This window comes from Agelaius phoeniceus, chromosome 2 (assembly GCF_051311805.1).
Source record: "Agelaius phoeniceus isolate bAgePho1 chromosome 2, bAgePho1.hap1, whole genome shotgun sequence".
NCBI classification, from domain to species: Eukaryota; Metazoa; Chordata; class Aves; order Passeriformes; family Icteridae; genus Agelaius; species Agelaius phoeniceus.
This window is the reverse complement of record NC_135266.1, coordinates 31471935-31758593: the sequence shown is the minus strand read 5'-3', so window position 1 is coordinate 31758593 and position 286659 is coordinate 31471935. Positions and strand designations below refer to the sequence as shown.

The 286659-nt window shown below is 40.4% G+C and overlaps 11 protein-coding genes and 1 pseudogene across 37 annotated transcripts; 4 read left to right on the top strand and 8 right to left on the bottom strand.

The window, feature by feature from the left end:
* Nucleotides 1-11081: 11081 nt before the first annotated feature.
* On the bottom strand, nucleotides 11082-74121 carry CRACDL (CRACD like). Of its 6 annotated transcripts, XM_077173429.1 has the most exons (12): nucleotides 52617-52892; nucleotides 52470-52533; nucleotides 36278-36354; nucleotides 35155-35320; nucleotides 32072-32207; nucleotides 31545-31709; nucleotides 30857-30925; nucleotides 27433-27660; nucleotides 24181-25738; nucleotides 14255-14454; nucleotides 12488-12620; nucleotides 11082-11615 (listed from the first exon to the last, which is right to left on the bottom strand). In XM_077173429.1, exons 3-12 carry the CDS (start codon nucleotides 36342-36344, stop codon nucleotides 11470-11472), a joined length of 2868 nt encoding a protein of 955 aa, XP_077029544.1. In that variant the 5' UTR covers nucleotides 36345-36354; nucleotides 52470-52533; nucleotides 52617-52892; the 3' UTR covers nucleotides 11082-11469. The 6 variants fall into 6 exon arrangements, with proteins under 6 accessions (XP_077029544.1, XP_077029545.1, XP_054483665.2 ...); XM_077173430.1 differs by lacking the exons at nucleotides 52470-52533; nucleotides 52617-52892 and adding an exon at nucleotides 74103-74121; XM_054627690.2 differs by lacking the exon at nucleotides 52470-52533.
* A 7604-nt stretch (nucleotides 74122-81725) lies between these two features.
* LOC143693436 (centrosomal protein of 135 kDa-like) lies at nucleotides 81726-88730 on the bottom strand (annotated as a pseudogene).
* Nucleotides 88731-90626: 1896 nt separating this feature from the next.
* Nucleotides 90627-142316, bottom strand: LOC129134682 (testis-specific gene 10 protein). The gene is given in 12 exon segments (XM_077174662.1): nucleotides 90627-90780; nucleotides 92158-92191; nucleotides 92194-92308; nucleotides 94720-94736; nucleotides 94739-94796; nucleotides 94984-95163; nucleotides 95482-95495; nucleotides 95858-96003; nucleotides 96005-96042; nucleotides 97439-97604; nucleotides 141901-142069; nucleotides 142163-142316. Coding segments are annotated over 12 exon segments (1245 nt in total).
* LIPT1 (lipoyltransferase 1) lies at nucleotides 141916-146733 on the top strand. Of its 2 annotated transcripts, XM_077173419.1 has the most exons (3): nucleotides 141916-141988; nucleotides 142190-143570; nucleotides 143744-146733. In XM_077173419.1, exon 2 carries the CDS (start codon nucleotides 142412-142414, stop codon nucleotides 143552-143554), a length of 1143 nt encoding a protein of 380 aa, XP_077029534.1. In that variant the 5' UTR covers nucleotides 141916-141988; nucleotides 142190-142411; the 3' UTR covers nucleotides 143555-143570; nucleotides 143744-146733. The 2 variants fall into 2 exon arrangements, with proteins under 2 accessions (XP_077029534.1, XP_077029533.1); XM_077173418.1 differs by having other exon boundaries at nucleotides 142190-146733.
* Nucleotides 144968-149821, bottom strand: MITD1 (microtubule interacting and trafficking domain containing 1). The gene is made up of 7 exons (XM_054627835.2): nucleotides 149668-149821; nucleotides 149405-149500; nucleotides 148176-148312; nucleotides 148007-148093; nucleotides 147284-147399; nucleotides 146915-146975; nucleotides 144968-146824 (listed from the first exon to the last, which is right to left on the bottom strand). Exons 1-7 carry the CDS (start codon nucleotides 149819-149821, stop codon nucleotides 146729-146731), a joined length of 747 nt encoding a protein of 248 aa, XP_054483810.2. The 3' UTR covers nucleotides 144968-146728.
* Nucleotides 149822-149908: 87 nt separating this feature from the next.
* MRPL30 (mitochondrial ribosomal protein L30) lies at nucleotides 149909-152093 on the top strand. Its single transcript, XM_054627846.2, has 5 exons — nucleotides 149909-150039; nucleotides 150283-150363; nucleotides 150820-150966; nucleotides 151754-151827; nucleotides 151911-152093. The coding sequence occupies exons 1-5, from the start codon at nucleotides 149989-149991 to the stop codon at nucleotides 152041-152043; spliced, it is 486 nt and encodes a 161-aa protein (XP_054483821.2). The 5' UTR covers nucleotides 149909-149988; the 3' UTR covers nucleotides 152044-152093.
* Nucleotides 152094-155137: 3044 nt separating this feature from the next.
* LOC129134680 (lysozyme g-like) lies at nucleotides 155138-165707 on the bottom strand. The gene is made up of 5 exons (XM_054654343.2): nucleotides 158682-165707; nucleotides 157922-158007; nucleotides 157131-157313; nucleotides 155658-155793; nucleotides 155138-155280 (listed from the first exon to the last, which is right to left on the bottom strand). Exons 1-5 carry the CDS (start codon nucleotides 158839-158841, stop codon nucleotides 155138-155140), a joined length of 708 nt encoding a protein of 235 aa, XP_054510318.2. The 5' UTR covers nucleotides 158842-165707.
* Nucleotides 165708-165764: 57 nt separating this feature from the next.
* LOC129117268 (lysozyme g-like) lies at nucleotides 165765-179562 on the bottom strand. Of its 5 annotated transcripts, none has more exons than XM_077173433.1 (7): nucleotides 177064-179562; nucleotides 171974-176009; nucleotides 170667-170741; nucleotides 169754-169843; nucleotides 167996-168195; nucleotides 167636-167774; nucleotides 165765-166869 (listed from the first exon to the last, which is right to left on the bottom strand). In XM_077173433.1, the coding sequence occupies exons 3-7, from the start codon at nucleotides 170707-170709 to the stop codon at nucleotides 166739-166741; spliced, it is 603 nt and encodes a 200-aa protein (XP_077029548.1). In that variant the 5' UTR covers nucleotides 170710-170741; nucleotides 171974-176009; nucleotides 177064-179562; the 3' UTR covers nucleotides 165765-166738. The 5 variants fall into 5 exon arrangements, with proteins under 5 accessions (XP_077029548.1, XP_077029552.1, XP_077029549.1 ...); XM_077173437.1 differs by having other exon boundaries at nucleotides 167996-168192; XM_077173434.1 differs by having other exon boundaries at nucleotides 174890-176009.
* A 98-nt stretch (nucleotides 179563-179660) lies between these two features.
* On the bottom strand, nucleotides 179661-189682 carry TXNDC9 (thioredoxin domain containing 9). Of its 6 annotated transcripts, none has more exons than XM_054627836.2 (6): nucleotides 189548-189652; nucleotides 188604-188821; nucleotides 187643-187859; nucleotides 185483-185601; nucleotides 183360-183614; nucleotides 179661-181213 (listed from the first exon to the last, which is right to left on the bottom strand). In XM_054627836.2, the coding sequence occupies exons 3-6, from the start codon at nucleotides 187829-187831 to the stop codon at nucleotides 181096-181098; spliced, it is 681 nt and encodes a 226-aa protein (XP_054483811.2). In that variant the 5' UTR covers nucleotides 187832-187859; nucleotides 188604-188821; nucleotides 189548-189652; the 3' UTR covers nucleotides 179661-181095. The 6 variants fall into 6 exon arrangements, with proteins under 6 accessions (XP_054483811.2, XP_054483812.2, XP_054483814.2 ...); XM_054627837.2 differs by lacking the exon at nucleotides 189548-189652 and adding an exon at nucleotides 189418-189523; XM_054627839.2 differs by lacking the exon at nucleotides 188604-188821 and having other exon boundaries at nucleotides 189548-189682.
* Nucleotides 188266-190758, top strand: LOC143693435 (uncharacterized). Its single transcript, XM_077174661.1, has 4 exons — nucleotides 188266-188295; nucleotides 188678-189766; nucleotides 190052-190192; nucleotides 190349-190758. The coding sequence occupies exons 1-2, from the start codon at nucleotides 188266-188268 to the stop codon at nucleotides 189644-189646; spliced, it is 999 nt and encodes a 332-aa protein (XP_077030776.1). The 3' UTR covers nucleotides 189647-189766; nucleotides 190052-190192; nucleotides 190349-190758.
* Nucleotides 190199-227807, top strand: EIF5B (eukaryotic translation initiation factor 5B). Of its 7 annotated transcripts, none has more exons than XM_077173420.1 (24): nucleotides 190199-190832; nucleotides 204770-204895; nucleotides 204986-205091; nucleotides 205446-206091; nucleotides 206547-206767; nucleotides 206940-207090; nucleotides 208717-208812; nucleotides 209685-209777; nucleotides 211224-211307; nucleotides 213500-213795; nucleotides 214413-214520; nucleotides 214638-214748; nucleotides 215609-215676; nucleotides 216825-216966; nucleotides 218515-218646; nucleotides 219290-219472; nucleotides 219600-219761; nucleotides 221342-221473; nucleotides 222779-222910; nucleotides 223020-223096; nucleotides 223207-223371; nucleotides 224352-224490; nucleotides 225036-225197; nucleotides 226043-227807. In XM_077173420.1, exons 1-24 carry the CDS (start codon nucleotides 190813-190815, stop codon nucleotides 226148-226150), a joined length of 3660 nt encoding a protein of 1219 aa, XP_077029535.1. In that variant the 5' UTR covers nucleotides 190199-190812; the 3' UTR covers nucleotides 226151-227807. The 7 variants fall into 7 exon arrangements, with proteins under 7 accessions (XP_077029535.1, XP_077029536.1, XP_054483803.2 ...); XM_077173421.1 differs by lacking the exon at nucleotides 190199-190832 and adding an exon at nucleotides 191709-191859 and having other exon boundaries at nucleotides 204986-205073; XM_054627828.2 differs by lacking the exon at nucleotides 190199-190832 and adding an exon at nucleotides 191709-191859.
* A 2138-nt stretch (nucleotides 227808-229945) lies between these two features.
* Nucleotides 229946-285554, bottom strand: REV1 (REV1 DNA directed polymerase). 6 transcript variants are annotated; one of them, XM_054628479.2, is made up of 23 exons: nucleotides 285415-285554; nucleotides 271914-271980; nucleotides 270985-271117; nucleotides 269071-269239; nucleotides 263156-263305; nucleotides 259790-260487; nucleotides 257883-257990; nucleotides 256250-256366; nucleotides 251446-251578; nucleotides 250363-250491; nucleotides 249549-249703; nucleotides 248518-248637; nucleotides 246885-247105; nucleotides 245751-245923; nucleotides 242927-243029; nucleotides 241212-241368; nucleotides 240628-240830; nucleotides 238610-238843; nucleotides 234473-234581; nucleotides 233221-233432; nucleotides 232895-233054; nucleotides 231926-232028; nucleotides 229946-230366 (listed from the first exon to the last, which is right to left on the bottom strand). In XM_054628479.2, exons 2-23 carry the CDS (start codon nucleotides 271968-271970, stop codon nucleotides 230255-230257), a joined length of 3756 nt encoding a protein of 1251 aa, XP_054484454.2. In that variant the 5' UTR covers nucleotides 271971-271980; nucleotides 285415-285554; the 3' UTR covers nucleotides 229946-230254. The 6 variants fall into 6 exon arrangements, with proteins under 6 accessions (XP_054484454.2, XP_054484455.2, XP_054484456.2 ...); XM_054628480.2 differs by having other exon boundaries at nucleotides 251446-251575; XM_054628481.2 differs by lacking the exon at nucleotides 263156-263305.
* Between the last annotated feature and the right edge of the window lie 1105 nt (nucleotides 285555-286659).

Here is a 286659-nt window from a genome sequence, read left to right as displayed (position 1 = left end):
CTGTTGAACTGGAGTTATCTGTCTGAAATGGGAGATGATTAAGCAATCTGAAACTCCCAAAATTGTATTTAAATGCAAGTGTAAGGTACATACACTGTAACAGCCTTAATTGGGGAGACCTGTGGGGAGAAAATAAAATTTTAAAAATAGAAGAAGTTTTAATCCCTAGTATTCCAGCTTTGGTTGCTGAAAAAAGAAAAAATACCAAGAAACTTGCTATTCTATACCAGCACGAAACAACACAAGTGAGAAATAAATAATCATATTTCAACAGAGGGAAGATTTCATGCTGGGAGATTTTTGTTAAGGTATTACCTAACTATCAGAGTAAAGACAAATTGGTAAAAGATGCTCCAGGCCTGCCATAATTTCATATATGCTGCAGTGGCTGCACACCTGGGTAGCCAACTTCTATAGAGCTGTGTGTTTATTGCTATTCATCGGATCTGAATCTTGTTTTATCCAAGCATTTTCCTGACTCCTTCAGAAGCACAGCAGCTGTTGTTCTTGCATTTCACTGTGTTCGTGTTCTGGCTTTCTTGGGCACTGAGAAAGATGCAAAAAAGGTAGAGGTGCTTGGCAGTGGCAGCAAAAATCTGAATGGTTGTTTGGCTGAAAAATGGCCATCTGAAAATTGTCAGCATTTCCCAACCAGAAATTGAGTTCTCTCTTAGAGACAGGATTTATTCCCAGCCTGCCACTTACCCTGTTTTTTAACAGAGCAAATTCCTCTCAGTGCTTCTACCTCCATTTAACCTCTGTTTTCCCTTTTTCAACTGTAAACCTTTCATGACCATCTCTCTTTTGCTTTGTTAGCTGAGCACCTTGCTCAGAGAAGCTGTATTTTTGCTGGGCCTTTTCTATACTCCTGTATCAAAGTGAAGAACGAGGGTCACAAATACACCCAGTGTGTATCACAGAAGGACTGGCCATGGTTGCCCACTGCCCCTGCAACTGTTCTGTGCCCCAGGCTGGCTCCTGCTTAAGGCCATGTGCCATCCCTACAGTGCATGGATGGGGGAAGGAAAAGCCAACTGCCCCTCAACCATGTTCTTAAACCCAGTGTGCTGAGGAGCTGGGCTTCAAGTCATGGCACAGCACAAGGAGGATCTGAGGCCCTCACCTGGCACCATGGCAGGGCAGCAAGAGGGCAGGCTCATATAGACGGAATGGAGGAAGAAGGGGAGCTTTCCCATCCCCTTCCTATGAATAGGTTAAGCAGCATGAGAATAGAGAAAAACATTTTTAGCCAGATCTCTTCACTTTATATTCTGTTTCTGATGGGGGTTGATAAGACAAGAGCTCTACAGATGGAGGAGCAAGGGAAAGCTTCCTGTACTTTCCTGACATGACCTCTTTCTTTATAGAGAGAGAGCACTAGGATGAACATTTTCTGTCACTAGAGACAGCACAGTGCAGGGAATGAAGATTCCTTCTCACAGCAAAAGATCAGCTGGGAGGTGGGTAGCAACAAGTTAATAATGGAATGTTTTTCAAGGATGGAGCAGGCTGCATGTCCATGAGTGACTCTAGAAGTGTGCATTCATGCCTAATTCCCAATCCAAACTGTGTACATGGAACCTGATGCTGGAGATGATGGCTGGGTGAAGATTTGCATTAACAGCAGTGGCCCACCAGCACCTGAGTCAGCACCACCTCAAGGGGTAAAGCAGCAGAACCCTTCCTCTTGTGCCTTCCTCACCACACCTGCTGCTCTGATCCTGTGCCACTGTCCTGTTTTCCCCAGCTGCCTTGCTTTCATAATGCTGTGCCAATATTGTGAAGAGCAGGCAGAAGTGGTTGATCCCATTAAAACTGGTATGAATGGAAGAAGAAGAGACAGTTCCATGAGCACCTTGACAAAGCATGACCCTGAAGCTTGAACTCTTCTAATCATGTCCAGCACCATCCCATCAGATATGGGTAAAATGTTCAAATCCAGTTGATCCCTAATGATTGGTAAGGGGTTTTTCGTCTCCTCATTAATCTGCCTGCTCTAAATTTCACCCTGAACAGTGTATTTACTGTGCAAGTCATTCCACACCACAGCAGGGCCATGGACCAGTGGGCTCAAATCCAGCCTGGAGAGGATGAGGTCTGTTGCTTGAACCTGAGGTTTATGCCCAAGTGATTCTGTCAGCAGGCGATTTGGGGTGGGGGGTGGAGGAGTAGGAGAATTTATACCTTTAGAGCCCCTTGTTCAACCTGTAGTACATATCATTAACATTAACTTCTTCCAAGACACATCAAGTGTCAAGATAATCACTGTGAGCCTGTGAACTGCAGCACTGAAAATAATTATCAAAGCCACTCTCCATTTAAACTAGAAGAGCTGTTGCTCTGCTGCAATGAAAAGATCTCATGCTTTGCCCTATCACAGCAGGGATCCAGGCTGTATTAAGTCATTCTTACTGGCCTTAAAGGCTTTTGTGATGTTTCTTTCATTTGAGCGTTATCTTTCTGCCAATTTAGAATCCCAACTCCTCCCCATAAAGCAAACCTGTAGTTATCCAAGCAGTAGTGGAGGATGGTAGGTGGCAAGGAAAACATAGATAGCACAGAAGCATTCTTTGTGGCATTTAGAAATAATGAGTGCAATTTCCTAGGTCTTAGGACTTTTTAGACCATAATTTCAGGAAGAGGAGAAGTGAACCTCAGTCAGACAGGAGCCCTAACCATATAGCTGTAATACCATGTAAGTAACAGCAAGCTAGGCACTGCTGCAGCTCCAACAGGCACCAAAAATTATAGTAATAACATAAGAGCTTTGGGACTATCAGGCAGCTTCCTCCCCCAGGAAGGACAGTGAGGATGTACATTTTTTAATAAAGTAGTGTATTCCCTTTCTTCATTGATTTAAAAGAAGCTTTAGATTCCCATCTTCACTTGCAAAGTAGGTGTTCAGCCTCCTCTCAATTGCATGCAGATTACTCTCCTGGCATACAAGGGAAACCAGCAGTTTAAGATCAATGTGTTGATATTGTATTTTTTTCACAAAAAGTACTTTTCATAATGACAGCTCCTAGTGTGATCCCATGTGCTGTGCAGCCATGCAGGCAAATCCTAATTCCACCCACCAAATGTGCAGGTAATGAGAGTGAACAGGACAGGGGTCAGGAGCAGACTCCAATCAAAGCTGTTGAGTACCACTGGCAGATGAAGCACACTGAGCAATTAATAAACCCTTTCTTAGGTTGGTACCATGTTGGTGATGATGAGTTTGATAACTGCAACATCTGTATCACTGGCATACTGCATGTCATGCATAATACTGCTGTTATCCCTATGCTGGGAGAAACAGAGCTTTAATAAATGACAAGACTGACACATGCAGTCCTTTGTTTTTTAAGATAATTACAGGTACAGAATTAGGCCACATGTGTAGCAACATGTTCCAAGGATGACTCCTGTGAATGGATAATTAAACTTTAAAACCACCAAGGGCTGGGTGTTTTCCCTGATTGCCAGAGCTGAAGGGGGGTAAAAGCAAGGACAAAACAGAGAGGTTCACATTGGGCACAGGCAAAGCAGACTTGTCTGGAAAGCAGTGGCTTTCCTCCCTGTCTCTCCCATGCTGCAGGCTGTGTCTCCTTTTCCCTCTGCATTTAGGTGAGGTTGCCAAGTGCAAGAGTGTGAGCCTGGGGCTGGCCTTGCTTGCCAGGGAGCCCAGCTGAGATGGTATGTGGTCCTTGGGGGAAACACATCTGAATTTCTTCTTGCAGACCGTGGCTGCAGCCTGGCTCTCAGTCTTACCATTGCACCCATCCTGTTTCATTAGAACCTGTTTATATTTTTAATACTGTATCTGTTGCTAATTACAGCCCAACAATACTAACTCAGTGTGCAAACAAGACCATCATCCAAATATTGTTTTGCATAACCAGAATGCTGGGGTTGCAAACATTTGCATAATGTTTAATTATTTAGGCAGAACATAAAATTTGTGTTCCTCTCAAAAGCATTTTGGTGAAATGTCTCAATAATTAAACACCACTATGTTTATTAACAGCAGGGAACACTCATGAAATGTATTAGTCAGAAAAAAGCAAGTAGCTGCATCTACAGTAATCAAAATATGCCATTCCAAAGTAGGTCCCCAAGAAAGACAACCACCAGCATGAACTCCTATGTGCAACCAAGCAGAAGACAATTAAAAGTGTAACAGTTCAGCAGCTGTAACTTGGAGGGGTCAGGGAGCCAGAATTCAATGGCTTAATTCACTCTTTAATCAATACATAACATTTTGAGAAGACTCAATCAATTCTATTGAGCCAGCTGAAGTGAGCCTTTTGTCCATGAAAGGTAAAATTTGGAGTCAGCTGGAGGCCTACACGTGGTGCTGCAGCCTGGGAAAGGCATCTGCAGGCACCTGGTCCCACAAGCTGCCCATTGGAAGGCACCTGAGCCCACCCACCAGGTGACAGGCACACATTTGTCCCACCCCAGTGGCACCTGGGATAGGGGGTGTTTCTTCATAGGGTTCCTCTAGGCAGTTGCCTAACAGGCTGGAAGAAAGCAAAACAGGATCTACTAAAGTAGCCAGAGGCACATAATAAAAAACATCTTCCTTGATGGCATAAGAAAGGCTTCTGCAGCATTTCTGCACCATTGCTTGCTGATAGGGAAGAGTGACCGGTTTGGACCTCAGTCATTTTGGTGTGTAAGTACAAACATTCCCCTAAAATGAATGGTCAGAGTAGAGACTGAAGTTGACAAATGTGGCACAAGGCAAGATCCAGAGGTTCTTTTAAGCAAGTAAAATTTGCAGGGTGCAGAGGAAGACACAGACCCTGGCTGTCACCTAGTGGACTCCAATTTGATCAAAATAGTTTATTTTGCTCAAGTGTAAAAGCTCCAAATTGTATTAGGTTGTTTGAAAGGAAGGCAGAATTCAGAACCAGAGATTGTTTCTCAATTAAAGGAACAATTGCACACTGAATTAAGAGGAAGTATGTCTTATGTCCTGGAAACAAGAGTTCACCTCTAAAGTCAAATATTTTAATAATTTGAAATTTGAAATGATGAGCTTGCATATAAGAGAAGCATAAAATTAAATGGTTATTTTATTTTATTTGGGTAAGATTGAGGTTTTTATCCTTTCTTTTAAATTTAACTTTATACTTCAGTTGTATTTCAATAATGTTATGCAAGAAATTAAGCTTGTGTCCTTCTGCCCTCTCTGAAACTCATCTGCTACTTGCTAACAGGAACTCTACATTACTCAAGCCAGTTTCTGCAACATGCATATAGTTAAGAGGCTCCCTTTTTGTCCATCAATTACATAAAAGCAGCCAAGGAAACCACTTCTCCTGCTCCAATACCATTTGTGTAACTTGCAGGGCTCAGTCTGAGTGTTACTGTTTTGTGGCACGGTGCCAGGGGTTCTGTCACCCAGGATGTGGTGAGGGCATGGCTGACTTTGGTAGGTGAATTTGGAGAGGTGTTTATGCAAAAATATAAAGCAAGCAGGGAAACCAGCACAAGTCTATCTGCTGGAATAACCACCTTCTGCTTTCACCATGTGAAAACCTGGGCCCACATAAACAGGCTCTGACAGCAAATACTGCATTCTTCCTCAGCCAAAGCAAAACCTTCCTTCCCATCCTGCTTTAGGGCAGTAGGTCACAAATCAAAATCTGCCTCCCCAATCTCTTCTCCATGACCCCAAGGTAAAATAAAATATATTCTCACTTTAATTGGGAAAGCTGGGGCATGAAAAGGCAGTTCAAAGGCTCTCTGGTGAGCAGCTGACAGAACCATCCACCACTAAAAGTGCCCTGCACTCTGCTGCTGGATCAAGCTCAGCAGCTGGATCTGATACTGCAGAAGCACAAGGCACCCTTGGGTGGCAGGCAGCTCACTCTGGGCTGCTTCAGCACATATGGAAAACAAACAGAAAATCATAGAGGAGGAAGCAGCAAGGAAAGCAGGCAGTTGGAATTCCCAGCTGAGGTGGAAAGGTTCCCTCTGTTATCTCTTGCTCAAACTTATTACTTTGTATGGCTTTTCTTCCTCCCAAGACTGTGGCAGCACCGTAGCCAGGCTGTGCCCAACACACTGCTGTGCTGCCCAAAAGCATAGGCAGCATATCAGGTGTTGGAGCACATCCTGTGAGCACTGCAGCTACATTTACTGAAGCAGCCTTGCAGTGCCACAAGCTTGGGGGCCAGGGAGTGACTGGTGCCATGACTTGTCTTACTTGGGACTCTCATTGTTGTAGTTCAACATAAAGGCATAAGCCAACCTGCAGGCTTCATTAAGCAAAAAGCAGTCCCTTCTGTGTACTTGAGGTGAGTGCTGCAGGAAGAGGGAAAGGAGTTAAAAGAAGGCAAGTCTTGTTTCAAGGAGTGGCTAGATGGGGAAGATGATGTCTGTTTTGCCTGGACAGGCTCAGGACCTTATTCTGTTGCCTTGTCTGCAGGCAGCCTGCCCATCAAAATTATCTCCGGTGCTGAGTGCAGAGAGGATGAGCCAACAGCTTATTAAATAGGAGTCTCTGTTATTTCTGCTGAGAAAGGTGGCTTTTATTTTCCTGAAGGGTTATTAACTGAATTCTTCTCTTGTCATAACTCTGGTTGTTTTCCTCTGCTTTTCCCAGACAGTTCTCCTTGGTTCTTCAGTGGAGGCAAGGACTTGGAGGGATTTACTGGTAGTCTTGTTAAATTTGGGGCAGGAGGAATAAAAAAAATATGGAAATAGGATTTCTTTTGGAGACACAATGACCAGAGCCTGACTTTGGGACAAACTTGGCTCTGCAGTTCAGCAATTGCTTATTTCTGATGGAGTGTTGAAACCTTCACAGCACCTTGGACTGCCACCTGCACAAGCAGTCCCATGACTGGAGTGGGACCCCAGAGATGTGAAAATGTTGGCCTCACCTCAGTGGGTTCTGGTACCAGCTGCTGCTAGGGAGGGCAGCACAGATCGTGGTGGGCAAGAGGGGGGTCTTGCCAGATTCCTCTGCCTCCTTCCCGTCTCTGATGGGGCCATGGTTTGCTGCTGCTTGGCCCAAGAGCAGCATGGATGGCCCATTTGCCATGTCCCAGAGCTGCCAGCATGGGTGACAAGTGCCAGAGTAAAAGCCATGTGCTGATAATTGTTGCAGGACCCATTGGTGCAAAGTGTCATTTTTTAGTAGACAGTGAACAGAGAATTCTTTCTTTTTCCTTTTTTTAATTAGAGGTTTCTGAGGACAAACTGACTCTCAAAGGCAGGGTAATAATTTACATGTCAATTCTAAACTTGAGAAATCAAGCCACATTTGGGAAAAAGTGGTTGCAATGAGTTAAGATACCACAGTACTTTGCTCAGCAACCTTGAATCTTCTTCAATGGAATTATGAACCTGCAAAATACATCATTTCATACTCATTTGCATAGGTAAATGAACAAAGCTAAAAGAAATCAACAGTGAAAGTATTCAGTGTGATGGTGAGTGAGATGGAAGGAAGGTAATTTGCTTCAGTAATATTTATATGCTCTTAGCTGCATTCCTAACAATTCTTAAGAGAGAGATTTGGAATCCTGGAGAGGGAGATAGTTCAGCATTTCCCAGAATGATCTCCATTTAAGTTGCCTTAAGTAAGCTAGAGTGGTTTTCTTCTGGGAATACAGCCAGTGTACATAGAGAGTTAGATTCTGCAGCAAAGGTGCTGCAAGATGCTGCAAAGGAAGAAGATCTGAATGGTCTGTGAGTACATGTCCCCTTAGTCCCCAGCTTCAAAGTGAAACATGATGCAGAGCATTATCTGGGAGTAATAATCCATTTTAAAATCTATATGTGGTTTTTATTTTGTGAAGTCAGACAATAAAAGATCCCATGATACAAAAACTCAGTGTTTTCTGTCACTTGTTGAGCATCTTGTCAAACATTGGGAGTATGTGAGTGTGAGTGAAACCTGTGCCCCACTGGAGCTGAAATGCCTTCTCCTGCAAGAGTTAATCCCAGGCAGCCCCATGGTGCAGGATCACACAGGGTTACCTTCCCCCCTGGGGTTTTTACAGACACACAGCACTGCCCAGTGCTCACATTGGGTTTTTTTTGTTTTTTTTTTTACTCTATAACAGTACAAAAGTTATCTTCTAACCACAAACACAAAATCCTATAATTAAACCTTTGTTACCCACAGCAAAGGGCTCATCATGTATACAAAGCAAACATTTTGGCAAGTTTATTGTGCTCCTTGAGACTAAGACAGAATTAATAGCTTTGCAAAATTACAGCAAGCTGCTTGCTACACTGCTGCTGGATTTTTTCACTGGAACAAAATTTTATGTTCCTCTTCATCTTGAAAAGAAATGCAACTGTTTTTATTGTCAAAGGCAGCACAGTGCAAAACCCCATATCAAAGTAAAGACTAAGGGGGTATTTTGACCTTAAAAATTGCACTTCACTGTCCATTTAAAATCATTTAGGTGCATTTCTTTTTACATAAAATTACTAAACACTGGGAGGTAGCTGATTAGGGTAATCCAACTAGTAAACTGCATAAATCATCAAATTTACGGCTTTTGTGCTGAAAGACTCCTGATAGATGATTTCATCTGCATTATGTCAAGCCTTTCACTGCTGGGAAGGCACCTTGCTCATTAAACAGAAAGCCAAAGATGTCTCATGCAGCACTTCTGGAAGAGGAAACTTCTATTTTTCAAGTCCATTTTGTTGTTGTTCTTTGACTGTAATTCCAAATCTATTAGTTTATGTGCATGAGTCATGAACAAAAGGTGAATTTTTACATTTAATTTCCCTGTTAGATGCTATAGTCCAACAATGTATATTGCAGCTGCCTGAGCAAAATGGATCAGCCTGAGTTAGTCATATTGCCTCTCAGCTGGAAAAGTATAATGATGTCCTCAGGAAAGCTGATCAGATCTGAAAGGCTTTTCTGGTGGCATCGAGTGTGAAACATAGCTCACTGTTCATACAGGGGAGAGAACTATATTTTTATTTGCATCTTCCTATTTCCACAAATGAGCCATTTCACCAAAGAAAAATACATGAGTTTTAAAACTATTTTCTGCCTACCTGCTGCAGGACACCTGTAGCAAGTCCTACTTGCATGACCCTTCGTCTTCGACATCTGGAGACAGAACAACACTATGAGAAAATAAAAATTCCCCTGGCTGTCATATCAGAGGTTCAAGTAGCCAAGTGGCTTCACTTGTACAAAAGCCAAGGCCATTGCAGTGGTGGGAGAATATGAAGAAGACCACTGATTGCAAAAGTTCTTGCAGTTTTAATTGTTTCAAACAGGGAGGGAATTGTAAGAAGACAGAACGTACCTTTAATTACATTTCCTGGGAACCTTTTCATGGGGTGGCAATAATTAGAGGGTAAAAATTTGGTCTTTTTTTTTTATATGCTATATTCCTTAAATAGAGAAACTGGGTTTTTTTCAAGATTTCTACAAAAGGTAATAGCATATCTTAACATTACACTTTTTGCTAATTAGTTATTTATTTCAGAAAGGGTGTTTTGAAAAGAGAGGGAGTTCAGATGGTTTTAATGTATCTCAAAAATGTGTCTATTTCTAGTGTAGAATATTAATACCAAAACCAAAAAAATATCACTTGAGATTAAGGACTGTTCATGCTTGCTCATGGGGGACAAGTGTGAAAGGTTTTTGCACAGCCAACCTTCGGGCAATTGAGCCCAAGGCTGCAGGTCCTGTAATTAAGTTACCATTTCTGCTGTGGATCTGTTTGACAGAGAGCTGTCTTGCCACTTGTGATTTCAGCAGGTATCTCACACTGCCTTTTGCCATCTGCAGGAAGGAGAAAACCCTGGGACAGCTGGCAGAACCCTGTTTGGGTCAGGGCTGCTGACAGCTCTGTGATGGGCTGCAGCAGGTCTGGACCCCAGCAGCCATGCAGACTGACAGCAGTGCAGGCTCACTGGCTCTATCCTAAGGCTCTGCAAACATAAAACTAGCTCCTCCTCCTCCTGTTTTTAACAATGAAAGACAGCCTGACTGAAAGCCTTTAACAGCACCTTGGATGTTCACATGCTCAACTCTCTATTTCTTTGTTCATTACTAAATGCAGTTGTCATTACCAAGAGGGCTCAGGTTTTCCTTCCTACCTCTGTAGAGAAAACAAGATTTCAAAATTGCAAACACAGGTGCGAGAAAATCCTATGTTTCCTAAAGTCTCCCCACATTTTTCCAAAGAGAATGTAATGTGATAATAAAAACAAAACCATTAATATAAACATAAACAAACATAGGGATTGCAGTGCTAATATACATGCATACACAAAATGAAATGCTTGTCTCAGCAGTGGGGCATCACAGGGTTTGTCCTTTGCTTCTGTAATTCATAGGGAAGTCTTAAAATATGTTCAGAGTAGTTTCAGTAAATCAGCAGTAAATTATTTATCCTGTCAATCTTGTTAAACAAGCGAAGGTGAAGAGCTGAGGAGACTTCATGAGTGGGAGTCACAAACTGGTGGGGGAGGCTCAGGCCAATGAGCATGAGGATGTTACATAAAGGTAGTCAAGTACAGACATGCCATCTGTATGTTACTGGTTTTTAATGAGAGGAATTAAGATTATGTGGGGGGTGATATGTGAAGCTGGCACTGTGATGAAATTCACAGTTTTCCCCAGCATTTCAGTTTGAACTTTAGCTCCAGTATTTTCAGTTCTTAATTTTTAATTAAATTCATATTGACCATTGTTACTAATATCATCCTCCTGACTGGGCATGAGCTTCCACAGGAAGGAAAGCCAGTTGCAGCCAGATGAACCCAGGTAGGAAAGTAACTGTGAATATATTGATGAGTTTCCAACTGCAGTTCCATTTCCTTACTGTTTGCCTGCTTGAAAACACTGTGCAACCCAGGCTACTCACAGAAAGAAATGAGAATTTTTTTCATGGTCACACATAAATGTGCATATTTGTGCCTCCCAAAATGCAACCTAACCCCAGAAACTGTACCAGTGGCTTAGCTAGGCAAACCTGAAGTTTAAGCAACACATTTTAATGGAGTACTCACTAGCAGCTATTCAGGAGTATCTCCGTGGGCCTAACAGCTTTGGTAGAAAGTGTGTCCCATGATTCCAGTGAAACACATCAGGAGAATCAGGATGTAAGTGCACAATTTATAACTGTAAACAGAGAAAACCGTAACAAATAGAAATTTCCAGCAACAACAAAGTTCAGCAAAGTTTAGCAAAGATTCTGTTTGGATACAAACATCAGTAAAAGCAGAAAATGCAAGAAATACATAAGGCAAAAGTTTTATTTTCCGAAGTGTAAGTACGTCCTTAGCATAATTTAAGTAATCCATTGCCATTGCAATTCTGATTGCTACAAAATCAAAGGTAAACTTTTGGACTGCACCTATTGCACACTTTCTCCACAGCTGCATAATAAAACCCTTCTGTATCAAGAGATTCTTCACTGTGATTTGCTGGTCTGTAGGAGTTCAGTCAAGTAGTTCTGAAAGATGCTCCTTGTTTGCACGGTTCTATTTTATAATCTGCGGCATACCACTCCAAGCTTGAGACTTCTTTTTGGCCAGCTCCATCCAGGATGGCTGATTGGGAGCAGCATTACTGGCTTTCTTCAAGTGGCTTATTTCCTCTTTATCCACCAGTGCAGGTGATGGAGCTACTGGGAATAAAGCACATGGACATTTTACACTTACCTGCTGTGCAACTAAGCACTCTCTTTTATTAAATACTTCCCATGCCTTGCCCTGTGGTAGAAAATCTTTACATTTCACATGGAAGCTTCTTGTGCAATAAGTTATTGAGAAAATTACCATTCTGTGCTCTAAATAATACAATGTTTTTCTCATCACTATTATATTTTGATCTCTAAATTTTCCAAAACTCAGCATGATGACCTGGATTCCTTGTTGTGCCCTATGTTAACACCCAGGCCAAAGAAGAGAGTCTTTTCATTAGCTAAAGTATTCACATGTGAATTCCTCCTATACTCAGCCCCCAATTCAAAGGAATTTTATTACTTCAAAACTTCTGCCCTTCTTTCAAATTTGAATTTACCAAAGAGATTTACAACAAACTCATTGTGGGAGGACTGATGGCCAGACAGTTTTTGATTGCACCATTCCTCAGCTTGCTGAGGAAGCCACATTTAAATTGAGTGCTATTGTAAATATTTTTGTTTACATTTTACACTGGGATAGTGCATTTGGGCTTCTGTCCTGTGAAAGGGCCTGGAGTTCTTGATTCACATTTCTTTCAACACAAGTTTTTGGCTACCCCTTTTTACTCTTTTGCTTGTAGTCAAACTGGTCAGAAGAATATAAATAAGTAAAACCTCAAATAAAATAATAAATAAATAAACCACCAAATAAAATCCCAGACATGAGTGCTGAGAAAACTCTTTGTCCTGGCTGATGCCAGGCCGAGGAAGAGATTAGGATCTAGCCCCTACTCCTTTTGCAGCACACTCAAGCAGGATTTCTTCTGACAAGGGGGAGAGGTAACAGCCTACATTTTAAGAATTTTGTTTCTTACCAGGGACACAATGTGACAATGAATTGGTTCTCAGCAGGGACTTTGTTTCAGACTTTGTGTCTTTCCTCTGCTCTTCAGAAGTGGTTTTAGGTGCCAAGTGTGAAGGTTTACTCCATTGTTGTTTCACTGGCCCCTAGGCACAGAGAGGGATAAAATCCAAGTAATTCAAGGAGAATGAGTTCAGTTTGGAAGAACACAAGCAAAGCAGTGGATGGGGAGCCTGCCACAGTTCAGCAGACATTGATCCCACTCCTCTCCCTTGAGCAGACACCTGTTCAGAAAGTTACAGTGTTTTCATGTAATATCCATGGAACTCAATTTTACTAATTGAAACTATCCCTCAGTATCTCTTACCCATAATGGTGTGAGTAGATAATTATAGTCTTCACCGCAAAATGTATTCCAAGTCCTTTGCACATCTCTACAAGCATACACAGGATTTGGAAACAGCCTCATTCTCTCATGTTCTCCTTCCATCTCCCAAATTTTGAGGGCTATGGCACTGTATTTTTGGACAGTTGGTGGTAAATGGATTTTTTGTAAAAAAGAAGTCAAACATATCCTCCAACAGATTTTCTTGCCAGTATCAAAAACTACCCTGAAGTGATAGTGCCTGGTGCCATGTGGGAGAAAGAGAAAGTGGGAGTAGTACAGTGGCACCAAGCCTCACATGCTGCAGTCAGAAGCATCTTGGCATGTTTCTCTGCTAGCTGCTACAGGGAAATAAAATGCATGGCATGAATTTCAAGGATCATTGCCAGCTAAAATCTGGAGTTTCCTGTTCTGACATAGAAACTGTATTTTGGGATTGTGTTGGGCATTACTGCAGTTCAGAAGTTGGCCTACACATCTTATTAGGTATGATTTCTTGTTAATCTAACCACTGCTATTTTTCATCACCTAGAAACCATCTCTTATTCCAGGATATAATACACCTATCTGGGGTGCTAGCAGTCCCACCTGAAGCAAGAAAGTAGGTCATTTGCACTGGATATGCCATACTGGAGTAGGACACACATGCTCCTGCATCAGAGCAGGGTTTTTATTTGTGCAGGATGCAAAACAGGCAGCAGGTGAGTGTTCTGGATCCATGCCAAGCACTTCCACTGGCACAGCTGTGTCATCTGGGAAGATCATTGGCTACAGGAATCATCCTGTTTTCTATGGGATCTCTGAAGAGGCAGTGTCAGCCCAGATTCCATGGCACCACATGGGTCTCTGAATTATCCATATACAGGGAACCAGAATTTATATATTGGCAATCTCTGAAAATGCAAAAGTTATTTTTATCCTATTTCACTTCTCAGAGCTCTAAAAATTGTTACCTAGGAGCTTCTGGGACCAAGCTGCTCATTCAGAGTTAACTCAGTCAGGAGGTATAAGAGGTTCAATGAAAGGCTGTGCTTAGAAGGGTAGTTAAAAGAGAACACATTTCCTCTGCATTGAGGAGGATCAAAGACTACAATTTAGCACTTCCTTTTGGATAATTTCAGCATGCAATACATGTGTTAGATCTGGTAGGTATGCCAAGAAATTTTACACACTTCACATAGCTCCAGGATTTTGATTTCTTGGAGACACAAAATTACATATCTGAACAATCAGAAAACTTTGAATCTGTAACCCATTTATGAGAACAGTGTCTTTTTCAGTTACAGTTACAGTCATTGAGTATCTGTAATTATTATGGCATAGTAACATAGCAGCAGATCCAAAGAATACTACAGGAGGTGATACAAAAGCATCACAAATTTGTACTGCAAGTACCTCTGTTTGTTCCTTTCCTTTATTCTGTTTCTCTGTATTTGACTCATTATCTGGAGCCATGAGCTTTTCTCTGTTGAGTTCCTTCTCCTGATGCATGCCCCTCTGCTTTTGCCTTGCAATGGAAATCCAGGCTGGCTCTGTAGGAGTGTCAGGATCTTTTCCAGAGTCTCCTGAAGCCATGGGGGAAGACACGCTTTTCTCTGTTGACAGATTATTTATACACATGGTTAGAGGAAAAAGAGTTGTAATCAGCTCCAGCTCATACTTTCTCAATGTACTGATTGGTCCCAGAATATGAAACCAGCCTGGATAAACAGGAGTTCTGTTTAGTTTGGTCCCCAGAGAGCAATTTTCCTGTGCTCACAGGTTTAAGTTATCATTCCACTGGTGAGAAACGCTTTGCATCTTTGCTCAGCTGGAGTGGCAGTGTCACTGCCCTCAAGTGAGGGAGATGCAGAAACATGAATGAAACTTCTCTAATCTACCCTTTCCCAAGGTCTGCCCCTTCTGCTCCCTCTCCCACAGTACCTTTGAGACAAGCAGCAGACCATGCAAAGGTGGACACAGAGGGACTGCGGTGTTTCAAAGGCAAACTTCTCCCCACTGTGGCTGCTCTCAGCTCCCACTCTTCTGATGCCCCTGCAGCAGCACCCCATGCCTGAGTCTGCTTCCTGCCTGCCTTCCCTCCACCCCTTTAGGAGCAGTTTCCCCACATGCAGCAGCACCCCATGCCTTAGTTGTTTCCTGCCTCCCACCCCTTTATGACCAGCCCCCTCTCCAGCTCCGTGGAGCTTGCAGGTGCAGATTCAGTCATGGGTGCCTGTGCACAGCAGTCTGTAGTGACTGAGCACACAGAAGCACTGCTAAAACCACAGAGGGACTTTCTGGTCTTTTGATGTAAGGTCTACATTGACTTATCCCTGCTGATGCTGACCATGGTCATCATCTTCTGGTGCTCTACCAGAAATGAGACTTGAGTAACACAAAAAGAAAAAAGACAATTTCTGGAGAAGAAAGTCAAAACTATTATCCTGCTGACCTCACAACTGCTACCCAAGGACGTGCAGAATCCAGGGTAATGGGAAAGAGAAATACCCTGTATTCAAATATTCTGAGAAAGGAAATCCTGTCTAGCCACTGAACAGAACTTGGTCAGGAGAAGAGCCTCAGCAGCTCCATTGGCTCCATCCCCCTGGTTCTCCATTTTTTGACTCACACTGAACACAAAACTGAGTTTGCCAAAGAATGGTAGAGCTTCTGTGTAGTTTAAATGAGGAACAAGAATAACAACCTCAGACCCAAGATGGCTGATTTCACCTTTCCCAGCCAGTTCTGGTCACTGATGTATCAAAATTTACAGAAGGCTCTTGCAGAGCAGAAGTTAAGTTTCTGATCCTCAAATGATGTGTGGTCTTGCTCTTTGGAAAAGTTTATTACTTGTCAGCATCCTGTTCAGGGGCCTGGGAGGAGACAGACCCAGACAGAAAGGATTACTACCCTAGGGTCCCTTGGGGGCTCAGCTGCTCTGCTGACAGTAGAGCCAGCCACGGGACCCTGTGGAGCTCTCAGACACATTTCTGGAGCACTATGGTCCAGTTTGGTGGAATTTGGCCCTGATCAGGAAAGCAGGCAAATGTCTCTGAAGGCACATTTGAGATGCCTTGTGAAGGCATGGTAGATAAAAGGGATGATGCACTCCCAAGAGCTGGAGTCTGCCAACACAGGCGTATTATGAAAGCCCACAAACTTGCTTTGCTCAGGGATTTTCTCAAGTCATTTTTATACCTCACCAGAGAGAGAGTAGTTATTTGAACAAGAAAACATTGTAAAGCCTATATCAGCTAAAAAATGAAAAAGAGGAAAAACCCATGCTTTAATGTCAAAGCAAGATGTTTTGCCAGCTGATGCCTGCATTTCCCTTCACATTCATCTCATGCAATCTTGCAGGAAAACCTCTGGAAGAAACAACTCAGAAGTCCAGCTGTGCAAATGCAGCACAGATAAAACAGGGTCCCTGAACACTGAAGGAGCTTCTCTCCCTCTTGCACAGCATGTTAGTCTAATTCTCTGCATCCCACCTAACCCCCATCTTTGCATGACAGCAGCTCTTCCTCCCATAATCCCATAATCTTTTTCCAATCTTTTTTTTTTTTCCCCAATCAGCCTTCTACTGGCTCTCCTTGCTTCATTTTTATCTTCTTTTATAGGATGCTAAAGAATAAGGCTGGAGGAGATCTCAATATGTCATGTATCCTTCATACATATCCTTCAACTGCAAGGCAAGACCAGCTGAAAGATCAGTTTCATAGAAACTGTTTCCTCACAAATATGTATCTAACTGTCCTGAAACAGGACAGGTCTCAGAGTCTCAGAGTCTCCCTAAGCAACCTATCCTATGGCACAGCTCTTTTTTTCTACTTTTTTTTTCTTTTTTTGCCTGTTGGGTGAGTTAAATCTTCCTTGCTCTTATTTAAATCTGTAACTACTTCTCCTACACACTATGGACACGAGCAGATTACTCATAGTCTCCTTGCAACAGCCTGTTATGCATTTGAAGACTTAGATCACATTTTCCCTACTTTTTAAACTTTTCTGATTAATCTAATTCTCTAGATCACTCTTTCATTTGTAGGAATTGTCCTAGTTTGGTCAAATCTCCTTCAAATATGATGGACAGAAGTGGCACTTGAGATGAAACAGTGTTAGCATCAGCTGACATGGAAGGACTACACCACTTCACCTGGAATGGTTTTCTGTACATGTCAGTCAGTGCCCCTTAACTCCCACAGCTCTCCAAGATAACCACTAGCAAGTCAAAGTCTGCTAGCCATCTTCTCTCAGTGTCTTAGGACAAACCTCGCTGGGATCTTAAGTACAGCCACACAGTTGAAATGACATGATGTCTGCTAATGCATCTGCCATCACATTCCCTCCTTTGCTTGCAGCCATGCCCTTAAGCCCATCTGCAGCTGTCTGCAGCTTTTCAGGTGGTGGGCACTTTGGGCAGGGCTTATTAGTGCATTGCCCAGTAAATGCAGGTGCTGTGCTTCCTCAGCTCCCAAAGTATTCCTGCAGCACATGGATGAGCCACAGCTAAGATGATGTCCCATGCTCCTCAGAGCTGAGGAGCAGCTCTCTGGCTGTACAGCTGCAGACACACCACCACATGCAACCTCTTCCACTACCTCTTTGGCTTCCTTTACCATCTGTAATGTCTTGGTGCTCAAAAACTCCAATGTCTTTATGCTGAAGGTCCTTTTCAAGCCAACCACACTTTTTGATGAGACTGGGAACCTGGCTTCTGCCTTGATGCTGCTAGTGATGTACATCTTAGCTGTTGTGACTCCAAATTCCCTTTTGTGTTTTGTCCCATTTTCCCTGTCACACCACAGGAGCTTTATGAAAACATCAAGGTTGTTCCTTCTCTGCTTCCACCACACAATCCACACTGACAAAATGAATGCTATGCCCAGGCTCTATTTACTGCACTACATGTAATGGTCTTATTGCTACCTGTGCTTCCATTTCTCTGTCATCCTCATGAGCTTAGGATTCATCCTGCTGTTATTTCACTGTGCATTGCCTGAGATAACAGGTTCCCAGTTCCCTGGGTTCCCAGTCCTGCAGTGATATGTCTGGAGGCTGCTAATATAACAACGTTTTTCATAAGGCAGACGCTCTAATGAAGGCATCAAGCACCCTTACTCTTCAGGCAGTTCTCCCTGATGAGATGCCAGGCATCCTAGTCATGCCAATTAGAAGGCAGCCAAATTAGAGCCAGGTATCATTCCATAGGAGATAGTATCCAAATGTCCCTTTGATAGTAGAGAACAAAAGCTCTTTGTCATAATCTTGAAGATTTTATATATATATATATGTATGGACCAACTTAGGACAGCAGAGTAGTATCACCTACAGAGGATCAAGAGCTGATCTGCTGCTGGGAGAGGCTTTCTTGTACCTTTAAGCAATTACATTCTACCCTTGTTCATTTGAGAGTCTTTGCTGCAGAAAGCCAGACAGGCAGACAAGGCAGGGGAAGTGTCTTATCTCCAGAAAAAAACCCATCAGATGCAACCCACGCAGGATTTTCTACCTCATCCGTCAGCCAGAATTACTGTAAGAGGTAGAAGAGCATATTCACTATTTATTATCTATCCCATTGCCCAGAGGTCCTTTACATCCTCCCACCTCAAATTAGATAAGGTTTCTTGGCAGTATATATGCACCATTGTTCCAGCCAGAAGGATGAAAGGTGGTGAAGTAATTCAGGAGATAGTGTGGTGAAGAGAGCTGGCAGTTTCAGGTGACCTGAGACTGTCCTGTGCAGCTCTTGGTACCCTAAGGGACACAAAGAAGCAAAAAGCTTTCTCAGGAAGTGACTGTTCTCAAGGGAAGAGCTGCTCACACATCTTTCTGGGTTCATGACTGTATGATTACCTTGAATAAGCTCTGTCTTATCTAGTCATGGGATAGTCCATGTGCTTTTATGGTTCACCCCGTGGCAAGGCACAGCATTTAAGGAACTGGGTAGCCAGAGTGGAACCAAAAGTACTCAAAAGGACGATTTTAACTCCTGCTTCTGCTGCATGTCACATGCACAATAACTGACACAGAAACTCCCAGCTGGTAAATGCCACTCTTAGGGAGATAACAAAGTACAAAATGCAAGCAGTGGTGTGTTCCATCCAAAGCTGAGTCAGTTTTGACAGATCACAGCCTCCACAAATGCCCTGTGTTTCATTTCTTTGTTGAAGCAGGGCTGAGCCTCTTCTTTCTGTGTTGCACTTGAGAGATTTTCAGAACAAAACTAAAATCTAAATAATGTTCTTCATTTCATATTACAACATGTTGTTTTAAACAATGTGCTATTCAACTCATTCCTTAATAACTTCATAAGCTAATAAAGGATATTGCTGGCAGCAATTTGTCTCTCATTCATTCACAGCTTTAACCTTGTGATTGCATCTTTCTCTGGTTTCCTTGGAGCTGGCTTGGCCTCAGGCTTTTTTGAAAGAGAGGAGCCCCTTTTTCCCCTTGGGATAAGCCACCAACAATGGAAAGATACCAGGTCGGAACTTGTCAAGCCAGTCTGTGCATAATGTCACCATGTATTAAAGCCAGCAATTACTGTAAGCTGAGATCTTCTGCTGCCTCTTGGGACCACACCCAGAGGCTGCTGAAGCCTTCCCTTCATGTCCTCCCCACAGCCAACAAACACACATGGGACAGTCACAAGGTCAGCTGTTCTTGCTGCATTCTTCACCACTTCCACAGCTTCCAGACCAACCACTGAGGACAGCTCTGAAGCCAAGTCAACCATAGCCACCTTCTGAATTCCCTCCTGCAGATCAGAATCCCCTGAGCTCTCCTCCACTGAGTCTGAAAGCATCAGGGCTGGCTGCCTCAGTGGTCCTCTAGAGGGGGGAAACTCCCCTTCTGCAACCCCATTTAATATAGGTATCTGTTTCTCTTGGTATCTAACTAAAACTTCCTTTTTTTCCTCACACTAAGGCTCTGATCTTACAGATGAAATGTCTTCTGCCTAAATATTGTGGAAATAAATGTGTACACTTCTCACTTTGGATATTATCCTGTAATGTGTGTCAGACTGGTTGTATGAACAATAAGATGAAGATAATACATTAATGTACAAAAGGATCTATGATTGACTTGTTATTGTGCATGGGTTTATACACACACGCAGGAAGTGAAAGAAAAACACATACCTACTTCTGTCTATTGACAGACAGATATACTTCATGTATTCAAATGTATCTCCCTGTGTGTGCTGCTTATATGGATAAATACAGCAAAGACATATTTAACCATTACCCTGAGATTTAGGGATTAACTTTGTCTTTTTTAGAGATGGCCCCAGATTTCTTTAAATCTGAGACCTGCTTTCTTTACATCTAAAAGCCTCTGCGCACACAAATTGTAGAAGAGGTCCTTTATGACATATAATTCTTATACTTGGAAAAGAACATCTTATGCCTGCAAGGACTGCAAAGTGGTTTTCCTTGCCCTACATGTGTGCAGGTGAAAGGTCAGAGCCAGAATTTAGAGTCTTTTGAAAGTCAAACCACTAACAGCAAGTGAAGCTAGCTTGTGGGTTCCCTGAGTGTTTTAAAAGCAAACATACTCAAAACTAATCTAAACAACTCTACACAGGGAGATAACACCCTCTGTATGTAAGTGTCATTGTTTTATAACACTGCTTATGCATGCATATTTAATTCCACACTGTTGTATCTTTGCTCATTTATAAAACTCCAGTTATTTTAAGAAGGGCTTTACAAATGCATATAGTATTTAGAATATCCTGGCCTACATATTTCCTTTTATTTATTAAAATACTACATGCATTCATGTCAGTATTTACACCCAATTCCTTAATTTCTGACAAAGCTATTCTAAAGATTTGGTTAAGTATTTTTGACATTTCTTTCTTCCCTAAGCTGCTCTGAGAGGTATTTGACTTTTGATTGGATCTATACCACCGATGCCAGAAGAGTCTTTTTTACACAAGAAACTGCTGTTTGCATCAAAGTCTATTTCACTGCTGGAAAACAGCCATGTTGCAAAATAGCCTGACACAACAGAGAAAGCAACTCCTTTTGGGGGAAAAAAACCAGACAGCTTGTTTTTCAGCTGTAGCCTGGACAGCATTAAAGCAATGTCTTTTTGATGTAGAGAAAAACACTTCTCTTGTCATTCCAGAGCCTCTATTTTCCAGGCAATGCACACCAATTTCATTCACCATAACATCCATCGTTCTTCCCTGAGCTCTTTTGCTCTTTTCAGAGGATGTCTGCCCACTACAGCTCCTCAGTTGCTGATTTTTGTTTATCCTAATATGCAGATTCAGACAAGTATTGCATATGGTTTCACTGTTGTAATAACCTGTTAACATATGGTAATTGTTTCTGCCCTTTACAGGATTTATAGCAAAGTGTATCAACTCCAAACAACACAGCTTAACCTTTTAAATCTTGCAAGGACTTGTGCCTTTAGCTCCAGAAACTTAAAAATGACTCCTCCTGGGGTGACTAATTTCACACAGACATTAAAGGGCTTCCTTGCAGCCTGAGAGAGGTAAAGCAATCCCTCATAAGTTCCCCAGAAAGCCCTGGGGAGCAGGAGTGCTGCTTTCACCTGGTGTGGTAGGCCAGCATCCCATGAGCTCTCCTGTTTCTATGGTACCAAAAGTGCTGAAAAGCTAAAATGTGAACAGAATGAACCACAGTGCTCCTGCTGACCTCAATGACACAGCAAAATAACTTTTTTGAAATGAGTGTGCATGAGAAGGGAACTGCATCCCCTTGTATCACCATTTCACAGTTTGTCTTGTTCAGTGCACAGATTTCCTAACATGCAGGGGAAACTCCCTGACAGCTTAAATAAACAGCATCTCCTGATGGTGACCACAGCTCTTTGAAAAGGCTGATGAACTCAAGGGCTAGGAGAGGGCTGAGTGGCTGTAAAGTAAAAAAAAGTGAGTGTCCAAGCAGATCCAGAGGCCAGAGATGCCTGATAAGACACATGTGATCCATGAGGGGCTGTGTTGATTGTGTTTGTCAGATTTTTCCTGTTTGCAGTTGCAAAGACATGGTCCTGACTCACTGAGCTGAGGGAAACTTTTCAAAGAGCTTAAAATTATGTTTGGGTTGGGCTATTTCCCTGCCAAGGCCTCATTGCATCCCATGACTCTCCTATGCCTCACAGAGGGACGTAATTTTGGGGGTCACTGTGCAACCTTTCCCAAATAACTTTTGCCTGGTGTGGTTCCAGGGCACTCAGAGGTGGTCGGCACACCTCATTCACCCATGACTTCAGGTGGCCAGGTCAGGCTGATGTGGCAACAGCACAGGGAGATGCTTGGTCAGGTGTCTAAAGAAGGCAGTAGATAAGGAAGAAAACTAATTGCCATCACAGACCAATCTGAACCATCATTTTAAACAACCTCAGACCATACAGATTTGGTGTAATGCTCTCAGGGAGAGGGGAACACAGCAGGACTTCTTAACCCCGTTTCAAACTCCAGGTGCATGCATCTCTATCAGGGAGACCAAGGCACAACTCCCACCCACAGATCCTGTTTTGCGGAGGGCAGTTCTGTATCTCAGGGCAGAGGCTCCTTCATCCTAGGGCTGAGGAGCCACAGGAGAAGCCTGGAGGAGAAATGTGCTCCCTGGCTTCATTTCTTCTCCTTCTTCCTTCTCCAGCACTCATTGTCTTTCACTGCAGGAGGACATTCCAGTCCACCTTCAGGCACTCTGGGACTCAGCAAGAGGGATGTGATAAAGGGCTGTGAGAGGGAGCACTGGTACTCCTACTGCTCTCCTCCATACCCTGCCAGAACAACCCTGCTATGCTAGGTCTTCTCCTCTCTTGTCCCAGTATGAGCCTCCCCAAAATCTCACTCCATCAGAGACATGGGCATCACTACAAATAATCAACTGCTCAGGGCAGCACAGAGGGGAAAATGCCTTTAAAGGGAATGTTGGAATTATATACATACATACATACATACATACATACATACATACATACATACATATATATATATCCTGCCTTGTCTGCAGGGTGTGGGGAGGTTCTGGCTGGATCCAGATCCAAATCCAGCTGGATGTGGGGACCTCATCCAGCTGTGGATCTTAATAATCTCCTCCTTTATGATGGGTAGGAGAGCAGGAAACTGTGAGCATAGCCAAAGTCCTGCAAAAATGTCTGTGATGCTGCAGCAGAAGACAACTGAAATCAGGTGTCACTCAGGTAAGTTGCCTCTGGGACCAGGAAGAGACTTTTGTCACCCTAGAGGACAAGTGGCATCCTGTGCCCTGGGATCTTTTTCGGTTTTGGTGTTTGCCTACTCCAAAGCTCAGAGACAGACCCCAATCAGAGAAGAGCAACCAGATGGGGGGAAGCTCTGCAATGGCACAGAGACAGCCTATTATTTACTTGGCCAGCATCTTCTCACATTCAGAACATCAAACCCATGCCCATACAGGTCCAGAACAGGGAAGAATTTCCTTCCACATATCAGAAGACCAAAAGATTTACTTTTTCCCCCTCTCAGCTGTTCTCTGAAGAGCAGAGGTCTCCTGCTAGAACTGCTAGAGTGTGCTTCACCTAACTTCTTTATTGTCATTGCAAAGACCCCAGACAGTGGTGCCACTTCCAGTCTTTTCTGTTCTCTGCCTGCAGTCCACAGTGTATAATTAGTCTCCAGAGGTCTGATCTTTTTTTTAAATCTCTAACCCAATTATATAATACAGACAACAGGGTAAAATATAACAATCTGCAGTAGATATGATCTTAGGTTCTCTCCTGCCTTTGAACTCCAGGAAGCTGCAGGGTTGTTAATTTTGGTTTTAAACACGGAATGAGTAATGATAAAGATAGATAAATGAATAAGAACCTCACAGTAGGCAATAAATAAGTGGTGTGTTTACCATGGCAGTAGTGGAGCCTCATTGCATCTCTGCCTCAATGTTATGGTGAAAAGAAGGTCTAGAGGTCTGAGTCACTTGTCTCACAAAGAGCACTACACTTAATATGTGCTCTTGGATTTTGAATTGCCATGCAGCAGCTCTAAACAGGGACACTTAGTAGCTTGCTATTCCTGTTTTCCAATATGTGCAAGTGTACTTTATTTTTTGAGTGTCACTTTGAACATCCTTTAAACAATAACCTGAAATTCAAAAATCAGAGGTAAAAATATCTTATTCTGTCTGCTGTTTCTTCCCTGCTGTCTTTTTTATAATCTTTTCAGCAAGGGAAAATAAGGGAGCAACATCACTGAAGGCAGAGCCATCAGCTTGTGCTCACCAGGCAGACACAACAGTGCTGCCTCATGCTCTCCACAGGTAAGATCATTCTTTGCAAGTGAAGGTAACTTCATAAAGCTTTGGGAGTCTTACCAGGCACTTTACAAGCAGTTGACTGTTTCTCCAGGTCTCTGTCTTCATTTCTGGATTCAGGAGAGTGAATAGCTTTGTCCTGCTTCTCCTTGCTTGCAGTAGTGTTTGGAATGGTTATGCTTTGCCACACTGGCTTTTTAGGCAATGGTGGTTTGCAACTGAGCTGCTCAGAGGACTTTGCTTTGGGTTTGATCTTCTCATTTAAAGAATCACCAGTATTTGTATTGGCTGTTTTTCTGATCTCTGCCTTATCACCTCTTAGAAAAGAAGGCAATCCCTCATTTTCTAAATTAAATTCTGCACTGTATCTTTTAATCCCTTTTGATTCTGGTGATGAGTTGTCTTCATATTTCAAGGACAGTGAGGTGGATCTAAGTTTCACTTGAAAAGGACTTTTATCTTTAAAACTTGACTGATTCTGAGATACCACTGAAGAATTGTTTGGCATTGGTACTTCATCAACAGCTGGGGAAATATAACCAGCCAAACTTTCTGTAGATTGGCCTGTGTTCTCAGAGTAGGATTCTGGCAGCAAAGTCCCCTTTTTGCTGCTACTTTTTTCCTTGTCCAGATCTGATCCCTTCTGGAAGTCATCTTGCCACTTCTCATTTCTTGAGGAGACCTTTGCTTTGGACAGGAAGAATCCAGTATTTAACGGGCTTTCCAACTCTGATCTTTCTGGGAAATACAGGCTTCTGGTGCTTGGTCTCTCCCGTGCAGAGGAAACAGAAAACTTTTTGAAGGCATTGAGTTCATTGACTGCTTTGTCAGCTTTCTTCCCCATCTGTTCCTCCTTGTTCTCCTTCTCAGAAGCAGCTGCCTCCTGTGCAGTCTTTATTTTCTCTAGAGAGCAGAAAGTAGACGATCCCATTTGCGTTGAGGAAGCAGCATGTGAAACATGCAATGAGTCTGTGGGCTGGGAAGAACCCATGAAACACTCCTTGCTGGACTCTGACAATAGAGTAAACTCTTTGTCTGTCCCTTTATTACAGGGCATTTCCACATGTACCTGATCATCCTTCTGCTTATTTTCTTCTGACCTTCCCAAGCAAACAATACTATTCTTACTAATTGAAATATTTTCTTCAGAAGGTAATTTATTTAATGGAAACACAGTAGGAAGCTCCTTATTTTCTTGATTTACAATATTGATTGACCCATCCCCAGGCAGAACCAGTGTTTCTGAGGAATCTTCTTGGTTTTTTACTCCTCTGTCTGAACTGGAATAGGAAGAAGTTGCAGAGTCTTTGCCTTCTGATGGCAATGAGGACTCAGACTCCTCACACGTAATTTCCAGTGCTGGTTGGCAGTCCTCTGGCTGATTCTCTGGTATCAGGGTTTCCTGTCCATCAGCAGGCTCGGAAGCAGGCTGAGTCCCCACTGGTCTCAGAGCAGGAGGGAGGTCCTCAGGCATTCTGGGCTTTGGCCAGAAAGCCACATCCTGTGTTGCAGCTGTGCTGCATGGCAATTCTTGATTGTTGGGTTTGAATACAGCATCGTCCTCTTCTTCTTCCTCTGGGGTACAGCTCAAATCAGTCAGAGATTCAGACTGGGTCCTCTGTAAAAAAGAAATACAGTCACCCTGTCACCATGTACAGCTTCATTTTTTCTCTTATTCATCATTACATTTACAGCTGAGATCTTAGAGAGGAAGGCAATACTTGCCTCCAGTGCTGAGCTTGCAGTTTTCTTAACCTACAGACTGAATGCTTTTTTAATTAAGCAGATCGTGGAATAATGCATTTAACCAATATGAAAGCATGTGTGACATTTCCTTCTGCAGAGCTAGTGCTTTCATGTCCTTGTAGATGGGAAGTCCATCAGAACAATGGCCATGGGACTGTCCTTGGCAATTGATTCTCCAGAGCGTACTGCCTATGTTGTGCTACTCTTGGGCAAAAAGCAACACTTGAAAGAGAAAAATCTGTCTCTGTATTTTGCTACTCCATACTAGCATTAAAAATAAAACAACCCATTCTTCCTTAAACATGACTCTGAAGAGGAAAGGGTACATAGAAGCAAGAGCAAAAGCCTAAGAAAAACCATCCTGTTATGACGCTCAATTCCAGCTGAGTATCTGCCCCATTTGGCAGTCTTGTTTCTAATCCCACTGTCATACAGCATTACAGCCTTGCTTCCTTTGTGTAAAAGTTTTCTTTTTCTTTCAAGAGTTAAACTATTTGTTAAAAGTTTATAAATTCATATTTAGTTTAAAAGTTAACAAATTCATATGTAGTTATCTGTGAAGTCTTGTGATTAAACTTGATGTGAGGACTGGCTAAATACACAGGATTATTTGAAAGCACAGTAGTGAGCTGCTGAATATGCCTTTTCATATGGTGCCTGTATTAGCTCACTGTTTCCCCATAGTTTGTTGGGTAAATATATACTTTGGATCTAGGCCCTAACACTAAGAACACAAAACCTACACTTTAAAGATATTTTAGGGTGCTTATGACTTCTCGTTCTGCAGATACAACAGCAAAAAAACCCCAGTTGCAATGCCACCTGCATCCACAATCCATATACACAAGAACATAAAAGCACAAGATATCAGTTAGCCAGAAGCAAGAAGCACAGGCAGAGTTGGGCAAGAAAATACGAAAATTTGTTTTATCAAAACATGTGCACACTCTCTGTGGGAATCCAGAAGGGCTCAGTCAGCTGGCAGTTATGGGCAGTCTGGACAAAGCAATCATATTTTAGTAACAAAGTTAGAATGGAAAAGAAGGATTGATTGCTGAATTATTGCTTTATGTGTTTTTCTGAATAACTGGCCTTCTGATTGTGCTGCTCACAGCGGTGCGCTACCAAGCTGGAAGGTCACTCACAGATTTGGGAAAATACAGAATATCAGCTAGTAATATTTTGAGACAGGGGGAATAATTCTGGTAGTAAGCATGCCAATTTAATGGTTTTACTATATTTAAAACTTTGGAAAAAACCCACAAACAATAAAGTATAAATACTATAGTAAGAGTTGAAAGCTTCAGTGATAAAAGAGAGGAAGGAAAGAAAGCAAGAAGAAAAACTAAGCTATGCCCTTCACAAAATATGACAAGGGATCAGATAAATTGTGTTTAGGATGGTTTAGAAAAAAGATGTGGTTTTTAAAAAATATTATACATTTTTTAATAGCCTTTTTAAAAATAGTATGCACTTTCATTTATCATATCTGAGTTTGAAGTAAAAAGTCCAGTAAGAACTTTCTGGGTTTTTGTCAAAAGTGATACTGTTTATTTTCACATGTACCTGAGAAAATTTTCTCATTCTACTGGATCTCTGGTTCCGGGGTTTTATTAAAAGCTTATGCTTAGCAGCAGAATTATCCAAGAAAGCAGAAAGCTCAGGTGGAGTGTCAAAATTGGCTGTAGGGGAGATGGTACTGTCAGATGTCCGAGGAGACCCAGCTTTGCTACTTCCATGCCTAAGGAACAGCTGACCGTCTGTAGAGCGAGATCTAGAAGAACCCAATGTAATCTGAAAAAAAAAAAATCCCCAAATGGGGAATCAAACAAAGAAACATAGACACAAAAATAAAAATTCTACAAATAAGTAGCCATATTTATTACCATTTTAAGTTTGCCTCTTTTTCTTTTTGACTTTTCTTTAACATACTTTGCATTTCCTAATGTTGCATGTGATGTTCTGGTTTTAGCAATTCTGCATTTTTAGCTGCTAGAATATTATGATATACTGTCCAGGGGGAAGGAGCAAATCCCATCTAACTGGAAGATCTAAAGCACACAAATACATGGCCAGCATGTTTTAGGAGACAGATTTATGAAGTGTACTCAGTTACAGAACCTAAAGGGCCATTTTCCATTCTGGGTCTGTCCTCTAGCATCTTTATCTATGCTCCTATCCACAGCTGTTTTGTGCTGAGCATCTTTAGCTTCCTATATGTCAACAGGCCCCTTCCAACTCTACAATACCCTCCCAAAGAAAAAAAAATTAAGAATTTGTGGCATTGACACTTAAGTCAGCTTGTGTTTTTACCTCATGTATTTATATCTGCATTTACTGGAAATGTAAAATTTCATTAGTAAACTATTCTGGGGAAGGAAGCAATGGATAATTCCTACTAGAGGCCAATAGCCCATCCAGAAGCAGCTCCTGAAGGCTGCAAGGGGTGTCACACTTTCACAAAGCCGGAATTCAGCTTGCCTGTGAGCTTCACCAAAAACTACCCTAGTTCCAGGGATGATGCAACAAGAACACTGGAAAATTTATTTAAAATAAACTCTAAAAAGGGTTCCTCCTTCCTCTCAGATTCAGTTTGGCAAATAGGCAAAATGGTATTTCCAAACTATCTGTCACAGCATTATCACCTCTGGCAACTCATTACAGTGCTCCCTTTGAAGGCTTGAAATTCTGGTTCACTTCTTTGGAGATTTCCTCCTTTGTCACACTTTCTTTTGTGGGCATTCTTCTTTCTTCTTCTTTCTTTTTTTCTGGAAGTGGTATTTTACTAAGGAAGTTGGATGGGAGAAGGGCAGGGCAGGTTGGTGTTCATTTTATTTTGGAAGAGAAAAAGCATCAGCAATATCTGCAAGTAGAATTCTGCAATATGCACTGCAGCCCAAAGAAACTCTGTAGTGTAGTGAGGGCCTGCTACAGCTTGCTCAATGGCCAGGGGAAAACTCCCATTGATTTTAGCAGAGGCTGGATCCACACCTTCTAATCATACTTTCTACTTAAGAAAAAGAAGGTAGCTCAGACATGCTGAATAATGGATAAAGGATGCTCTCATTAATTTTAACTCTACAGTATCTGCAGTCTAGTAGTCAGACATGACTAATGTACAACAAACGATAGGTGGCTGCATTATACATTAGTAGCTAACAGTGAATACATTGACATTTCAGCTCCATGATAAAAACACAGCACATGTTCTCTTTCAAAGCACGTCATTATTTGCCTGCCTTTCTTCTGGCTCCTGCTTTTCCTCGAGAACTTTGCATGTCTTCTCCTTGGCAGTGCTCGGTGTTGGCCATTACACCGGAAAATCCAAAGTCTGCTTTCTTGCTTAAATTTCAGCAGCCTTAGTGAATGCCAGCTCTGAGCCGGCTGCAGAAGTTGTTTGTCCCGTGAAGTTTGGCTTTGACAAAGCCTGCTGGAGAAGGAAAGAGCTGGCAGACCTCTTTCTCCAAATGTCATGTGCACATGGCTCAGTCGTCCTTCAGCTGATCGTGCTGGGTGGCACAAGGTGGGGGGCCAGGAGGAAACCCCATCCCCAAAGCCCAGACAGGAGAGTTGTGATTCCTTTCTTCACTCCAGAAAAGCTGCCAAGATACAGCAAGGTGTCACTGCTGCCCAAAACCTCAGGACTGGGTTGTGTAAAATTCCTCAGCCCTGTGAACTGGTCTCCTCTGACTTCCAGAAGCAGGGCTAATTTCTCTGAAATGTCAGGTAGTAGATCCCGTGGTTTGGGAGGAAAGCCTTTAGATGGAGCTGCATTCTGGCTGCACTCTCAAACTGGCATGGGTTGAAGAGAACTCTGAGCTAAATGACAGGGCATGTGGAAAAAGCTAAACAGCTGTGTAGTCATCACCGCGACTCAGGAGTCAGCAAGTGAGTCAGAAAGTAATGTTAATGGATCAACAGGGAGACATAAATCCTCTTTCAGCAAACACGCATCTGGACTGGGCACAATTACAGTGAGCCCATAACAACTTTCAAGAAATACTTCCTTCATGAGTTCTGTTGTTTTTATTTTAAGAATAATAATATTGCACTGCATATAAGCAGTTTTTTCAAACCGCTTCATGTGGAATCTAAGAAGTAAGGCCAGAAATCTTTGCTGAGCCCTGCTGCAGCTGGTCCTGAAATACATTTTGCATAATTACCAAGAAATGGTCAGCTCAGGACTAGTTTCTCTATTTCATTTCTGCAATTTCCTTCCACCCCTCCTCCTATTCCTAGAAAATGCTCTTCCCTTTACCCCCTGTGTTGTTTCCACCAGGACTCCAGCTGCGGGCAGCTAAAAGGGACTCTTCAGAGCTTTGCAAAACAGCCCTTTAATCAGCCAGAAGGGCTGGCTTCTGATTGAAGAAAGCCAACCATGCGCCTATACTTGAGCTCTGAAAAACACCACTTCAGCAAAATTCACAGCCAGAATCTGACTGAAGGCTGAACTCAGACTCCTGAGCAGCAATGTCAGCCACTGTCATCAGGCAAACATTTTCTGTGTCAGTGTGAGGTAACTTTGTACTTAAAGCAGGGTCTGGGCAGATTTCAGAGGATCTAGAGCTGCTCCTGTCTCTTCAATAAGCTTTCTCCCTTATCCTGTGCATGTAACTCAAGCAGCCTTTACTGCAATTTCCCATCTTTGAAAAAATGGACACTGCTTCAGTGTCTAAATCTGGTTGGTTGTGCTTGGAGACTAAATCATGTCTATAAAGTTTGCTAAAGGATACGAGCTTTTCTAGAGACATTAATTATTATCAATGGGATAATGATGGGATAACTTTGCATCAGAATTATGTTGATAAATAATCATAATTTTTTATGTTAGACAGACAGACATTAAAACAGCAAACAGACAGGCAGGCAATTACATGCATACAAAGATGTTTTTTGCAGCAGACAGGCAACAAAATAATATTTTTTAATACTTCTTTTAAAAACCACTCCAGGTAATTACTTGTCCCTTAATACATTTGGCAGAAGTTACCTGTTCTTCTTCTTCACTGCCTGTTCCAGCTAAACTCAAAGAGCTAAGGTGCTTGTGAGAGTCAGAGAACTGTGGGATGGAATGAGGAAGAGATTCAGTAAAAGATGACAAACAAGGTGGATATAATCGCAGAAATCATCTACACAAAGTGCACAAAGGTACTGACAATGTAAGTTGTTTTTCTCTACAGTCTTAAGGATTAGCAAGGACACTGCAAACATAAAGTGTAAGATGTGCAGATAAAGAATGAAATAATGTCTAACAAAACTATCATTTAAAAAAATCATATTATTTTATGGTTCTTTTTCCAATGACAACCTAAAAGAACATTAGAGAGTTCTCTTATCAACACACTCAAGGGGGAATACAGATTTTTCAGCCTTATTTTTTTTGCCTGGAAGCTCTTTGTAGTCTCTATAAAAAGCACAACATTCCCATGTGTGTACACAATCACATACTCTTCTTCCTAGTTCTGCATTTTCTGGTGTGATATTTATGTTTTAATAGGAATACAGATTCTAAGTAGCTGTTTACAGAGAGAGGGTGTTTTTCCAATTTGAGTAAGGTATTTCTGAATTTCTCAGAGGTAAAATAGGGATATGTAAAATGAAGTACTTTATTCTACCATCCACATATAGGCAAAACAAGTCATTAAACACCCATTTTTGCCAACACTGGAACTACTCACTCTCGTTCTCATGCCTGAGCTTAGGCTTTCATGAAGCAAAGACATTTCTGGAGGGCTCCTGGGTAATCCATCATCTTCAGAACTGGCCCCAGCATCCTCTGTTCTCTTTGCATGAAGTCCAAATGCAGGCGGAGGTCCCAATTTCATGGTAGGCTGGAGTTTCAGCTTCAGTGTGGCATAAAATACATTAGCTTATGATAGTGATGGAGGTTCCCCCAGAACATTTGTTAGCTGAGGTCAATGAGTTACCATTATTTTAACTTCACAACTGAATGATCCAGGGCACAGGACATCTGACTGACACATTCTTTTAGGGAGCCAAAAACTACCCATTTTTCAGCTATCATTTATGTAGAACCAAGACGGGATACTGCTCTCTAATTAGCAAATGCAACATTTAATGTAAACTGCAGCCAGATATTACTTACTAATCAAACTTTCAACTACAAATACTCTCCAAAAAAAATCAAGCCTGGAAAGACATTCCATCTCTTGCATTTGAAAAAAAATGATATTGTCTAAGTTACCTGTAAAGCTCTAATCCGATCAGAAATGTTTTCTTGAGAAAACACTCTTACTGGCCTTGCAGGCTCTTGCCCAGTCTCAAGGATGAAAATGCTATCATGTGACAAAGCTCTGCTTCCCATAATGCCTTTATGTGTCCTAGAATAATATAAAAAATAAATGAGAACATGCAAACTTTTTTGCCATTTCTCTTAACTCAAGGGGTCTATTGAAGGTGGAATGGGATACAGGGATGCACAACATCACAAACAAGATTCCAGACTTCCCCATGAATACAGCCATTCAGGGTAATCTAAGTAACACCTTTAAAAACAACAACAAAAAAAATAAATGCTGTTATCTGCCACATTAACAAACTGAATCAAGGTTAAAGACAGTTTAACCCCAGAAGACGAGTTATGTCTTATGAAAAAAGCTACTGGCCCTTGGGTGGAAGCCAGCAGCTGGGTGGTGGCACAGTGCCACAGGCAAGCCCAGGTGCAGAATGGACTTCACATAAACAAGTCTGTACTGAGACTTCTAGCTAATGTAAGACCATGTCTTGCAAATGAGTGACCATAGAAAGAATAAGTACCTTTTACTATTTAAATGCAATACAGCATTTAATAAATCTCTGCCATACAGATCATTAGCAAAAACATTTCAGGCAATGTAGTCCTTACATGAAATCCTTTGCATAAATCCTTAAAAGGTGCTGTGCTCTATATCAAGGTCCCTCAGATTTTCTCTTATGAGCCTGTGGGACATATTTTTTCATTGCCAATCTTTGTGGCCTAGTTGGGGGAAGTAGGAGATGCTTTGTGGGCAGTTTCTCTCATATTCTCTTTCCTCCTTCTGATGCATGTGTTATGTAACTTCTTTTGCAAATGGTGCATGTGGGGTATGAGCACCATGCTCCTTTATGGGAATGGTAGAGGAGGCCCACAGACAGACAGCTAGCTGCTAGGAGGTTCCTTGTGCTCATTTTCCTCAGCTTAGCTTCTACCCTGACTGAGAATGGACAAGAAATGTGCGCACACAGCATTTTTTAAGAGTACCTTTTTCAAATTTTTTTAATCAGGGAGCTATGAAATGGTAAATGAGTGCAGAATAGATAATTATCTGGGTTTATGTAACTATCAAGTGAATTGAGCAGACAAGAAAAAAGAACTGTATTTCTGGATCCTAGATACTGTCATAGGAACCTTGAAAACAAACATAAACAATCATGGCAGACAGTAACATTTTCCCCATAGTGGCTGCTATAAATATGTTTGATAAAACAATAGCAGGAAAGAGTTGATCTACATTCTTGCTGCAGAAGGAAGGAAAGCCTGCTACGTCTGCTTAATGCATTAGAGACATTAGAAGAACAATTTATCTGAGTGCAAATGTGATCTCTGCAAAACATCCAAGGTCAGACAAATCTATAGCAATTTGCAGAGTAGGTGCCAGCCAGGGCTGCAGTGGTGCCCCCTGCACCAGCACTCAACAAGGGCAAGTGTCACTCACAGGCAGTGTCACCGCATGGGCACATTTATCCCAGCATTCCATCCTCATTTCCTCTTTCTAGCAGGTGCATCCCTCCCAGATACATAATGGAAGTACCCTGCATGTCTCCTCAGATTAAGAGTGCTCAAATTAATTTTCCTTCCTTTCAAATAATTTCCTGGTCTTTGTCTGTCTACATAAATATTAAGAAACAATCATGTACAAACACTTCAGGTTGCAGCACAGGAATATGGCCAGAACAGCCAGAGATGGCACCCACCCAGACATGACCTTGTTAAGGCACACATGGGGGAAAGAAAATCTCACCATCCACGTCTTACAGGACTTAATAAGTTGTCAAATAACAGAACTTCAGACCACCTGGTGCTGCCAGCCCAGAACTCCGAGGGCTTCAAGCTGTACTAACTAACATTACTATTGCCAATGCTATGAAAGCAAAAAGAAAAACACAAAACCAAACCATCAAAGAGAGAGAAGAAGAAAAGATTGTTAATAATTTCTTTTGGTTGTTTGGCGCTGCCTGGTGGCCACATCGAATAATGTCATTTTAAATGGCCGGGATGGTTTCCTTTCCCATTCCTGGGCGCAGCAGCACCCCTTGCTTGAGGACCAGGAGGATTGTTCTGAGGGGCACAACATCCACCAAGGCAAAGACTTGCTCTTTGGTTATCGAAGGGGCTCTTCAGTCCACCTGTCTGTCCAGAGACATATCTGAATGTTTGGACCGGGCTTCTCATGGTCACTTTTCATAGTGGGTAACATGAAGACAGGGTTTTCAGAGGCAAAGAGGTACACAGGATGGGACTCATCTGGTCTAACTTCAGACATCAAATTGCAGCTATTTACATTGGAGGTGGCTATCCCAGGCTCCTGTTTATATTCAGTGGGAAGATATAGGCACCTCCAGAGCCTATTTCATGCATAAGGATGATATAATCTTTGTTAGTAATGCTGATTTCTCTCTGATTATAAAAGGCAGCTGGTAACTAACTATCCCTGTCCATGGCAGAGAGGCTCGAACTGCATGATCCCTAAAGACCCTTCCAACTCATACCATTCTGTGGATCTGTGGTAGAATGCTAATGCAGACATTTTTATTTTGGTCAGATGAATCTCATGTATACAGAGGAAAAGAAGGCTTCAGAGCCTCTGGATCCTGCTGATTTCAGTTGCAGTCATCCCATTACTCCTTCCTTGCCTTCAAACCCTGGCATAAATGGTTAGTCATCTCACCTTCTCTAACAATCCTTAGTAGTTACATTTTAGGGGCATGAGGTTTATATCCTGGTAGGATATAAACTGATCATCTAATTCATTTTTGAAGATGGGAATTATATTCTTTTGAAATGATAACCCAAGGCTTATTTATGATTAAATGAAAGCTTTTTTCATTAATATTTCTTACTACACCTCACTCAATTCCCTTCTGATTTGCCTTGCATCAACCATTTTAATTTGTACTTTCCTGGGAAAAGCAACTATTTGAAAATACAGCATTATGAACGAGGGGAGGAGGCAATTTTGGGGGGGTCTTTAATCTACAGACATTGTAGCAATTTTGTGTTTGTTTACCAAACAGAGCCCAAAGACTTACTCAAGTTCATCTTCAGAATCATAACTAGTGCGCGTGTCACGAGAGGCCGCGACATCATTTGTTGACTGGCACAGCTTCAGACTGCTGCTCACAGAAGATGACGTCTCCTTCCTTTTCTTTTTACCAAAAAACTTTTTGAAAGATTTGAACTTTGATTTTTTCTTTCCTAAGTGAAGAAACATAAAGAAGATGCAACCAGCAGCATGTGCAAATTTTTGAGCAATAACATTTCTTTATAATTTTTTGCATAAGTGGATTTTCCCTGGAAAATGTAACACAGTCCACTGTTGCATTAATGTCTTTCAAGACTGTACTGATAGTATGAAATTACTGTTATCTTGGAGAATGGATTACAATGTTTATGAGACATAAGAAATAACCAATGGTGTAGAATCATTCCTAATAGAGTTTCTACTTGCCTCTTGAGGTAATTAAACTGTGAAGGAGAAATTTTGTCTATACTGCCTGGGATATGAAAAAGAAATTATTACTTGGAAACCCAATGCCTTTGTTCAGCAAGCTAAATAGTGATGATAAGAGCAATGCTACCAAAACCAATTTAAATGTAGAAAAGGCAAACATAGGCAAATGCACAGTTTCGGGAGGCTAATGCTGTTAAAATTTTGGGTTTATAATATATTGAGAATATTTTTAATGCTGATTACAAGATTCAGTGGATCACAAAGTATTAATCTAGGAATTAAGCAATAACCTTGAAAAGCAACTTTAGTCTGCTCAGTGAGGAAAGACCTAAATTAGGATCAGTTGCAGCTCTGTGAAGGAAACTATTTCAAATTAAATCGGTGTTTTCCACAAGAATTCCAACAACTTGTGCCTGGCCTGTTTAAGTTGACATGACAGTACTGCAAGGCATCCCTGTCAGCATTTCATTCCCTCCTAGATCTTGTTGGGTAAAAAAGTTAGCTTGGTCACAAGATGCTATAAAAATCTTATTTCAAGCCTCTGAAAATGCTGAAAACATGTAACAGCTCTTGGAAAAAGGTGAAGAGAAAGGCAGAAAGTGTTCTCTAAACAAACAAATTCACTTCTATTAGAGAGCTAAGGCATAGAACCTCAAGAAGCCACAGCACTTTTCCTTCACCAGGGAAGAGCGAAATTATACCTGAATTGTCCTCTCCATCTCCTTCAGCCTCTCTCATCTTAGGGTCCATTGTCCTTGGGGAACTCATGTGGCAATCACTAAAGGAGGAACAAAAACTGTTAGTTGTATCAACAAAATAACAGTACTTCACTATATATGTGTACACATACATAAGGCAAGTTGCTAAAATATAAAGATATAGAATAGAATATTATGTGTATGCTTACATAACATGTCTACATACATGTCTAAATATATGTGTGTGTATATTATATATAAATATACATAATATATAAAAATATCCCATATGGTACTTATTAGGCTATAGAGAGGTATAATAGATTACACAGACTATTTCTACTTTCAGAAGACAATAGTACATGACAGTTCAGTCAACCATCCCCTCCTGTCTCACGATTGACTTTGGTGAATTCTTGAATGCTTCTAAAAATATATGTTAGGGGAGGTGGGCTTCTTTGATTCTCCCTTTCTCAGCCCATTCAGGTCCAGAGACAAAATGACAGCATTTGAACAAGTGTACAAGTAACAGTAGTAGAAAACCCCACATATTTTTCCCTTATTTATGTCCAATTTTAAGTATTCTGTAGATTACGGTTTTTCTTCTTTCTAAAGAAACTTGGGGAAAGGTAGTGATTCTTTCCATTCCTTTTGTTTTGGATAGATAACAGTGTTAGGGAGAATTAGTAACAGAGAAATACAAGTAAAAATAAAAAAATTGATTTTCTTATTTTCTTCTCTCTTCTTTGCTTTTCAGAGTGAAATATTACTTTGCTTATTAAGGTTCCTAAACTAAAAAATAATTGCAAAACTGCACATGTCCAAACCCTGAAGACAATTTATTTGTAATTTAAATTATATTTCTGGTGCAGTAGTTGGTTTGTGCTCTCTTTTCTTCACCTGGAGAGCCATAATTCCATGGTCAAGGGAGAAGAAAGTCATGGATGCCATTGATTGGACAGTGAGTTAAATGCTGTAGAGTCACTCTTTGGGCTGTAACAGAAGCAGATACTCATGCCACAACCTGCATGGGAGGATGAGTAGACTGTGGCTGTTTTGATCCACTGAAGCACCAGGAGGCTTAAGAAATAAGGCTTGCGAATCCAACAAGCTAGTGAAATGGAAATGAAACCTTTATTACTCAAATCTAAAACACAACACATCACCTGAGCCATCTGCAGCCACCTGGGCTGGGCCACAGTGCAGGGCTGCAAGACAGTGACAGCCACAGCAAAGGCACCTCTACTGGCTGGCAGCCCCAGGGCTGCTGCACCAGCCAGACCCACAGCTTGGGTGTGAAACACCCCCTGCCACCACCCACCAGGTACCAAATCAGAATTAACACAAACATGAGGGTGAGCAACTTTTGGTCAAGGGCATCTGTCTGAAGTATGGAGAATTAATAAAGCACTTACCCTAGAAAAAAACAAATGGATGAGGGTGGTGAGGCACTGGAACAGGTTGTCCAGAGAAGCTGTGGATGCCCCACCCCTGGAAGTGTTCAAGGTCAGGCTGGATGGGGCTTTGAGCAACCCAGTCTAGTAGAAGGTGTCCCTGCCCATGGCAGGGAGGTTGGAACTAGGCGTTCTTTAAGGTTCATTTTAACACAAACAATTCTGTGATCTAGGATACCTTTATTTTTAAAGTAAATGTCCACTGGGAGGTGACAGATAAATATGTATTGTGGGCTGTGGCATACCCAGTCAATTGTTAAACAGGGTGTCTCAGATTCCTGCTGTCACGTTGCAGGAGCAATGGCAGGAATGTAAATCAGTATCTTTAAAGCTTCAGCTGTTGTATGCATGCCCTGTAGCATCTATAAGCTACACACATCCAGAAGTGGGATTCTACAGTCTCTGTATAAATTGTGGATGACATAACTCACATCCCCATCTGTGGTTCATTGGCATCAGCCTGCTGCATTCAGCTGCATTCAGGTGAGGGTATATTATTTTTTTATCCAAATGTTTGTATGCCATACTTCACTAGTTCTCAATAGCAAAGCCACTGGGAGATAAACTCCCACACAGTGACAATGTTTGTTGGAAACATGCAGGCAAGTATAAACATGTTCCCTCTGGCAAAATTCAATCAGATAGTATATTATACTCCTGACAAACCAGAACTATGTTCCTGTCTCAAACATTGGCAGCCAAATTTCTAGAGAATAAAACCAATTTAAAAAAAAAGTTAGCTCCACCATTATGCATGCAAAGATTAGTGTGATTTATTTTGTGACATCTGAGGTCACAAAAAGTGTTTCCACTGGATGCTTCAAACATTGAGGGACACTAATATGTGACCAGGGGTGCAGCATAAATCTCCTGACTTAGAGGAAACAGAAGGACATTGAACCTTGAATGGGCTCTCTTCTTGCTGGTCAAGCATTTTGAAGCAAGATCCTCACTCCCTTTCTTTCTTCATGCAGCAATTCTTCAGGCCCACCACATTTTTGCTGTTTCCTCACATAATTTAAGAATGTGTGTCTTACCCAGAGGAAGGCAGCCCTCCACTACTGTGACTCTTGCAGGAGTACAGGGCTGGAGCCCTGGCTTGTGAGAAGGAAGGAAGTGCTTGGTCCCTACCTGTGCATATGTATGTGGTCCTCATATTCCATCACCCCTGGAATCCTGGAGATTTGGTTATGTGGGGAAATCAGATTCCTAGGTTAAGGGAAGATGCAAGCCAATGTGCATCATTATTTTATATTATTTGTTCTGGATAATGACCCATACTGGGCCAATGCTGGTCTGTTGCTGAAGGAGCTGCTCCATTCTCAAGAGCAAGATAAAACAATTTAAAAAAACATGTGGACTTGACCTACTGGCAGGGGGAAGTTGGCTGTCTGGACCCACATTGATCCTGGTTGGGATTGTTATAATCAGAGAGAGATAACTCCCAAAGTGTGATTAGAGCTTGTGAGGAGACAAGTAAACTGAACTAAAGTACAGGAATGTAGACAGAGACCAGAGTAACATACAATAACTACTAGAAAAGATTGTAATGGGTAATGTTGAGCTACAGGGAAATGACTCTCCAGAATCATAATAATATTTTATTATTATTTATTATAATAAAATATAGTAGCAAGTGTATTTGTGAACCCAGGTGCCTCTGACATCTGCAACTATTTTAAGGATCACATGTCAGAGTGACAAAGAGAAAATCAGGAAGATATTATATTATCTGGGGGTTCTAAATTTGTCCAATATGTAAATTATTTGTTACTTGCCAGCAAAACAAAAAAAGGTTGTTTGAAAGATACTGTTTTTCCATGTACTGCTTTATCCAGGGATTTCTTTGTTTAAGGACCTTCTTGAGATATGCCCAACTCAGGTTGCAATGCTATTAATAAAAAATACTTTTAAAATACTTTTACAGAGGAATCTGTCTTTCAGTTTATTGATTGAGCAGAAGCTTAATTTAACCCAGTTATTGTGCTGGCATGTGTAATTTCCATAACACCAGGTCCCACCACTGCTCCCAGCATCATCCCTAGACAGCTCAGTGTCACCTGGGGAAAACCTGGCTGCTTTGCTGAGAGGGCTGCCCAAGAGACCTGGGCTGTGTTCAGGGAGGAAGGTTGTCCAGGTGGGATAACTTTGGAGGGAGGTAGAAAACAACCCAAGGTGTGGGTCAGAGGCACGTGAGTGCAGGAGACAACAGGCACAAACACCAGTGGCCTCAGCCTCCTGTACAGGAGCCCAGAGACTGCTTTACCCTCAGCAAGGAAATGGTTATTTTAAATTATGGTAAATAAATCCTGTAAGTTTGGGTTGGATAAGCAGTACTGGCTTTGCGGTGGGGTGACTGTAAGGCTTTTAATAAAAACTGCCTCTCAACTCATCATGCCATTATAAGGATTTGGTTTTCAGTTCAAAAGACCAGTTTCCAGCCTGAACCCAGGGCTGGGTGTGACTGTCCCAGGCCAGTGGTGGCTGACACAGAGGAGCAGGTGACAGCAGCCCTTGCAGCAGTCACTATGTTGCGCAAACACACACCATGACAAGGGCAGCAAGGTGCAGCCACCCGCCCCATACCGAGGATGCAGGAAGAGTTTTGTGCCTTCTGTTACCAAAGGGAGATTTGTTTGTTTGCATCAAGGGATGAATGCTTCCTTAACTGAGAAGGGCACGGGGTGGGGAGGAATCAGCAGGCAGCAGAGAGGACTGCAGGAACTCACAAAATGCTTCTGGGCAGTGTGCCAGCATTCAGGTTTTCAGAAAAATGCTCAAAAGTCAACAGATTCATTTTTAGTGTTTGCTCAAAACCCTGGTTTTGAGTAAACACTGAAGCTGACACTTGGCCACTTACTTGAGCACTTTGCCAAGTGATGGTTTGCATTGGAGCAGTATCTCAAGACAGTGTCAAGCAATACTGGTCCTTGCTGAGCATCCAGCAGCTGCCAGAGATCCCTCTGTGATGCTCTGCAAGCCAAGCACTGCCTGCCTTAGTGTCTCACCAAACCTAGCTGTAGGCAATCACATTCACTTCTACCTCAAAATTTACTGTGTTGTTTTTAACATGGGGGAAACTGGGCTTCCTTTTAAATGCTTCCTTTGGTGAAAACCACCAGGAGATAATCCTATTTTTTCCCAAATATATAAACTCAGAGAACCATACCATTTATATCTCCCCTTTTTCTTTCAGTATAATGTATTTTAACGGTATCTTTAGGCAGATTTTCGATCTTTCAAGCCTTTTCCTCAACATCTGCAACAAGCTCTCCAGTATTAATACTTTCATCATAGGAAAGATTTGATTAAAACATGATACTTAAGAGGAGAAACAAAAAAAAAAATCCAGAGTTTACCCTTGATATGACTGTAACTGCTTGTCATTTCCCTGATGTAAACAGAGATTTCAGTTTTTGCTCTGGAGCCAAGTTTTTTCACTCTTAAAGCTTTGTTTAAGATCTACAATGGTCTACAAGCTTAAGAGCTGTGCAGAGAAACACTGACAAAATCCAGCAGCTTTGAATTTGGCATCCACTGGGATGGGTGGCATTCATTGTGCACTTTTGCTTGGATCTAGAGGCTCGGCCTGCTGAGCTTTCTCATTTCCAGTTTCCCCAAGGATTTACTGAAGTCCATCACTTAATTAAATCATCCTGTGATCTGAAAACTCAGCAGGATTTTCATCCTAAAGAAGTAACCTGCATTGCTTCTCCCTTGTTAGCATGGGCAAGATTTACCACACCACTGGCAGTCACACCCTTTTCCTCTTTTTTTTTTCCCATATTGTATGTGCGGTCCTTTTCACAGTGGAATACCAGAGATATTTGGTTTATCAATTTATTATGAGCTTTTATAAGCCAAATATAATGTCTGATGACAAATTGCTAAATATTACCTGTTTATAACAGTATTTTTGCTATATTGGACTTTTCCCAGCAGGGACTTTTTTCACTTTCCTTCTTTCTTCCTAGGTCCTTTCTACATAAGCTGAGATACAAGAAATACATCTGAGACAATGCCACTGCAGAGAATAGAGATGGAATATAGCAGCACAACAAGTTTTTATTTCCCTTCTTATCCCTTCCAAATGCCAGTACATCCAAAAAAGGGTATCCAAAAACCAACAGCAATTTACATCTTTCATTTCTCTTTTGTATAAGAATATCCCTTTTCTAGTAGAAACACAAGGAATTAAAAAATCTGAATTTGGGGAAATTATTTCACATGAGATGAAGGGCTGCCCTTTTTTCAGAACATCCCAATATACACTAACATTCCCTCTGATATTACACAGCCGTGAAGATTTGGGGGGGGGAAAAAAAGAAGAAAATAAAGCAGGGATTCTGGGGATATAACGAGATACTCAGAGATATTCCCCTAGCTGGGAGAGTAACCAACACAAAACCATCCTAAGTGCCAGGAGCAAAGACTGAGGCAGCCTTTTCTCATCCTCCCCCTCTCTGAGGACTCAGACTTGAAATGAAGGCACCATCCAGAGGCCACACAGCCTCTTGTCCTGTCACTTGGACTGCAGAAATGGGACAGGTCACAGTCTCCAGAGGGAGCAAGCCCAGAGTGCCTGCCATGGTCCTCTGCCACCTCAGGCACATGAGCAGTGCTTTCACAACCCTGGAGGCCCTCCAGCTCTCTGAAATGTGCAAGGGCACCACCTGGACACTGCCCCAGGGTGCCATGCCATGGCATAGCACAGGTTCAGAAGTGTGTTGTGATCTCCTGCCTCCCACAGAAAGCTTTGTCTCTGCAGCCAGGGGAGACCTTGTGCTGAAAACACTGCTCAGGGTGTGGCAGAAGGAAGTGTAGGGCAGCAGGCAGGTACTTACACAGCTCAAGAAACCCTGCTGTTCAACACACCTCTCTGCTCAGACATCCTCCTGCTAACAGAGATCATTGCCCCCTCCTTTCACACTCTCAAACAACTTTCAGTACTCCCAAGTGACAGTGCTTGAGCCTAGCCAAAGCTAAATCTCTCACAGTATGTCCATTTATGAAATCATTTCCAAAGGGCAGCCATCATCTTGAGCTTTGCTTCCTAAGATAAATCACCTGCAAGAGGAGGTCTAAAAAGCATAGGGAAGTGCTCCCCCTGAGCTAGCACAGCACATATGAGCCCAGGTATTAGGAGTGTCCACATGAGTGAGGAGCAGTTCTCTGGGAATCTCATTAGTCTGTATAAACACATCCAAAAAGCTCATAAAAAAGACAGGAGAATTTCATAACAACTGCAACACCATTTCCAAAGCCATACATTTTCCTGCTTCAGACCTCTCAATAGGCCAAAGGAGTTTCACTTTTTTTATTTGGCCTCCAGTTTTTAAATCAAGGGAATAAATGCACCTGAGTGCATGCTTACATACGCACAGCCATCCTAGCTGCTTTATCCAGAGTGCCAGCACCTGGTCATTCTTCCTTTCTGCCATATGTCAGCACCTCCACAGTATATATTCCAGCTGTGTCCTCATCATTTGTGAATTATTAAAAATAATTTAACCCAGAGAAGATATTTTCTGAGAGATTTTCTGCGCTGGTTGGTACTACCAAGTCTAAATAAAATATCAAAAAATAAACTTCATGCCAAAGCAGGAAAAAACCACCCTTTCACTTTTTGTATACAACTTTGCCTTTTGTTTTCAAAATTGGGCAGACAATCATCTCCTTCCATTTTGTTCAAATAGTGTGTATCATTAAACAAAAAGTATTGCTTTGCAAAATCTATGACTTCATGTATTCGTTGCTGTTAGCACTTTACATTGATGTCCATGAGAACACCAACAAAACGTGGTATTTGCACAAATGGTTGGCTGCCTAAATGGTAGTTTGCTATCCCTTTTCATCTGTCTCTCACTGAAACTGGTAAACTTTACCCATATCTTTTCTTATCTGCATTATTGGGTAATAAAAGGCTTTGTTTCCTTGCTTGTGGCTAACATTTATCTCCAGCTAATGCAATGTTTGCAGCATGCTCTTATGTTAAAAGACAATTTGCATATTGCACAACCACATTGTGTGGTGGGAGCCTATGAGCCACTCCTTGTGCTCAGAGCAAGGCTGGCTCAAGTGTCTGCTGCCAGCATCCTCTTCATGGCTGCACGAGTGCTAGGCCAGCATCCAGGTGACAACACACATCCTGAACGTAAGTCAATGTCCTTCTCTTTTAAAACTCTGCCAGTTCAGGATCCTCTAATCCTCCTCCCACTCACTGTCATAATGAATAGAGCTAGCTGTGAGTGAATTGCCCTTTCTCTCAGAAATAACCAATGAAAGTCAGTTGCACCAGCACATATCTCTTCCAATGCTGTTCTTTGCACCAGAGTTTGCTCAGCATAAGTGGAGGTGGAAGAATACCAAGCTGTGCCACAAGGAGCAGCAATGTGTAACTATTGACACACTGCTGCCCCCTTTGCATCAGCTCTTGCCTTTGCAGTTCTTGCATTTATCACTCAAATTCCTGTTGCGTACGATGTAAACATTCCTGTAATCACTGAGAAGAGACATCAAGGGATGTCATGTAATAAAACACCTGCTAAAAGGAAGACTGGACAGGGGAGATAGGATAGAGTTTGCTGCATGGGCTTCAAGCCTGAGCCTTTGTGCAAACAGGGCAAGGCCTGCCACGAACAACAGGTGAGGTTTTAGGGGCTACAACAGAGAACTCTTACCAATCCTTGAAGGGTTTTTTGAGCATTCTGTTGTTTTTAGTCTTCCATTGCTGTTGGGCAGTGTGTATTTTCCTTTGCTTAACCAGCCCAAAATACCCTCTGATGCATCTGCCCCTGCTATTCCAAAGGCTGTGCAGATTCTCATCAGATCCTCATCAGCCCTTCTGCCATGCCCCTGCCAAGAGCACATTCCTTTCTCTATTACAAGCACAATGCATTTCCAAGAGATGGGAGGGAGAGGTAAAAACTTTCATTTTCTACCTCTTTTTCCCCCCAAGAATTAATAGTCCTTCCTTCCCTCGGCATTTCTGAGAGAGGTGAGAAAATCTCCATAAAATAAACTTTCATCCCAAGCAGTTTGTGAGGAATGAGATTGTTATTTTTTAAAACAATTCATTGCTACAGAACACACAAAAAAAGAGGTCAGAAAGCATTACTAGGACTGCCCAGTCTGGTGTCCTGGATAGTGCAGAGAATTAGCTGTTCCAGAAGGGTGAAGGGAACTTCCTTTCCTGATAGAAGCCAGTAACTTGAAGGTATACACCTTCACAAAGGCCACACTTTTCCACGGGAAAAGCCTTAGTTTGAATTGCATGCTTTCTTTAAACAAACCAAAAACCCCAACAAACCAAAAAACAAAGCAAAGCAAACAACCATATAAAAGAATTACAGGAAGGGGGGTGGGGGAGGAGTCTGCATGGGCAAAAGAATAAAGCAAACTCATGTGAAATGTCTTATTCCTATGCAGTAATCCTTCTTTCTTGTTTTTGGTCTTTTACTTGTTGTGATTTAATAGACGGGCCAGGAGATTTATTCCAGCAACATGGAAAGCATGATTATAAAGAGAACTGTTGAAGTAAAAAGGCCACATTGGCTCTCCTTCTTCCTCAGCATTTAGGGATAATAAAGGCATAGCTGTTTTATACAAAGACACAAGATCTCCCCTAGCTAGCTGCCTACCAGAGATCCTCTGCTATATTTATGAGCACAAACAGTTCAGTACACTACCAGACTTTTAGGTTTGTACCAGCCATTTTTACTGATAGAAGCACAATCTGTATTTTTAACTTAAATAATATTGAATGCTCACATAGAGTATTTTGCTAATAATGTTCTGAAGAAGGTCATACTTTTTTACAATAGCAGGCTAACATCACTCAGAGTCAAGTGTCAGTAAAGTATTAAGAATTCACTGTGCCTTTCCTTGAAAAGCAAAAGAGAGAAAATAAAGTAAAAGGCCTTTCTTTAGTTAGAACAAAATTACATTTGATTCTACATATTGCAATTGCAATTACTGTTGAATTCAGCACCAGGAACATTCCTGAAGCTAATTCACAAAAATAATTATACCAGGTCTTTTGGTATTCAGAATGAGTAGAAATATCAACAGTGTTGTAAGGTCTCAGTGCCTTTAAATTCATGGAAATATATCAGGGCTTTCATTAATCCTTCCTTGTTTTTTGGAACCATAAATACAATAAATTATCTATTCACCTGCATACACACATACACACACAGACACACACTTTCTTTGTGGTGAAGGAAGAGTAAATCTCTCCTGTAAGCACATCAAGCCCAGAGCAATGGCTCACTGACACCTGTTGCCCCATCAATTAGCCTGATGTAAGGGTGTTCTTGTACAGTGGAGAGGTTAATGGGATTTAAGATGCAGAAAGTGTTTATCGGTAGCTGGAATGAGATCCTTGTTCAGCTTTAGCTGCTATTCTGAAGGAGACTCAGTGGGCCAAGTTAACCAGACAACATCTAGAGAAGAATTTGGCCCAAATTTCACGGGTCCATAATGTGTGGTATAGTTAACAATGTAATTTCAACAGTTTTATGAAGTTTCTTTAAAAGTTAATGAAAAATCTTAAAAAATGTTGGGTTCAATTGAATACAGAATGTAGTTATATCCTAGGCCTACTTACAAATATTTTGCCATTAGTGCAATGAAAATTAGGCAAACTTCAGTAAGAAGGAAAGTGAATGAAACAAAGAGACTAGGCTGGGCTTTACCAGCTTCCTTGTGAATTCCTGTGCTGGAAGGATGAAGCAATTATTGAAATCATCCATGAACCATGTGCAGAATAGTCTTAATACTGGACATTTAAATTAGAGAGGGAAGAAAAGAAAGTTGGAAATGCAAAGAGAATGAAATAGCTATTACTAGGAGAAGCCTGAGCCCTTCCAAGCAGAGATACACCAGCCTACCAGCTGAGACTAGGCAGAACATAAGCAGGCTGATTTCCAGGACCTGCTCATGAAAGGTGCCATCGGGGGCTCTCATGCCCAGCTCTCCCTCACTCTGCTGAACCGGCTGCAGGCGCGCGCTAACCTGGAGTCCCCTCGGATGCAGGGATAACAAGAAGCCATGTCTCCAGCACAAGGACCAGGGCACACTCCTGGGTCATCCTAGCACGGAGGAGCAGCAGGAATGGAGTGAGATCCAGCTGAAGGTGGGGAAGGGGAGCATCATGCCCTGCATTCCCTCTGTAGATTGCAGACTCTGGGACCAGTTTCCTCCCCAGCATCCACACAGTCCGTCCAAGAGGTACAGCCACTGTCAGCACAGTCACAATCCTCTGAAATTTCCCCAGGCAACAGCATTCACATATTTCAGCAATAACTGCTACCTTGTAAACACATTCCACATTCCTGTTGCATTAAACCCACAGGTCAAATGCAAAGCTGAACAGCCTCTTGTTCAACTGTTGTACGAGGCTTGCTCTGAGGTAGTTCATGTGGCAGGCTTTCTTTTGGAAAGGACCTTATTTAGCCTCTTTTGACCCTTCTTAATTTAGGCCCTCTCAGCCTTCAAACTGTAATTATTTTCTTGAGCCCTGATGGGAGACAGTTGAGCCACGGGCTCTTTTATTTTTCCTCCACACCAGTAACATTCAGATCACTTCTAGAAGAAAGAGCATGAGATTTTTAACACAAGGTTACTGTAATACATTACTTCCTCAGAGGTTTCAGGTAGGAGTCCAGTTAAGTTGGACTTCATAATCCAAATAATTTCCTACACAAAAAGACTGGAAGGTTGCTTTCTGTCCATGCCACAATAAACATCATGGCTGAGTCTTTTCATCTTTGTTTGGAACCTTTCTCCACAGTCTATAAGAAAAACAATCAGGATTTCACCAATGTAAGAGCCATAATTATTTATCATTTCCTCCCTTCATGACATGAACTTGCAAACTTTCCATACTTACTATCTATTCAGGACATAATTGTTCTTTATATTTGAAAGAGAGGAAATGTTTTTCTGTAGCTCTTATCTCATTTACTTGCAGGTCCATGCTCCAAACCACACTGTGCTCCAAAGCAAAGATATGAGCAAATGGAAATAACTGCCACTAGCTCAGATTCTTGTTTTCTCGTTCACTCCTTCCCTGCAGCAATAATCTCAGCAAATATAACCTCTGGTGAGCCATTCTGTATGTATCACCTCCAGCTGCTGCTTCAGACTGGCAGACTTTTGAAAGTCAAAACCCTGAATGCAGCCTGATAGTTTTTACTGCCACCTTGTCAGAAATCCAGTCTCTTGTGTGCCGCCTGCACAAGCCCACTCATTCCCTTGGACTGGGAAGTAGAAAACATAGCACAGAATCACAGAATTGTTAGAGTTGGACGGGAGCCCTGGAGATCATCTGGCCCAAATCCCCTGCCAAGGTAGGGTCACTTGGAGCAGGTGACATAGGAACATGTCCAGGAGGGTTTTTGAATGTCTCCAGAGAGAGAAATTCCACAGCCTCCCTAGGCAACCCGTTCCATTGCACTGTCATCCTCATACATAAAGAAGTTCTTCATGTTGAGGTAAAACTTCTTATGTTTTAGTTTATAGCCTTTGCTCTCATCCTGTCACTGGGCACCACTGGAAAGAGTCTGGCACCGTCCTCCTGACACCTGTCTTTGGGACATTTATATCCATTGATAAGATCCCCTCTCAGTCTTCTCTAGACTAAATAGGCCCAGCTCCTGCAGCCTCTCCTCACAAGAGAGGTTACAGGCTTCTCCTGATGTTTTTCAAGCTGTTACTCCCAGAGCAGGGAGCAGAGCAAGTCTGTCATACAGAAGTGATGCTCAGCTCCAGGCCAGTCCCTTGGTCCAGCTCAGCTGGAGCCAATGGCATAGACTGAGGTGCCCTCTCTGGCCTAGGGCCCAGATCCCCCCCGCACCTTGTGGGGTACTGGAACTCAGGAGGCAAAGGGAACTTCATGCTTCCTGGGTCCCCACTGAAAGGGGTTCCATGGACCACGGATGGGGAATATCCTGTGAGAAATGTCTCCCTTTTCCCCCATCACCAGCTGCCCCCAGCCTCTTCTTTCTGCCACTGGGACAGAAGTTCTTCCCATCCCCCTCTGACATGATAAGCACCTTCCTTGTTAAACTCTTCACTGCTTAAGATCTCTGTCAGAAATCTCTTGCATGCACACTTGCCTCTGGCAGCATCTCCCTCTCAGCAATGGAGAGAGGAAGACATTTCAGGAGTGAATAAGTCTAAATCACTTCACCTGAAAGAGATACTCCTCTGCAGAGGAGATCTCTTCCTCTCTGCCCCTTCTAAACCTAATTTTCAGGTTCCTGTATAGCCTTTGGGGCTTACTTGGCAAGGGGAATAGGATGGTGGGGACAGGAATGTAAAGCCATTTGGAGACATCCCATTTATCCCCAGGCTCCCTTCTTTGAATATGCCACAAATGTTTTACTTCAATTCTCAAAAGCCCAATGAGACACAGGTTATTAATTCATGACTATGACAAGATTATTATGGTTAATTTAACATGTGCAGGCACTTAAGTAACTACTGTTGGGAAATATTTGTCATTAATTCAAAAAATTCCTGCCTGTAATTTAGCAAATATAAATGCAAGTGTGCAGCAGAAATCCAGCATGACATAAAGAGCACTCATCTGCCATCACCTTTACATGTGACTGTACAATGCTTGATCTCTGCCTCATTTAAATAAGCACAACAAAATGTACTGCAGCATTCATAAATTAAATGCTGTTGACATTCACATGCTAGAAAGAGCCCAGACGTAGGAAGAGAAACAGAGAAGCAGACAATATCCCCATGGGCAGCAAAAGGGACACCATTGGGAGAGAGGGTGGCAGAGCAGTATTCCTAATCAAAGCTCAAAAAGTAAAGCTGTGCTTAAAAAACCCTACTTGTGTGGGCTTTTCTCCCACCTCCTGTGGGTCTGCAATAATTCCTACCAAGGCAGGTGGTGCAGAGTGAAACCACCAAAGTGGTTTCAGTCAGGAACAACTTGTCTCTCAGGCATGGCACAGACCTCCAGGGTCACCCTGGAGAATCAGAAACTCAAGTCCAAAATAGTCAGTCCCATGGCATCTTAGAAGTGTCCCAGCACTTCTTGGCCTTTGCTGGTCCCTTGGGCAGGTCCAAAGTCAGATGAGTCATTTTGCTCACAAATGCTCTTTAGCTCTGTGGTTTTGCAAGACCTATCACAATCAGATGCATCCCACCTATCAGGACCTTCTCATCACAGGAGCTCCATGCATTGCCTGGAGTTTTTCAGTTCTCTCCTGTGGTGAAAACTCCTTAGGGAAATCCTGAGGAACATTTTGATGCACTTACATCTTCAAGCTTCATATAGGTGTTTCAGAATAAAACTTGGGAACATAATATCAGAGCAAATTTCCTGAGCGTTCAGTGCAAGCAAACACTCAATATAAGCCCTTCACAGGGTGAATAAAGTCTTATTTTGAAAACTATTCAAATTCAAATGCTATTCCAGAACTTGGTAGCTCTGATAGTTAGAAAATCCCAGACTAAATGACCAGTGTATACCTGTTTAGTTTTGTGCTAATGTAATACTTTCCTTGAAGGAGCCTTTTTCTTTTGTCACAGATATTTAGAGAAGATGTCTATCTTCCCTTTCAGTCTTCATCTGCAAAGCCAAATAAGTCATGGCATCTTAATTTCCTCACAGATAGAAGCTCTCTGTTATCCTGACATTTTACTAACTCTTCCCTGCACCTGCCCTACTCCAAGCTCACCTCTTCTGGCAGCCAGATGTCCAGAACCAGACACTGGGTCCCAGGCAGCCTCTATAGCTAAATGACACAAAGATAACTCTTGGATTTAAGCTTCCCAGCTCCTAGTTAGGCTTGCACATGTAGACAGACAAATAGAGAGAAAGCATTCACCTGCCTCCTCGTGACTACTGAAGAGTCCAAGTACATGTTTGAGCTATTTACTATCAAGAAACACTGTTCATGCAAGGCCAGGGTTGCAATAACCTTTCCAGACTCGGCTCTTTCCTAAGTCCAAGCACCCAGATGCTGCTGCTGACTGCCAATACCAGACTACAGGACCTATTCCAGTTTCTTTTCAAACCCTGAAGTGCCAGCATACGCTCCCTTGGCTGAATTTGCAAGGGCCCAGCCATCTGTGTATCTACAGAGTGTCTCTGGTGTAGGTATAATGGGAAAATATTTAGCCTTTTACATGCAGTTGGCAAATATACTAGCTCAAGCCTGAAGAAATTCTGATCCTCTTTGCTTAGGGGCCTGCTTTTTTTAAACATTTTAAAACTATTTGTGAGTCACAGCAATGGGTAGGGAATGAGATATCTAGCAGAGCTCCTAGCTCTGCCAGAAGAGCACTACTAAGAGGACCCTACCAGGCTTTGTGAACAGAGAAGAAATCAGGAGGTGCTGGGTGACCTAATCTCTCAGGTCCCATGCTATGCTCTGAGGGTGCTATTTTACTGAGAGCTAGATCAAAGCTACTGAAGAGGTTTCTGCTGTTAACTGCCTCCTGAAAGTTGTTGACCTAGAGACCAGAACAATTAAATGAAATGTGAAGCACCTCCTCAAACAGATATTTTTCCTACTCTGTCCTACATCCCCTAATCAGACAGTAGTATGAAGTTACACACTTGGGAGAGCTTTTTGTAATAAAGGACATGGTGAACTGCATGAAGATACTGACCTGGTATATATTTTTTCACTCTCCTAATGTGGACACACACCCTGTGAGTCCTAGGAATGAATGTATGAGCACTCCCAGAAGTATGATAGAGACAAAAAGGCTGGGATACCAGATTGGACATGCACACTTAAAAAACAGCTGCTGTATCAGGTATGCAACGTGAGACTCTGGGAATTGTTTTTCTGAATACTAAATGTGGAAAATATCAATTGAAGCTGCACTTAGTATCTCTGAAGAAATCAGCTTCTGAACACCTTAGAGTCAGCACTCAAATTAAACAGCACCATATTAGAAATAATTAAAATATATTGCTTAAAAATAATCTGGTCTTTTATGTCCCTATTCACAATCCACCACTACAACCTTCTGTGCAAAAACCATATAAATGTGCTTAGAGTGCACCTCCCTCAGAGATGTGCAGCCACATCTTTGGCTGATGTCACTTGGCATGCCTTTGCTCAAGTCAATTTGAGCTGTATCAATTCATATTTCTGAAGAGATGGAATGTGCTGCTTATAGACTTCTGGAAAAGGCAAGTTAAACAGCTTGTATGCACCTGGAAACATTAATTTCCATGTTTTTCAAAACATGAAAACTGTGTTTTCTGTGAAGAGTGGTCCTTCAGAAAACTATCATGCCAGCCCTGTACCAGCACTAGATATGAACATACTCTGGTTTGATTCCCACCATCTCTACTATTTGTGAGAAAAGAAGCTACAACACAAGGGAGACTTTTTTTGTTTGTAAGTATTTTTCTTAGAATGGCACATTGCTCTAATTTTTACATTTGATTATAATCTATCACAGGGAAACAAAATCCCATTGTGTTACTAACCAGAGGCAATGATTGCTGGCCTCTGCAAACAATACACAGCCAGAGGGACTTGCTGCTTTCTATTTGCAAATATGCTACCAGCAGTGAGTTGCAGTGAGAGCATGGCAACCAATAACTCTTGATCACTTAAAGATTTTTCATTAGCCAGTTCTACAATAAATTAACCAGAAAAGTTCAAAGGTTGTTTTCAGCAACTTATATATAAACACACACCACAAAGAACAAGGGAAGACAGTTCATCTTTCTACTTAACTTTTTTACTTACCATCCAATGAAACTTTAATAAGAACAAAGGCAGGTCAATAGTCCCAGAACTGAATGCTGTGCACCTGTGTAACCAAGAAACACTTTTCACCTGGAGGAAAACAACCCTTAAAGTACCTCAGACATAAACTTTCTTCAGGCTGCTTACCTGCGTAGGTTCCTGTTTGTCAGATTCAACACACCACAAAAGGCTACTGGTGTTTCAGAAGGGATCTGTCACCTTGCCAGACATTTAAGTGGTAGCAAAACCAGCAGAGGCACTTTCAAGTTTGTGCAGAGAATTCTGAAAGTCTCAATTCCGTTCAGCTTGGACAGTGCATCCTATACCTCATCAGATAGCCAGCATGGGGCTACTCTGCCTTCCCAGAGCATGAGTTATGAGCACTGCCCTGATCCTTCCCCAAGTGATCCCTGGATCTAACGCGGAAGGAGTCGGTCAGAGGAAAAAGCACCAGTATCCCCCAGTTGCTAGGTAACAAGCAGGGAGATCCTGACCTGAATTCTTAGCAGAGGCTGATGTTACTCAGGAAGCTTAGCTGGGTCCTTCCTGGAAAGGGAGGGCCATGCCAAAAGTTACTCCTAGCTTTGTAAAGGCCACTGCGTGGCACCCAGGACAAAGGGACAGGTGCTGAGCTATTGTTATGATAAAAAAGCACCTGTTGTGAAAATAGGATGCACACACACCAAAATGGAGGGTGACATTTTCTGCTCTTCATGCCAATGAAATCAAAAAAATTTTAACCCTAAAATAAGATCTATTTCAAATCTGGTAATTAAATAAAGCAGGAGAAACCACCCACCATGTGCACAGCCTCAACATTAACAAATGCAATGAGAGAATATTAAGCATATGAAAACAAAAAATGTTATCCTGTACACTACACTATGAAGCATAATCTAAAGCCAAACTCAACATAGAAAACTGAAAGGAAGCAAATCAGGGAAGTTTATGATAACAGAAGATCTCTGCCTTTTCTGGCCATGCAAATATTTTAAGTCATTCCCATGCCATTTTATTAATTACTCTATTTAGCTTGCAAATTCCTCAGGATGTATTTTCTAAAAGATGAAAAATAAATGCTGAGCCAAACCTGAAGAGCTAAAGTGCCTCTGAGTCCCTTGGATGGGGTATACCCGGCCCTATCATCCTGCATAGCAAAAGGAAATAATGCCTCATCATACACAGCATAACACGAATGTCAAAGACCCAATTATCTGGAAAAGATGCCTGTTTGCTTTCTACTGGCTCCAAGGAACTTCTTGGCAAAAATGGCATGAAAGCAGTGCTGTGCACACCACATGTGGCAAGGCTCCCACAGGCTGGAGGGGCCCATGAGGCTGGGAGGGCTGAGGGGTATCAGTGCAGAAACAAGTCCTTTCATTCCAGCCGGCTGCTTCTCCATCACATCTGAGCACATTCTCACATGTGAGCAGCTCCCTCATTGCTCAAGTAGATTCTGCCAGTCCCAGACAGGAATATCTGTGAGGATATTCAGCTCATACTCCAGCTCAGCCAAGGCAGTAGCTTCCAGCCACCACGCAGGCAACTGCTCTCCTAAAGAAGGGTCTCAGGGACAGGAGAACTGGTCTGTGATGTCTAGAGAAGTCCAGCTATGACCTTAGAAGGAATTACTCCAAAATAGCTTTCTAGCTGGTAGAAACAAAGCAATGCTTTAATGGAAGGGAAGGGCACACAAGTGTCGTTGCAGAACGCCAGCCCCGCTCAGCTGTGCCATGGCACACCTAATGCTTACTCCTCATGCATGTAGTGTGTCCCCAAAAAGACTCTCCTTTCACTGTAGCCAGCTCCAGTGGCCTGATAAATCTGTGTTCAGCACAGGCCCGAGGTCAGGAAACAGTCTCTTAGCTATGCTTCAGATCTCTCCCTCCCCAAAAACATCCCTATTTATCCAGGGAATCAGTCTATCCCTGCAGCAAATATAACTGCCCAAAAGATGAGCATTATGGTGCCTCAAGTACCTTTCTGAACAGCAGCCAGAGCTCATCATATTGATAGGAAAATTATAGTTCTTTTGTTAATTTCCCTTTCTTATTTTATTGCAGAAACAGGAAGAGGTCAGAATTAAGTCCTATCCCATAAGCACTTAAATTTCCAAACATAATAGTTACGAATTCCACAGTCTGAATTCAGCAGGGTTAAATTAATCCAGGTTTTAAATGGACTCAAAATATAAAGATCCCTGTAGATAACCAATAGGCATTTAGAGGAAACATACTGAAAATTTAAGATATTAAATATATACTCATCTGCTGCTAAAAAAACCTGATCATGTAACAACACAGCACAAATCAGAAATCACAGCTTTGTGCAGTGCAATTGAGTTTTAAGCAGATACTCTGAAAAAATCTTCTGATGAAAGGCCATCCTACAGATACCATCACCAGGAGGCAAAACAGTGTAGAGAATCTACTCATAGAAATATTCGTGGTTTTGATAGTTCTAGACTAATTTTTTTACTATAGATTCAGCTTTTGCAAACCAAGTGAAGTGCATGGCACCTCAGTGCATTTTTTCTGCAGATTCTTCCAAATAGTTTTAATGTTCAGCCATGCAACAAGCTGCATTAAATAGCAGATATTAGAGAAAACAGAGAAGCTTGGCAAGATCAAAGGTGTGGCAAATATAAGCTTTTACTAGTGTGGCCCTTAATAGAGGCAAAGAGAAATAAAAAGACACAAGTATGGTAGATTTGAGAAGAAATGGAAAACTGCTGAGCCCAAAAGAGAGAGGAAGAAGAAAATAATTTCAGAATTCATGTAAAAGTTAGAAAAAAGATGTAGACAGAAACAATGCTGTTGGAAATGCTGATTCCATGGAAAGCACAAACTGGAGACCTCTCCTCTCTTCTAACATTTCTTCCAGTCATGCCTTGAACAGCAGGAACAGGTAAGTAGTAACACGGATTTAAGTGGGGTAGAGAAAATTCACTCCATAGTGTTAAAAATAACCTGTCTCATCTTGCTATTGTCTAAACTGGCATAACTCCACCAGCTTCATTTTATGCCAGCTTAAGACTTGGTCAAATGCAATAAGAGGAAAGTAGCAGTTCCTCTTACATGTTTCACTTTGCCTGCAGGCAGCCTTCAGCAAATAGCATGTCTATTCCAGAGGAACATACTTAATGAAGGATTTAATCTCCCTGATGAATACAGAAGGATGCCAAAGTATCAAACTCATCAAACATACCTTGCAACAAAACACACTGTTAAAAATTCGCTTTACTTGGCTATATACTTGTAAAGCCATGTAAAACAGACAGTTCCAAATTTCCTGACTTCAACCCCTGAAAGTCAAACACAGCTGTCCCAATCCCTCTGCAAAGGTGTAGTGTTACAGCAATTGAGATGGTCCCTAATCTGCTCACATCTCCGCTCACATCAGTGACACAGTGCCGAGAAGTCTCCGCATTGTTCAGCGCAGAAGGAGCTGCGTGAAGCACTGATTCACGCTGCTGAATTGTAACCAAGCAACACTGCCAGCATCTCTCCAGCCCATTGTTCAGCTGAGCTGGGGGGAATAGCAGCAGAACAGCACTGAAAAAACCTGCCAAACTCCAACTTCAATTAAAGGATACCATCCCTCTAACACTCAGCATAGTAAATTTTTTAACCAAAATTTAACAGAAATAAACTGTTACTTCCCTCTCAGCAAAGTTAATGATATGCCTGAAGGCACCAAATTAATTTCTGTGTGTCCAGGACCTCTTATAAACCATCTTTACAAAAGCAAGAGTTGAAATTTACTTGACACAAGGAAATGCAGGGCAATGAATTATTCATCTGGCAGAGGGACAGAAATACTGCCTTTTTGTTAGTCTGGCTATTAAACACTGAGGGGATACTAAAGAAAACTTTCTCGGATACAGCAACTAATCAGTAACAACACGAAAATAGATATTTGAAAATTTTGTTCAGTGAGAGTTGGCAACTTTTTCCCATGTCTGAAAACAACAGTTAATGCACAAAATACTGCCATGACATCATCACTCATGTGAACCTTATTATCAACAGAGGCATTAAAAACTTAGGTTACAATACTGAAATATTTTCCTTTTACTGCAGTTAAGGGGTGGGATTATTTGTTCTGTTTAATGCCACGGGCCTGGATATCAAGGACAAAATTCACTGCACAATTATCCACTGTTTCCCTTCATGGAAATAAGATGACACAGTCTGCTAACAACACTGTTGGTTTCTAGATGTTTTTGCAATGTTTAGGAGTATCCGCATTTTACCAGAAAAAGAAAAAAATCATGTACAAATGAAGAATACGATACTGAATTGACTTGTTTTTATAACATAAAAGGCAGCCTAGCAGCTGTAGGCATTTCTCAGAGCATAAAAACCAAAAGCACTGACCTGTAAAATAGAAATAGTAATAACATCTGCTAGACTTCTGGGCTTTGAAATCACATTCCCTGAGAGCAAGTTTCCAAAAGAAAGGCTAGGCACTTATGTAAGATACCAATTCCCTTTTCAAGGGACAATGTTTCTCTTTTGAAATTTTACATAAAAGCCTAAGTGCAAAACCACAAACATCTTTCTTCTGTGAGAATTAATGTAGTAGGGCAAAGCAACAAAATGCCATTGGCATAAAAATAGATTTATCAACATCTTTCAGAATTTGGGATATCATAGAATCATAGAATGATTTGGGTTGGACGAGACTCTAAAGGTCATCTAGTTCCAACCCCCCTGCCATGGGCAGGGGCAACTTCCACTAGATCAGGCTGCTCAAAGCCCCACCCAACCTGGCCTTGAACACTTCCAGGGATGGGGCATCCACAGCTAATATTAGATCACCCTCTTTGCTTACTTCCATGCTATCTTTCTAGTCTCTTTCTACAAAGGAGTCCATCCCCATCATGGAGGATGAAGCAGTTCTGTATTCACTGTTCTGTGGTATCACCAGGACCTCCTCACACAGGCAGGAATGCTGCTACTTAGGCTTGATAGTTTAGGGTCCTTATAAGTCCTCAACACTGCCACAGGCTTTGACACTGCACAGGACTCCTTATAGGCTCAAAGCCTGCTCTCCCATGATATGAGTTCGACCAGCTTCCTCTCAATGTGAGCAGATATTTAAAGCAGCACTTGGACTCATCATCTTCTCTCCCTTCATATGTTTGCCAGATGGTTTTATTTAATGTCTGTTCTCTGATTTGGCTCTTAGATCGATTTTTTTTCCTTTACATTTGCCATCTGCTGGTCCAAACAGCTGAATGATACACTTCCTTTTCAATCTCATGGCATAAATTCATTCTTTCTGTCAACTTGGCATCCAAAATAGTATGGCAGGCAGACTGGCAGATCTGGGTAATGCCTTACTCCACCAACAGGAATTTTCTCCTTGTTCCTTTGAGAGCCATTAGCGTAGGAGCAAAGTTTTTAAGAGGGAACAAAGTACAAAGCCAGAGCAAAGACAGATACCAAGAAGAACTATGAACCATGTTCAGTGATGGAAAGTGGTCTGTGTTGCAGCTATTTCTTGGAAGCAGGATTTGCAGCCCCAGCAGCTGGCAGTGCATATTCTTGTACAAAGAGAAGACATCAAGTTGTGCAGCAGCTAAGTGCAGAGAATTGCATGTGGACTTCCAAAAGGAACAAATCCTGTGTGGGAAAAAACTTGACTTGGAACCTTCAAATAATTTTCCAGAGTCTTCAGCAACTGTCTTGCTGTCTTGCTCTTTTCAGTGAAAATGTATGAGGACTCTTGTGAAATAACTGATGTGGATATGGGACCATTCCTGCACCCTGCAGGGTGCCCAGCCTGGGCCCGCTACAGGGGCAGTGCCAGAACAAGGGCTTGCAATACTGCAATGGCAGCTGGCTGGGAAGGGTGTCAGCAGGAGGACAAAAGCTGCATAAGAGGAGGAGGAAGGAAAAGGTGACAAAAAGTCTTGTTATGACCCCACCTAAATGCCTAGCAGCAAGGTATTACGGAGCTGCCTGAATGCGCATGTTTTACCTGTCTTGTTGCATTAAACTCAGAATTTTTTAGAGACTATGCTGTCTCGAGTGTTTGCACAGTTCCAAGCACAATAGCTTCTTGTGCTGGTTGAGTCCTTTGAATACTGTAAGAATACAATTAAATAATAAGAGCAGTAAAAACCTTGATGCTATTCATACTTGAGAAGATCTCACATGGCTCTGGAAAAATCACAGCCACAGCAAGACTCTCAACAAACACATTTGCTAATCGTCTCATTACTATTGTGGCTTTCTTTTATAGGTAAAGACAGAACAAATGTTATGAAAAAAATATTAACAAATATTAACTGTATTTCATATCTGAATGCCACAAAAGACCAGCAGCTTATCCAAACAGTGAGTGAACAAAAGCTTGAGAACTCCTACTTCAATGCTTCTCTGTACATTTAAATTTGCAAACACACTTGTCTTTTTCTGTTTCCCCTGTGGCTCAGCTGACATCCAGTAGCCTGTCTACTCTCCACTTTCTCCACGTATTACATGGTCAAGTAAGTGGGAACCGTGTGAGGTTTGCTGTGCCTTTATCTCTTAATGTTTAGATAAATGCTGATACTACAGAGCTGGTCCTAGTTTTTCAGAGCTTCCTACCTCAGTTATGAAGGTAATAAACCTAACCAGGTGGTTCAGTGCCCTTGGTCTCAGCAGCTCTGATCCAATGTCCATTGAAGCCTAAAGAAAGATTCCTTAATTAGCCAGTTAGTGTCAAATCAAATGCAATTAGGCTTGAGTGCCACTGAAGAATAAGATGTATAAATTCTTTTGCAATGCAAATTCCTTTGCTGCTGAACTGTATGGAATTGACCCACCTGCTCCAGGTCTCCATGTAACCTCATACTTCGTACACCACCCAATGTTCAAGGGAGGGGTGCTGAGAAACAGATTTCTTGAAATTCCCAAGCCGCTTTATATGCTTCACATTGGTGGTTCACAATCAGATTTCTGGTTGTCACCATCATGAATGGAAGGATAAAAATTCAGTGACAAGTTATGAAACGTTACATCTGCTCAAAAAGGTAGAACGACCAGCCAAAACCAATGTGTCAAAGAAATGTGTAAAACAGCTCCAGATTTAGCCAGATCCAGCACAAGCCAGGCCTATATTTGAAAGCTGCACTGGTGCAGATGTTAGTAGGTGTATGAATAAAGGATAGGAAGACTGTACCACCAGTTTACATATCCATGGTAACTAAGAGAGGATCTCCTGAGAAAAGGAGCTGTGAGATGGGCAACAAAGAATTCTTTTCCCCTTTGAGGGCTAAATAGCTCATACCATCTAGTGAGATTATTTAGGCTGGGGACATGTGAACCTCTGTATTTTAGGAGCAACAAGGAAAAGAGAACAACACAGCATCTTCAGTCCTCAGAGGGCTTGTCTAGCCTCCACTGCAGGCCATGTCTCTGCATGTTCACAGCTCTTGTTCCATCTAGGCTGAAGTTGATGCAAACACACTCAGTGGCCATTGAAACAACCCATTATAATATACAACATACAGTACAGTACCCAAGGCATACACTGGCTGGTTGGGATGTGAAGACTACAGAAAGAAACAATGGCCTTCTATGCAGATCTCAGCATACACTATTTAGGCACCAATCACAGAACCATTTAGGCTGGAAACCATCTTAGAGGCCATCAAGTCCAACTGCTAATCTAGCACTGCCTAGTACCAGTGTAGCTCATTTCCCTCTGTGTGTATGAGTATGCTCTGAATACATTTATGATGACACAACTGCATCAGCTCTAGGCTGGGTTTTACAATTTTTACTGTTTCATGACTAGTCATAAAAGTTCTATTACTATTGAAGGACAATGTCCAGAGGAAGCATAAGTAATTTAAGAAGAATTAAAAAGCCGAAACTCCATGCAATACAGAGTGATACCAGTGTCCACACATATATACCATGATTCAAATGATTCAAAGGGCAACCACTTGAGTTCCCAAGCGCTTTGTGTTCCTCGAACAACACTCACAGAACTGCCATCTATCTCGATTTCCTTACAGCCATCATTGGAGCAGGAGGGCTGTACTACCACCAGCACTGAGCTGAGCGCACCTGGACTGGATTCTGGGAGCCTGCATGTGGAGCTGCCAGGCAGAAGTCAGACAGAAGAGAAGAAATAGGCACCCTCTTTCATGCTACTGTACATAACCTCTAAAGCAAAAGGATGAAACATTTCTACAAATACAGTTTCTTTTAATAATCTCCTTTTCTCATTCTCCTGCCCCTGCTATGATTTTTAGTTTTAGATATGTGAGTCTAATTCTCCAGCTTATTTCATGTCCAGGTTTTTCTTGGGTTTTACTAGAGGCAAGAAAAACTGATATCAAAAGGAAAGGGGAAATAGAAAGAAAATTGAGGAAAACAAAGCCTTTACATACCCAGAAAGTCATCTGAACATCCAAAGAGAATCAGAAAAGTTCCTTCTTCTTTTTAAATATATCTTCTGTTTCCAAGCTATACTAACTACATGGTATGTTTTTAAATAATCTGTTTTAAAATAAGTTGGGTGTGATCTAGTTACTAAATATTGCATGATTTGATTTGATAACCACACAGCAGAGCAAACTACTTTCCTAATCTAAAATAAGATGTAAAATTCTACAATGTCTTTAAGAAAATGGGGCTTAAGTACCTTTTATTTTTTCCAATGACATGTAAGCCCAGGAAAAAGTAATTTTCTATTTTAGTTGGTTTTCAAAGTCTTAGAATTGACTGTTGCATGTAAATTCTAAACATTTACATTTTCACTTTTACAGCTACATGAAATCAGCATTGATTTATGCAGCACACAATGTCTTTATTTCTTGGTTAACTTCCCTTCAGATTTTCACTGTAAGCCAGTGATATTTTGTTAGAGATAACAGTGATACTTGTATTAATTTCCTTCATTATATTCAGTCACTCATAGCTTTGGCAGGTGGTGTAACTTTTAGGTCCTTCGAGTGAGGGGACAAAAGGATGAATAACTTGGGATGGTGTAACTGGAGTCCACCCCACAAACAAGAGGCAGGTTACAGCTCAACAATGAACTTTGGTTCTGACACAGTCAGCCTTGTGCTTTGACTCAGCAAAGTAAATAATGCTCTTTGCAAGCAGTCTGCACAAAATTGCCAGGGCGTTCTGGTTTAACAAACAGCATCTTATCAGGCATTACACATCCAATATAATTAATAAAGACATTTAAAAACTGAAGTGGTCTCACCCAGTATTTGGCAATTTCCTCTTCCTAAGCAAAGTGGCTGAGTAGTAAGAAACATCACACAGACTAGCTAAAAGTTGAGGATTATTTTGATAACCAACCTTCTCATGTAAGTAGATCATTTGCATGTTCCTATCACAGTAGCACTATTACCTTCACTAGCAAATGGCTTTTGCTTCCTTACCCTAAACTTTTAAAGCAGATATTGTCTCCAGATTACTACAAACTGTACAGACTGTTGTGGAGTAAAAAGTTTTAATAACATCACAGCAGACTCTTGGGCTGAGCTAGTATAAGCACTCAGCTTCAGTCTAATTCTAACAGCCAAATAAACAGTTAGGATGATGCTCAGTGCTATTGTAAATTCCAGCCACATTCCATACTGGAGTGGACTGAGAAAACAAAATGGTGTAATCACTTATAAATACAATGAATAAAACTAGATTGGTCACTTTTATTTTGCCCTATGCTTCAGAAATTGAGGCTATTAAAATAACAACTAGTCAGATACAAAAAGCTAGGAGGAAATGAGACTTAATATTATGGAAATACAGCTGACAAATGCAGTGCTGTGTAGGAGCAGATGTGGTTGAAAAAACAATGAAATACTTTTCAGCAGAATTTGCAAGTTTGTTTTGTGGAGGTGGAACCAAAAAGCCCTTGCTGGAGATTCTCACCCATTATCCACAGATCCAAAGTACCTAGGAGTTCAACAGGAGGTTTAGATGTACCTATCTGCACACATGGTCCTCTTATCTTGTGACTCAGCTACAGCTTTTGACTTTCATTCAGAATAAGAAGGCAAAGCAGCTGAGCCGGTTATTAAACCAGACTGTTGAAGCAATGTAAGTAAAAACTACAGAATCTGATTTAAAATTCTAATTGTCAGTATGTTGCTTTGACTAAGGAACTTGCTACACCAGGCTCATTGCAAGAGTTGCAGAGAATGTTTCAAGAAAACTGCCCAAAAATTGTTTGTGTATACATGACAATTTACTGTGCTCTCTGCTCACAGAATCATTTCATATCAGATTCACAGGATTAGCTATTGCTAAAAACATCCTCTCACTGTGACAAAGGTCATGGAAACAACCTCTTTACTCTAGAGCAGACAGCACTTCCTTAAAGCACTCCATCAGAGTCCAAATAAAAACACTCACACGCTTGTGCTAACAGTGTTGAGTTACACAAGCATTGGTAACCAGTTTAAAGAGGATAATTTTGTCAAAACAGCAGGCCAGCTACTATTATCCTTCTGTATAGTGCAGACTCATTGCAAATGTCAGAGGAGTCAGACTGTTTACTCAGTTCAGGTATTTCTGAAATGGACTGACCTTCAGTGTCATAAAACTTTGCCTGTTCAAGGGTTGAAGCCCACTTGGGGACCCTGGATTATCAGATATGCTCTGGTATATTATTACAAACCCATGATTTCAACTTGCTTCTAGGAAAGAAATATACTTCTTTTCCTCCTATCATCTTCCACTGTTTAGATTTCAAGTTAATAACCCCCTGTTCTTAAACCTTAACTGGTTTAAGCATTACTGAAGCAATTCAAACAAGAGTAAAATGCAACAGAGCTTCCTTATCCAAGGACATAATGAAAGCAACAGAACCATCATCTATAGATGCATGGCGAGTCCAAAGGAACAACTGATGTTCTGGGGCAGAGAGGTGTCCCTTAAGATTGCTATCACAAATGCAGGTATTCGTATGGCAGAGATGTTTCTGTGCAAAAGGAGAAAGCAAGGAAGGAGAAACTCTGCAGGAAAAACATCAGTAAAGGCAGCAGAAAGTCTGAGCGAAAGCAAGAATAGTTATTGAAAAAATTCCTTAAAAGGGGTAATGATAGAGCACCACTTCGCTGGGGGCAGAACAAAGTAGGGAGTGATGCTCAGAGAAGCCTCCCTCCTCTTCAATGAATTCTACTTCATCCATGGAATCAAGGTTTGTTTGGGGTTTTGTTTTTAATTACCAGATTGTATCTGGCTTCATGATCAGACTAACATTAGCTAAAAGCCTGGTTTTGACCTAAGTTTTGACCACCTCAGATCTCAAGTGGATCCAGGGACGCAACCCAATTCTGACCTTGCAGCAGATCCTTGTTCTGTCTTGCCCACATATGGCTTTTCATACACACTACACTGTGATCTTAAATGCCCATGGAAAAGTGGAAGCAACAGCAGATCGACTTTCAGGTGGCTTTTGTTGATTTCTTTCACAGCTGTGGGAAGAATTAACACTGGCACAGAAGAAAGAGATGCAAGAGAGCCTGTTCCACAGCCAAGAGGCCACAGACAGGACAACAGCTCTGCAGCCCACCAAACCATGGGACCCTGTGCTCACAGGCTCCCTTCTCCTGTGCTGAACACCATCCACCTTTCCCAGGAGCCATAATGCTCCTGACTGTACTCTGCACCCCAGCTTACCAGACACGTTCCCTTCGCACCATCACGGCACCCAACACGACGCTCCTCCAGACACATATGCAGGTACCTCAGAAATTTTGTCCAGCACATAGAAGGAGCTGATTTCCTGAAGTCCTTTCAGCTTCTCTGCTGACTGCACTATGTGCCACAGTTTCTCAAAACTAATCTGCTGTTTCAGAGAAACACGAAACTTATGAGAACATGTCAATTCATCCACGATATATGCTCCTCTACAAATATGTAACACAGATTGGAACTGACATTCAAGATGACCCACACCCTATATAAGCCTCACAAAAACTGCCTAGTTATTCACTTTTCCAGCTTGGCAAACTAAGCCTCCATACTCAGTGTCAAGATAAAACATTTGTTAAAATAATTCTTGGCTTCCTTCCACTCCAAACAAATTCATCAGACAGATATTTCAAGTCATTTTTGACTCAAGCAAGCAGAAGTAGGAAGGTACAAAAGTAGAAATGTAGGAGACTTCATTAATTAGAATATGACTTTTTTTTTGGTACACCTTTCTCTTCCACATAAGGATAATGGAAGGTTTTGACTATTTTTGAGGTCACTGTCTCCAATTAAGAGAAACGCATGAGCTTTAAACAAATCAGACAACCGTGGAACAATTTTAATCCCTGAATGAATAAATCCCTTGGGGGACGTGGCTGCAGAGAAATCAATGGGCAATTCTATTAAGCCTTAACAGCAAATAAGGCACAATCTGGCTTCTACAATGAACCTCAAAGCCACAGATCCTGTCATAAGAATTTATCACATTTGTGTGATCAGTCATCAGTGTACAGAGTCTGATTATACCCAGAATATCTTCTGCATACAGCAGCTGTTGGAACAGTGTTGTACTACACCATCTTTGAGTAATCTTACAGCAAAAGAAAAGACAGAAATAAGTGTTAGCTGGGTGAACACTCATTTGTTCCAGTGAACTCCTACTCTTGCTGGCACCCTGCTGCCCACTGACCTTACCTCCAGCCCCAAAGTGAAAAGAGAAGTGTGAGCTGTGACTGTGAGAAAATTGGCATTTGCTCCCACAGCCTTTCACAGCAACACATAAATGACCTCCTTTGCCCTACAGACTGGAAGTGCTCTCTCTAGCTGTGGGATCAAACACGAATCATTCATACCATGCTATAAAAAGTCCACAGACTAGCACAGAAAATAGAACTGTGCTTTAAAAAAATCATCAAAACAGAAGACACAATTTCCCCTCCCCTTCAATATACCTAAACGCTCACCTACTGACACCTGCCAGAGTAAGGACAAAATCACTTTGCTTGATGTGGTTGATGCAGCCTAGCCCATATCCAGGAGCCTCTGCCTGAGGCCGCATCTGCTCTTGTAAGTGAAACACTCTCAAGACTGTTCTGTGGCACCGGGGACAATGCTTGAAACCAGACTGCTAAACTCTCATGATCTTCAAAAGAGGTTGACTACATCCACTGTGCTTGTTGCAAACAATCACCAGACTACCCAACCATGATTGTGTCCAGGGCTGTTCCAACAACCCAAGATCAATGACAGCCTGACCCAGGAATATTTCCTGCACTCTTCAGTGGTTTAGATGCATATTTCCTGTCCACCTATCTGAATTGTTCAGATCTGTAACATGTCCAAGGCACAGGGCAGCTGCCTTCTTTGCTCACAGAACCACATTCCCTTTCCTTGAAATCAGAGTACGTGAACAAGGAAAAAGGGTGAAAATGGCACACATACAGCTACTACCCACACACGTCTGTATACTACAGACATGGCACACCCAGTGCTCACAAGTTCAGAAGTACTCCCTACAAGCACCCACTCTTCAGATTAATAGTTATTGAGGGTCAAATTTTCACAGCCATTAAATACCTAAAAATAGAGATGGGAGCCATCACTTCTTGCAGTGAATAGGAATCATTATCCAATAAGATGTGATTTTGAGGTTAGGTGTCTCCTTCCTGTTGCAGTTCACTGGGATTTATCCCTGAAGGTGTTAAAAGCTTCTGTTTTGAGTGTGATGCCTTTGTTATCTCTTTATATTAAAGTACAATGTCTCTAATTCATTACACTGGCTTATGAAAGAAAGAAATACAGGAGTAATAATACAGGCAAGTGTTTTCCTCCCTCTGCTGGGTAAAAAAAAATAACATCTGTTTATTTCAGCTTTGCAACCTTGCTTCATGTCTATCTCTGAGCAAACAAATTAAAGTCCTGTGGAAGCTGCTCAGGTAAATTTCAACACTACCTGGTAGTGTGAGACACAAGACAGGCAGAAATAGTTAAATAGTTTAATTCTCACTGGTTTGTCATTTGGTCAAAGAGGTTTTGTAGACATAATCAAAAAAAAGGGAACCTTAAGTCATTAGAAAGAACAAATAATTTTTACAGAGACACTTGACTGTTTTCCCCCAGCATCCTTTCACTGACGCAAGTCACCCAGAACTCTGTAATCTGCACAGTCGGTTTAAAACACTGACGTACATCTAGCACCTCACTTTAAAAAAATAAACCAATAAAGAAGCAGAGCACTCTTCACCAGTTGGTTCAGTAGCAATTAAACAAACTGAGTTTACAGTCTGCACCATACTTCATCTCACAATAAGATTTGAAAAAGAGCTAGGCTACAAGATTAAATAAAAACAAATCTATACTTGTGCTCCCATGATTTTTTATCAAATAATTTTTGAGAGAAGTACATATATAATTCAATATTTGAGAGCCGTAAGCTCTACAGTATCTTATAAAGCAGGCTGCTGAGGAACAAGAAACCCATGGACCAGATACAGCCTATGACTTCACTTTGATAATTTTGGACTGAGTGATTTGAGGGGAATGCATTAGTACAAGAAAAAAAGTGAATCTGTGCCCTGCCAAATGGGTCTGACAGCTCTCCCTGGGCTGCAGGGGAAAAAATTCTCATTTCTCCTATAAACCAATACTAGGAGAAAATTATGGCACACAGCTGATTGACACAAGAAGCTGCTCCTCATTAACAGTTCCTATAAACCTTAATGGCAAGTAAGAGGGACAAAAGTAAAAAATGTTGTCCTCCTTATTTTAAAAACAGATTTCTTTTTCAAAGTTAACTTAGAAGTATTCATGTTTGGAAGCTACATCCAAAATACCTGAAATGGGCTCCATTTCCATAGACTGTTGAGTACTCCTCTCCATTAAAAAATCAACCTTTACTTCATCCACCTTCCTGTCTCAAAGACATTAGCCACCTAGGACAGGGCACTTCATAAAGTACACTAACTTGTCTTTCTTCAAATACTCCTTTTTAAAATCCTGACACAATAGTCCTAATGAGAGTAGCATTTTCTTTTTCTTGCTTGGATTATGTGCCAGTGTGGCAAAATTCAGCTACCACTAATAGCTTGAATGCACCAAGTGAGATATTGAGAAGGATCTCTGCATGTTCATTCATGTTTACAGAAGTGACATCACACAGATTAAGAGACTGATTGGCATATTTTAACTGTTTGCTTAAATGATTATAAACTCCAGGTTTCTTATCTCCTCTTTTTGTTTCACAGTCTTATATATTTGTTCATGACATGCTGTTGAAGAAACTAAGGGCTGATTTCTCTTTGACTAATGACATTAAATAAACTCTATTTTATTATGATGCTGCCACCTATAGTCTTTCTGAATGCCACACTACCTCTGCACAGTTTTGATTTTCATTTAAATTTCTAAAAATTACATTGTTTATCTTTTGCTAAAACTTTCAACATCACCCCAGCCAGCAAGGAAAACAGCAAATAAAATGTTTGAGGGGACATGCTTTTGTCATCTTTTCTCTGTAATTTCCAGCCCCACTAAGTAATGTCCCCAGTTTTGGATACTCTGATGTCCTCTGATGAAGAGACTGCTTTCAGAAGGTCTGAGAAGAACAGGTGACTCTGAGGTGTATTAAGCCAGCATGAATGGTTCCTTTCAAACACCAGAGAGCATGCCTGAACACACTACACAACCAGCCTACAGCACAGAAGACAAGATGGAAATCAGATCTGAAGTTTCTGTGAAGCCTAAAAGAGAACTTTCCCCAGATACTCCCATATATATTTCATTCATGCTCTACTGTACTCTGATTAGGACCACTAAGCAGAGACATTAATTCTCTTCCTCTCCCGATGCTTTTCTGTACTATAGTTTTCTGAAGCTAACATCAGTAAGTAAAAATCAGACCTCAAATAGACCAGACATCCATGCCTTCCACTGCAGAGCAACACACAAAGTGATGTGGATCTGGAATCTCCCCATCCTGCAGTCCTACCAGTCGAGACCTAAGCCATGGGGATGTTTTGCACAGTGCTCCTACCTATGAAACTGTCAGCTCTATGGTGATGCAGTAAACACCACTACACCAACTCAAAAGGCCTGTAGCTGCAGAAATTAGCAATTTGTTTTTTCTAGGAATGGAATTAGAAGGACAGATAGATAGATCATACGTCTGTCCCTCCTTAACCTCCAATTTGTCCAGGTACCTATGGAAACTCTTGGTGTCTCCATGGTCAGCTGATGCAATGCAAGTCCTGCATCTGCCCAACCCCCCAATACCTTGAAAAAACCTTAGTGATTCTGATTCCAGTATTAAGGAGAGAATACCACAACTGTTAGATTAAAAGAGCCACTAATTTTGATGGCATACAGTGCCCTGAGTCCTTTAAGTTCCACATTATATTGTATTTATAGCTTCTTTGTTCAGTCCTAGAATATTTTCCATTTTAGGAAGGAAAGAAATCTACTCAAGAATCAAACAAACCCCATAATTCTAAAATCCAGGCAGCTGATTGCATTGTATTAGACAATGAGTTAGAAGATGAAGCAGTTCCTTTGTTATATTCTACTTCTCTTTAAATAGCAGAATTGCCAAAGCTGTTGTGATAAAAGAAGAATGACATGGAGAATGAGAACTGTGTAATCTTCCCATCTCACTCACCACTTTAAGATACAAAGAAGTAAAAAAAACCAGCTACCTGTCTCCATTGCCCAGAACTTTTATGTGCTGCAGATAAAAACAAACAAACCAAAATACACTGAGTTTTTAGCTTTTCAGGGATGCAATATTAAACAATATCATTAAAAATAAATAGACTTTAAAAAAATAAACTCCTTTTCTGTAAAAAAAAAAAGAAAAAAACTGAAAAAAAGCAGAGCTGTTGTGTATTTTTATCCACAGAAAAAACAAACTGTTTATGGGGACTGTATGTTAGCAGTGCAAGTTGAAGAAGTTCTTATAACTGTGTACTCTCAGGCGTGTCTTGCCTGCAAACTCAGACATTATCCCTAAAATCATTTAGCGTTTCCATAAAAGAAAAAGTTGTGCTGTCAAGTACTGTCAAGAAATTTTCCTTGAAGGACCCTTTTCAAAGCTACTTCTGTCTTAACTTAGCAACAAACTTCAGCAGAGAAGCAGCTGGCAGAGGACACCACTGAATGTGTGTGCCAGCTTATACACGTGAAGGTTTTCCACACTCCTGGAGCTGACTGATGAAGGATGCTCTGAAGCAGCTGGGAGCATGGAGAACCACGGGCCTGAGAATTCTGAGAAACAAAATGCACTGGAAGAAACACCAAAGAAATCTGTGTCCTGTTTTATCTCATTCTCTTTGAACATCAACAGGCTGACTAAAAAACCATTTACTTAGAGTAAATACTCTTGTAATTACACTTCACTAGACTCATTCAAGGTCATGAAGAGTCAATGGTGATAAACTGCTAAAAAGTCCCATTTCATCTCTTATACCCATTTTGATGCATATTTCTCTGAGTCCTTGATTCAATCTTCCTCTTGATTATTTCAAAATTTGTCAGAATTTAAGGCATCACCAATGTCTACAGTGAAATTTGCTCCTAAGGTGCATTTCAAAAGTGCTGCACAAAAGCAGATACACCATCTGCTGTTTAAAGTGTTCCAAGACAATTTTCTGTTCCACTCCTGCAACTACTGGATAAGCCACTACTGCCAAGAGGAATTCTGTTGACTCCCTTTGAGGCTATATAGAGTACAGGCATCAGGAGTAATAGGACTTGCAAGAGGTATGAAAACAGTAAAATGGTATCCTTGAAACTAAGACAATGATTATTTAAGTCTGAGCTTCAATAGAAGCATCACTGCTGATAGTTTTCACAGAAACATCTACTAATACAGTTACACTCTGCTCCCAGACTGCTGTCTGTATTTTCCCAGAGGCCAGCAGACCCAGTTGCTTGGCTTTGAGCTGCCAAGACTTTTAGTTTCATCCTGTTATAACTCATCAAACAGATGTAGGCATTTTACACAGAATTCTACAACCCACTATGTGCACTCTTTATAGACACCAAAAAATTGAGTACTCCAGAATTCCTGTACTGATTGCATTGTTTACTTTTATGTTTAATTTCAAAACTTTCCATTTTAAATGTATTTCAGAGCAGCCAGACTCTTATATTGCACTGTTATATTGCACTGTTTTACCTACATCTACCTCCAAAAAGTTAATCAAATTTGATACTGTATCAGGAAGACCTTTCCATTAATGAATTTAGGAGATGACACAGATTTAATGAGCCTGTCTTAGCTTAACCCTCTTCATGTGTAGTGTGGAGGGAGAGAGGCTGCAGTACCACACTGAGAAGCCACTGGGGAGGGATTTGTGCTCCAAGCTTATCAAACCCAAATAATTCTGAGGGAGTTCTTCTGACTTAAGGATGAGCAGCAGTGCACAGAAATGCTTTGGTACAGATAAAGCCATCTTCCTTAAGTGACAACATCCATGAATGGATGTTTCACTGCAATAAAATAGGTAGGTAAATGGTCTCCTTTCCTAACATTTTTGCACAGACTGTCCCTTTAATAATACAGAACCATAAATCTTGCAGCAACAGAAGACTGTATCTTTAATATCTTGGATAAATTACATTTTATGACTGAACTTCATCTCTCTTGTGATTGTTAACTTTCTTCCAGTATATGCAGAGCTGAGAAATGAAGCAGCAGCTTTTTCTAAGAATATCTTACAATCTTGGCATGTACAGTCTTCATTCTATTGCCTTCCAACAAAGATTCCCATGTTCAAGTGGATGGCCTTTAGTATTTTGGACTTCATAAACAAGACATATTCAGTTCATCAGCACCTGCAATTGCAGAAAGGCACTTGTAGGCTTCTGTAACAAAAAGGTAAATGAACTGTGCATTGCTGGGTAAATACTACATTTAATGGGCCAAAGCCTGAGCTTGCTGTTATGAAGCAAGACCACAGAGAAGAAAACTGTTGGATTCCAGCTGTGCAGGGCACAGGACAAGAGATCTGTGACATAGTGACAGCAGACTTCAGAGTCACCTTCACTTTCTGCACAGTGAGTGCTCTGCAGGTCCCTATGTGTGTTGGTTACACTCTCCAGTCAAAGACCAGTTGTGCTTGCAATACACATCTGAAATCAAGAGTGGACCAGATGGGCTGTGAGGCAATGACCATTTATTAAACCTTCACACAAAACAGGGAGAACTTGTCTGTGTATTGTTAGACACCGATGATTTCACTTTTGTCCTGGTGAATCTGAAATGCAGCTTTGCTACTGCAATAAATATTTGCCTGAGACATTTCCATAATTCAATCCCATTTGCAGTTCCTCGGTAACAGTTCAGTGCCAGTCCTTGTTATTTAGGAGATTTTTCCTCCTTTTTCTTCTCTTTTTTCATGACTATAAACTCTGAGGCTACCAGCCAAGTACTATACAGCTGTTAATGTCCTGCACAACAGAGAGGACAGCAGAGGCTGTCAGCACCACCACAGGCTGAGTGGGAGCAGAACCCTTTCCTCTGTAGAGCTCAACGGCAGGCAGCACACACTCATATCCCCATCCACTGCCTTAGAAGCAACACTGCCAGGTTGGCTGGGTTTTTTCCAAGAGAAGAATTAGACCCTATACACCCAGAAGCACATGCTAAATAAAACACTTTTTAATTAAAAACACAGCAGAATTTAAGTTCACAAGGTCTCTGTGACAGCAAAGAAACATGACCTTCTACTTTCTCTAAACTCTGACGTCTGTACATAGACAAACTAATTACCCATCACTATAAACAACCACAGACAGTTCCTACCTCATCACTGGATAAGCTTAAATGCACCTGCTCCCTTTCCTTTAATGATAAGCCAACTCCTACCCTGAAAACGCGTTCTTTCAATGATTAAAGAGCTACAAGGCAAGTGCCAGTAATAAAGTTACATTTTTTTTCCTTCTGTAATCTAATCTTTGCCCTGTAGAAACTGCTGATGAGAGCTCAGTTCCACTTAAAATTTACATAAAAACAATCCATATCATGTTGCATGGAAAAGGACTGTTGCCCCAGTGTTTATTGGCATGGTGATACCAAGACTGACAAATAACTCTGATGCAAAAAATGATGTACAGCCTTGTATCAGCATCAAACAGGCTTTGATGCACTGTTGCTATTTTTGGAAGGTAATGATCTGTGAGTGGTAAAGCAAATGAACTTCTTAATGATGACAAATACAGGAGAATGTACAGTACTGAGTAGAGAACATGATGTCCAACCAAGGAAAGATTTATGGGAGATAGTTATGGTACCTAAGATTTATAATGGCAAAATAAGAGAACGGGAAAAGCTTCTGGAAGATCTTGCGTGTCTACCTGGAATAACAATTTACTTTCAGACAAAGGATGGAATGTACAGTCCACTGCATGCTTCTAGCTGATACTAACATTGCTTTGGTATTTATACACATATAAAGTGTAAGACATGCATTACTTTATCCAATTTAAATACAATTTTAAAAGCTATAGAGAAGAAGTTGGGTTTTTAACTACCATGAAAATATGCAAAACAGTTAGTGTTTATATTGTTGGGGTGTTGCTATAAACTTCTCTTTATGTATGGGGTGGTTTTCAGCTAATGGTATGGTAAAACTGGCAAGGTGATGTTTTCATAGCTAAACTTTCATTGTGCTCTTAAATGTTTTTGAATTGAAGAGATTACTGTGCAGTAACCTACGATCCATTAGTGGCAAATAAAATTCAATACATTAAATATACTATGGACAGTAAAGTTTGTCAACAGAGGCTAGCATAATAATGAAAACAATGCATTTGTGGTATTTCAGGTCTCACGTCTGAAAATATATTAAAGAGATGGAAAAGTCATACAATTTCTGGCTAATTTCAGGGTAGAGGATCAGTCAGCATTTTGAGAGATATTTGAGGAATGGGAGAGGAAAAGCCACAGCCTTTAGGGCAAGAAAGCACTGCCTGCTGAGCTCGGCCTTCCTGCAGGGAGCTGGGCTGGTGGGAGCACAAGGCTGCTCACCTCAATCCAATTCACACCTTCGGGAAAGCCGGACCCGCCGGCCGCAGGTACTGTGCACACGGAAACCGGTGTCCCACTAGGAACGTGTGGCTTCTAAATTAAGCGCCTGTTTTGCTTCAGGTTCAGCGTCTCCCGCGGCTGTGCTCGCAGACAAACAGCCTCCGGACAAGACGCGGGGAAGGGAGCGAAGCCCTGCCCGCCGCCCAGCCTCCCCCGACGGCAGCGCCCGCGGCTCGGCCCGAGGAGCCGCTGCCCGGCGGGTCCCGCTCTCCTCACTCACCTGCAGCCCGTGAGGGGCGGCGCGGCCCTCGGCGGCCCGGGGCGGCGGCACGGCGGTGCCAGCAGCGGGGAGCGGCGGAGTCGGGCGGCGCGGAGCCATGCGAGCCGCGGACCTGCCGCCACCTGCCCGCGGGCCTGCCCGCTCCGCCCCGGGCCCGCCGCCACCTGCGGCCCAGGGCCCGCCCGCGGCCGCGGGGCCAAAGGCGAGGCGAGCCCGCGGCGCTGCCCGGGCAGGGCGGGGTGCGGCGCTCAGGTGTTTGCCACCTCGGCAAGACATTGACCGAGTCACAGGGCCACGCGCGGGTGAGGAGGAGCAGGAGCGGGCAGGCACTGAGAAAGGGCGATTCAACACTACAACTTTCCGCCTCGGCTTTTCTTTCCCCCTTCGCCTACCCTAAGTGGCTTAAGGTAGCGACAAGCCATCTCCAGGTTATTTTCTCGAGCGAGTGTTGGAGGTGGCGGAGCAATCGCAGCACGTAGCTACAGGCAGGATTCTTGCTGTGGTATCGGCTGAAGCTGCTTGCATCTGTGAACTGTAGTGCTCTTGAGTCTTCAAATGGGGCGTAAGGAAGGCTGGAAGAACTGACTGGAAGAATTGACCTGGTAGTTGCTTCCCCACTTTGGCATCTTATATATTTTAATAAACTTCTCTCAAACTTTTGAGTTCTGGTTTCAACATGAGCACTTTTTTTTTTTTTTTTTAACAGTCTCTCCCATGTAAAGTCAGTGAGTCTGAGGACAGCAATTTTGGATAGAAAATACAGGTGTTGCCTGATAAATGAATAACACCACACCACACTGACTTGCAGTCCAAGGTAAAAGCATTAGAGTGAAAAATGCTGTGGAGGTTGCTTGTTTCTTAGGGCACTGATAAGGGAGCCAGAAATGAAAATGGAAAGCTGGTGCACACTGACTCAGTCTTAAAATGAAAAATAATTTCAACACTACTTCCAGAGCAGTCACTGTGGGTCAAAAAAGAAATTCAATTATAAGTTTTATTTCTGCCAAGTAGCATTGTTTTAAAAACATTCATGCTATGCTGGCAAAAGTGATTTTATAAAATATTTCTATGTGCAGGAAAGACATACCCTCATGTAAGCAAATCTGAGAAGTACATTGTTCACTTGCTGGGTTGCACTGCAACTCTGACAACAAAGACGTTTTCTGCTTTGTGTACTCTATATAATTGCTTGGGTGTAGGCTCCATTCAAGATAAAAAAATGTTTGTTCTTCTCCCACCTCAGGAAATAAAAGCACCAAAAATACAACATAGATGAGAAGCACAAGATAGGAAACTTAAAACTAAGCTAATCAAATTACAGTATATTAGAGAGTCAGGTAAAAAAAAAAAAACAAACACTGGAAGGGAACATCATTTCAGGCCATACCTTTATACATAATGTTTTAATTACAAACCAATATTGTTTTTTCAAAGTTTATTAATAAAAAACTTGATCCTTGTCAGGAAATAAGGTTGTGTTTTGATATATTCAATCCAAGTGGAGTCATATGAAAATTTTATCTATCTTATCAAGCTCTTTTTCTTCTGTTTGGAAAGTGTCCAAAATGTAAAACTAACTGAAATATCTTTCCACGTGTTCAGATAACAGTGTGTGTTAATAACACAAAGCTATGTATGATTCATTCATCTTCATTTCACTTACTCCCTCTGCTGGGAATTAGCATGAAAGTTCAGTGGATCAGAGGGAAGATCATTAAGAGTGCAACATACATTAAGAAGACTCTTTTGCTTCTTTTATTAGAAGGTCACACTTCTTTAGAGACTCTCCAGTCTGTATCAGTAAATCAATTTGCCTTTCTTGTTGCAGGGCTATTCATTCCAAAATGATGAGGAAGGAGAAGCTAATGCAAATTAACTAGTTAAATATGGAATATATACTAAGTTCTTACATGTTCTACTGTCTCATTGTAACTGCCAATATCAAAGATTAAATAAATGTAGGAAAGCAACTGAGTAACAGAACTGCTAAACTGTACCTGATGCTGATAGCCATGTTGCTAATACCCCACTGCCTGTACTGTCACCAACAGGATTAGCTGGTCTGAGAAGAAAGGAGGTAGAAGAGGATAGAACAAAAAATTCAGTTGTAGTACTACCAAAGACTACCCCACAGCATGAACATTTTTTCTGCTCAAAGACTAAAACCACTGGCTTTAACACTGACAGCAGAATCTTAACTCCGATTACATGTTCCTAAAGTTCAAGCTTTATTAGTGACTGGAAAGAGGAAAAAGAAAAGATGGAATGGTGGCAGTGGTCAACAAAGGGTCAACAACAGATGTCATATTGTAATGGAGATTCCAGTCTGTATCCATACATCCTGCTTCTTCTAGTATGCAGAAAAGATAATAATGAGAATGACACCAGAGATATTGAATTCTTTCTTCTACAAACCCTGTAAACCAGTTATGCATGAATAAAATACCTTCTACTGAGAAGCGGGGACAGTTTCCATTGCCACAGTTACGAAAACGTAGTGAGAAACAACTCTGTAACCAGTGGATAAAAGTACTATTATTATCATGAATACTTTTACAAATACTATAGGTTTCTTTGTTATGCAAACCACATGATTTTAAGTCATAACAGCATAGCTGAATTTAAAATACTCTTATTTTTTATAAAACCACAAATTGTATTTCCAGGTTTGCCTATGTAAAAATATTGTGGTAAGAGGCTATTTAAATATATGAATAAAAATCAAGTATAGCATTGTTCATAGTTGCAAATAAGTGCCACAAATGCAAACAAATGATAAATAGATTTTTTTGGCGTAGGTCTGTTTCCAATCAAAATATTGTAACTAAGCAATGACAAGAAAATCACAAGTAACCCACATCATGAGGAAATAGATACTATCACAAAGTGAGCAACATACTTCAGGCTGGGCATATACAACTCCTGGGTATTGAAAAAAATTAAGATGTACTACAGATTAGAGCATTTATAACTAAAAGTAAAGAACTGTAAAAACTCTGAGCTTATTGGCCTTTAATATTCAGTCATGGTCTGAAGGTTTTTAGAATATACTATTGGGGCAGTGCATACAATTCCCAACCAGCAAACACTGTTCCAGTCCTCTTGGGCTATTACTACAGACATTGCCAACAAGCAAATTTATTGTCAAATAAAACATATTGTTTGCAAATTTCAGCAAATTCAATTATTTTTTTCAATTTTTTTCTTTCTTTCAGTTTCTGATTTAGATCAGACATTGGGGGATTGCCACTACAGTGATCTTGCTCTCTGAATATACTCACTTGAATGGGGTTTTTTCTTAATCATCAAAAATTATGCAGCAATTTATTGCTGTCAGAAGTCACTTGAAGTCTGTATGTCATCACCAAGGACAAAAGTTCCTTTGGCTCCAATCCATGATATTGTAATTCTCTTGCAATTTTCCTGCAAAAAATGAAAGTTTTCATTTCCAAAACATTTTTTAAGGGAAGGCTAACCCTAATAAAAAGGCTATTACTTTACCAGAATACTCAAGAAAAAGCAGGTTTTTTACATCTTGATATTTGTATCTCATATTGCTTTATTCCTCTCTCCTTAAGAGAAGAGTTTTTAAGTCCAAATTGCTTAAGAATCTTCTGCTTTTACTTTTTAGGTGAGCACCTTGCCCCTCTTTACTGACTTATTTATTATGTTACATGGAAAACCATCATCATCGCAACTAAAGAATTACGTCTTAGGACATGGGCCTCTGCACAGCATATCACTCCCAAAAAGAACTCCTTTTATCTGTACTAAGTTTATCTAATATCTGCTTCTCATCTTCTAGATGATAGGGTATTAGTTTTATAGACCAAAATCACAGATCTCAAACTGTTTTGTGATCACCTTCTAGAAAAAAAAAAATCAATATGACAGTATGATTGCAAAACAACAAATCTATTTCTCATCTTCCAGGATAATGAAATGATCATCTCTCATCTGGGAAAAGTGTACAATATGCCTTTTAATAACTGCATAATGAGGCAATGGTTAATATCATTATGTCTGCTCCTACAGTCTTTATTTATTACTTGCAAGCAGTCTCATTAACAGTGGTGATTGCTGATATGACTTCTGTGGCTGCCAAACCAGGAATGAAGAACCAGAACCTCCAAATTAAAATCAACTCACCTGTACTGAAAAAAATTGTTACTCTTGCGGAAGATAATCCTAAAATTTATGTTGGACATATATATCTATACTGTAATTTTTTAAAAACATTATTCATTATTCAATCCTCTATTTTTAGAGGATTTTTAAAGCCACCTGCTCCTAAAAAGCTACATAGTTACTTTATTTCAGTATTAGGAGCATTCATATGGGTTATGCTGTCCTTAATTATTGCTCGGACATGTATGTTAATGTTGAACAGTCAGCTTATCACAAAAAAACTCTTATAAAGGAATATATGTGCGAGTTTATTGTTTAATCCATTATTGTGACCAACATGCCTTGCAAAAATAAACCAGAGACCTAATAAATTCTTCTATGAAGATAGCAAAAAGGATTAATCTAGGTGTGGATTCCGAAAGCACTTTGAGGAAACTTCCTAGACTCTTTAACAGTCAATCCAGATCATTTGACAGATTAGATTTTAGTGTATAAAAATGTCATTGCTCATTTGATGTGTAAGGCAAGTTTTGGACTCCTATCACCTAAGAAAATCAGACAGAAAAGGTCTTTCCCACCAGGTCTGCAACACAAACTGCAGGGCACATCCTTTTCACTTTACTGGAGCAAGGACTCTGGTACAATAAAAACACAGAGAAAGATGGAATAATAAGAAAAAGTTACTGTCCAACTTACTTCTGACATCACATCCTCCATAGAATGAAAAGGTGACTTCCTGCCTCATCTCCCATCACAGAGTGTCTGCTGAAATAGCAGCTGGAAAGAAGGAAGGGCATTAATTGTGATTCCACCACAACTATCTCATTAGCAGTCACAGCGAACTGTGGAAGAGGCCTCTCCAGTTTCTAGCAATTGTTTCTACAGTACCTTTTTCAATCCCTGGTGACTTATCTTAAAGTGGCTGGAAATGAGATGTCCTCTCCAGGAAGACCCTCCTGGAATAGTAGTACACTACTTAACAGGAACTTACACCTAAATCATATTTCATCAATTCCCCAAATATCTATTTTAAAAGTCTTAATTCTGTAATTCTGATGATTATTACAACCAAATATTTGCATTAATATTCTTGTTTTTACTCTCAGGCAATATTCTACATTTGTTTTTGTTTTGTTATGGTCTCAATGAATTTTCTAAATCTTTCTAGAGTTAGCTGAGAGGGAAATCATTATTCATAGATATTTCATACATTTCTACTATTCCATCTCATTCTTGATTGACACTCTAAGTCCTTGACAAAAAATTTATCCAGAATTTTAGTTCTGTGGGCATTAAAGCAAATATGTAGATCAAATATAAATCACTTATACAAAGCAGACATTTCCAGGTTCAGATCTCTGCTCTATTTTAGGACAGCCTTTTCTAACAGGCTATTTCATTCATCCCTGTATCACTACACTACACAAACCTGATTAATTCTTTCAATTTAAGCTTTTAAAATGTAGCACAGACTGCTAATGTTTCAGTTATTATTGAATTTTTTTTTAATGAAAACAATCCCAAACCATTTAGCATAAACAAGTAACTAAGTAGTTCTCAAGGGAATTGAGCAACCTGGTTTAGTGGAAGGTTAGAACTAGATGGTCTTTAATGTCCCTTCCAACCCAAACCATTCTAGAATTCCAGGATTCTGTAAGTCTGAAACAACTTTAGTTCTTCCCATGTAGCAAAAAATAAAAGTATAACAAGGACTTGGTGAGGAAAAAAAGTTATTAATTACGTTAGTTATTACATATTAATTATATGTCTTGAAGTCTCAAAAATGGAAAATAAGCAAACAGAAAAATTGAGTTCATTGCCATGCAAAAGCTACCTAGATTTAATTAAGAAAAACTTAGCTTAAAACAGTCTGAAAATTTTAAACCTGGCTCACTTACTTCATTTTTAATCTTTAAACTCATTGTACCCTAGGCATATGCAAAAGTCACATAAGGCCAACCAGGATAAAAAAGCCCAAATCAAACGAAAACAGAACACCAAAATCCCCCACAAAACCAGGGGGAAAAAAAGGAACATTAAGCAAGATAGGAATTTAATTCCTAATCTAGCTTGTAGCAGATTAGTCTTCGTTTGTTATTTAGACAGTTTACTTCTTAGAATGGAATTTTATCACCCTGGAAAGGGAGTAGTGCAAATAGAAAAAGCACCATAATTGTTAGTAACAGTGTGGTGACTACATGGATGGTTTCCTCTTCTCTTTGTAACTATCAAAATAGAAGAAACTGTTATGGTAGTTAAAAGTAAATGAAACTGTTCCAAAAGACACAATGTTTCTTTCAACATATTTAAGAGCTACACTGTACTCAGATGAAGGAGGAGTAGACACAATTCTATCAGAGGAACGAAGACTCCCTGTACTTTTTATCAAGGATTGTCAGTAGCTAAAAAATAATTGTCCTGCACAGCTGTGTTTTCTTTCTAAGGGCACCAGTACCAGCTCGCTGACCCGAGGCAACTTGTCTCTTATTATTGGGAGCCATTTTTAATACTTAGAGAAGCCTTTGATAGCAAAGATTAGTCAAGTGCCAAAGGAAATAATCTCAGTGAACAAATTAAACTTGGAAGTACATAATCATCTCAAAAGCAAGTCATAAACTGAGATTTCTTTCCCCTCCACTGGCAATATTTTTTTATGCATGCTGTCAGCTTCTAAATGTTATTTTAAAAGGAAATGTAGTTTTGATCATATATTTCTCTGAAAGACAGATTAGTGAGTCTCTTTGTATTATTCCCTTACTGAGATTTATTTCTATGTATCCATTGTCTCAATTTTCACTGAAAGACAGAAGATATCCATGGTAACTGCAGGTTTAAAACTAAAAAGTGTAAACATCTCCAGGGAGGAAGAGCCTAATTTTAAGGTTATTCAAAAGTAAGAACAGTGCTGCTTGCAGTATTCCTGTGCTGTTTGAGTTGGCAAGGCCAGTGGACTAGAGTCTACTGAAGTGCCCTGAAACTGATGGATATTTAAGAGATGCTGGAATCCCCAAAGGGAAAGTTGAAAAATGTCCAGTCATTTTGAGTGCAAGAGATGGGGCCTGGATATTAGATCAATCCATAACTCCTGCATCTGGCTGTATGGGAAGGAAGTATGTGGGATTGGATAATTGATTGGAATGTTTTGATGGTACATACTTTTTTGGGATCCTGGTTTCAGTCTGTCAGTTGTTCACATTAAGGAAAATCTAGTCTGTGTTGGATTGGGTGAATACATAGATAGGGTGACTACAACTACCCCTGGGTTTCAGTGTGGCTCAGCCATTACCACAGACCTACCTGTGGAGTGGACCACTGAAGCAGGTCACTAAAGCCTGCTGGGGAATGATCGAATTCAGATTGGCTCAGAGAGCTGGATCTAAGGACAACAAAAGGACTTGCTCTAGCAACAGCAGCCCAGCAAGCCCAACAGTCCCTGTTCTTGGTCACAACAGCCAGGGCAGGACAATAATTAAAACCTGTTGTTTCCACAGGAGTCCAAACTGCTTCTGCAGTCAGAGAGATGGGAGGGATGGGGAGGTGCTTTTTCTGGCTTGTAAAGAAAAAGCCAGACTGATGGTTGAAGCCTCCTGGTATCACTGTTTTGGTGCCTATTCAAAGCCTGACAATGTTGGCACTTCCACCTCCTAATTTCAGGCATTATTTCATTCTGCACCAAGGCAGTAAATAAGTAGGACTAGTCCAGCCACTGTTATAAAAAGGGTAGCATATACCCACTTCAAACTAACAACAAACCATTCACTACTCACAGCTGTTTCTTTCATTATGTACTAACATTGTAATATTAATGATAGTATTTTTCTTATATGGAAAATTTTCTGGTTTTCACTTGCCAGTGGCAGAAAAATACTTTGGCTCTGAGAAGCTGCTTAATTTCTTCCCATGAAGGTGATCTTCCCAGAGATGTCCTCTTCAGACCCCTCATCATTACTTATGAGAGAACAGAATATCAACAATTTACTAGTTAAATGAGATACCTCATTCTCGGACCTGTGCTATAATCACATCACTCTGCTTCTTTTAGCTTGCTGTTTTACATATCCAAAATAATACCCAAAACTGTAATATTTTATCCTCAATACATCCATGAAATAGAGAAGTATTGTTTTTTCAAAGATAAGAAGTCTATCTTATCTTGGTAAGACACCAAGACTAAATAGATAAATTAATGCATGAAGCAGGACAGGGACCATTCTCTGGTGCTGTGGTCAAATAATGTGAAATAGTTCCTACATGTAGTTAAACTCCCTTCCTGCAAAATTAAAAAATATATATAATTGTCATACTGCCCTTTGGGAATCACCCATAGCACTTCAAGTAGTACCTGGGAAAATGGGGTTGGTACAGGCAAAAATCATTCCAGAGGTGCAGAGAACTAGTAGGCTATAAAACACCTGTATAAATAACTAGTCACCTGGATTTTCACTATAGATCAAGGCAGGCATCAGTATAAATGAGTGAAGAGAGATGAGTATCTTCAGGAAAGTGACCCACCTCATCCTAAACCAGGCCATTCCAGAGGGTAGTTAATCTCACTGTCTCATTCTGCTGGCTACACATGCAATCTACATAACTAATTTAGACAGCATATATAACAGCTGAACAGACTAAATTTAGTGACATGAATAGTCTCTGAACACATAGGAGATGTAGAGCAATGTAAACCCAGACTTTGTTGTTTATCTGACTAATTAGCCAAAGTCTGATTAATATACTGCATTTCACCCCAATTAGCTGCAGGAAGCACAATACAAAAACATATACTTGCCTATCAGAGTGCTCAGTCCCCAGCTGTGTTTTGGTGATATCCAGTTCTGACTCTAACTGAGCTGCTCTGTTTCTGAGGTGAGTAAAATCGTGATTCTGCACAGCACTCTGAAGTCCATACACATTAATTAGATAGCAACTGTAATTCTCCAAGCATGTAGCTACATGCAATTATTCAAAATCAAAAGGGCAGCTATACTATGCAAATGAGATTAGGAACATTTTTTGGAGCAAATTATAACACTATGAGGAACAGTCTATTAGGGTTTAACTGAGAAATCCAAAGCAGGGTCTTGGTATCTTCTGCTATTAATATAGTCAAGGCACATTGGCCATTTGAAAATGCAGCTAGATATAAAACTACCTCTGTTTAAATAGACTTGGAAATTATGAGAAAAACTGCAATACTCTCCTAGTAATTTACTCACAGATTATTTTCTGCTAAAGCAAGCTGTTCCTCATGAAACTGAATTTCAGAGACTTTCTCTTGGTTTGCTCTCTGTGACTGAAATTCGTTCTCACAATTGGACACAAGAGAAGATTCCAGGTTTTTCATAGATGCTTTTTCATTTCCCAGTTGTTTTCTCAGCAGCACTGTTTCAGAATGGTTTGATTCACACTTGCTCTGCAGATAAACAAAGATTTTAAAGTTTCAGGTGTATGTCTATCAAGCTTGCTGGCATTCTATTGAGGTAATCTTAAAAGAAAAAAAAGATAAAAATTTAAAAAAAGAAGTCTGGGATCAATGATAAAATTCATTTTCACTGTAAGATGGGTGGTTAGTTTTATATTTTCCCAGTCAAAATCCTCTGTGAGATTTATAAAATCATCCAATGTATATATCTTAATATAAATATACTTGATACAAATGAGAAAATGCTATGAAATTGATGGATCAATGGATTCTGTAAACAGAATCATTAATGAAGAGGAAGGAAGCTTCACATTTTGTTGAGGCAAGAAGCTATTGATTACCTGTTTGCACACAGGAAATAACATGTGATACTACAAACTGGTACCAGCATCACCAGCAGATTGAGATTACACTTACTTTACTTACAGGAGCATCAAGAATAAACTGGGGGGAAAGGGAAATTGAATAAAATCCAATCAAAGAGATTAAATATCTATAAATCTTTGAGGAACCTAACAAAGAATACCCAAAAAACCTAGTATATTTCACTGCAGAAGGCATACCTGAGACATAGCTACAAACACACATTAAAAAAATAATTCCAGAGGCTGAGAATCAGGAAAATCAGTATTGGGTCAGCTAAAGAAAAGTATTGGGTCAGAGATAAAGAAAACTGCCTGTTTCAATATTAGTATAAGTAAACTGGATGCTATTTTCTCTTCATCTTTTCATGTATGCATTATAGTCTGACTAACTGAGTCTGGGGTGTTGCAACATTTTATCTGTATTTTACTCAAGCCTAGTTTACATTAAGCACAATAATGCTCGGCCAAAGGCCATGGGAAATCTATGAACTGGGACATCTTAACAAACTCTCCACCTCTCCAGCACATTTCTCAGAAATTTCAGAAGATAACCATTTGTGTGTTCAAAGGAGGAAGAACTGAGGTCATAGGCCAACAGAAGGGGGAAAAAAGAAAAAAGAAAGATAAAGGCAAGAAAAAAGCATTTGTCACTTATCAAAACAAAAGTCTTTTTTTTTTTTACCAAACTAAACTGAAAGGTTTCTTCATTCTGAAAGATCCCATTTTCTATGTCACTCAAAAATCAAGTTCCTTTGCAGAGAAACAGTTTTGATATTCTACATTTGTATTTCAGAAAAAAAGAATACTGAAAACTGTACACAGAAGAAGATACAGGAAAATAAACAGTATTAGAAACATTGAAAGAACAATATTATTCAGAATCAGGTTTAGTTTCCACTTCTGAATATAAATATGCTGAAATCTAATGATGCAGATTCTGTGCTGGAATACTGTGTAAAGCAAGAGCCTTATCTGAAGGTTATACATGGCTAATGAAAGACTACTGGTTGAAAGATACAGAAAAATTAGTGAAAATTTCCCAACTTCTGACTTTTCTCCAACTCTCCAACTGCATTTCTGCAGTTTTCTTTCCTGAAACTGTTGCTGTTCTCCACAGTCACAGCAATCCCCTTCACAGAAGGATCCAGGGAGGCTTAGCCATATTAGATCTCATAAAAGTTTCAGATAAATGTCTTATGCTGGAACTCTTTCATATCAAAAGAATCATAGAGGATTTCATAAGGATACAAAAAACATCACACACATTTGGCTGGAATACATAACCAACTGCAAACAGCAGCTTTACCCACTCTGCTTCCAAAAGGCACAAAGGTTTAAAGAAACTGCTGGAAGCCTATAAAGAACAAGAAATTATCTCAGCTGGAGCAGAGGATGGACAGGTCAGTAATAGAATCATACTGAAAATTCCTGAATAATCTGAGTGTGTATGAGCAACTTTTCAAAGTTTATCCAAACTGAATTTTAAAAAATGTATCACATAATAATTTTGTAGTTTTTGTAAAAATCAAGGTCAGCAAAAACTGATTTCCAAGGGCAATTAAGAAAATATTAAAGATATTGGTACTTCCTAAATTAGTCAATCATTTTAAAGTCCACACCAAGTTTCATTGCTAACAAACAGCTTCAGCTAGTCTGCTTACCTAGTGACTAGATGTAAAATCCAAGATATCTTTCTTGAAAACAGTATTTTTAGCCCCGACTTTTGAGTGTTCATAGTAAAACCCTGCAAAGCGGTGAAGCAGTGTCCTTTTCAAAAAGTGTTCAACTCATACCCTTTGAGGAGTAAGCCCCTGAGAAATGCCAAATTAAACATTGAAAAAATTGCAAAAGTGATCATTCATAATCCTAAAGTATATTTGGATCCCTTAAGTGTAGCATTAACATAAACTTATTTTTCTAATATATTTCACATACCCTTTCTACCTTCTCTGCCGTGGAAATTAAATGCTAATTTAATCGTTCTTTGATTGCATCTACTTTAATGCAAAGTTCTGGTGTAGATGTGGCATTTTCAAGTACAGAGACGCTCTCCTAAGGTGTATTTTGAGGCCCTCTGCCCATTTTCACAAAAGAGTTGCTTAAGGCAAAAATAGGAGACTTGTATGCTGCTTCTGTTGTTAAATGATACAGCAATGCAATATAAAACTCTACTAAAAAATTATTAAAACAGCTTCCAAAATCCTACAAAATATCTCCATGTAATTGTGGCAAATTTTAAGAGGCTGCAGTAATTTATTCTACAATAAACTTTAAAGTTATTTCTTTAAATAACTCCTGTATACAAAAATTATACAAAAATTAGGGGGTTTCTTGCTTCTGACAGCAAAATTATCTTCTGGCATTTTAAACTCTATTCTTAGAATTCCACTCCTTTTGCAGAGTTAATAAGGTTGAAAATTCTGCCATGGACTGCATTTTATTTTCAGCTGAGATCCTCTCATTTTAGCAATAAAATTTGGCTTTGTATGTAAATGATCTGTGGATGCTGAGATTCTGTCAGTCATATTTATACTCCTGTCACCTGTAAATTCAGGCATGACTAAGAGATGAGAGAGTCACATTAAGGTGGAGTCCATGAGGCAGCAGCAGCATGTCTGACTAAAAACATTAAGAATTTTGTACATTTCAAATTAACATAACCTAGGTTTTTCCTTTTTGAAAAATGCCTGTACTTTGCCCAGTGATATTCCTGGTCAGCCACTTTAAACTCCTTAAGTTTCAGTGGGTGGCAGAATGAGTGTGGGAGGTTAACAGAGCAAAGTTAGAGGTAAGGCACTGTGAATTGCTTGAATGATTTACTAGAAATGACATCCAAAGAGATTATTTTATGGGAGCACATCACATTAATTCTAGCTCTGTCTCACCACAAAAAAAAAAAAAAAAAGAAAAGCACAAGGAACACAGAGCACTGCTGAGCACATTAAGATTTTTGAATAAAAACTTCTGTGTTTTAGATATGTGCCTTGCATGTAACTGTATGAACTGGAATGTGGCATTAGGAATTCTGACCCAGTATGTTGATATAGTGTTCATGAAGAGCCCTGTTCATTCCTATACTTCATAGCAGGCATGTGGGAGGGATTAGAAGGATAAAATGTCTGCTGGTTTCAGACTTGTTGGACAAACTAGAACCATGTACCAGTTTTATTATATCTTCAAGGAATGCCAAAATCTGCCACAACACCCTCCTGTGGTGTTTTGTTATTGGTGTGTTCTCATCCACTTTCTGAACAGCAACAGTTTGGTTCCTCTAGAGTATCTAATATTCTTGAGTAGCTTTCTGTGGGATTCACATTCTCTGAACCTGAGAGAAGCAGTAAGAGAAGCAGGGAAAAGAATGATCAAAACAACTCCTATCTCATTTACTGCTCCTCTGTGGTTCACCAGTGGAATGCATTGTGGAAGATTGTTTACCTGAAGGGAATTGATAATTGGATTCTGGTGTGAGTGTTTTGATTCACTGACCAGTTGAATCCGTGTGTGTGTGTGTTGGGACTGTCGGTGACAGTCACAAGATGCTGTGCAGTGGAGTGCTTGGCAGATTCCGTTTAGATGTAATGTAATATAATACAGAATAAGATAGTATAATAATTTAATTAATTAGCCTTCTGATAAGATGGAGTCTTCCTCATCGTTCCTCCTGGATGTTGGGCAAAAAAATATCACTGATAGCCTTCTGCAGCTTATGTGATGGTCAGGAAGCAGAGATGATCTGCAACAAAAATTGGAGAGCCCCTAAACCGTGTTTATATGCTCACAATGTATTTCCAAAGCCAAGCTATGAATTTTTCTTAAAATTCTTCAGATTTTCAAGTGGGAAGAGGCTCTTTGGGACATTTAAAGCAGTGGAAAGAAGGCTAAGAAGCTCAAACCAAGAAGAGCAGGGACAGGAACGTGACAGGTGACAAAGTACTTGATATGATTCAGGTATGCTGAGTGGAGTTGTGTATGACTTGATGCCTTCAGTGATTCTGAACCACAAGAGCATTTAATTTTTTATTTTCCTTGAATTTTTTTTTATTATTTTTTTCCCAGATGTGATTAGTGGAATTCTAATCATACTATTATATAAAGTAAAATGCATACAGTTTATGGTGGAAAATCTCCCTGAAATAGAAGTGGCATTAAACATAATTTTAAAATATTACTAAACCATTTCAAGGGTGAACTACTGAAAGAATGATTGCAACTCACTTGCTCCATCTGTGTTTCAAGGGACTCTATTTTCCCTTTCCAACTGTGGCTCTCAGACTGCACTGCTCACTGCCAGTCTAACAGGAAAAGCCTGTTTCTGCTTCATGTCATTTTGCTTCCCAACTTTCTCCTTGTTCAGAGGCTTTGTGATAATTCTCCAAGAGCTCACAGTTCTCTCTCCTAACACAAAAAACTTTATTTATTTAATAATTTACAGTAAGCTCCAAAAAATAGGGATATTTACAGACCTACAGATATGGTATTGAATATACTCTTTCCAGTGAAAATTCTGCCATTTGGTGAAAACATTGAGAGACTTCTCAAGAACCAGAGTTTTGTCCAAGATGAGCATATTTTAATGATCAACAGACATCTGTTAAGAATGGCTAGGTTAACACTAGACATACAAAGTATAGCAATATAGTGCAGTAATATTTCTTTTTACTTTAGTCCTATAAAATAATAAAGAGAAAAGAGTTCCAAGTTTCTGTATTATTCCCTGTCTGATTTTTTAAATTTATTAAACACACAGGTGTGTGTGTTTGTATACTTGTGTGTGTATACTTATGTATATAATTATATATATATATATATAAAACCACAATGAAATATTCTACATCAATTTTGTTCTGCAAAACCAGCCATGCAAATGTGTCCAAACGACTAAAACCAAATTAAGGGAATGTAAATGAGTTTTGGTTAGGAAGCAAATTCTTCAATGGAGATATCTAAAAATTTAATTTTTAGTTAAAAACCAACAGTTTTAATTTGTATACTCATTTTACAATGAGTAAACACTTCAGCACATGCTTCAGCCTGAAAATATCTCTGTTTGAACCCTGGGCTTTCAACTTCATATCATCAAGCTCAGTTTGGTACTTTGCTAGTTTTTTATATAGGAAGAAAAGTTTTTTCCATAAGGTTTAAGTATACTGTTTGTACCTTAAAAAAAAATTAGTGTTTATCTAAGGTCTATGGCTTTATTAACAGGTTCTTGAAGGGTAAGTGAAATGTAAATTAGGTGTAGTTTTTTAAAACCAAATTTTTCATTTGTGAAAAACATTTTTTTACTTATAAATACTTTTTTACTTAGAAAGAAGAAAAATGTCTGTAAAGGAATCTAACAGTTGAAAAGAAAAAAACCAGATGGTTTATTTAGCATCTAGATTGTCATAAAAACAACCAGCCTGTCCCATTTAACTAGCAGAGCTCAGTCAATTCCATCTCTTTTTACATTACAGTTTTTTAAAAGCCTATATTTTTAAAAGTAGAAGACAGATAAAAAATTAAGTAATTTAATTATTATGGAATTACTTACATGCTAATTAATCAAGTGGTTATCTCCCAGTCAGGAGAAATATAGCCACAAGTATTAGGAGAACGGACACAGAAATTCTGAGAATTATTGCTTGAGAAAGTGAACAAAAGAAGGAAAAAGAGCTGCAAAAAGGCTGTCTTGAACTGCACAGATCAGAAATTTCTTCTGTGCAAAATTGCTAGGAGAACGCAGCTGCAAGAACTGGGGGAAGGTGTGGTAGTGTGAGGAAGGCTCCACGGAGAAACCCCCATTCCTGCTGCAAAAAGGCTGAGTTGTTGAGAAAGGTGTTCTGGAAAGTTTCCAGTAAACCCAAGCAAAGAAATTATAATATTTTAAATACTTGGAGTAACACCTCAATTAATGGAAGGGCCTGGAGGAACCAATACATATGCCAGAAGCAATTCTACTAAAAAGTACTTCATCTTATGATGCTAAGATATTTTGTTTCCCACTGCTTCTACAAGCATCCAGGTATTGCAAAGAAAACTGTGAGCCTTTCAGAAGTAGCTGGGAGCACCAGGAAGCTGCATTTTGTATCAGCTGACATCATCCTTATAGAGTGTGATTCCAAGAGAAGGCGAACAAGTGACTCCCTGGTGAACCTTTGGCAGTCAAACTCACTACCAACCTCACCTTTCCCAGGAGGGCACTTAAGAGAAAAAATTAGTATGTTTGGGAGAAAAGTTATTAGAATGCAAGTGGTCTCACCTAAATTTTGGTCTCACTTAAGAATTAAACACTTGATCTAAATCCATTAGCTATACTACCTCTATGATGAAGGGAGAGAGGTAAAATTAATCACTTTAAAAACTGGGGTGAGATCTCCTGGAGGACTTTTCATCACTTGAAAGGGTCCTTTAATGACTTAAAAGTTCTATGTACTGGACATCAGGTACAGTTAATTTGCTCCTTTAAAACTGAGTAGCACTTCTGGAGGAAGAGAAAGTCAAGTGAGCAGTAGAGCAAGTGCACAGATAAGTACAGGAAAACCCAAATGAAGGCAAGAAGCTGAAGAAACAGAAGAAAACTCACATCACCCACAGAAGTGATGAATTCCTACAGGTATTAAGATAAATTTCCAGCTGCCTGGAAAACACATTAGTGCAGGAGTATTGTGTGTGCATGAGATGACACTAGAAATATTTTAACTACTTTCACCAGGAACTGCACAGAGATAAATAACACAGTAGGTAATGTAAGGCTGTATTATAACACATTATTTCAAGTATCTTCTATCCAAAAGTAACTCTTGAAGAAACATAAATACAATATGTGTTGCCACTGAAACTTACACTTGCCAGACCTCTGTCACATAATTTTAAAATGCAAAAAGGTTTCAAAAATAAAAGAAAACAAGAGCTTTGCATTTGAAATGTTAAAACTTTCAGAAGTATATTTATTTATTTGCATTCAATGCCTTTTTCTTCAACCCATAAAACAAAAAAGATGACTGCAGAATATGAAAATTAGCCTATTGAATTTTATTATAAAAATTGGATCTGACATTCATCAGTTTTTTATCTAAATGCATCATTTTCTCTTGGCTAAGTTGCATTTCAAGCTTTTTCTTCACAAGGCTTCACTGAATCTCTGAAACACTCAGTTCTGTCTTTTCATTCAATAAACTGGAAAAGCAGAAGCATTAAACAGGAGAATTCAGACACTGATATACTATTTTTTTTTAGAAAGGTCACTAAAATTGCAAAAGATAGGAAAAATGAGATTTTTATGTCTATTTTAGACTGTTTGGAATATTTTATTAATGTTAACTTTAATTTCAGTGTATTAAATTCTGAATAATTGTGTAAAGGATTACAGAAAAGTAAGAAGAATTCTTTGCAACAGGTGATTATAAGAAAGTCACATAAATAATTAAAATAAATTCGTCCCCTGGGACATCTGTTGGAATGCCTGACCTGTTTCAAGTTATAACCAAGTTATCTGTTCCAATGTAGTAATATTCATGATTCTTACTGTTCAAGAAACTGAAAAGAATCAACAGTTTGGTTTGGGGGTGTAAAGAGAAAGATCTTTCAGTAGCAGCACCTAGTTTTCAACAATTCAACAGTGTTCATAAATCTGACAATTTATTATAAAGCAGCACCCACTGACATATTTTTTATTCCCTAAAGGCTTTGATCGAGTCTAGTCCCACTCTTTGTTTCTGAACATGGCTGGAACTCCAGTTGAGCAGCAGACAATAAGTCTTACACAAAGATTCAGTTTTACTTCCTCTCATGAAAAGGCTCCAAGAGTAAGAAATGGATCTTTAAAACTAACAACACAACATTCCCTAGTTTATGCATGTTTACCTGGTTTTATTTAAAAAAAAATTAAAAATTAAAATAAAATTATTCATATGCTATTTACCAGAACCCATCAACCGCTGTAGTTTCTAATAGAAAGCTCCCAACTCTAAATTAAATTAATTTTACTTTTTCACTGAAGGTGGTTTCCACCATACCATTATATCAATAAGACAAGAACATTTACATATAAATAAGCAATGAAGAAAACAATTTCATTCCAAAATGAAGAATGGCTCATAAGCAGCTTTCATAAATTCCTTTCCCTTTGAGCCATACAACAGTTACAGAAACCAGTGAACATAGGTGTGGCAGCAGCACACAGCTTTCCCAGGCCTTTGTGGGAAAGGCTGTAAGAAGATCAGAGAAAAGAATGTGAAACAATTCTTATCTTCACTTGCTGCACCTGTTGTTGTGAACATGTGGAATATGTTATGGAGATTTGTTTACCAAAAGGTAGTTTCTTAATTAGCCAATGGGGATGGTGTTTAGATTGGAGGACCAATTATGTCCAGGTGTATCGAAACTGTCTATAAAAGCAATGGGTTTTTTAATAATAATAGAATAATAAAGAGATTGATCAGCCTTCTGAGAATCATGGAGTCAATGCTAATTATTACCGGTCAGAGGTCTGCTGTGACGAGACATGGGCTGGTGTTATTAGTCAAATTAATGCAATTACATACTTTTACTTACCTAAGAGAAGCATATTCAGCTTCCTGTCAACTCACTCAGTTTCAGAATCCAGTACTTTTCTTGTCAATCTTTTCATCTCTGTTTCCAGAGAATCAATGGTGTCTTTCATAAGTGCCACTTTAGACATCTGTTCTAACTGTTCACTATCTAACTACAAATATAATCAAACACTAACAGCTGGCAAAAATAAAAAGGGCTGATTTATAGAATTTATTTCAATTTTTAGCACAAATCTTTTGCTGAAGAAGAAATGTCCAAGTATCTCATTTACTCAACTATCTAGTTTACTGAAAATAGTTGGCAAACACCTGAAATGTGACTTTCACATCCTTTGAGGGTAAATCGATTTCCCATCTTTTAGATCTCTGGGAATATTTTCATTTATTCATATACATTTTTGGTTGGTAATAATGCCCAAGGGCAAAAATGTTTGCCATTGATCAACATTAAAAGTTTTCAGTGCAAATTAACATGAAAGAAAACATTATTATAAGTATGTGAAAGGAGAAATCATGGTTTGGGACACAACATGACCAATAATGGCTTTAGGTCTCTATTAAGTTACATGCCTATGTCAATAACCAGGTAGAGAAATCACTGTAAAACACTTGCATAAAGCACCACGTAACCACCATGTAAAGCACCAGTTACTACCATGAGGCCTTCAGGTCTGTAGCTAAAACAAAGAACAGATCCAAAGCCTCCCTCACAGACTCCAACAAAGCTGGTTTGAAACCTTCAGTCTAAAGAAACCTCTATATTTTTATTAAAATGTTTACACTTAACATTCTTGGATTCAATTCAAAGGATTGTCCTGTATAAATTATTTGAAACACAACTTTTAAAGTACAAAAATTCTCACCTCATCCCTCTCCTCCTTTACCAATTTTTCAGTACTAAATTCTGTGTTACTTCAATCAAAGGTCAGGCCTCTAAAGAGCAAGTCAGTAAGCCTCTGCTATACAGTAGCTTCTTCAATACTAGTGCCATAAATTTCATGTTGATGTATTGCACTCAAAGGGTACGAAAAGAACTGAAGAAATAAGATGATGTACCTAAAACAGGGCTCCCAATATCACTACACGTCATGTGTAGGCGTGTGATTAAAGTTAATTTACTACTTAGAGCTATTTCAGCCTACAGTGTATTCTTCATATCAGATGCAGTCTATTTAATATTATAAACTGTGGTATTATATTTATAAGCTTGGCAGGATTCTAGAAGGCTGAGGCAGAAAAAGAAGATAAACCAGAATTTATATCCATAAGATCTAGAAGAAAGATATACTGCAGAAATCAATGTTAATTTATTTTAAAATGAAGTTCTACCAAGACTGTAAGTAAATTTAGGATTTATATTCATTATATTAATGTTTCCATTTTCTATTTTAGTGCCATTTGTTAGCAAACAATTGCACACACAAGTAGCTTAAACCCTATTAAATATGACTTGCCAGAAGAGTGCAATTACATTTAGCTTTGAAGCATCAGGTCTTAGTAATGCACAGTCATAAGATAATTCACATTTAAATGGACTCCAGGTCTCTAGTCGAAACCCCTGCTCAAAGCAGGGCCAGCTCTGAGGTCAGGCTGCTCAGCACTTTATCCAGTCCAGTGCTGAAAATTTCCAAGGCTGGGGACTGCTCAACTGCCCTTATGAGAAGCAAGTATTTCCTTGTATTCAGCCTGAACCCTTCTGGCTTCAATGGATGGCCATTGTTCTTCACCTTTCCACCAAGCACTGCAGTAAAAAGCCTGTTTATGACTTCTTGATGTCAAACCTACCCGCAGTAGGACTTATGTCCCTCTTAAACCACTTCTACTCCTGGTGAAACAAGCCAATCCTCACCTGGATATAAGATCACTGTGGGTAAATCTGTCAAAGCTTGGTACAGTCTTAAAACCACAGGATCACAGAATGGCTTTAGTTGGAAGGGACTTTAAAGACCATCTTGTTCCACACCTCCTGCAATGGGAAGGGACACCTTCCATCACACCAGGTTGCTTCATACAGACTGGCCTAGAACACTTCCAGGGATGGGGCATCCACAACTTCTCTGGGCAACCTGTTCCAAAGGCCTCACCACCCTCACAGTCACAAATTTCTAACTTGTATCTAATCTAAACCTGTCATCTTCTAGTTTAAAACCATTCCCCTTGACCTGTCACTTGAAAACCCCCTCCCAGGCTCTCTTGCTGGTCCCCTTTAGGTACAGGAAGGTGCCAAAACATGTCCCCAAAGTCCTCCCTTCTCCAGGCTTCACAACCCCAACTCTCTCAGCCTGTCTTTGTAGGAGAGGTGCTCCAGCCCACATCTTCATGGCCTCCTCTGGGTTTACTCTGACAGGTCCCTGTCTTCATTATGTTGGAGACCCCAGAGCTGGCCACAGCTCTCCAGGTGGTTCCTTACCAGAGCAGAGTAGAGGGAAAAGAGTCTTGGTGAATAACATCCACTGCTCTCAGCCTGCTGTTTCCTGATAGCAGTCTACCTGGTGCTGCAGGATTAACCAAGAACATCACCTGCATTATATTTACAATTCCATAAATAATTATTTTCCCTTACATTGTGAATAGTCATTAAAGCTCTTCTATTCTCTGTTCCAAATGAGCCTTTTCATTAAACAAAGTTTCTTGGGAAATCTTTATCAAATAACAGCAACAACAAAATCCCATATAAAACAAGTCTCAACTCACCACAGACTTGTAAAGCAATTAATTCTCAGGACCAGAAGAGAAATCCTTAGCAACTTTAATTACACTGCTAGGTAGTTTTCATGTTTAAATAACCTGTGGGGTGGGGCTAAGGTAGGATGGGACAGACTCAAACCTGTAACTGCTCCCTGAGGCTATCATGTTCTGTAGGCATCCTTTGGCAATCTGACAGTGCTGTATTCCTTTCTGGCTCCATGTGTCTTAATACAGCTTGAGCTGTCACAGGAGTGATGCTTTTAGGAGTCCTGGGGCATCTTATAACTTCCTGACAAAGCTGGGAAATCTCCTCTTGTGCCTGTTTTTGAAAACAGTAGAATAACAGAAACATAGAATAGATAATATATTACTGGGTCCTGTGGCTGGCTAGAGCATCCCAGAAACTGTGAAAGCATTTTTAACTCAAGACAGCACTTACAAACTGTATTGAACTGACAGATTCAAATCACCATAAATTCAGAATCTCCATAAATTTTTTAAAAATATTTTTTTACGAAATACTTTGCATCCATTCTGTTTTTCTTTTATATGAAGCTAAAAATATATCTTTTTCTTGCACATTACCTTGTTCAATTAATCACACAAATATAAATAAAATGACCTGTCTCATAAAGACTGAGATTTTTGTCTCTCTCAACTGTTAAACTTTGAAGTTACCCTGAATTTCTGGCATGACATTCATTTATTTTCCATCTTGACTCAAGTTCTTCACATTCTCTCAATAGTTTCAAGACTTCTGGATCAGAAACCACTTCCTTACAGAATACGGTGATATAGTGTTAAATCAGAGAAACAAAACTTGAAACACTTATTATATCTGGTTAGGAAATTTCTATTATTGGCCCATTTCCATTTTATTCATCCTTCTGTTTACAATCAACTAGTTTATCTTCCTGGTAGTTATAGCTTTAGTCGGTTAACATGAGATATATTCTAAAAAATATATTTCTACTCTTCCAGAGTGACTTCCCAAGCTCACCAGGACAGATTACTTTTTTTTTTTATGCTGCCACAAGTAGAGGTTTACTTAGGACTTGAGAATGTGTTCCTTAATGCCTTCAACAAATTCTCAGTCTCACATTTATGGCAGTCTCTGTCCTTTTCCACTGACTAAATAAAGGCATCAAGCCTCAAGGTGATCCCCTTGCTTTATTTCCTATTCTCTTTGTAACATAACCTGAATTAGCATAAATGAGAGAGTGCATGCACTGAAGTAAAACTTTTGCAATTATTGATACTTCAATGTAAAATGGATAAATATACTCTTCAAAATTAAGATGAAGCAGATATCTAATTAAAATAAATATCCATAAAATACTTTAAAGTAACTTCTGAATGTCTGTATTTTTCTTTTTTTGTTATATTGCAAATATGCCTGAATGTTCTTCTAATATATATCTAACAGGAAAGAAAGGGACATAAAAGCAAAATGTTAATTAACTTGAAATATATCTGTTCAAAACCAAGGGTGGATTTGTACTGGAATATCTAATGAATTTTTAAATATGATAGAAAGTAGGCCACCATGTTTGTTTAAGGTCCATGAAAGGTGAATTTCTGCAATGGAAATAAAGTAATGTGCAAGTAAGTACTGTTGAAATCCAGAAAGTCATGTAAGAGGCTAAAACAGATTCTGAAGATAAACTGCAATTCAGAAATCCAAAATTGCACATCAAACCCCATTTGTTTAAGAGTAAACTAACGTAATTTTGAGTCACTACAAAGATAAATTTCTAGAAATTGATTCCTACAATCAATTTTGGCATTCATACTAAATAATCATGTTGTAGGAGTACCTCTGATGATAAAGACAGCCTAGATCTCTATTACAGTCATCATCACTGCTGACATATCATGTAGATTAGGTGAATTGCATCCTAATATACGGTTCTCTCTGAAAGAGTCACTCAAGTTCTGCATTTATATGCATTTCCCTAGTCCTAGGAAAGGGAATAGATCACAGCAATCAAGCAATTGGCACCTTCCATACCCCTCTGAACATCAAGGACTCAAATTTACACACAGAGTTTTCACATTCTATTTGCTCACTCACAATACTTTTACCAACCAGTGAAAGAGCACTTTTTGGAAAACATGATAATATTTATATATCCTAAAATATATACTTACACTACACTTGATATTATATTATATTATTCTAAAATTATACTAAAGAAAGAGAGAGGATACATTAGAAAGCTAGAAAGGAATGATCATAAAAACCCATGACTGACCAGAGAGTCCAACACAGCTGGACTGGGATTGGTCAATAAGTAAAAACAAGTCACATGGAACCAATCAAAGATGCACCTGTTGGTAAGCAACCTCCAGGCCACATTCCAAGCAATCAGATAATTATTGTTTACATTTCTTTTCCGAAGCTTCTCAGCTTCTCAGGAGAAAAATCCTGGCAAAGGGATTTTTCATAAAATATCACGGTGACAGTAATTAGTGGCAGACAACATGATTTCACCATGGCAAATCATGCCTGACAAATTTGGTGGCCTTCTACAAGGGGGTTACAGCAGTGGTGTAAAGTAAATGGTGAGGAGAAAGCAACTGCTATCATCTACCTGGGCTTGTGCAAGGCATTTGACACTGTCCTGCACAATGTCCTTGTCTCTAATCAGGAGAGACATGGACTTCACAGATGGACCATTCTGTGGATAAAGAATTCGATGGATGGCTGCGCTCAAACTGGCCAATGACTCAATGTCCAGGTGGAGACCAGTGGTGCTCCTCAGGGGTTGATATTGGGCTGGTGCTGTTTAACATCTGTCAGTGACATGGACACAAGCTGGGAGGAGAATGGATGGAGAGCAGCCGTGGGGAGAAGGACTTAGGGGTGCTGGTGGACAAGAGGTTCAACACGAGCTGGCACTGTGGCCTTGCAGACCAGGAACCAACCACACCCTGGGCTGCAGCAAAGGAGGTGTGCCTAGCAGGGTGAAAGAGGTGATGCTCCCTCTCTACTCTGCCTTCATGAGACCCCACCTGGAGTGCTGCAGCCAGCTCTGGAGCCCCCAGTTCAAGAAAGACACTGATCTGTTGGGGTAAGTCCTGAGGAGGGATATGGTGGGGTTTGAAGAGGTCCCAGGATGAGGGAAGAGATGAGAATGTTGACTCCATGTTTCCGAAGGCTGGTTTATTATTTTGTGGTATATATTATATTAAAAGAAAATTATATACTAAAACTATACTAAAGAATGGAAGAAAGGATTTCATCAGAAGGCTAGCAAGGAAGGGAATGGAATAATAATAAAGTCTTGTGACTGACCAGAGTCCCAACACAGCTGGACCTGTGATTGGTCATCAAGTAGAAACAACTCACATGGACCAATCAAAGATGCACCTGTTGCATTCCACAGCAGCAGATAATAATTGTTTTTCTTTTCCTCTGAGGCTTCTCAGCTTCTCAGGAGAAAAAGTCCTGTCAAAAGGATTTTTCAGAAAATATGTCCATTACAGAAGGCCACTAAGCTGATCAGAGGGCTGGTGCATCTCTCCTATGAAGAGAGGGCTGAGAGAGCTGGGATTGTTTAGCCTGGAGAAAAGAAGGCTCCAGGGAGGGTCCAGTACCTAAACAGAGCTAAAAGAAGGCTGGAGAGGGACTTTCGACAAGGGAAGGTAGTGATAGAACAAGGGGGAATGACCCTAAACTGAAGGAGGGGAAGTTTAAGTTAGATAATAGGGAGGAATTGTTTATTTTCAAGAAGAATTCACTTCTTTGGAGGGTGATGAGGAAGAGATCACCTCAAAAGGCTGTGGAGTCCCTACATCTGGAGCTATTCAAAATTAGGCTGGATGGAGCTCTGAGCAACCTGGTCTATTGGAAGATCTCCCTGTCCATGAAAGGAGAATTGGAATTAGGTGGTCTTTAAGGTTCCTTCCAACACAAACTATTCTATGACTCTGATTTCCTTGAGACAGGAGTTCTATAGGACAGAAGCCAAGCAGCTGTGATGGGCACACTGACATCTGGCTCAGTACCAGCACAACAGCTTACCCAAACAGCTTTCTTGTAAGCATGACATCTCTGCCCTTTTATTTTCTTTTCTCTGGCTTTCTAAGATGATCATAGTATCTGTTGTCCCTACAGGTGTATATGACTGAAATTCTACAGGCAAAACAAAATGAGAGGTTAGAAATACTCCTATAAATAAGTTTTAAAAAGATGGATTGTAAAATCTTGTACAAAATTATCAGCAAACCCCTTTTCCCATTAATGCTGATATAAATATTTATGACCACTGCTTTCATAGAAATTTTAATTATTTCTCTACTTGGTTTCATCTTGGGAGGTTTTTGAATAACTCTTATCTATGAAAATTCAAATTTCTCTCTCAGGTTTATGATGTAGAGCACAGTTTCTCAATAAACATTACTAAAGTCAAGGAAAGGTGCTCATATTTATTTCTGATTTTAAGTACAAATGAATACTGAGTGACTGGTTCCTGCTATATCTTTTTGAAGAGCTTTTCTGTTGGAGGATGGAGTTAAGCCAAGCTTCTCCTCAAGTGACACAACACTTTTTCCACATCTTGACAGATAAAAAGATGATTTCCTCAAATAATAGTTAAAATTCTTCATAATTATTTGGGGATGGAAACAGGAGGATGGATCATAAATTGGCACACTCAGACACATGCAATACCACCACCTATTGTTGTTTTGAGTGAAATTCTTTTAAAGAATTCCTTTAAAGCATCTTTAACCAAAACCTTGCCTGTGATTAATGCAAAAGCCTCAGCAAGAGGCAGGGAAAGGCAGCATGAGCAATGCTTACAGGTCACAAGATTTCAGAGACAAAGCCAAGCAGCCAAGTCTTATCAGTCCAGCCCCAGGAGAGAGATGGGTATTCTGAAACTGCCACAGCTGATCAGGCAGGACTGACAGTGAACTCAGGGAGCTCAGCTGAACACCTCTACTCTAATTAGGTTCATCTCTTCCAGAAACTAATATCCAAGGAGACACTTTCACAGATGAAAACTCCAGCAGTTGCCACACAATCTTTCAGGCCTGACAAGAACAAAGCAAGTGTTAGATAAGACTGACTTAATCTTGTGAAAATAGCTTCCTTTAATTAAACCTTATCTTCTATCCATAAATGATCTAATTTATGTATCTGTTTGTAAGATTATGTGCCAGTTGTATCATCCAGAATAAATATTATTCTTTGGTCTATACTTGTTCCTTGACAGTGTCAAACATTAGCTTCATACATATGATAAACTCCAGTCTGAACTTGCTCTTGATTTTTAATGCCAGGACTAATATATTACTGGTTTACAGACATCATGAAGTTAAAACATCAGAGTATTACAAGGCCAATTAAGCTTTTCTTTATCCCATCAACAAAATAATTTCAGAGAAATTACTTCTTATGTTTCCTTATATCCCAAGATAGGAGTTCTTATTTACAGTACCTCTGGCTGCACATATCTTCTTCTTGGAATAGCACAGACAGGGACAAGCAGACTGGTGCCTTTGAAGAAAGTGATGCAAAAAGGGTAAGGAGGCCATGTGAACCCTGTGACTCCTATTGCCTGCTCATGGCAAGGATACAAACAGCCTTTGTAAGAGGCTGCTTTAGGTAGTCCCAAAGTCAAGCAGAGAAACCAGACAAAATGCCCTTTCTTCCCTGCTAGCAACTAGCACAGGTTTTATATTCTGGAGACAGTGCAGGGTGAGTTACGGGGTTCTTTGGCAAGCAGCCACTATTAAGCACTCATGGATACAGCTCGCCTTTTCAGACATAGGAGTGAGTAACACCTCTGAATTAAAATCCCCACCTAAAGCCAGAAAAGAAATTAGAAGATTTTAATTTCCAGAAACAGAGCTAGAGAAACAAGTATTTTTCTTTTCCCGTTCCCTATCCTGTATTTCCTGTAAATCTTACTTTCAAATTTTGGCATGGTGGAAGTGGAGACTTTGTATTAGCACATTTATCTCCAAAAGAGATGTGAAAATAGCATCTCATGTTTTCACAACTTTAACCAAATTATTCATAATGGAAATTCATTTTAGGATTTATTCAATTTATTTTTAATTGGTTTTATTCTGGTATGTCTAAGGTATCCTCTAAGGGACATATGGTGAATTATTTTTCATATCTTAATGCTGGTTAGCGTTATACAGAGCAGTGGCATTGCTTTTTGAATATCAAACAATGCTTCATTGATCAAAAAAGAAATTAAATTCATATACAGGATTGTTTTCAAAAGTAAAAATAATATTTGGTGTATTTTACAGATATGTGATTTATACAATAGTAGTTGGGACATAAAAAATTTTAAATGTCCAATTCAGAAGAGATAAATAAATCATGGTGTGCATTTACAAATTCATACTTTTTGCTTATTTTCAGAATATTTCTAATTATCTTGCTGGATTTGTCTTCAACAATAGGAAGGCATTTATTGTTGCATGTGTGTTTCACCCTTCAGCTCATCAGAAACAGACGCATGACATTTTTATCTGTCCACCCAGTATCCTTCACACTTTACAATTTTTAGAAAATTATGGTTCTAATTATGAAAACAGTTTTTGACTAGAAATCACAGACTGCAACATCTCACAGATTTCCTTTCGGGAAGGGAAAGGGAATCTTGCGATTTCAATGGGGACCAAGAGAGGAATCTTTGGTGCATGTCCCTGCACTTGATGACATGCCATGCCTTTTGATGGCTTTGACCGTGGGAAAGATTTTTTGGGGTTTTTTTTTTTCTTTTTTTTAAGCATCCATGCCATGCCTTTTATATCTTCCCCTCCAAGTTGTGTCTTCCTCCTTGACGTTTTCCCCTGCTTTTGCAATGTCTCCCAGCTTAGTTTTGGCATGTTTTGCTTTTTTGCACTGTTCTGATATAATCCTGGTCCATTTTCTTATAGTCACTAAATATAGTAGAGGAAATGTATTTGAATTTTTGTATAGAGGCTTTGTCCCAGAGGTCCCGGGTGCCCTTGATGGGCTGCAGCTGTAACCAATGAAGATGACTGGGATAAAAGGGGGCGGGATAGCCAATCAGGGAGAGCCTTGGAGAAGCCCTGACCTGAGAGAGAACAGCATGCAGCAGAAGGAGTCAGTGAAGAGCTGCAGCCATGAGAACACACCAAAGAGGTATGGACTCTAGAAATAACAGAACAAAAAAAAATTGGTGACCCTGACATAATAGTTAGTAGAAGATGAGACAGCCGAGAGCTGTGGTGGCCAAGAGCTGCGACAGAACATAGCCTTTGGGTCAGGGAGTTGTGAAAGAGTATGGCCTTTGAGCAAGGAGCTATGTGGGTTGTACATGGCCTGTGAGTCATGGGAAAATATGGGTGTTGGACATGGCCTGTGAGTCATGGAGAAATGTGTGTATTGTACTCGAACATCTGTACAACTGTTAACTCATGTAAAAGAAAAGGGGGAAATATAGTAGAGGAAATGTATTTGAATTTCTGTAGAGAGGCTTTGCCCAAGAGGTCCCGGTTGCCCTTGATGGGCTCCAGCTGCGATGTCCTTAATTGGGCTGCAGCTGTAACCAATGAAGATGACTGGGATAAAAGGGGGTAGGAAAGCGAGGCAGGGAGAGCCTTGGAAGAGCCCGGACCTGAGAGAAAGCAGCGTGAAGAAGAAGAAGTCAGTGAAGATTGACAGCTATGAGAATATGCCAAAGAGGTATGGACTTTAGAAATCTAATAACAACAATATGGGACTCTGGAAATAATAGAAAAAAACCAACTAAATTGCCCAAATTTCTCAATCTAGGTTTTTTTCTCCCTCCAATTGCAATTCCTTTGATGCTATCTCCATTCCAGCCTGTTTGTAAGTCCTTCTTATCTCTTTTGGCCTTCAGTGGGGATCCAATTTTCCAAGCTTTGCTGCATGTGCCTGCCCTTAATGGCATATGGGAAAAATTTTTTCCTTTTTTTATTTCAGATGTTATAAGCATTTATACCATGTCCCTCATATCTTCTTCTCCAAGTTGTGTCTTCCTCCTTGACTGTTTCCGACTGCTTTTGCAATGTCTGTCAGCTTAGTTTTGGCATGTTTTGGTATTTTGCGCTGCTCTGATATCATCCCGGTCCATTTCCTTAGAGTCACTAAATTGCCCAAATTTCCCAATTTTCTTTTTTTTTCTCCTCCAATTGCAATTCCTTTGATGCTATCTCCATTCCAGCCTGTTTGTAAGTCCTTCTTATCTCTTTTGGCCTTCAGCGGGGATCCAATTTTCCAAGCTTTGCTGCATGTGCCTGCACTTAATGGCATATGGGAAAAATTTTTTCTTTTTTTATCATAGTTTTTTTCATGTCTATACCATGTCCCTTATATCTTCCCCTCCATGTCTCGTCTTCCTCCTTCACATTTTCCCACTGCTTTTGCAACATCTCTCAGCTTAGTTTTGGCATGTTTTGGTATTTTGCGCTGCTCTGATATCATCCCGGTCCATTTCCTTATAGTCACTAAATTGCCCAAATTTCCCAATTTTCTTTTTTTTCTCCTCCAATTCCAATTCCTTTGATGCTATCTCCATTCCAGCCTCTTTGTAAGTCCTTCTTATCTCTTTTGGCCTTCAGCGGGGATCCAATTTTCCAAGCTTTGCTGCATGTGCCTGCCCTTAATGGCATATGGGAAAAATTTTTTCCTTTTTTGGTTTCAGTTTTTTTAAGCATTTCTAGCATGTCCCTCATATCTTCTCCTGCAAGTTGTGTCTTCCTCCTTGACTGTTTCCCCTGCTTTTGCAACATCTCTCAGCTTCGTTTTGGCATCTTTTGGTCCTTTGCAATGCAGCTCATTTCCTCACAGACCATTTCTGGAAGGCACTAAAACTCCCCATTTTCTTCATTTTTTCGCCTTTTTTGCAATTGCATTTCATTTGATCCTATCTCCTTTCCAGAGTGTTTGTAAGCCTTTCTTTTTGGGTTCGCAAGATTCCCTTTCCCTTCCCGAAAGGAAATGAAATTTCCTTTCGGGAAGGGAAAGGGAATCTTGCGATTTCAATGGGGACCAAGAGAGGAATCTTTGGTGCATGTCCCTGCACTTGATGACATGCCATGCCTTTTGATGGCTTTGACCGTGGGAAAGATTTTTTTGGGTTTTTTGTTCTTTTTTTTAAGCATCCATGCCATGCCTTTTATATCTTCCCCTCCAAGTTGTGTCTTCCTTCTTGATGTTTTGCCCTGCTTTTGCAATGTCTGTCAGCTTAGTTTTGGCATGTTTTGGTATTTTGCGCTGCTCTGATATCATCCCGGTCCATTTCCTTAGAGTCACTAAATTGCCCAAATTTCCCAATTTTCTTTTTTTTCTCCTCCAATTGCAATTCCTTTGATGCTATCTCCATTCCAGCCTGTTTGTAAGTCCTTCTTATCTCTTTTGGCCTTCAGCGGGGATCCAATTTTCCAAGCTTTGCTGCATGTGCCTGCCCTTAATGGCATATGGGAAAAATTTTTTCTTTTTTTATCATAGTTGTTTTTCATGTCTATACCATGTCCCTTATATCTTCCCCTCCGTGTTTTGTCTTCCTCCTTCACATTTTCCCACTGCTTTTGCAACATCTCTCAGCTTAGTTTTGGCATGTTTTGGTCCTTTGCACTGCTCTGATACCATCCCGGTCCATTTCCTTATAGTCACTAAATTGCCCAAATTTCCCAATTTTCATTTTTTTCTCCTCCCATTGCAATTCCTTTGATGCTATCTCCATTCCAGCCTGTTTGTAAGTCCTTCTTATCTCTTTTGGTCTTCAGCGGGGATCCAATTTTCCAAGCTTTGCTGCATGTGCCTGCCCTTAATGGCATATGGGAAAAATTTTTTCCTTTTTTATCATAGTTTTTTTTCATGTCTATACCATGTCCCTTATATCTTCCCCTCCGTGTTTTGTCTTCCTCCTTCACATTTTCCCACTGCTTTTGCAACATCTCTCAGCTTAGTTTTGGCATGTTTTGGTCCTTTGCACTGCTCTGATATCATCCCGGTCCATTTCCTTATAGTCACTAAATTGCCCAAATTTCCCAATTTTCTTTTTTTTCTCCTCCAGTTGCATTTCCTTTGATGGTGTCTCCATTCCAGCCTGTTTGTAAGTCCTTCTTATCTCTTTTGGCCTTCAGCAGGGATCCAATTTTCCAAGCTTTGCTGCATGTGCCTGCCCTTAATGGCATATGGGAAAAATTTTTTCCTTTTTTGGTTTCAGTTTTTTTAAGCATTTCTAGCATGTCCCTCATATCTTCTCCTGCAAGTTGTGTCTTCCTCCTTGACTGTTTCCCCTGCTTTTGCAACATCTCTCAGCTTAGTTTTGGCATCTTTTGGTCCTTTGCAATGCAGCTCATTTCCTCACAGACCATTTCTGGAAGGCACTAAAACTCCCCATTTTCTTCATTTTTTCGCCTTTTTTGCAATTGCATTTCATTTGATCCTATCTCCTTTCCAGAGTGTTTGTAAGCCTTTCTTTTTGGGTTCGCAAGATTCCCTTTCCCTTCCCGAAAGGAAATTTCATTTCCTTTCGGGAAGGGAAAGGGAATCTTGCGATTTCAATGGGGACCAAGAGAGGAATCTTTGGTGCATGTCCCTGCACTTGATGACATGCCATGCCTTTTGATGGCTTTGACCGTGGGAAAGATTTTTTGGGGTTTTTTGTTCTTTTTTTTAAGCATCCATGCCATGCCTTTTATATCTTCCCCTCCAAGTTGTGTCTTCCTTCTTGATGTTTTGCCCTGCTTTTGCAATGTCTGTCAGCTTAGTTTTGGCATGTTTTGGTATTTTGCGCTGCTCTGGTATCATCCCGGTCCATTTCCTTAGAGTCACTAAATTGCCCAAATTTCCCAATTTTCTTTTTTTTCTCCTCCAATTGCAATTCCTTTGATGCTATCTCCATTCCAGCCTGTTTGTAAGTCCTTCTTATCTCTTTTGGCCTTCAGCAGGGATCCAATTTTCCAAGCTTTGCTGCATGTGCCTGCACTTAATGGCATATGGGAAAAATTTTTTCCCTTTTTTATTTTAGGTTTTTTTCATGTCTATAGCATGTCCCTTATATCTTCCCCTCCGTGTTTTGTCTTCCTCCTTCACATTTTCCCACTGCTTTTGCAACATCTCTCAGCTTAGTTTTGGCATGTTTTGGTCCTTTGCACTGCTCTGATATCATCCCAGTCCATTTCCTTATAGTCACTAAATTGCCCAAATTTCCCAATTTTCTTTTTTTTTCTCCTCCAATTGCAATTCCTTTGATGCTATCTCCATTCCAGCCTGTTTGTAAGTCCTTCTTATCTCTTTTGGCCTTCAGCGGGGATCCAATTTTCCAAGCTTTGCTGCATGTGCCTGCACTTAATGGCATATGGGAAAAATTTTTTCCCTTTTTTAGTTTAGTTTTTTTTCATGTCTATAGCATGTCCCTTATATCTTCCCCTCTGTGTTTAGTCTTCCTCCTTCACATTTTCCCACTGCTTTTGCAACATCTCTCAGCTTAGTTTTGGCATGTTTTGGTCCTTTGCACTGCTCTTATATCATCCCGGTCCATTTCCTTATAGTCACTAAATTGCCCAAATTTCCCAATTTTCTTTTTTTTTCTCCTCCAATTGCAATTCCTTTGATGCTATCTCCATTCCAGCCTGTTTGTAAGTCCTTCTTATCTCTTTTGGCCTTCAGCGGGGATCCAATTTTCCAAGCTTTGCTGCATGTGCCTGCACTTAATGGCATATGGGAAAAATTTTTTCCTTTTTTTGTTTCAGTTTTTTTAAGCATTTCTAGCATGTCCCTCCTATCTTCTCCTGCAAGTTGTGTCTTCCTCCTTGACTGTTTCCCCTGCTTTTGCAACATCTCTCAGCTTAGTTTTGGCATCTTTTGGTCCTTTGCAATGCAGCTCATTTCCTCACAGACCATTTCTTGAAGGCACTAAAACTCCCGATTTTCTTCATTTTTTCGGCTTTTTTGCAATTGCATTTCATTTGATCCTATCTCCTTTCCAGAGTGTTTGTAAGCCTTTCTTTTTGGGTTCGCAAGATTCCCTTTCCCTTCCCGAAAGGAAATGAAATTTCCTTTCGGGAAGGGAAAGGGAATCTTGCGATTTCAATGGGGACCAAGAGAGGAATCTTTGGTGCATGTCCCTGCACTTGATGACATGCCATGCCTTTTGATGGCTTTGACCGTGGGAAAGATTTTTCTGGGTTTTTTGTTCTTTTTTTTAAGCATCCATGCCATGCCTTTTATATCTTCCCCTCCAAGTTGTGTCTTCCTTCTTGATGTTTTGCCCTGCTTTTGCAATGTCTGTCAGCTTAGTTTTGGCATGTTTTGGTATTTTGCGCTGCTCTGGTATCATCCCGGTCGATTTCCTTAGAGTCACTAAATTGCCCAAATTTCCCAATTTTCTTTTTTTTCTCCTCCAATTGCAATACCTTTGATGCTATCTCCATTCCAGCCTGTTTGTAAGTCCTTCTTATCTCTTTTGGCCTTCAGCAGGGATCCAATTTTCCAAGCTTTGCTGCATGTGCCTGCACTTAATGGCATATGGGAAAAATTTTTTCCCTTTTTTATTTTAGTTTTTTTTCATGTCTATACCATGTCCCTTATATCTTCCCCTCCGTGTTTAGTCTTCCTCCTTCACATTTTCCCACTGCTTTTGCAACATCTCTCAGCTTAGTTTTGGCATGTTTTGCTTTTTTGCACTGCTCTGATACCATCCCGGTCCATTTCCTTATAGTCACTAAATTGCCCAAATTTCCCAATTTTCTTTTTTTTTCTCCTCCAATTGCATTTCCTTTGATGGTGTCTCCATTCCAGCCTGTTTGTAAGTCCTTCTTATCTCTTTTGGCCTTCAGCGGGGATCCAATTTTCCAAGCTTTGCTGCATGTGCCTGCACTTAATGGCATATGGGAAAAATTTTTTCCCTTTTTTATTTTAGTTTTTTTTCATGTCTATAGCATGTCCCTTATATCTTCCCCTCTGTGTTTAGTCTTCCTCCTTCACATTTTCCCACTGCTTTTGCAACATCTCTCAGCTTAGTTTTGGCATGTTTTGCTTTTTTGCACTGCTCTGATACCATCCCGGTCCATTTCCTTAGAGTCACTAAATTGCCCAAATTTCCCAATTTTCTTTTTTTTTCTCCTCCAATTGCATTTCCTTTGATGGTGTCTCCATTCCAGCCTGTTTGTAAGTCCTTCTTATCTCTTTTGGCCTTCAGCGGGGATCCAATTTTCCAAGCTTTGCTGCATGTGCCTGCACTTAATGGTATATGGGAAAAATTTTTTCCTTTTTTTGTTTCAGTTTTTTTAAGCATTTATAGCATGTCCCTCCTATCTTCTCCTGCAAGTTGTGTCTTCCTCCTTGACTGTTTCCCCTGCTTTTGCAACATCTCTCAGCTTAGTTTTGGCATCTTTTGGTCCTTTGCAATGCAGCTCATTTCCTCACAGACCATTTCTGGAAGGCACTAAAACTCCCGATTTTCTTCATTTTTTCGGCTTTTTTGCAATTGCATTTCATTTGATCCTATCTCCTTTCCAGAGTGTTTGTAAGCCTTTCTTTTTGGGTTCGCAAGATTCCCTTTCCCTTCCCGAAAGGAAATGAAATTTCCTTTCGGGAAGGGAAAGGGAATCTTGCGATTTCAATGGGGACCAAGAGAGGAATCTTTGGTGCCTGTCCCTGCACTTGATGACATGCCATGCCTTTTGATGGCTTTGACCGTGGGAAAGATTTTTTTGGGTTTTTTGTTCTTTTTTTTAAGCATCCATGCCATGCCTTTTATATCTTCCCCTCCAAGTTGTGTCTTCCTTCTTGATGTTTTGCCCTGCTTTTGCAATGTCTGTCAGCTTAGTTTTGGCATGTTTTGGTATTTTGCGCTGCTCTGATACCCTCCCGGTCCATTTCCTTAGAGTCACTAAATTGCCCAAATTTCCCAATTTTCTTTTTTTTCTCCTCCAATTGCAATTCCTTTGATGCTATCTCCATTCCAGCCTGTTTGTAAGTCCTTCTTATCTCTTTTGGCCTTCAGCGGGGATCCAATTTTCCAAGCTTCGCTGCATGTGCCTGCACTTAATGGCATATGGGAAAAATTTTTTCCCTTTTTTATTTTAGGTTTTTTTCATGTCTATAGCATGTCCCTTATATCTTCCCCTCTGTGTTTAGTCTTCCTCCTTCACATTTTCCCGCTGCTTTTGCAACATCTCTCAGCTTAGTTTTGGCATGTTTTGCTTTTTTGCACTGCTCTGATATCATCCCGGTCCATTTCCTTATAGTCACTAAATTGCCCAAATTTCCCAATTTTCTTTTTTTTTCTCCTCCAATTGCAATTCCTTTGATGGTGTCTCCATTCCAGCCTGTTTGTAAGTCCTTCTTATCTCTTTTGGCCTTCAGCGGGGATCCAATTTTCCAAGCTTTGCTGCATGTGCCTGCCCTTAATGGCATATGGGAAAAATTTTTTCCTTTTTTGGTTTCAGTTTTTTTAAGCATTTCTAGCATGTCCCTCATATCTTCTCCTCCAAGTTGTGTCTTCCTCCTTGACTGTTTCCCCTGCTTTTGCAACATCTCTCAGCTTCGTTTTGGCATCTTTTGGTCCTTTGCAATGCAGCTCATTTCCTCACAGGCAATTTCAGGAAGGCACTAAAACTCTCGATTTTCTTCATTTTTTCGGCTTTTTTGCAATTGCATTTCATTTGATCCTATCTCCTTTCCAGAGTGTTTGTAAGCCTTTCTTTTTGGGTTCGCAAGATTCCCTTTCCCTTCCCGAAAGGAAATGAAATTTCCTTTCGGGAAGGGAAAGGGAATCTTGCGATTTCAATGGGGACCAAGAGAGGAATCTTTGGTGCATGTCCCTGCACTTGATGACATTGCCATGCCTTTTGATGGCTTTGACCGTGGGAAAAATTTTTTTGGGTTTTTTGTTCTTTTTTTTAAGCATCCATGCCATGCCTTTTATATCTTCCCCTCCAAGTTGTGTCTTCCTTCTTGATGTTTTGCCCTGCTTTTGCAATGTCTGTCAGCTTAGTTTTGGCATGTTTTGGTATTTTGCGCTGCTCTGATATCATCCCGGTCCATTTCCTTATAGTCACTAAATTGCCCAAATTTCCCAATTTTCTTTTTTTTCTCCTCCAGTTGCATTTCCTTTGATGCTATCTCCATTCCAGCCTGTTTGTAAGTCCTTCTTATCTCTTTTGGCCTTCAGCAGGGATCCAATTTTCCAAGCTTTGCTGCATGTGCCTGCCCTTAATGGCATATGGGAAAAATTTTTTCCTTTTTTTGTTTCAGTTTTTTGAAGCATTTCTAGCATGTCCCTCATATCTTCTCCTCCAAGTTGTGTCTTCCTCCTTGACTGTTTCCCCTGCTTTTGCAACATCTCTCAGCTTCGTTTTGGCATCTTTTGGTCCTTTGCAATGCAGCTCATTTCCACACAGACCATTTCTTGAAGGCACTAAAACTCCCCATTTTCTTCATTTTTTCACCTTTTTTGCAATTGCATTTCATTTGATCCTATCTCCTTTCCAGAGTGTTTGTAAGCCTTTCTTTTTGGGTTCGCAAGATTCCCTTTCCCTTCCCGAAAGGAAATGAAATTTCCTTTCGGGAAGGGAAAGGGAATCTTGCGATTTCAATGGGGACCAAGAGAGGAATCTTTGGTGCATGTCCCTGCACTTGATGACATGCCATGCCTTTTGATGGCTTTGACCGTGGGAAAGATTTTTTTGGGTTTTTTGTTCTTTTTTTTAAGCATCCATGCCATGCCTTTTATATCTTCCCCTCCAAGTTGTGTCTTCCTTCTTGATGTTTTGCCCTGCTTTTGCAATGTCTGTCAGCTTAGTTTTGGCATGTTTTGGTATTTTGCGCTGCTCTGATATCATCCCGGTCCATTTCCTTAGAGTCACTAAATTGCCCAAATTTCCCAATTTTCTTTTTTTTCTCCTCCAATTCCAATTCCTTTGATGCTATCTCCATTCCAGCCTGTTTGTAAGTCCTTCTTATCTCTTTTGGCCTTCAGCAGGGAGCCAATTTTCCAAGCTTTGCTGCATGTGCCTGCCCTTAATGGCATATGGGAAAAATTTTTTCCTTTTTTTGTTTCAGTTTTTTTAAGCATTTCTAGCATGTCCCTCATATCTTCTCCTCCAAGTTGTGTCTTCCTCCTTGACTGTTTCCCCTGCTTTTGCAACATCTCTCAGCTTCGTTTTGGCATCTTTTGGTCCTTTGCAATGCAGCTCATTTCCTCACAGACCATTTCTGGAAGGCACTAAAACTCCCCATTTTCTTCATTTTTTCGGCTTTTTTGCAATTGCATTTCATTTGATCCTATCTCCTTTCCAGAGTGTTTGTAAGCCTTTCTTTTTGGGTTCGCAAGATTCCCTTTCCCTTCCCGAAAGGAAATGAAATTTCCTTTCGGGAAGGGAAAGGGAATCTTGAGATTTCAATGGGGACCAAGAGAGGAATCTTTGGTGCATGTCCCTGCACTTGATGACATTGCCATGCCTTTTGATGGCTTTGACCGTGGGAAAAATTTTTTTGGGTTTTTTGTTCTTTTTTTTAAGCATCCATGCCATGCCTTTTATATCTTCCCCTCCAAGTTGTGTCTTCCTTCTTGATGTTTTGCCCTGCTTTTGCAATGTCTGTCAGCTTAGTTTTGGCATGTTTTGGTATTTTGCGCTGCTCTGATATCATCCCGGTCCATTTCCTTATAGTCACTAAATTGCCCAAATTTCCCAATTTTCTTTTTTTTCTCCTCCAATTCCAATTCCTTTGATGCTATCTCCATTCCAGCCTGTTTGTAAGTCCTTCTTATCTCTTTTGGCCTTCAGCAGGGATCCAATTTTCCAAGCTTTGCTGCATGTGCCTGCCCTTAATGGCATATGGGAAAAATTTTTTCTTTTTTTATCATAGTTGTTTTTCATGTCTATACCATGTCCCTTATATCTTCCCCTCCGTGTTTTGTCTTCCTCCTTCACATTTTCCCACTGCTTTTGCAACATCTCTCAGCTTAGTTTTGGCATGTTTTGGTCCTTTGCACTGCTCTGATACCATCCCGGTCCATTTCCTTATAGTCACTAAATTGCCCAAATTTCCCAATTTTCTTTTTTTTTCTCCTCCAATTGCAATTCCTTTGATGCTATCTCCATTCCAGCCTGTTTGTATGTCCTTCTTATCTCTTTTGGCCTTCAGCGGGGATCCAATTTTCCAAGCTTTGCTGCATGTGCCTGCCCTTAATGGCATACGGGAAAAATTTTTTCCTTTTTTGGTTTCAGTTTTTTTAAGCATTTCTAGCATGTCCCTCATATCTTCTCCTCCAAGTTGTGTCTTCCTCCTTGACTGTTTCCCCTGCTTTTGCGACATCTCTCAGCTTCGTTTTGGCATCTTTTGGTCCTTTGCAATGCAGCTCATTTCCTCACAGACCATTTCTGGAAGGCACTAAAACTCCCCATTTTCTTCATTTTTTCGGCTTTTTTGCAATTGCATTTCATTTGATCCTATCTCCTTTCCAGAGTGTTTGTAAGCCTTTCTTTTTGGGTTCGCAAGATTCCCTTTCCCTTCCCGAAAGGAAATGAAATTTCCTTTCGGGAAGGGAAAGGGAATCTTGCGATTTCAATGGGGACCAAGAGAGGAATCTTTGGTGCATGTCCCTGCACTTGATGACATTGCCATGCCTTTTGATGGCTTTGTCCGTGGGAAAAATTTTTTTGGGTTTTTTGTTCTTTTTTTTAAGCATCCATGCCATGCCTTTTATATCTTCCCCTCCAAGTTGTGTCTTCCTTCTTGATGTTTTGCCCTGCTTTTGCAATGTCTGTCAGCTTAGTTTTGGCATGTTTTGGTATTTTGCGCTGCTCTGGTATCATCCCGGTCCATTTCCTTATAGTCACTAAATTGCCCAAATTTCCCAATTTTCTTTTTTTTCTCCTCCAGTTGCATTTCCTTTGATGCTATCTCCATTCCAGCCTGTTTGTAAGTCCTTCTTATCTCTTTTGGCCTTCAGCAGGGATCCAATTTTCCAAGCTTTGCTGCACGTGCCTGCCCTTAATGGCATATGGGAGAAATTTTTTCTTTTTTTATCATAGTTGTTTTTCATGTCTATACCATGTCCCTTATATCTTCCCCTCCGTGTTTTGTCTTCCTCCTTCACATTTTCCCACTGCTTTTGCAACATCTCTCAGCTTAGTTTTGGCATGTTTTGGTCCTTTGCACTGCTCTGATACCATCCCGGTCCATTTCCTTATAGTCACTAAATTGCCCAAATTTCCCAATTTTCTTTTTTTTTCTCCTCCAATTGCAATTCCTTTGATGCTATCTCCATTCCAGCCATTTTGTATGTCCTTCTTATCTCTTTTGGCCTTCAGCGGGGATCCAATTTTCCAAGCTTTGCTGCATGTGCCTGCCCTTAATGGCATACGGGAAAAATTTTTTCCTTTTTTGGTTTCAGTTTTTTTAAGCATTTCTAGCATGTCCCTCATATCTTCTCCTCCAAGTTGTGTCTTCCTCCTTGACTGTTTCCCCTGCTTTTGCAACATCTCTCAGCTTCGTTTTGGCATCTTTTGGTCCTTTGCAATGCAGCTCATTTCCTCACAGACCATTTCTGGAAGGCACTAAAACTCCCCATTTTCTTCATTTTTTCGGCTTTTTTGCAATTGCATTTCATTTGATCCTATCTCCTTTCCAGAGTGTTTGTAAGCCTTTCTTTTTGGGTTCGCAAGATTCCCTTTCCCTTCCCGAAAGGAAATTTCATTTCCTTTCGGGAAGGGAAAGGGAATCTTGCGATTTCAATGGGGACCAAGAGAGGAATCTTTGGTGCATGTCCCTGCACTTGATGACCTTGCCATGCCTTTTGATGGCTTTGTCCGTGGGAAAAATTTTTTTGGGTTTTTTGTTCTTTTTTTTAAGCATCCATGCCATGCCTTTTATATCTTCCCCTCCAAGTTGTGTCTTCCTTCTTGATGTTTTGCCCTGCTTTTGCAATGTCTGTCAGCTTAGTTTTGGCATGTTTTGGTATTTTGCGCTGCTCTGATATCATCCCGGTCCATTTCCTTATAGTCACTAAATTGCCCAAATTTCCCAATTTTCTTTTTTTTCTCCTCCAGTTGCATTTCCTTTGATGCTATCTCCATTCCAGCCTGTTTGTAAGTCCTTCTTATCTCTTTTGGCCTTCAGCGGGGATCCAATTTTCCAAGCTTTGCTGCACGTGCCTGCCCTTAATGGCATATGGGAAAAATTTTTTCTTTTTTTATCATAGTTTTTTTTCATGTCTATACCATGTCCCTTATATCTTCCCCTCCGTGTTTAGTCTTCCTCCTTCACATTTTCCCACTGCTTTTGCAACATCTCTCAGCTTAGTTTTGGCATGTTTTGGTCCTTTGCACTGCTCTGATACCATCCCGGTCCATTTCCTTATAGTCACTAAATTGCCCAAATTTCCCAATTTTCTTTTTTTTTCTCCTCCAATTGCAATTCCTTTGATGCTATCTCCATTCCAGCCTGTTTGTAAGTCCTTCTTATCTCTTTTGGCCTTCAGCGGGGATCCAATTTTCCAAGCTTTGCTGCATGTGCCTGCCCTTAATGGCATATGGGAAAAATTTTTTCCTTTTTTGGTTTCAGTTTTTTTAAGCATTTCTAGCATGTCCCTCATATCTTCTCCTCCAAGTTGTGTCTTCCTCCTTGACTGTTTCCCCTGCTTTTGCAACATCTCTCAGCTTCGTTTTGGCATCTTTTGGTCCTTTGCAATGCAGCTCATTTCCTCACAGGCAATTTCAGGAAGGCACTAAAACTCCCGATTTTCTTCATTTTTTCGCCTTTTTTGCAATTGCATTTCATTTGATCCTATCTCCTTTCCAGAGTGTTTGTAAGCCTTTCTTTTTGGGTTCGCAAGATTCCCTTTCCCTTCCCGAAAGGAAATGAAATTTCCTTTCGGGAAGGGAAAGGGAATCTTGCGATTTCAATGGGGACCAAGAGAGGAATCTTTGGTGCATGTCCCTGCACTTGATGACATTGCCATGCCTTTTGATGGCTTTGTCCGTGGGAAAAATTTTTTTGGGTTTTTTGTTCTTTTTTTTAAGCATCCATGCCATGCCTTTTATATCTTCCCCTCCGTGTTTAGTCTTCCTCCTTCACATTTTCCCACTGCTTTTGCAACATCTCTCAGCTTAGTTTTGGCATGTTTTGGTCCTTTGCACTGCTCTGATACCATCCCTGTCCATTTCCTTATAGTCACTAAATTGCCCAAATTTCCCAATTTTCTTTTTTTTCTCCTCCAATTGCAATTCCTTTGATGCTATCTCCATTCCAGCCTGTTTGTAAGTCCTTCTTATCTCTTTTGGCCTTCAGCAGGGATCCAATTTTCCAAGCTTTGCTGCATGTGCCTGCCCTTAATGGCATATGGGAAAAATTTTTTCCTTTTTTTGTTTCAGTTTTTTTAAGCATTTATAGCATGTCCCTCATATCTTCTCCTCCAAGTTGTGTCTTCCTCCTTGACTGTTTCCCCTGCTTTTGCAACATCTCTCAGCTTAGTTTTGGCATCTTTTGGTCCTTTGCAATGCAGCTCATTTCCTCACAGGCAATTTCAGGAAGGCACTAAAACTCCCGATTTTCTTCATTTTTTCGGCTTTTTTGCAATTGCATTTCATTTGATCCTATCTCCTTTCCAGAGTGTTTGTAAGCCTTTCTTTTTGGGTTCGCAAGATTCCCTTTCCCTTCCCGAAAGGAAATGAAATTTCCTTTCGGGAAGGGAAAGGGAATCTTGCGATTTCAATGGGGACCAAGAGAGGAATCTTTGGTGCATGTCCCTGCACTTGATGACATGCCATGCCTTTTGATGGCTTTGACCGTGGGAAAGATTTTTCTGGGTTTTTTGTTCTTTTTTTTAAGCATCCATGCCATGCCTTTTATATCTTCCCCTCCAAGTTGTGTCTTCCTTCTTGATGTTTTGCCCTGCTTTTGCAATGTCTGTCAGCTTAGTTTTGGCATGTTTTGGTATTTTGCGCTGCTCTGGTATCATCCCGGTCCATTTCCTTATAGTCACTAAATTGCCCAAATTTCCCAATTTTCTTTTTTTTCTCCTCCAATTCCAATTCCTTTGATGCTATCTCCATTCCAGCCTGTTTGTAAGTCCTTCTTATCTCTTTTGGCCTTCAGCGGGGATCCAATTTTCCAAGCTTTGCTGCATGTGCCTGCACTTAATGGCATATGGGAGAAATTTTTTCCTTTTTTATCATAGTTTTTTTTCATGTCTATACCATGTCCCTTATATCTTCCCCTCCGTGTTTTGTCTTCCTCCTTCACATTTTCCCACTGCTTTTGCAACATCTCTCAGCTTAGTTTTGGCATGTTTTGGTCCTTTGCACTGCTCTGATACCATCCCGGTCCATTTCCTTATGGTCACTAAATTGCCCAAATTTCCCAATTTTCTTTTTTTTTCTCCTCCAATTCCAATTCCTTTGATGCTATCTCCATTCCAGCCTGTTTGTAAGTCCTTCTTATCTCTTTTGGCCTTCAGCAGGGATCCAATTTTCCAAGCTTTGCTGCATGTGCCTGCCCTTAATGGCATATGGGAAAAATTTTTTCATTTTTTTGTTTCAGTTTTTTTAAGCATTTCTAGCATGTCCCTCATATCTTCTCCTGCAAGTTGTGTCTTCCTCCTTGACTGTTTCCCCTGCTTTTGCAACATCTCTCAGCTTCGTTTTGGCATCTTTTGGTCCTTTGCAATGCAGCTCATTTCCTCACAGACCATTTCTGGAAGGCACTAAAACTCCCCATTTTCTTCATTTTTTCGGCTTTTTTGCAATTGCATTTCATTTGATCCTATCTCCTTTCCAGAGTGTTTGTAAGCCTTTCTTTTTGGGTTCGCAAGATTCCCTTTCCCTTCCCGAAAGGAAATGAAATTTCCTTTCGGGAAGGGAAAGGGAATCTTGCAATTTCAATGGGGACCAAGAGAGGAATCTTTGGTGCATGTCCCTGCACTTGATGACATGCCATGCCTTTTGATGGCTTTGACCGTGGGAAAAATTTTTTTGGGTTTTTTGTTCTTTTTTTTAAGCATCCATGCCATGCCTTTTATATCTTCCCCTCCAAGTTGTGTCTTCCTTCTTGATGTTTTGCCCTGCTTTTGCAATGTCTGTCAGCTTAGTTTTGGCATGTTTTGGTATTTTGCGCTGCTCTGATATCATCCCGGTCCATTTCCTTATAGTCACTAAATTGCCCAAATTTCCCAATTTTCTTTTTTTTTCTCCTCCAATTGCAATTCCTTTGATGCTATCTCCATTCCAGCCTGTTTGTAAGTCCTTCTTATCTCTTTTGGCCTTCAGCGGGCATCCAATTTTCCAAGCTTTGCTGCATGTGCCTGCACTTAATTGCATATGGGAGAAATTTTTTCCTTTTTTATCATAGTTTTTTTTCATGTCTATACCATGTCCCTTATATCTTCCCCTCCGTGTTTTGTCTTCCTCCTTCACATTTTCCCACTGCTTTTGCAACATCTCTCAGCTTAGTTTTGGCATGTTTTGGTCCTTTGCACTGCTCTGATATCATCCCGGTCCATTTCCTTATAGTCACTAAATTGCCCAAATTTCCCAATTTTCTTTTTTTTCTCCTCCAATTGCAATTCCTTTGATGCTATCTCCATTCCAGCCTGTTTGTAAGTCCTTCTTATCTCTTTTGGCCTTCAGCAGGGATCCAATTTTCCAAGCTTTGCTGCATGTGCCTGCACTTAATGGCATATGGGAAAAATTTTTTCCTTTTTTTGTTTCAGTTTTTTGAAGCATTTCTAGCATGTCCCTCATATCTTCTCCCGCAAGTTGTGTCTTCCTCCTTGACTGTTTCCCCTGCTTTTGCAACATCTCTCAGCTTAGTTTTGGCATCTTTTGGTCCTTTGCAATGCAGCTCATTTCCTCACAGACCATTTCTTGAAGGCACTAAAACTCCCGATTTTCTTCATTTTTTCGGCTTTTTTGCAATTGCATTTCATTTGATCCTATCTCCTTTCCAGAGTGTTTGTAAGCCTTTCTTTTTGGGTTCGCAAGATTCCCTTTCCCTTCCCGAAAGGAAATGAAATTTCCTTTCGGGAAGGGAAAGGGAATCTTGCGATTTCAATGGGGACCAAGAGAGGAATCTTTGGTGCCTGTCCCTGCACTTGATGACATGCCATGCCTTTTGATGGCTTTGACCGTGGGAAAGATTTTTTTGGGTTTTTTGTTCTTTTTTTTAAGCATCCATGCCATGCCTTTTATATCTTCCCCTCCAAGTTGTGTCTTCCTTCTTGATGTTTTGCCCTGCTTTTGCAATGTCTGTCAGCTTAGTTTTGGCATGTTTTGGTATTTTGCGCTGCTCTGGTACCATCCCGGTCCATTTCCTTAGAGTCACTAAATTGCCCAAATTTCCCAATTTTCTTTTTTTTCTCCTCCAATTGCAATTCCTTTGATGCTATCTCCATTCCAGCCTGTTTGTAAGTCCTTCTTATCTCTTTTGGCCTTCAGCGGGGATCCAATTTTCCAAGCTTCGCTGCATGTGCCTGCACTTAATGACATATGGGAAAAATTTTTTCCTTTTTTATTTTAGGTTTTTTTCATGTCTATACCATGTCCCTTATATCTTCCCCTCCGTGTTTAGTCTTCCTCCTTCACATTTTCCCACTGCTTTTGCAACATCTCTCAGCTTAGTTTTGGCATGTTTTGCTTTTTTGCACTGCTCTGATACCATCCCGGTCCATTTCCTTATAGTCACTAAATTGCCCAAATTTCCCAATTTTCTTTTTTTTTCTCCTCCAATTGCATTTCCTTTGATGGTGTCTCCATTCCAGCCTGTTTGTAAGTCCTTCTTATCTCTTTTGGCCTTCAGCGGGGATCCAATTTTCCAAGCTTTGCTGCATGTGCCTGCACTTAATGGCATATGGGAAAAATTTTTTCCCTTTTTTATTTTAGGTTTTTTTCATGTCTATAGCATGTCCCTTATATCTTCCCCTCTGTGTTTAGTCTTCCTCCTTCACATTTTCCCACTGCTTTTGCAACATCTCTCAGCTTAGTTTTGGCATGTTTTGCTTTTTTGCACTGCTCTGATATCATCCCGGTCCATTTCCTTATAGTCACTAAATTGCCCAAATTTCCCAATTTTCTTTTTTTTTCTCCTCCAATTGCAATTCCTTTGATGGTGTCTCCATTCCAGCCTGTTTGTAAGTCCTTCTTATCTCTTTTGGCCTTCAGCGGGGATCCAATTTTCCAAGCTTTGCTGCATGTGCCTGCACTTAATGGCATATGGGAAAAATTTTTTCCTTTTTTTGTTTCAGTTTTTTTAAGCATTTATAGCATGTCCCTCCTATCTTCTCCTGCAAGTTGTGTCTTCCTCCTTGACTGTTTCCCCTGCTTTTGCAACATCTCTCAGCTTAGTTTTGGCATCTTTTGGTCCTTTGCAATGCAGCTCATTTCCTCACAGACCATTTCTGGAAGGCACTAAAACTCCCGATTTTCTTCATTTTTTCGGCTTTTTTGCAATTGCATTTCATTTGATCCTATCTCCTTTCCAGAGTGTTTGTAAGCCTTTCTTTTTGGGTTCGCAAGATTCCCTTTCCCTTCCCGAAAGGAAATGAAATTTCCTTTCGGGAAGGGAAAGGGAATCTTGCGATTTCAATGGGGACCAAGAGAGGAATCTTTGGTGCATGTCCCTGCACTTGATCACATGCCATGCCTTTTGATGGCTTTGACCGTGGGAAAGATTTTTTTGGGTTTTTTGTTCTTTTTTTTAAGCATCCATGCCATGCCTTTTATATCTTCCCCTCCAAGTTGTGTCTTCCTTCTTGATGTTTTGCCCTGCTTTTGCAATGTCTGTCAGCTTAGTTTTGGCATGTTTTGGTATTTTGCGCTGCTCTGGTATCATCCCGGTCCATTTCCTTATAGTCACTAAATTGCCCAAATTTCCCAATTTTCTTTTTTTTCTCCTCCAATTCCAATTCCTTTGATGCTATCTCCATTCCAGCCTGTTTGTAAGTCCTTCTTATCTCTTTTGGCCTTCAGCAGGGATCCAATTTTCCAAGCTTTGCTGCATGTGCCTGCACTTAATGGCATATGGGAAAAATTTTTTCCCTTTTTTATTTTAGTTTTTTTTCATGTCTATACCATGTCCCTTATATCTTCCCCTCCGTGTTTAGTCTTCCTCCTTCACATTTTCCCACTGCTTTTGCAACATCTCTCAGCTTAGTTTTGGCATGTTTTGCTTTTTTGCACTGCTCTGATACCATCCCGGTCCATTTCCTTATAGTCACTAAATTGCCCAAATTTCCCAATTTTCTTTTTTTTTCTCCTCCAATTGCATTTCCTTTGATGGTGTCTCCATTCCAGCCTGTTTGTAAGTCCTTCTTATCTCTTTTGGCCTTCAGCGGGGATCCAATTTTCCAAGCTTTGCTGCATGTGCCTGCACTTAATGGCATATGGGAAAAATTTTTTCCCTTTTTTATTTTAGTTTTTTTTCATGTCTATAGCATGTCCCTTATATCTTCCCCTCCGTGTTTAGTCTTCCTCCTTCACATTTTCCCACTGCTTTTGCAACATCTCTCAGCTTAGTTTTGGCATGTTTTGCTTTTTTGCACTGCTCTGATACCATCCCGGTCCATTTCCTTAGAGTCACTAAATTGCCCAAATTTCCCAATTTTCTTTTTTTTTTCTCCTCCAATTGCATTTCCTTTGATGGTGTCTCCATTCCAGCCTGTTTGTAAGTCCTTCTTATCTCTTTTGGCCTTCAGCGGGGATCCAATTTTCCAAGCTTTGCTGCATGTGCCTGCACTTAATGGCATATGGGAAAAATTTTTTCCTTTTTTTGTTTCAGTTTTTTTAAGCATTTATAGCATGTCCCTCCTATCTTCTCCTGCAAGTTGTGTCTTCCTCCTTGACTGTTTCCCCTGCTTTTGCAACATCTCTCAGCTTCGTTTTGGCATCTTTTGGTCCTTTGCAATGCAGCTCATTTCCTCACAGACCATTTCTTGAAGGCACTAAAACTCCCCATTTTCTTCATTTTTTCGGCTTTTTTGCAATTGCATTTCATTTGATCCTATCTCCTTTCCAGAGTGTTTGTAAGCCTTTCTTTTTGGGTTCGCAAGATTCCCTTTCCCTTCCCGAAAGGAAATGAAATTTCCTTTCGGGAAGGGAAAGGGAATCTTGCGATTTCAATGGGGACCAAGAGAGGAATCTTTGGTGCATGTCCCTGCACTTGATGACATGCCATGCCTTTTGATGGCTTTGACCGTGGGAAAGATTTTTTTGGGTTTTTTGTTCTTTTTTTTAAGCATCCATGCCATGCCTTTTATATCTTCCCCTCCAAGTTGTGTCTTCCTTCTTGATGTTTTGCCCTGCTTTTGCAATGTCTGTCAGCTTAGTTTTGGCATGTTTTGGTATTTTGCGCTGCTCTGGTATCATCCCGGTCCATTTCCTTATAGTCACTAAATTGCCCAAATTTCCCAATTTTCTTTTTTTTCTCCTCCAATTGCAATACCTTTGATGCTATCTCCATTCCAGCCTGTTTGTAAGTCCTTCTTATCTCTTTTGGCCTTCAGCAGGGATCCAATTTTCCAAGCTTTGCTGCATGTGCCTGCACTTAATGGCATATGGGAAAAATTTTTTCCCTTTTTTATTTTAGGTTTTTTTCATGTCTATACCATGTCCCTTATATCTTCCCCTCCATGTTTTGTCTTCCTCCTTCACATTTTCCCACTGCTTTTGCAACATCTCTCAGCTTAGTTTTGGCATGTTTTGCTTTTTTGCACTGCTCTGATACCATCCCGGTCCATTTCCTTAGAGTCACTAAATTGCCCAAATTTCCCAATTTTCTTTTTTTTTCTCCTCCAATTGCATTTCCTTTGATGGTGTCTCCATTCCAGCCTGTTTGTAAGTCCTTCTTATCTCTTTTGGCCTTCAGCGGGGATCCAATTTTCCAAGCTTTGCTGCATGTGCCTGCACTTAATGGCATATGGGAAAAATTTTTTCCCTTTTTTATTTTAGTTTTTTTTCATGTCTATAGCATGTCCCTTATATCTTCCCCTCTGTGTTTAGTCTTCCTCCTTCACATTTTCCCACTGCTTTTGCAACATCTCTCAGCTTAGTTTTGGCATGTTTTGCTTTTTTGCACTGCTCTGATATCATCCCGGTCCATTTCCTTATAGTCACTAAATTGCCCAAATTTCCCAATTTTCTTTTTTTTTCTCCTCCAATTGCAATTCCTTTGATGGTGTCTCCATTCCAGCCTGTTTGTAAGTCCTTCTTATCTCTTTTGGCCTTCAGCGGGGATCCAATTTTCCAAGCTTTGCTGCATGTGCCTGCACTTAATGGCATATGGGAAAAATTTTTTCCTTTTTTTGTTTCAGTTTTTTTAAGCATTTATAGCATGTCCCTCCTATCTTCTCCTGCAAGTTGTGTCTTCCTCCTTGACTGTTTCCCCTGCTTTTGCAACATCTCTCAGCTTAGTTTTGGCATCTTTTGGTCCTTTGCAATGCAGCTCATTTCCTCACAGACCATTTCTTGAAGGCACTAAAACTCCCGATTTTCTTCATTTTTTCGGCTTTTTTGCAATTGCATTTCATTTGATCCTATCTCCTTTCCAGAGTGTTTGTAAGCCTTTCTTTTTGGGTTCGCAAGATTCCCTTTCCCTTCCCGAAAGGAAATGAAATTTCCTTTCGGGAAGGGGAAGGGAAAGGGAATCTTGCGATTTCAATGGGGACCAAGAGAGGAATCTTTGGTGCATGTCCCTGCACTTGATGACATGCCATGCCTTTTGATGGCTTTGACCGTGGGAAAGATTTTTTTGGGTTTTTTGTTCTTTTTTTTAAGCATCCATGCCATGCCTTTTATATCTTCCCCTCCAAGTTGTGTCTTCCTTCTTGATGTTTTGCCCTGCTTTTGCAATGTCTGTCAGCTTAGTTTTGGCATGTTTTGGTATTTTGCGCTGCTCTGATATCATCCCGGTCCATTTCCATATAATCACTAAATTGCCCAAATTTCCCAATTTTCTTTTTTTTCTCCTCCAGTTGCATTTCCTTTGATGCTATCTCCATTCCAGCCTGTTTGTAAGTCCTTCTTATCTCTTTTGGCCTTCAGCAGGGAGCCAATTTTCCAAGCTTTGCTGCATGTGCCTGCACTTAATGGCATATGGGAAAAATTTTTTCTTTTTTTATCATAGTTGTTTTTCATGTCTATACCATGTCCCTTATATCTTCCCCTCCGTGTTTTGTCTTCCTCCTTCACATTTTCCCACTGCTTTTGCAACATCTCTCAGCTTAGTTTTGGCATGTTTTGGTCCTTTGCACTGCTCTGATACCATCCCGGTCCATTTCCTTATAGTCACTAAATTGCCCAAATTTCCCAATTTTCTTTTTTTTTCTCCTCCAATTGCATTTCCTTTGATGGTGTCTCCATTCCAGCCTGTTTGTAAGTCCTTCTTATCTCTTTTGGCCTTCAGCGGGGATCCAATTTTCCAAGCTTTGCTGCATGTGCCTGCACTTAATGGCATATGGGAAAAATTTTTTCCTTTTTTTGTTTCAGTTTTTTTAAGCATTTATAGCATGTCCCTCCTATCTTCTCCTGCAAGTTGTGTCTTCCTCCTTGACTGTTTCCCCTGCTTTTGCAACATCTCTCAGCTTCGTTTTGGCATCTTTTGGTCCTTTGCAATGCAGCTCATTTCCTCACAGACCATTTCTTGAAGGCACTAAAACTCCCCATTTTCTTCATTTTTTCGGCTTTTTTGCAATTGCATTTCATTTGATCCTATCTCCTTTCCAGAGTGTTTGTAAGCCTTTCTTTTTGGGTTCGCAAGATTCCCTTTCCCTTCCCGAAAGGAAATGAAATTTCCTTTCGGGAAGGGAAAGGGAATCTTGCGATTTCAATGGGGACCAAGAGAGGAATCTTTGGTGCCTGTCCCTGCACTTGATGACATGCCATGCCTTTTGATGGCTTTGACCGTGGGAAAGATTTTTTTGGGTTTTTTGTTCTTTTTTTTAAGCATCCATGCCATGCCTTTTATATCTTCCCCTCCAAGTTGTGTCTTCCTTCTTGATGTTTTGCCCTGCTTTTGCAATGTCTGTCAGCTTAGTTTTGGCATGTTTTGGTATTTTGCGCTGCTCTGGTATCATCCCGGTCCATTTCCTTAGAGTCACTAAATTGCCCAAATTTCCCAATTTTCTTTTTTTTCTCCTCCAATTGCAATACCTTTGATGCTATCTCCATTCCAGCCTGTTTGTAAGTCCTTCTTATCTCTTTTGGCCTTCAGCAGGGATCCAATTTTCCAAGCTTTGCTGCATGTGCCTGCACTTAATGGCATATGGGAAAAATTTTTTCCCTTTTTTATTTTAGTTTTTTTTCATGTCTATAGCATGTCCCTTATATCTTCCCCTCTGTGTTTAGTCTTCCTCCTTCACATTTTCCCACTGCTTTTGCAACATCTCTCAGCTTAGTTTTGGCATGTTTTGCTTTTTTGCACTGCTCTGATACCATCCCGGTCCATTTCCTTATAGTCACTAAATTGCCCAAATTTCCCAATTTTCTTTTTTTTTCTCCTCCAATTGCATTTCCTTTGATGGTGTCTCCATTCCAGCCTGTTTGTAAGTCCTTCTTATCTCTTTTGGCCTTCAGCAGGGATCCAATTTTCCAAGCTTTGCTGCATGTGCCTGCACTTAATGGCATATGGGAAAAATTTTTTCCCTTTTTTATTTTAGGTTTTTTTCATGTCTATACCATGTCCCTTATATCTTCCCCTCCGTGTTTAGTCTTCCTCCTTCACATTTTCCCACTGCTTTTGCAACATCTCTCAGCTTAGTTTTGGCATGTTTTGCTTTTTTGCACTGCTCTGATACCATCCCGGTCCATTTCCTTAGAGTCACTAAATTGCCCAAATTTCCCAATTTTCTTTTTTTTTCTCCTCCAATTGCATTTCCTTTGATGGTGTCTCCATTCCAGCCTGTTTGTAAGTCCTTCTTATCTCTTTTGGCCTTCAGCAGGGATCCAATTTTCCAAGCTTTGCTGCATGTGCCTGCCCTTAATGGCATATGGGAAAAATTTTTTCCTTTTTTTGTTTCAGTTTTTTTAAGCATTTCTAGCATGTCCCTCATATCTTCTCCTCCAAGTTGTGTCTTCCTCCTTGACTGTTTCCCCTGCTTTTGCAACATCTCTCAGCTTAGTTTTGGCATCTTTTGGTCCTTTGCAATGCAGCTCATTTCCACACAGACCATTTCTTGAAGGCACTAAAACTCCCCATTTTCTTCATTTTTTCACCTTTTTTGCAATTGCATTTCATTTGATCCTATCTCCTTTCCAGAGTGTTTGTAAGCCTTTCTTTTTGGGTTCGCAAGATTCCCTTTCCCTTCCCGAAAGGAAATTTCATTTCCTTTCGGGAAGGGAAAGGGAATCTTGCGATTTCAATGGGGACCAAGAGAGGAATCTTTGGTGCATGTCCCTGCACTTGATGACATGCCATGCCTTTTGATGGCTTTGACCGTGGGAAAGATTTTTTTGGGTTTTTTGTTCTTTTTTTTAAGCATCCATGCCATGCCTTTTATATCTTCCCCTCCAAGTTGTGTCTTCCTTCTTGATGTTTTGCCCTGCTTTTGCAATGTCTGTCAGCTTAGTTTTGGCATGTTTTGGTATTTTGCGCTGCTCTGATATCATCCCGGTCCATTTCCATATAATCACTAAATTGCCCAAATTTCCCAATTTTCTTTTTTTTCTCCTCCAATTCCAATTCCTTTGATGCTATCTCCATTCCAGCCTGTTTGTAAGTCCTTCTTATCTCTTTTGGCCTTCAGCAGGGAGCCAATTTTCTAAGCTTTGCTGCATGTGCCTGCCCTTAATGGCATATGGGAAAAATTTTTTCCTTTTTTTGTTTCAGTTTTTTTAAGCATTTCTAGCATGTCCCTCATATCTTCTCCTGCAAGTTGTGTCTTCCTCCTTGACTGTTTCCCCTGCTTTTGCAACATCTCTCAGCTTCGTTTTGGCATCTTTTGGTCCTTTGCAATGCAGCTCATTTCCTCACAGACCATTTCTGGAAGGCACTAAAACTCCCCATTTTCTTCATTTTTTCGGCTTTTTTGCAATTGCATTTCATTTGATCCTATCTCCTTTCCAGAGTGTTTGTAAGCCTTTCTTTTTGGGTTCGCAAGATTCCCTTTCCCTTCCCGAAAGGAAATGAAATTTCCTTTCGGGAAGGGAAAGGGAATCTTGCGATTTCAATGGGGACCAAGAGAGGAATCTTTGGTGCATGTCCCTGCACTTGATGACATTGCCATGCCTTTTGATGGCTTTGACCGTGGGAAAGATTTTTTTGGGTTTTTTGTTCTTTTTTTTAAGCATCCATGCCATGCCTTTTATATCTTCCCCTCCAAGTTGTGTCTTCCTTCTTGATGTTTTGCCCTGCTTTTGCAATGTCTGTCAGCTTAGTTTTGGCATGTTTTGGTATTTTGCGCTGCTCTGATATCATCCCGGTCCATTTCCTTATAGTCACTAAATTGCCCAAATTTCCCAATTTTCTTTTTTTTCTCCTCCAGTTGCATTTCCTTTGATGCTATCTCCATTCCAGCCTGTTTGTAAGTCCTTCTTATCTCTTTTGGCCTTCAGCAGGGATCCAATTTTCCAAGCTTTGCTGCATGTGCCTGCCCTTAATGGCATATGGGAAAAATTTTTTCCTTTTTTTGTTTCAGTTTTTTTAAGCATTTCTAGCATGTCCCTCATATCTTCTCCTCCAAGTTGTGTCTTCCTCCTTGACTGTTTCCCCTGCTTTTGCAACATCTCTCAGCTTAGTTTTGGCATCTTTTGGTCCTTTGCAATGCAGCTCATTTCCTCACAGACCATTTCAGGAAGGCACTAAAACTCTCGATTTTCTTCATTTTTTCGGCTTTTTTGCAATTGCATTTCATTTGATCCTATCTCCTTTCCAGAGTGTTTGTAAGCCTTTCTTTTTGGGTTCGCAAGATTCCCTTTCCCTTCCCGAAAGGAAATGAAATTTCCTTTCGGGAAGGGAAAGGGAATCTTGAGATTTCAATGGGGACCAAGAGAGGAATCTTTGGTGCATGTCCCTGCACTTGATGACATTGCCATGCCTTTTGATGGCTTTGACCGTGGGAAAAATTTTTTTGGGTTTTTTGTTCTTTTTTTTAAGCATCCATGCCATGCCTTTTATATCTTCCCCTCCAAGTTGTGTCTTCCTTCTTGATGTTTTGCCCTGCTTTTGCAATGTCTGTCAGCTTAGTTTTGGCATGTTTTGGTATTTTGCGCTGCTCTGATATCATCCCGGTCCATTTCCTTATAGTCACTAAATTGCCCAAATTTCCCAATTTTCTTTTTTTTCTCCTCCAATTCCAATTCCTTTGATGCTATCTCCATTCCAGCCTGTTTGTAAGTCCTTCTTATCTCTTTTGGCCTTCAGCAGGGATCCAATTTTCCAAGCTTTGCTGCATGTGCCTGCCCTTAATGGCATATGGGAAAAATTTTTTCTTTTTTTATCATAGTTGTTTTTCATGTCTATACCATGTCCCTTATATCTTCCCCTCCGTGTTTTGTCTTCCTCCTTCACATTTTCCCACTGCTTTTGCAACATCTCTCAGCTTAGTTTTGGCATGTTTTGGTCCTTTGCACTGCTCTGATACCATCCCGGTCCATTTCCTTATAGTCACTAAATTGCCCAAATTTCCCAATTTTCTTTTTTTTTCTCCTCCAATTGCAATTCCTTTGATGCTATCTCCATTCCAGCCATTTTGTATGTCCTTCTTATCTCTTTTGGCCTTCAGCGGGGATCCAATTTTCCAAGCTTTGCTGCATGTGCCTGCCCTTAATGGCATACGGGAAAAATTTTTTCCTTTTTTGGTTTCAGTTTTTTTAAGCATTTCTAGCATGTCCCTCATATCTTCTCCTCCAAGTTGTGTCTTCCTCCTTGACTGTTTCCCCTGCTTTTGCGACATCTCTCAGCTTCGTTTTGGCATCTTTTGGTCCTTTGCAATGCAGCTCATTTCCTCACAGACCATTTCTGGAAGGCACTAAAACTCCCCATTTTCTTCATTTTTTCGGCTTTTTTGCAATTGCATTTCATTTGATCCTATCTCCTTTCCAGAGTGTTTGTAAGCCTTTCTTTTTGGGTTCGCAAGATTCCCTTTCCCTTCCCGAAAGGAAATGAAATTTCCTTTCGGGAAGGGAAAGGGAATCTTGCGATTTCAATGGGGACCAAGAGAGGAATCTTTGGTGCATGTCCCTGCACTTGATGACATTGCCATGCCTTTTGATGGCTCTGTCCGTGGGAAAAATTTTTTTGGGTTTTTTGTTCTTTTTTTTAAGCATCCATGCCATGCCTTTTATATCTTCCCCTCCAAGTTGTGTCTTCCTTCTTGATGTTTTGCCCTGCTTTTGCAATGTCTGTCAGCTTAGTTTTGGCATGTTTTGGTATTTTGCGCTGCTCTGATATCATCCCGGTCCATTTCCTTATAGTCACTAAATTGCCCAAATTTCCCAATTTTCTTTTTTTTCTCCTCCAGTTGCATTTCCTTTGATGCTATCTCCATTCCAGCCTGTTTGTAAGTCCTTCTTATCTCTTTTGGCCTTCAGCAGGGATCCAATTTTCCAAGCTTTGCTGCATGTGCCTGCACTTAATGGCATATGGGAAAAATTTTTTCCCTTTTTTATTTTAGGTTTTTTTTCATGTCTATACCATGTCCCTTATATCTTCCCCTCCATGTTTTGTCTTCCTCCTTCACATTTTCCCACTGCTTTTGCAACATCTCTCAGCTTAGTTTTGGCATGTTTTGCTTTTTTGCACTGCTCTGATACCATCCCGGTCCATTTCCTTAGAGTCACTAAATTGCCCAAATTTCCCAATTTTCTTTTTTTTTCTCCTCCAATTGCATTTCCTTTGATGGTGTCTCCATTCCAGCCTGTTTGTAAGTCCTTCTTATCTCTTTTGGCCTTCAGCGGGGATCCAATTTTCCAAGCTTTGCTGCATGTGCCTGCACTTAATGGCATATGGGAAAAATTTTTTCCCTTTTTTATTTTAGTTTTTTTTCATGTCTATAGCATGTCCCTTATATCTTCCCCTCTGTGTTTAGTCTTCCTCCTTCACATTTTCCCACTGCTTTTGCAACATCTCTCAGCTTAGTTTTGGCATGTTTTGCTTTTTTGCACTGCTCTGATATCATCCCGGTCCATTTCCTTATAGTCACTAAATTGCCCAAATTTCCCAATTTTCTTTTTTTTTCTCCTCCAATTGCCATTCCTTTGATGGTGTCTCCATTCCAGCCTGTTTGTAAGTCCTTCTTATCTCTTTTGGCCTTCAGCGGGGATCCAATTTTCCAAGCTTTGCTGCATGTGCCTGCACTTAATGGCATATGGGAAAAATTTTTTCCTTTTTTTGTTTCAGTTTTTTGAAGCATTTATAGCATGTCCCTCATATCTTCTCCTCCAAGTTGTGTCTTCCTCCTTGACTGTTTCCCCTGCTTTTGCAACATCTCTCAGCTTCGTTTTGGCATCTTTTGGTCCTTTGCAATGCAGCTCATTTCCTCACAGACCATTTCTGGAAGGCACTAAAACTCCCCATTTTCTTCATTTTTTCGGCTTTTTTGCAATTGCATTTCATTTGATCCTATCTCCTTTCCAGAGTGTTTGTAAGCCTTTCTTTTTGGGTTCGCAAGATTCCCTTTCCCTTCCCGAAAGGAAATGAAATTTCCTTTCGGGAAGGGAAAGGGAATCTTGAGATTTCAATGGGGACCAAGAGAGGAATCTTTGGTGCATGTCCCTGCACTTGATGACATTGCCATGCCTTTTGATGGCTTTGACCGTGGGAAAAATTTTTTTGGGTTTTTTGTTCTTTTTTTTAAGCATCCATGCCATGCCTTTTATATCTTCCCCTCCAAGTTGTGTCTTCCTTCTTGATGTTTTGCCCTGCTTTTGCAATGTCTGTCAGCTTAGTTTTGGCATGTTTTGGTATTTTGCGCTGCTCTGATATCATCCCGGTCCATTTCCTTAGAGTCACTAAATTGCCCAAATTTCCCAATTTTCTTTTTTTTCTCCTCCAATTCCAATTCCTTTGATGCTATCTCCATTCCAGCCTGTTTGTAAGTCCTTCTTATCTCTTTTGGCCTTCAGCAGGGAGCCAATTTTCCAAGCTTTGCTGCATGTGCCTGCCCTTAATGGCATATGGGAAAAATTTTTTCCTTTTTTTGTTTCAGTTTTTTTAAGCATTTCTAGCATGTCCCTCATATCTTCTCCTCCAAGTTGTGTCTTCCTCCTTGACTGTTTCCCCTGCTTTTGCAACATCTCTCAGCTTCGTTTTGGCATCTTTTGGTCCTTTGCAATGCAGCTCATTTCCTCACAGACCATTTCTGGAAGGCACTAAAACTCCCCATTTTCTTCATTTTTTCGGCTTTTTTGCAATTGCATTTCATTTGATCCTATCTCCTTTCCAGAGTGTTTGTAAGCCTTTCTTTTTGGGTTCGCAAGATTCCCTTTCCCTTCCCGAAAGGAAATGAAATTTCCTTTCGGGAAGGGAAAGGGAATCTTGAGATTTCAATGGGGACCAAGAGAGGAATCTTTGGTGCATGTCCCTGCACTTGATGACATGCCATGCCTTTTGATGGCTTTGACCGTGGGAAAGATTTTTTTGGGTTTTTTGTTCTTTTTTTTAAGCATCCATGCCATGCCTTTTATATCTTCCCCTCCAAGTTGTGTCTTCCTTCTTGATGTTTTGCCCTGCTTTTGCAATGTCTGTCAGCTTAGTTTTGGCATGTTTTGGTATTTTGCGCTGCTCTGATATCATCCCGGTCCATTTCCATATAATCACTAAATTGCCCAAATTTCCCAATTTTCTTTTTTTTCTCCTCCAATTCCAATTCCTTTGATGCTATCTCCATTCCAGCCTGTTTGTAAGTCCTTCTTATCTCTTTTGGCCTTCAGCAGGGAGCCAATTTTCCAAGCTTTGCTGCATGTGCCTGCCCTTAATGGCATATGGGAAAAATTTTTTCCTTTTTTTGTTTCAGTTTTTTTAAGCATTTCTAGCATGTCCCTCCTATCTTCTCCTGCAAGTTGTGTCTTCCTCCTTGACTGTTTCCCCTGCTTTTGCAACATCTCTCAGCTTCGTTTTGGCATCTTTTGGTCCTTTGCAATGCAGCTCATTTCCTCACAGACCATTTCTGGAAGGCACTAAAACTCCCCATTTTCTTCATTTTTTCGGCTTTTTTGCAATTGCATTTCATTTGATCCTATCTCCTTTCCAGAGTGTTTGTAAGCCTTTCTTTTTGGGTTCGCAAGATTCCCTTTCCCTTCCCGAAAGGAAATGAAATTTCCTTTCGGGAAGGGAAAGGGAATCTTGAGATTTCAATGGGGACCAAGAGAGGAATCTTTGGTGCATGTCCCTGCACTTGATGACATTGCCATGCCTTTTGATGGCTTTGACCGTGGGAAAAATTTTTTTGGGTTTTTTGTTCTTTTTTTTAAGCATCCATGCCATGCCTTTTATATCTTCCCCTCCAAGTTGTGTCTTCCTTCTTGATGTTTTGCCCTGCTTTTGCAATGTCTGTCAGCTTAGTTTTGGCATGTTTTGGTATTTTGCGCTGCTCTGATATCATCCCGGTCCATTTCCTTATAGTCACTAAATTGCCCAAATTTCCCAATTTTCTTTTTTTTCTCCTCCAATTCCAATTCCTTTGATGCTATCTCCATTCCAGCCTGTTTGTAAGTCCTTCTTATCTCTTTTGGCCTTCAGCAGGGATCCAATTTTCCAAGCTTTGCTGCATGTGCCTGCCCTTAATGGCATATGGGAAAAATTTTTTCTTTTTTTATCATAGTTGTTTTTCATGTCTATACCATGTCCCTTATATCTTCCCCTCCGTGTTTTGTCTTCCTCCTTCACATTTTCCCACTGCTTTTGCAACATCTCTCAGCTTAGTTTTGGCATGTTTTGGTCCTTTGCACTGCTCTGATACCATCCCGGTCCATTTCCTTATAGTCACTAAATTGCCCAAATTTCCCAATTTTCTTTTTTTTTCTCCTCCAATTGCAATTCCTTTGATGCTATCTCCATTCCAGCCATTTTGTATGTCCTTCTTATCTCTTTTGGCCTTCAGCGGGGATCCAATTTTCCAAGCTTTGCTGCATGTGCCTGCCCTTAATGGCATACGGGAAAAATTTTTTCCTTTTTTGGTTTCAGTTTTTTTAAGCATTTATAGCATGTCCCTCATATCTTCTCCTCCAAGTTGTGTCTTCCTCCTTGACTGTTTCCCCTGCTTTTGCGACATCTCTCAGCTTCGTTTTGGCATCTTTTGGTCCTTTGCAATGCAGCTCATTTCCTCACAGACCATTTCTGGAAGGCACTAAAACTCCCCATTTTCTTCATTTTTTCGGCTTTTTTGCAATTGCATTTCATTTGATCCTATCTCCTTTCCAGAGTGTTTGTAAGCCTTTCTTTTTGGGTTCGCAAGATTCCCTTTCCCTTCCCGAAAGGAAATGAAATTTCCTTTCGGGAAGGGAAAGGGAATCTTGAGATTTCAATGGGGACCAAGAGAGGAATCTTTGGTGCATGTCCCTGCACTTGATGACATTGCCATGCCTTTTGATGGCTTTGACCGTGGGAAGAATTTTTTTGGGTTTTTTGTTCTTTTTTTTAAGCATCCATGCCATGCCTTTTATATCTTCCCCTCCAAGTTGTGTCTTCCTTCTTGATGTTTTGCCCTGCTTTTGCAATGTCTGTCAGCTTAGTTTTGGCATGTTTTGGTATTTTGCGCTGCTCTGATATCATCCCGGTCCATTTCCTTATAGTCACTAAATTGCCCAAATTTCCCAATTTTCTTTTTTTTCTCCTCCAATTCCAATTCCTTTGATGCTATCTCCATTCCAGCCTGTTTGTAAGTCCTTCTTATCTCTTTTGGCCTTCAGCAGGGATCCAATTTTCCAAGCTTTGCTGCATGTGCCTGCCCTTAATGGCATATGGGAAAAATTTTTTCTTTTTTTATCATAGTTGTTTTTCATGTCTATACCATGTCCCTTATATCTTCCCCTCCGTGTTTTGTCTTCCTCCTTCACATTTTCCCACTGCTTTTGCAACATCTCTCAGCTTAGTTTTGGCATGTTTTGGTCCTTTGCACTGCTCTGATACCATCCCGGTCCATTTCCTTATAGTCACTAAATTGCCCAAATTTCCCAATTTTCTTTTTTTTTCTCCTCCAATTGCAATTCCTTTGATGCTATCTCCATTCCAGCCATTTTGTATGTCCTTCTTATCTCTTTTGGCCTTCAGCGGGGATCCAATTTTCCAAGCTTTGCTGCATGTGCCTGCCCTTAATGGCATACGGGAAAAATTTTTTCCTTTTTTGGTTTCAGTTTTTTTAAGCATTTATAGCATGTCCCTCATATCTTCTCCTCCAAGTTGTGTCTTCCTCCTTGACTGTTTCCCCTGCTTTTGCGACATCTCTCAGCTTCGTTTTGGCATCTTTTGGTCCTTTGCAATGCAGCTCATTTCCTCACAGACCATTTCTGGAAGGCACTAAAACTCCCCATTTTCTTCATTTTTTCGGCTTTTTTGCAATTGCATTTCATTTGATCCTATCTCCTTTCCAGAGTGTTTGTAAGCCTTTCTTTTTGGGTTCGCAAGATTCCCTTTCCCTTCCCGAAAGGAAATGAAATTTCCTTTCGGGAAGGGAAAGGGAATCTTGCGATTTCAATGGGGACCAAGAGAGGAATCTTTGGTGCATGTCCCTGCACTTGATGACATTGCCATGCCTTTTGATGGCTTTGACCGTGGGAAGAATTTTTTTGGGTTTTTTGTTCTTTTTTTTAAGCATCCATGCCATGCCTTTTATATCTTCCCCTCCAAGTTGTGTCTTCCTTCTTGATGTTTTGCCCTGCTTTTGCAATGTCTGTCAGCTTAGTTTTGGCATGTTTTGGTATTTTGCGCTGCTCTGATATCATCCCGGTCCATTTCCTTATAGTCACTAAATTGCCCAAATTTCCCAATTTTCTTTTTTTTCTCCTCCAATTCCAATTCCTTTGATGCTATCTCCATTCCAGCCTGTTTGTAAGTCCTTCTTATCTCTTTTGGCCTTCAGCAGGGATCCAATTTTCCAAGCTTTGCTGCATGTGCCTGCCCTTAATGGCATATGGGAAAAATTTTTTCTTTTTTTATCATAGTTGTTTTTCATGTCTATACCATGTCCCTTATATCTTCCCCTCCGTGTTTAGTCTTCCTCCTTCACATTTTCCCACTGCTTTTGCAACATCTCTCAGCTTAGTTTTGGCATGTTTTGGTCCTTTGCACTGCTCTGATACCATCCCGGTCCATTTCCTTATAGTCACTAAATTGCCCAAATTTCCCAATTTTCTTTTTTTTTCTCCTCCAATTGCAATTCCTTTGATGCTATCTCCATTCCAGCCATTTTGTATGTCCTTCTTATCTCTTTTGGCCTTCAGCGGGGATCCAATTTTCCAAGCTTTGCTGCATGTGCCTGCCCTTAATGGCATACGGGAAAAATTTTTTCCTTTTTTGGTTTCAGTTTTTTTAAGCATTTCTAGCATGTCCCTCATATCTTCTCCTCCAAGTTGTGTCTTCCTCCTTGACTGTTTCCCCTGCTTTTGCGACATCTCTCAGCTTCGTTTTGGCATCTTTTGGTCCTTTGCAATGCAGCTCATTTCCTCACAGACCATTTCTGGAAGGCACTAAAACTCCCCATTTTCTTCATTTTTTCGGCTTTTTTGCAATTGCATTTCATTTGATCCTATCTCCTTTCCAGAGTGTTTGTAAGCCTTTCTTTTTGGGTTCGCAAGATTCCCTTTCCCTTCCCGAAAGGAAATTTCATTTCCTTTCGGGAAGGGAAAGGGAATCTTGCGATTTCAATGGGGACCAAGAGAGGAATCTTTGGTGCATGTCCCTGCACTTGATGACATTGCCATGCCTTTTGATGGCTTTGTCCGTGGGAAAAATTTTTTTGGGTTTTTTGTTCTTTTTTTTAAGCATCCTTGCCATGCCTTTTATATCTTCCCCTCCAAGTTGTGTCTTCCTTCTTGATGTTTTGCCCTGCTTTTGCAATGTCTGTCAGCTTAGTTTTGGCATGTTTTGGTATTTTGCGCTGCTCTGATATCATCCCGGTCCATTTCCTTATAGTCACTAAATTGCCCAAATTTCCCAATTTTCTTTTTTTTCTCCTCCAATTCCAATTCCTTTGATGCTATCTCCATTCCAGCCTGTTTGTAAGTCCTTCTTATCTCTTTTGGCCTTCAGCAGGGATCCAATTTTCCAAGCTTTGCTGCATGTGCCTGCCCTTAATGGCATATGGGAAAAATTTTTTCTTTTTTTATCATAGTTGTTTTTCATGTCTATACCATGTCCCTTATATCTTCCCCTCCGTGTTTTGTCTTCCTCCTTCACATTTTCCCACTGCTTTTGCAACATCTCTCAGCTTAGTTTTGGCATGTTTTGGTCCTTTGCACTGCTCTGATACCATCCCGGTCCATTTCCTTATAGTCACTAAATTGCCCAAATTTCCCAATTTTCTTTTTTTTTCTCCTCCAATTGCAATTCCTTTGATGCTATCTCCATTCCAGCCATTTTGTATGTCCTTCTTATCTCTTTTGGCCTTCAGCAGGGATCCAATTTTCCAAGCTTTGCTGCACGTGCCTGCCCTTAATGGCATACGGGAAAAATTTTTTCCTTTTTTGGTTTCAGTTTTTTTAAGCATTTCTAGCATGTCCCTCATATCTTCTCCTCCAAGTTGTGTCTTCCTCCTTGACTGTTTCCCCTGCTTTTGCGACATCTCTCAGCTTCGTTTTGGCATCTTTTGGTCCTTTGCAATGCAGCTCATTTCCTCACAGACCATTTCTGGAAGGCACTAAAACTCCCCATTTTCTTCATTTTTTCGGCTTTTTTGCAATTGCATTTCATTTGATCCTATCTCCTTTCCAGAGTGTTTGTAAGCCTTTCTTTTTGGGTTCGCAAGATTCCCTTTCCCTTCCCGAAAGGAAATTTCATTTCCTTTCGGGAAGGGAAAGGGAATCTTGCGATTTCAATGGGGACCAAGAGAGGAATCTTTGGTGCATGTCCCTGCACTTGATGACATTGCCATGCCTTTTGATGGCTTTGTCCGTGGGAAAAATTTTTTTGGGTTTTTTGTTCTTTTTTTTAAGCATCCATGCCATGCCTTTTATATCTTCCCCTCCAAGTTGTGTCTTCCTTCTTGATGTTTTGCCCTGCTTTTGCAATGTCTGTCAGCTTAGTTTTGGCATGTTTTGGTATTTTGCGCTGCTCTGATATCATCCCGGTCCATTTCCATATAATCACTAAATTGCCCAAATTTCCCAATTTTCTTTTTTTTCTCCTCCAGTTGCATTTCCTTTGATGCTATCTCCATTCCAGCCTGTTTGTAAGTCCTTCTTATCTCTTTTGGCCTTCAGCGGGGATCCAATTTTCCAAGCTTTGCTGCACGTGCCTGCCCTTAATGGCATATGGGAAAAATTTTTTCTTTTTTTATCATAGTTTTTTTTCATGTCTATACCATGTCCCTTATATCTTCCCCTCCGTGTTTAGTCTTCCTCCTTCACATTTTCCCACTGCTTTTGCAACATCTCTCAGCTTAGTTTTGGCATGTTTTGGTCCTTTGCACTGCTCTGATACCATCCCGGTCCATTTCCTTATAGTCACTAAATTGCCCAAATTTCCCAATTTTCTTTTTTTTTCTCCTCCAATTCCAATTCCTTTGATGCTATCTCCATTCCAGCCTGTTTGTAAGTCCTTCTTATCTCTTTTGGCCTTCAGCGGGGATCCAATTTTCCAAGCTTTGCTGCATGTGCCTGCCCTTAATGGCATATGGGAAAAATTTTTTCCTTTTTTGGTTTCAGTTTTTTTAAGCATTTCTAGCATGTCCCTCATATCTTCTCCTCCAAGTTGTGTCTTCCTCCTTGACTGTTTCCCCTGCTTTTGCGACATCTCTCAGCTTCGTTTTGGCATCTTTTGGTCCTTTGCAATGCAGCTCATTTCCTCACAGGCAATTTCAGGAAGGCACTAAAACTCTCGATTTTCTTCATTTTTTCGGCTTTTTTGCAATTGCATTTCATTTGATCCTATCTCCTTTCCAGAGTGTTTGTAAGCCTTTCTTTTTGGGTTCGCAAGATTCCCTTTCCCTTCCCGAAAGGAAATTTCATTTCCTTTCGGGAAGGGAAAGGGAATCTTGCGATTTCAATGGGGACCAAGAGAGGAATCTTTGGTGCATGTCCCTGCACTTGATGACATTGCCATGCCTTTTGATGGCTTTGACCGTGGGAAAGATTTTTTTGGGTTTTTGTTCTTTTTTTTAAGCATCCATGCCATGCCTTTTATATCTTCCCCTCCAAGTTGTGTCTTCCTTCTTGATGTTTTGCCCTGCTTTTGCAATGTCTGTCAGCTTAGTTTTGGCATGTTTTGGTATTTTGCGCTGCTCTGATATCATCCCGGTCCATTTCCATATAATCACTAAATTGCCCAAATTTCCCAATTTTCTTTTTTTTCTCCTCCAATTCCAATTCATTTGATGCTATCTCCATTCCAGCCATTTTGTATGTCCTTCTTATCTCTTTTGGCCTTCAGCGGGGATCCAATTTTCCAAGCTTTGCTGCATGTGCCTGCACTTAATGGCATATGGGAGAAATTTTTTCCCTTTTTAATTTTAGGTTTTTTTCATGTCTATACCATGTCCCTTATATCTTCCCCTCCGTGTTTAGTCTTCCTCCTTCACATTTTCCCACTGCTTTTGCAACATCTCTCAGCTTAGTTTTGGCATGTTTTGCTTTTTTGCACTGCTCTGATATCATCCCGGTCCATTTCCTTATAGTCACTAAATTGCCCAAATTTCCCAATTTTCTTTTTTTTTCTCCTCCAATTGCAATTCCTTTGATGCTATCTCCATTCCAGCCTGTTTGTAAGTCCTTCTTATCTCTTTTGGCCTTCAGCGGGGATCCAATTTTCCAAGCTTTGCTGCATGTGCCTGCCCTTAATGTCATATGGGAAAAATTTTTTCCCTTTTTTATTTTAGGTTTTTTTCATGTCTATACCATGTCCCTTATATCTTCCCCTCCGTGTTTAGTCTTCCTCCTTCACATTTTCCCGCTGCTTTTGCAACATCTCTCAGCTTAGTTTTGGCATGTTTTGCTTTTTTGCACTGCTCTGATATCATCCCGGTCCATTTCCTTATAGTCACTAAATTGCCCAAATTTCCCAATTTTCTTTTTTTTTCTCCTCCAATTGCAATTCCTTTGATGCTATCTCCATTCCAGCCTGTTTGTAAGTCCTTCTTATCTCTTTTGGCCTTCAGCGGGGATCCAATTTTCCAAGCTTTGCTGCATGTGCCTGCCCTTAATGGCATATGGGAAAAATTTTTTCTTTTTTTATCATAGTTGTTTTTCATGTCTATACCATGTCCCTTATATCTTCCCCTCCGTGTTTTGTCTTCCTCCTTCACATTTTCCCACTGCTTTTGCAACATCTCTCAGCTTAGTTTTGGCATGTTTTGGTCCTTTGCACTGCTCTGATATCATCCCGGTCCATTTCCCTATGGTCACTAAATTGCCCAAATTTCCCAATTTTCTTTTTTTTTCTCCTCCAATTCCAATTCCTTTGATGCTATCTCCATTCCAGCCTGTTTGTAAGTCCTTCTTATCTCTTTTGGCCTTCAGCAGGGATCCAATTTTCCAAGCTTTGCTGCATGTGCCTGCCCTTAATGGCATATGGGAAAAATTTTTTCCTTTTTTTGTTTCAGTTTTTTTAAGCATTTCTAGCATGTCCCTCATATCTTCTCCTCCAAGTTGTGTCTTCCTCCTTGACTGTTTCCCCTGCTTTTGCAACATCTCTCAGCTTCGTTTTGGCATCTTTTGGTCCTTTGCAATGCAGCTCATTTCCTCACAGACCATTTCTGGAAGGCACTAAAACTCCCCATTTTCTTCATTTTTTCGGCTTTTTTGCAATTGCATTTCATTTGATCCTATCTCCTTTCCAGAGTGTTTGTAAGCCTTTCTTTTTGGGTTCGCAAGATTCCCTTTCCCTTCCCGAAAGGAAATGAAATTTCCTTTCGGGAAGGGAAAGGGAATCTTGCGATTTCAATGGGGACCAAGAGAGGAATCTTTGGTGCATGTCCCTGCACTTGATGACATTGCCATGCCTTTTGATGGCTTTGACCGTGGGAAAGATTTTTCTGGGTTTTTTGTTCTTTTTTTTAAGCATCCATGCCATGCCTTTTATATCTTCCCCTCCAAGTTGTGTCTTCCTTCTTGATGTTTTGCCCTGCTTTTGCAATGTCTGTCAGCTTAGTTTTGGCATGTTTTGGTATTTTGCGCTGCTCTGATATCATCCCGGTCCATTTCCTTATAGTCACTAAATTGCCCAAATTTCCCAATTTTCTTTGTTTTCTCCTCCAATTCCAATTCCTTTGATGCTATCTCCATTCCAGCCTGTTTGTAAGTCCTTCTTATCTCTTTTGGCCTTCAGCGGGGATCCAATTTTCCAAGCTTTGCTGCATGTGCCTGCACTTAATGGCATATGGTAAGGATTTCTTTTTTTTTTTTTTTTTTGTGTGTACAACATCCATGCCATGTGTATTCTATCTTCCGCCCCAAGTTGTGTCTTCGTCCCTTATTTTGTCGCCTGCTTTTGCAACATCTCTCAGCTTAGTTTTTGCATGTTTTGGTCCTTTGCAATGCAGCTCATTTCCTCACTGACCATTTCTTGAAATCACTAAACCTCCCCATTTTCTTCATTTTTTCGGCTTTTTTGCAATTGCATTTCATTTGATCCTATCTCTTTTCCCGTATTTTTCTAAGACTTTCTTTTTGGGTTCGCAAGATTCCCTTTCACTTCCCGAATGGAATTTTAGTCCAACCTGTTTGTAAGTCCTTCTTATCTCTTTTGGCCTTCAGCGGGGATCCAATTTTCCAAGCTTTGCTGCATGTGCCTGCACTTAATGGCATATGGGAAAAATTTTTTCCCTTTTTTATTTTAGGTTTTTTTCATGTCTATACCATGTCCCTTATATCTTCCCCTCCGTGTTTAGTCTTCCTCCTTCACATTTTCCCACTGCTTTTGCAACATCTCTCAGCTTAGTTTTGGCATGTTTTGCTTTTTTGCACTGCTCTGATATCATCCCGGTCCATTTCCTTATAGTCACTAAATTGCCCAAATTTCCCAATTTTCTTTTTTTTTCTCCTCCAATTGCAATTCCTTTGATGCTATCTCCATTCCAGCCTGTTTGTAAGTCCTTCTTATCTCTTTTGGCCTTCAGCGGGGATCCAATTTTCCAAGCTTTGCTGCATGTGCCTGCACTTAATGGCATATGGTAAGGATTTCTTTTTTTTTTTTTTTTTTGTGTGTACAACATCCATGCCATGTGTATTCTATCTTCCGCCCCAAGTTGTGTCTTCGTCCCTTATTTTGTCGCCTGCTTTTGCAACATCTCTCAGCTTAGGTTTTGCATTTTTTGGTCCTTTGCAATGCAGCTCATTTCCTCACAGACCATTTCTTGAAGTCACTAAACCTCCCCATTTTCTTCATTTTTTCGGCTTTTTTGCAATTGCATTTCATTTGATCCTATCTCTTTTCCCGAATTTTTCTAAGCCTTTCTTTTTGGGTTCGCAAGATTCCCTTTCACTTCCTGAATGGAATTTTAGGGACACCGTGTGACAAAATGACACACTACAAATCTTCAAGAATCAAATGCCAAAATGGAGACTATTGGTCCCACTTTTTTTTGGGGGTTTTAGTAACATCACTTGTCTCACAAATGCGTTTCCATACTTCAGACCAGTGCTAGAATGCACCGGTTCATATTTGCATTTTGTCAACCGTCTTCAACATTGATTTCCAGCACATTTTTATGGACAATCACCGCATTTTTTTTGCCTTTTTTTACCTGTGCATTACGTAATAGTTCGCTCCACTGAAAAATGATTACCAGTCTATTTTATCAAAAAGTTCTGTCCATTTAAAATTGCTTTAATAAATTTCCTTTTTATTTTTTAATGTGCCATGCAACATTAAAGGTGCTGGCACACACTGCTTTTTAGAGTCTGTTTCTCTCACTAATCACCACCAGCACACATGTTGTGATGGTTTCTTACTTGCCCTATTACACCCACACAGTTCTTTTAAGGCAGAATGGAAGACAAATTATGTAATGTACCTTTTAGAAGTACACATCTATGAACAAGAGAAATACAGCACATATCTGCCCATAGGGATACTACTGCGCATAAAAAACTTCACCTAGCACTGAACATTCTCCCACAGTGTAAGCTTAAGCACGGACAATAGCTCTTGATGAAGAATTATAGCTAAGGTCTGGCAGACTTTAAGAATGGCTTAAATGCAAATCTGAAGACAATCTGCTGCCGGCAATATGTCTAGTCTTTGATCACTTTCCAGCTTGTTAATGAATTATGCTATTGACATTTAGCTTCTATCTCTTTATGAGCACCATAGAGAGTATGTATCACAAGTATCTGCAATTGCATTAACTCTGTGCCCTTGTGAACTCATAAAAGCTTCTAGCATCCAGAATGTCCTGCAGAGACGAACTGCACATCTGGGTCTTTTAAGAAAAATCATCCATTTTATGCATTGTGCACCTCTTGTTGCCCTGTAAATATTGTGGGAAATGCCCAAAACTATCTGAAGTGAAGGTGTGAAGAGGATGAAGTCAGGCTCTTCTTGGAGGTGCCAAACAATAGGATGAGAAACAACAGCCAGAAACTGATGGACAGGAAGTTCTACCTGAACATGAGAAAGACCTTTACTATGCAGGTGACTGAGCACTGGAACAGGTTGCCCAGAGAGGGTGTGAAGCTTCCCCTGCCGGGGATATTCAAGAACCGCCCGTACACGGTCCTGTGCCATGTGCTTTGGGATAACCCTGCTTGAGCAGGAGGTTGGACCAGAAGTCCCGCTGTGGTCCCTTCCAACCCGACCGATTCTGTGTTCTGGTCATTCCCGCTCTCCCCAGCTCCATCCCCCGCCCAGTGCCGTGGCTGCGCTGGGACAGGCGGAACCCCGCCGCTCACCGAGCACCGGGCCGTGCTCGCAGCCCCCGGCCCTCAGCCCTCCCCGGCCGCCGCCGCCCTCAGCCCGCCCCGCCGCACGGCAGGCGCAGCGCCCGCCCCCAGCACCTCTCACCCGGGAAGCGGAAAGCGCTCCCGATGCTGCCGGTTCCAAGGAGTCCCCGGGAGCGCGGACGGGCGCTGGAACCGCTCCGCAACCCGCCGTGAGTAGCGCAGGGCGCCCGGCGGGGCTGTGCGGGCGGCGGCGCGGCGTCGGGGGCTGAGGGGACGCCGCGCCGGGAACCCTATGGAAAAGAAGGCAGAAAACCTTAACAAAGCTGGACTACGCAAAGTGAAATCGAATTAGCAAGGCTGCGTTGAGTGAGGGGATAATACACATTCCGTTTCTTCCTTTGGTTTTTCAGCACCAGGGAGTGTGAGGAGCAGCTGCTGTGACACCCCCGATGTCCTGTGAGGCTCCGGCCGGGTCTGAGCGGCATCACCGGAGGAGCACCGTGCCTGGGAGCTGGCGTACTGCTGTGGGAAGAGCATGAGTGTCTCATGCCCGCCACTGGCCTTTCCGCTCTGTCACAGGAGCCGCCTGCACTCCTGCCGCATTCAGCATTAGCAGAGCAGGCATTCCTTCCATGCGCTGTGCAATTGTTAAAAACATGGTGCTCCAGTCATTAAAGAACTGCCTTTGGCTGCCCTGCGTCCTCAGGACTCCAAAAGCTTGCTTCTGGAGCACAGCTAGCGGAGGCCTCATTATCCAGTCTGTTTCTAATGATGTTTACCAAAATCTAGCTGTGGAAGATTGGATCCATGACCACATGGATTTAGAGAAGCAACAGGTCCTTTTCCTTTGGAGAAATTCCCCTGCCGTGGTAATAGGGAGACATCAGAATCCCTGGCAGGAATGCAACCTCAAGCTATTGAGGCAAAAAAATATAAAACTAGCCAGGAGAAGAAGTGGAGGAGGAACAGTTTACCACGACCTAGGCAATATCAATTTGACTTTCTTCACAACCAGAAAAAAATATGAACGAATGGAAAACCTGAAGCTCGTTGTGAAGGCACTGAAAGCCTTGCGACCCCAGTTAGATGTACATGTCACTGACAGGTATGACATCTTGCTAGACAGGAAATACAAAATCTCAGGCACTGCTGCAAAGCTGGGAAGGACAAGTGCTTATCACCACTGTACCTTACTCTGTAATGCAGATAAGTTTGTTTTATCGTCTGTGCTAAAAAGTCCTTTTAAAGGGCTAAAGAGCAATGCCACTCCTAGCGTGCCTGCCTTGGTGAAAAATCTCTTTGAAGAGGATCCTAGTTTAACTTCTGAGATGCTCCTGGATGCCATTGCTAAAGAATATGCTATGCAACACCAGATAGATCACCATATCACTTTAATAAATCCAGCTGATGAGACTCTGCTTCCTGGAATTAGCAACAAAACTAAAGAACTACAAACCTGGGAATGGGTGTATGGAAAGACACCAAAGTTCAGTATTAGCACATGTCTTAACATGGTCTATAAAGATTCTGTTCTTGACGTTAAAGTAAATATGGATGTAAAGCATGGAAGAATTGAAGTCTGTAACATTGATCTGCCAGAGCAGTGGCTGCCACCAGGACTGTACAGTGAACTGGTCAAGAGTCTTACTGGCAGTAAGTTTTGCCCAAATGAAACCACTACACTAGTGACAACATTGCTAAGACTGTGTCCACAAGACGATGAGTTACACAGCAGGTGGAGGCTACTGTGTGAGAATATGATAAGGTTAATGTGACTTGCATTTTGAAAATGTAAGTTAAACTTCTGCTGCTTTTTTAATGTATCGAAAACAAAATTAAAACAATCACTAGTAAGAGAAAAATTCAGCTTGTAGAAAACAAACTGTTTAATCTTGTACTTTTATTTAATAATTTAATTACAATTAAATTTCACACTGCCTGCACCTGATGTTCCCCATCTGTAGGATTGAAACCACTGCTGACAAGACATCATTGCTGCTTGAACCAGGCAAAATAGTGGCGACATCCCAAACTGGCCCTGTAGCAGAGAAGGTACAAATGGCTGACACAGATGGAATGGGGTAGGTGTAAAACTGGTGTTGTGCTGCTGCACTGGATGCCCCAGCCTGCATCCTGCTCCTTGTGGACAGAAGCCCAAAGGCTGTGTCACAGCCCCTGAGCTGTGTAGAGAGGGATGTCCCCTGGTTTCTGATTCAAAGTCCTTTCTTGCAGAGTGCTGTGCCCCTGTGCCTCTGCTGTACAAGCACTGCAGTGAGCTCAGCTCACCGCTGGGTAGTGAATCACTGTAGGTCCAGCCTGGGTTAGGGCTTTTGTCCATGCACGTGCAAGAGCAGGGGAAGATAGGAAGTTCAGTGTGGGCGTTTCTGTGATGAGGACAGAAGAGGCTAACTGGGAGGCCACAGGTGCCTCCTCTGTTCTTGTGCCTGGCACAAAGCTGGGAGTCCCTGCTGCCATGGGTACTGGCATCAAAGCTAAACACTCAAAAATGCAAATACAGATCTAGGAGAAAGAGTTTCCTTATGTTACCACCTAGCAGATTTTCTCATAAAAGGCAACAATGAAGTGAAAGTGACAGTTTTATTGTTAAATGATAGCTATATATATATAGTATAATTATAAAAAAAAAGGCTCAAGATGTATTTCACTGTTGTTGAAGAAAAAGTGGAATGCAATTTTGATTAGATCAGAACAGATACCTGAAAGGAGGCTGTGGCCAGGTGAGGTTCAGGCTCTTCTCCCAGATAACCAGTGACAGGGCAAGAGGACACAGCCTCAAGCAGCACCAGGGAAAGTTTAGGCTGGGCATTAGGAAATAATTGTTCACAGAAAGAGTGATTGGGCATTGGAATGGCTGCCCAGGGAGGTGGAGGAGTCACCTTCCCTGGAAGTGATTAAGAAGACTGGATGTGGCACTCAATGCCATGGTCTAGTTGATGCTAGGTCATAGGTTGGACTCGATGATCTCAAAGGTCTTCTCCAGCCTAGTTAATTCTGTGATTCTCTATGTTTGAAATTGCTGGACTAGGTTAAAAGACACAAAGCTTCACATTTGGGAAATTACTGTATTTACAGTGAGCCTTCTCCAGAACGTGGCTTCATCTATGAGGCATTTCACAGCTTCCTTGAATTTCCTGATGTTGTGAAGAAATCAGACAGATGACTAAAGCTACAAATAATAAAAAATAACCTTTATTCGCATTAAAAATAGGCATATATTATACACAACTGAATAAAATTCACAAGTGACTAGAAACTTCCTATCACAGCAGCAAACCAGGGAGCTCCTATGGAATGTTTGGGGGAATGACTAATAGCACACAGCTCTGTGGCACATATATTATTCATTTTCCTGATGCAACACTGCAAAGCTGAAACATTATTATGAGAAAGGATAAAGAAGACAGACCACTGGCTAATTGTGACCCAGAAACCAAGGCAAAGACCTTTTCCTATTGATTACTGTGGAATAGATTTGTTGTTAGAAACAAGAGGAAAAGAATAGCAGCATTAGATGACAGAAGATTAAATAAAAAAGTAATTAAGGGGAAAAAATGATAATGGAATACACCAACCATCAAGAAAAATAAATATAGGAAACAAAAAAAAGTTCTAGCAATAAACATGCTACTAGTATATAGAGGCCTATTGTATTACAAGGCAGAAAGTGTAAGGCACATGTCAGTCCTGAGGCTGAAAACATTTTGATGGGACCTGAAAAAGAGGCCACTGCCTGTTTTTTATGTCAGATTGTATGACTTAGGCAGATTCTTGCTAACAAAGAACTCTTGTATAAGGAAGAAAAAAAAAAAAGTATTACCAGCAACTCTGGTAATACCTTCTGGTTTCCAAAGGCTGAAGGAATGACAAGGGAAGACTTTGTCTTTATTCTAAATATAGTATATTGCTAAGAATTGCAGAATATTTTGAGTCGAGGGACTTTTTATATTTTGAGGAACCCACAAGGATCAAGTCCAGCTCTTAAGTGACTGGGCCTTACAGGGATAAAACACATGACCTTGGCATTATTCACACCATGCTCTGACCAACTGAGATACTCAGGCTACCCAACTTCTGAAAAAACTTAAATTTTCTTTTTAGGGACTCCCTTAGTACTAGTGAAATACTGCAGTTGAGAGTGGCATGAAAAGCCAGTCATTGGGCTTTAAAGTCAGAGAGTAAGACTGAGAGAGGATCACACATCCTTTCCACACTTAAAGCAAAGGATGGATATCAGGTATATGTATCATGGAATAAAAGAACACACAGGAGTGCCAGGGAAGAGATTACAGCTTTTTGCAGCCTTCTCAGTCCAAAATCCATGATGCAGAGGCACATAAGACAACCCTAAAATGACTGTGTACTGAACACTACAACGTTCATAGGCAAAGAGCTTGGAAGCTGGAATGTAAAAATTGGGATTACTAGTAAAGTCTGGGAAGTAAAGTATTACAGGATTGACAAAAACCCTGCAAAATAGTAGTCACAAGTAGAATACAGGAATTAAAGGAAATAAATAAGACTGCTTATAAAAGGGGACATGTGGGAGCCCAGCTTCCAATGATTGTGAGGTGGTCAGTTAAAGATATAAAATCCAAAACAGGCTCAAGACAAAATCAACAGTAAAAATAGAAATGACAGTATAGAGGCTTTTGAAAGACACTATTGAGGGTATGTTATGAAATCAAGATAAAATTTAGACATGGATTGTAATTAAGATTACAGAAGAAGTACAATGAAGGAATCATGCAGTGTTGTTTTCTCAGACTGGAAAGTCTCAAACATTCTAAAATATATAGATTTTAAAAGCTATACTGCACTAAGTACTTAAAAGAGTTGCTTCTGTGGGCAACCAGTTGGACTCAAGCAACATCTTTCAGTCTTACATTTTTATGCTTATGAAAACACTTATTAAAAGCAGTCATTTCTGATCACATTTTCTTTGTGTGTTTAGTAAGAATGACATCCACTGTTGTTTCACGACAAGGTCTCAAGTCAAAGTCACAGTATCCAATGCTGAAAAGACCCTGCAGAAATGAACAGAATTGACACAGTGAGCATATACTCACCATGGAGAGCTCATTTTAACTTAATTAAAGAAGTGAAAGCATCCTTACCTTTGGTTTCTTAAAATAATCAAGACCCCTTCCTATCTTAATCATCCACCCATTGCTGAATCTGTTTGAAAAATGCACAATAAAAAGGTTACATCCACATGATGCACAAGCTCCTTGTTTCAATCACAATTATTTCCTAGTGTCACCAATACCTGTGTGAACCACAGAAGACACCATTCTGTATAGAGACAACTATTCACAATTAAAAAATATAGAACTACAGAGGGCTGATTTCATCCAGTGAGGGCCAGTGCCTTTTATTTTGTTAATCACAGCTGTAATTATCTCAAAAGTTAACTACTTAACTTTTAGGGTTAAATAGTTTTGAGGTCAAATAACTGCCATTTGGTCATTTTTTGTATCACCCACCTGATTTCCCGATCATGTATTGAAGATGAAAAGTTAATATTCAGTGTTACTCCATAATTTCTCAATGACTCTTTTATTTCTTCCAAGGCAGTCATCTGTTGATTCCTCCCACTACCCTATCAAAAGTAAAAATAATGTTATGGGGTTTTGTTTTCTTTTTTTTAACTATATATTCTATTTCTGGTCACCACTTCTTAAACTCATACACCTTTAAACTCAAAACATTTTCATTATCAAAGTAAACCAAAAGAAAGTAACTTGGATGAAGGAAGATTTACAGTTTCAAAGACAGGATAAAAAGCAGACAGTCTACAGGTATATTTGCTGAGGGATGTGGAGGATGAGCTCACTCTCAGCTCTTTGAAACTAGATATGTACTATTTGAGCCAAAATAAGTGCAGTAATAGTTTAAATAAGTGCAGTGGTAACTGGTGCAGTTTGAGAGATTTCAGCTCATGAAAGCCTCTAAAATGACAAATACAGCTGTTGGAAGAGCAAAACAACCCGTCTCAACAGATGCTTTGGTTTTTATGACATTTTCCACAACAAAACTTTCAGAGAAATTTAAGATTCTGCTTACTCAGAATTTGTTAATGAGAAAACTCTGAACTTACAAAATTACTTATGTTCAACTATCTAGGAACAAGTCTGCATTTTTATATCTTGTTTTGCATGTGGCATCATCTGAGTACACAGAATAGAACTCAAAATCTAGACACTTACCTCATCATAGGAAGTGAGGAGGTGGATTGTTTTCACCTTGCATGGCCCCTTAACTAGCATCTCGCAGAATCGTAGAAAGTTATACAACTGAAAAAGATTCAGTTAATTTAGTAGCTTGGAATTTCTCTAGTGGCTACATCTATATCAGTTACACCAAATATCTACTTGCCTGATGAACCTGGCGAATGTATGGGTCTTCCACCCAAACTTCAGAAACATTCTCAGTGAGGTACTCATGGAAAAGCTTTTCATAGCCAAAACCTGTTGCATTTTCTTCTATCCTGATTTGCTTATGGTATTTGCTATCTGAAAGGAAAGTAAATCTCTGTTTAAGTAAAGGTCAGGATATAATTCACATGTTAAATACCTCGCCCATCAAACATTCATGTAACAACAGACATTTAAAAGCAAACGGGTACCTCGGGTACATCCCAGCTCATGGAATCACAGAATGGGTCAGGCTGGAAGGGACCACAGCGGGACATCTGGTCCAGCCTCCTGCTCAAGCAGGGTCATCCCAGAGCACATGGCACAGGATTGTGTCCAGACAGTTCTTGAGTGTTATGAGTAGAAAAGTAGCCCATTTTTTTAAAAGGTTGCAGAGTTCAGAGGTTGGGCCAGTTGCTGCCAGGGTGGAGTTCTAACTGTTTGTTGTTATAATCACCCTTTGTTAATAGTTTTTCGTTAACTACCTGTTGTTGATGGTTGGGAATTCCCCTTTTTTCTTGAGTAACACCCTGCTGCTTCCTGGAGGATGGCACTCAGGATGGTGAAGAGGAGGGGACATCGGGGTTGGCTTGCAAATGAAGAAGCCCTTCACCAAACCTAGCAAAAACCCCTAAAAACAACGAGCCAACACGGAATTGAAGGATTGAAATGATGTCTAGACGTGAAGAACAGAATCCAGTGTCCACTAAGACCCTTTTTACCCCTCACCCTAACCTAAAAAGTCGTCAGCTGGACAGATGACCTCGAATGTCAAACTGAAAAACTGGGAATCTCGTGGTGCTCGCGTGAGGACAGAAGCCCCATCTCTGCCCACAGACCAGCGGACAAAGCTGCACTTTTCCTCCTCCTCCGTGCCACTCCTGGAAGCAGCGGCAGCGTGAGCGCGACCCGTCGGTTCTTCCCACCCGAGCTGATTTTTTAATGAAGGCATTAAAAAGGAGAAAGATCTCCTGCCCTATTTATTTCATTGAGTATCTCCAGAGAGGGAAACTCCACACTCTCTCTGGACAATCTGTTCCAGTGCTCGGTCTCACGCACTGTGAAGAAGTTCTTCCTCATGTTCAGGCAGAACGTCCCGTGCGTCAGTTTCTGCCCCATGTCCTGGTGATTGGCAGCACCAGGAAGGGCCTGGCTTCCTCCTCTCGGTACCCCCCGTTTAGGTATTCATACCTTGTTTCTTGATGTGTTCTTTAATCTCCTCGGCTCTGGTCAGGTACTCGGATATCTTCTGCTGGTAGCGGTGCTTTTTCGCCTCATCAGTCGTGGCTGTGAATCACAGAAAGTCACGGGCCAGCTGAGCACAGAGGCCGGCGCTCCCGAGCCCTGCCCGGCCCGGCTCTCCCGGGAGGAGACCGCCAGCTCCCGCTCCCTCCCCGTGGGACGCCGGGCTCCAGCACTGCCCGTGTGTCCCCAGGGCCACTCCGAGCCCCGACCTTTCATTGCCTGCAGCAGGAGGTCGATGCCCTCCTGGTAACACACCAGCGACTCCTGGAACCGGGAAGCCACGTCCAGCTGCACCGCCCGTTTCAGCGTCTCCGCCCCGGCCCGCTCCAGCGCGGCAATGCCATCGTTCCCCGCCCGCGACATGGACAGGGACGGAGACACGAACCGGAGGGCTCCCGACGGGAACGGGACGGGCAGCGGAGACTGGGCGGGGGAACGGAGGGGAAGTGCCGTACCGGTGTCCTTCCGCCCGCCCGGAACTGAAGTGCCGCGGCACCGGTGTCCGGCCGGGACGAAGGGTGCACACGGAGATGGCGGCCGCGGCGGGCCGGGCCGGCCTGGGGCTTGCGGGCACCGGGAAGGTGAGGATCTGGGGTGGGGATTGGGGGTGTGGGGGAATCCAGGGGTAACGGGAACCCAGCTGGGGATCTGAGACTTGCAGCCTCCGGGCCAGTGGGGATCCAGCTGGGGATCCTGCTCGGGGCCCCGCTGGGAATTCAGGTGGGGATCCAGGTGGGGCTGGGACTCGTGGCTGTGTCATCTGTTCCCAGGTGTTTATAGCGGTAAGGAAAGTGCAGACAAGTTATGCCCTCCTCTCCTTGCAGGTGCTGGGGAAGAGGATGGAGGGGATGGCGTCCCCGGTGTGGGTTCGTTGTCTCTTTACCAGGTCCAATATTCCAGACTCGGTATGTGCTTGACTTGCATTTTACATTTTTTATATTTATAGTTTTAGTTTTATTTATTTTTTGTTTTATCTGGTGTCAGTTTATTCTTTTCCCTAAAAGCATTCTTAAAGTTTGTGGAAAAACTTGTCATCTAGAGGCTGATCACAGGCTCCCTGATAAAATGCATGTGAATTAGGTGTTGTGCTGGTACAGGGTGTTGTCCGTGTTTTCTGTGCCACTCTGTGGGTAAACTCTAGAGTTACTATACTTACCAGCAAACCATTATAGAAATATGTTTGACTTCATGTTATAGAAGTTAAATTTGAGGTCACTTTGTTGGTGCTTTGACTGCCTGAAAAGAAAAATATGTAAGAATTTTTACCAAGGTTGAAGTGTTTTAGGGCAGTAGTTAACTGCAGTACTGATGACCAGATATTTAGGGAAAAAACCTCTGGTTTTGTGAACTTTTTATTCTAGGTATTTCAGCCACGGCCTGGAGATCATGAAAAGTATGGAGGTGACCCTGAGGAGCCCCACAAAATCCATGTTATTACTAGAATAAAAAGTGTAATTGGTCGCCCATATTGGGAAAAGAAGATAATCCGTGATCTGGGACTGGATAAAGTATGATTGGTTTTTTTTATACTCGTGTATGTCAGAAATGTAGCACTAAGTTGGTGGGTTTTATAAAGACCTCCATTTTGCAGTCACAAACCAGAATTACATTTACAGCAGCCATAAAGCAATCTGAGAAGGTGATGATGTGTTTAAGAGCTGAGGGGAATATTTGTGGCAAATGTGCTTTTAGTGGGAATTCAGAATATCTCTTTATGGTATTGTGCTGCGTTGCCTGAGGAGAACTTTACCCTGAGAATTCTTCTAAAATAATAGAAGTAGGTTTTTAAATGCTTTGAATTCAGGTCTCTGCAGGTCATATTATTCAGAAGTTGTAGGAAGGCAAATAAAACTCATTTATCAGTGAAAATGCTTCCAAAGTGTCAAAGATGTGTTTATCTGAATTTTTCAGGCCAACTGTACATTATGCAAAGATTTGTCTAGTCAGTGTTATATTACAGGGAAAAAAAGTGTGCTTGATCAATTTAAGATATAACTGAAAAAAAGCAGTTTTGCCCCTAAACTCTTGTATTTACATTTACAGTATTTTTAACTATATTTTTAGTTGGAAGAAAAATGCATTTATAGTGAAGTAGGAATAAAGCTGAAATTGTCTTTTTACTGGAATCAAGTTTTGATTGCATATTTTTTACGTCTGTTCTTGATGCATGGCACTTCTCTAAATCTTACATTTGCAAATGTGGTTTATTTTTGTACTGGTGGTGTGCAAAGTTCAGGAAACAAAGATTTGGGATTTGGCAACACATTTGTAAAACTTGTTTTATCCCTTACGTAGGCACATCAGCCAAGACTGCACAAAAATATCCCTTCTGTGAATTCCAGACTGAAAGTTGTTAAACATCTGATAAGGTTTGTTAACTGTTTATTTGGAACATTTAATGTAACTCCCTTCTAGTCACAGGACTTCACTAAACATATTCTTTTGCCTGTAGAATACAGCCACTGAAGCTCCCCCATGGGCTGCCAACAGAAGAGGAAGTGTCCAGCACCTTTCTGACAACCAGGGGAGAGCTTATCATTAAAAAGCGCCTGAAACCTGTGGAGCAGAAAGAAATTAAGGCATAAGCTGTACTGGTTGGATTTAGATTTAATAAAATAAATATTTTAAATCCCCAGTTGAGGGTTTGTGTATGGAAAGTAAAAATTCTTACTCTGGTATGAATGGCAAAGGGTGATACTGATGCTTAAAGAAGGATTTCAGGTGTACAGATACAAAATTCAATGTTGTTAATAGTTACCTGAAATATTAAATGAATTATAGGCTCTCTGTGTTTTAATTTTGTGGCTAGATTGCTGCAGTTTTTGGCTAACTAAGTTCTCTTACAGTTTGACTTTGTTGGTAAAGTCAAATAAGCGGAGAAGTGAGTGGAATAGTTCTAGCTAATGATGGTGAGGACATTTCACAGCTAGCAGTAAAGACTTACAGCAATACTGCAGGACTTTCACTGCACAGAGGAGGGAATTGGAATTGGAATGCCCTCTGTTTAGTTGTCACATGAGAATTGACTGGCTGTCCATGGAGAGTGATTTACCATGGTTATCCAGATCTCACTTTGCTTGTTCCCTAGCAAACAGTCAGTCCTCTGGCTTCTTCTGTAGCTTACAAAGCATGTGAACTCTCCATTTGGGAGTAACAGGAGTTATTCACCTCTTGATTGGTTGTCTGATTTGTCTTTCAGGTAACCTGCTGTGTTCATATGTATCCCCTAATCCTAAGTGTTCAGTAAGAATAACCTAAGAGCTGCAGTCCATGTGAAAGTTAATGCTTTTCCTTTTCTAGAATGGCAGACGTTAGAAATGTGGAGACCCTGAAGCAAACCTCTGATGTGAGCTAGAATTATGAGCTGCAAGCTTATAAAATACTACAGTTTTAAGAACTGTGGCCAAAGTTAGCAAGCTGCTGCTGTATCAAATGATAAAGTAGTTTGCATTCCAGTCAGGATAAATTCTGTAATTTAACATGCCGTGAACCGCTCCCACATTAGACACATTGAAGAGGAGTTAATCTTAATGACTGCATGTTGTGAGAGCATTAGAGGGATGCAGTCACTGAGAATTAGTGTTTATCCTTTCTGCCTGCTTGCAGAGAAGAGTAAACACCTGTAGGAGTTCAAAGAAAGAGATATCAGGACAGGGACGTAAGAGCTGGAGGCACTGTGCAGAGGGAAAAGGATAGGTGTGGTGGTGTTTGAGGGTTTTTAGGATGAGGGAAGAGATGAGAATCTTGATTCTATGTTTCAGAAGGTTGATTTATTATTTTATGATATATATTATATTAAAAGAAAATTATATACTAAAATTATACTAAAAGAATAGAGAGAAAGGATTTCATCAGAAGGTTAGAAAGGAATGAATAATAAAATCTTGTGACTGACTAGTGTCTTGACACAGCTGGACTTGTAATTGGTCATCAAGTAGAAACAATTTACATAAGACCAGTCAAAGATGCACCTGTTGGTAAATAATCTCTAGACTACATTCTACAGCTACCAGATTGTTATTGTTTACATTTTTTCTGAAGCTTCTCAGGAGAAAAATCCTAGTGACAGGGTTTTCATAAAATATCATTAGTAACAGGCTGTGGTAGTGGCACTGAGGAGTGTAATGGCCCCTATGGCCAGGCTGAAGCCAGAAATGAGAATTTGAGCTGAAATAAAATAGCATGGAAGAACTGATAAATTAATCACTTTTAAGATTAATTTATTTGAAAAATGATTAATTTATGTTGCTTTTCTCACCTCCTGCCTTTCTTCCAACATCTGCACAGCATCTTGTGCTGCAGTGTGTTATAACTGCAGTCTCTGCAAGGGGTTGATCATATTCCCACAGGAAGGTACAAGCTGGAATTTGAGCCCTTTTAAAGGACATGTGTAGTGCATTCAAGGCACAGGGCATTCTTTAAAGAGATGGTGCAAGTACTAGGATACAGAAAATTAGGCTTGCTGGATCTTGCTGCTGGTGAATAGCAAATACTAAGACTTGTGGCTGGATGGGTGTCCCAGGGCCAGGCTGGCTCAGCCTTGCCAGGCACGTTGGGGATTCACGTCGGTGGTGCTGCAGCCTGGGGAGTTTCCAGCAGAGGGCTCTGCCAGCTCCATACCACACGCTCTGTGTATGGATGTGCGTGTGGATCTCTGGCGCTGCAGCCTGTAAAAATGCTGCGGGTATCCCGGAGGGCCTGTGTTAATGAAAAGGCTTGGTACCGTTCACAGCTAAAGAAGTGTCTGATAAACTATGGACACTGCAGGCTCCCACATGGAGAGAAAGCAAAATACATAGTAGCTGTTATTTCTGAGTATGATGCAGCTGCAAGAGATTTTACAAAGATGTTAATTGACAAGCTGACAGTTCCAATGAGAAAGAAAATTGGTTTTTTAAAACTTTTTAATATATGTGTACGTTTGGGTGTTTCTGAAATGGTATTTCCTCCAAGGGCCTCCACTCTCCCACAGTTAGTCTGCTATCCCAAACCTTCTCTGTTTGAGCATACGTTCTCTCAAGATTTGCTCTCAAACCCTAAAACCTGAACCAGCAGCGTGCACAAACAGTGTGTCCACACCCTTTCAGTAATGGAACTTTGTAAGCTCCATGTAGGTCTTTGTGAAGCACAGGTAAGAGACATTTTTTCCCTTTTTGTGTAGAGAACAAACAGACTGACTTACAATGATTGCAAAATTCAGATTGGAAAGTGTTTCTGGTCTCTAGTCCAACCTCCTGCTCAACACAGGGCCAGTACTGAGGCCAGATGAGGTTGCTCAGTGGGTGTTGAAAGCCTCTGACAGCCTCTGGCTGTTTTGTACAGCTGTTAGACATGTGTATCTACAGATAAAACATAAGACGGGTAAAGTCTTGTTAAGCAGTGTTACAGCTTCCTTGCAGCATTAATCTGCTGCTTGAGAAACTGCAGGCACAGATGAAAAATCTGGATATTCTCATGATATAAAATAAAAATTAAAGGCAAAAGGTAAGTTACATTTTGGACTATTAGCTGTGTTAACTTTTAAGGTTTTTTTTAGCCTTAGCTGGAAAAAACCCCATTGCAAGTTTGTTCTTGTTCCTGGCTTCGTTGTCCTGCCCCATTCTTATTGTTTCTGGAGGAGAAATACAGAATGTTTTCAATTAGAAGCAAAGTATGAAATCAGAGCCTCAAATCTAATCATTACTCAGAGATCTCAATTCCATTTTTCTTATAAAACCTGAGTCTCACATCCCCATCACTGGCATAGTTGTGTGTTTTACCAATACCCATTTTGTCGTAGGTCTGGACAGAGTTAACGCCTGCATTATAGGCTGAGATCCCACCTGGAAAGAGGGCGAAAGAAACATGTAAACAGAGGTGCTATTTCATCAGTAAATAGTACTTCAGAGTTGCCAGGAGAGGCAACCAGGAAAGGTTACTTTTTGTAGGTGGGTATAGAACCACAAAACAAATGGAATGGAGAGAGGAGTGGGAGAACCCACCCTTAGTCCTTGCAACTGAAAAATGTCATGGTATTCGCCAGGTTTCAAAAAAAATCTGCTAGAAGGTTAATCTTATTCTATTCCTTTTAGTGCATACAAAGGAATATTATTCCACATGAACATAGAGACTGGGATGTGTTTAGCTTTCTGCAGTGCTTACAGTATTATCATGCTTGACTTTATATATGTGAAGTGTTTCAAAGCTGACAAAACTCAACCTCTGAGGTGCTGTACCTCTGTCCAAGATAGAGATTTTTTTTCTGGATTTATCATCCTGTATAAAATCTCTGTGTCTTGTCCTAGGTGCTCTTCAGTGTTCCATGGCTTGCCAATCTTATGGTGCTGTTTGCCAGCCTGAAAGTGAGACAGCAACATCACCACACCAGATACCCCACTACTTATCCAGATCTCTTTGTTGCTTACAGGCTGCTGGTGTTCATTTTGGTCCTCTGTGACCACGTTCACAGGGGTTCTTGGATGAGGGAAGAGGCAAGAATGTTGACTCCATGTTCAGAAGGCTCGATTTATTATTTTATGATATATATATGTATATATTACATTATAACTATACTAAAAAGAAAAAGAAGGACAGGTTTTCTCAGAAGCTTGCTAAGCTAAGAATAGAAAAGAATGATAACAAAGGCAGCTCTCTTGGACTCTCTCCAAGATAGCTCCGTCTTAATTGGCCATTAATTATAAACATCCAAGAGGGGCCAATCACAGGTGGACCTGTTGCATTCCACAGCAGCAGATAATAATTGTTTACACTTGTTGCTGAAACTTCTCAGCTTCAGCAGGAAAATCCGAAAGAAAAGATTTTCACAAAAAGATGTCTGCGACAGTCCTCAGTCTCAGGATTTACCTCTTTTGTGACTCTACAGAGAGGACACAAGCACTTCTCATGGCACAGGCAAAGCCAGCAGATGTCTGAGGTCCATTTGGACACAGAAGAGGAATGCCAGCCCTACTTCCTTGTCTGTCAGTCTTAAAAAAACAGCACAGCTGCTGTTGTAAAGGTGACAGTATGCAGAAACCAGGATTACTGCTGCTTCACAGTGTTTCCAGGTGAAAGGTGACTACCCCTCTCCTCCCCAACTGAATCAAGGGTGGGAAAATCCATTTCCTATAGGGATCTCCCCTTAATCCATGAGGTAGTAAAGCACAAGTCTGAGGGGGCTGGAGCTGTTAGAAAAACAGATCCCATGCATGCAGCAAATGTTCAGGGATTTTACAGATAAGGCTACAACTTGGCAAACAAGCTAGGCACAAATGTAAGCATGAATAATGAAGCAAGATCCCCCACAACCCAGGCCCCTGTGGTGCATAAAGTATAATTAACCTGATGGTAGTAACTGCAGCCTACAGCATGCTCAGTTTAAAAAGGTGCCTTTTGAAAAAAAGACTTATTATCTAAATGTGAAAGAAGAACAATTAATCTCTTCAATCCCACGGGAGTGCTGGGAAGCAATCATCAGTTTCACAGTGTAAAAGCAGTCTGCTCATGCACTGATGCTCACCCAAGTCCTTCCCTGGTGCTGGCAGCTGACAGCCTGGTTAGCATGGGCTTTAGCCTGGCCAAAGACTTGGTTTAAAAGGCTTAGGGGGTTGCCTTTCAACGGGGTTCCTGCCACTCTTCTGACTCTGCTTCAAGGGAAGGATGAGATTTATGTTTTTAAGAAGGTTGACAGTACCTGTATTAAGCCAAATGCATTCCCATGGTCACCCAGGCCATCCTTCAGTTCTGTCCCAGCCCTTGAAAGAAAACACCAGCAATCAATCAAAGCTGGAGCAAGACCCTCACCATTGCCAGCTTTTGCCATCTTGGCCTGGTATTTCTCCATGTTCTTCTGCTGTCTTCTCTGAGGCAGGAACTTCTACAACATGACATGCATGACTTTGCCTTTCATTTTAGAAACCAAACCCAGATTTTCTAAAGGTCATTATGGCTGAGCTGACATTTTGAATCCTTCTGAATCTCTTTAGAGCGAAACAAAGAATTGACTAATTTTACTGAAGGGTACCTTAGAAATCAATACACAGATGATATAAAAGACTTTTTTCTTCAGATTTAGAGGGCATTTCTCTAGCATGCAGATTGAAAGTAACGTGAGTCTTGTTTTAAATCTAAGCCTTTCTGTGTATTAGTCCCAGATTTAGTCCCTTTGAATTTAGGACTATAATGGAGAAATGTTCAGAAGTTCAGGTTTTCAGGGAAACTCTCAGTGGAGAGAGAAAAGTAGGTTCAGAGGTTGGATGCACCCAGCAGACTTTTGTTTTTTCTGTGATGGTCTTAAATGTCATCTCAAAGGCAACCCTATTCCCAACATAAACTTATGTGCCCAAGTAGGGTCTTTGTTGATTGACTGTGAAAGTATCTGCTCGCTTGGCAATGACTGACAGTCAGAGACCAGGATCCATAATAGGCATGAGCTTGTGCACGGGTGTAAGGGGGGAATGAACAACTGAATTAGTGCCTACCTACACAGCTCACACCATCTGCTTTCACAGTTGTCCCCAGAGCTCCAGTTGTGTCAACATTCAATATGTTCCCATAACACTCTGAACAGCCTAAGAACACGTGCTGGTTTCAGCTGAAACCAGCACAGAGCAGTCTTTACAAGCAGATGTCAGGCCAATGCAATGTGTGACTCATGCTGTTAAAATGCTTTCAGATCCCTGACTGAAGCCCATGGCATCCTTTTGATGCTAGTGCAGGTGTTTGTGCTAGCAGATGCAGTCATGGTATGTATGGCCTGCTCTGGAGGGGATTTCCTCTTAGTCATGCTAGCTCATGTACCTTGTGAACTGGTGCTTTGTGCCCAATTCATCTCCCCTAATTACCTAAAACTTAACTGTCTTAGTCTAAGCTTGTGACTTGGGCTGCCTGCATGGCCAGTGGAGGAAGGCATCTCAAAAAGGCAGGTTTTCTATTCCAAATTTTTTTTAAAGTGAAGAAAAAAATATGAGAGTCTATTGAAATCCTACACTATTTATTGGCTCCAGCTTGCTTTTCCATAGCTACAAGAAAATCAAACAGAAACATCCTTCAATTACACCCATTACAATTTATCTGACTTGCAGATTGTTTGACTTGCAATTTATCAGCATTTATCTGTTGTCTTAACACACCATTGCAGGAGAGAAAACACACAAACATCAACTGAGAGGAACAATTCATCTAATGGAATACAGACTTTGGTACAGTGAATCATTTACAAGAATATTAGACAAAGATCACAGACCTGACATGTTTGCTGTAGGATGTCTCCCCACATTCTCAATCCACTTCCTGGAGACAAATGGGCTTTGTATCTGCTGGCAGTGTTCTGGAACAGCTGGCTCAGAGCACTTCCCACCCCCACTGGTCTTACAAGAAACAGAAACACCTAACAACTTGTGCATCCTCCCAAACACAACAGGGGTTCTGTTCTACAGCAAAAACACAATTAGAATTTTAAAAATGAAATAGCTTTTAATTTAATTTTAAGTCCCATTACTAGGAACCGTGGAGGAACTAGGAGGAGCCTTGTCTAAAAACTGCTGCTCCAGTTGAGTTCTTGGAAGAAGTAACATGCTGACAATGGGAAAATGGGCTTCTGGATTTAATGACATTTTTGCAGGCAAAGATCCAGGAACAATAACATGACCAGAGCTGCAACTGCTCAGCATTCAGATATGCAGAGACTACGCCAGGCCCCTGTTGTTATCCCCTCTTGCACAGGAACAACAAAGGTCAACAGCCCCAAATCAGCAGGCGGTGTGGGTTTCCAAGCTACTGTAGCTGTGCCGCAGTAAGGAAAACAGCCGCTGGATGGCAGAACTCCCGCGGCACAACCCATCCTGACCCGCTTCTCCCCCACGGCAGATTTTGAGGGTGTGAAATGCCGTTTTGCTCTTTCAGCAGCTCTTTTACATTTTTATCCGGGGAATTTGTCCCGTGTCATTGCACTGAGAGATTCTGTAAGTTTTTGCTGTGCTGTTGATACTTCCCATAGAGAATCAGCTGCACAGTCACAGCAGCTCATGCATGGGGCTCTTCAAGTTCACAATTATGACTGAGTGTAAAGAAGGTTGAAAGAGGAATGCATCTGACAGGAAGGAGAATAGAACAGATGTGGCTCAAAACAAGTGACATTTAAAAAAATTCAAAAAGCACTAAAGGTGATTCACAAACCAGTAATCTCCAAATGGCCTGTGCTACTATTCCCTTATTTCTGGGGCAGAAACATAAAGGATGTACTAGTTTGCTCTCTCTGCATCACAGTAATTGATGAACAACTTTATTCCCTGCCCATATTCTCTATACAAACCTCCTTTGCCACACCTGGACAGTTTCACCTGAATTCCCTGGGTCTTTATTTATACTCAGCTCTTCAGCCTCCATCTAGAGCAACCTGACAGCTCTACTACTGAAATATGTTGTGCATGTGGTAAGTGTAGGACATCCACCTGTAGTACATATAACAAGGGCCACAGTGATCCATTCAATATCAGTATCCATGATCCATTAGCAAGCAGCTCTTTATTGATCACAAGAGTCTCAGGGCAGGGACAATTTTGTTTACCCAGAAGCCAGGCTGCAGGGCACTGGACCAGATCTAGTACCAACTACTCTTCACTCTTCTCTCATGTGTCTGGCAGGAAGGAAAAATTGCCTCTGGCAATTAAGTGGTTCAGGGCAAACATCTGTGGGATAATCTGGTCCTGTATTATGGCATTTATGGCATCAGGCATGCAGCTGTGCCTTTTTAGAGTTTGTCTTAATTTCTAGAGGAATGATACAAAAATATGCTGCCAGGATTTTTATTATTATGGCAGGAATCTATAAACCTGGTTTCTGTAACTATGCACACACCCAAACTCTTTAAAAACTTTGTTAGTTTCTTGATCTGAATCAGCTAAGGGGTGGCTGAATAAGCAGGAAATTAATAAAATAAAACGTGATTTAAAGGACAAAAATGAGTCAAATTTCTCCTTGCCTGCTTTGGAACAAGAAACCTTTCCAGTTCTTGGAAATTGAGTGCTTGTGGAAGACTGAGGGCTGCAGCAGTAGAGTCTCAGGTCAGCCATATCCTCCCTGAGTGGGTTTTTTCGTGTTCTTGAACATTTCTTCTAATTGCTAATTAGCTTAATAAGAGGTGGGTAAGAAATGAGTGATCCTAGTTATGCTTTCAGGGGAGAAACTAGGCTGACACAAGCTTCCCAAGGCAATCAAGCCCATTTGAGCTGTGGGAGGTTACCCAGCCTGTGTTAGGAAGGCACAGTGCTCTGGATGCTGGGAGAAAGTCTGTGTCCTGAGGCTGCAAGATGGCCTCATAGGGAAATGCAGGGATTTGTAGATGGGTGAGACATGTGAGGAACTGGCAAAACATGGATGTCTATGCTGAGCTGTAGCATAGACAACCAGTGTCGCTGGAAATTGCTTTTAGAGCAACACTTCCACTAGAAGCAGGGGAAAGCGGACCAATACAGAGGAGTATCTAGTTTGAACTCATGTGATCTGCAAGGTGAACAAGGCTGATGTTCAGTTTGCCTCTGAAAAAAACATGAGGGAAATAAACAGCACAATCACAATAGGTGAGAAAGACAAAATAGAATACAATGGCAAGGACTTGGCACGTGCAATATTAAGCAACAAAGCAAAGACAAACTTGCAGGTGTTTTTGTACAGTTGCTGGAGACTTCAAAATCAAGCTAGAACCCAAATGCCTGGACCAAATTACAACCCTGACATAGAAGATATCTTAGAGACTTGGTGGAGGCTAAAAAACCAATGAGATACAGCACTGCCAGCCTCACAGGAACCACTGAGTAGGATGTGGAGGTGTGATGCTGTATATAGAGTGATGCTCTATGTGAAGAATAAAAACGTTACAGCATAAAAATATTACAGGAAAAGAGAAGTACCCTAAAAACCTGTGGGTGGAAATCCCAGTATCTACTGATAAAAATGCTGTAGTAGGACTGTACTATCCTTTTTGAGTTCTGTGAGAGTGGTCAGTGAGGCCAGAGGAGCAGTAAATGTGGGACGGTGGCATGAGTGGGAGCCTGCACCCTGGCTGGATCAGTGCCTCATCAGGATGAGGTGCAGAAGCAGAATTTTTGGTTGCAATAAATCCTGGCTTCTAGGATGAGCTGGTTGAGGAACCCACAGAAACAAATGCTAGAGAGAGGCACAAGGATTTTGTGGAGGGAGAGAATGTAAGAAAATAAAGATAGTGCAGAAGGTAGTCTCACCCCTGAGGAGTTGCAGCTGTACTAATCACCAAAGATTAGGAACAGGCCTGCCCTTAATAGGCCACAGCTGTGTCCAATAAAATGAGTGCCACAAAAGACTGGGCTAGCTGGGTGAGGAGAGAGCTGGGGTTTTGTTGGTTGTGCTGTGAAGAAGAAGGAGTTAGGGCTGCAAGGAGATGCCCATGAGAAATCACCAAGAAGGTATGGGAGCTTCACAACAAGATGACAACAGGATTTTGTTTGAGGGATGTTGGTGGGAAACTACTCTGAGGTTGCAATCCTACAATGTGATCTCTTTTAACACTGAAATGGGAAAAAGCAGGCCATGTGCATGCAATATGGGAGTATTCAGTTTCCAGGAAGGCAATTAAATAACCTGAGGCAAGCATTAGAAACAGTTACCCCCAGCTGCAGCACCAGCTCCACAGGAGTCCCTGGGACCACAGGCTGGTGCCAGTCCTGGGCAGTGTAAGAGCTGGTGTCTGTCCTGGCTAGAAAATCCCAGCCCAGTTTTGCAATGAGTAACAAAGCAGAACAAACACAGTTGTTCAGCACTGCCTTCATGTGCTGGTGTTTCCCTTTGTTTTCTGCATATCTCAGGGAGATAGACATGGACATGTGGCTCAAACAGATCCAGCTGCAGCATTTGGAATCAGCCATCAGAACAATCTGCTCTCCCACGTAGCTTAGGGCTCTGACCCAACAGGGACTTGGTTTTGACAGTGTTTTCCTGCTGCTTCAGTTACTGCTGAAAGAGGTGGTTTAATTGGTCCCTCTGCCTGGTTTCTATGAAAACCAGTCACTGCAGCTCCAGTCTCCAGGCAGATCCCTGCCTGAGCCACAGAGGGATCAGCCCATGCCACCTGCAGCTTAACAAGTTGATGAGAGAGAAAGACTCCACCTCACACTTGCTCTTTACTGTAGGAAGCACATTTAAATAAATTTCCCACTAGTAACATCAGTTGTAAAACCAAATCACAGGACCCCAACAAAGAAGGTTTTTCTTCCCTGCCTGCAATTTGTTTTCCATTTGCTGACTGCTGATTCTGATTCAGCAGTGTTAAGTTGGAAAGGTCCTTAAACAACAACTATTGCATTCCCCTCTCTGCAAAATGAGACTGCAAAGAGAGCAGGTTTAGATTAGATATTGGGAAGAAATTCTTTACTGTGAGTGTGGTGAGGCCCTGGAATAAGTTGTCCAGAGAAGCTGTGGATGCCCCATCTTTGGAAGTGTTCAAGCCCAGGTTGGATGGAGCCCTGAGCAATCTGATCTAATGGGAAGTGTTCCTACCTATGGAAGGGGAGTTGGAACTTGGTGACCTTTAAGGTCCTTTCAAACTCAAACCATTTTGTGATTATATATGATGTACGGCAACTTTTACGTGTTGATCTTGAATGTTGTTTAAAACACCCACGAAATGCTGCATTGCTTCATTATCCTGAAAGGTTTTTTTGAAGTATCCAACAAATCTGCTGCTAAACTCACTGCTATTTGTCTTACCCTCAAGGGGAATGGAAGCTAGTAGGTCCTTGCCCTTAGTTTCTTTTGTATATTAGAAAATCATAACTATGTGCTTTCTCTCTCTCTCTCTCTTTTTTTTTTTTTTTTTGGGTCGAGGGGAAGATCTAATTCCTTATTTCCACAGGCTGTACTTTCCATCAGGGTTGTGATTGTCCTGAGCATATTTTTGTTGGTGCAACAGTCTCAAGCACTGTTGCCAAGCCTCACTGACTGACAGCTGAATAGCTGAGAGAAGAGTTACCTCAGGTTCTTCACACACAGTGCTGTAACAAAGATAACCTCACAAATGAGATATTCCTTCTTTTTGATTTCTTCTGTCTTTGGCATCAACTTTGCTTCCCACCAGGATCCCCAGCCCTTTCTGTGGAATGGTTGCCCACCTGGTACACTGCTGCTTGACCTTGTTGAGTGTTTTGCACCTGTGTTTAATTGATTCCTGTGTTTTGTTCCTAACAGGCTTTCACAGTTTCTAACCACAATGGAAGTGTTCATGTTCCCTTTCCATGTAGCCCATGGTTAGATAGCTCACATCCTCCATTCATTTTCTGACTGCAAATTTCAGAGAAACTGCTGTAGGACAGACTCGTGTATCTCCACTTCAAAATCTCATGAGTTTGGCCAGAGGCTGCTGCTAACTAGTGCTTTTTCCACTTATTTTAAAGCCCTTCACATATGAGGGCACTTCATATTTCTGCTGAAAGCATTATCACCCTCATGGTATGGCACAACCATGGCTTCTCTCTTGGCCACTTACCCAGTTAGATAAAGATTTTAATTGATCTGAGATGGTTTTTCCCTGCCAAGCCAGGCTGCTAGCACCCTCCTGACAGTTTCTTGCTGCTTTGTTGTCCCACAGGATCTCTTGAAGGAACCATTCAATCCTTTATTCTAGCACCTTCCTCAATGTTTCAGGCAGGTGTCTTGGTCTTTGATTCCCTGGAACCTTCTTTCCCCTTTGATGTGGCTTTTCTCTTTCCTTGCCTGTGCTTCTGCTTTTTCTGATATGTTACTTGGTACTAGATAATTTGCTTTGCAAGGTGTCTGTTGTTTTGGGTTTTTTTCAATAGGCCATGGGTCAAAAGGGTGACCAAGAGTGCGACTGCGGCTGCTCTGTCTACATCAGGCAGAGAAGGAGCTTCCAGCAACATGGACAGAGGTGACCAGAAAAAGATCAGAGAGGAACAACAATCTGAACTCATTATTTGTCAGGAAACCTTTTGCTCAAATCTTACTGTTAAACTTTCCTTGTTTATTTGCTACTGTTAAACTTTCCTTGTTTATTTGCTCCTTCCTACCATTTCATCAAGCTTCACCTAACAGCTGCAGTGATTTTCTGTATTTGCTGCAAAGTGCTGATACCCTAAAACAAAATTTGGAACAAAATATGGAGTTTCCATAACTTGGAATTTTAAATAGACTTTAAAATATAAATAATCCTTTGTGGTGATGCTGCACAACTCAGCAGGCAGGTCTGCAGGCCCTTGGGTGTTGCTACCACAACATGAAGCAGCAGCTTCATAGCTTCAAATTGGACTTCTGAGGAGCTCAGAGATCTGCAGGGTTGGCAGCACCAATAGTGGTGACAAGGAGCTTGCTGGCAGCAATTGAGGATGACATGAAGGCAACCAAAGAAAGCTCCACTCTTGTTCACCCTTGGAACTCAAGCCCTAGCTTTGTACACATAGGCAGCAATGAGATTCCCTGCCTCATGTGAAATTTATACTGATCTACCGAAAATTCATTCATAGGCTTTACATAAGAGGTTTATGTAACATAGGTTTACATAACATAATGCACCAAAGGCTTCATCCTATGAATTTTACATAAGTAATGTTAAGTAGACAACCATGTGATATATTTCATAAGTTTGTATTACAAAGTAATTATTTTAGTAAAATTATATTAATATAGTGCAGAATTCATTAAAGACTAATTTCAATATCTGTGTTGCTCAACACTGAACTGTTTATGGTAGTCTTAAAAAAGAAATCAGTGACATTTGAGACAACATAGGATTCCCTCTGGTCTCCAGAGGTGATTAAACTAGTTTGCTTGTAATGTATGTTAATCATGCAGAGCCCTTGCCATGATGGTAAGCAGATGAGGGACTGGCAAGACAAGGGGCAAAGTGTTAAAAGTGCTCTGCTGGCAAAAGCTGTCTCCAATCCAGCTCTCGTGCTGCCTGTGTTGACCCTGCCTGGCAGCCCAGGCACAGGGACAGCACTGCCCCTTGCTGCCAGGCAAGGACTGCCAGGAACATCACTTCTGCATCAGCAATGGTGGCAGCTGGAAGAAAAGTACTCTGACACCTCCAAAATGGTTATTTGAAAGGCTAAATGTGAACATTCCTATTACCAGGCCCACAAGTTTGGGTCAGGAGCCAGACTCAGGCCCAGCTCTTCTGACCTATCCAGTCTGCAGCAGCATTATCCTCTCTCCGTTCTCAAACTGAGTTTTAGACCCTTCCAAGAGTATTGAATGGGGTTATTTACTCAAGCTTTACCCAGCTTGAGTAAATAGCTTTACAGCTACCCACTGAGTCCCATGAAACTGAAAAAAATAAACATTGGGATTTAACATTTATCTTTATTTCTATCTTATTCTCATTATTGTTATCTAATTAATAAATTGGCACCAAGAGACCCATCCACTTTCAAACAGACCAGAGCTCATTCACTTCTATTAGAAACTGGGATTTCTAGCACAGGGACAGATGCTGAAATGCTTTTAAATTTGGAGGAAACTCAGCATATATGTGCCAAAGTTAAAACAGGAAAGGTTGTGGGTTTTTTACCAAAACTATTGCTGTGATACGGCTCCCAGAGTGGGTACGTATGGGGCTGACTCTTGCTCCAAGGGCTGCTCACTGATGGAAAGGCATTTTGCCTGTTCTGGCATTTGTGGTATTTTCCATACAGATGCCCTGATGAGGTCCCCAGCTGCACCATGGCCATGGACTTAGGAGACCAAGCAAAGCATATTTAGTATTGTTCCCCTGAAGGCTGGCTACAGCAACACTCAGCTACTGCAGAGACCACTAAGTCTCTTCATTGCTCCTTAGCCAGCAGCACCAAGGCAAGGAACACAGGGTATTCATGCCCTGCATTGGCCATGGAGAGGAAAGAGGGTGGATGCAAATGGGAAGAGCACAGCTGATGCCCAGGGAGAGCTGTTTGTGTCCATGTCTGGGAGATGCACAAACAGCCCTGGGGTGCAACTTTGAACAGGAAGAGTCACCTTCCTCACTCAAAATTTAAACATTGCTGGTGTGTCCCCATCTGTCTTTCAAAGGCCCTGAGCTTGTGGGATCTCATCCCTGGGGATCTCCTGGAAGTCAGTGCTGAGCTTGCCCATCAGTGAGCAGGGGGCTGGGATTTGCTGGAGTGAGCAAGGTGGCATTGGCAATGCCACCAGCATCGGTTCTGCCAGGAGACCTGAGGAACTGCTCTGGGTACTACAGCACTGGGCTGTAGTGGGTTACTACATCACTGCTGGGTCAGTCTGCAGAGGGGAGGCTCCGTGGTGGGGTGGGTTTAAGACCTAGAACCCATTTCTCTTAAAGTACTGGGCTCTCCTAATCACGCTGTTGACATAGTTGTAGTCATTGCTGCATGGGTCTGCCTCGTAGACCTGGACGTTGCCCATTTTTGCATGGTAGGTGCAGATTCCCCCTGGAAAGAGTTAAGAAGTTGTTATGGGCCTTTAAGTAAGAGATAGAGATTAAAGAGCAAAAATTTGTAGCAAAAAACACCATGCATCTCACCAAACAGGAACTGCTTGGCAAAGTGCCAAATGTGCATTATTTTTGAAAAGTGACTGATTTTGTAAAATCTTTCTTGCTATAGTGAAGGAGCCCATGACTCTCTCCAAATGCAGATGGAAATGGAACAGTTACCAGAAAAGGGTGTAATCAGAGCAAAGGAAGGGCAGTAGCAGAGCAAGGAAGGGAGAGAAAGAAATAGCATAGGGTGAACAAACCAGCACTCAGCACAGACTACAAGGAAACCTGAATGCAATCTTCCTGGACACAACAGGTTGCTACAATAATTCTGTTGTGTTGTGATGCCTCAGTTTCTGCATTCTCCAGTCACTTTTTTTTAGTTGCTTTCTATCTTATTTATCCATCTAACAGCCATTTCTCATTGCCAGTCTGCTGGTCTGGTACTGCTACTGTTAAACTAGAAAACGCTGGTTCTGGTTGTTATTTTGGGGCTTTGGGGGTTTCTTTTGTTTGTTTGGGGTTTTTTGTGGGGTTTTTTTGGGGGGTTTTTTTGGGGTTTTTTTGGTTTGGTTTGGTTTGGTTTTTTTTTTTTTTGGTAAGAGATCCTGTAAAATCTGCCAGATTGATGCTCTTTTTCCCTTAAAAGTGACACCAAAAAGCACACAGCACTCCCATCAGTCAGTCTGTTCCTCCCTAGTACAAAGCTCATTCCGTACCTCTCAGCTGTCGGTCCCAGGACCAGGTAGGATGTCTTGCCCGTACTTCATTAATGGAAAGAACCAGGATATTTGAGCACTGATTTATGTGTTCTTCACTATCCCACGTCACAGAAGGTTGCACTTGCTGCCTGCTGATCTAGGAAAGACAAACAAGAAAATCAGTTTCGCTCTGAATGCCTCCCCCTCTTCGTTGCACTCCCAGGCTTTGCCTCATTGAAGTGACCTTATTCAGGAAAGCCTTGGATACAGAGGGGTTGCAATAAAGTGCTCTTTCAAACACAGAACGGTGATTTGCTAAGATAAAGCCCTGGGGTGTGCACTACATTGCTATTTCTCACGCTTGTCACCCTGGAGTACCTGCATCAGGCCGTACTTCTGCCGTGCCCGGTCCCAGCCGTTGTCCAGGAGCAGGCCCACACGGCTCTCCTGGGACATGATGGCACCGATGAGCGCTGGGTCCAAGCAGAGGTTGCTGGCTACTCTCTTAATTGGGATCTCGTATCTCCTCAGGCGTGGCAGGTCTGCCTCAGCCGTCCTCCGTATCATGGCATATCCTGCTGTGTAGGAAAAGGCAGAGTTACACACACCCCTGTCCAAACCCCTCGCTTCCCCTTGAGCACGTGTGTCAAAGGAGTACTCAAGGGTTTAAGATATCACATCTACATCAAGTTGGGCAGTAGGATTTGAGGAACAAGCACAGGTCTATTGGCTCTGACCATGGCCAGGGAGCTGCTGTTCCACTACCCAAGGATGACCAGGAGAACAGGGAGGCTTCTTAGGAGGTGGAATGCATGGTCCTCTTCTTCTACTGCACCTCTGTGTTGCAGTGTGATGTCATGGTTTGCCTCAGATCCCCCAGGTTCCTCCCTGATAATTCCCTGCCAGGTGTGTCAATCATCTCTCCTTTCCACACCCTGACCCCTGCTGAGCACTGTCTGTCAGTCCTGGCATTCCAGAAGGGCGTCGAATGATTGGCAGAGTTCAAAAGATGCCTTTCAGCCCTGGAGAGACACTGGGCCATCCAGGTGTCATTTGTCTCCTGAGACTTCCCCCCCTACCTGGTTGGTGGTCCCTCGTGCCCCTTCCCTCCCCCTCTCCCCAGGGTTAAAAGGAACAGCAGCCACACAGTTCAGAGTCCTGTTGGAGCTGTTATTGCATTCAGAGGCCTGAATAAAGCTCTGGATAGAAACCATCCATCAGAACTAACTCCTTTCCTTCATCCTCGCCTTAAAGCTTCTCTGCCAAGGTAAACCTGAGCTCCTGCAAGCCTGGACTTGTCTCTAAGCACCCAGCTGCAGCATCCAGCTAGCCAAAGGTGTCTCTGAGGTGAAATCATCACAGCTGCTGCCTTTTGGTCAAGCAGCAAGGGCCATACAAGCCCAGGCACATTCCGTCCGGCTATATTGGTATCATTCCAGTACCTCTGGAGTCAGAGAAGTGAAGTTTCAAAATGGATTTGAAAAAATTGAGGGGTATGTTACTACAGATTGTCCACACTGCAGTAATAGCTATGTTCTATTTCTAGAGAGTGGGGGCTTTTTTAAAGCAAATTTGGAACAGTTTGGAAACAAGCAAGCAGGTTCAGATCTATGCTTGAACGCCTGCAGTCAGGTGTCTGCCCTGGAAAAACCTACATCCAAGGAACATGGAGATATCAGCAGTAGGAATGTGACACAGTCAGCTGTGTGCTCACACCAGGCAGTAACACCAGGCAAGAAAGAGAGAAATGTGAAGCACTGGCCAGCTCAGCCAATATGCTGGCACTCAGGACCTGGCTCTGTGTATCCTACCCTGGGAGCAGACAAGCCCTGGGGCTTAGTGAGGAGGCTGATGCTAAAGTCCTGGCTGATGAAGAGGCTGTTTTAACTGAAAAGAGGTGGTACTATTTCCTTTTGCTTTAAGGCCAAAGATCCTGACTATGGGACATGAAGTTTGTCCTTCCACTTCCCATCAGGTCTGGAGGCCTCACCTGCTCTTTTGGGAGAGGAAGTGTTGCTTTCTCTCTTTTTGCTGTTTGAATAGCTGCACCACATTTAATTTGGCAATGGCAGGAGGTAAGGCATCTCTCTATCAGGTACAAACAAGCTGACAAATCAAGCAGTGAATGATACATACCACAGTCAGAGGCTCTTACAGGTGTACAGGAGATCGTGGGGGCTTGAAGAGCACTTATATCGCCATAGCAACTGTAACTCAGGGATGGAGCTGAAATATGAAATATGAAAACAGAAGTGTTTGAACACACAAGATCTCAGAGCAGTATTGTTCAAGTCAAGCATGAGAGCGTCCAGACCTGCAATCCACATCCCCTTGTGTTGGCCCTGCTTCTGTGGTTGCTACTGGTCTCCATCGGTAATGTTATCAAAGAAAGGTAGAGAACAGAAATTGGTTCTTTTCTAATTGAATATTGAAGCAAATGGATCTAACGACTGTTTAGATGAATATGCACCTGCCCTGTTAGGTCTAAAGGGTGGTGTGGGAGAGGAGAACCAGCGTCTCTGCATTTATTTCAGAGGGCAGTTCCCATGCCCTCTGAAAATGGGTTCAACGCCCCTCAGTGTTTGGAACCACTCAGATGAAGGCTGGTGGTCACTGAGCACCCTGGCTGGGATTGTCTGCTGCGTCCCTCGATAACTTGGTGAGGAATTAATTCAGGAGAATGCTTGCCTCAGTCTGGGAAAATTACCCTATTTCCCTAGTAACTGAGGAACAAATAGCCTCTATCAAACAGATCACTTTTGTGAGACCATTTCTAAGAAGGCAGAGAGATTGGATAAAGTTAGCTGAGAAAACGAAGAGGAGACATGGCTGTGATTCCCTTGGTTTCAGTCTCATCCTCCAGATGAGCTGATTTAAAAGGCACATGTGGGCAGCAACCAGCCTCATACAGCAGCTGAGCACCTTCAGCCACACCAGATCTTACAGAGCCATGCAGGAAAGGGGCCCCAGGCCTACTGCACACATCCTCTCCAAGGTCCTTCTGCAAACAATTCCGTCTGCTTTTGACAGCAACCCAAACCTGTCTTACCAACAAGGGCTGAAAGACCCAGCAACAGCAGTGCAGGGATCATGGTGATGGCTCTCCTCAGCTGTCCCAGGTGACCTGGAAACACAGTGTGTTGCAAAACATGAAGAAATTACTGCAGATTTTCAGCAGCACTCTAGCAAAGTTGGCATGCTAAAAGCTTCTACCCTGAGGCACCAGACAGAGATGGCCTTAGCTGAAGAGAGGTTGGGAAGCAGAGGAATTTTCTCCCCTTAGGAAAGCTGGGACCAGGGAGGTAGCCTGGACTAGCAGGGCCTTTTTTAGCCCCTGTCAGTTGTCATTGCTTGCTCACATGGCCCCTCCTGAAAGCCCATGGTGTGTCTTTATGATGAGCACATCCACTAACTTTGCTTTAATTTTATAGGTGTTTGAGGTCTAATGTGCTATAAAGTGCACACAACCCCTGCCTCCCTGTTCAAAAAGGATTTTTCCTTGGCTCTTGGAAAAACTTGTTATCAAAAATCAAGGACTGTGACCCTTAATACTCTGCTGAGAGCATGCAAGGCAACTCCAACGTTTATCTGGTGAAATAATACCTCTCTGTGTGATACTGGCAGACAACCATTTTACTAATAAATGTGTATGTTGTGCCTATTAGTAAAATTCCAAAATATCATCAGATGATAACTATCAAATGCAAAACAATTGACTGTATTTGCCTTGCTGATGAACACATTTAAACTGAGCAGATTTGTGGTTTACAAATGCTTGGGTTTTCTTCCCCTGGAAGATTGCAAACACAAAATACACCACAAATCTTGTAGGCAATTAACACTAATCCTGTTTAGGATTATCAGTTACATTGTTACTGTTACATACACAGTTACAAACATTAAAACATTATCAGTTTTAATAGCATGTGACCATTTCTCTAGACTGCATTTCTACTGCAAACCAGATTATATGTATGCAAATCCACAAATAATCCACCAGCATCATTGGAAAGATTCTCTTGTCCTGACTAAACTTTTTCAGGCCAGCAATGCCCATGGCCAGATCAGTAACTGTTTGAGCTCTAACACTAAGGCTAAGTATTCACAAGCCCAGATCAATACAGCTTGACCCAACACCTATGAATTCAATGGCAAATCCATTTGTGTCCCTATTGAAAGCTACAGGATGTAGCTGTTTTCACCTGCAGGAACTTTTTCACTCCACTCCCATCACAAAAACCTCACAGGCCTTATATAGAAACACCATAGCAATCACAATATTGGCAAAATGCTAAATCAAAATAAATCAAGGTGTCTGGTTCTAAATAAATATTCTGTAAGTGAATTCAGACTCACCTGTATTCAGTTGTCCTTCCTTTGAGGCAGGTCCCTTGATGACTTTTATATATATATAGGAAAAGGTATCCACCCTATGGGCTTTGGAATGTTAATTCCTACCTAGTGTGATGACGGTTTTAAAGTACACTAAGTAACATATATTAAGAGCTTAGAACTCCAATGATTTCTTTCATCCAAAGATTTGCACAAAGGGTGGTTAGTCAGACTCAGGACAACTCTGTGAAAGGAAATAAACATTGTTTTTCCTCCATCAATAAGCACATTGATGCACAGTAAATGACTTGCAGAAATTATTGAAGTGAATCAGTGGCAGAGGTCAGGCAAAAACCAGATCCCTGTGTAGTCCTCTCCTTGCTTTGCATCTGGACATATTTCTGGAAGGATTGTTTTTGTCTTGTTTCCTCAATGGTTTCAGATAGGCAAGCTTTTAATTAAGTATCATACTTAATTAAGTATCATACTTTAATTAAGTACCATATGAATTTTAACAAGGACAATTAAGGAAAATCCTCCCACTGCTTCATTGTTTACAACAAACCTAATTCAGGATGGACACTTGACTACTTTGAGAGCAGAGACAGGGTCTGAGTTTAAGATGAGGGGAGGCAGGAGGTTGCAGCAAAAATTAGGAGGAAGAAACTGATCTCAGCAACTGTTGTTAGTGGGGACACAGAGGGGCTCTGAAACACTTGCACTTTGCAGCCAAGACACTTTTCACATATCTAAAACATCTGAGTCACTTGGAGAAGGAAAGAGTCTGGGAGGCCAGTGCCCTTCAGTCCTGTTCCGTTTGCTGCATTTTTCTCTTCCCTGGAGTCTGCCCAGCATGCAGGGAGGTTAGGAAGGCCAAGATTTTCTTCTGGTGGCTTTCTCTTCATTATTTGATGCATCACGAATCCATCAATTCCCATTACTCTTTTGGGGCTGATGTGGCAGGTAGGAAATGCTGTTTTGGCCAGTTACTAATGAATATGTTCAAAACCAGGCATTGTTACAGGAGGTCTGGTATAAGGGTTAAGGTGAGTCCTAAATATAGAACTCCTACTGAAACCTTCCCAAAGATTACAACAAAGCTAGGCAATCATTCTTCGTGCTCAAACCTGATATCTTCTGTGGTATTTCAGACTAGACTATCCCGTAATCCTTTTACTGGGGTTTTACATTTTGAACAGCAGAAGGAAAAGTTTGACATAATGTAAGGTGCACGTCTTTGTGGTGTTGTCATGGTCTAACACTTAGAAAATAGAAACATCACATGTACAGTGTGCTTTAGTCCTTTCAAAGGCAATCGCTACTGATGAAATGCTTGAGGGAAGGACAACAAGAAGAAATTATCTGGGAAAAGCTCATAGTGCACAGCTTGATAGCAGCAAACCCAGTAGGGGTTTATCCTCTCACATTAATTTATCCTCTACAGAACAAGACAATAATTTTGTATTAGAAAGAGATGTATTCTCTCAAATAGATTATAACAATTTAGTATTAACATCTAGGTATCCTTTATAAAAACAGCATCATGTTAGTTAGTTAGTTAGTTAGTTAGTTAGTTAGTTCCTCTGTCACTGAGCCTGTGTTCATGCTGATGACTTGGGACCTTCTTTGAGAAGTAGCCTATAATCTAGGTAAGATTTATTTCCTAATATGTTGTCCACTTGCTGATGGTCCTTAAGATAAAGTTTTGAATTGAAATACTGTGGTTTTTTAAATTGAAATACTGGTTTTTTAAATTGAAATACTTTGCTATATATTTTTCTCTTTCATTTGTTACCATGTAATCACATTTTTCTACATTTCACAGTAGTCACATGAATTCTTAATGCCTATTCTGCATTGCATTGCTCCTTATATACTCATTGAGTCGTGGATATTATGTTTTAAATGCAAGTTTTTATCTGTGCTGCTATAAGCTCTTAGATCCCTGGGACAGATTCCTTGTATTCATACAAATTCCACTGTATGCCCAAATAAGAGGATACTTTTCCAGCAGTGTTATGGACTTTTTCTCACTCAAACCCTCTTTATCCACACAAATTTTTCCAACTGCCTTTTAGAGGAAAAGCCAAAAGCAAGCAGCCTCTATGGAAACATGCTCATATACACTGAATGGGGCAGGGCTCTCAGCTAGTGCATTTGTTCAAGGCACTACCACGTCATGAAAGCTGCATGGTGTTAGAAAACACCATCTTCTGCTAAAAGCTCTTTGTGGGGCTGTGTAAACACAGAGCATTGAGTGTAGGTGAGCCACTTAATGAGAGTGGGCTGCATCTGTCACTAGTACAGCACATATTTTCATTTTAATGATAGATTTAATTTGGAAATTTTCATCAGGCGTAGTGTCAATACCTATTCTCCTTGTGCTGGGTTTGGTCAGCACAGTGTGAGACTGGGAGGGAAGGGATGGAAAGTCAAGGAAAGAGGAGGAGTTCACTTAGCAAATAGTATCTGCATCTTCTTAAATTTAGGAAGCAGGAAAGGTTCCTGGTATTCATGGGCATCCTGGCATTAAGCTGCAGTCAGTGACCACAGACACACTTTCTCTGTGATTTGTCAATGACACTGTTGGTTACATTCAGGTAAAGGGAGAGCAGAGTGGGCAAAAAATGTTACCTGATACAATAGTATTTTCCACTTGTCTTACATAAACTAGAAGGGACCACTCCTGAGATCTAAAGCACACCACGGTTCAGTACCAACATTTCTTTCCTACTCACAGATTTTCACTTTATATTTTTCCCCCCTCATGCCAAGGGAAGTTTTTTACATTCTGCTTGATGGAGAACTGATCAAAATGGAGCATCAGTTTGGAAAGGACTACATGCTGCACATGTTGTTCTCCTTCAGGTTGCAGGTTTTAGCATCACATGTCACTGGGTGATGAGAATACCATCTAAAATTACTTGGAATGATACTCACATTAATTATTGTCTCCATTGTGAGTTTCAGCTGTTTCATAACATCGACAGGCAGATGAATTTCCCAGGTTGTTCCTTTTATCTGGGATGTAATTACAGGTAGCACCAGGTATTCTCAGACTTTGTAACTGCTTTATAGGGAAGCTGCCCATCATGCTGACGTAGGGTGGATACCTACCACTAGCTGACCAGTTAAAGATGCATCTGTAGCATCATCTCAGACAAATCCTCTACAGTTGTCCTTCCCAGCTTTTAAAGGGACACACCCAATTTAATAGTTACATTTCCATAGTTCTTCTTTCTAACATCTAGTATACCTGGAAGTAATCATAGAATCATTTAGGTTGGAAAACACTTCTAAGATCATCGAGTCCAGCCATTAACACAGCACTGCCAATTCCACCACTAAACCACATCCCTAAGCACCACATTTACACATCTTCAAAAGTCTTCAAACTTGTAAGACATCAGGGGGTCAGTTTTCACACTATTCAGAAGTGAACAAGTGCTGAGTGTCCCAATCTTTTCCTTTACCTTGCCTTTCTGAGGAATGCAGATGAGCATTGCAGTAACATCCCCCTCTGCATCTCTCTGGCCTTCACATAAAGTATCTAAGACCAGAAGTGTTTATGAGGGAGGGAAACAAGTGTTTTCCTTCTGTTCTCTAAAATGAAGTTTTAAATTTTACAGTAGGAAAGGTGTCCTAGCAAAAATATCACTGGATTTGATCCTATGAGAGCTTGTTCACATCCCATCTTAAACACAGATCATCTAAAGCAAGTAATTTGAAGTTTGAGCTAAGTTAGGGTCCTGCACATGGGTGCAATCCCAAGCACAAATATAGGCAGGGAGATGAATGGATTGAGAGCAGCCCTGAGAAGGACTTGGGGTTGTTGGTTGACAAGAACAACATGACCCAGCCATGTCCACTCACAGACCAGAAAGGCAACTGTGTCTGGGCTGCAGCAAAGTCAGCTGTGGCCAGCAGGCTGAGGGAGGGGACTCTGTCCCTCCACTACAGTCTCATAGGATCTGGGCTCCCAAAGTAAGGAGGATGGGCAGCTGCTGGAGCAAGTCCAGAGGACAGTCACCAAGGTGATCAGAGGGCTGGAGCACCTCTCCTGTGAAGAGAAGCTAGGATTAGGATTGTTCAGCCTGGAAAAGAAAAGACTCTGGAGAGACCTTATAGCACATTCCACTACCTAGAGGGGCCAAACAAGAGAGTTTGTACAAGGAGGCACTTTGTACAAGGGCATGTAGTGATAGGACAAGGGGGAATGGCTTCAAACTGACAGAGGGTAGGTTTGGGTTTGATACAAGGAAGAAAGTCTTTGTGTGAGACACTGAAACAGGTTGCCCAGAGAAGCTGTGGGTGCCCCATCCCTGGAAGTGTTGAAGGCCACACTGTATAGGGGCTTGAGCAACCCTGGTGTCATGGAAGATGTCCCTACCCATTGGGCTTGGAACTAAGTGATGTTTTAGGTCCCTTCCAACCCAAACTATTCTGTGTTTTGATGATAACTATTAAGGACATTTCTGTGTGCCTGGAATTAATCATACAAAGCATTGAAGACTGTTAACATTCTAGAAAACAAACAGGAAACCATTTCAGGCTTTTTCCAGGGTGGTGCAATAACAAAAGAAATAATTAGCAAGGAGGAAGTAGATCTGGAAGGTAATTAATGTTGTTCTGTGTATCAATCATCTGATTTTCATACAATGTAATCTTGGGAAAAGCCAATCATTATTGGATATTGCATGGTTTGCAAAGAAGGTAAGTTAATTTTTAAACCTTTTTTATAAGAGTCACATGTTGAAGTCATACCACCAGGTGGGTGATGCTTGAACAGGCTGTGTTCCAAAATGCAAATTATGTTAACACAGATTCAACACTGAGCTGACACAGCTACTTGGCTACTACACCAGGGCTGGCTTAGTTTAGGCAGCTCAAGCCATGGCTGTAACAATTAATCAAAACCCAAAAAAGTAGCTTTAGAATATACACCTTATGGGCTGTCTAAAAGTAAGTTTTCTTAACTACTTCCTTTCCATCAACAAGCACCCAGTATTTCTCAGCTTAGATGCACTTAAAATTAATTAACAAAATCTGAACAAGGTATTTTTGGGTGGTGCTCTGGGGTGTTAAGTACTGCTTTAGCCAGTGTGATGTGTTACCTTAAATTGATGAAGTAGGTGATGTACATAATCAATAATTGATGAAGTAGTAGATGAACATAAGTTCCCTTCTGTAGCATATGATACAGGAACAGTGCTCTGCAGAGGGACAGGGAACAAGGAGCAACTGGCAGACCAAAATGTCTGGATCACCACAATCATATTGGACTGGCTGAATGCTGAAGGCTCCCAAGCATGATCCAAGAACAAAAGATCAGAGTAAACCTTTTTTGTGTCAAATGTGGTGGAAGCTATCTCTATCCTTTAAATGTGGCTCAGGAACAACATACTCCTCAGAGGAGTTCTCAAGCAGACTACTGTAGCATCAAGTACCCTCACCTTCTGATTCTTAGAGGCTTTTCTTCAGCTCCAGATCATAACTCTCACTCTCAAACTGTCACAGGCAGCTCTTCTAAAGAGACAGATCAGCCACTCCTGACAGAATTTTCCTTTCAAAAAGTGGGTTACACAGCTATTGTATATGCAATGAGTACAAAAGCCATGTTATTTCTTCAGCACCTAGTGCTTGTTTGTGTATATATGAGAGATGAAGTGACAACATCCCTCACACTGGGTTGAGAACACCAGCTTTACCCTTATGGGGAAGACAAAGGGCTTGTCTTAGAAACTGTACTGGTCAAAGCCCAAATTTTTATAGAAATTTCTGTAGAAAAGCCTTCATTTTAGTATTTCTAGATGGGGGATAGAAAAAAAGGGGATTACTTGTAACATAGGACTTGACAACATCAATTCATCTTTTGAATTGGCCTCCCTCTACCCCTGTGACACTTGCAGGTAATCCAGCCTACTAATGGGGTCTGAGAGCAGCTACTCAGTTGATGCTCTCTCCAGAATTTGTTTCTCATCCTGCCTCTTTCTTGGACCAGACTTCTTCACACTCTCAGATCCCAAAGCTCAGCTCAGCACTTCACTTGGGGGTAGAATTCTAGCAACAGAGAAAAAGCCAGGATCAGTCAGTGATCAAGGAGTGTCCAGTCGTGTCCACAAAGTTCAGCATCAAGAGCTGAACAACTGAGATCTTGTTTGGTTATTATTTTTGCGTTTGTGCTCTCTTTTATTATTTCATACCAAGCATCAGGCACAGACTTAAGCACTAATCATTATTAAAATTATATGCCGAGTTCAGGCATAAGCCCCATCACTTCCCAAGCTATACCTGAACATTTCTCATCTTTGTTGTCTAACAACCTTTCATGGCAAACCAGGCACCATCTTGTGATTGGTCTAGGCTCAGGAACTTTAGTCAGTCATGTCCTGACATACCTCATCCATCTGTGGTAAGAAATTAATCACATAAAACTTGCATTTCTTCTGCATATTGCGAATCATTAGCATCTCATCAATCAGCCATATGGTCACTAGATTGCTGTTGACAAAGTTATCTTTCTGCTTTTCAAGTCTGTACAGCTCACATTTATTTGAGATGGTGTTCTCTGTATCATGACACTTCTAGCTTGCTGTCCCAAGTCTTATACCATGGACAATTCATTCACTTAACCTGAATGGCAAAATCATTAAACTCTACCACAGAAGAGTAATTTGATCCTCACTACTCAGACTAGATGAATTTCCCATTTCTTAAAGAACTTCTAGGTTTCAGCAAAAAATAAAATTTTTGGGTTTGAATTGTTCATCTCAAAGTAATATGCAGGATGGAAGTGTAACCAAGAGGACTGTTCAGTAAAAGTTTTAATGTTCATTGAAGACAGAATATACAGAAACAAGAAAAGTTTCCATGAAAGTAGACTTGAAGAGAAAATCTGTGAGATTACTACTTTCAAAATAAATCTAAACTTACAGTATGGACAGTCTCAACTTCCCTTGCTACCCATGTCCATGGCAGGGGGGGTGGAACTAGATGATCTCTAGGGTCCCTTGCAACCCAGCCCATTCCCTGAGCCTGATTCTACCCAAACCACACATTCCTGCAAACTCCTTGTATCAGCACTAGAGTATGTGTGGTCATGTTACAAGCCTGATCGAGGAAGAGGTCCCAGGAAGATTAACCTAGAAAAAAAAAATCATCAGCTTAAAGTGACATGAAAGCAGAGACTCCAAGTAGGATTTGCACTGAGTTTGTAACGAGGCTATTCACGTGTGGAACTGAGTAACCTCCACCAACGCACCGTGCTGGAATCCTGGCAAGCCCACGCGTTTCCACACAGCACGCAGCTACATCAGAGGTGATTTTATATTTCCACAGCTTATTCAACACAATTAGGGCTCAGTGATGACTCCTGCTAAGACACTTGTAAAAATACTGCTGGAACATTGGTCTCCTGAATTTCATGCAACTGGATGCAGGGGGAAAAAAAGGAGCATTTTCTAAAGCATTGTGCATTAAAAAAGTGATCAGTGTGAAGCAAGTCTCCTTTATGCTTCTCCTAGATCAATGGGCAGCTGTGTACGTCTTAAGCTGATTGTGTTCTCCAAGTGATCCTGTATGTTAGGACAGAACTGTGTATCACCTGTTAGAAAACTAGAAAGGGCTCAAACAAACTTTCTGATGGACTTGATTAATAGAGAAATTATTCCACAACACCTAGATCTTCTTTGAAAGGATACAGTAGTCAACATTAGAATTAAAATAATTTTATTTCAATGTACATGAACAGAAATAAAATATAATTTTTTAAACTTAAAGAGATATATTGCTGGGCTGGCCCAATCACAAGTGTTCTCTACTACAAGGCAGCAAGATTGGCTAGACCCACTTCACTGCTACTTGGACCAACTGGGTTCAAAGTACCACCTCAAAAGGATCCTTCAGCACAAAGCAAACAATTTTTCTGAAAATGAAAAAGAAACCCATCAATGGTTCTCCTAGCCAGGAATTTTACATTGTGTCCAAGGAAGATCTCAAAAATTCTGTCCATCACTGAAGAACAGTACACAGTATGCGGCACTATATCTAAACTTAACGATCAAGGTTTCTCCCAAATACTTTTCTCTATTCTACTCTCTTGTACAAAGCATCTGCTATAAAATCCACACATTCACAACCACAGAATGATACAAACCCGTGAACAAGGCTGTTTTCAATATGCTTGTTGCTATGTGCTATTGCCTGCTGTATCAGCTCTGACATGCAGCATTCGTAGATGGTAAAAGGGCATTTCTCTTGGCCATCTATTTCAGAATTCACAGAAGTTATGACTGTTTTTACAACTTACAGTGCAATGCAGTTAATTTATTCAATGGCATGATATGGCACCATAAGAAAAGCAATTATTTGTTAAAATGCACAATTTTTTTACTAATACTTTTGTGGTGCTTTACTGATAATGTAAGTAATAATAAATATAAAAAGACAACTGGAAGAGGAACTTATAAAGAACAATCTTTTTTAGAAGTGATGTTACCTCCTTTAATAATGAAAAACAGAAAAAAAAACTTGTTAGATTCAATGAAAACAATAGGAAGTACTTCCTCACACAGCACAGTTAAACTGTGACCTCCTTGCCACATGATGTGGATGCCTAGATATTATGATTTAAAGGACTAAAAGAGGATTTAAAGAGATTTTTCTTCTATTATTTTAAGCAGCAAACGCTCTCAGATACGGTGTTCCCCAAGCCCCAGATTACTTAAAGTAGACTGTGGGGAAGCATTGCTATCTGGTCACCCTGTTTGCATTCTTCCTTGTGCATCTCCTTTTAGCCACTGAGACCGGATCCTGGGCCAGAGGGACCTTTGGTCTGACTTCATACAGCAGTTTCTAAGTTACTTCAAAACATTTCATAAACTTATACTTAAGACAAAGGGCTTAAGTTCATCATTTGCCATGTCATTTAGTTAGAAGGACTAAGATTTTCAAATTACAAATGACTTCCAAAAGAGGAAAAAAAATACTTAAGCTTTTTCCTGCTGTGACTCAGTTGTATAAAACTGTATAGAAAAATGAGAATTATGTGCAGATGTAATGAAAAGCAGTAAGCTTTATAAAAAACATTCTTAGAAATGTACCACGCATAAACAAAAGATGATTTACAAATATATTTAGCGGCTCTTCTAGTCATCATCAGAATCTGAATCATATATCTTTCCTCTGATGGTCTTCTTGTCCAGCTTTGTAAAGCTTGTTCCATATTTCTTTTGACTTTGAAAAGGTGGATCCATCAAGTTTCCACTACAGAAAAAGGGTAAGACAAGTTGATTAAAGCCATATTCATCCAGACAGTAAGCATCATGTCTAATGACCTGTTTCTACAGAAAAACACAGTTTAAGAGAACACAATGCCTACTTGTACCCTAAGCAGCACTGTGGTGTTGCTAGTATAGCACATCCTGGTCAAAATGGCCTGGATAACTCGAGTTAAAACAGGAGTGTGAAAGTAAACAGCACCTGTAAATGGAGCTGTAAAATGAAAAGGCTTTTCCTGCAAACTCATCATGCTAAAGACGACAGTCTGTCAGATTAACTGTAATTAGGGAATCACAGAGAGACTTTTCAAAACAGGTGAGGAAGCACCAGCACAAAAGAAGCTAAAATGTTGCTAACAAGGACTCTGGAGTCAGAACTGGGGTTTGCCAGAAGGCACCTTGTGCTATCTCTGCTATCTCTTCCCTGCAGGAACTCACACCTCAGAGTGCCCCCATGATCCTGCAGGGGCTCTCTCAGCAGGATGTGCATCCATGGGAATGGGCCTGTGTTCCCTGTTGGAAGCAGCAGGTTTCACATGAAACTGGAGCACCTACTTCTCTTCCAGCAGGGTTGTGCAAGGAGGGGAATCCCCTCTGGCTGCTCAGAAAAGGGTGTGCCCTGCTTTTGCTCACATGACCTGTGAGGGGTTTGCATCCAAGTGAGTGAGTGAGCGAGCAATTACGACAGTTGCAACCTTCTGCAATTAGCTATAAAGGGGTGTTTAGAAATTTGTAGTTCTTTACAAAATGTTAATACTCTTTTGCTGATATTAATCCTAAATATACAGCTCACAGATTGCAACTTAATCACATATGTTAACATACCACTTGAATCCTGATTTTGGGCAAATAATCTGATCTGAACAGTTTTTCCCCTAAATAAAGTATACCCTTTTACCATCCCACAGGTTGAAGGAAAAGAACTATTTCTAAGCTCTGAGGAGGCCCTATGCCCTTTTCAGGAACTCCAGAGAGAGGGAAGTGGGAACTGTTTCAGAACAGTTTGGAAATGTGGCTTGCATTGCAAAGCCAGGGTCTGCCAAAAGGAGCGAAGAACAAATTTCCCCACTCCACAAGGAGCTAAGAACAAATACACAGTACTAGTAGAGTCAAGTAGAAGTAACATTATGCCATAAGCCAATGAATCAGCATTTAGCAAATTCAGCGGTGCTTGATACAACTCCAGTGAAGGATTTTTCCCATAAAAGGCTGTTGCATCCAAGCTTTGCTTTTCACTGAACTGGGAAATACCAGTTGTTTTAAAATTGTAAGTTTCAGTCATTTCACCCAAAGTTCAACAGCTACTAAGCCAAATTGACTAGTAGTTTCTTTGGCTTTAAGATACAATACTTCTTGCCAAAATTTTACTTCATTAGACATTTAAATAAATTAGGTAATGAAATTTAAATTTTAAAAGTGCACTAAAAACATTCAAAACAATACAGCAAAATTAACCTAAAACGAGAGATGACACTTGAACCACGCTGGAAAGGAAAGCAGAATTTTGGTAAATAATTCTCCAGTAAAGTTAGGCAATTGTGGTGACAGATATGTTCTTCTGCCTTTTGTTCTGTAGTCTTTAACAAGGTACTTATGATGATTATATTGTACTGTTACTCAGTTTATTTACACTTATTCGAATTATTTTCCATTTTCACTACAGTTTGTTGAAGAAAAAGGTACATTCATGTATGTAATACTGACTTAGATGCAGTTTAAGGATGACTTGCTGAGTTTTCTCTGAAGTGGATGAAAAATGCTCAGACTTCACTGCATTGCAACTGTGACATGAAGCATCTCCAGATGCTATAGGGTTACATTACATACACAACACTGAAGCCATATCAGAGCATCACTGCTACTCCATACACCTCATGACAAGAACTGGGTTTATTTTTATTACTCTAAAAAAAGGACACCTCAACACTCATTACAATGTCTCAATACTTTGCCAAAGAGATTATCTTCTTTCCCTTGATGAAGCACACAGATTAAGTAACTATATTAATCTCTTACATGTCTTTTTTAGCATACAACATAATAAAATTACAACCTTTCAGATTCCCCTGTCTGCAAGGTCATTCTCTTTGTACTTAATCTGAAAACAAAGGAATCACAAAAGACTTAATTACCTGTAATTAATTACATCTGCACAGCCTAATCTCCATTCTAAGGTTTCTGTAGTGAAGTCATCAGTGTTACCAAGGTCAGTGAAGCCCACGACGTAGTCCTGTGTTTTCCCATCTTTTATTAGTGCTAGAGTGGGAATTACTTTGATGCGCAGTCTTTCGCACAAGAAAGGAGATTTTTCAGCATTTAATTTCAAGAATTTTGTCTCAATGTGCTTTTTTGCCAATACAGTCAAATGTTTGTCCATTATTTGGCACCTGTGGAAAAATTAACCCAAAATATATAAAGTGTTAGAATAAATAAGCTGACGAATATGCATTTGAGAGGAAGTTTGAAAGGAGCAGTAAAGAACTAGCTCTATCATGGTAATATAGACATTACCTCTGTAATAGAGAATTTAGTTTCAAGACAAACTATGTTTCAGAGGTAGCTGGATTTAATGACTAATAGTGGAACAGCTTGGAGCACCTCTACTGTATAATTATACCATCCCTTTCTCTAATTTCTTCCTAATTACCTTCTGTACACCTGGAAGCCTCACCCTCATTTCTGGAGGCCTGCACTTACTGATGACAGTTCTTTCTATTCTTCCAGCTCTAGCTTCACTGCCTGTCAACTGGAAAAATTTCTCTGTAGAAGATTTCTTCAGAGAAGTACTCTCAATGTGTTAGTGTTCTGGATTTTTGCAGTCACTACCTTCACAGCTGAGATGCAGTAACTCAGTGTAAGTAAAAAAAAGTGATTTGCACAGACTGCTTTGCACAATAGCGCTAAAGGCAAAAATACTTGGCTTCTCTGTTGCCATGGAATAGGAGTGAGCATACAACTACAGTTTCTCAGCCATGGGGCAGTGATGTGAACTCCCAAAATACTTGTCAGACCAGCGAGATTCATGGACTCATCACCTGCAATCTCAGCTTTCTGGATAGCCTTCTTGAAGTGGGTTGGCTCAGCTGCATGAACTCTGTGATGTGACTGTCCTTAAACTTGAGAGGAGAGCTGAACAGATCAAAAAAGCTGGACTGGGCAAAGATGAAAGCAACTTGATAAGGTGTTTGGTAAACCCAACACATGAGCTTCAACCTGTTTGTCAGCATGACACACTTTACAAAGCACTTTCTCAGTAGTTCTTTTTCCTGTCTGAGCCTACACACTTTGCTGATTCAAGAAACAAGAACCAAAACCTGTCCTAAGCTACTTTATTTGCAGTGATAGCCTTTCACCCTCTTGAGTAAAAACTAGCCAAACACAACTGCTTTAAACACGTAGGAAATGTAGGACACAGATACCTCACTGCAAAATCCAGCCTTAACCTCTTTCAATTTCTCACATGGAAGATTTTTCAGTTTATATTCTATAAGCTAGGGAGAACATAACACCTTTGGGGGGAAAAAAAACCCCAAAGAACCAAAACCAGGACAACTGGCTCCTCCTTCAATAAACTACTCTACTTTCTTACTGCATTTTAACAGAACACATTGAGAGACCCAGTGAGGAACAGCCTACAGCCCAGAACTTCCAAAATTCTTCCAAGGAAGTGGGACATCTTAGTTTGGGTTCCTATTCTGAGTCACCACATAGTCTCAGATCTTGGTGTCTCACACTCTAAAAAAAGTGACAGAATCACAAAGGCACAGGCACAAAGGGAAAGCAGCTGCAACTGATCCTTTCAAAGTAAAAGGTTAAATTCTCAAGATGTCTAGACAAGATTTAGGGCATATTTTCCTGTTTGCCAGAACCACCCAGATCTGGAGTAACCAAAGCCATCTTTTTGAAAAGCTGCTTTTGAATGGTCTACATTTACAGACCCAACTGCCTCAAACTAAATCAATAATGAAACACAGCACTCGCTCAAATACTGTCAAAGAGGTTAAACATCTGTGTTCTAATCAACTATGTAGCAGAATATGAATTGTTATCCAATCATGTTCAGATTACCTGAAGTGGAAAAATACATAAAAAAAAAAAATCAAATGTCTTGAAAAGTGACTGAGATTTATAATGAAGCAATGTGAATACTTCTAAAATGCTTGTTCATGACTGAGATTTGAAAGAACAAAAAACACATTTGTTTTTGTAGACATCTTTAAACAAAAGTTTCTTCAACACAGCTTAGTTACTATACCTGAATGTTGTATCTCTATAGAAATGGCAAACCACATTTTTACTTTCTTTGACTTCTTGGAAAAAGTCTCTCTCGCTTGGGATTTCTCTGTATTCTCCATGTCCTTTTGAAAGCCACTCCTTGAAAAACATGAGAGCAAATAATTAGTATGGAGGTTGTTAGTCTATCTGTGGTACAAACTCTACAGCTTTTAGAAAATGGAAGAGGAGGCCTGCAGTGAAAACCCATTTCATATGGTAGTGGAGAAACTAACTACTTCCTCCCCTTTAGTTTTGTTTTAAAGATACACAGATAAGGTCACCTTACTTATTTGTAAATACAAATCTTGTACAGAGCTACATAAAATTCTGCAATGCAGCCTCTCAGTAAGACAAGAGTGTTCAAAGAATACAACAAAAACTCTTAAAAAATCAGTGAGAGAAAAAGCCTACTAACTCATCTGCAACAAATGATGTTTACCTATCAAATATACACTGAAGGGATCTTAACATGAACCAGGCTCACAGAAAATCATGCAGAAAACACATGTGCACCATCAGTCATAACACTGATAGAGAAACAGAGTGTCACAAGCTAAAATTTAGCGGTAACTTCAATAACTGTCTGATTAAGTGTGCAAACACAGTTTCCAAAGAGCTAATCTTCCACATTTTCAACAAACACACTTAAAGGAAAAAACTCACAGCCTCTACATTACTAAAGAGTAATTGCAGTGTATTTAAACAAGTACAGGCTAATCTACATGATTAGAAATAGTGCAGTATGACAAAATTTGACAAAAACCTTAATTTTCCAATGGGGGGAAAAAATTTAGATGAATCACTGTTCTTAATCTTGCAGTTTTGTCTTAAAAAGGTGAAAGAAAAAAAACATTTCCAAGCGAACCAAAGATATCCTGTAAGCTAAATTAGGATAGAACAAAGACTCTCCTGAATATTGTATACATTAAAAATTCATGGAAGTATGAGCATATGAAGAAGTCATCATGATTCAAATCAAGAACTCAGTTATTCCTCAACAGTGATTATGCATTAATTCCCCTGTCCACAGATTTATTCTGGAATAGTGTGACAGCACAGTCCTTTTACTGAGCAGTATCCTACTGCACATTTGCATTTGAAAGCGTGTGAGAACAGTGATTTAAGCCCAAACACATGAAGAAGTTTCTGCATGAGACCTATCACATGTTCACATCCAAGGACATCTAAGTGTTATGACTTCTGAAAAAGGAAGACACTAGACTCAAATATAAACTGAACTTCTGAAGACAAGTGAATAGTGTGCCACTTTCTCTATTTCTGTCTTTACAGACCAAAGCTGCTGGCACTGTCTGTCCTCCAGCATCCCAGCCATGCCATGACATTTCACTGCATTCCCATTTCAAAGTCTGCCATCAGCTTTTAAGGACTCCATCACAGCCAAGATCTCCTTTCAGCCAAGCCACTTCTCCCCCACCATAATAAATTTCTTGTTTAGGTTAGCTTAGATGGAATAAGCTGAGAAACCTACAGCTTCCTTACTTATAATTCAGGTCTCACACCATATGTTACCAAAATTATGGTGTAAACTATTCGAAAAGAGCTCTGAGGGAGCATAAAGACCTCATTTGACATGAGGTGTCAGGTCCCAAGGGAGTATTTCTTTCTTGTAAGAGGAAATGAGCAGTCATTGGCTCAGAAGGAGTGTGACAAGTGATTCCAGCCTAGAAACAAGGAAAAATCCCATTTCGCCCTTCTACAAAATACCTTAACAGGAGGGCACATATCATATGCTGTAAGTAATAATCCAGAAGCTTCAGAAGGAAGACACTTCAGAAGGAGCCTAAAGCCTTATGGTTAGGTTGCCTACAGGACTTATGCTTCCAGATAGCAATGTTCAGTAAACAGGGACACACTCAAATCTATGTATGAAACTCCTTATCCTTTCCTTACTGTGACAATCACAGAGGTGCTTCTCTCCCCCTGTTAAAGAACACAAAGCATGCACACATGGACAGACACTTACTTTCCTGGATAATTTAAAATTAATAAACACAGAAGGGAGAGAAAGGGAAAAATCCACAAAACCAACCAAACAACCCCAAAACACTTAGTTCACATAAACAATTTCCAAAAATTCTGTTACACTCTACACATCAAGAGTCTGTACTACAGAAATTACTTGTTTCTGCTGCTGGCTCTTTTTTAGGGCCTCAAGCCTCCTCTGTTTAAGGTGTTCCAATTCATCTTCATCCATTTGGTCCAGCTTCTGTAGTTCAGCATCCAGATGTTCTTCCACAACCTTGGCTGACTGAAGTATTTCATTCTCCAGAACTTTTTGAAGGATATCAACAGAGGTATCAGCAGCCATCTTTAGAGGGAAAGTGGTCTCTTCAGAACTGTGGAAACAGTGATACAAGGAATTAACATACAAGGAATTTACACAAACAATTAAAACTCTGATCTCTCTTTGCTTGTAGTTCACACCACAAAAAACCAAAGTTCTCTGCTATCTGAAGACAGGAGTAGTTAGCAGATAGTTCTTTTCTTTATTGCAACCCACTTTGAAGAATACTTTCATGATGAACACAGATGGCAAAGATACAAATCAAGTCCTGTTATTTCGGCCCCAAAGGCAGCTACTGAAAGTGCACAGGAACCTAAAACTGCTTGTTAATATAAAGAAGAAAAATTCAGCAGTTCCAAAATGATGCTCATCCTGAGCCAGATGTACCTACTTTAACAAATATTCTGAAACAAGAAGATTCAGTTGGAAAGCTCCAAGCTGCTGGGGGGAGGTAAAGGATGCCTCAGAACAAGTCTAAGCAACGCTCAGTATGTAAGTTTGTGCCAGTAGTTTAAATGCAATTACTTTAGGCCCCTCAGGCACATTAACATATATAAATCTGAATTAACACTCCTCTCCTCAGCTACAAGAAAGACAAGGTGCTCAACAGCAAATGCTCTAGGCCAATACACTGCTTTAATTAGTTCCAGAAAATTGCCATTGCAAACAGCAGCCTATGGCAGCCAGCAAGAGGATTTAAAAGCCACTACCTAATTGCTGTGGAAGAAACACAGCCAAAATAATTTTCTGTAAAGTTCTCCCTGCCCAAACACATCAAAAGACACAGAATACTAACCAGGGTGCATGAAGTATTGTGAAAACACAATCGACTGTTCTCCCCAATAAACTTACACTGCAGAAAATTAACAGTCTGACAGTTCTGAAACAGTGGCAGTGCACAGTCACCCTACTGAGACTCTCAACCTGCTGACCACGGATCTGCGGTGCCGAATTTGCGTTCCAGGGTATTCTTGGCTGTATTTCAAAGCAGGCGAACTGCTAGCGTCACTGGTTCTGGGAACACCGTGCATACACAGGCAAGAGAAACATTTTAAGCACGGACGGGAGAAGCTCGCAGATGAGGGCAGCAGTGCGGGCACAGCGCAGCCCCAGCAGCGCCCGGCCCGCTGCCACGCGTGTCACCGCCGCACTCGCTCTGCCTCCCTCTTCCCAAAGCTGCTAACCACAAAGTCTGCTTGCCCCCCCACACTCCCTTATGTTTCCAGAGGGAATGTGAACCTTGCCGGCGGAGATCAGAGGCCAGCAGGTCTCCAGGCACGGGGAGCCCCTGCTCAGCTGGGGCGAAGGGAGGCTGCTCCTCCAAGCAATCAGGAGGGAAAGCAGGACCGACCCCCGCCAGTCCCCACTACCATTCGAGGTGCTCAGCGCTCTCCCGGCTCCCAAGCCGCGGAACCCCACATGCCAAGAGGCTTTTCCTACGGAGCCGGGAGCCTCGGCGCGGCCGGCGGGGCCGCGGTTCCGCCGCTCGGCCGGGAAGCGGCGCCGGGGTCCCGGACGAGCGGGGCGGCTCACGGCGCGGACACTGCGCAGGCGCCGCGCGCCTTCCTCCGCGGGCTGGCTACACACAGCGCCACAGACAATGCACGCACCCGGCTCAGGACGGACTCGCCAGGGGCGGGGCGCCGCCCGCCCTGCCCCGGGCTCGGTGCTGGCGGTGTCGCCGCCCGCGGCCGCAACCGCGACCCCGACCCCAACCTATTCCCGGCACCCGCCGCTCACCCTCCGCTTCCTCGCGCGCCGGCCGCGCCCCTCCGCCGCTATCGCGAGAGTGAGTGCAGGGCGCACCGCGCGCGCGTGGAACTCCCCCCGACGCGCTGATTGGCCGCCAAAGCGGGCACGCGCCCCTGCGGGAGGCCGCGCGCGCACCCGCGGAACTGTCCCGATGCGCTGACTGGCCGCGGGCTGGCGCCCCGCTGGCGCGCGTGCGCCCCGTGCCGGGTACGTACGCGTATGTGCGCGTGTGTGTCTGTGTGTATCTGTGTGTCTGTGTCTGTGTGTGTACGTGTGTAGGCCGCATCTGCGGGTGGGAGCCGCGGACTGGGGGAGTTCCACCCTCCGCGCCGCCGCAGCTCCGCCCCGAGGTGTCCCCGCCTCCGCCAGCAGCACCCGCCTGCTGGCGCCCTGCAGTTCCCTATCCCGCCGTGCTTGCGTGGGGCAGGGCTTGGCCGCGAGAGGCGGGGCAGGACACGCCCCCCGCCTCTAAGGCAGTTTCCTCTCCCGTAGGCTGCTCTGGACTGTGGCGGCGCCCGCCGCTGCTCTGTCGGGGATTCCTTCTCAGGGTTGGGCATGAGGTCCCGGCGGGCGTGTGGCGGTCGAGAGCGGCGGGGCCGGGCCCGGGCCCCGGCCCCGGAGCAATGACGTGAGGTAAGTCACGCTGCGGGGGCTGCGCAGCCCCGGCGGGCTTACCGAGAACCGGGCTGTGCCGGCAGCTGCGGCTCGCCGTCTCTTTGCTTCTTATGCAAGTGCGCTGAAAGATCCGCTCATATAAATAATGGGATATTAAAGCGTGGGTTTTTTTAGAAAGCAAACAGCAGCAACAACAACAAAAATCCCCAAACCACCAATCCCCCGAAAAACCCAAAACGCAACACACGTGTTCTGCTTTCTTCTTTCTTGGAAATCTGGCTCCTCGGTACCGAAGTGCGAAGACGGGGAAGGTGCGGTGGGAAGATAAACTCGGCCTTATCTGCAGTGGGCCGGGAGCATGGGTGGGAGAGACTGATAAGGAGCTACAGCTGTATAAAGGCAAAGGGAAGTAAGAAGTCAGAGTGCTAGGGAGCGAAGCAGTATGGCGCTGGGGATCCTGAGGCTGAAAGGTGTAGAGAACAGTGAGCCTTGCTCTGTTGACCAAAGGAGTTACGGTGGCAGGGTGATGACAACAACAGAACACGTGTAGCTCTCAAAGTCTATTAAATAAATACATGAAATGATGTCTGTGCTGCCTGTGAGAGTTGTTATTTCTGCTCCATCCTGCTTTGCTCCGGATGAAAGTGGCCACAAGAAGGTGAGGTCGCCCCTGAAGCCCCTCTGCCCCAATACACGGTGCTTGTTGCCTCGCTATCTCTGCGGACATCGGCCACCTCCTCCTGCTCCGGCGCTCCTGTGAGAGAGCGCAGCATCTGCTCCCTGGGCACCTTGGAGGGGAGTGGGAGGGAAAGCATTGTACACTGAGGAAATCTGGCAGCGGGGAAGGAATTACCGTACTTTAAATGCCTGGTGGGAGCTCCATTAGGTCGCTGCCATAAACTCAGTGCTGCCTCCTAGGCCCCCCTGCTAGGTCGAAGGCCAGTCACCTCAGGAGAGATCGTACGCTGGTTACACTTCGCCTACAAGGTAGGCGGGGAGGTGCTGGGGGTGACGGACCGGCAGAGCCCCGTGAAGGGCTGGGGGACGTGTCCCGGGCAAGTCCCGCACCAAAATGACTCCCTGGTCACTGTACTACTGCCTTGCTCCATGAAAAGCTCCCCCTCAGCCTCTTCATTCCCCCAGTTTGGCTTAGCTATCCCATTTGCCTCAAGGTAAAACTTTTCAAACGTGTTTATTTTGACTATCAGTCAGGTTTCATGGCCAAACGGGCCACAATCCTGCCAGGACGTCCTGGGGCCTCTGGAAAGGCAGGAAGGCTGGAGGGAAACTGCAGAGTGGGGGTATCAGTTAGCCATTTCGCAGGGCTGCCTGAGGACCGAGGGGGAAGCTACAAGATTCGTGGCGTCACTTAGGCGTTTCCGGAGGCTGCCCAACGTCCAAAGTGAGGCGAACAAAGCCGGTTTCTCGCGGCCGGTCGCTGTCCGGAGCACCCGAGAGCAGCCGGCGCCGGGCCCGTTCCCCCTCCGGCCGGCAGGAGGCGCTGGCGCGCGGAGGTCCGCGGCGCGGGCGGGGCGGGGCTGGGGGCGGGGCGGGCGCGTGCGCGGCGCGCGGCGGTGCCATATGCGCGGGGCGGTGCGCGGGGCGGCGCGCGGTCAGCGCTGAGGGGTCGCGCGCGCCGGTGCCGCCGCCATGGGCAAGAAGCAGAAGAACCGGAGCGAGGAGAGGTGAGGGATGCGGGGAAACCCCCTCCCATTCCCCCGTCTCGCCGCGGGGACCCCCGCGCCGGGCCGCCCGCGGCGGCGTGACACGGCCCACACGGCGCTGAGTCAGGCGCCGGGCCCGGCCGGGGCTCGCGGCCTCATCGCAGGCGGGGCGCGCCAGGCCCGGCTCGGCCTGGCCGTGCGTGTGTTTGTCCGTGAAGGGGCAGGCAGCTCGATTTCCAGCTAAAAAATAGCTGCTTAGTGCAATTGAAGTGATTCATATGTGGGTTTCTTAATTATTTTTTATCTCTCACTGGGCGTTAGTGCTATAGATCGTGCTGTGACACTGATATCTACATGTTTTATGTGCTTGCCTAATAAATGAAAATGATGGATATTTTAGTGGTTATTTGATAGGAGAGTCGCCTCTCTCCCTATATTCGTATCGTCGTGGACAATGCCCCATCTGTGAACTTTTTTGTGCCGAAGAGTTTCCTATGAAGGCAGCTGTATTAACCATATGGAATGCTGACCGAATGACATTATGTATATATATACACTAGCAGGAGAGAATATATTTTTACTTGTCACTCTAAAGTAATAATACAAAGAAACTATCAGTTCAAAGAGTGGTTTTAGTTTTTGATAGTGACAGGTAGTTAAATGAAAACTGATGTCTTTAAACGTGTATGAACTAGAAACTACAACGTTTTTTCTCTGAGACATTAAGTGTTTCTCCTCTGGAAGTTCTCCACATGACAGCTGTGTCACAAAATACTATTTCATCTCTAAGAATTTATTACTTAAGCATGTATTGATGCTTACTTAAGGCTGTTACTCTGTATCACATTAGGGTATAAACTGTTTCAGTTTCACCGGTCCTTTCTGGGTAGTGAGCGTTTTCTCAATGAGGTATTTTCCTTTCTGTCTGTTTTTCCTGATGCCTTTTGCCATACCATATGTGTTGCTTTCCAGTATCGTTACCAACTTGTTTCATGAGCTGTATTTGACAGGAATAGCTCTGGTGAGGAGGGACCAGCTCTGGTGAGGAGGTGAGTTGAGTGTGACTTGAGAAAGAAGAGGGAAGGGTTGGACATTTGTGCTCTAAAGGAAAGAAGACCTAGTGCCCGTCTTTGTACGCAGTGTGGTAGATGCCAAGTGCATGGAAGAGCCTTTGGGTACTGAAACTTTGCTTCTTGGGGCTGTTTCAGGGCTAGTGGCTGGTGAGCAGGGAACGCTTTGAGAGTCTTGGCACCTGCTGGATGCTTCGTTCTCTCTGTGTGTCTCTGCACATATTTTTCTGTGTGAATTATTGAGCACAGGCCTCTCTGGTGTGGCCATGTGAACACAAAATGTCTAAAAATGGAAGCATACCTTAAAGAAAAGGTCAAGAATTTCTTGTTGGAATAGTTGAAATCTTGAGAGCCTAATTATTATTACATCAGATCTTAATGTTGCAAAAAAGAAAGAATAATAGTGCAGTTACAGTAGTTGTGCTCCCTCTTGCCAAGTCCTAAGGTCAGTGGTTTTATCCTGGTGCTGGTGGTGAGCTGATACAGAGAGCTGTCAGCCTCAGGTGTCCTTCACTGGCTGCGTGTGATTGCTCATGGTTGTGGTTTCATCTTCCTCACTCTAGGATCCACTTGAGATCATTTTATGTGCTTGGTTATGTGACTTTGCTCCTCACTGGTTATTCCATGAAGCTCTGTGGTTAGCTAGCTCCACAGTACATCTGAATAAGAGGAAGGCACTGTGCATTAAATACTATTTCTTTCTTGTTTGTTACCCCTAAAGCCAATTTTGTTCAGGTCTGTGTTTCTTTTAGCCAGCGTCTCTCAAGTTGTGGGGCGTTCTGTGCCGAGTCTGTAGAAGCCATCTCTGTTTATCGCATGTGCCTGTGCCTGCTGTGTCCTGTCCCTTCCCTTCCCAAGGCCACTGCTCCCATTCCAGGCCTGTATTTCTCTACACTGCATTATTGTTGTGGACTTGTGATTATCTCATTCTGTGCAGTGACTGTTTGTCACTGATTCTATATGAAACTGTGCTTGCAGCATGCCCAGGTAAACAACAGTAGCACCAATGGGGCATAGGCACCTGGTTAATTGGAGAAATTGCTGTCACAGCTAAATCAAGGAGCAGTTGCAGGAGGTCAGGAGTTCAGCCAAAGTAAGCCTTGACAGGCTTTAGTCCTGAGGTCTTGCCAGTGCGGTACCGAGCTCAGTAATTGCTCCTAGCAGTGACAGCACTGTCACAGGGCTACGCGGTTATATGGCAGGGAGAGGGATGATGTGGGAGAAGAATACAAACAGGCATGTGTTTGGGAAAAGAGGACAGGATGGTTACACTGGCTGTGTTTTGTAGCAGGAGCTTTGAGGGATGGAAGTGAGGATGGACCTGGGAGGCCAGTCATGTTTTGGAACAGGTGTTACCTGCAGAGGTAACTTTCATTTTCTGGTGGTCTTGGTTCTAGGTGACATCCTTGTGAATGTCACGTTCCCTGAGAGAGAGGATGCACTGCATGTTTGCATCTGTGGCTTGAATTTGGACTTCCAAAATCCCCCATCAGTCTCCCCTCCATTTCTGGTAAAGTGAGAGAGGAATGGCCCTGTGTAATCAAAGGCTTCCAGTTGGATTTGCTTGCTGTGTCTTCAGTTCTGTGCCATATAGTGCTGTGCTATTTATTCCCTCCTTTTACAGTTATGTTACAGGTACAATCCCTTATATCTATCCTTTTTGGCTGCAGCTCCCAAAGTGTGTGGCAGCTTATGGGCACAACTTGTAGTGCAGAGGAAGCATGTGGGAAGGTGCAGGTGGTTATGTTTATGCTGTGAATATTTGAAAATTGATGGAAGGCGATTTTCTGCTTGACACACTGAGACAGATTATGTAAGGTACAAGTAATCTTTACTCTGCTTTTCTCCCCTCAGCCCCATAGCTTTGACTTCTGTAGTGGAGTTTCCTCCTCCCCTGTTTCTGCTGAGTATGGTAGTGGTCATACCAATAGGTATTAATGTGTGTGGGGAAATGAGGCTGAGGATGAATTTTGTCTCTATGTACTTATACCTGTTTGTATAATAAGACCCTGAGTGAGATGATAGCTGTGATGAGCAGGAAAAGAATGAAAAGCAAGACTGTAGCCTGTTATGAAAACACTGCAAATCTATACAACAAATCTATACTATACCAGCACCTCTGTTATGCCCTTCTGGAGCTCTGTTAGTGGCTCCTGCTGCTGTGCATCTGCCAATGGAGAACATATTTATCCAGAATGGTCAAACACATGGTGACTTTGTGGTGTGTTAGGTGCTTTCTAAAGGTGGAGAGTGTCTTGGGGAAAAATAGCTCCTAAGCCTGAGTAGGGAAGTTGTTTTAATTGTTTCCTCTTCAAAATTTTTGTGTTTGTGGTAATCACTCATTTCAAATGAAATTTTATGGCAAATATTTCAATAAAAATATGAGAAATCTGAGTTTTCAAGCTTTTCTAATTGAAGAGCAGGTTCTCTGATGTATAGTCTAGCTCCTTTTGGGAGGAGTGTTATGCTTTGGTTCTTTGATATGGTTGTAAGGCAGAAGGTATGTCAAGGTTCTATCCTACTGTCTTTGAAATTTAGTTAGGAATTTTTTTAATGTTTGTGAAGAAAGGCTGTTTTAAACTACAGAACTCTGCTTTGAATCTGAGCCTCAAATTGCTGCTGTAGACTTCCTAGTGAGTGTGCTATGTACTCTATGTTACAGATTATTGCTTGCCTAGAATATGGATCTTTCCCTTTGAAGGTGTTAGCTTTTCATGTGTTTGTCCTCTTCTCCCAGCTTTAAGTCACCTTCTTTTTCTCTTAATAGTTTTTCTTAGCTTCCAGTAGGTAGTATTTAGCTGTGTTTATTCTTCTGCCCTTTAATAATGTGACCTGTTGCCTAGGCATTCCACTCTGATCATTCATGCTTATTGCTTTGGAAATTACAGGTGCTGGCTGTGATTCTGCAGCCAAGAGCGAACACAGCTGCTAAAATAAGACTTGGAGTGCTCTTACTGATGCTGTGTATTTTATCTGGTGTTGTCTACTTGTCAGTCTGTTTGGTTCCTTTTCTATTAGTGTGTTAAGTAAAATCTTCTCAATGTTGTGTAGGGAAGTTCTGTGAAGGCTAGAACAGAGTTTGGAAACATTCTGTGCACCAGTGTCACTGCAAGTTATCTGCTTCTCAAAAATATTTCCACAAGCAAAAGTTTCTGTAGCTCCATCAAGGACAATAGCTGATAAACCCTTGAAATCCCTGTTTTTCCAATCTCATCTGGAAGATGGAAGATTTTGTACTGAAGGATGGAGTAAAATAATGCAAAATAAATTTGCCATTACAGAAATTTGTTGTCCTGTTCTATGCAAATGTATATTTCTGTTCCTCCCAAGCTTACAGTTTTTCATATATACAAGAAAACGATATATACTTGTTGGATTTTATTTTAAAGCAAAACATCCTTGTAAAAAGTCTGTAAGGATCATGAAATATTTACAGTAAGGGCAGCATAAACCAAAACCCACTACACTAGGGAGATTGTAAGAAGCAGCTTTTATTGTGGAAATCTTTATTCTTTTCAGTATCTTCATGGTGACATCTAAATCTCATGCGTAACTACTGTTCATGAAAAATATGACAATAGTACAATGCAATCCATCAGGAATTTCAGAACCTGTTGTTTCAGTTCTCTGAAGACTTCTGAAAGCCTAAAATATGTTTCTTTAAATACATGCTGTAAGATGAAGTATTGGTTTTAATTACAGTTCATGTAGGTGGGCATCATTTGCTCATTTGCTCTTCAGGATTATGGGCAATGTGAAGTGTAGTTCTGAGGTTGTTTTAAATGGTGTTTTTGTGATGTATTTTTATTTTATACAGTGAGCTATGTAGGATATGGAAGTTGTGAAACACTGAATTTGGTGGTAGTTTCTGTTGTCTTTGCACTTTTCTTAAACAAAAAAAAAAACCAAACTTGTTCAGGGAAGACCAAATGCTAGTTTTTTACTTAGTGTTTCATATTCCATGCTTTTAGTCATCTTATTCTCTTGAGATGTAAACACATAAACTGAACCATGAAAAGAAGCTTTTTATCTTGAAGTTTTGCTATATCTTTGTTTAAATGGGAATTTTAGGTTGTGGGGTTGTGGTTTGTGCTTATTTTTTTTTTCCTTTGGTGATTTTTTTTCTTCCGTTTTTGGTTGATTACTCATTTGGTTTGGTGTTTTTTCTTTTTTTTAATCTGGTTTATATAAAGGAGACTTCTTTTTCTAGAATCTGTTTGGGTTAAAGGTGTAGTTCTCTATCTTTTTCTTCAGAAGGTTTTGCTTAGTTGATAGTTATGCCACTCTTTTTCTCCAGCCAAACTTGAAAGAGAAGGCATGACTCTTTAATATTAATAATGGAATCATTGTCTTGGGAGCTTGAATGAAAAGCAATTACCCTTTTAGTCAGATTTTACTTCCTTGCTCTCTCATGTAATTAGGTAGCTTCACCAGCTTCCTTCATCTATGAAAAATCACAAAGGTGTAGTTCCAAGTAAAACTCAGTTCAGTTGGGCTGCTGGACATTCAAACCCTGTGGTGTTCCCCAGCTGCCAGTGTACCTGCTTCCATTGCAGTGCATTCGGTGTTTATGGGTCCACAGTACAAACTAGGTGTGTGTCTGCTGCCCAAAAAGGGTTTTCTGCATGGACTTGTGGCCACAGGCTTGCCTGAGCTGATAAGAGGGGAAAATGTGGCTGGGAATGGGCAAGGAAGTAAATTCTTCCCTCCCCTACACCTTAGTTTGAGGAAAAGGCAAGAGGAGGGTGCCCTATTTCTGGGGCTGAGATTTTATTTTTATTCTTTAAGCAGCAGTGGTGGGTTGTGTAGCTGGTACTCAAATGGACACTCCTTCATTTTCTGGGCTGAGAAAGGAGCACAGTTCTTTCTTTCCTGAATTTCAAACTGTCTCAGTTATATGTAAGTTAAATGTTTTCAGTGGAGGAAAAAACAAAACCAAAAAAAGAAGCTTGTGGTGTTGAGTACTTTGATAGGCCAAAATGAGAAAAAGGCCAGGGCTTTGTTTTCATGTTTTGAATAGCCTTGCTGAGCCAGCAAATGCCTGCAATTTTAGTTTCATAACCCCCTTAAAGAACAAGTTGGTGATGTGGGGTTTTGAACAATTAAATGATTACTTCCAAAATGGCTTATGTTTTGGCACTGTTTAACCAGTTGCTCTAGAAGAACTTGAACTAGCATTCTGTCTTTCAAACAATCTTAATACTACAGGTGAAAACAGCTACAAGTATATCATTCAGCATTGGTAACTTGCTGGTTTTGGATAATTTTGTATTTAGAAATGCATCTTATTACTGGGTTTATGGCTCACATGTGGAGGATGGATAAGGTATTCTAGGGAAACAATGATAAAGATCTGTCTAGAGGTATTAGTTTTACTTGGTCTAAAACTACTGCAAAACCAAACACATGGAGAGAGATGTGTTTATGTAATGTAATGGTTTAGCTTCTCTTCAGTCTTTTTGAAGGTCAAGGACTTTTTTTTCTCAACCAAATAAAATTACTTAATGACAGTGAGGTTCTTTTGAAGGTGGTTAAAAGAGCTGGTGTAATGTAATTGATGAAATATCTCCAAGGTTGCCTCAGCAAAAACGAGTCTTCTGATTATGCAGGAATGTGGGCAGTGAGTTCACAGCAGTGATGCAACTTTCCTGCTGTGTCAACTTGCTGACTCTTCTGCCCCTTGCACATGAAAGTTTGGTTTCTTTGTTTCAGTCTGGTTTTAATTGTAATTTTCTTATGTTTCAACTTCACCTTAACAAAGACAGATGAAAACCAATCCTAAGTAAAAGATTTTTAGCATGATTTAAGTTAGCATGTTCACTGTAAGATGAAGGCAAGCAAAAGTAATCATATTTGTGTTGCTCAGTGCAATGGATCAAAAAGCGCTTGTAATTTTTTAATCTGTGTGTACACTTTAGTTTTGCTTTCAGCAAGACAGTGCTATCCTGTCAACTTTGTTTGCAAAGCTGGAAGTTGGATTTCCAGTAGTTTAGGGCTTGTCTCATTTTAAGCTGAATTCTTCAATTTATTTTCCACAGTTTCATTTACCTAATTTCAATAGAGTCAAATTGATATGAATGAGGGCAACTCAGCTCTTTTGTATAATCTATTGCTCCACTCTTTCTGTTCCTGAATGGATTAGTAGTTTTTCGTTGTCCTTTATCTCTGCTGCCTAGTCAGAATGCCATCTCTGTCATGTGTAGCTGCACAGTGCCTGTTTATAATGAAGTTTTTCCTCTGTTTGGGGATATGTATTGTAGGTACTGTAATAAGTGTACTGGAAGTCCTAATTGTGTGTGGCTTTAAGAAAGCATGGGAGGAAAACATGCATATTTGCTGGTGGTCTTGCTAATGTAATGAGCTTGTCTGTTATTAGAGAGTCTGTGAAATGCTCTTGGTCAGGCTTTCCTTCACTAGAACCAGCAGGGAAAGCTGGAAGAGCTTGTTTGGCAAGGAAAGGCAATTATGCATTTAAGCTGCAGAAGTTCATTGAGCAAAGAAAAGGATAAAAGCTTATTAACTCTTATTTCAATAGCTGTAGCTGTAGTACTGTCTTCCTGCATTTGGCTTTGTTTTCCTGAGCAGTGCTGAGGAAGTGTTTCAAATTTCCATGCCTACGTTTGTCTGTTACAGAAATTCTGTTGCAGACAGTATCTGTCCTAGGTATGGCAGGTTCACACTATGAAAATCCCTTAATGATGAATATATTAACTATGTCAGTACTTGAAGTAAGTTTTTAACCTTCCATGGAAGAGAGAAGTGATAAATAGTTGAAATGTACTTGTGTACATGTTCTGATGTACTTTATTAGGGAGCATTGATATTTTTTGTTATTTGAGAATTGTAGGTTTAAATCTTGATTTGGAGCATGACAGCTTCTGTTCTGGTGAGTGGTGCACTGATAAACACCTGTAATATTGTTGACTGAAAGAAATGGTGGAACATCAGAACTTAAAAATAAATCTTGCTAATTGTGAACAAGTATTAGAAACTGTCAGCTTCACCGTGTGAGGGTTTTTTAACTGAAATGGGAAAGCATGCCTGTAAAAGACTAGAGTGAACCCTAAAATGCGAAAACTAGGATTAACGTTAATTTCAGTATCTGTAAATCAGAGTTTGTGTTTAGGTCAACTCTGGTATCCAGATGGCTTCCCCAGGGAATTTCTAGGTTCTGGTTGTTGCAGGCTATTGCATCAGAAAAAGAACTCCATCCAAAACTGTGCTTGTTTCTCGTGTTTAAAAAAAAATAAACACCCCCTCAGATAAAATAAACCAAACACCTTAAGGTGTTTTTAGTATTTTTTGGCAGATGTGATGTATTAGCTGAGGGGTTGGTTGGTTTGTTTTTAAAGTGTGTTCCTATTCTTTACTGCTGTTTCCTTGCTGTAACAGCAAGAGAAACACAGCAGAGTTTTTGGCTTTTTTTCTACGGACTGTGCATCTATCAGTCACAAGATTTTTTTCCCTTTTCTGACTCAATAGCTTGCAACTGTGTGGGATCTTATAAATAGCAGAGCTACTGGATGTCTTTGTACATCTGACTGAGCAGCGGTAGGTGACAGCTCTTTCATTTCCTAGCTGTTTTATTCTTCCCACTGAAAGAAATTTAATACTTATCAGCAGGATTTGGAATTGTAGCTTTATTTGTTGTTGAACATATCTGTTTAACATGAGCAACTTAGGTTGTGTTTTGGGTATCAATTTCTGTTACTGGCCCGATCTGATGCTTTGTTTGTGTGAGTTAGGTTACTGAATTTCTTCTGTTGCCTATGTCCATCTTAAAAATCTCCAAACACTTACTTGGGATGGTCTGGGAATATTTGATCCTAGCTTTGTACAGAATGTTGTGTTAGGACAGCTTTTAACTTGTGACCCAGTGAATATTCAGGAATCTATCCTTAAGTGGATTCTCCCATGTAATACAGGTGTTCACTAGTCTGTGCAGACAACTTGTACTGAAACCCTTTTGGGAAACAGTAGAGTTCTTAATGTAGCTTCTAGGGCATTAAGGGAAATATTTTTTCAGTATAAAGTATGTAAATGTTTCTGTGTGCTATTTTAAAGATTTACATTACTGTAATCTTGCTTAAATGGCAAAAGGCAGTGAAATTGTGTAGGGAAAATGATAAGCACTTTCTTTTTGATTAGTGATGTAATTCTAAAGAAAAATATTTTTTTTGGTATATGAAATATAGTGATCTCTGTGTACATGTTATTGATTACTGCACTCTCCTTTAATTAATGTGACTGGTATTTTCCCACTGCAGAGTTTTGCCCTACCTTAGGCACAGACCTCTGTGGAAAAATGTCTGCAGCCATTTTTTTGAAAACTGCTTGTTTAGGTTTAAGTGAAGTACACACACCTAATTCCTGCTGTAATTTAATGCATTGAAATGCTGCTTTAGCAATATCAAAACTCTTTTTATATCTGGCAACGAAAATAGAGGCTGAAATCAAAGTATGTGAATAACAGAGGTGGCTTAGGCTTCGTCTGTGAAACAAAGACAAAGGAAAATCGGGGAAGTAACTCCATCTCTGCAGTGCAGTAGCACTTTGTTTTCCAGATCTCCTTGAGCCTCTTATGTTGGGGAAATGTGAGGGGTTTTTTTAAGTGCCAAAGCATTATGGCTTGAATGGTCTAAGGTAGTTAGTGAGGCTGTGAAATCTGTGTATGAAGTCTTCATACAAAAGCAGTTTGAGGTCAAAATTGAAAACCTCGTGAGCATTCCAGTCCTTTCAGGTTCCTGTATCAAGCCCTCTTAAGAGTTGGACCCTCGTAAAGGCTGAATGGAGACCTTTAGGAGATCTTGGAGAAGGAGGCTCCTGAAAGAATGTTTGGGTTTCTGAAATGTGTGTTGGGGGACTGCTTAAAAGCCTTTACAAGAAAAAGTTCCATGGTGTATGTAACAATGCCCATAGGAAATGTGATACATGTTATGTGTCTAAGTGTAGTGGTTCCTTATAAAAAGGAATAAGAATCACCCAGGAATGGAGGGGAGCACCTTCTTAATTTTCTTTTCAGCTTTCTTATGAAATCCTAGTGGAATATTATTAGAGTTTTAAAAGCTAAGGAAATTCAAGATCAGTATGGGAATAAACTTATAGTAATGGAAGCCAGGGTTTGAATTCCTTAGGTTTCCAATTATATTCTTACTTGTTAGTTCTTATGAATTATAGTTATATCTATAATTGCATGCAGCCTTAATTTTACTTCTTATTTCACTGAGGCTCAAATACTTGAAGCTTGCTCTGTCACTTCTTAGTAAATGAAAGTGTAATGGAAAGTATAGAGGATTTTTTGGTTGGTTTGTTTGTTTGCTTGGGGGTTTTTTGTTGTTTTTTTTCGTCAGAAACCATTGACCATTTTTTCAGGAACTAAACAATGAAAGACAAGTTTGGAAAGGCTTTTGTATTGATACTGATATTGTGACAGCTGGGTGATCATTATTATTAGTATTATTAACTATTATTATTATTATTCCTAAACTGTTCTTGCTGGTGGGTGTGAAAACTTAATGGCTGTCAAATAGCCTTTTCAGTGTTGGAGGTGGTTTTTTTTCCCCTAAAGAACTTTTCTTCTTGAAAGTTTGGTTGTAGTGAGTTGATTTAACAGCAAATAAAACCTTACCCTCTCAAAGCCTGTACCCTGGAGAACATGAGATACCACATGAGATATGACATCTTCTTTGTTTGTAGCAAAAAACCCATGTGTTTTGTGTTTGGACATAACTTTCTGCTAAACTGCATTGTGAAAAGTCAGCCTTGGTAATATCCATGTAAAATATGAGCTGTTTAAAGGCCTGGTGCTTTGGTGTCTGAACAACCACATGGTTAAGATCCTGTAGTAAGGGGAGCAGTGCAGCCTTGGAGGAAGTAGTAGTAGAGCACGTGTTTTGGTGTTTTAAATCTACTTCAAGCTTGGGTATGACTCAGTCTCCTCCATTAACTCCTAGAGGAAAAGAAGGTAAGCAAGTGGGCTTAATAAACTTGATACTCAGCACTTAATGCAAAAACAAGTTTGAAGGCCCATGTGTAGGCCTGGATATAATGTAGTTAGCCTGACATTAGGGCTTTAATTCTAGGTGTAGAAGTGAGTGGCGTTTTTATTTCAGCTGTTACCCCTGATACACAGCCAGTTAAACTGCTTATAAAAATGGCACTTTAATTGCTGGAGCATCAAATCATCTTAGGGTGAGAATGGCCAAAATGTGTATTTTCTCTTGAGGGAGGTGAGGATTACTTTAGAGAACTATTTGAATTCTCTAAAGCATTAACTATTTGAGACAAACGTTTCTTTTAACAAATGTATTACAAATCAGCACATGAGGAAGTGTTCCTAGGTGTATTTTAGGTGTTTTTTCTTTTGGCTAAAAGTATCTCTGGCAATACAGGTACTGTGAGGTACTTTGTTGTGCTGCTTTTTATTCGGTTTGTCCAGTCTACCCAGAAGAAAAGATAAGATTTAAAAATACAAATAATCAATCTTGGCCGTTAAAGAAATGACATACTTTGTTGCTTAATTGTGCTGTTGTCACATGGAGACAGTTTTTGGTGACTTGTGTATTCCAAATATATCGGCATTCACTTGCAGAAGAATCCAGCCCTTTCCTTTTTGCAAAGAGAACTGCAACTTAGACTTATTGAATTTTAGAATCTGTAGCTGACTAATGAAATACTTGGTTTTCTTCATTAAGATTCAACTTCTGGATTTATAAATTGGGACAACTGAAGCTCTGGTAATTTAGAATTTGCTGATATCTTGAAAGTCCTGAAACTGGAAGAAATTGATTTCTCTTTATTTTCTGGATATAGTTTTGGGTATTTGGTGAGTCAGCCTTTGGCTGATTTATCCTGAGTGGGTGCTAATAAATGAGACAGTGAAATTGTAAAACAACAGTTTTCTGTCCAGTTATCTAAGAGGCAGTTAAATGAAATATTAACAGCTTGTTGATTAAATGGGTTTTGAAACTGCAAGTTGTGATAAAAAGTAGCATCAGACCAGTTTTGATCTAAGCTCTAAGTGTGAAGCATAGAATAAGTAAGGCTCCTTTCTTACAATTGTACTGTAAGTGTGATTAGGTGGTAAAATGCCTGGACAAAAACTTCTTTGGCTTTCTTTAGGCCTCAGAGAGGTAATACTAGGGCAAGTGGTACAAATGATTGCTTGCCAACTACATTGGTATTTTTTATTATATGCTTTAAAGTCTGGCTTGGGGCTGGACTCTGTTCATCTGTGTGACTTTTTTTCTTGAAAGGTAATAAAATTTTTTATCTGATGGCAAAGCACAGGTAACTGTTACTGTGAGTTGGAAGCTGTAGAGAACTTTCACTCATTTGCTGAATAAAAATACAGCAGTTTTTTGTTTGCTAAAGGGTGTTTGAAGGAGCAGATAAATATCTCTTGGTAGGATATCCCCTGATTGTGAATTTGTGCTTCATTTTTACACTTTGATTGTGGTGGCTGCTTTTCTATCAATGACACCTGTGAATTAAAGGGCTGAACAACTTATCTTTTGGAGGACCAAAGTCAAACAGTCTAGTTACATTCTTCCAAGAAGTTACATCAAATTGCACAGCTAAACTTTCAATGCTGGGGTTGCAAGAACTGAATATGTTTTGTTGTTCCACCTCCCTTCAAGCAGACCACATGTGTGAAGGTTTTTTTCCTTCCCTTCCTACTGAGTGGAATAAGGTAACAGTGCATAATCGTTTGTTAAACATGGAGCATTTTTTCCTGCATTGCATATGTTTTATGATTGATTTTGCATTTTGAAATGTTTATTTTTTTATTCAAATGGCTTCTACTTATGTAAACTTAACGTTTGAACTAGTGATAACCCTGCTTTCCTTCTTCATTTTAGTGCAAAAGATGATATTGATATTGATGCCCTTGCTGCTGAGATAGAAGGTGCTGGAGCTGCAAAGGATCAAGAGCCTCAAAAATCTAAAGGCAAAAAGAAAAAAGAGAAGAAGAAACAAGATTTTGAGTAAGTTAGGGTTTTTTTCCACCTGCCTGATCTTACTTCATTGTCCAAAAACTCAGTTACTTAAGTGCCCTAACTTCTTTCTTATTTTAGTGAAGATGATATCCTGAAGGAGCTGGAGGAACTGTCAATAGAGGCGCAAGGAGGGAAAGTTGACAGGGAACAACCTTCTGCAGGAAAGGTGAACACTGAGAGGGAGGTGGGCTTTTTTAGTTGGAAATAATTAAAATATGAGATACTTCTGTCCCAGAGAACTTCTAGTGTAGTAGAAATCCTATGTGAAATGTGTGGCTAGCATGGTCTTTTAATTATATTTGATCATATTTTCATAGTAAAAAGTCAGTCACAAAAAAAATGTAGTCATGCTGACAACTATTCAAATCCAATCAGAATAAATCTTACTTGTGGGCTGAAGTATGGTACACTCAGCAGGTGCAGTTATTGCTTTCAGACTTTGTGCTCAATAAGAGAGGTTTTTCTTGATGTATCTCAATGCTTAGTTCATGATGGCAAGTAATTTTCATGGCTGATTATTGAATTGTTTAATTACCAGGTTGAAAATGACAATGAAGAAAGCATATCAAAGCAAGATAAAAAAAGAAAAGGAAAGAATAAAAAAGCCAATCTGGAAAATGACTATGACAGTGAGGAAGTGGAAGATAAAGATAAAAAATCTAAAAAAACTCAGAAAGCAAAACAAGACATGCTTTCTGGCAGTGATGATGATGATCATGAGACACAGCTTAAGAAAAGCAAAGGGAAAACGCAGAAGTCAAATAAAAAACACGATTTGTCAGAAGAAGATGAAACTAACATTAAGAAAAGCAAAGAGCGTGGGGGAGGAGTGTCTGCAGGCGAGAGTGGTGATGAATCAGATGAGGTTTCCCAGTCTAGAAAAGGACAAAAGAAAAACCAAAAGCCAAAGTCTGCTCCTGCTGCAGAGAGTGGGGATGATGAAGAAGAACCTTCATTCAAAGTAAAAACAGTGGCTCAGAAGAAGGCAGAAAAAAAAGAACGTGAAAGAAAAAAACGTGAAGAAGAAAAAGCCAAATTGAGGAAGCAGAAAGAGAAGGAAGAATTAGAAGGTGGTAAAGAACCAACAAAACCAAAGGAATCTCTAAAAAAAGCTGAAGAGAAGGCTTCTCCTGAAGTTACAGCAATCCCTGGCGAGAAAGGAGAGACTGCTGCAGGAACAGAAGGTTTGTAACATGGTTTCCTAAACTTTAAATTAAATACTGTAGTTTTCATAAGGCCAGAGAGATGCCTGGCATAGTGTGTTGGTTTATTTTGAATTGTGAATTCTAGAAATTTGGTAGCCTTGTCTGCCTGTGTGTTGGCTCACAGGCGGCTGTGTTTTCTGGCCTGTAGTTTGTTCAGGTATATGAGAAAACAAGCCAAATGGTGAATTCTCATTACAGTTCTGTATTGCAAGAGTACTTTTTCACTTCCCTGTTTTTCTGATACTTCAAGACTTCAGGCCATGATGTAAGAGAGCTTAATTGTTTTCATTATGAAATGTTTATATAGTAGCTAGTGAAAATATTCCTCATCAAATAATCATTTGATATTATTTATCATATTTGAAACATAAATTTTACTTAGAGTATCTTTGAAATTTCTGGGGTCTTTGAAAATATGCCTCTTCTTTCTGTAGCTGATGACAATGAGGGGGACAAAAAGAAAAAAGACAAGAAAAAAAAGAAAGGTGAGAAAGAAGAAAAAGAGAAAGAGAAGAAGAAGGGTCCCAGTAAAGCCACAGTTAAAGCAATGCAAGAGGCCTTGGCTAAAATGAAAGAGGAGGAGGAAAGGGCAAAAAGAGAGGAGGAAGAACGCATAAGACGACTGGAGGAACTTGAAGCAAAACGCAAAGAGGAGGTACCGTATCTCTCACTCCAAGGATAAAATAAGGGAGTAACTTTAATCTGTCTGCTTGCTGGTGCAGTTAATGAATTAATCCTTAATATGTTCTCGTAAACAGAATGTACTTGGGCAGCTTTTGTGTAAAGCATGCTATAGGGTTTCTGCATGTTTATTTCTCTTTTTCTAGGAACGATTAGAGCAAGAGAGGAAAGAAAGGAAAAAACAGAAGGAAAAAGAGAGGAAGGAGCGTTTGAAGAAAGAGGGAAAGCTTTTAACAAAAGCTCAACGAGAAGCCAGAGCCAGAGCAGAGGCTACTCTTAAACTACTCCAAGCTCAGGGTAAGCAGTAGAGCTTAATAATTATTAAAACCAAACTGAACCAAAAACCCCAACCAAACTTTATATCCATTATGGCTCTGTGTTTATTTTTTTTCCTGTCTGGAGCTAGGAGGGCAAGTACAGAGTGATTCCATGTAAAGCTGCTCTGTTGTCAAGAAAGGCAGTGTGTGCCCTCCTTTCCCCTTTATTTCTTAAGCAGATTTAAGTGCCTGTATTTTTATCTTACACTTTGAATATCCAGCTTTTTAATATAGTGTACTTGCAGTTTAAAGATGTTACTTGTGGAACTTAGGAAAAAGCACTTAAAGAAGTGGTGTACTCTAAAGGCCAGGAAAAGCACATGGGCTGTGCTGAAGGTCTTGTAAGACCAGTGATCTGGATCTTGTTGAATTAATTCACCTGCTTAGTTAGGCAAGTGCACTGTTTTGCTTCAAGAACAATGGGGAAATCCACAGAGAAGACATGTTTTTCTCTGGGATTTTCCAGGACTATGTAAGAGCTTTCCTCCTTCTCTGTGAAATATAATCTGTCTCCATTAGAATGAAATAAAATTTTCCAATATGTTGTAGGTAAAATTGTCCAATATGTTGTAAGTAAAATGTCCTAAATTGTTCTTGGTAACTGGTTTGTGACTAAAAAAAGAAAGTAATTTGTGGGAGCTGAGTGTATTTGTAGAGTACACTATCTGACACTTTACTGGTAGGTGGATGTATAAATGTAGGAATCTTCATAGCTAGTAAAATGTTTGGAGCTCTTGAAAGCTATTTCTCCTTGGTTGTTGCTGTAGCTAGTAGAATCTTTCTATTTGTGCCCCTACAACTGGATTTTTGTCAGATTTGCAATATTAATCACTCAGTACCTGAAAAAAATTTGAATGTGCAGCAGTAAATCAGTTTTTAATTTGTCTTCGCACCAAACTTCTGGTTTTGATGGAATCCCTTAATATATTACAGCTCCCACTTCCTGGTGAGGCAAAGATGAAGCTGGTGAATTGAACCTGGCATTATTTTAAAACCATCAGTATTGTACAATTAAAATACCCTTAAAACCAAAAAAACAAACCAAAACCCAAAACCCTGAACAAACAAAACAAATTGAAAAACACAAACCTTCCCTCACAGCAAAAGGGAAAATGTTTTCTGCTGAATAACTTTAAGCATTTAAGAAGAGTTCTGCCTGTGAACTGCTCCAAATTGTCTGAAACTAGGACCACTGGCAGACAGGTTTTAAGTCAATTTTTACATAGCAGACCTTAAATTGTTAATCATGACATTTGTGTTCATGGCGTTTTATGCAGGTTTGTGATATCTTCAAACCTGCAGTCGTAGAATCTGATTGCTTTGTTTAATTTTTGTTTCATTGCCATTGCCTTCCTCCAGTTATCTGTTTCAGTTTTTACCCTTCTTTTTGAGAGCAGCCAGGAGTATTTGAAGAACTATACTTCATTCAAGTTTTCTAGCTTTTGAATTCAGACTTTTAAAAATGATAAAATATGCATTGAACCTACTTTCTACTCTTTCTTTCTCCATCTTCCAGTTTCTGAAAACATATTCTTATTTAAACCAAAGTTTGTTTATTAATTACCTGGATTTTCTTTTTAACAGTTTTTTTTTGTTTGTTTTGCAGGTGTTGAAGTGCCATCAAAAGACTCTGTGCCAAAGAAGAGGCCAATATATGAAGACAAAAAGAGAAAGAAGCAGCAGCAGCCAGAAAATAAAGAAGGTGTAGTTTGCATATAGGGATACCTAATTGATTAGTCACATTTCTGGAAGTATTTCTAAAATAAATCAGCTGATCTTAAGCTAATTTCATTTTGGGGTTTAGATTTTCTAAATGTTGGGCATGTACAGGGTGTAAAGGCCTTTTACAAATGTGATGTTGAATGCTTTGTGTGCATATGTACATCAAATGCAAAGTAGTTTAAATAATAGTGACTTATAATTAAGTCTGAGTTTGTCCCAGGATCAAAATACATTGATCCTAGTTTTAGTACTTTTAAGTTGGAGACAGTTTGTTCATTTGCTTTCTGGTATATAAAACCAGTTTTCAGCTCCTGTGCAAGTTATTCAGAGCAGTTCAAAGAGCTTGCATTTTTGAAACCTTGGAATTCATTGCACTGGTAGATGTAGGTTGAACATGTCAGTTTTTTACTTTTGTGGTTTTTTACTTTGCTCCAGGGGATTACTGTGGCTTTTCTCAAGCCTAACCCTTAGTTTAAAAATTTCAGATGTATTTCTTACTTAGCTATTTTTTCTTCTTTTTATTTTTTTTTATATTGGTTAATTGCCTGCTTATCACTTATGGAGTGTGTGTAAATAATTGAAAATGGTGCTTATCTGAATCGTATCATTAAATTTTTTTTTTTTTAATGGAACAGTAGGGGAGGTGTGGGTAGTTCACTAGTATTACTTCATTTTCTCTTGTCTTTTAAAGAAAGTGAAGAGTTTTTAAAGTCAATAGCTGACCTATCTTATAAATGTGTTCAACTGCTTAGAAGGCCAAGTGTTTTCCAAATAAACTGGAGTGGAGCTGTCTGTGTAAGTCAGCCAATTTGCACTTTGAAAGTATGTAGCAACCAACTTCCTGTCTTGCAGTTTCAGAAAGTGTGGGAGTAACTTCCCCAGCTGAAGACGCTGTAGAACTGGAAACACCAGTGAAAGAAGAGGCTCCTCTTCCTGTAGATCCAGGTTGGTGGTAATGCTAATAAATTTCAAACGTTTAAGCTTGTGTATCAGTGCTGCATGATGTCAGTACCTTGCTGGATAGGGCTGAATGGCCATCCTTTCTTGAGGCAGTTGCCTTTTTTTTTTTTTTCTCCTTTCTTAAGGGAGGAATTGATTAAATTTTATGGAGTAAAAGGCATGAAGCTTCAAAATGAGTGTGGTAAAGGTTTCTTATTCTGGGTGAACTCCAGTGTTCAACTCCAGTGTTCAATTGGCTTGATCAGTTTTCTCAAATGAGCACATTCAGTGCCTTATTCGCTCCCTTGACTTGTCACTTGCTTTTACAAGTCTGTTTTGTCAACAGTTGGGTGGAGGAAGGGAGGAAATAATGCTGCTTCTAGAATTGATAGTGCAGTATTCACAGTGATTGTATTCTTTCTGCCAGGTGTTTTGCTTTCACAGGTGCTGAATGAAGAGGATATATGTTAGCTTGTGAAACTGAGTTATCAGCAACTTTGCTGATCAGACTGTAGCCCTCATCTTTGCCTATACACAGCACTTGCTTGGTCAAAATCACATTGTACTGGACTTCTTTCTCTGCAAGGAGACTGTTTCAATTTTTACCTTTCTTAAGTCAGACAAATACTGACAAAATGTGCTGCTTTTGAAAACAAAGCTGAATGTGTCCAGTGATTCTAGCTTGACTTATCTCGTGATGGCCATTCCACTGCCTTAAGAGAAGGGCTCACTGGCAGAACATTAATTCCTAGCTAGTATTCTAGCAGTGTGGAACCTAGTCTTCCTTTCAGAGAGCTGAGATTTATGACATGTGTGCTGCAGCAAACATATGTTGTATAATGCCTCTTTTGGAGAGGGTTGTATGTTTGCATTTTTCCATTTGTCTCTCACTAAGAGCTGCAGTCTTTTCATAAGTCTAACTGAATTCCTGCTGAATTAATATGTTTAATGCTTCTGGAACCCATGGTATATTTATGTTAAGGCACCTGATGTCCTTTTTATAGACAATTTGTATATTCTCACTAGTTAAAATTCTACTGTAACTTGTATTCTTGCTTCTCTGCTAGTTTGTTTGTTACACATGGTGACTGTTAATTGGGCAGCTCCTTGCAAGGATAGTGATTGTGGTACGGGTTTGTGTGGCAGGCATTATGCAGGCATTGGCATGATATGCAGGCAGGAACTAGATGAGTAGGTTATCTGTCTCTTCCACAAAAGTTTGTCTAGGCAAAGATGCTAGCACTACATGATTTTTGTGGAGAGAGTTGGAGATTATTTTTTAAGTATGCTGCATCTTCTTTTTATGGAGTGTGGAGATACTTCAATAGAATTATGGTAACAGCAAACCTGTGAGTTGCAGTTGTCAGTATGTCAAAAGAAGGAGCATCTAAAAATGTTATATCTTGCTGGACTGACTTTTTTTAACTTCAGTATTGGGTTTCTTGGTTTCAGAAGAAAAAGAGGAAGAAGATGACACAGAAGATGCAGGTCTGGATGACTGGGAAGCTATGGTTAGTGATGAAGATGGAGAGAAAGGTGGGCATGTAAATACCAAATGTACGTTTTTTCTGGTTAAGAGGCTTTGGGATAAGTTTTCTGTTTCTATAGAAAACATTATTTTACTTAGACTTTTCCTCTGCTCTGTTAGATAAATTGTAAGGTAAGTATAATGATAAATACATACAAGAACCTCTTCTCAAAAGCAGAGCTTTCAGAAGCCATGCAAATACTGCTTAAGACAACCCTTTGGAAATACTCTTCTGTGGAGTTACCATCTAAAATAAATGAGTTGTAATTTTTTTGTCCTTTGTTATGGGAGTAGAAATCCTCTTCTCTAATATGTGCTTAAACCATCTCTGTGAGCTTTGGGAAACCTTTTACCTGGGATTGTATTTCTCTAGTAATCATTTCAAAGCTGTAGTATTTTTATTATGTGAGTCTGGCAGCATCTAAGAGAGTACCCCTGTGAGAAGTTTTCAAAGAAGCGAGGGAATAAAATGGTGTGAAGGTGAAGTGTGCATGTGTTATAGTAAATTCTTCTCTACAAGGAGAGGCTGAAAGAATTGTGATTGCTCAGCCTGGACTAGAGAAGGCTCTGGGGTGACCTAATTGCAGCCTTCCAGTACCTAAAAGGAGCCTACAGGAAGAATGGAGAGAGACTATTTACAAGACCATGTAGTGACAGGACAAGGAGAAATTGATTCAAACTGAGAATAGGTTTAGTTGAGAAAGAGCTTCTTTACTGTGAGGGTGGTGAGACACTGGAAGAGGTTGCCCAGAGAAGCTGCAGATCCCCATCCCTGGATGTGTTCAAGGCCAGGTTGGATGGGGCGTTGAGCAACCTGCTCTAGTGGAAGGTGTCCCTGCCTTTGGCAGGGAGGCTGTAACTAGATGGTCTTTGAAGTCCCATTCAGCCCAAACCATTCTGTGATTCTATGATATGCTTTTTTGAGAGGCAGGTTTAGAAGAAAGGGAAGAATTGCCAGAACATAAATATTCCTGTGCATGTCTGCCAAAGGCCATATTCTTTTTGTGCTCAACAGCAGTGTTTATGGGAAACTTGGGGCTGTGCTACAGTGCAGGGATAACTTTCTTCCACTGGTGGAGGAAAGTTTATTTCTCTGAGCTGTCCTGAACAGGAGTTGATTACTGGACTTGGTGCTTCCTTAATGTCTTAATTGCTTCTTAAAGACTATTTATTCATCAAGCACTTGTTACTTGCCTATACTTCTGACACCTGTGCTTTTGAGTGTAATACTTGACATACAGATACATACTCCAGAATGGATTTAATTCCAACACAGATGTGTTCCTCTGGTGCTTTTGAGTTCTAAGAGCTGCTTGCCTTCTTGAGTGTTTTAGTCTGGCACCACTGTCCTGGAGAGGACATAGCACTTCTTACTGCTTGGCTTTGAAGGCACTGCCAATGGGATACAGAAAAAGAGCCTTCCTAGGAATTAGATTTAGTGTATTACTAAGCTGATGGACTATGAATGTAGCAAAGAAATGTTACTAATCTCTAAGAGCAGTGAGCCTGCAAGCAGTGTTGTAAGGAGGACAGTCCAAGGTTTTAAAGTGATCATCAGCTTGCCTTGTATGATTTTACAGGTGATTATAAATGGGAAGCTTTCAAAGAAAGAAAATTACTTATTGATAATTCTTTTTGTTTGTTTATTGAAGAATTCCTATGAAAAATTCTCATCTTCTCTGAACCATCTAAGAAAACTTGAATATGAGATTTTTCTTAATAGGCATAAAAGAGACCATTTGTTCTGATTATTATGTCTGCTTAAATGTGCCTTCCTGATCAGTAGTGTACAGAATCCATATCGTAATGATTTGGAGTATTTTGGCTTTATTAAAAAGGGATTGGTACATTATTCCTTTATGAAGTGCACATGACTTTAAAGAATGTCTGAATGTTTGCAAATAATGTTAAACATAAGTGTGCTGATAATATCATTCTTCACTCCACCCGAAATTTGCTTTCTTTCTGGATTTGAAACACAAGCCAACAACTCTTAACATGAAACACTTTTTTTTCTGCTTTTTTTTTTTTTACATTGGAAGTTGAAAAATGATCTTGACAAGCACTTATTGTAGAGCCTACTCTCACTCCTCATTCTTCTCTAGTAGTCTCTCTTGCTTTTTTGGTGCCATCTCTCCCCAGAAGTGTAAACTTTAATAGAGAATTTTTACTTTACTCTTTTTTTTTTTTTTTTTAACAGAGAGCAAACCTGTCCATATTGAAGTCAAAGAACAAAATGAAGTGGATGATGAAGAGGAGGAGGAGGAGGAAGAGGAGGAAGAGGAAGAAGAGAGTGAAGAATCTGAAGACAGTGAAGGCAGTGAAGATGAGGACGAAAAGACTTCAGATGAGAGAGAGCCAGACTCCCAAGCTATTGGAAAACAATCTATGGAAAAGAAGCCCAGCAAGGAAATTAGCTCTGATTCTGAGTATGACTCTGACGATGACCGCACTAAGGAGGAGCGTGCTTATGACAAAGCTAAACGGAGAATTGAGGTATTAAGATACACTTGGATTCTTGTGTTGTATAACAAACAGATTAATTTTCAGTTTATTTCGTCAAATTTGTCAAAATGGTGGTTGTGTCAGGGCTAATATTTTAGCAGGTTCAGACATTGTATTAATTAAAAAAAAAAAACTTGGTTTTGTGTGAAGATAAAGTATTTGTTTTTAGGTAACTTGACCACAAAGATGGCAACTTAAGTGTTGTTCCCCTCCACCTCTATATCCCTCCTAGAAAAAGAGGCTTTTGTTTTTTACAGATAGATATTTTCAAGTTCTAAAAGATGTGTCTAAACTGTTCAGTGCTTTCGTGGCTGCTAATGTTCTTGGTTTCCTCACCCAAGGTGCTTGTTCAGAATGCAGCTTCAGCAAAGCTACTGTTAGTGCTTATAACAATTTAGCCTACTAGAATGTTAGAAGAACCAACCAAACAAAAATGTAACTGTTAGTCAAAAATTTTTGATTTACCAAAAGAGGGATGACAGACCTTAAATTGCCTTGAAAATATAAGTCCTACAACTAACTCTGTGTTTGTGTGTATGTAATCAAGTCAAGAGGGGAACTGTGGTTTTTGGTTTATACTTACCAATTTTTATGTGTCTTTTACATAGAAACGACGAGCTGAAAACAGCAAAAATATGAACACTGAAAAGCTCAGAGCACCAGTTATCTGTGTCCTGGGGCATGTAGACACAGGCAAGACCAAAATTTTGGATAAGGTAAGGTGTGGAGTGTGAAAGCACTGCCTGTGCCTCTTGTTTAAGCATTTATTTTTTTGGTTGAAGACAGAAGGAATTAGAGTGTGCTCAGAAGTTTCTGGTCTTTTTTGTCTTTAGCTCCGCCACACTCACGTGCAGGACGGTGAAGCTGGTGGTATCACTCAGCAGATTGGTGCAACTAATGTTCCTCTTGAAGCTATTAATGAACAAACTAAGATGGTGAAAAATGTAAGTTACAGCACTTCAACAACTGCATCTTAACAAATATGAAATGTAGACTAATAAAGGCCTTGTGAGATTTCCTGGCATGGACAGATGTACTTCCCCCCACCTCTAATTTTGTGGTCTATTGTTTTTTAATTCCTATCATTCCCCCAGCAAAGGGGAGGCTGTCTCATTTTTCATACATTTGATTTCAGTTAATGCATTACTGTTTCTTCAGAAAAATATGAAGGTACTGTTCACTCTGTTCTGGACAGTGCACATATGTACACAGACTGCTTACTTGTCGGTTTTTTGATTGTAAATTGAGACTCTTGAAACCTCTTGAGTATATTTTGTGTTCAAAACTCAGCTTTTGCTGTGTGTACTGAAATTTGGCCAATTTCTGGGTGATGAATTTTATCATGTTACAGATAGTAGTATAGTAACTGTTCTGTATCATTTGTTTTGGATACTATATCCTATTTTGCTTGCAGAAGCAACTGGCTGTCAAGCCTTGGTGTAGTAATGGCTTTTTCCAAGATTTAACTCAACTCAGTAAGCCTGTAAGCTTAGGAGAGAGGAGAAAATCATCAAGCCAAGGATGGTACATCTCACTACTCTGAAATGGCTTTTCTTCTGTAGGCTGCCTTGTCTTGCAGATTTTAGCTTAGCCTGTGGCCTGTTGACACCTGAAGGAATGTGCTGCATCATTTTTTTTAATGTTGAAATGACTGTTGACTGATTTGGTTTATAGACGGTGCTGGCCTTAAAATATGTATCTGGATTTTTGAAGTGCAGACTGTCAGTAATGTTGCCAGCTCTTATTTTGTTCTTTTTTCTTCTTGTGTAATCTCTACAAGATGGCTAATATTTTGAAATGTTAGTTTGACAGAGAGAACATAAAAATTCCAGGCATGCTGATAATCGACACTCCAGGACATGAGTCTTTCAGGTAATGTTTTCTCACAATGTTGTACTTCTCAGAACTGATGGCAAAAGCATCTGGAGATATTCTTAGCAAAGTGTGGTCTTTGCTTAATCCATTGTTTTAGTTCTCACTTGAAAAAAAGTCCAACAAAACCAACTTAAAGTAGAGGAATTAAGTGGATTTGCTTCATTTGCAGGTGCTTTTTATATCTGGTTAATTGCTGGCCTTTTATAGCTGATTAATTTTCTGTCTTCGTGCCAATTGAGCCATGAATATCTGAAAAAGCATGTAAATAAATAGTTAGTGTAAGAGGAAAGATGGAAGGAGGAAGCTAGCTGGAGGAAAAAAGGTGAGGATTTCAGGTGACCTAAGTAATCAAAAAATTAAAACTTTTTTCCTAGTCTCTCATTCATAGTGTCCCAGTTAAGATAACTGAGTTTCTAAGACTGGAAGTTACTAATTACCCAAGTCATCTGAGTCTTAGCAGAGATCAAATGCATTCTAGGAACACCAGTGGCATACAGGCAAGCCACTAAATCAGCTTTTAAGAGTAAAACATGACAAGCATAACTGAACTCACTGAGGGGAGATCTTGGATGAAATCTCGAAACAGAAGGATTAAGACTTTGATGTGATATTTTTCAGTAAAAACCTTTGTAAGCATTGAAATGCTGTGTTTTGGAGCACTTGGTAATGTTCAGATCAGTACCTTGGCATGATACCTCTTACAGCTTCTAGCCAGGTTTTGTTTGCCAACAACGTGATGATAGTCTCTTTACCTTGTATTGTATAAAATCATGATAGTCTTAGTGTTTATGCAGTAAATAAAAAAAGTTTTGTTCAGGTTTTACACTCCTGCATTTCACTTTAGCTGTCTCAATTGTTGCTCAGAAAATGATCAGAACATATCTTGCATTGTAAAAATATATAATAATAAAACTTTCAGGATAATAATAATAATTTCTTAATGTAATAATTTCTTACATTCATTAATGTATTTTGTTAAATGAAAATTACAAAGTGTCATTTGAATGGTTTACATTTTTGAGGGGAAATAATTGATAAGCTTTAGCTTTTTGTTTGTCAGAGAAGTTTGACATTGTACTTCGTGTTTTTATAAAGGTTCTGTTGCTAAATAACTGATTTTTTTTTCCTGTCTTTTAATGTCACAGCAATCTAAGAAATAGAGGAAGCTCACTTTGTGATATTGCTATACTTGTAGTTGACATCATGCATGGTTTGGAACCACAGACAATTGAATCAATAAATCTGTTGAAATCAAAGAAATGCCCCTTTATAGTAGCTCTCAACAAGGTAGGATAGATTTTTTATCCTAATAGTATATTTCTCCACTCTAATAATGCATTTGGCATTTGACAATTGTCTTTTTTCTTCCTTGAACTGGAATTTTTTTTGTGTAAAATCTGAAGGGGTGGTTCTTGGGTCCTGTTGTTGCATTTTTGTGTCCTTGATACCACAATGGCTCCATAGGAGCTTTGCAGAACAATCAGTTCTTGGAGTCCTGACTGGTAAATTTTGTTGCCTTATGTAACTTCTCTCTATGATTCACCCTTCTGGAAGTTGTACTTCAATTGTGGGGTTTTTTCCTTGTGCCAACTTACATAGATTTGTGTCCATTTTCTGATAAAATTCCAACACAAGCTTCACCTTGACAAGTCATACTTCATTTTAGCCACTGATACTGGTCAGTTTGACTTGAAGACAAGCTGACTTTAGGCCATGGGGCGGTAATGTTGATCACCGGTGGAAAGTGTTTTGGGCTTTGCAGTATTAGATGGAAAATTTACCAGTTCTTTTCAGCCCTGTTTTTAAAATCCTCTGCATGAGAAATTACGCTGCCTTTCTGTGATGACTCAGTGAATTATTTTATATATATGGAAATTACTCACGTTCAATGACTTTGGAAGCCATCTGATATGCTGAGGGAGAGCTGTCAGAAGGCTGTTTGTGTGCAGTGTAAAAATTGCAATATACTTCAAAAATGAAAGGAGCTTTATGATGGAAGGTGGTTGGAACTGAGGAGGCCATTATCTCATTGCTAAAACCAGCTACTTTTTGAAAGAATACAAACAGCCTCTTGGATGGAGAGGTGTCCAGGCCTTATGGCAGAGTAGCAGAGAGTTCTCTCTTGGTCAGATCTGAGGACCCAGCTGTTACTCATTGCCATCAAAGGCCTACAGTGAGCCTGAAATTATATAACTATGAGCTCTTGCATTTTAAGTTATAGTTGTATTATTTGACCAGGTTATAATCAGTTTTCTTAAGATGTAGTTTTGATTTCTACAGCAAAGATATTTTTGGGCTAAGTCTGTCCTGCTTTGGCAGCTATCATGGGGAAGTGTTTCTGAAATACAGTTGTGTCTTTTGAACAACCCTTCTCTGGTCCCTTCTCTGTAGCAGCATGGGACAGGGTCCATATTTACCAGTAAATTTTAGGAGTTCTTTATAAAACTAGTGTAGTCTCTTTTCAGGAAAAAACACAAACACCTCTATGGTTTTGGGGTTTTTTTATGTGTATGTGAATCTATAAACTGGTCTCTTCTAATGTTTTATTTTAACCTTGGTGTAATTTATGCACATAAACTTTTTTCATATGAAAAAAGATTACTATAGCTTGAATTTTTAAAATCTGAAGTAACATTGCTATCCTGTAATACTGCCTGACATAAACAGAGCTAAATATAGCAGCCAAAGCAAATAAGAACACTTTAATTGGATTACTGGAGCTGATAAAAGGCTGGCTAAGTTGGTTGATAAAGTATTTCTCACTGATGATGTGGCATAAGCATAAAGACACCCTTTAGTAAACTGCATAAGATGACATACTGTTGTATTTTCAAGATTGATAGGTTATATGACTGGAAAAAAAGTCCAGATACAGATGTAGCTGTCACCTTAAAGAAGCAGAAAAAGAATACAAAAGATGAATTTGAAGAACGTGCAAAAGCTATCATAGTGGAATTTGCAAAACAGGTAGGTTGGAATATTCAAGCTTCTTTGCTTAAAAGTGCTAGTAAAGAGGCATGTGGTGGTTTGGTTTGTTTTGGGTGAGTGGGTGGTTTTTGTTTCATTTTGTTTTTTCCCCTTTCCTCGAAACAACTTGGAATATCAAGAAAGCTGTTGCTTCTCTTCTAACGTATTGGTGTTAACCTCTTATAAATCAAACTTTGTTGTTTTTGCATTTTGCATAATTTTTACTGCTCTGTCCTTACTGCTGGTTTGGAGAAAAATAGCTAATTTCTGTGCATGGTCAATGGATAGCAGTTGAGGTTTTCTGTCACTGTTCTCTTTCTCTTTGGGAATATCCTGAGAGAATCCCATCTGTCTCTTTCTCTTGGATGCTGGCAGGGTATGAATCCCATCAGTTCTGGGAACTTCCTCTGTTGGTGACATACAATGCTATCTAGAAGCTAGATGGGGTAATTAGCTTTGTAGAATTATCCCACACTACTTCCAAGTGTGGATTGAGGCTTCCATAGCATGCTGTCAGTAACAGTGTTGGCTTTTTAAATTGGGATTTTAAAAATGCAGTGCTGTTTGCCTGGGGTTGAATGTTACTGTCAATACTGATGTGTATATGTGCTTTTTCCTGTGTAACTGTTAATCCTGATTGCAGGGCTTGAACGCTGCCTTGTTTTATGAGAATAAGGATCCCCGCACTTTTGTTTCTCTTGTACCTACCTCTGCTCACACAGGGGATGGCATGGGCAGTCTGATAGCTCTTCTCGTTGAGCTCACACAAACCATGCTGACCAAGAGACTGGCTGAGTGTCAGGAGCTGAGAGCTCAAGTCATGGAGGTAATACAGCAACCCTTTCTTGAAATTCATATAGAAATTTCTCCCTTCCCTGCATCTTTCCTTCTGGTAAAAACTGTGTGTTTGCAGTGCTGAAATAGGAAGTGACTTCTTTCCCCCTTTCATTCAGGTGAAAGCACTGCCAGGCATGGGCACGACCATAGATGTTATTCTGATTAATGGACGTCTGAGAGAAGGAGACACTATTATTGTTCCTGGGGTAGAAGGTCCTATCGTGACTCAGATTAGAGGTCTGCTGCTGCCTCCTCCTATGAAGGAGCTACGAGTTAAGGTATGGCAGCTGTTACTCTGCTGACATTTATAACCAGGAAAAAATTAAATCAAGCTTTATAAAAAGAGAATGTAGTAGAATGTGGTTATATTAATGGTATCTAAAGGGGGCTTCAAGGGGAATGCAGGGGAAATCTGGTGTCTTTTTTGAAAATGTTCATGTTGGGATGTGTGTTGTCACAGCAGTGGCAAAGAGAATGATCAAGGAATTACCTTGCAGTGAGGATTATGGTGTGTATGCTTTAATAAGGGATTCAGGTATGTGGCTACATGTGAGAGGGAGATGCCCATCTCAAATGGAAATGGAGTGTACTGGTACAGCAACTTCTGAGTTAAAGTTATAATATTAGTAGAAGTGGTTTTTTAGTAACAAAAACCATATACACTTACATTTGAGAAAAGTGAACACATGAGTTTCTAGGGCTGGTTGGTGAGTGGTAGTGACCAAGACTTCTGCAGAATCTGCAGCCTCTTGGTGCTTTCAAGAGTTGTAGGTTCTGCTCCCCTTATTAGCCTGAGGAGAGGCCCTGAATTTGAAATCCTTCCTGCATGGCTTTCCTTGAAATGAGGAGACACAGAATCAAAAGGCTGTAAATAAATTAATACGTATATTAAGATTAATGCATGCAGTTCAAAGATGTTGAAAAGAACTGCTTTGATGTTTCCTGTTTAAAAGGGAAGGAATAAATGTCTGCACAGACTTGTTTCAAGGCAAAGAAAACCATATAGATAACCTAGGCAAATGTAATAGGATAAACCTTTCAGGTTTGGGAACCCTGAGCTGGGGAAGTAAACCTAGGGTAGCTGTTGGGCTTTTTTGATGCAGGCAGTGAGGATGCATTTTGATTCAGCTTGTTCATGTGGAATTGTCATCTTTGAAATAAGACCCAGATTCTTGGAGTGGAGGGCTAAAGGATAGAGGTTTGCAGGAACAAAGTGCTTATTCAGGAAGGAAGCTGCCTTGCAGTTTTAAGAAAAGGATGGGACATCCAAATAAAAAATTAGGAAACAAACCAGAAAATCCTTCTAACATCAATTTAAAGATCTTCAGAAATAACTGGTTTTGTTATGTCTTAAGAGCCATGCCCTGAGTATGACATCTTTGAGGTTCCCCTGGATGGGGAGGGAACCTGGGAAATTGTACATGGAATTAAGCACATGAGAAGGCTGGACGGCCTCCAGTGGGAGAGTGAGGACAGCCCTTCCTGCAGAGAGGCTTGGGCTGTGTGTCAGTTAAGCTTTAGTGTTTTTGTTAAGCTGTTGGCATCTTCCCATCACTTACCTAGGGGGCGGAATTTGTGGGTCTTATTAGTGAGTAGATGCCTACTCTTGCTTGCTTTTTTCTAGTACATGTTCCTTTTGGCCCCCTTCCCTGCTTTTAGATTTCCCTGTGCCCTGCCCACCTTGGCAAAGGTGCAGGGGATATCTGAAGGGGGAGGAGCAGGACGACTGAAAGGTGCAAGTGCAAAGCAAAGACAGTCATGATGAAAGTTGGGAGCTGCTGCACTTCACTGCTCCCCACTGTGTTCTTCAGCTGCTCAGCACAGAACTCCTTGCTAGTGTGTATATTCTCTTTTTCAGAACCAGTATGAAAAGCACAAAGAGGTTGTTGCTGCTCAAGGTGTGAAGATTCTTGGGAAAGATTTGGAAAAAACCTTGGCTGGTTTGCCATTGCTTGTAGCTCATAAAGAGGATGAAGTCCCAGTCCTCAAGGTGAGGTGGCTGATGTTGAACTACAACACACAGGGTAACTTGAGCTCTCTAGTGATGAAAGTTAAATGTTGAGAGCTGAATTTGCAAATAACTGGGTTTTTTGGTTGTTTTAAAAACTGTTCCAGTAACCTGTTTTGTGCCCATGTGAAGCTTTGGTGATGTGATGTTTTTAGTATCTTGACCATTAGTTTTCTCCCTGATATTTCGCTGGGGTGTCTCTGCTGCTAGAATAAGGTTTGAAAACAAGTATCATGGCATAGTTTGACTCTGTTAATTACTGATTTGGTATTTGTAGTAAATTATGGATATATTCTAATCAGATTATATTAGGTACATGTCTACTAGTGGAGTTCTGCAAACTCTCCTAATTGCAAAGCTAATTTAAGTCTTTTGCAATAAATTTCTTTTGTGATTTACATGTTAAAAATGGTAGAGGAAAGGATGTAGCTATCCTAAACTCAAAACTGCTCTGTGTGTTTTGCTTCTCCAAAGGCAGGAAGTTAGTTTGCTAATTTACTTTTAATTTACATGTTGCCAATTTACACGTTGCTAATATACTCTTAATCATAGTCTTCCTTTAGTCTTCTGTCTACTTATTTGTACCTTTGAAGGGAGGTTAAACTTTTGGGATGTCCAAACACAGACCTTATTGCTGGGTCCATATGAGTATTTACTTCAAGTGTACTACTGGTAGTAGATACACAATGGCTAAAAGTCAATGGCAAAACCCATTCATCTGCCAGAGGAAGAGACTTTAGTGTTTGAGGTTAGAAGGCATAGGCTCTAAAAAAATGTGTTTTTTTCACTTCTCTAAAAGCAGCCAATTGGCTTTGCTGCTCTTGCATCCTGTCTGGTACTGAGGCCTAAAGAGTGTTCAGGATCCTTTCCAGCTCGTGGTTTTAGGTGTCAGCTTTTGTCATTGATCCCCAGGCAGCTGAAGGCATTACCACACAATGTGGGCCATGTGTTTGCTCAGCCTTGCCAGCAGAAACTTGTACTGCTGGGGAAAGTGATGTTTGGTCTGCAGAGAAATGTTACCAGCTCTGAAGGTGGGCATCTGCTCAGTTTTATATGATCATCTTCCTACAAAATCCGCAGGTCTAGTTCAGCTCAGGCTTTTCTAATGCCAGAAACAGTCAGTATCTCACAGGCTGTGTATGGTTTGCACTGCAACTCTGTCCCTTGGGACCTATCACCATGGCTGTTGCCTGTTTTCAGCAGCTCATGAACAGGAAGATTTTGTACCCTGAGGCATAAATAGCAATAGAACTAAAACTTGTTTTCTCTCCTTTTTTTTTCCTAAAGGATGAACTAATACATGAACTGAAGCAAACACTGAACGCAATCAAATTAGAAGAGAAAGGTGTTTATGTCCAGGCTTCTACTTTAGGCTCTTTAGAGGCATTACTTGAATTTCTTAAAACATCAGAAGTGCCAGTAAGTACTACTGTGCTTTGTCTGATGCCATTGATTCTGTGTTTAGTCAGTAAATGTTTCCTTTTCCCTCAGAGGTTAGTGACTTGATTTTTGTGGCTTTCTTCAACAGTATTCAGGAATTAATATAGGTCCTGTCCATAAAAAAGATGTTATGAAGGCCTCAGTTATGCTGGAGCATGACCCACAGTGAGTACCTTTGCTGTGCAGTGCTGATAGATGTGCAGTGGTGCTGCAGGCTGCTCTGCTGTGCTCTGCGGGGAGCCCTGTGCTGAACCTCTGGGCTGCTGTTCCTGCAGGTACGCCGTCATTCTGGCGTTCGACGTGAGGATTGAGCGGGACGCGCAGGAGATGGCCGATAGCTTAGGAGTTCGCATCTTTAGTGCTGAAATCATTTATCACTTATTTGATGCCTTCACAAAATACAGACAAGATTACAAAAAACAGAAACAAGAGGAATTCAAGTAAGTATGAGCAATTGTCTTCTGGGTGTTTCCCAAATAAGTGTCTCTCTTATTTTAGTATAAATGAAGCTGTATTTAACTACTTGTTTCCTTATTACTTAGCATATGGTTCTGATGGAAAGGGAGGAGAGGAGGAAGATGGTAGGACAATAAATTGATCCTTTTCAAGAATTCAGTGCTCCAGTCTAATTGTCTAGATCTGGATTAGGCCTAGTGAGGTGAGAGCTGTGAAAGTTGTGCAGCAGATGCAGGATTCAGCTAGAACTGTTGTGTAATATGGAGGGTTTTTATTACAGTTTGCTTTCTGTACTTGGCTTCTCTTCCTAGATTGTGGCAGATGGGTTAGTCTTGCAGAGTTAAAAAAACAAAACTAAAATGACTTGGATTCTATTGTTTCATATTCACATGATCCCAGTGTAGAGGGCTTAATTCTGACTGCAGTAACATGAATATGTAATCATTCAAGGATTTATAGGGACCCAAAATTAATTTTTGCCATCATGTGTCATTGGGTGGCCTTCAGTAAAATAAGGACAGTCAAAATAAATGAAAATGTGTTTAGTTTCATATTGATCCCAACTTGAGTTTGTTTAGCTCAGCTTTTAAATGTATTTGTTCACTTGGCAAAAAAAAACCCTTGACATTCTGGAGTTCAGGCAACAATATTTCTATTCCTGTGTTCATGTGAGGCTATAATTACACTGTAAAATTACTACTCCTTTGGTCTTGGTCTAAGTTGAGCACTTAAGCCTGTCAAATTAAAATCCATGCCAGGCATGAATGATTATTACTCCCTGTAGTTCTTGAAGAACAGATATGGACTAGAATTAGCAAGACTGGAAAAGAGGTTTTTTCCTGCTTTTCTCCAAGTAACACCCCTAGAATGAATGCCCAAGAAGTATGGGAGAAAGCAGAGCTGTTAATGATACACTGGAACAGTGGATGTATCTTTCAAAGTGCCTTTTCTTGTCACCTTCCAGGCATATAGCAGTGTTTCCATGCAAGTTGAAAATACTCCCTCAGTTCATTTTCAACTCTCGTGACCCAATAGTGATGGGTGTTGTGGTTGAGGCCGGCCAGGTGAAGCAGGGGACTCCCATGTGTGTACCTAGCAAAAATGTAAGTAAGGGTCTTTTCCCACTGCATGTTTGATCCAGATGGTGCTTCCTGGGATATGATGCTCCTGGGAGTGTTTGCATGCTTTTCCTCTGCACAGATTGCTGGTGGGAGATGAGGGTCAGACTTGCAAATCAGGTCTTTCTTTCTTCTGGTGCTCAAATATCTCACTGCACTCTTCCAGAAGAGTTGAGCCCTAGAGCAGGGCACAGGAAATGTGGCTGGAGGGCACCTGCCAGTTCTGTGCTGTGGTATTGAGTAATGGGCAAAATTGTCCTACCTGGTAGCTAAAAAAGGAGAGAACCAGCTCTTGACATTTTAAGGGCTAACCAGTTGATATCCCAGATGGGCTGTGGGAGGTTGGTGTCCCTGTCCTTCTCAGGATGGAGCATTTGCTGTGCTGTACATTTGGCTTGCCTGTGCTGAGGGGGCAGCTCTGCCAGTGCCACACTTCCTGCAGCAAGTCTGTGCCTCCAAACAGGAGTTTAGAGAAGGGTGCACGCACAGAGGTTTGGTGAATGTGTTACAGCTGCTTCATTGTATTACAGTTTGTTGAAATTGGAATAGTCACAAGTATTGAAATAAACCACAAACCAGTGGATGTTGCAAAGAAAGGCCAAGAAGTTTGTGTTAAAATAGAACCTATTCCTGGGGAATCACCTAAAATGTATGGACGACATTTTGAAGCAACAGATATCCTCGTCAGCAAGGTAAGAGCAATCTGTTTGTGGAGAGGCCTTAGGACAGAGTGGCAGCTTGCCTGAAGTGGAAATGTAGCATGAAGCCTCAAAAACAGGGGGAGGAGCCTTCTGTCACAGACTGACATTCACTTGGGAGGGTGTGTGTGGCATTGTGCAGCCCACGTCTTTGGAGCTGTGGTTTGATATCTGTAGTGGTGCCCCTGCAGAGGCCTAAGGAAGGAGGTGCTGTGGCTGCAAAGAGCTTAGAGCACCTGAGGGGGCAAAATGCCACACTCACTATTTGCCAGCTGTTTGTACTCTGAGCTCAGCAGTCCCCCAGGGCACCACAGCCTGTGCCTGAAATTGCACAACGAATAGCAGCCTTCCAGTTGCTCTGACTATGGGGCACTGGGCTTGAATGAAGAGATGATCCTTTGCTTCATCTTTTGCTGTTGGAGGTAAAGCCACAGCTCTCCACCCTGCTAGCTGCTTTAAGTCACTGTGTCATAGGACACATCCTGCCACACACGTGCCAGGGGTGTGTGCCCACAAATGAAGGGCCAGCAGGGCCTGGGATAGGGACAGGCTGGGGTTGCTGGTCCTGTAGGCCCTGGAGACCCCTCCAGTTCTTGCCTTACTGCATAAGGTGTGGGATGGTCGGTCCAGCTGCAGCTCCTCTAGACCAGATAAGGGACACGGTGTGAGGAGAAATGAAGGGGAACAAATAGGTTGGGTCATTCAGCTGATGGGCTTAATTAAGCAAACGGGGGCTTAGAATGAGTTTACCTGGTGTGCAGATTGCCCTGACTTCAGAATACCTGTTTCCAGTGTGCTGCTGTTAATTCCTGTGCGTTTCTGATGGGTTTGTGTTACAGATCAGCCGTCAGTCCATCGATGCTCTGAAGGACTGGTTCAGGGATGAGATGCAGAAGTCTGACTGGCAGCTTATAGTAGAACTGAAGAAAGTGTTTGAAATCATCTAGATAACTTTTACAGCAATGGGGAGGCAGGAATAAACGCACTCTTCCTGTTACTAAAAAAGTTACCAACAAAGTCCTGTATTGAAGACAGTGTTGGATATATGTTTGGGAGGAAAATATGTTGATAAAATGTTTTCCATGAGAAACCAAGAAATTTACACTGGTTTGACAGTGGTCAATTTACATGTTCCCATGGTTCCAATGTGCCTGTTCACCTCTCCTACTACCCTTCCTAATACTGGCTGCTGTTTTAAAGTTTGCCCTTCCCTCTCTTACACCTTCCTTCCACCCTTTTTCCCTCCTTCTCTCCAAAATAAAATAAATTGAATTTTTATTACAGAACTAAAGCTCTTTCACTTTTATACTGATGAGAGCAGTACTGCAGTATTTGATTAACCAAGCTTCTGCAGACTTTGTGATTCTCGGGACATTTTTGATGTAAGAAATACTTCTTTATTTATGCATACCTCTTTCCTTGACTTTTTTGACTTTTTTTTCCAGCATTCTTCTGCTTTGTGCCTATAGAGTTTTTTTTAATAGAAAATTAGGCAATTGGGTATCTCTGTATTTGCTTTGTGTGAAACAATTGTAAAAGCATAGCTGCCCACCTTTTACTGCTTGTACAGTTCATGGAAGTCAACTGTAATCATTATAATGCAGAGCCACAAATAAAGGAGATGGACATAGCAGCCCATTTGTTTTACAGTTTGCTTCGGTAATCCAAATTTCACTTCATGGGCTGTGGCAGATGTGGAAAGGCCAGGCAGGGCCCCTCTTGCCTCCCTCTGCTTGGCAAAAGGGTGGAGGCTGTTCCAGCAAAGGCGTTTCCTCCTCAGAATGCACTTCCTGTGTGCTCAAGGTGGTGACGTCAGGCACGGGAGGGGCAGGCCAGGTGTTCAGCACCAAACTCCCGAGGTCAGAGCAGGGATCTCTTCTCCAGCTGCTGCTCAGGGTGTGAGCTCCTGCCAACAGCTGCCAGGCCAGGAGCTGTGACTGTGGATGCTGCATCACAGCTGTGGAGCCACCCGACAGTGTGGGACTGAACCAGCTCCAGCGTGGATGTATGTCTGTGATGTTTGACCAGGAGCCAGTCTGCAATCCCAGCATTCTCCTACCCCCTCTCCCCCTCTGCCTCCCTGCCTGGGATGACAGCTTGGTGGATTCTTTCTGAGGCTGTCTCTGGGTAACTCACAGCTCATGCTGATGGGAGCAAAACAAACATTCTTCAAAAGCACAAGCTGAAACAAAATTGAGGATTGTTTATGCAGCTGAGATTTTTAGTGTTTAAGATACTTACAAGAGTTTAACATTCAACATGCAGTTTGATCAGATTTCTTCTGTCACTTGGATTACTTTTTTTGTCGAAAAATCTGAATGTTTTGATTGAGACTATGTGGACTCCATTACAAAGGAACATTTAGTAACTCACCTCCTTTGCAAATGGAATTTAACTTTCTGGATTTTTTTTTGTTAGACTTTAAACTTGCCATTGAAAAGGACCTTTTCACTATGGTTGGTGTGTGGTGCAACTTCCCATCAGTGGGTGAACACAATGATCAGAGAGAGGAGACTGCATTTAATTGTTAAAATTTTCTTTTGCAAACTATGCAATCATGAAAACTACACTAATAAAAAGTTCTTCAGAACACAGATGTCAAAAGAGTGTGGTCAACGTATTCTTCTTTGTTCCCTCAAATCCATAAGGGTGTTCTTCCCATAGGTAAAATCTCCAGGAAACAGATATGCTCCTTTTGCAGGCTTCTGTTGTGGAACTTAAAACAGCCTGACAATTAATGCTGAGTCCTTTTAAAGATGCCAATTGTACATCTGTCTGAGTGCCAGTTCCAAAACCAGGGCTGTACCTGAAACCTGACTGCTAACATACCTGCTTGTGTTTCAGCAGTACCTGCCTTGATGTGAGCAGCTGATGTGCTGGTTTTTCTAAACCAAGGTGAAGAGAAAAAGGCAGCTTCAAAAGCAGGAACTGAAGGGGCTCCAAAAGACCCAACCTAGAAACTAAGGGAAACTTGAGAGGTCTTGGCTCAGGCAATGTCCATCTTTCAGTCATGTATCGATGGCTGGATGCAAGGAAATGAGCACCAGCAGGGGTTTATTCACATGGATCAGCCTCCCCAGCCTGCTCAAGGTCCCTGCTGTCTCAGCCCTCCCTGTGCTGTGGGAGAAGCTCCATTACCAGCAGCACCACTGGGGCCTGTGCTTGGGAATTGCTCTGTACCAAGGGGCCCAGCACTGCAGGGGCCTCTCACCAGTGCTGAGCAGAGGGAACAGCTCCTGCCTTGGCTCCTGGGGATCTTCCTCCTGCACCCTGGCAGCTGCCTGTGCTGTGCCGAGCAAATCCCAGGCCTTACTGCAGAGCTGGCCCCTCCCTCCCTGGGAGCAGAACCTGGCACCTCTGTGCTGAACTTCACAGGGGTCCCAGCACACCCCAGCCCCTCAGCCCATCCTGTGCCATCAGAAACGTGCTGAGGCTGCACCGCCCCAGCACCCAGGTCCTTTACAAAGGGGATGAATAGGATGGACCTGGTACTGGCTCTGGGTACCACTTGGGCCTGGCCCCTAACAGGACTTTGTACCACTGACCACCACACCCAGTTTTCAGTTAACCTCTCTCTCCAGCCTGTTCTTCATCAACTTCTCCCTGAGGATGGTACAAGAGATTTAACAAAAGCCATACTGAAGTAAAGGGAAGTGACATCTCCTGCCCTTCCCTCATCTCTCACCTGGCTGTAGAGGTCAGTAGCTCTCCCAGTGTGTGGCAGGAGGAAGCCAAGGTCACAACCTAAAGGTAAAAACCCTGCTGCCACTGCTGTGAGCTGTGCTGCAGCCAGGGATGTACCACAGAGCTTTCTCTGCCCCAGCTGTACTGGCAGCTGCAGCTGCTCTCCATGCAGCAGCTCCTGCCCTGTGCTAGGCAACGTGCTTCCATTTCAGCTAGTGGTGCAAATACTGCTCCAGGGTTAGCTCCAGCTTGCATTTCTGCTCTCTATTCTATGCCCAGCATTAATACTTCTCACTTCCCCCCATCTTCTTCAACCAAGATTTTTCTTACCAACTTGGTTTTTGTCAAGTGTTCTTCATTCTCTCCAGGTCCTTTTTAGCCTTGTTCAACGTATTGGGCCAAGTACAACTGTGTGAGGCTGGTGCACACCTGCAAAAAGCAGACTTGCCCAAAATATGAACTGCAGGGATGCAAGCTCACCCCCCAAGCAGGGACACGGTGATGGAATGGTTTATTCTGTCTCAGCTGCCCGACAACCTAGTTTGTTATGCTGCATGGAGGAAATGTGTGCCACAGGCTGGGGAGAACAGTGGTGTTTTACAAATGGCTCTATCTTGAGTAGGAGCAATGCAGAGGACAGATGCAGGCTTGACCAATGCTCCATGTTGGCTACTCCCCCCCTCCTTTACAGTGCCACTTTGGGGTGACTTGCCTTCCTCCAGAAGCACGTGAGAGGTGACAGGACACCCAAGGTCAGACAGCACCCAGGCTTCAGCTGACATCCTCTGTGCTTCAGGAGTGGCTGGGCCACCCTTGCTTGAATCTTTGAAGGATGAAACTGAAAATGAACTAATAGTCTTCCCTCAGCTTAAATTCTGTAATAAAGTTAACAAAGAAGAAACAAAAAATGGCCAGGTACCTGTACAGCAGCCTCCTCCATGGGTTGAGGCAGTGCCACTGTGTAAAACTTTGTGAAATGAATCAAAGCTGCAGCTTTAGTGAAAGGGATTCACTATATTCAAACTGAAGCATCACAAAATAGAATCAGTACAAAAATATACATACAGTTCTTTATTAAACAACTGTAAACACTTCACTGTAAAAATCCATAAAACTTTATAAACAAACATTTTGTAAATAGATTCTATGCTACAATAAAAGAATTTTAACACAATTATTTACATGCAATACTGACAAATTTGGCACTTTCTGAAAAGAAATGTACAAAACACTTTGTTGTTTAAAAAGAAATTTGAAATTATAAAAACTCAGGGCATTACTATCATGCACTTTGCAAATACCTCACAAGCACTTATGGCACAGCTAGCAGAGAGCTCCAGGCTCTCATCAAGCTCTTTACTACAAGTTCAGATAACTTTTAATGTGCTTCCGTAAGTTTGTTGTAAAACTACCTGAACATTGTCAAGAATGAAGTCAAATGCCATATTCCAAACTGATTCCACAGATGACTGCATTAACCTGAGGGGGAAAAGGAAGAAGAGGCTGAAAATTACCATTACAGAACCAGTATCACTTTTGGTCTTCACACTGGAAAACAAGATCACAACAGTTCCCCAGGAATGGAATTTGGATTCAGTCCTGGTAAAGCCCTCCCTCTCTACTTAAACACACCAAGCCTGACTTAACAGCACAAATTCCTGGTGTGAGCAGTGGCACAGCAGCTTGTGAATGCTGGCAGCTGGCAGTGGAATGAGCCTGTGGATTAAGTGGTGGGTGACCTTCCACCAGCTGCATACTGAAGACCAGAAATGGCAAGCTTCTGAATCCTCATCTTTATTTCCTCATCCCAAGACAGAGATGCTATTTCTCTATTTCCAACAAATGCCAAGTGCAATCAACACATTTGAATAATAGGGTTTGGGGCACTATATAATTTTTTATATATTCATTTTTTATTTTTTGTATTTATTGCTAAAAACAAAATCCACAGAGAACTACAAGTTCCCCCAGTGATGTGGGTTACTCTTATGATCAGCAGCTACAAGAAGTGAATGAAGGAACTGCCCAAGGAAAACAAAGCAGCTCTGTACTCTCAGTGTCCCTTCCAGATCGCTGTACTGCAGGAGAGCAGAGGGTTCCTGCACTCAGAGCTTTGGAGGGTGTAACATCAGTACTACATGGATGAGTGGGAACCTTTGGGGAGACACACTGCCATCAGGGCAGATCCAACACACAGGGACCAGGAATGGGACATTCTGACAATTGTGAAGAGTTTTATAAAGAATTTACTACACAGATTTCAAGAAACAGTTCATTACACTGTGTATTTTGCATTTCCCAAGGCCTAAAGATATCATATAATACAAAAGGCCCAGTGAACTTCCTACACTTCTGTAGTCTTTTTGGTGTTGATTCATTTTGTGAAACATATTTGCAGATCTAAAACTTAGAAAGCTGAGCTCCATGGTTTAGCTTTAGTTAGTAAGCAAGTCATACATGGTTAAAAACCTCATAAACTCATGGCAAGAGTAATAAGAGCACAATAACAAAGTAACAAGAATGCATTTAAAGGCTGGAGTGAGACAGAATCTGGATACAACAAGAGAATGAAATTGGGTCTATAGATAGATACCATGAAAAAATGAACAAAAACAGGATGAAGAAAAGGGACAATGCTGATGAAAGTACAATCTTTGTCTAGAAATTGTTTCCCAGAGAAGCTGTGGATTCCCCATCCCTGGAAGTGTTCAAAGCCAGGCTGGATGGAGTTCTGAGCAACCTGGTCTAATGGAAGAAGTCCCTGCCTATGACAGGGGAGTTGGGCCTGGGTGATCTTTAGGGTCCCTTTCAACCCAAACCATTCTGTGATTCTATGAATTACAACTAAATATTACTCTTATTTTTTTCACAAAATACCTATTTTAACACTCCAACTCCTTCCCTCAAGCCCAGTATTCAAGCTTAAAACCACTCATCACTGGAATGTCTGATGGGTTAATGGGCTCACAATGCAGCATCTAGCGTATAAATTCTAACAAAAATAGTCTAAAGTTCACAAATACCAGCAATTAAGTTACCTTTTCATGTACTTGACAACCAGATCTAGCTTTTCCAAGTCTTTTTCTTCTATTAGATCAGTACAGTATTTCACAACCTGTAGAATGTCTTCTTCCATAGGATCTGCAATTAAAAAAAGAAATTTAAAAATGAGGTCTTTTCCCTAAGTATACCTAGAATATAATCACAGAATAATGGGAATACAATAGAAAGAAATTCTGCAGTGTCAGCATGTAAGGGGCCAACCTGACAATTTCTGTATTCTCACACATCTTCTTGACATCAGAAGCTGTGCACATAACAGGACTGCAGGGTCCTGAAATACCTGTGTTGTAGACTTTTTTCAGTAAGAACAATGGACAGCAAAACTAGCAGTAACCAAAGGGAAAAGAGACTGGGTTTTAGAATGCAATGGCTGTTTTGAAACTCTTGGGAGAATAATAATGTCCATGGCAGGAAGATCAAATTTCCCAAGGTTTTAAGGAGTTGCTGTTTGTTTGACCTAATTCAAATCACAATTTAGCAAGAGTGTCACAGTTGCACAGTTTTTAATCCAGTATTCTTCCCAGCATTTATTTTGAGAAAACCCCAAACCCTACATTCCTTTGCCTCTAAGAAGAGATCTTCACAGAAGAAATTAATTTCCTTTCAAGAACTTTCATTTTAGGCAACTGCAATATGTTGGAAAAATAGAGGAAACCTCAGACACAAGTAACACTGAGGCACAGGACAATGGCCAGACACGTGGCTTGAAGAAGGATCATGTTACTTTTCATGATGTCAAGCAAGAGGAGCTGGCAAAGCCACAGAGGAACAACTGGCAGAAAGAATCAAGCTCTTCCAAGACTGCCAAGGCAGTAAGACTTCAAGAGTACTGTGAGAAATAAGCAGCAAAAGGAAGAGTGAAGGAGAAAGGAAGTACAAAAAGCCTTCTCAAAGCAGTTTTCTTTGTGATGCACTGCAAGATCACCCAGTGTGACACCCCTCACCTGAGATGGTTGTGATCCACTCTTTCAACAAGGTCTTCACATCGTTGAACTCCACAGCTCCAGCCAGGTTGGGGGCCTGTGGCCTGAAGGAGCCCGGCTGCTGCTCCCTCTGCAGAGCTGATGGGCCTGGAGAGTCTGAAGTTGATGGAACTGCTTCAGCCTGTTCCAAACATGGAATTGGATAATGCTCAGGCTGACAAATATGGCAACACCATGTACATACAGAGCTAAGTGTCAGTGAAGAATCCAGTAAAGAAAAATAGCTACTGAACTCAGTCTAAAGAAGCAGACACAGCTTTACCAAAAGCTGTTTGTGTTAGAAGTACCTGAGCAGCTGTTCCTTCTTGTTTCAAGAAGCCATCTATTAGCTTCTGTGGGCTTCCAGATGTAGGTGGCATGGTTTTTGCAGGACTACCAATAAGTTTGTTTTTCAAAGGACTCTGAACCTTTTTCACAGGATTGACTGCATTTTTTTCCCGTATTTTTTTCTTATTTTTCATAGTTGTATGCTTCAGGTGTAGGAAAGGATTTTTTGACACTGAAAAACACAGGAATAGTCAATGGTTGATACATTTAAAATTTAGTACTTTTCCACTGAAAGGGGGACTCTCTATCTCCCACAAAAACCTAATGATCACTTGAGAAAACACAGCCTAGATAAAGCAACTTTAAGGTACACACCATTTCAAATCTGAAAAGCACTGTTAGACTTTCAGTGTACAGAGGACACTCAGCTATTCATAAGCTTTTTAATGTGAGCATTTCAGTACTTGAATGCTCACATTAAGCAGCTGGTGAAATCTGATTCTACTGGACAAACTGCCTCACCTCAGTCAGAGCACTGTACCACCAGTGTTAGCAGCAAGCCAGCAGTGTAAAGCTCCCACAATGCTTTTATCACAGTTTATGAAGGAAATCTTTCTCTCATTCCATCATTCTAACTTATCTGCATTAGTCCACTGGCTGTGAAATCAGGGTGTGATTATAATTACAGTGCAGTGTTTAACTGGCAATCAAGGCAATAACATTTACAATCTATTTTTATGACAAAGCATGTTCACAGGGAATTAGTCTTATTTCCTTCTACTGATTATAAAAATGAGACCTGGATGATCAGCTCAGAGTAAACCCAGCTGACTGAGACATCCAGTGAGATGCAGTACATCTTTCTCTAGCTGCCCCAAAACCCTGCCAGTGCTATGGGTTTCAGGGAACCATGAGAATGCTCCCTGAAAAGAGTTCAACTAACTGAAGAAAGTGCAATACTTTAAATCACATGACACATCTAGTTTGGATTCCATTTGGCAAACATATGGATGTGGGGAAGCTTAGCACCACAGCCCCCATGAATTGAATTAATTACCCTTTTGAGTAAAGCTGGGCACCTGTTTGCAAACTGAAATCACAGCTGCTTGTAACTGAGAGTCTGTCAAAAATAAATAGGGAAATTCAGTTGAACACAGCATCTTCAGAGAAGCTTTGGTTATATTTTCCAGTTTGTTACTTAGGGCTGCATAGCTGTTCAGATAGCAAACAACCCCTACACCAGAAAACTACTGCACAACTACACATTCTCACCTAAAGTGTTAGCAGGCTGCTGCTCTGATTGCTTCTGCCTTTGATCATATGCATCTTTCAGCTCTGCTTGCAACTCAGCAGGTAGTGCAGAAAAAACCTCAGGGTCCACCTGAACAGTAACAAAAGATTCATTTGATTATTTTAGCAGTGAGCAGCACCGTTTGCTTCTTTCTAGGTCACTCACACGAGAAAGGCATTTACATTTCATACCAAACAAAAATAAAGGAGATATAGCTGAACTACTGTAATGTTGCACATTTTCTTTGTAAAAACAACAAAATGTACATTTAATATTACTCTATTTATTAAAAATACTATTATGAGCATACAAAGCACTAACCATCTTTACCCATCTACTGATAGCCAGTACAGCTGTGTTAAGAGCAGGATTAAGCCTAACCCAGATCCCTTCAAATTACAAAACACAAACATTGTGACCACCAGATTTTTGCTCCTCCTTTTCTTTTGATACTTCTATTTCCTGCAAGCTGCTACATAACTCAGAATATTCTTGGAAATGGTCTCAGTTCTTTAAGGACAGGAAAAGCCAAGTCCAGCTATGTCATATTTTGAACTAGCACAAAAGGGTTTAATCTCTTTCTCCCACAGTTGTCTACCACTTGCTTGACTGATAAGAGCACAGTCCATTGCAATTGTCCAGGGACTTGGATTCTAGACAGGAAATAATTTGATGCCAATTGCAAGAGGAACTCATATGGACAAAATAAAATTTCTTGTATTATCAGTTATTTTTTCTCATTGTCTGAAGTAGCACATCAGTGACAGACTCATCTTGTATATGGAGCTTCCCATTACAACTAAACAGTGTTTTCAGCTCATAATCTTCAAAATCTAATTCAAAGCAAAGCTATCATTTAGTGGATTAAATCTGTCAGTGGGAGAGTGCCCTTCATTTTACTGGTAGAATTCAGAGATGAGCAGAAACAACAAAAAATTGGTCAAAACTACAATTACTTTTCTAAGAGTACAATGCAATTTCTATCATTATCGGAGATACTGTATTTATTACATGTCAATCTGCAAAGGTATTAAAATTTATCTCTTATTTTCAATAGAGATTTCTTTTTTTTTAAACCAAAACATGTATGCTATGACAGGGAGGCACAGTGTGCTATTCACACACATGATGTCTAAATAATATAGATCATAAACATCAATGTGCTCTTACAGGTTAGAATTCATCAATTTAGCACAAGTTTGGTCCTTTTTCAGAACTCCACGAGTAACACAAAATTTTCACCACAGAATATGCACTAATTGAAATTAGAGGAGACAGGAACAGCTCTGACCTCAATTACCATATACATTGTGCAGAACAAAGCACTATAGAGGAATGCACTCAATTACATCACAGGTGTAAGTTATCTTTTTAAACACAAATTTTACTTCATAAAACTTTTTTAAAAAGTTTAGCGCTCTCTGGAAAAGCATTCAAGAGTCAAGGATTTGGAATGCTCTGAATTGACACTGTTTTTTGTGTACACCACTTAATTAATGCAGAAATAATGCAGTACATGAACTGGATGCATTTTTGTTATTCCCCCATCACTGCTCTCTCAGAGTGTAACAAGGAAAAATTCAATTAAAGGAGCCATCAGTTGAATTCACATGAATTGTCCAATATAACTGGAGTTTTAGGTAACTGATTGTACAATGTCCTAACATTGTCATACAGGTATCTGCAAGCTTTCACATTATGGAGAACCTTGGTTTTACAGAGTTATGGGTGACCTCAGCACACAGTTATCAGTATTTCTGATGTGCTTTTATATCAATTTCCTTAGGAGGAATCTGTACCACGTGAAGACACTGTAAGGATTAAATGAAAACTTGCCACCACTAATTAACACCATTATTACAAATGTCATTCATTTCTAGGCATCTGTGATCTTCATGTTTTGCATTCTACACTTCTGCAGGATCCAGGCTACAGAGATATACAGCTATTCTAAATTTTAAGATTACTTCAGCAACTGATGGAAAGGAATGCAACCTATCTGGATTCCTTTCACAGGAGAATTTTACCTAACAAAGGAAATTTTCCACATGTTTTATAATGAATAAACCACTGTCAGCCAATTAGCTTTGCACCTGACCACAAAACTCAGCTCAGAAAAGGAATGAAGATCTGAAAAACAAACCTTACTAAGCTATAAAAAGATGGCTGGGCATAATCTACATCTGATGTACATAAAGTACTCATTCTGGGGTGGTTGGCAGTAATTCTATACCCAAAACCTATCACTACTGATTTCACTGCTTCATGGGCCACAAAGTAGATTTAAATGTTTGCGTGCAGTCATAGCATATACACTACCACAAAGACTTTAAGAGAAAAAATGTGTTAAACTATATTTAGAGTAAGATGGTATTTTTGAATTAAGTTCATGTTTGATTTTAACACAGAAAAAAATCCTCGTGAATTAATGAACTGGGTTTAGCCTTTTTTTTCCCCCACCAAGCCTACAGGAAGCTTTTCAACTATACTATTCTAGGTATTAAACTTGGACCTAACTCAGAAAATGAAAATTGTAAATATTAGTCCTCTTTCTGCCAATAAAGAAAGCTGAATGGCTTTCAGAAAAAAAATTTGAGTATGAGCCTAAGTCACTCAAATAGATAGTATGGATATCCTTGACAAATAAATAGGAAGTACTCAATTCTTCTTGAACTACATCTTCAAACAAAAAGGCTGCTCTACTAAGTTGCATTTTTGGATCAAGTAACTGGGTCACAAAATACATAAGTAGATAGAGACAGAAAAAACAGTACAAAAAACTAGTTCAAACTAAGTCCTTTTAAGAAAACTTCAAAAAGTAATGCTGTTTTAAAAAATAACAATCAATTTTCAACTACCTAATTATTAGACAGATAAAGCATAAACAAACTAAAGGGAATTTTTCTAGAAAGCCATATGCAGTTACCATTTCCTCTGCAAAACAGTCCTGAGTGGCAAGGCAAGTGTGGAGGGGTGCACTTCATGGCATAGCCTAATTTAACACACATCTTGCTTATGGACAGATGTAACTACAAAATTTAAAACAGCTGGGGCAGAGAGAACTCAGATATTATTTGCACACTAATCCATAGGGGAAACCAAACTTTGCAGTTCAGGAATAAAAACTGACACAACTGTTTCTGAACCGATGAACTTGAATCAAGGTGAGGAAATTTTAGTAAAAGAATAGACTACACATTTTTTAAAATAGCAATTATGCATTAACTGTTTAGTGGAATTTCTACATTATTTTCTCTGGGGTTTTTTTTATGTCAGCTAAGCAACATTATGCATTAGAAACAGCAACAAATCTCTATAAATGTGATTAAGTGGTATTACTTCATTTGAGAACAGCAAAGGTGCAATGAAACAGAAAAATAAAAACACTGCTCCATTTTAAATGGTGCAATGCAAGATAGTGTCTCTCTGGGTAACCCAATCTTTGATTTTTAATGTTTTTTTTTTAATTTTTCAACTACATTTTTTCAGCAGCTTCTTGGACTGAAGAGCAGACTAACATTAGAAGCATCCTTACTATTTCCTGCTGTCCTTTCAGGTTCCTATTCTGACAAACATCTTTGTTCTTTTCTCATCCTGGACATGCTATGTATTTAAAAACTATGGAGAAATGCACAACCTTTAGCCATGACTGCCCTTCTCTCAGGAATGGGACACAAACAAACACATCTGCAGAAGAAGCTAGCGGAGGCTGGCTTTACCCCATCAGAACACACACTTAAACAGAGCCTCCTGTGACTTAGCTAAGCAGATTTCAGGACTGCTTCAAAACTTATGGTTCAGTGTAACTCAGCTGCAATATAGAATAAAAGCTATTTACAGACTGCATTGCAAAACAGACCATATATGGGGGGGGCTTGACATTAAACAACAGCAAAAACATAGGCAGACTGATGATTATAATCTTCAGTAAGTATTACCATACAACGTTTCTGACACATGATGTAACATTTAAAACCAGACTTTTAAAAGACATTAAAGGACCATGAAGGATTGATTGTGGGAAGTCACAGGTTCCAGTTAATGCTCTCTCAAGAAAGAGCTTCTAACTTCCTGTAGATGCAAAGTAATTGTTTATTGATGCCATGCAAACATCCTACCTGTGAGAAAGCTGGCAAGGCTATTACATTGATTCCCATATTGGTATTTGGTTCTTGGAGCTCTGGTATTTGTAAAAGCACAGTTCCAACTGGTTGTGACAGAAGTGCAGTGTTGCATCCATTTATTGGCTCTTTTTTGCTCTCTCCATAACTCTCTCCTTGCTGAATGGTGCATATTTGCTCTACTTGCTCTCGCAGATCAGGTGGCAGAGCTTCTAGCACAGACTTATCTAGCTACAAGGACATAAAAGCTATTAGATTTTTCTAAGGAATAGGTAACAGAGCTGTTTTAGTCAGAACATTAGTTATACAGTTCCTGAATTTTACAAAACCTGCTACATATTACCCTGTGTATGCAAACATCCTTAGGAACCTGAGAGTTACACTCTGCAGCAGTAAAATATCATTTCAGACTAAGCAGCTCAGTAAATAGGAATGCTCAGTTTTATCTTTTCACAAGGATCAGTCTTCTTACCAAAAACCATAGGGAGGGTTTCCTCTACAGCTACCTAATGACAAAGTAGCCTGAATTCTGAGTTCAAATTATACAGGCAACAGGTTGATATGAATACTAAACTGGTGACCAGCACAACAGTAAGCAATTAATTTATTTCTTTATACAGTTCTAGGGTGCATGTCACTGATTTACTTTACTGGTATTATGTATGCTTGCATACTGTCAGGCTTGCCAGAGCTGGATGATGAAATAAGCTTTTACTTGCTATCAGTTATTCACTTGAAACAACTGAGCCAGCCCCTCAGTGTCCAGGAGCTGCTGTGTACAATGACAGCTGCACAAGTGACTGAATGAATACAGCTGACAAGCAGATTTACACCAACACTATTCTCCCAAGTAAAACTTGAATAAAACTATGTAGAGAAATGCAAATGTTTGCCTCTAAGTTCTGCTGAGTAAGACTTCATAGCTGTGTTAGAACAGTTTATCTTTCACCTTTAAGAAGAAAATTTGGAAATTATGGATTTACAGAGAAAAACCACAAATATCTATGAAAATCTACATGGCTTGGTAACTGAGAGGTTTTAATGAAAGCTGTCTGTATTGTTAATCACTTCAGTTACTCTTCCATGCTCTGTTTGTATTCACTCATTCCAAATTTGCTGCATATGTAACTCTATAATAACTTCCTGGGAATCCTGGGTGTAAAATCCCCAGGATTGCTGTTACTTTCCTAGTACAGTATACAAACAGCAGTGTAGCACTAACTCTTACCACTCCTTCCCAGCCCTGAATTTTTTATTACATTCCATATTATAATATGGTTAAAAGCAGAAATAAAGATATTGTGCCATAAGGCCACCAAAGTAGGAACTTTGCTGAACAGCTAGTGCATTTTTCACTTGCCTATACATATTCCTCCTATGGCAGCATCTGAATGTACAGAGCTTCTCATTTGTTCAGTCAAGTTACTTTTAGATCCTGAGCTGGCTTGGATATTGCATTATAGGAACACATTTCCTGCCAAAAGCATAATTTGCTTCTTAAAATGGGTAAATATTTGAGAAAGCTGTTAAAAAACTACAGAAATGCTTTTACAGATTTAAATGACAGACATTTAAATGACAGATTTTTACAGAAAAGCAAGTAAGTCTGCTTGTATCTAAAATACCTGCAGAAGTCTGTGCAGCTGTTTCATAGCAGACCCTCCTAAGAGAGTCTAGTTGAACAGCATGTGGGGAAGAAATAATGAAGGCTGTCCCTCTGTTAGAACACACCCAAAAAAAATCCCCAAATCCCACAGAAATATTCTACTTAAATAAAGATTGTTGTCCTCTCATTTATATAGTGGTATCCTGCACAAATGTTAAGTGTGCATCCTAACTTCATGATTATTTATTAAGGCAAAATAGTTTTGCATCAGTAAGAGTTACTTACTGTGCACTATACTTTACTAGAACTCTTTTTATTTAAAAAGAGCTCCTTTTAGGTCTGTCCAAATAAGACAGACAATCCTGAGTTATTACACTATCCTGCAGATGTTTCATATTCTCAGGTTTACCTGGGAAGCAGATGGAACCTCAATACTCAAATTGAGCCTGGATTTTACACTGATAGGAGAATGCACACCATTCCACTTGACAGCAGACTCAGTGTTGTTGGCATTAGAATTGAGACCAGGTGTGACATTGGTACCACGAGATGGAAGGAAAGTGCAAGTTCTTGAATTAGAAGATATTTCAAGGTCCATAGCAGCCACAAATACTGTACATATGGAAACAAAATACAGAGTGATCATCTAATAGTTAAAAATACTCTGAAGATTCAAGACACAGTAAAAGGTATTTTCTAGCATTATTTGAAGAGTTTACACAATATATAGCACCATCATAACACTTTTTATTTCTAAGTATCCTCTATTACTATTAACTAAAAAACTTAACAAAAAAACCCCTAATTGGACTAAGCCTATACAAAATTTTATTAGTAGCATTTTCATTTGCAGCAGCAAACCCCACTCTCAGAAATTTTATGTTGCATAATTTACACTGGTATAATACTGAATAAGTATTCCAAGAAATGATCTATGTGAGGGTCCTTCAGAACTGATCACTATCACACATGCCAAGTACAAAGCTTACTGACCTTCCTTAGGTTCTTCTTCTGAGTGCTTTTTTGCTTTCTGAACATGAAAAAGATCAATAACTGAATGTGATCCACCAGGTAAATGTCCAGATTGTACTGTTGAGAGAGCTGAAGTTGTTTTACTGATGGGAACTAGCTGCTGTACCTGAATTCCAACCTAAATCCAAAACATAAATGCATTGATTTAATGAAGTTTGAAATAAAGAAAATTAATTTTAAAATATGTAATTATATCATAATAAAATTCCTCTCTTTGGAATTTACTGCCTGTTGTGGATGGGGGGCGGGGGGAAGACAAATAAAAATATATTGAAATACACATAAACAGCCACTAAAAACATCCCAAACAAATCCCAGGATTACCCACCATAATCCAACAACTAAGAAATTACAAAGGTACTACCATCTTAACTTCTCTGATATAAAAAAGTGCTGTCAACAGGATCATGAAGCAATGTGTTTTTTATGAAATTTCTTAGACATTAACAAATACAGAAATGCTGACAAGAATGTGGTTAGTATTAAATCTGGCTAGACAGCAATGCTTTTCTCCAAGGACAATCTATACTAAATGCATCACTTCAGTCTACAAATGAGAAAAATCCTTTTGTTTCACTTGTAAACACTGTTTTTGCAAAGTCTCAATGGATGAAAGTACTTTGGTAGAAGTAGTATTTTTTAGATGAGGTGTTCCTAATTTTTCAAGACATCCTAGATTTTCATTTAACTTTCAAATACCAAATCAGTAGTGGTTCAAAACATGACTAATAAGAATGCACTGGTGCAGTGTATGAGTTTATTGTCAATCCTCCATAATTTTAAAGAAGAAAACCTGACACTTAGAAAAAGTTGTATATGGAACTCAAAAAGCATGAAGGAGCTACTGTATGTATTTCCACCAGGTTTGCTTCTATAATTACATAGTAAAGATTTTGTTTATAAACACTTTCTTAGTTGCAGTAATGGGATATGACATTTAAATTAAATATTTCCTCAACTCCAAGCCAGGGAGCTGACTTTGCAAGGCAACATTGTGAATCAAAAGCCTACTTCGATATCCACATGATGGATTAATGCAGATTTGTTTTAGAAATCTTCTGTGTTCTATTGCAACAAATGGCTGATGTCAAAATAGCAGCATCGTGGGGTCACACTGCTATGACAAAACCACGGAGATGAGCAGGAGTTCTAAAATGAGCCATGAATCAAAAGAGCCAGAAAACCACCTTCAAACAAAGGCCAAAAACATGGGCTGGTAACTTTTCTTGCTCTAAGACTTGCAGTCTAGAACAAAAGCTCCTTTTATCTCTATCTTTGATTGGCATTACAAACAGTTATATATTAGTTTATATTAGTTAAACAATTAATGTATGGCAAAAGTTTACAGAAAATTCTAAGACAAAATAAAACTTACACATGCTGATAGAACTGTAGAAGATACAGTCTTACTTCATCATCTCAGGATGTTTTAAGTTGTGCATTAATTTATACCACAAAAAAAAAAAATTTTTTTTACATTTATTACATTTGTAACCATGTTTTTCAAAGGTTATGAAACATAATACAATTGCATACACTAATATGCATAAGCTTTGTATTACCTACACTTTTGAATCAGTTTGGTTATCATCTACCATGGGGAACTGAAAATCCACAAAAGACAGAAATAGGTTGATAAAGAGAATGAATTTCAGTTTTCCCATTAACTCACTCACCCCTCGCATGTCGGATATGTTCAGTTTCATTGTGTGAAACATGTTCAGAGTTTCCTTCCCAATTACTTTTGCACTGTCTGTTGCATGGTCTAGAGTCACAGTCCTAAAAAGAATAAACAAGTGTGGTTAAAAAGGAAATTATTTCACAAATCCTGAAGACAAAAATTCTATATTTGTTCCAGAGAGGACCTGAAAGAAAGACAGATTATAATTTCTTGGCATATAGAAACTGAACACTTTTTATTTGTTCAGTGGTTTCTTTTTAAAGGTAGTTAAAACGAAGCAGGATCTACAGGAAAAGAAAAGCAGAATAGTTATTAACTGAACATTCTCAGTGCACACACACCACACACACACACACACACATATATATATATATATATATATACACACACACACGTAACCTATTGAAGCCAGACAAAAAGGTTCACAAGAAGATTACAGTTTGCACAAAAACACACTCCTGCATTTTTGCCTTTCACTCAAGTCACTCAAGCTTGGTTCACAGAGAGTTTGCTCAGTATTATTTCAGTTGTCAATTGTCTACAGCAAGAGTTTCAAAAGGAACTCAGAGGGGAAGCAGATGTAGGCATGTGGATTATAAGCAACAAGGAATTCAAATTAATGGCAATTAAGCTTAAAAAACATTCCAAATTATCTTAAACTATGGGCAATTTTTTGCAACAAGACTCACAAAACAATCTGGCTGTGAGTTTTACAGATTACCACTTGAGAGTATGGTAGGGCAGCAGCAGTGTTTGGATAGCTCTGGATTCTCCAATGGCCTAACCTTTGACAAAATTCCAAGTGGCTCATCAGATGCATGTGATTGATGTGAAGTCTTCTTGCTGACTGAAAAAACTGACACAGTTTTAGCTCTGATAGAGTGGGTGAAATGAAAATGAAAATGAAGTTTGGTGTTTTGACAGAGTGCCATCCTGACAACTTACTAAACACTTGGATGGTGTTACTCTGCTTTTGAATCTGTCAGAAACCACCACGAACAGCCAAGTGCTCAGACTGTGAACAATATGAAGATCTCCTTAAGCTTTACATGTTAGTATTCTTAAGAAAAAGGAGATCAATGTCACTAAAGGTACACAACATTTCAGAAAAATATTTTAAAAAGGTCTGTGCTGAACGATCATGACTGGGTTTCAGAGATGCAGTAAAAATACCATTTAATCTCAAAAGCTGAGTTTGATTTTAAGTGTGTCTGCAAGTCTGAATCCTTTGCAGTACTATGGTTATCATCCTAGGGGATCTTGACCTGTAGGATAAGAAAGCATAGCAAGCCATTCAGCTGTGAGGTAAAGGAGCAAGAAATGAGTTGTGAGCTATAGCTACAGAGAAAATCTTAAACTGAAGAGAGAAACTGGTCACTTGGGGGAACACCACACTGAGATTCTAATCCATTTGCTTGGATTCAACTTTTGGAGTTTACCCTTCCACTGCTAAGAAGCTTTTAACTGGGCTGAACAGAAATGCTCTAACAAAGACAGAAATACACCATCTACAGCATAACCTGGATTGACTGGGGTTGACAAGGTCACTGGAAAGCCAGAAGTCACACCACCAAACAAAATCCTGGCATCTGAACTGCTTCAGCAACGTGTGAACAATTTTCCATTCTTGGGTGCCCCCCGACCTTACTGAAGACTTCATGAATTAAGGAAATTTCAGGGCATGTGTACATTAGGATGCCTGACCACAGAAAAGGGGCCCAAAGCACTGATATGTTCACGAAAAAGCACTCTGGCAATAGTTAAAATATGGGAGGAATATGGCTCTATCTCAATGCACACTCAATACTAAAATATGTTCTTAGGCTGTTAAGAATAAATCTTCAGGTCAAAGAATTCAGGATAGCCAGAAGACAAAAGTATAGACTGAGGGATTTTCTTCTTGGTATATATACCAATTCTAGAAAGTGATGAGCTTCTTACAGTTAAAGATGAATTTTGTTGTTTCAGCTTTTATTACAGCTGAATTCTGTGTAACAAGATCACAAGCATGACAGGCTCTATGCATGCAAGTCTACTACTGAACTCTAACCCCCTGAAAGAACTCCTGGGCATGTGGGTGGTGCTATGCAGGGCCAGCACCCGGAATTGATGATCCCCGAAGGTCCCTTCCAACTCAGCATATTCTGTGATCTGTGAACTCCACCACCTCTTCTGTTACCAGCAACACCCACCAAATAACCCTCCAGTTCAGGAGGGATTAGTCTGTTACAACCACCTGAGATTGGTGGAAGGAAAAGTAGAAAGACCTCTAGTCTTTCAAAAGCCAGGATCATCCTGTACTGAAGAACAACTGCTTTGATAAAGAAGTGTATGCCTGAAGATTATATGCCTGAAGATTATATCCCTGTGTTTTTAGCATGCAAGTACATAAATATTATTCAGATTAAAAAATATTTAGTCAACATCATCCAGTTTATCAATAAGGAACAAAGAATTGGAGTAACAAAGTAATAGGAGGCTGGTTACTGAATGAAATCAATGTTGCTACATGTGTGTCACAGTGCAGGACATAAATATGTCTTCTTCAAATATTCTAAGAGAACCCTCATCTCCAATACTGAGCAAGCTGGAGAAAGGTACACCAACAATACATAAGCATATATGTATTACTAATAACCACCACAAATGTACAAATCAAATGTACAACCCAAACACAGAAGAGTTTTGATAATAATACTCTACTTATTTTGGTGCAAGTTTTATACATAGACAAAGAAGTACCAGGCACTTGGAAATTTCTGTCTTGTCTTCCTATAAATTTTAGATCCTGCAGAAGTGTGCTTATGCCTAGTACTTACCTGGCAATATTATCACAGATTCCATGACCTCCATACTTTGCAGGCTCTACTGGTGCTCCAGCCTTTCTGACCATAATTTTAAGGGTCAATCGTTTACCCTTCATACCAGCAGCTTCAAGTCTACGCTGGATTTCTTCTGAGAGGCTCAGAAGGAAAGCTTCTGCTTCCTTAGGCTGAAGGGGAAAAACAACCTGTTTAGATAATTACTACTTTTCAAATACTGAAAGTAAATCTTTAAGGGTTAATAAAATCCAGATTGTTCAAACTGAAAAGAGCAAGCTGACTCACAAGCAATTGTCTCATTTAACTTCAAGTGGTTTGTTTTCACTGTAGGTCACTTAATTTAGGCAAAATGGTAGATTCCTGTCCTAATGTTGAAAGAAGTCTTTTAAAAATGTATGTAGAAACCCCAACACAGAATTGCAAGTCTAAGCACAAACCTAGAACATGAAAATCACAGGACTTAAAATCTTTTTCACCATGAGCAAAGTCAAGCAGTGGAACATGTTGCTCAGGGAAGTTTGCAGTCTTCATTCTTGGAGATTTCTGATGCCAGACTGGATAAAGTGCTGAGCAACTGATCTGATTTATTAGCTTCCCCTGCTTTGAGCAAAGGTCTGGACTACACAACACTGTCAAACTTCTCTCAAACTCCTTTTTTTCCCTATCATTTCTATAAATACTCAAGTGCTGAGTTACTTTTTAAATACAATTTTGTTAATAACACTCCCCCCGCAAACAAAAAGTAATTGCAAAAAAATCTAATAGAAATTTTGCACAGGAGCAGCTGGTGATAGTTTCAGGCACTGGCATCTTCGAATAATCAGCATTTAAATGAAAGAGAATGCTAGGTGCTGACAAACCTACTGCAGTTCTCTTTTTCTGTACCAGACTTGTATAACGAATGCAGAATAGCCAGCTAATTTTGTGCAAGCTTCTTTTCAGTCCGATACTTTTGCAGTCTCTCCTCCCATTTTATCATTTGGTCTCCTACTTCTTCATTTTCCTCATTTCTATTTTGTGGCTAAGATGGTGCTCTAACAGATCAAAGTGTAAGTGAAAATAATCAGAATATGAGAAGATTGTTCTACAGCTGAAAGAAGTCACTGCAAAAAAGAAGCAAGTTTAATTTACCTGTGTAAACCTTATTCCATAGTTGATTTCTGCTGAAACAGATTTTCTTTCTTTTTCTGTACGAACAGGTCGGTCATCCAAACCACGACAAAATCTGTAGAGCATTTGTCCTGTTTTTGGACCAAATTCTTTTTGTAGTTTTGACATTGAAGCACACTGCAGATCTCCACAGGTTTTAATTCCCAAAGAAGCCAGCTTAGATTCCATTGTCCTGCCAACTCCTAACAACAAAGCAATTAGTTCTGTTAACCTTATACAATGCAAAGCCAGTTAGGTTCTGATTACATAATTTTTTTTATTTTTAAACCTATATTAAGTCATATCAAATTAACAAATAAATATATATAAAATAAATTCTGCTACATAAAACATGATTTGAATGGAAACTTTTGCTGTCACCACCAGTGTATCTTTAATCTGTTTCACATATTTCATTTAAGATGTCACACTTCAGCATGTTTGTTTATTTTTGGGTAAAATATGAATGAATTCTGCTTGGAAATTGCCTGTTATAGATTATATCGTTCTGAATCCCCCCAACAACCCAGTCTAAAACAAGTGTCCGACGAGTAATATGTTTTCCCCTCATGCACATGTGATCTAATCTACATGAAAACCAACAAATATTTTCACCATTGTTGCACTGCTTCCTAGGTAGAAAAAATAGTATTTCAGGTAGAATTGATAGCATACCTATATTCACTTGTGCTTTGAATTACCAAGCACTGGAAATTGTAGGTATCTATGGCAACAGCACATATGTAAGTGTGATAAACTGAAGTGTATTTCTGGGTTTTGGAGAGGTGGCCTGTTACCTCCAGAAAATATTAATCCCATGAGTTCACACTACCAAAGTCAGCAAAAATTGGAAATCTTAGGTAATCAGATTCTATTCTTGATAATCTGTTTCTCTGTCGAGGGGGTATTACTAACACAAACACTAAAATGCTTTTACTATGAACATGCAAGTGAATTCTGAAAACTTTAAAACGTTCAAGTCAAAGCACAGTTCTATATGAGTAATATTGTGGAGGAAAAATATCTCCTGTAAGTTATGCCAAAGAGAAATTACAGCACAGCTGTGCTGTAAATAGTGTTTGACCACTAAGGGTTTACATAATGAGAATTTCTGGCAAACCTGCACCTGTCAATGGATGCTATTTCTACCACTCTCATATTTCAGTGTCTATGGCTGCCTGTTTTTACTGCCCCTCCCTCCTTTTTTAATCTTCAACAGACAAAGATACTATTTTTTATATCTAACACTAAATATATGTTTATACATGCAGGCTGAAGTCAGCTGATCACTGAAAGCATAAATGAGGGCTTACTCAGCACTTCTTGCACCATGCCTGTATCACAGTACACTATCTGTGTGTACTAAGTAACAATATACAGTTATATGCCAGGAAATGCTTTATGTTACAAACCTTTAAAGTATTGTCCTGGAACAATAAAAAAATATAATAAAACCTGTTTTCATACAGGTGGATGCCATAGGCCTTTACTGTCTATCACATTTTGGATCATAAACATGGAATAGCAGCTAATCCTGTCTGATCTAGAAAGCAAATTTGTAGCTGAAACTGGTTTAATATCAGGAGGTAAAATGCCCTCTGGAAGACAGGAGTACCTGGAAGACTGGTAACAAGTTGCCCTCTGATAAAATCATCCACTTCTTCAGGTTTTAAGTGATACTGTCCATCTGGTTTTGCTTTTCGAGTTGCCATTCTGGCCAGCAGAATATTGGAACCTGTAAAAACAACAAATTAAAGCATGTCTGTGATAACTTCTCCTGAAGTAGAATGCCACAGTTCAACATTCAAGGAAAAACATGCAGAAAGTACGGTCAAATTCTTTAACTTTTATCAAGAATTTAATGAAATCTGTGCATATATATTTGCAGTGTCTACGTTCAAATTACCAGCCAGCACTTATTTACTATAACAGCATGGAAACTGTAGTGCTAACTGCAATTGCAAAGTTAATAAGGGAAGAATTCTCCTTGGAGTCATGAATTTCAGCTAGTCTCACAAGTGGATTTTACACACTTATATACACTCAGTACAAGTATGTACAGACACTCAACTCTAGTATTAATAAGGAACAAAAAGAAAGGAGAAAGGAACAAGCCAAGAAGAAACAAATCAAGGAATTATTTTCAGTATGTGTGATTTAATATACAATACCTACTACAAATCACAAATCTTTGCCCTCAATATCTTCTAAGAACTATACAAGATCATGTCACCCTGTAAACTCTTGCTGCTATCTCCATTAAGGAACACAATCTGTGTCCTTCTTCTGTTTACTGGAACCATTTTACTGGAAGCACTTCATAAAAATGAATGCAAGAGTGGAATTTTAGCATAGTGTTCAGATAAAGAAGTGACAGCTGGATGGGCTGTTGACTTAAGAGTTGGATTTGATGATCCCTGTTGTCCCCTTCCAAATCAGAATATCCTGTGATCTCTGTTATGGAAATTTTATACATTTTTGCTCACAACTTTGCAGTTATGAAAATTTTCTTGCATTTTTATTCACACTAATTTAACGTAAACGGTAACATATTCCACAAACACTTAGAAGTTTCAGCAAACTTACACAGCTTTGATACATTAACAAAAGCAGTCACTGCTTGTAGACAGAAATGAAGTTGCTTACCCATCCCAACAGAAGCTGTGCATTTAGTTTGGTCTTTGATTTCAGTGCGGATAGCGTTTGCAAATTCATCAGGAGTCAGTCTGGTCTCTGTGAGGATTTCAGTGATATCTACTAGTGCTTCATCACAACTGACTGCTTCGATGTTATGGGTATAGCTATCAACACAAAGTAAAGCAGGTGAAACACCAGCAACAGCTCACCATCTGTTAAAACAAATATGTAGCAAATAAAGTCTTCCTTTTGTGGTGGCATTTCCCTGCCTATTTTGTATCACACATCACTTAGATATTAAAAATGCTAAAACAGCAAATTACAGTAATATTACTAATGTAAGACTAATTTCAACATGCATCCTGATTTTAAAGGAACAGCTGGAGAGGGAGTGGAATATTTGCTTTTCATTGACAATAACAAATTTCCAGTTTTATTTCAAGTGCATTTTAAACCAGAAAGCAGTTTCTAATAGATGTTACTCTAATAATCCATTCTTCAATTACTCAAAAAACATCTCTTGGAAGGATCTCCCTCCTAAGCAGGGATCTGCTTCTCACTATGTGAATCAGTAAAAAAAATTAACAGTGACTCATCTGGAAGTCAGATGTTGATTGTTTATAGCATGTGGCTTCAGGATAAAAGAATGCTCAGAAGCATGGTGCTCAAAGTAACAAAAATACTACAAAGGAAGACCTCAAACAGGAATAGCTTCACTGAAGCTGAAGAGGGGGAGATGAAAATACAAAATTAATAATAGCATTCAGTAGTGGCAAACAAAACATGCTTGATAACCTTACCATGAAGATCATGCAAACATTACCTTGCTAGTATTTCATATACTGTCCGTGCAACTTCTTTGTATGCATCAAAATCATATGAAACTGCTTGAAGATTTGGACACAACTTTTTTGCTTGGCCAAAAAACATTCCATTCTTTATGCCAACTTGCCTAAAATTAAATAATAAAATAAATCCCAAGTAAACACAGTGCAAACTTTTCCACAAATTAACTGGGAATACTTTCAATTTAATTATTTGTCTTTCCCCACAAAAATGGGAATAAGAACTCAGTCAACAGGTAGAAATTTAATAGGTTAAAAAAATAACTGCAATTAGAGTATTTGAATTAGCTGTGTATTGTTGTTAAGCCATGGAGCATGAGAAATTTGCCTTTAAGAAACTGCTAAAGACAAAGATTCCAGAAAGCACACTTGCTATCTTCTGCTTCCAATTAAAACCACACATATAGGACAGTGACTAAGGCAGAGAGTTCTTATATTTCAAGGTGCAAGCCTACATAATTAGGCTCCTGCTAACAAAGTCTGAGATACAAATAGAAGCCTGTCTATCCCAGCAAGCCCAAGAAAGCTTCCAACCAAGAAATAATTTCTGGAGTATTATTTCCATCAAGGAAAACCCCCTGCATTTTGGACACTGTGCTTGTATTTATAAAAGTTGTTTCATATTCTAAACCTTTGTAAGTTAGGTCATTGGAGATGGTCAGCAAGTCTTTCCAAAAATGGTTTTAATAGTCACACTTTTGGTTTGAAATAAAACCTTCAGAATGTATCATAAATTCTATAAAATATTGCAACTTTGATACAAAGACATGATGATAACATGAATTCAGGAGTATCACAGTGAAAGGCACAAGGTTTTTCTTCACAGGCTTTATTTCAACTTACACATAGGTTGGGTTGAGAGCTACTGAGCAGCACCTACCAAGCAGCAGCATCCAAAGGGAAGAGTTTCTGTTAAATATTAACAACCTATATAATTCCAACTTTTGAACAGAAACTTTTTCTCTAGATAAATTTAAAGACACTAATAACCCCTATTTTTGGACATCTTATGCCTATCTGTATGTGATTTTCAAGCAGACTACTGGGTAACTTTCACCTACCTGGCTTCATAACTACAAGAAGCTATTTCAGCCATGGACAGGACAGTGAGATCGGAGTCAGCTCCGTTCACATGTGTGGAATCCGTACGCTCCCAGACTGATGAGTCCAACTGATCAGGTACTCTAATTTCTGCTTAAAAAAACAAATTGTCCACGTTATTCTTCCTAAGAGTTCAACAGAATGAATGCCAATAAAATAAAAATTATGGATTTTATTTTATACAGTTTCTATGCTGTTATCTTTTGACAAATACGTTCTTAATAATATTGATTCATATTGTGGTCCAGACAAAAATCCAGACCCCTTCCCCAGTATTGTCTCTCTGGATAGGTCTGTATATACCAGTGAGAACAATATTAATAGAAAAATGGTGTTTCCCCCAAAATTACTAGACAGCAGCTCATTGGTGACTACATATACCATACTGTAAAATAAGAATGATCTTAGCTTTACTGACCATAAAAATGATCGAATACACTTGGCTACATGTTAGAACCACATCCTGCCAACAAATACAAGACACTAAAAATTATTTAACAACTGCTCAACTAAACAAGAAGACACTTAGCAATGTTCCTTTTTACAAAATGCACCCCTGATATCAAAACACTGAAATTTCATATAGAATATAAATCCACTTCATATCATACTTGAAACTATTTTTCTAATAGTCTAGATACCAGAAAGTGATTTTTAAGAAGTGACAACCAGAATGATAATTAGTTGAAATAAAAAACACTAGCTAGAAACTTCTATTTTCTTTAACACTCTTATGGGGATATTAACTGAAATAACTTCTGCTTTTACTTATTAATTATTCTCTTATTAGGATGTGTCAATTTCTTTCAAATATCACCACAAACCTATCTTGGATCAAAATGCTACAATTACAAGTACTGCAACCTCAGACTTAAAATGAGACAGACCTTCCCTCATTCTATAAAACTTTACTACATATTCTTATATAAATTTTAAAGGATCCTCCAGGCCCACTGGGTACTAGGTACTAGACAGAATTCCATGACACTGAATAATGGAAACAAGTAAAAGATTTCTAGTTCTATTTGGGTTTTCGTAGTATGCAAACCTTGAAATATACTCTATATATGAAACTAGTGCTATACTCTAAATATGAAACAGCTTGAAAAAAATCACTAGATGCAAAAACTACTATGCCTGCCCAAACTCCCATCAGATTCAAAACAACAAGGTATCATATAGATAAAATGCTTCTCTTTATTTAAAATGAAATCCACTATGCAGCTCTTTTTCATTACTGTAGTCCGTTTAATACCAAACACCTTTGTAATATAATAAATGGGATTTTATTATAGTCCCACAATGAATATAGAGTGCCACAATGCCTAATTATATTCCACAGTACTAACAACTTGCACACCAACAACCCAACTGAAAGGAAACCTGGTGCTATGTGCACATATGAGTAGCTATCAAACCAGAGAAAGTGGTGTAATGAGTGAGTGGAGATACCAGGGGTAGAGCCTAACTCATGTGGAAAACTGCTTTTATTCAGAATTTCTGCTAAATTTGTGCACTTTTTAATTTCTTAAACATTTTAGTTTGTGATGAGCTCAGTAAGTTACCTAAGATGTCTGCAATTGAAAATTAGAGCAAAATTATGCCCCAAATAAAGATAAGAATGACAAGAACAACTTCTTTAGTCCATGCCTTCCTGTGCCCTGGCCTGAGATGATGCTGTCATCTTGTCTATCTTCACTGGATTCGTCGACTTTTTCCACATCGCAGCAGAGCAGATCCCCCCATGAGCTGATGGAGTCACTTCATGTGAAATTCAGGGCAATGCAGAACACATTGTCCTCAATGGAAGGCAAGGTAGAGAACCTCTCCTCAAAAGCTGGGAAACTAGACAGGCACATGGTGAATGTGGAGCAACGGATGGAGAAATCAGAGGCCAGGACCCAAGTCTGTGAAAAAGAAATCGCTGAGAATAAATCTGTGACTAATATGATGGTTAAAATCTGCTGCTCTTTAGAATGAAAAGGGAGATTCTAGGGTTGAGGGAAAGGAAGTCTAGAAAACATTCACATCTTGGGCATCCTGGCCATGGAAGAGACCCCAAATTATGAATCCTGATTAACATATGTTAATCTTTTATTTTTAGAACATGAATGTTAAAGATGGCATGTATGTAGAGAAGCAATTTCTACTATCTAGAAAGCCTATCTCCAATTTGGGGATTTAGGGTGAGAATGGTATCAAGTTTTTAATTTTAAAGTTATGCATTTTTAGATGAATTAATACAAGAAAAAGAAAGTATTTCATAAAAGACTGAAGATTCTGTTGACACTAGATTTTGTCTAGCAATGCAGATCAAAGTCAGGAATCAGTATCACTAAAGAAGTAATAAAAAAAAAAGAAGTAAATGAAGCAGCAGAATTCAGTATTTGGTCAAAAGTGATTCACAAGCCTTTGGGGTTTGTGTTTGGGGTTTTTTTTTTTGGTTGTATTTTTGTTGGGGTTTTTTTTGAGGGGGTGAGGTGCTCTGTTTCTGTGGTTTTGGTTGGTTTGTAATTTGGAACCTTTTTTCAAATAAGCAAGATCTGGAGAAGGCAGTATCAGAGAACAGCCTGGAAAGTATGAAGCACCAAAAATTGAAGTGGTTTCCATGTTGAAGCATGGATGTAAAAATATGTTCATGTTCTAAACTCCTCCCAACTACCTCTCTATTTCATTTATATAACATGTCCCCATTGTGTCTGTTTTAACAGCCTAATTTACTATTCTGTATTTTTGACATTTTTGTAAAAGCATTTCTGCATGTAATGCTTGTGCCTACTGCACTGTACTTCCCGGTGGCACAGCACAATTAAACACATGCTGTGAAGTGTGTCACTTTCTAAGATACTGTGATGCCTGAGAAGCCTAATCAGCAATTCCACCTTTACATCTAAGACCATAACTAACTATAATTTCTTTACCCCAAAAGAAGACAAACCCTGAGAAAAATGCAAGCAGAAACAACAGGTTTGGGGTTTTTTTAATTGGTAAAATGATTGCACATGGAGATAAAATAAACAGAGACTCAAAAATATTATGAACTGCAGCTAATGAAACAGAGACTATAAAAAGAGTGTTTGGAAAAAATCCTTTCACCAAAACAACAGGCTGCACAATCAGCCTAAGTGTCAAGAAAGAAAGAGCTAGCTGCCTGCCTGCATGCAAGCCAGTTGAGACTGGATGCTGAAGTTAAAGAAATGAATGTGTGATAGCCAGAAAAAAGCTGCCACAGTAAGAAACTGAGCTTGTTATACAATGAGGTTGAAAGCTGCTGTACACTTAAGCAATCAATACAGCAGAAGAGATACTACTGAATTTGTGAATCAAAAGAACATGCTAGGTATCAGCTAAACTGTAATTCAACCATCTAATTCTCCAAACCACTCAGTTGTATAGTCACATCCTTATCCAGTTCAAGGCCCTAATAAAAGTTAACAAGTCACTGTATAAACTGAACTACCAATAAATACTTCATATACAAGCTCTACTACAGAAAATCCAACTCCATAAAGACCACAGCTATCGCTGTCTGGAGCATACTGAAAAGTCCTTATAAGCTTGTGGGTTCCACAAACATATATTCTACCTCAGTTCTGAAGTGTTCCTTAACTACAGCAAAAAAGACAAATGAAATGGTATCAGTTCCAGTAATACCTTGGTTGTATAAATGTCTTCAAAAACCCCCAACAACCTGCCAATTTCCAAAGTAACATGGTCGGTAACGAAACTAACGTTTCATTAACAACCATGGAAGAACAACCTGTCTCTTGCCCCATCTTGTCTCATCAAAATAAAACACTGAGGTGTAAACTTTATAACAACAGTACTTAGTGCCACAAATTTGGTAAAAACTGCATATACCAAAGAGCAAAGGAGAAACTCAACTTCCAAGTCTAAACCAAACTTAAATAGCAGCTACCCCTTGTATATGAACTTTTTACCAACTGTGTGGCAAGAACTACGCTTCTAAATGATTAAATAAGACTGGTATTGGACACTTAAGTTGCCAATGTTTAGCAATATACTTTCTCATACTAAATAAAGTTCAGGCAGTATAATAAAACCTATTAATAGAACTTTGGTTTATATTAGTACACTACTACTTGAGGACACAAAAAGTAACATTTCTAAATTACTGCAGGCAAGTATGGAATTCTCAAACTACAACAGACAACCTGGTTTTCAAAAAACAAAATATTGAACAAACAGAATTCATGAAAATTACACAGACTTTCCAGAGACCTAAAATGCTCTATGGACCACCCAAATTAACTCATTGTACACAGATATTCTACATATGCAACTCAAAAGCCAACTTCAAACAATCAGTTTCTCACTGGCCATGTGCTGTTGTTGCTACTTTTACAGAAAAAAACCCTCAGTAGTAGACTTTTAAAATTTATGTTACACCTTCTTCTCTATACTTGACTTTCTGAGAAACAAGTGATCCTGGAACCTGTATTTATTTTTCATTTTAAATGACTACTAACATTCTATCTTACACTCAACCTCAAGAAAGTGAGTAAAATCTAAAATTACTCTAAAATAATTTACCCATACTGAGCAAAGCTAACTAACAAGAAGCCACAGTGTCCTGCTATTACTGAGGCCACAGAGCACTGTGTTGTCCAAAGGTATTTCTTTTCTGAAATCTCCCACATGAAAGAAATAAATTTATCCATGGTACACTTTCTGAATAATTTTAAAGAAAAAGTCTTCCATAACAACAATTAAAAACATACATACAGACAGACTTATCTGTACCTGCTTTGCCATTCAATAGCTTTTTCTGGTAATATTGCTGTTCAAGCTGGGGGTTTGCACCAGGGCGCAGCAGTGCCTTCCCTGTACCTCTGTTACTAGTAACAGCTACTGGCTTTCCTGTGGAGAAAAAATGCATATACTTATAGGTCAATACCTATAATAGCTTACATTTTAATAAAAGCACAATTAGGATAAGATCATAAGGATTTTTATTTTACTTTCTGTAATTTCTCTCAAGCTTGGGTGCTCTCAAGGCAGAAGGAACAGCTATGAAATGGCCTTGGAATTGTGACAATGAATCTGTGTTAATTGCAGTCACATGTAAAGAAGAAAAGTTTTTCCAAGTGAAAATACAGCTAATACTAGTTTGTTTTCAATAACAAATATAAATGGAAGCTGTGAAATGTCACCAATAACCTAATGATTCATTAGTTTAAGATACAGCAAACACTGGACTGATTTTAAATACTTCAACATGTTTATTAGCTTAAGTAAATCAGAAAAATATACACATGCCAAAACACTTAGTTCCACTTAGTTTAACTGTGCAAAACAAAAGTTTTAGTAAACTTTTGACTTTTCTGCAATATCAACACCTCCATGGTGTTTCCAAAGCAAGCTAATTTATGTGCTGAAAAGTCCAGCAAACTTCTGTGGAACAGAAAAAGTATTTGCAGAAAAGTCCTGGATTCTTTATGTTCCAGTAATGGAATTTGAAACTTGGCAGGATATCAAGTTTTAAAGAACCAAACATAGCAGAAGAATCTTTGATACAGCTGCTCCTGCCTTTGGACAGAAGAGAGCAATGGAACCACATATGCATCTTACTTTTTTCCCAGGGTCTGTGATAGCTGGGAATGTGAGATGGTCTCCACTGCAACAAGTCCTCAAACTTGTGCACCACTGAAGTTCAGTGTTTGCACAGAACTAGAATCTCCACTTTGAATAGTACACTTGAAGAAAACAAACCCACCAAAGTTTGCTAAGGTGCTCCACTAACTCCCCTGTGTCTTAAGGATGATCACACAACTCAGACTTCTAAATGCCAACTGAATTTTTCCTGAATCCTCCAGGTCTTATAATATCTCATGTGTAATAGCTTAGAGAAGAAAGGAAAGGAGAAGCAAACTTCTCTTGAAAAATATGCATCAGGTAGAGACAAGTAATTCTCAATCTTGACCTTTCCACTTTTCTAGTTAAACAAAGCTGCTTAAACTACTTCAGGAAGAATATTAGGCTATCCTATTTTCTTTAATTTATCTCTTTTTCTTTTAATAGACAGTGCCCATACCCCACTTTTTAGTATAACTGAAATTTGATTTCCAATTTCTAATATGGTAGATTAAAATCTGAGTAAGTTTATGTACAATGTCACAGAGAATAGTTACTACAGATTTAACTTCTCTCTTCTTACTTTAGATACTGAAAGGAGATAGCAAGGAGAACTCCAGTTCTCTCTTCCACTTGCTTTTGGATTGTGAGAAAATAAACAGGAATATGAAAGTTGCATGGCCTAACTACGGAAGATGCAAGAAAGAAGATTAATACACCAAATTAATTTTATAATTGTGCAAGTTTGATTTTTTAAAGGCTTAACTGAGTAAACTGTAACACACAGACTTAAAATACTGACCTTTGAGATCTGGTCTATTTCGGATAGCCACAGACACAAAGAAGCAATCCATATCCACGTGCATTATACAGCTCTGTGGCTTGGCTGAGCTCGCAACAGACACATTACCTAGTATGAAGATACACCAACAGAAAACTTGAACCCTAATTTACACACTTCAGTACTACTCACAGTAGTCATCAAGGTCTATTATCAAGTTTTTACCACCTCTAAACCATAAATATTTTTGTTTCCTCTCACCAAGAAGGTATTTACTCCAAGAAAGGTAAACATAAGCAGTAGACAAACAGCCTAAACAATGAATTAACTTAAAGAGTTTCTGTTTTTTATTTTCTTATAATTAACACCTTTTACCCTAATAAGGTTCCCGAATCCAAGGAGATTAATGCATGTTGTTGGCACTGGATCTTACTTTGCTACGTTAACACCGAATCAGAAGAGAATTGTACTCCTTTTTGTTCATCAATCAGAAGACTGCTTCAAAAGATAAAAATGTAAGTTTAGCTGCACTATGAGCTACCATTATTCTTCATGAAACACACCACAATTAGTTTTGAAAGTCCCATGCAAGTGGATTTTGTCACTGCTGTACTTGGACGCATGCAAACATTCAGCGAAGATGAGCAGGTAACTCCTCACTGAAAATCATCCATGCCTAAAACACTGGAAATGCTTTCTACAAGTTCAAGTCTGCATGTCTGTGTTGCTGACCTACCAAAGGTGGCAATATCTAACAAAAAAAAATTAACTTGAACAATGCATAAAGTGTAACAGTGAAAAAACACTTCAATACATCAAGTGAACTGTTCCACTTAACATCTGAGTTAATTAACTGAATAATCAGAAAAATATCCTCTTGATTTTAATAATTTACATTTTGAACTCATTTGAAAAGTAAGGACTGTCTTATAATGGGTATATTTACAAATCAAGCGATCAAGTTAAGGAGCTGCTACTTGTCAACTGAATCACAGGCATTAACTATTTGAATACTCTAGGCCAAATCAAAGCGAAAATATAAATATATTAGCTTATATCACATTTTGATTTAAAAAATACACATTAAGTAGTTCATAAGCTAACATGTTTGGTAAGTGGGGTGTCCTAACACGAAGACAGAATCAGTAAATTTATTATCTAACAATTTTTTTGATGTGGCAATTTGTTCTATTTCAAGCATATTTTCATATGATTACAAGTAAATAATTTTACAGCACAGGACTCAGAATCTCTTTAAAGGTACAGAGCTAACCTTTTAATTTAAGAAGAGTGTAAACAAGAGATTCTAAAGATGCAAAATATTTGATCTGTAACATTTTGACTCTAATGAATTCTATATTTTTTTACTTTGGCCCTTGATGCAATGACATTAAATACTTCTCTTCACGCCAGGTTTAAAAGTCTCTTATGACACTACTACCCACTTTAACAGACACAGAGCTATATAAAACTCTAACTAACAAAAAAAAATTTAGATTTTAACTCACGTCCAAATGTTACTCATCTTTTAAATGCTCACGCTGAACAGTAAGGATTTTTTCTTCTCTTTTTTTCCCCCCTGCAGATTTTCACAAAGCAACTACAGATTTGTGTATTAGATATACATAGTATTTTTCTCCCTTATGAATCCATATATCTTGGTAAAATCAGAAATACTATTTCTACAAGGAAGAATTGAATATAGACCAGAGTATCACATTAAGTAACATTTTAAGTTTAAAAAACCCAACAAAGCCAAAAGCACTTGCATCCATTAGTGTTCACTGCACCAAAGTCATCAAGTTTTTCCAGATAGTCTGACTATAATATGAATACTCAATACTAAACTACGTAGTCTTATTTGAACATTTAATGTACGAAGACATAAGGCATCTTCTTAACATAAACCTTCTTAAACAAGTATCTACCTGTGTCAGTTTTAAGTGCAGACCTGCCTGTTTTCCATTTTTTAATTTTTTCCCTTCCTGGAAAGACACCGCTGTTTTTTCTCTGCAGGCTGTTGACAAACTCTGTCAATTCACACTTCCATGTTGATATATGATGCAGTCTTGAACGTGAATAAAAATCAGAAATAAAACTACAATCTGAAGGTTTGGACACAGGTAAGGAAGCAGGTCCAGAAGTGCTTTTTGTGCTTGAAGGCCCCTGAACAGTTGAGTGGTGAGCACCATTTATTTTAGCATTACTGTGCAAAAATGAAGATGAGGATGAGTTACTCATAGTCCTGTGTGGACTCCATGAAAAGTCTGTATTTTTGTTGCTTTGCTGCAACTGCTGCATCGTGCAGTCTCTAAAGTCAACCATGCCTTTGTCAGTCTTCCGGTCCTCCTGCACAGGGCCTGGAGACAACCTGCCTGCAACGCCGTTGCCGGAGGGCACCAAGCAATCCTGTGTCTTTAAGGCACTGGTAGAAGTGTGTGTGTGTCCATTGAAAAGGGCAGTGCTGTCTTTATGAGACTGAAGCCCGTTTTGTTTCCGTATGGGAAGAATCTCCTCCAGCTCTGTAAATCCAAAATCGTCACTTTCTTCTTCCTCTTCCTCATTCCAGCTGTTTATTCCATTGGGTGTGATTTCATTTTCCATTTCATACTTTTTAATATGATTTCTGAAACAGATATAATAATTAAATACCATATATTTTATAAATAAAGGCACATTTACATGTAATTTCAAGCTTTTTCTTATTAACTGGTCTAAATTTATACTTCAGTTACATTCCCAAGACAATTATCTCAAATTCTGAGCCACATCCTCTCAACAGCACAAAATATAACACCATACCAAAGATTTTACAGATTTCATGTAATATTAACTAAGAGTTTACATGGGAGTGACCATGCTCACATTAGAAAAGCTATTTCCAAGGCCTTTAATCTGGCAGGCAGTCTCCCACTGAATTACAGTAATTATTTGTTTGTTAACAGAACTGTACTGCCACACACAGCATGAATGTTGCAGGAATAAACAAACCATCAGAAGGAGCTGTCCTTTTATCAAGAGATGTGATTTTCCTTAACTAGTAATAAACAAACAAAAAGAAATGAGAAAGTATACACAAAGAACTATTTTTTAGGAAATTATTTTAGATTAATGTTAGATCCATTTTATTTTCTTGTTGCAGTGTGATGTAATGCCCTGTTTCAGCTATCCCAGTTCCTTTCCCAGGTGTGCCTATACTTTCTCCCTTCCCCTCCCCTTGCCTCCTGCTGAGAGCTGTCCATCAATCTCGGCATGCCAGCAAGGGCATCGTCTGATTGGCAAAAGTTCAAAAGATGCTTCTCAGCCCTGGCAACATTGGGCTATCCAGGTGTCACTTGTCCCCTGAGACTTCCCCCCTCCCACCTGGTTGGTGACACACCTACCCCTTCCCTCCCCCTCTCCCCGGGCTTAGAAGACACTGCTACCACACAGTTCTTCGTTCAGCTGGAGCTGTTGCAACATCCACAGGTCTGTGTGCCTGGAATAAAGCTCTGGATCAAACCCTCCAGCAGGATCCGTCTCCTTTTTCCTTCACCATTGCCTAAAGCCTTTCCACCAGAGGTAACACTGAGTTCCTGCTTGCCTGGACTGGTCACAAGCGCCAGCTGCAATACCCAGCTAGCCAGGGGTGTCTTTGGGGTGAGACCACCGCAGCTGCCGCCTTTAGTCCAGCAGCAAGGCCAGACGAGCCCAGGCACGTTTCATCCGGCAATATTGGAACAAACTCCAATATTTTCTCATAATGAAAGTATCTGTTCAAGCTCTAGAAATCACTGAGCTTTGATAAAAACCACAAACAAACTAATTTTCAGCTTTTAAGCATATAAACCAAAGTATTCTGCCACAAGCACACTAGCACAAAGACAAAGCTTCCATTCAAAAAAATTAACTCTGGAAATGAAAACCAAAGTCATCAAGAGTTCTATACACTCTTGATCTGCTGGAAAAAAAACCCAACAAACACAACCATCACTCCCAGCTCCTAAAGCTAGCAATTTAAGTAAACAAAAAAAAGTGGGAAAAGATAGCTATTCAGTACACTACTGAAACCAGAAACTCAATTAAGCATGAAAACAATTTGATTAAGATTATCCAAATATAAATTGCAGTAAAGATAGTATTTTTGACGAGTTGTGTGGTTGAAAATGGTATATTAAGTGGCACATATTTAGTAGATAGGCAGGCTTTTAAAGTCATGTTTTTCAGACTACATTGACATTTTGGGAAGTCTGAATATTTTTCTCATTTAAAAAATCTTTAACAATGCAATAGTAAGAGATTGTTTAAAATATGGGTATGAAATACTGCTTAAGATATTAATTTTTTGAGATGGGCTTTATTTTCCTAAGTGTAGACAAATCCTACTCATGTGCTGAAGTATCCTCAGCATTATGCATGACTGGATTGTAAAAAAATCAGCAGAATGTGGAAGAACTCAGATCACCAGTACAAATCAGAAAGCATAGTATCTTGCACAGTATCCTTGGCCCTGCTTGAGTAGTAGTGTTGAACAAGATGACATCCAGGTATCTTTTCCAACCTAAAAAATTCTATAATGTTATTATTCTTGCCTATAAAAAACAAACATGTATTTCTGAAAAAGATGCAGAAACCTTCTTATTTAAAAAAATCTAGAAGAGTTTAAGTGGAATGCTCCTTTCCAAATTCCAATTCCTCTGCCAGTTAAAAAGTTTTACTGGTGCTTTCTCTTCAAGTCTCCCCTCAAGGTCTTGGGTGTCTTAGGATACTTTTTTATATTGTAATTTCATTTTTCAATCCATCTTCTCTCTCAAGCATGACTTAAACCTTGGTGTTAGCATACATAATGTATGCCATGACTTCCTTTTTTTTTTTTAAGAGGCTAAAGAAAGAGATTAACAACTAGTATGCATTTATATTCGTTCCTAGGCACCTTTAGCAAAAGCAGTCACCACCAGCTTTTTATTTTTGAAATAAAGACTCACTTTTCAGTGCCACCTCACCTATCAGAACCCTTTAATACATGCCTGTTGCTTCCATACAGATATATTACATCCTAGGACTCCTAGGTCATATTATCAAACAAACTGTGGTCCAAAGACTAGAGATAAGCCTTGGAGTCAAGGTAACTAACTGAGTTCTTTCCTCAACTATTTATAGAGCTATACCTTACTTTTAAATTTCAGCACCTCAGAGCTTACAAAGCAGAAATGCCTCTTACAAAGCTGAAATGAGCTTTAAAAATGCTATTTACAAATGCAAACTCATTATGGGTGAATGATGAGCACCTGCCTTACAAAATCAGAAACACTTACACCCTGTTGAGATCTTTAGCTATATTGCTTGGACCTGGCACAGCATCTTCAGGTTTTCGTACGCTGTTAAAGTTGAGACCCTTCTGAACACTTGACTGCTTGGTGTAAAGCTGATACGGAATGTGCGAAAGGAGACGTCCAGCTTTAATGCTGGAAAAAAAAAAGAAAAACCAGGTTACTGCTTAAGAAATTTTAAAGAAATCCCATCCTTCTATGCTAAAAGAACCCCCTCATTTGTACTTGTAGTGCCTTCCACAACCCCTTTCTCACCCTTAATTGGACTGAACTGAAAAGTAATTTGTGATGTGGTGGCAGGTGCAACAAAAGGTATTTGCAAAGATGTGTTGGTCAGTAGTCTACATCCATTTCTCTTTCCAAATGACACACACAAACCCCAAACATTTAATTTAAACAAAACAGTCAGAAAACCCTTGCTTAGTGGTCCAGTTTATTCTACCTGAACAATAGTGACTGAGCTCTTTATCATGGAACAAATTAGGGTAGAATTTGAAAGAGGTCAGCTAGGATGTGGTTCACTGTTAAAAATTAACTACTTTTTCCATTCCACAAGGCTAATTACTTCTTCTTGTAAAAAAATCACTGAGGCAAGCTAAGCAGAAGAATAATTTCCAAACAGACCTACCATAAATATCTACAGCAATCATTCCAGTTATTTCTACTGTGTTCCAGTCTATCTCCCTCTTCTTTTTCGTCTTCCACTGAAACTGCAATTATACTTGAGTAACTGCTAAATTCCTTAGGGAAGCCACACACTTGGAAGTGAAATAGTCTCAAAAATACAACACAGGATGGTTTAATCTCTCCAGCCCAACAACTGTGGCTGGCAGCAGAGATAACAGCCTTCCAAGCCTACTCGTCACCTCTTTTTTGTATGGAATTCTTCATACTGGCTCAGAGACACTGGGATGTCTTCTAGCAGAGGAACCTCTCCCATTTCAAAGCAGATTAGTATTAGCATTTAGTTTTGAAGATACAAATGGAGTCATATTTTAAAGATAATTTAGCTCAGTGTTTTTCAGCACCTGAATGCTTTCTCTTGCTCAAATCTGTACTACTATCAAGGGAGCTGGACAGTAGAACAAAAGCCCTTGGGAGCTTTCTGGCTGCAATTAGAGAGAATATAGAATAGAATAGAATCCTATAGAATACAGGAGATCACATTTCCCAATTAGATAAATTAAAACTAATTAAGCATATACACATACCTGGTAAGGTTTCTATGGAAATGGAATAGCAAAACAGCCCCAAAAATATATCAATTAAATACTGTTCGATACATTAATATATATCATTCATAAAGGAACATTATTTGTATTAAATATTGCCAAACAGAGTTAAAAATACACCTGGGAGAGTTCCAAAGCTTTCTTGTACACAAAGTGGTAATGCAGCAACTGAGTTTTTACAATGCCTGACTTGACTGTTTCTCAAAATGCCATGTGAACATAGGTGCAGAACCAACTTGGTAATATTTCAGAGTAATTGCTACAATTTCAAGATGATTAAACAAACCCACATTTATTTAAGAACTTGTTCACAATCTCACGGTTTTAGTTACTGGAGTAGCTGCATTACTAGATAAACAAACAGTTGTTTTCTTCCAAACTGCATTAACGTGCAGCAATAGGAATCCTAGTTACGATGCACCATTCAACATATTTACCCATTTCACCTTCCCTGTGTCACAGAACTCATAATCACTTGAAAAAATTAGGTTGCAAAGGACCTCTGGAGGTCTCTAGTCCAAACACTGACCAAAGTGTTATCTTTAAAGTCCTATCAGGTTGCCCAGGACTAGAAGTCCACACAAATTTTGACTATCTCCAAAGGCAGAAATTCTACAACCCTCTCTAGGCACGTGTTTCACTGCTTACTCTCTTTTAACTATGAAAAATTGTTTTCTTATAGTCGAACTTTTCTTTGCTGCAACTTGTGACTACTCCCTCTTGTCCTCTTGCTGCACATCTTGAAGAAAAATCTGGCACCACGTCCTTTGTAACCTCCATACAGGTAATGAAAGTTAACAATTAATGAAAGATAACAATTAGATCCCATCCTAGTCCTCTCTCCAAGCAGAACAGAACTTCCTCAGTCTCTTATATATCTCTAATATATCATATCACTCACAATATATCACTCTCTAATATATCACATGCTCATATTGGTGGTACTCCTCTGAACTGAACACTGCAGTTGTCAGTACTTTTCTTACTGAAAAGCCCAAAATCTGACACACAACTCCAGATTTAATTTTAGAAGTGTTGAACAAATTGGAAGAATAACTTGCCTTGATCTGGACTGTGGTCTTGCTAATGCAGCCAGTAGCTGTTAGCCTTGATCTCCACAAGGGCATAACTGCAGCTTCATGGTTATCTTTTAGGGTAAGACTTGAGGGTCCTGGTGGATTACAAGGGTGAGTCCCTAGCCTGTCTGGTTGCATGGAACTAATTCTGTCTTGCATTCAGGACTCTGCATTTTGCTTTGTTGAATTTCATTGAGTTTCTGCCATCCCATTCCTACAGTCTGCTGATGCTCTCCAAGGGGCAGACCTTCTCTACAGTGTATCAACTGTCACCTTCTAAATCATCCACAAACTAGTTGAAGCCACGTTCCACTGTATCACTAATGTCCATGTTGTAAGTGAAGACGTAAACTGCATCTGCCCCAGTATAAACCCTTCAGAAATGCCCTTTGTGGCTATTTGCTAGTTTGACTCTGAACTGCTGACCACTATGGTGACCAAGGCAGTTGGGCCAGTACTTTCATCCCACAGCCAGCAGCTCACTATCCAATTCATACCTCCCCAATTTGTCTTCAGTAATGCAACAGGAGACTGTGTCAAAAGTGCAACTGTAGTCATAGCAAATGATATCTACTCCTCTCTTTTGCATTTGAAATCCTCATCAGAAAACTAGGTGTCATACCAGAATAGGATTTTTTAAAAATTATTTTAAACAATTTTCTTCACATTTGTATTAGATTCTTTAGGAAAAATATTCACCTGATTTTAAAATCAAAATAAGGAATCCACAAATACTGGTACCTCATGTTAGTTATCCTCAGTCTCTGAAAAATGATTATAAATGTCAAAGCATGTTAAAAGAATACTCAAATTTGAAAGTCAAGCTCTCAGATAATCTGAATTTGGCTTTTACTGCACAACAACCTTTCCACAGTACATAATGGTTGTAGATGTAAGGGTGCATTTTTCAAATAAAGTAATGTATTTTCAAATAAAGTAATGGTGTATTTTTCAAATAAAGGAATACTGACTTAGGAAGGAGGCCTGCCTCTAATCCTCTTCATTTGTTGCAAACATGGAGAGGTAGCAAAAACACACAATAAGGGGCATGCAGAAAGAATGATTTTGTCACTACAGCAACCACACTATTACTCTGCAACACTGGATTTTGCAACTACTGTTACAGAAGATTTCTATGGGATACTAACTAAACCAAAATTCTAGAGCTACTTCCATTTAACAATAGGTTTATAAGAGTCTGACTTTAGCCCATAGTTCAGAATATGCAAAGCCTTTAATGCAGCAATAAAGTTCTTCCCATGCCTTACTATCCTTGTGCAAGTAACTCTGCAGAATCTTATATCGCTTCCATGGCATACTCCAAGTTATGAACATTTCTGCTGTTTTACCTCAATGTCCTTTGGTTGGCTCTCAAAAAAATTAAGTTAAATAATAGCCATTATAATGGTGCTATGTTACATTAATTAATCTTTGGAAAGCAGACAGATGCTATAGTGATAAGCACCAATAAAAGACAGGAATTAATTATTCATTTCATTACCAGCAAAGAATTCAAGTCACATTCAATAAGTAAGGAACAGGAGACAAAAAGGAAAAGCCATGTCACTGTATTAGCAGCCCACAACCTGAACTCAATCTTTTCTGTGCAGAGAATGTGGCAGGTGCCATAGTGAAAAAAGATGGCACATGATCGTGTAATTAAGGACTAAATCATAATAGATGCACATTAGAAACAAATCAAAGCTCCACAGACAAACAACTTCCTCATTTTGCAACCTTGGGTGACAAGACCAAAGATCTAACAACACTGTTTTACCAGCAGTTTGTGACAGCAACATTTTATGGTAGATTCTTAACCAAAGTGAAAGAATGCAAACCCATCATATTGCCTACAAGAGAACTGCAGAGGGGCACTTTACAAGACTGTGTAGTGACAGGACAAGGGGGAATAGCTTGAAGCTGACAGAGGGTGGGTTCTGATCAGGTATTACAAAGAAAGTCTTTTCTGTGAGGATCGAGAGGCACTGGAACAGATTGCTCAGAGAAGCTGTGGATGCCCCATCCCTGAATGGGTAAGGCTTTGAGCAACTTCATCCAAGGTCTAGTGGAAGGTGACCTGATCCATGGCAAAGAGGTTGGAACTAGATGATCTTTAAGGTCCCTTCCAAGTCTATGAAATCATAAACTCTACATCTACTATACTAATTTTCACCATCTGATCTACTGAGAACATAATTTGGTATTCCATACACAGAGAAGGATTATTTAACCACCGAGTATTCTTTAATACTGTTGAGAAGAAGGGAAACAAAAAAAGACGTGGTAGTGAAATTAGCTTCTATTCTAGATTGTGATATGAACCCTGTTCTGTTGAGACAGTGAATTCCCCCATTTCCTTGTGCTCAAACTCATGTATCTGTCTATACTTGGTTCTTCTGACTTATTCTACAGTATAACCTTCCAGAGCCACAATGCAGAACCTGAACACAAGACACCAGAATAAAAATTTTAGGAGATTTGACATATCAGGTTCTATTAAGTCTCTACTGAACATACACAAATTGATCTTTCCAATCTGGTCAAAATCATAGCAAGCTCTAATGGCACCAATAAAACCAGTGACATAAATAAAAAACACATAAACCATATTCCAAATAAAACTACACTTGCCATCAGTTTTCCAAGTCCTTAAACACAGGGGTGAGGCCCTAAAAGTGTTGAGAAAAAAAAATCTATCTGAAGTCTTTTTCAAACTGAGTAACTTAAAATGTCTAACCAAAGTTTAAAAATTGACCATAAAGATACATCATATGAAGCAGCTGATACAAAGGACTGAAAACCAGCAAACTGCAAATAAGATTTCCCACATGTACTGCAGAACAGTTCTTTGCTTGTTTCTGCTGGTTATCTAGGAAAGAGGCTACTTAAGAATGGCATGACACTGGCAGGATAATTTCTAGAACATGATCCTGCCTGTTCTATTTCTCTGAGCTCCTCAGATGGAAGAAGAGAGATGCAAGCCACATTAACTGCTCTATTGGCTTGGCTATTGTCTTTATCAAGGACAACTTCAGTGGATTTTATATATTCCAGGGAGTGGAGAAACCAAAGAGCATAAATATTTTGCAAATAAAATGTAGACTTTTTTTTCCTTTAAGTTTTTATTATTTTCTTAGAAAGTCACAACACAATAAATGTTTAGATGGGTTAGTTCCAATTTTATGTGAACACTTTTCAATTGACATCCTTCTTTATATACAGATGACATGAAACTTATGCAAAACACATGGCAGGAGATTTAAAACAATCACATAGTAGTTATTTAACATCCTGAGATGAAGTCTGGTCAGTTGGTTAGATATTAAATGGAATTAAGAGGATAATATTCAGTTTCCTAATATGCTTCAGACTTTCTTAATATTCTTGGTGAAGTTTCTTAAAGAACAACCCCTAAGAAACAAATCTTCAGTGTAACAGTGGTATTTCTACTCAGTTGCTCTGTGACTTAATTATTTTAAGCTAAACTATAATCTCAAAATGCAATCTTTAATTTTTTTTTCTCTCCAGATTTTTCTTGGTTTTTTTTTCCCCCAAAAGGGGAAATCTCCAAATGCAGTAGATGTAAACTTACCTTTCCATGATCCACTCTGGCCGAACTACTTTTTCTCCTTTCAATTCTTTTATTTTGGCATTTGGAAGATTGGTGGCAATAATGTGAGTTGTTTTTGATCTGGAATAGTACACATGGTATTGGCCTCCATGTAACATCATCAGCCGTCTTAATTCATCAGCTGAGGGATCTATAAAATTAAAACCAGAAATATTCCTGTTTAGTGTCAGCAAATACAGTGGGAAAAATAACATTAATTGATAAATATGATGCCATGGTCAGAAAGAGTGCAAACCATTGTTTTACTCTAGAAAAAAACAAGTTCTTCAAAGAACAAATCAGAAAAACATTTGGCAAAAAAATGTAGAAAACTGTGGTTTTGAAAACACTAATTCAAAATGCAGACATTCTACTTGCTTTAGAGGAGCTTCCCACAATATGTATGGAAGAAGGCAGGAAAAATATTCAAGTAGATGTAATGTTAAACTATATCAAAAATGCTTTACATCAACATAATACAAAATTAGATTATCTTTTCAGCAGAGTTCAGGAGAATAGTTTATACCCAGAAGCAACAGAAAATAATTAATATCAGAAGGGTTTAGCAACAGCACAAAATTCCTACAATGTAATTTCTGATGTACTGAAGCAGTTAACTCACTCGTTCCTGACCAGGTTATTCTTGAGTTGTTACAGAGAACAAAGAATACCTTAAAAACCAACAATTTTTCTGATCTCAATTGTTTTAAAAACAGTACTTATTTTGCAAGCAGAGGTGGGGAAAAAAAAGATAAAAGTGTTAGCTTTGGAAAATGTTTGCAGTGGCGTCACACAGACACCAAAAGATTTGGGTCAACATAAACACAATATTTGAATAGTGAATCTAGCACAAGATGTTTTTTTTTAAAAAAGTTGAACAATACAAGAATGAGGAAAGATTTTTTAAAGGATACAGTTAAAATTCCTTTCTGTTAACTCTCAAAATATGTCTAACATTTCATTATTCCTCTAACTTTTAACTAAAAATAGCACACACTTTCTCCAAGTGTTACCTTTCCTACTCCAGCCTTTTGGACAACCATCTTCTAGGGCTTTTTTAAGGCACTAGCTGCTTGAAGAATACACAAATAGTGGATTTTCACTAAAGAAAATGCCTGCATTAAACAACCAATCCAGATGTATTAATGGTTTAACATATCCACCTTAACCTTTTTCAATCCATTTGAGCCCTGTGCTTAAACCAGCACTAATCTATCCCATAGAAGCTCTATGCATCAGTTACATAATAATCACAACATTGCTGGCAGAGATCCCTGCATAAGGCTTCGGGGGAGTTTCCAAAAGGTTATTAAGCTGCTTTACAGAAAAAGAAGAAGCATGAACATAAGCATGCTAGATTAAAAAAACCTTACTCCAGCTAACATGCACTATCAGTCCATCACAGATGGTCCCTTCCATACATAAATGTCTTACCTCTTGTTCCTCCTTCCACTATCAGTAGGTTCTGTCTCACATATTATGCCACTCTGAGCAAGAAAACTTCAACATATTCTCCCAAATATAAATTTAAGGCATACAATCTAACCATCACTAATTTGAAAAATTAAAAATTAAGTAAGTGGAGGAGGATGGAGGAAATTAAAAGGCTTCATTTCAAATACTTAGATCACAGAAACATGGAAAGATCTACTCCTATTTCTACAAGTTATGTTATATAAATGATACAGTAAGGCAATATTTATATTCAGAATGTAAATCAGATTTTTTAAATTGAAAACCTTAATAATGAAAAACAACAGAATATACAAAACATATATAGAGTAAATGTCATGTATTTACTTAGCTGCAAATTCATGTGTTTTGCAGTTACTTCCACTCAGGATGGTAAACATGAGAATGACACAATACAGATCCTTAAAAAAAATAAAGGTTCACCTGTCAGGCCATTGACATAGATGGCGACTCCACTAAAGATACTTGATGAATTTCCATCCCTCTGTTGTTGTAAGGCTGAATCCGACCGGAACTGATCCTCCAATTTCTTAACTTTTGCTGACATGTATCCACCCTAGTTTTTAAATTAAAACAAAACATAACCCATGATGACAGTCCTATTTCCTAATGTTTACATATAGAAACTGGTCAGTTAGAAGACTGGAAAGGTAAGGAACATTCCTCCAAAATATATTTGGTTGATACCCAAAACCCATTCATTTTTCAAATGAAAAATAGCAAATGCTCCACCATAAACTTACATCTACAAGATAACTGCATCTTGTTATCAACATGGCAGGATTTATTTATTATACTCCTTAATCTTCTTCTTACAGGAAAAGATTCTATATATATATATAAAAGATTCTATATATATAAAAACTCTTATAGAATAAAAAGAAAGAAGAAGAAAAAAGGTGATGATGCAAATTTGGGTGCTAAATTGGTGACTCATTGCCTAACAAAAGAATGTGGTTCCATATATTTTCAGTTCTTAAATATACACGGGACAGTAGTATTCTAAACATTGATGTAAATTAGGTGCCTCAGTTATTTGTCCAGCTGCAGAAAGTGGTGGAGACAACTGTAAATAGTTTTCAAATTACTTAGTTTATTTTTTAAATGGTGATTTAAAACTATTCAAGGGTCTGCACTTATTATTAATGAAATTTAGTGATAATAGTGAACACAGACTTCAAAACCTGGTAATTAAAAAATTCCTTTCAAACTTAATTATGTGTTTTCAACTAAAGCAAAAGGGTTTCATTTGTAGCATACTCTTAGCATGTAAAACAAAATTGTAACTCCTTTTTAACCACAGTGCCATCTATCTACCTGTTTAAAAAAAAGCCACTAGGTTTTGAACATACCCATATTCCCCAGCCATCGCCATCGGCAGCTCGTTTCCGCCATCCACCCCGCCTCATGCTGAAGCTTCTGCAGAGGAAGAACAATGCTTGATCAATTAAATGTTCATCAGTGGCATTTCAATGATGGCACTACAGGCCATCTACAGATTAGCACAAAGGTTAATTTTTTTCAACCAACTTCACTGAAGTATTTGAGTTTCACAGCGAATCTAGAAATGCAAGATCACATAAAAACCTGATTCCTCAGTTTTGTAGTAATGCATACTGTGGTTCCTATGACATATCAAAAACCACACACACACCTTCTGCTTTATTCACCCTGAATATTAAAAACTCCTTACAATGTTCACTGTCCATCACAATTTATTAAAATCTTTCTGGTCCTCATACATCTCCTATTAAAAAAGGAATAATAAAAGGTTCTTAAATACAACTGCTAACATCCATGCAAAATATTGTCCAGGTCATGAACAATCTTTTATTTCCTATTTGATAGCATAGATATGGTGCAATGCAGGCAGCCACCTCCTGGTATTAGAGGCTGGATTAATGGATTTACAATGGAGACACCAATGGATTTACAACTGATTATAAAACATCCAAACATATGTTGCTGTAATGCAATACATCACATCAAAGCAAAAATCCAAAGGTGATCTTATGGTCAAAGAAAAGCCAGATGTTTAAGTGACCTAGGATGATCTATAGTTAGGTTTGTGATTTGATTCTTTGGGGCTTTTTATTTGCATTGCTTAATAAATAAGTAAGAAAATAAACAAACTCAACCAGCCAAATTGCAGTTCTCCTTTATGCAAAACACTTATCCCTGGACCACAAGCTGAACACAGCCCTGTCCCCAGATGAGCTATTAGCTGGCTAGAACAGAACTCCTGGATAGAAAAAAGCAATGCTTGGACTGTGGCCAACTGTTCACTGCACCCAAATGATTCATGTTTACTATAGCTGTTCTAAAACTGATTTTAGAATATTGATTAATGATGTGGTAAGATCATGAGATCACTGCCTGCTATTACATCACTCACTTTTCAAACAAAATAGTTCTCTAAATAAAAAGACAAAATAGCCTTTTAGGTCTATCAGCTCTTAGAGCACAAAACTCTGAAACTATAAAAAGGTGACTGTCTTAAGTCTTCTATTTCATTAAATATTTAACTTATATTCCTTTATCCTCCCTAAAAAACTATGCAAAACTACAGCAAATAGATAGAAGAAAGTCAACTATTTTTATTTCCATCCTTGTTTTTGAGTCTCTGGACTATCCACAGCATTGTCCGGTAACAAGAGCACAGAAGCTCCACTCAGTCTCCAGCTTAGCAGAAAGCACATATGGTTGTGGATGGAAATGACAACAACACATTCTGGTCATTTTCCTATCCAGGCCTTCTACTGCCCTGTTTTGGAGACTACCTCATTTATAGTATTAACATCCAATTTCTTATGAACCTAGCTGAACGTGAGTCCTAGCTTTTGTCTTTTAATTCCCTTTTGTCCTAGAGGACGAAGCAGGCATACTCTGATATGCAGTTAAACCTTGGATTGCAAAATACGACACAGTTGCAGCAGAAGTTTTCGTAAGTACAATCATTTTCATTGACTACTGCAAATATGCCAGATTAGGCAACCACAGAATTATAGTCAAAGCAGGTAGCAGGTATTTTGAAAAGCTAAGCATCTGTTTAATGTTTCAGGACCTCCACAAACACAGAAAGACCATTATGCACTTGGTTCTGTGCTAACAGTTGCTTGCTACTTGATACACAACTGATGTATATGTTGTTGTATGTGCAATTATGAAGATCAATCACTTATCAAAGAGATGAGCTCTACATCAACATCCAAAACAAAGTAACCCCTTCTCAAATTACTGTATTTTCTTTCTAGGTACCTGCATCTCTTACCCACAGACCTGTTTCCAAGACACAAGGCCTTCTGAAATTAATTTTTAGTGGTTTGGATTGCATCTAATAGATACCACAGAACTCTTAAGAAGCACTGAAGAAAAAGAGAGGAGATGAGCTAGATGACCACTTAAGATACAAAATTGATTTTTTTCCTGCAGAGGACAGTGTATAGCAAAAATGGCTTGATGACTTCTTTCATATGGAAAATCTGTATTTTTTCATCTGCTGAAGTGTATTTCACATCTATCACTTCTGGCTAAGAAATTCTTGGAAAAACAAAAAAGAGTAAGTTCATGAAAAAAGGAAAACCATTAATAAAAATGTCATCTAGGTTTTTTAGATACTACAGATATCAGTGTATGAGCTCATAAGAGACACCAGAATCTTAACTGATGATTACTTTCTCCCTCTTAATCAAGGATGACAAAGTCTTAAAGGGTAGCTATAAAAATGGCAGAGGCTCTCTCTTCATAAGGAGCCACATGGAAAGCACAAGACGCAACAGATACAAGCTCCATGAGGAAGTTTCATCTTGATGTAGAAAAAAAGTTTTTAGAGTGAGAACAATCAATGACTGGAACACAGGGACAGAGTCCTCATCTCTTGAAATTTTCATGTCGCAATTGGACAGGGCACCAGATAACCTCAACCAGGCTTCCCTACTCATTAAAGGTTGGACTAGATACTCTTTTAAGGTCACTTCCAATCCGGGCCGCTCTATGATTCTAAGAGTATCAAAGAAAAAACCTCATACAAATATAAACTTTTGCTCTGAAAAAAACTAAGACTGTACAAAATGCATACTCTAAATCACCACAACACCAACCACTGAGAAGACAGGCCTTGATAGGTCTTAACTCTGATCCCTATACAACATCATCCTGATTAACTAAAATATCTAATGCCTGATAAACTGAAGAACTGCCTTCATAAGAGCGAGCTTTTCTAAAACCTTGAAACATGTTTCATTTTTATTCAGGACACTGGAAGGTGAAAAAGAAAGATCTCTAGTCTGAAAGTGAAGCCAATTAAAATCAGAATCACAGTTACGTGCCTAGTTTGATTAAAATTAGAAATCAAACAAAACTACTTAGGTCAAGGTGCTAAAAACATGATGTATCAATTGCTCAGAAGCTGTCTTCCTAGAGCCTGCAAAACTAGAGAAACTAGGCTGTAATGCCTACTTAAAACATCTGATAGTGATTTACCATTTCCTTAGCAGATGCAATTTTTGACTCAGTCCACTTAAGCCAGTCCACTTAAATTCTGAACACCCAGGTTAGGAACATGGTACTTCAGTGATTACAAGATGTCTCTGGCTCAAGTCTTCCCTTTCAGGGTCACAGATTATTTTTTTAATGCTAATATGAAAACCTGGGAGACTAGTTTCTCCCTTTATAGTTCCAGGAACTGAATGATGAACCAAGGTTTCTGGACTACAGACAAACCTCTCTGCTAAAGACTTGTCCTTACAGTGTGAATTTTTCCTTAAAAAATGAAGAAATGAAGGTAACCTCTTGCAGCTTCCTTGCTGAAACATAAGGAACAAATGAGCATGAGAAATATGTTGCCCAAGATATATTAAACCAGAGGAAAAGTTAAGCAAGATTTTAAACATGCTCACTGGTTCATGAAATACAAAATGTAAGGATGGTATGAGGCTCCCCCTATAGGAATCATGATGAAGGGATGAGTAAGAGAAACACTTAGTAAAGAACACGTGAAGGTGGGAAGTAGAGGAGGTGTGGGTGGGTAGAAATCAAGACAGAGGACTTCAAACAGCCATCACAAACAAGCAAATTTCACAGTTCATCTTTCTTGTAGTTCTTTCTTAAAGTATCTACCTTGTTTCAGAACAGTTTTCTCTGCACAAATTCATTAACATGGCTAAGGGACCAACCCAGACCAAAACCACCACAGTATTATGGGGAAAAATGGTTGGGAGCACAGATTTGTATTCTGCAATGACTCTGCAAGAAGTGAACATGGATCATCACGAGCTTTTTAATTCCAGTGCAGGACTAGTCCCTGCTTCTGTCATACATTTCAGCAATCTCTCTGCCAAGCTTATATACAGTGCAGAGGTATTTTTGCTACCTCTTCAAGTAGCCAACTTGAATCTGGCAGAATATAAACTTTATGGTTCTGCCCTACAAGAAAACATATGAACTATTTCCAAAGACAAAATGAGGCTGCACTGTGACTCAACAAATAACCCTGCCAAAGCTGTGTCTAAGTGCATCACACAAGTAATGTTCCATCCAGATAATCCAATTTTTGGTAACTGAAAGGTGTACAGAAGTGTAACACACTATAACAGCTAGTCTGCATTTCTGACCAGAGCAGACATCCTGTCATTGTCCTCTAATGCAAAAGAACTTGATTTATTTAACGTATTCACATTCCACAAGCCTATATAAAAGGTGTAACTCCAGCAGAAATATGGGTGTCTAGGGCCACTGCTAATGAGTATCAGAATCTTTTCCTTGAACTCTGGATTGAATTCATCCCAGCTCAGCAGGGCTTAGAAGCTTTTTCCATCAAGTGGGTATTTTGTGGCTTGTTTGAGTTTCATGCCTCTACATTCCACCTCCCACATCAAACTCACCACTCTGCTTGGCACTAGTCCTCAAGCTCTTTGAGCAAAGAACTATCTTACATGTTTATACATTTCTACGCGCAAGAGTCCTATTCTTGGTTGAGTCTTCTGGAAAAGAGCTGCTGCTATAGAGTAGAAAACTATTTTTTTATCACATACTAAGAAGTCCAGAATCCAGCAAAAAAAAAACTTACACAAAAAAGTCAAAAGCTTTTTTAAAGATACTAACTGCTTAAATGCCTGTGATTTCAGACAATTCAGGGTTAGTATTCTATATTAAAATTACTAATTAGTACATCGCAAAGCAGTATTGAATTTTATTTTAGGTGAGAAATAAAGTCTCAGGGTGAAGTTTCATAAGATGTTTGAGTCAACTTGTTGGCTGAATGCTACCAAAAGGGATGATTCTGCTCTTCAGCTTCTGCTGACCTAACAGGCTTTATCCCTTCTTCCCAGGCTCATATGACCCCCTACATTCACACCGGTGCTATGTGCAGGTCAGCTCACTAAATCAACATAAAATTGACATAATTTTATGGTTTAGCTTTCCCTAAGTTTAGCAAGATGAAGTGACTAACAAAAGCATCAGATAAAGCCAAAGTAGACAGGCAAGAAGAGAGGAATGGATGGGATCTTAAAATTATCTTAGCAATTTCTAGAAACCAACTTTTGGGTCATGACTGTAACTAATGGCAGTGTAAATGCAGATACAGAGTTCTAATGAGCTGGCTACTGATCACTAATTAGTGCTGCTTATGCTTTTTCCCCTGCAATAAACCAGAGGGATAGGCTACCTTACCTTTTCCACAGGGTAAGGGCTTTAAAAAAAAGTTACAAGCAAGCAGCTCCATATCTTATGCCACCTGTCCCCACAGGAGAAGCACCTGATGTTATAGGGCCAACCAGCAAGTTCTGTTTTTCACTTCAATGTTTGATGATATTTTAAATCAAGAGAAATGAAATTAGCTGAAGGATGCTTGAACCAATAGCTATCCCCAAAAACACCCAACACCACCTCCATGTCCTGTGATTAAAGATAAGAATGTAAATGAGAAAGGACAAACTTCAAAATCTTGGGCAATTTAAATATTAGAAAACAGTATGAGAAATTTAGAAATACCATTTTTTAAAATATGAGCATCCGTGGCATTTGCTAGAAAGGCAAAATACCATACAACTCACATAAAACATGGAAAAACTTCCAAGCCCTGCAGAAGAAACTCCTCATGAGCAGATAACTATTCTAAAATGGTGTTCTGTGCATACTTTCATTTGAGGTTGACAGCAAAGAAATGATACTCTGAGAACTTCCAGTTTAATCAGTCCCCGAGAAAGAGAACTCTTTGCTAAACTAATCCAGCTTCCAAACTGACTCCTTTTGCAACTCAAAATGGTCTCTGTTTCAGATCAGTTTTTCATGATCAGTACAATCATGGACTAAATACTTTACATACAAGTAACAACTAAGAAATATAAATTTCTTTTGCTGGCTAAACGTCACAATAATACAAAAAGCAGCTGTACAGCAGATAACTGTAACAACTTTATACCAGAGCTGTACAAGACAAAAGTCTTTATATCTTGTTACAACTAACTTGGGAGTCTGGGACAGACAATTGTTTTACTTGTCACAACTTGAGGAAGCCTGAGCATGAGGTCCAGAAACCAGAATCACTGTACAATCCACACCAGCTTTGAACAATCTCTTTTCAAGATATCATTTTTGCTTTCATACATGGCATTTGAGATGGCTAGTTCTTCGAAAAATAGGAAGGCAGATTTAACTTGAAACCAACTGTCAATTTCCCTCTAGGAATAACACTCAGTAACACCTACAGTTCATTTATAGCTTGTCACAAGTAGTGGTTTAACCTGGTTTTTTCTTCTGCTTACAGAAGACTGGCCTTCAGTTTCAACATTTTTGCATTTTTTGGTTAAGTCATGACCTCCCCAACCCCCTCAGAGTTCTTCAGTGATGAACAGCTTTTCTTCACAAATGTTCATTGCTGTATGTAACCAGATAGCTCAATTCACTTTTTAGTTCAAGTATCACTTCTTTCACACAAGGGTTCTTAGTGCCACAAAACAATGATAAGATTCAGCAAACTTCACCAACTGGCTTCATCAGTTCTTTTCTGTGCTTAAGTTCTTTTGGGGCTTCAACCCCAAGAGGACTTGGCACATTCATAATCTTTATGCCAGCTTCTAAGTGCCTAGAATCCAGAATAAAAACCATTAAGTAAAATCAGAATAAGAAACATAGCTGGTGAAATTAGGACTCTAAATACCAACACAGAGAAGGGACTGTAAATCACCAAAAGGAAATGCTCTCTTGGACTTGAGTATCCAAAACAATAAACAAGATGAGCTTATGAGCTGCATAGTCTTCCTCCAATTGCCTCTGTTTAGCCATCTATAATATTTGAGAAGGGAGAATGATGTCTCTTTTTTCTTTGAAAATGAAGACTGGGATGTTAGTTTTCTACCTAATAATGAATAGAACTTGTTTAGAAGGTTTTTGGTTTGTACACTCAGTATGGCAATCCAGTCCCACAACTCCTGTCTTCCCCAAGCAGTCTATGCTAAGGCATAGGCCAGGAAGTCAGTAGGTAGCATAAGTAAACCCATGATCACTACTCCCAAATAATTAGAAGAGTTGCTATTGCTGAATGATTAAGGACTTTCTAAGACTTTCCAGGCACAACTGAAACATCCTTGCAAAGCTAAAGAAAAACTTAACAAGGCAGAAAAAGAGGGTAAGTGGAGGTATAATTATTCAAAAATAACGGCAAAATTTTCATGAGGTGATCAAAGCAAAGAATCTGTGGATGCTCTGAATTTATTAACATCAAATTCAAAGGAACTGTGCTTGTGAAAACCTGATATATATAACTACTTTCAGCTTCCACAGACTTCAGCCCAGGAGATGGGTATCCTTCAGAAGAGACTACATCTTTTTGACTGAATTTAGCTATTTGTCTACACATGTGTGTATGGGTACCTGCATGGATGTGCACACACAACAAACTGATCTTTGTTGCTGACCAGCGTGAGTGCTGGCTACCCAGACTGACCACTCTGGCAGTAGTGAATGGAGTACAGAAACAAAGCCCAGTGCTCTGGGCCAGGGCTGTAACCAGTATAATGAGAGGGTACACGTGGTTTAAAAAGGCCAAGCTCAAGGTGCTGCACTTGGGGAGGGGCAACCCCTGGAATCAATACAGGCTCTGGAATGAGCAGATTGAGACCAGCCCTGAAGGACTTGGGGGTGCTGGTGGCTGAGAAGCTGGACACGACCCAGAAAGCCAATCATACCCTGGGCTGCATCCAAAGCAGCGTGGGCAGCAGGATGAGAGAGACCCTCACCCCTACTCTGCTCTGAGGAGACCCCACCGGGGGTGCTTTGTTCAGATCTGGGGTCCCAGCACAGGAAGGACATGGACCTGTTGGAACAAGTCCAGATAAGAGGCACCAGGATGATCAGAGGGATGGAACACCTCTGCTGTGAGGAGAGGCTGAGAGAATTGGCATTATTCAGCCTGGAGAGGCTTCAGGGTGATGTAATTCACATACTGGCCTACCAGTATGTGAAGGGAGAATACAAGAATAAGGGAGAGAGACTATTACAAGAACTTGTAGGGACAGAAGAAGAGGGAATGGCTTCAAAATGAGAGTAGGTTTAAATCACATATTAGGAAGAAATCCTCTCCTGTAAGGGTGGTCAGGCACTGGGACAAGTTGCCCACAGAAGCTGTGGATGCCCCATCCCTGGAAGTCTTCAAGACCAGGCTGGACGGAGCTCTAAGCAACCTGGCCTAGTGGAAGGTGTCCCTGCACATGACAGGGAGCTGGAGCCAGATGATCTTTAAGGTTCTTTGCAGCCCTGACTATTCCATGATGACGTTGGGGTTTTTTAAGGAGACATGCCCAAGGCAGTTGTACTTTATGGTCAATCCAATGTTATCACTGAGCAAATGTTGATCCTGCCAGGCTTTTCAGGGAAAACGAGAGAGAAGGCATCGACTTTGCAAATGGCAGATGATGTCAGATGCTAAGGAGGACTCTTTACTCGTGTATGGGCAGCAAAACTCTAAGAACTCAACAACTTCACCAGCAAAAGCATTGATAACTACAGATTCAGTATGGAAATAGGTAGGTTTTCTGTTCATAGCAGTGTTTGAATGACATTACTTAATTTCAACTGACATTGCACAGTCAAGTTCCCAAATGCTTTTCTGACATCGCCTTTGAAACTCTCAAAGCTGCAAGATCTTTTTTGAAGTAAAATCTTCACAACATAAGGCTTCTATACTTAGCCTTGAAGCTTCAACTTTCTACTCAAGTTTTCTACATCTTTCTTCAGTCCACAGATATTACTTTTTTTCATCAACTCAGACCAACAAGATTAGGAAGAATGAGATGAAACAAGCAAGTGGAGAGATCAAAAGAAATGGAAGTATTTTTTAATCCATAGCCTAGTTTATTTTAAGATTATCTGACACTGGATACCAAGGATGCTAAAACTCCAGATCTGTTCAATAGATACATGGAATAAAAACATATTCTATTTTTTTAAGGTAACAAACTATAGAAGCTCAGAACACAAAGGGAAAGTATTTGAGTGTGTTTGTTTATTGTTAACAAAACAAACTTCTGATCTGACCCAACATATTATCAAGTTTCCTCCTAGATTCAGAGAAAAATAAGAAGAGCACGTTTCTGTATTTTCCAGGAAAAATACAGGGAAAAAACCAAAAATGCTCTAATTCTTCAAGATCCTTTAATTTAAACTCAAATCTGATTGTGTTCTTGGCTTGTACTGGTTCTAAGTTGGTATTTTAAGCACCTTTGACATAAAACCAGCAATGTTACACTGCTGCTTAGTGGAGACAGATAAATACAAAATGGCTACAGAGCAAAAATGGCCTATCCCAAACAAGTGCTACAATTTTAAAACTTGGGTTAAAAATCAATATAGAAGTTACAGGACAGGGCAATGCTTAAAACTTCAAATCAGCCAGAAATTACAGTAAAAAGTCATTACAACCTTACCTCTCCCCTACTACTGGTTTATTAAGAGGATTCTTGGAACTGCTTACCAAATAATGCAATTAGAGAATGAAAGTCAAGGAATTATGACTGAAAAGGCAGTATTAGAGCTGAGTGCTCTAATGTTTCCTGAAAACAACAAGCAGATCCAGAAATCAGGAACAGTATCCTTTCAATATAAATTATTTTAGTTCTTTACTTCAACTGGGAGTTGCATTCAATTTCACAGAATGGTAAAATACACTACTTGGGAAGCTGCACTGATCATTTACCTTACATGCCATGGGGTCAGGGGCTTTCCTGTTTGTAAAAATTAATAGCAATTCCATTACTTCCTTTAAAAAGCAACAGCTCCTAGGTTTCCAAAATGACCTCAGTGGAGCACAACCATTTGTTCATGATGCTAACTCATCATGCTCTGAACAAATACCTGATGTGAGCCAACCCAAAGAGGTGAAATAATGAACATAGTGGACAGAACTTTATTTCACTTTGGATATTCACTGACAACTAGAACCTGACAAAACATACTATCAACAGTCCCCAGGATTCTGCCAAAATACACCACATACCTCACCTTACCAGAAGATTGCCAGTCTCTATGTTAATTTGGGAAAATCTTATAGTTCTTGACCCTACTATGCATAGCTTCTGAACTGCCTTCTTGCTTTGGCATTCCAACCAATCCACCTGCATTTGCAAGAATGACTCTGCAAGGTACCTGAGCAGTGTCTTCTCCTAAGAGAAACCGCCTTTCTCCTTTCCAGGGTTATTTGCTTTCATAAATCAAGACACTGAAGAGATGTGCATTACTTGAGGCAAACCAAATAAGGAGGTTACAACCAAGAATTCCATTACACTGGGACTTGGGTAAAGTATTTATATATAGCTGGGAATGGAAAAGCAAAACCAAGAGAAGAGTTAACCACAGCATGGCTAAGCTTTACTTCTGCAAGTTACTGAATTTCAAGTCACCAGTTTCAGCACTACCAAATATGTAGGATACCAGCTGGGAAACCTGAAACTTTGAGATAGGAAAGGAGTTGCTTTAGCCAAGAGCTAACACTGAAATTCAGGGACCACAGTCTGCCTAGGCATTTAAAGCAAGGAATATGGAATATACAATCCTTGCTATGGGTATACCAAACTAGAAGTATCTCCTAGGGGAATTTCATGGTCACAGATTCTGTAGCTACAGTAGCAGCAGTCCTTAAGTCAATTTTGAAATAAAAGCCACAGGAATGGAAGTTATCATTCCAGCCCAGAATTGAGGGCTGTTCTGCACACTCACCTCTCTTCTCATGAACACTGAGAAAGAAGCCTTTCCTAATTCTGACTTCTGTCTTACGAGCACTAGATATTCCACGTGAAATACAGAGTGAGGGGATCACAGACACAGCAGGCCTTCTTCCCTAAAAACATCTGTGTGTCCAATTAAATGCTGTCTGGTTTCCAAAACAGAGTAAAAAGCTGCTCTTGGGGCAGAGCACTACAGATACCTATCTGTTAGACAAAGACACTTCCACAAGTATACTGTATCACACACATTTAAGAATTCCTCATGATTTTTAAGGTTTGCTCTCTTACTTCCAACTTTTTTTACAATTCCATGGCCACTCTAATTTCTACTTGTTTCCAATTTTTTCCTCATTTTGCTATGCTTAGGTAAACATGTGGCACTATCACCAAATTAATCTACATTATATTCTTGATGAAAGGTTTCAACATTTGGATATTTAGCTCCCTTGTTATATATACACCAGGCAAACCTCCTAAGAGCTGACAGAGATCTATCTCAGTGATAATAATATACCCCTTTAATTAAAAGAGAAAAAGGTTGAATTAAAAAAAAACCCATTCTCTATGAAATAAACAATCGCTAACAAATTAAATGGGGAAAGCACATGGCTGGGTCAGGCAAGTTATTTTTTTCCTGCTTGTCCTGTGTTATTAAAAAAAGTCTGTGTAATCACATGAATTTTTTTCTACCTACTCAAAGTCATATTTAATTCTTACTCTTTTTTAAAAATCTCTCTAGTAAATGAAAGGGATGGTAGAAAGATTGAAAATTTGTCATAAAAATTCTTTCAAGAAGTCATGTGGGTCAAGGGATCAGAAACAACTAATGAAAATTGGCACTCTGTTACCACACACTATCACTGCACCAGAACAGGCTGTACCAGAGTGTGTGTACTATTCAGAAAGATGGACTGGTCCTAGGTTTGAAGGGCTCATTACTAAATAATGCACTGAAAAAAACCCATATTGTTTTGTACAACCATTTTACAATTGAGGCTTGAAATATACTAATGAATTTTTCCTATTAGCACTTTGCTGTTAAAAAAAAAAAATCTTTCTTCAAGTAGTTAAACATGAGTGAGTCACAAGGCAGGTGTCTGCACTGTGCCTCTACAAACACTGTCCTACCAGTGACCTCCAGTGTGACAGCTTGGGATTATTTACTAACAGGGATTTGGTGCATTATCCAGCAGAAGAAATGGGCTGAATGAAAGACCAATATGGTGGGAATAGGTAATAACTACAGGCTTGAGGCAAGATGGCAAGGAATTTGTCAGAGATTTGGATTTCTGTCTGATACTGGATTTCATTTGTGTTAAATGTCATAAACCTTAGTAAAACAGGACTATTCCGGAAACAAATTTTAGCTGTAACTTCTTGCAACTAATAGTAATTAGGTAACTGCTCTGGCCAGTTCTATTTGAGCAACAATTGCATCTAAATGAATAAAGAATTCAGATTATAAAATTAAACTCCCCTGGTTTTCCCTCTTTGGATTATGGTGTCAAATTTGAGGTAGGACCTGGATTTTAGATCAAGATGCACAACAAACATCAACTCATCTTTTCATTAAGACAGTTATTAACACAAGCTGAGTACTCACAGCCCTGTCATTCTGAAGACTATGATCTTAATTTTAAAGCATCAGAAATAATGGAATATTACAGCACAAAACCCACAGCGTTTCTACTCAGAAAACCCAAACGTGCTGGCGATACTATGTTCCTCTTCCTTCTTAAGGTTAACATGCCATTACAGCCCAGTTCACATCAGGGGCTTTTAGCTCAGTATCACAGGTCAAGTCAATGGTAACTGTAGAGCAAAAAGCATCAAAATCAGAGGGGAAGGGGTCAAGATGTGAACACATCAGTCCCTCAGTGTTGGTAAGCACGGGCTTACTCATCAAGCACAGGTCCTCCCTCTTCCCCTCGGCACACCAGTTATACCCAGCACTATTGCTCAGCAAAAGCAACTTGTGACAAACACTACAGGAAACCGCAGACAAGATACGCGCTGCTACAGCGCGGGGAGCGTTCCAGAGGGCACGGCCGCGCCAGGGCTCGGGCTTCCCCTCTCCTCCCCCTGCAGCCCATTTCCCTGCAGTGACCCCTCCGCGCTGGCACAGCCTCGCTCTCCCCGCCTCTGCCTGGGGGACCCGTGTTGTGTCTGCAGCGCAGGCCCCATGTGACAGACACACAGACAAGACAGACAGACAGACGCACAGGTGCGGGGAGGGGCGGGTGACCCGGACACGCGCACACCTGGCGCGCCCCCGCGGCGCCTCGCGGGCGCGCACGGGCTCTGTCCCCGTGTCCCCCTCCGCCCTCCCGCGCGGGCAGCCCAGGCCCCCGCGCGCCGGTTACATAACGCCGCGCGCCGTTCCCCTCTGCCTTCCCTTCCCCCCGTTCCCGCGCCGGGAACAGAACGGGGAAGGCCCAGGCCGCGGGCCCAGGGAGGGGCTGGGAGGCAGGGCAGCGGCTGCGGGCCCCGCGTCTGCCTCCCGCCCCCCTCCCTTCCTGCCTGCCTTCCTTCTCCCCGTCCCCGAGCCACCCCCTGCACGTCCCTCCCGCCATGGGTCCGCCGCGCCGCGCCGTGCCGTGGGGGTGAAGGCGCCCGCTCCGCCACCACTCACCTTCTGCCGCGTCCCAGACACACATTCCCGGGAGCGCCGCCGCTGCCTCCTGCCCTGCCGGGCCGTGCGTGTGCGTGTGTGTGTGCGTGTTGTGTGTCTGTGGGGCTTCACATCGCGGCTCCCCCTCCGGCACGGACGGACGGACGAACGGAGGGACGCACGCAACCACCGCCTCCTGCCCGCCTTCTTCTTCTTCTTCCTCCTCCTCCTCCCCAGCGCCGGCCGCTCTCTCTCTCCCCCTCCCTCCTTCTCTCTCCCCGCACCTCGCTCGGTGTCCCCGGCACGGCCCCTCCTCCACCCCCACCCCTTCCCTTCCCTTCCCGCGAGCGCGTCACGGGAGAGTCTCGCGCCACCAACCCGCCGCCGCCGCGCGGTCAACAAACGGCGCGCGCCGGCCCGGGCAGGGCCCCTGGGCCGCGGCGCCCCCTAGCGGCCCGCCCGCAGGGAGACAGGCGCCCGGCGGCAGCGCACGTGACGGCGGGGAGGGGCGGGGCGGGGCGCGGCGCGAGACCTCGCGCGCCTCCCCAGGCGCGCGGACGGGCCGCGGCGGGCGCGGGGCGGTGGCGCCCCCTGGCGGCTCGACGGGCGCGCCGCAAGCACGGCGGGCGGGGACTCGGTACCGGGACGGGAGCGGAGGCCGCGCCGGGGAGTGCCGTGCCCGGCACCGGGGAGTGCCGTGCCCGGCACAGCCCGGAGCCCCGCGCCCGGGGACCGCCCTGCAGCCAGGACGCGGGTGCGGAAGGCCCCAGTGCGGTTGTGGCGGTGCTTGCCCCCGCTGCGTCCACCTTCTGGCCGAGGAGGCGGGAGCCGGGTCACCGCCCGGCCCTGACCCTGAGCGGGCTGGGGCCTCCTGGACGAACTGGAGTTGATTCAGGTTCAGGCCTCGCCACCCTCGCTGTAGAAGGACTCGCCTCCACCGGAGAAGGGCCTGCTTGTTCCACTCGCAAGCTGGATAAAGGAATAACGCCCACTGCCTGTTCCCATGTGAGTCTGCATTTTTAATTGCAGAAGCACAGAATCTTTGTCAAGTCCAACCTTTAGCCAGTTACCGCCTTGTCAACTGGATGTGCCACATTCAGTTATTTCTTGAACACCTCCAGGGATGGTGACTCCACCACCTCCCTGTGCAGCCCATTCCAATATTTAAAAACTCTTTCCATTAATAAATTCCCTCTGATGTCCAACCCAGACCTAAGCTGGCACAGCTTGTCCTGTCAGTAGTTGCCTGGGAGAAGAGAGTGAAGC

Bases quoted from the DNA above. Each gene is read 5' to 3' on its own strand.
- CRACDL (XM_077173430.1), bottom strand. From the start codon at position 36,344: ATGAGTTCCCCAAGGACAATGGACCCTAAGATGAGAGAGGCTGAAGGA. The intron at 35,321-36,277 runs GTATAATTTCGC...TTCTTCACTTAG, and splicing joins AGATGGAGAGGACAATTCAG to GAAAGAAAAAATCAAAGTTC. The intron at 12,621-14,254 runs GTACTTGCAGTA...CTCTGTGCCTAG, and splicing joins AAGGAAAGGAACAAACAGAG to GGGCCAGTGAAACAACAATG.
- LIPT1 (XM_077173419.1), top strand. From the start codon at position 142,412: ATGCGCTGTGCAATTGTTAAAAACATGGTGCTCCAGTCATTAAAGAAC.
- MITD1 (XM_054627835.2), bottom strand. From the start codon at position 149,821: ATGTCGCGGGCGGGGAACGATGGCATTGCCGCGCTGGAGCGGGCCGGG. The intron at 148,313-149,404 runs GTATGAATACCT...CTTTCCTTTCAG, and splicing joins AGAACACATCAAGAAACAAG to ATAGCAAATACCATAAGCAA. The intron at 148,094-148,175 runs GCAAGTAGATAT...AATCTTTTTCAG, and splicing joins ACATTCGCCAGGTTCATCAG to TTGTATAACTTTCTACGATT.
- MRPL30 (XM_054627846.2), top strand. From the start codon at position 149,989: ATGGCGGCCGCGGCGGGCCGGGCCGGCCTGGGGCTTGCGGGCACCGGG. The intron at 150,040-150,282 runs GTGAGGATCTGG...CTCTCCTTGCAG, and splicing joins GGCTTGCGGGCACCGGGAAG to GTGCTGGGGAAGAGGATGGA. The intron at 150,364-150,819 runs GTATGTGCTTGA...TTTTTATTCTAG, and splicing joins GGTCCAATATTCCAGACTCG to GTATTTCAGCCACGGCCTGG.
- LOC129134680 (XM_054654343.2), bottom strand. From the start codon at position 158,841: ATGCACAAGTTGTTAGGTGTTTCTGTTTCTTGTAAGACCAGTGGGGGT. The intron at 157,314-157,921 runs GTAGGTAGGCAC...GTCATGTTGTAG, and splicing joins AAGCAGATGGTGTGAGCTGT to AAGTTCCTGCCTCAGAGAAG. The intron at 155,281-155,657 runs GTTGAGTTTTGT...CCCTCTTTCCAG, and splicing joins AGAGGTACAGCACCTCAGAG to GTGGGATCTCAGCCTATAAT.
- LOC129117268 (XM_077173433.1), bottom strand. From the start codon at position 170,709: ATGATCCCTGCACTGCTGTTGCTGGGTCTTTCAGCCCTTGTTG. The intron at 169,844-170,666 runs GTAAGACAGGTT...TTCATATTTCAG, and splicing joins GGGTCTTTCAGCCCTTGTTG to CTCCATCCCTGAGTTACAGT. The intron at 168,196-169,753 runs GTATGTATCATT...TTTCCTACACAG, and splicing joins TGTAAGAGCCTCTGACTGTG to CAGGATATGCCATGATACGG.
- TXNDC9 (XM_054627839.2), bottom strand. From the start codon at position 187,831: ATGGCTGCTGATACCTCTGTTGATATCCTTCAAAAAGTTCTGGAGAAT. The intron at 185,602-187,642 runs GTAATTTCTGTA...ATGTTTTTCAAG, and splicing joins AGAGCCAGCAGCAGAAACAA to GAGTGGCTTTCAAAAGGACA. The intron at 181,214-183,359 runs GTAATTAAGTCT...CTTTTTCTGTAG, and splicing joins GCAGATGTAATTAATTACAG to TGGAAACTTGATGGATCCAC.
- LOC143693435 (XM_077174661.1), top strand. From the start codon at position 188,266: ATGCCTCAGAACAAGTCTAAGCAACGCTCA. The intron at 188,296-188,677 runs GTATGTAAGTTT...GAAAATTAACAG, and splicing joins ACAAGTCTAAGCAACGCTCA to TCTGACAGTTCTGAAACAGT.
- EIF5B (XM_054627828.2), top strand. From the start codon at position 191,825: ATGGGCAAGAAGCAGAAGAACCGGAGCGAGGAGAG. The intron at 206,092-206,546 runs GTTTGTAACATG...TTCTTTCTGTAG, and splicing joins GACTGCTGCAGGAACAGAAG to CTGATGACAATGAGGGGGAC. The intron at 225,198-226,042 runs GTAAGAGCAATC...TTTGTGTTACAG, and splicing joins CAGATATCCTCGTCAGCAAG to ATCAGCCGTCAGTCCATCGA.
- REV1 (XM_054628479.2), bottom strand. From the start codon at position 271,970: ATGAGGCGGGGTGGATGGCGGAAACGAGCTGCCGATGGCGATGGCTGG. The intron at 249,704-250,362 runs GTAATGTTTGCA...TTGTGTTGATAG, and splicing joins GTATATGAAATACTAGCAAG to CTATACCCATAACATCGAAG. The intron at 238,844-240,627 runs GTAAACCTGAGA...ATGTCCTTGTAG, and splicing joins AGGTTCCATCTGCTTCCCAG to CTAGATAAGTCTGTGCTAGA.